General features: G+C 43.5%; 3 protein-coding genes, 2 long non-coding RNA genes and 1 pseudogene across 19 annotated transcripts; 4 read left to right on the top strand and 2 right to left on the bottom strand.

Annotated features, from left to right (window-relative positions):
• Nucleotides 1-897: 897 nt before the first annotated feature.
• Nucleotides 898-49320, bottom strand: FAM114A1 (family with sequence similarity 114 member A1). 10 transcript variants are annotated; one of them, XM_081924520.1, is made up of 17 exons: nucleotides 49058-49320; nucleotides 47368-47432; nucleotides 31157-31275; nucleotides 29943-30257; nucleotides 27507-27593; nucleotides 24448-24514; nucleotides 20826-20933; nucleotides 20580-20689; nucleotides 18408-18542; nucleotides 16370-16522; nucleotides 15018-15141; nucleotides 14014-14099; nucleotides 12065-12241; nucleotides 10918-11057; nucleotides 9292-9364; nucleotides 4266-4319; nucleotides 898-2591 (listed from the first exon to the last, which is right to left on the bottom strand). In XM_081924520.1, the coding sequence occupies exons 4-17, from the start codon at nucleotides 30240-30242 to the stop codon at nucleotides 2490-2492; spliced, it is 1716 nt and encodes a 571-aa protein (XP_081780646.1). In that variant the 5' UTR covers nucleotides 30243-30257; nucleotides 31157-31275; nucleotides 47368-47432; nucleotides 49058-49320; the 3' UTR covers nucleotides 898-2489. The 10 variants fall into 10 exon arrangements, with proteins under 10 accessions (XP_081780646.1, XP_081780647.1, XP_081780649.1 ...); XM_081924521.1 differs by having other exon boundaries at nucleotides 49054-49320; XM_081924523.1 differs by lacking the exon at nucleotides 31157-31275.
• LOC309377334 (toll-like receptor 6) lies at nucleotides 39798-44092 on the top strand. Of its 2 annotated transcripts, none has more exons than XM_081924462.1 (2): nucleotides 39798-40511; nucleotides 41214-44092. In XM_081924462.1, the coding sequence occupies exon 2, from the start codon at nucleotides 41278-41280 to the stop codon at nucleotides 43660-43662; it is 2385 nt and encodes a 794-aa protein (XP_081780588.1). In that variant the 5' UTR covers nucleotides 39798-40511; nucleotides 41214-41277; the 3' UTR covers nucleotides 43663-44092. The 2 variants fall into 2 exon arrangements, with proteins under 2 accessions (XP_081780588.1, XP_081780587.1); XM_081924461.1 differs by having other exon boundaries at nucleotides 39798-40305.
• A 56-nt stretch (nucleotides 49321-49376) lies between the features above and the next one.
• On the top strand, nucleotides 49377-58769 carry LOC309377335 (toll-like receptor 6 pseudogene; annotated as a pseudogene). 2 transcript variants are annotated; one of them, XR_014173323.1, is made up of 2 exons: nucleotides 49377-49466; nucleotides 55843-58769. The product of XR_014173323.1 is annotated as a toll-like receptor 6 pseudogene (transcript). The 2 variants fall into 2 exon arrangements; XR_014173325.1 differs by lacking the exon at nucleotides 49377-49466 and adding an exon at nucleotides 50532-50933.
• An 8104-nt stretch (nucleotides 58770-66873) lies between these two features.
• Nucleotides 66874-110547, bottom strand: KLF3 (KLF transcription factor 3). 3 transcript variants are annotated; one of them, XM_081924598.1, is made up of 6 exons: nucleotides 110185-110547; nucleotides 88427-88521; nucleotides 74672-75140; nucleotides 73779-73929; nucleotides 70810-70970; nucleotides 66874-68573 (listed from the first exon to the last, which is right to left on the bottom strand). In XM_081924598.1, exons 2-6 carry the CDS (start codon nucleotides 88481-88483, stop codon nucleotides 68392-68394), a joined length of 1020 nt encoding a protein of 339 aa, XP_081780724.1. In that variant the 5' UTR covers nucleotides 88484-88521; nucleotides 110185-110547; the 3' UTR covers nucleotides 66874-68391. The 3 variants fall into 3 exon arrangements, with proteins under 3 accessions (XP_081780724.1, XP_081780725.1, XP_081780723.1); XM_081924599.1 differs by lacking the exon at nucleotides 110185-110547 and adding an exon at nucleotides 104169-104187; XM_081924597.1 differs by lacking the exons at nucleotides 88427-88521; nucleotides 110185-110547 and having other exon boundaries at nucleotides 74672-75230.
• LOC309378076 lies at nucleotides 75363-76903 on the top strand. The gene is made up of 2 exons (XR_014171828.1): nucleotides 75363-75437; nucleotides 75555-76903. It is a non-coding gene; the product is annotated as an uncharacterized lncRNA (long non-coding RNA).
• Nucleotides 110548-193888: 83341 nt separating the features above from the next.
• Nucleotides 193889-195273, top strand: LOC309377445. Its single transcript, XR_014171579.1, has 2 exons — nucleotides 193889-194223; nucleotides 195018-195273. It is a non-coding gene; the product is annotated as an uncharacterized lncRNA (long non-coding RNA).
• The last annotated feature ends 66834 nt before the right edge of the window (nucleotides 195274-262107 follow it).

Consider the following 262107-nt stretch of genomic DNA (forward strand, 5'->3'; position numbering starts at 1 on the left):
AATACTACTACTACTACTGCACAAAGGATCATCTTGAAAAGCTGGTCACAAACCATATGGTCCTGCAGAAAAGATATCACACAAACATTATCTTCTATTATTACATAATATCATTGATTATTCCAAAGAGGATGTGGTGGCTAATTTAGAAGCAAACTCTTTGGTTGAGACAACACTCTGGCAAAAAATCCTTCACAGATTTGTCTGTGCCAATGAAAAACATGCCCTGGTGCTATGTCGGGGGAAAAAATGCTTTCCCTTCCTTCATCACCTTTCAAGAAACTGAAGACGTAAAAGAAATGAATACTGAAGCCACATATTCAGATGAAAGTTCAGCAGCTTGGAGACAGAAATTAGTTTCCCAGATGGAAAAAGTGACTAGAAGTTAATGACAGAGGCAAACTCAGTTTGGAAACATATGATAGTATATGGGCAGATAGAACTGGAGAAGTGCTTCTGTGCTTACACTGAAGTGGTGAATTTATTTGGATTCCTGGCAAGGCTGGCCCTTTCTTCCCCCCAAAAATCACTGTATAGCAGAAAAGTATGCAGAAGCTTTTGTGAGTCCTTCCATTTGTCTACTAAGCTAAAAGAAATTATCTCACTTCTTAAATACTGAAGAGAAATGTGAAGGATCTGAAGCTGCTGGCTTGAAGATAATTTACAGTACGGATCTGGAAGCTTTCTGCCTTTATCTAACTAGCCCTGCCCATTTCAAATTGTGAGGGAGAAAGAGGATTCTCCAAGTTGTCTTTAATTACAGTCAACAATGCTGTATCTGTTCGCTATCTTACAAGAGAAATGTCTTTTGATAATCTCCTATCAGAATTTGCCGGCAAGAAAAGTAGAGAAGAAAGCAGATACAACTTTTACAATATTCTGAATTTAGTTAGTTACTGGATGCAAACATTGTTTTTAGCTTTATTGATGTTTATATTAGTTGATAAAACATGAAAGGAGAATCCCATATGCAGGATGCAATAAGCGCTACACATCACAAGAGATTTTTTTTAAAAAAATTGTCCGTGAATTTTAGCAACATAAAATCTTAACATACTGCTTCTGATGTAAAATATCAATTTTTAGAAATGATTATATGCACATACTTTTCAGGGGAGAAAATGACATTTGTCAATAAGTTGGGTAGATGAGGACTTAACAATCTGCCCTTGGACCTTTTTTTTTAAAAAAGGTAGTGTTTAACAAAATAATTATTCAATTATTCAGTTGGATTAATGGAAGGCACCATACTTGCTAGTAAGTTTAGTTTTCTGAATAGCCTCGTCTAAACCAGAGACTGGACTTCTACCATAAATAATGCACTGGTTTGGCATATGACAGCAGCACTCCACTTTGAGGCAGCAAACACTATCGCTGTGTCTACAGTAATGATAAATCACAATTTTCCACAAAGACCCTGAAGTCAATAGTAATGGCAGAGTAGCATGTGGAAATTGGTGGACTTCACTGCCACAAACACTTAGTGCTGTTGCAAATTGTCAGTGCGCTTATTTTGCACACATTCATGCCTTAATTGAATTTTCAGACAGCACATTTTGCATTTCATTGTTTGACCCCACTGTCAACCTTTTCTGTCATCTAAACACCATCACATATCTGATGAAGTAGTATATAGTCCATTAAAGCTTATGCTATAATAAATTTGTCAATCTTTACGGTGCTGCTGTCATTTCTGCAGCAACAAACTAGCACGGCTACCCTTCTAAAAAGCACTTACATATTGGAGATTGCCGCTGGGGAGAAGCAGCAGTAGAAAGCTTGGTCCAGACCAGGAAGTGCAGACAATCTCATGATGCATTCTGCACAATGGTTGTCATACAAGCATGAATGGATGCTATCATTGATTCATGCTGGCCTCTGAATGAATCAGCAATCTAAAGGACGAGGTTGTGACTTTGTATCTATGAAAGAAGCAGTGCCATTAGTTCATGATTCCATTAAGGCAAGAAAACTTCTGTTACATTTAAGCTACATGAAACTGTTGGTATGGGAAAAGTGCCGTTGAACTTAAATAAGGAGATGCTGCCTCACCTTCATGCATGCAGAGAACAGCTACCCTACTAGGTGCTGAATCCCCAGACTACTTAGTTTGGAGTGTAACAAACTGTGCCTCAGTTCTTTACACTGATTTTGGATCAGGAGACTTCATTATGGCACCCTGGGCAAATAGGCCAGTGCAAATGTTTCAAAATGGGATGCAAGGTAGTACAGCAATATCCCAAAATGAAGTTCAACCAATAAAACAGAAATAAACACGATTTACCTTAAATTAATACAAGGAATATGACAGTTTCCACCCCCTATTATGAAACTGTATGTTTAAATAGGTTTACCTAAATACAAGAGTATTACTCATTCTGCATGTGCAAAATTGCATTTAGTGTCTTTTAAAGGCATCAGACATATTTTTGAACTGTAAACACAACCAAGAGATTATTAGGCTGATGGTTCTTTTAAATGCAAAGTGGTCACTGTAGTGTTTTTGAACAGTCATTCTGGAGATGAGAGATCTGGAGAACTGGAAGCAATAACTGGAAAGCATCTTGGATGTAAGTGGTGCTGTTACAACCCTGATGAGGAAAGAAAATGTATGTTAATATTGCAGTGTATTTCATATTGCAGTGCCTTTCAACCCCACTTATCTTGAAATTGGTGCGGTCTGCTTCCAGCTTGGCGGGGAGATACATGCATTATGCACTGCCGCAGGAAGCACATAATATGATGATGCCATAAACATGTCCACATGGGAAATCTAATCTGGATGAGGCTCCAAAGCACATGCACACAGTTATTTGAACATGTGTATGTGACATTACGTATTTGCTGAAGGAACACTGGCATTTGCTGCAAAATAATTGGGTTGGTTTTCTTCTTCAAAAAAGTGTGAGGAAAATGATATGGATGCAATGTCACAGTCCTAATCCAAATTCCTTTTCCAGAGAAAATAATATCTGTGGAGGAGAACACTTGTGGGCACGAATCCTCCCTCCCGTGGCCATTTTCGGAAAATGACAGAGGTCAATCTGGTTAATCCTTCCTCCACCTGTGCCACAGCTCTGAAACAAATCCCTACCCCACACCAGCAGGGGCATTTTGAAGAAGAAAAGTATGCTGAGAGTGCTGTTCAACTACCGGTAACTGTTACCCAGACTTGATCTACTAATATTAATGACCATGATAACGTAAGTTTCATTAAATTCAGTGTGGCTACTTTGAGTAACACTTAATTGAATACCACCCTTTAATTACTCCGGAATGCTGCCCATCTGAATAATAAACTCCTGAGTCACAGACAGACAAAACAACGAAGTCTTCAAAACAGAGCACAGAAAGTAGGTACGAAGGATTGTCTTGCTTACTATATATATTTTTATAAAAACTTTAAGAACACTAGCCAATCCTACCCAAGAATTTGCAGATACATATCCTACATTGTAGACGCTCCTGCAGTTGACACAGTAACAGGCTGATGGTCATTTCCTAGCAACAACCAATAGTGAATTACAGCCAGGGGAATACAATTTATATATATAAAATGGAAACATTAGTTTGCCTCCCTTTGGAACTTCTGACAATGGAAATGCCAGTTATCTGCTGTCTGAATTCTGAGAGTACCAACATTTGTAGGGACCATAGATTTCTAGAGGCAAAATAATGCAAAAGGCCCTTACAGTGCAATCATGGTTTCACATGGAATTTCAAATTCCTTTGCATACCACCCAGAAATTCATTTCTAGATGAAGATTGATTTATAAATTTTAACATGAATAAATAGGTGCAGCCTACTGAGAACCTTGCCTATGCAAGCTCCATTGAACTGAATGGCATGTCCTCCAGCACTCATCTTAGTTCAGAGATTATATTTAGTGATTTATGAGCAGCAGAAACTTTATTAAGGTTCAGAGTCTATTCCTAGGCATTTTTTTTTGGAATGGAAAGCAAAGCTACCTTACTGAACTAACTGTAAATTGTCCAGTAAGTTCTTTCCAAAGCATTATGGTAAGAGGTAGGAAGAAGCGTTTCACCCGTGTCTTACAAATGTTCCTAGAAAACGCAGCACGGTTGTTATGGCTAAGCTCTCACAGATGAGTGATTAAAGCACAATGACACTGTTTATGAAATGGCACGGAATTACAGTGATAACCATTACTTTTTATGGTTCTTCATAGGGACATAAATGTATGCTAGCTTCATTTGAAAAAGACAGCAAAGTGGTTCCTTATGTAAAATAGCGGCACACTTACCTCTAATAGTACGCTGTTGACCATTGGGTTAAGGACTTCGGCTTTTTTGTCACTCTGCTCAGATGAAAACACAGGCAAGGTTCAATGCATAATACATTGAGAAAGTGGTAATAAAACATTTCTTTGCTTTAGTAATACATTTGTTTTGAAGAGTGAGATTCTGAAGGTGCTGGCTTACTGTATAAGCAAAATATGCACATGTTCAGTGTCAAATACAAAATACCATTTTCATTGATGCAAAAAGGGCATTTTTTTAAAAGATTAGACAAAAATATGCTCGAGGCTTTGTGAAGACAGTGGAACAAGTCCGAGGAATTCAGCCTTGCTTAAATCCTGGCGATATTCAGCAATCTCAGCTGGTCTTCAACACAACCAACTTTCTTTGGATCCCAGAAAGCGAGCTGTATTTATTTTTCCAATGGTGAGGTTGTGGATAGAAATTGCTTCCTCAGTCTCTTCCCCACTCTTCCTTTCTGGCCCACTGCTGGTAGTCTCCCTCCTTTAAATCCAGCAGTGGGGCAATGGTGTTCACCTGACCTCCTGATAGCCGACTGGCTGCTGCTTACCAGGAAGGAGAGAGGCAAAGCAGCAGGGAGGCTGATGTGATGAAAATGCACTAAGAGGAGCGTAGGATTAGCTCTGCTAGTACCGCTTCAATTTCCCTTCATCCGTACCCCATGCTACCCCAAACCACCACCCACCACTGTTTGAATCTCCACAATGGTTTCTTGTCCACTCCCAGATCCAGCACAAGTTCCTTGTCATTACTTTCAAAAGATGTGGCCTCATCCATTGCTTCCTCTTGTGCTGGGCACTGCCTTCCAGAACCCCTACCTGGTGACATCTGCCTCCCTTCAAATCTACCTTGTCCATGATGGAACACCCTGTGGAATGCCATCCCATCAGATGTCAAGGAGATAAAGAACTACCCAACTCTTTGAAGACATCTTAAGGCAGTAGTCCTGATTCAGGAAGTTTTTAATGTTTGATGTTATATTAAGTTTTTATATGTGTTGAAAGCCGCCCAGAGTGGCTGGGGCAACCCACCCAGATGGGCGGGGCGATGAACCTACGCTCAGCCAAAAGCCTTATCGAGCAAAGATTAGCAGAGATTGAAAATCAACACAACCTCTCCAGGGGTGGGGGTGTCTGCTCCCCCAGGTATCACGGAATAACCCCACCACTTGGCCTTCCATCATACATGTCATCTCTTTCATCTGTACCACACCGACTTGCATTTATTCGTGCAAGGTTCAATGTTTTTCCATCGAACCTGCTGAGCCACAGATTTTCCAAGGGTTTGGTGTCTCCGCTATGTGAGTGTGACGGGAAAACAGTTGAATCTCTTCCACATATAATGTTCAACTGTCCCCTACATAGCATAGCCAGGACTAAATTCCTGGGTCCTGCTTTACTGCGCTTGGTTGGCAGGCCTGTTGAGTCACATGCCGCACTGCTTTTGCAGGATACAGATCCTTCTGTAACTCTGCAGGTGGCGAGATTCCTGAATGCGGTTATCTCACACACAAAAACCACCAAACAACAACAACAACACCAAAACTAATCAGACAGTTATGATGAGAGTGCATGACGGATCTCGTCTCCAGTTTTCCTTTTTCTCTGAACCGTCCCTTGGATCTTTCTGGGCCCCAAGCTGTATTTGTCACTCCTCAATGACCCACCCTTGCATCGTGGTGTTCACCTTCTGTTGTTAGATATATTGGTTTTTATGCTTCTGTGCTTTTATGTTCGTACATACTTTATGGGCTAATAGCCGTATAAATAAAGAATTGAATTGGGCGGGGTATAAGTAATAAAAATATTATTAAAATAATATTATAAAGTCTTATTTTTCATCCTGTACTGAAACTAAGGCTAAATATGTGTGAATGGAACACATATTCTTTTCATTTACATTCCCACTAGTTCTTTCCCCCTTTATTTATTGTTTTCCCTAGTCAAATTTTAAGCCCCTCAGGGTTCAAATATATCTTTTTACCATTATTCTATAAAGTACCATGCACAGCAAGTGTTAAGCAAATATTATTATTACTACTGCTGCTGCTGTTGTGATGATTATTACTAAAAATAATGCCAGCCCCAAAGAGATTGTAAAAAGAGATGGGGGGGAAGCCCTGAAATAATAAAAACAACAATACTGTTTCAAAGTCAGTAATTAAAAAAAAACCCAATACCCATCCCCTTGTTTATTTCAGCGTATACAAGCCCCTGAAACATAAAGAAATGATTGCCTGTTAAAACAATATTGATTGATATAATCAATAGTTAGTGCAAACACTGTGAAGGAGATCTATAGCGATAAAGAATAAAAATATTTATTGTTTCTCAATAACTGTTTTCTTGAAATGAGAAGGACAGAGTTACAATGTGGTTATTAAATGACAGCATTGTTTAGCAGTTGTGTGGAGATGCTATTAATCTGGGGAGCCTCATCTGCTCTAAATCTACATAATGACTGGTTTATATGGTCCTCTTGCAGTTATTCCTTGGCCTTGCTATCTGACTTAAAATTAGTTCAGTAAGAGCAATCACATCTGTAAACAACCACCGCCAACAGTTTTGGCCTCATTTGTATACAGGGCCTTCCCTACCATCGGGCAGTGTGAGGTGGCCAGCTCAAGTAGCAAATGCTGGGGATCAGGGAGCGGTGGTGAGATGTTGAAGGACAGAGGAGTGTTTGCCATGTGAACTGCCCACCACCTTCTAAGCCAGCCTTCTGCTCTCAGATGCAGTAAATGCTGCTGCCCCATTGCCAGTGTTGAAGTAATACAGCTGCAACTCTGGTTGCTATATACAGGTGAAACTCGAAAAATTAGAATATCGTGGAAAAGTTCATTTATTTCAGTAATTCAACTTAAAAGGTGAAACTAATATATGAGATAGACTCATGACATGCAAAGCGAGATATGTCAAGCCTTTATTTGTTATCATTGTGATGATCATGGCGTACAGCTGATGAAAACCACAAATTAACCAACTCAGAAAATTAGAATATTAAATGAAATCAGCAAAACAAGGACTGCAAATAGAGCAATATTGGACCCCTGAGAAGTAGAAGCATGCATATGTACTCAGTACTTGGTTTGGGCCCCTTTTGCATCAATTACTGCCTCAATGCAGCATGGCATGGATGCTATCAGCCTGTGGCACTGCTGAGGTTTTATGGAAGACCAGGAAGCTTCAATAGCAGCCTTTAGCTCTTCTGCATTGCTCGGTCTCATGTCTCTCATCTTTCTCTTGGCAATGCCCCATAGGTCAGGCGAGTTTGCTGGCCAGTCAAGCACAGTAATCCCATGGGCATTGAACCAGGTTTTGGTACTTTTGGCAGTGTGGGCAGGTGCCAAAGTCCTGCTGGAAAATGAAGTCAGCATCCCCATAAAGCTCATCTGTGGAACGAAGCACGAAGTGCTCCAAAATCTCCTGGGAGACGGCTGCGTTGACCCTGGACTTAATGAAGCACAGTGGACCAACACCAGCTGATGACATGGCTCCCCAAATCAACACAGACTGTGGAAACTTCACACTGGACTTCAAGCATCTGGCATTGTGTGCCTCCCCATTCTTCCTCCAGACTCTGGGTCCTTGGTTTCCAAATAAGATGCAAAAGCTGCTCTCATCAGAAAAGAGATTTGGGGAGCCATGTCATCAGCTGGTGTTGGTCCACTGTGCTTGGACAATGGGGCAGCAGCATTTACTGCTTTTCCACGATATTCTAATTTTTCGAGTTTCACCTGTATGGAATAGGAGAGATGCCATCCTGTCCTTTGCAGTCCCAGCTGTATGTCTGGTTATGAATGTGGTAACGGCATTAATTTCAACGTGACCAAGGTGGATCTCTACTCACTTTACATTAAAATTCAAATACTGGTATCTCAGTACAAAATATATGTACACCTGTAAAATGTGCATCACTTGGTGTCTTTCAGAGGGCTAGTAAACATACGCTCTTACTAGAGAGGAAATTTCACATTAAAAGGCGCATTCACATCAGAAAGAAGTTGCCCAACTTCCAGGGCTAAAGCTTTTGCTGCTCAGCACCAACTTCCAGTCTGGTAGCATAGCTATATATGGACTTGTTTGCTATGAACACACAGCAAGTCAGAGCTGAATCTCTTTTAAATTATGTGCTTAAATCAAGCAAAACTGTTGAAGTGCAGAGGCACCAAGGTCAAAACTAAAAGTCATGTAAGATGCCTGGTTCTGAAGTTGGATCAGATTAATATTTCACGCTGGATTTTTGGGTTTGATATAAATATTTATCAAGACTGCCTCGGAGAAATATGATAAAACACGCAGAGAAAATGCAGAAATAGACAAATTCCTGTAACTTGCCACCAGCATAAATTATTCAGAGTGAAAGCAATATGATTAAATTATGTTATTTTAAAAGAAACTCTGAAAAGATGCTTGCTGATGCAAGGGAGATGAAAATGGCTCACAGGAGCCTTGTTTAAAATTCTACCATCAAACAAAAATGAAGCATGTTGAAATTCTGTACTGGAATTACTATTTTTTAAATAAAAGTTTCCCTGCTTTGCTTTTCATCTTTTTGAGAGATAGTCCCTTTCAAGCACTAATATGTTCAAAATCGTGTTGATAGTCCAGACATGATCTATCTTTAGTTGCAGTCTTGGATGTTTGCATTTCTCAGGGTTCCCCCACCCCACCCCCATTCCAGAAGAAGTTGCTCTTTTTTCAATTCATTCCCTGGGCTCATCTTCTCGTCTTGTCCCATAATATCTATCACAATCTAGGGCTCATTCACACTTCGCTTGCCCAGCACCTAGAAAATGAAGACCTAGAACTTGGGCAAACATAGTAGAGGACATAGTTAAAATAGATCCCCAAGCATTTTTTATGCTTATGGCTCCGTGGTGAAGTTCAATAATCAATGGAAATAGGATTTCTGTGTACCTACTTTCTGGTTCTCTCACTCAACCAAGGAAGAAGACTTCAAGAGATTAAAAAGTGACTTGTAAATGAATAAAACTGCATAATAACTTACCCCAACTGAAGTTAAGAAATCAGCAAAATTTTTCGACAGGGAAGAAACTTCATTACACATTGTACTTGTTAAACTGTTAAAGAAACAATAAAATATCAATAATACATTTATTTCACTACAGCACAGATGAATTAACTGCTACTGCTGTAATCAATATATGCACCATGTTACATCTCTATAAGAGTATTGTACTGTCAAGGGCATACCAACATGTTTATTGCTACTGAAACAACAGCGGTAATAGCAACATCATTTATGCAGTAGGAGAAATGTTATATTGAGTCTAAAAGACTTAAAATTTCTGCAATGGTACACAAGAGTTGCTTGCAGAAACTTCCAGATGCAATCCCTGCAATCTCCAGATAGGACTGGGAAACACCCCTGACTGAAACTCTGGTGACCAATTGCCAGTCATTCTAGACCAGGGTTTTCCAAACCTGGGTCTCCAGCTGTTTTTGGATGACAACTCCCATCATCCTTAGCTAGCAAGATCAGTGGTCATGGATGATGGGAATTGTAGTCCAAAAACAGCTGGAGACCCAAGTTTGGGAAACACTGCTCTAGACAACACTTAGCTAAAACACACACACACACACCAATGGTCTAACTTGGTACAAGGCAGTTTCCTTTGTTCTTAGATTTGAAATGAATGGCAGCTTATGTAAGAAAGCATTCTAGGGGCATTCTCATACTGCCATGACAATGTAAGTGTATAGATAAATAGACACTACTGTGGCGGGAAGGTAAACAGAGTTTTTGTGTGCTCTGGATTTCATCATGCCATAGTCAACTTTGACTGGACTTAACCATCCAGTACACTGAAAAGCGAAACTCTTTGAAGAAGGTTAGAAGAGCCTCTTAACAGAATTTTGAGCATCTAAGCAATTTCCGTTCCTAGGATTCTATTAGGTTTCCTGGTCAATCTAAGGATACTCTTTTGAGTATCTTCCTTGATGAGACTAATAAATCTATTACCAAACAGGTGGCAAAAACAGCTGAATGTTGCCACATCTCTGTCCTGATATGATTGTTAGTTTCTAGATTGTCAGTGTTAATAATTAACAATTGATTCATTTCATGATGTGATTTTGTATTTTATAGTTTTTGTACTTTCTATTAGTTATTACCGTATTTTTCGCTCTATAAGACACACCAGACCATAAGACGCACTTAGTTTTTGGAGGAAGAAAACAAGAAAAAAAATATTCTGAATCCCAGAAACCAGAACAGCAAGAGGGATCGCTGCGCAGCCTGCATTCGCTCCATAAGACGCACACACATTTCCTCTTACTTTTTAGGAGGGAAAAAGTGTGTCTCATAGAGCGAAAAATACGGTACTTTCTAACAAACGATTGATTGAATTCCTAGAATTGTTTGCATTTCCTGACATCTGGCATATCCAAGGACTTGGGTATGTGATTCAGAGATGTGCTGCACCAGCAGAAATGTGTTTAAAATAGGATTTGCCACCTGCAGCACCTGCAAAACTTCTCCACCAATGATGCAGTAGTGGAAGTATTCTTGCAGCAGAAAGACAAAACAATACTGAATGTCATCTTCTGCAAGGAACAGCATTCAGTAAGCACTGCACACACATTGAAAGAATCAGAATGACAATATATTCACTTTGTTAGAACTTTTGCTTGTTCCAAGGCAGGCTTCTCAACTTCTTGTCCATGAAGGATTAATTCTGCTAATTTGTGGAGCTGTTCAATACAGCGGGCTGTTACTTCGGCAAGGCTTTCAATAGACAACATGTAAATTTCCTGGAAAGAAAAACAAAAGGCTCAGGATGATGAATTGCACTGTTCAATGAAGAAAAGGAGGAGAGAAGGTAGTGGTGGGAAATACTATAGGAAAAGGGAAGTCAGGTCCTACCTTGGTTTGCAGGATTTCCATGTGTATGCATTTTAGAAAGGTCCAACTACCACTGTTTGGTGCAGCCTTCCTCAACCTGGTGCCCTCCAGACGTTTTGGACTACCACTCCATTGACCCCAGTCAGCACAGCTTGTAGGAGCTGTAGTCCAAAACATCTGGAAGAGACATTTCAAATGGATCTGCATGTGCCTTGCAATGTGAATGTGCACAGGACGCACACCTAACTCTTACCTGTATGTGCATTAAGTCTGCTATGTTCATGAACCTTCCTTGCTGATTTGTGGGAAATGTATTTTAATCCCACTTACTTAAGTCCATAATAGGCACAGTTTTTCAAGCTAAATGTGATGGATATGACCCAGCTGATTTGAAATCATATTCAGATGAGACAGAGACAGTTTTCATTCCTGGAAATAGTCAAACTATATATCACACAGATACAACTTAATCAGTACTATGATTAGGTAAAAGGTAAAGGGACCCCTGACCATTAGGTCCAGTCGTGACCGACTCTGGGGTTGCGGCGCTCACCTTGCTTTATTGGCCGAGGGAGCCGGCATACAGCTTCCGGGTCATATGGCCAGCATGACTAAGCCGCTTCTGGCGAACCAGAGCAGCGCACGGAAACGCCATTTACCTTCCCGCCAGAGCGGTACCTATTTATCTACTTGCACTTTGACGTGCTTTCAAACTGCTAGGTTGGCAGGAGCAGGGACCGAGCAACGGGAGCTCACCCCGTCACAGAGATTCGAACCACCGACCTTCTGATCGGCAAGTCCTAGGCTCTGTGGTTTAACCCACAGTGCCACCCGTGTCCCTTAGTACTATGGTTACTTACATGTAATAACAAAATATGATGATAGACAGACAAACTGAAATCTGCGCATCTCTCACCTCTACAGTTTTGTTCTTTGTTTCTTCTGTGTCTCCAGATTCACCTGTTTGAGGCTTTTCTTCACCTTCTTGGTTCGCTTCATCTACTTTTGTTTTCTCTTCTCTGTTCTCTTCCATTTTTTCTGTAGATTCAGGGAGTCTAGCTTCTTCCAGGTAATCATAAGCTTTCTTTCTAGCCTGCAAAAGAATCAGAACAAAAGAGAACCTAGCATGAAGAATGACTTCCTCTTTCAATATGCATTAGAATGACATATTTTGAGTACTGTGTGAAAGAGGCTGCCTGATTTTTTTCACTGGCCAAAACTGTCTCATGGAAGCATGAAACTACGGCATCCACTGTTTAAGCAGTGCATGAATATTTCTGCAAGTGTTTGTACAAGCATTCGCAGAACAATGCTAGTGGCTACAGTGGTGCCCCGCTAGACGAATGCCTCGCAAGACGAAAAACCCGCAAGACGAAAGGGTTTTTCGGTTTTTGCGACGCTTCGCTAGACGATTTTCCCTATGGGCTTGCATCGCAAGACGAAAGCCCATAGGGAAATCTCGGGGACCTTTTTTTAAATGCTGGCGGTGGGGAGCAAAGCCTTCCCCCCCCTCCGGACTTCAGAAGAGGTCCAGGAAGGCCGGCGGGGGCGAAAGGCTTTGCTCCCCACCGCCAGCATTTTAAAAGCGGTCCGGGATAGCAGGGAAGCGCTTCCCGCTATCCCGGACGGCTTTTGAAGGCAGGCAGGGGGGGCAAAGACTTTTGCCCCCCCTGCCTGCCTAACCGGGGGCTTTTAAATCGCCCCGGGACTGTCCGGGGCGATTTAAAAGCCCCCGGACGGCTTTTGAAGCCTCCCCCCCGCCCGGCTTCGGGGCATCATCCCGATGCCGGGCGGTGGGGCAGGAACGCCTCCCCCAGCCGCCCGGCTTCGGGGCATCGTCCCGATGCCGGGCGGTGGGGCAGGAACGCCTCCCCCAGCCGCCCGGCATCGGAACGATGTCCCGAAGCCGGGCGGCCGGGCGGGAAAGCCTCCCCCCCCCGCCCGGCTTCGGGCATCATCCCGATGCCGGGCGGTGGGGCAGGAACGCCTCCCCCAGCCGCCCGGCTTCGGGGCATCGTCCCGATGCCGGGCGGTGGGGCAGGAAAGCCTCCCCCAGCCGCCCGGCATCGGAACGATGTCCCGAAGCCGGGCGGCCGGGCGGGAAAGCCTTTGTCCCCCCTGCCTGCCTTCCCAGGGGCTTTTAAATCGCCCCGGACAGCGGAGAAGTCCTCCGCTGTCCCGGGCGATTTTAAAATGCCGCCCGCCAGAAGAGGTTGGGGGAAGGCTTTTTCCATAGGAACGCATTAATTGATTTTCAATGCATTCCTATGGAAAACCGTGCATCGCAAGACGAAAAACTCGCAAGACGAAGAGACTTGCGGAACGAATTAATTTCGTCTTGCGAGGCACCACTGTATTTTCCTTCCTTCATTGTTTTGAACGTCTTTCACATCCCCAAACGTCTCACCATTCTTGCTTGATTTCACCCCTTGTTATTACGACCTGCATAATTTTGAATAAATAATTTGGGTTTGCTTGACTTAGACTTTTTGGGCCTCAGACATTAGTAGCTTTTATGTCACATTCTGAAGAAACAGTCTATAAGGATTCACAAACTTGAAATGTGCAATTAAGATCTCTTTTTCTAAGAAATCCTATTTTCTGGATGTGAACAATATGTGGCCATATTAATTACAGTGCAGGCAGATAACCTCTTTTTCCAATTATGTTCGGTTTAACTCATAATTCTTCATTACAACTCTCTCGGCTTACAGCCACCAATTTACCAAAGCTGCAATTGCACTACTGCTCTGCCTCCTAGTGTGCTACACTAGCTATTTAAAACCAGTATGCTCCCAACTTTTGAACTGAGTTGGTGAAGAAGGGCAGAATCCTTTCCCCCCAAAGGCAAACAAAGTCACCCACCTTGTTAAGTTTGTCAGGAGTGGCAGCAACATGTAATTCAAAGAGCAATTCTGTAAGCATGGTCACAAACTCATCTCCCGCATCTGCTGCAAAAGTAAAAAGGAAACAAGAAAAAACGACCCTTGAAATATTTTGTTATATTCCGTTCCCAAAAAACATGAATCCAATTTTTTTTTATAAAGGCATTTCTTCTTGCTCTCTTCCTTAAATCTTAGCAAATAAGTAAGTTTCCTCATCACATTATTCTACCTTCTAAGCCATTCTTCAATAGATGTAGTTTCCACTTTCCACTTGGAAGCAATTTCAGTTCTTGTCGTAAGTAATAGATTGGTTACCAGTTTTCTATTTTCCTGTCTTACAACATTTCTGATATAGCTTTATATAGAGAGAGTGGCACCAACCCAGCTATAAGCATGAGGCATTGGCTTCTTAACTGTCAGGTGCTGCTCGCACTGGGGAATAAATGGCTGCCCCAAGGCCCCCAAGATGATGTGAAAGCCCTTGAGATGACTTCTCAGTAGCAAATGAGGGGAGCAATTGCCAGTTAAGAAGGACTGCCTCGCGCCTGACATGGGGGTTGGGCAACATCAGAATGTGCCTAGATCTAACCCATCAGTGAGTTGCTGCTGATCTGATCTATAATTCCTTGTTTTGCTATTCCTAACCCTAGAGACTGCTAACAGTGGGTACAGTCTTCTACTAAGGCATGTATAAGTCTCTTTGATTTTGTGCCGCATATATTCTTTACGATAATGTTTTACCCTTTCTGAGTGTGTTTTTTTAAACAATCAAGTGGTATATGATTTTATGAAACAAACAAATAAATATTGACTTGGACACCAGTATCTTCAGTGGGAAGGTTTTTCAGAAACATCACTTTGAGGATTAGGTCATTCATAACTGATTTAATTGTTTTTAATTAAACATGTAGACTCCACTATCAGGCATGTGCTGCACAGGCATGTGCTGCACAGACAATTCTGCACAGACAATTCTGCAGCTACCTTTCTTTCCTTCGTTGTCTTCATTTTCTGACTCTTCTGGAAGGAAGACTGCTTTAATAGCAATTAAAGCATCTTTTGTTTTTTCCATTTCCTCTCCTTCAAGGGATGTTAAATATGATTGTATCTAAAAGAATGAATGAATGAATAAATGAATAAATGAATGAATAAATAAATGCGTGCGCGTGCTCACACACACACACACACACGGGCCTGAGCATTTCATTGTATCTGCAGCACATAATGTGCAAGAAAAATGGAGAAATACAGTTTCAGTGTCTACACAGCTTGCAATCACTGGGTGAAATCCAGTGGAACAGGCAGAGCTTGTAGAAGGGATTCTGCTTCCTATAATGCCCCTCAAAATCTCTTATGGATTGTTGGAGGGCCCTCTGGAACAGATCTGGAGCTCAGAGCTGTGTACACCAGCTGCCTCCTAACCACAAAACGTATAGGGCCACACTTCCTTAGTTTCAGCAGCAGTACTATGTTTCATTCCTTCTGGTTGTTCTCTGAAACTGTATTGTTGGATAAGACACTTTAATCTACTGCATAGGTAAAGTGCTGTATCCGGTTGCACCTGTCAGCCCTATTCTGCGCTGAAAAACAATTTGTAACATACATCCAACTGCGTCTACATCATCCATACCATTGGCCAACCGAAACTGCTGCACTAATACAGCACTGTGGGACTGTCTTCAATGGCAACGTGATACCGACTGTAGCATTACATAGCATAGTGCTGGAGTAATGGAACATGAAAAGGAGTTAATTTCCTTCATGAGCGTAAATCAACCTATGGATGAGCTAATCACAGGTACAAGGTCCGCCAAGCCAGTTACTATGGTAACGGCTCAGTGCCCTGACTATATCTGTAATTAACACATTTCAGCTCAGTAGTCTGCAGTTATTCTGTCTGTCTGTTAGTCAGTGTTACTGGTCCAGTGTTGTGTCTTGAATTGCTGAACTTTTTTAGAGCAATAGAGATGCTTTGTACTTGTATGTATCTATATCTGCAAAAGCCTACAAGCTGCATATATCTACATCCAGAAATGTTTTACTTATTTATTGGAAGCAATGAGCACAGCTGTTAGAAATACAGGGGCAATGCAACGTTGGTGGCTGTGGGGCACAATGTACCAGAGATGGTGTAGAAATTTCAAATATTGTAAGGCACTCTGAGCCTGCAGGCTAGGACAGGGTATAAATTCAAATGACTACATAAATAAGTGCAAACTGTTGCTCCTAAGGAGCCTGCTAGAGATAGGGTTTCAATCTTACTGGGAGATATTCTTGAGAAATATGTCCCAGAAAGCATTCCTGTTACCTTGATTTATAAAGTCAATATACTGTACCTTGGCTTCACTTTCATTAGACAGAATTTCTAGAGCTTCCAGATGAGACAGACCCTGAAACTCATCAAACAGCAGCCCATAATGCGCCGTCCTCTCAAATGTCACTTGCTGGGCCAGCCTCTGCTTCTCTTTCTCTTTGGCTTCTCGCAACAGCTGTGGAAATATAGATCATAGCTGCTGGTTAATTGGTTGCATGGCAGATTTGACAAATTTTATCACCTTCAGTCCCAGCTCCTCTGGGCAATAAGAATAAAAATTGGAGTTAGATCTTACCAGCAGAGGTAAAATGCTTCACTGTATTACAACAGGTCCAATAAAACATTTTAAACAGTATTCTCTGTACGAGTTTTGCAATTAGTGGTGATTATAGCTTGCTTCTTCTTGTTGCTTTTTTTTAAAGGGGCCAGCACTTTTTTTTGTCTGTGATTTTGCTTTCTGGTAGTTTTTCTAGCTTTCTCTCTAGTGGATTTTGTTCTTTTTTTTTGAAGGATCTGTCTGCTTGGGACAGTTGACTTTGGAGAGCAAAAATTCCAACCCTTACCCCAACTTAACAGCCTGCTTACTACACTGTTTCTCTTTGTAGCCCATTCTCAGTATAATACACAACTGCATCCTCAGAAGCAAGTTTTACACTTTGGAACTAAAATCTTTGATCATATTTTGTAACATTGATATTTATTTATTTATCTCATTTTATTTATTAGATTTATTCAAAAGGTCTCAGGGCAGTTCACAAAATAAAAATATGAGATAAGAACACAAATAAACAGTTAAAAAACAGCAACAAAGCAACAAATCTACCATGAATTACTAAACGAACCATGATTATAACACGCTGTATGGTCGTTCTTGAAGAAGATGCTTCACTGAAGAACACTGCAAATTAATGCCACTGAGGAAGTAAGACATGAAACTGTGTATCACATGCAAACTCCTGAAAACATATAGTGGGTCTCCATGCCAGTTTTGGATATCACAGGAGACATCTATCACTTTGACTGGTGTAGAAAGTGCAAAGCTCAAATGTGACAGATAGTAATATATACTGCAACCCCTTGCGTTCACACAGTGAGCTATTGCTGGGGGAGAGGGGGTCAGAGAAAAGCAAAGCTGGATGGCAGCATGATGAAGAAAACATGGTGTGTTCAACATGAGCACGCTGTTCTGGGTGAATTCCTGCCTGGCATACTTTGGTAGGTATTATTTATTACATTTGTTAGTTGTCCCAAGTCGCAGCTTCTAGGCGATGCATAAATATACAGGTGTAAGCAGGGCAAGAGAACCAGTACAGATTCCCCCTCCCCTGAAATGGGAGGTTTCTTTTTTTCTTAAGAGTTTAAAGGTAGCTGCACTGGTTTGTTACGTAATTTATGAACCATAGAATCATAGATTGTGAAGCTGAGGCTCCAATACTTTGGCCACCTTATGAGAAGAGAAGACTCCCTGGAAAAGACCCTGATGTTGGGAAAGATGGAGGGCACAAGGAGAAGGGGAGGACAGAGGACGAGATGGTGGGACAGTGTTCTCGAAGCTACCAGCATGAGTTTGACCAAACTGTGCTAGGCAGTGGAAGACAGGAGTGCCTGGCATGCTCTGGTCCAGGGGGTCATGAAGAGTCAGACACAACTAAACAACAGCAACCAGAATCATAGAATTGTAGAGCTGGAAGGAACCATGATCATCTAGTCCAACCCCCTAAGAGAAACTTGTGTGAAAATTTGCCACATAGAAGATAGCCTATTAAGCAACCCTCACTCATTCATACTGATGGTGAATAAGTGGTTGCCCTCTGGACGTTTTTAAGCAGAGGTTGGATGGCCATCTGTCATGGGTGCTTTAGAGATTCCTGCATTGCAGGGGGTTGGACTAGATGACCACTAGGGTCCTTTCCAACTCTACACTTCTATGATTTTATGTGGCTCTTCAAAACTCCAAGAGCCTTCCTCTAAAAATCAAAACCACAGTCAATTATACAGTCATCGTAATTGTCTACACCACTTTCGAACACTGCATTATTATCAAAATTGACTTATTTCACCTGGGATAAGGAAACAGTTCGTTCCATCAATGTTTTGGTTTTTTTAAATCCAGGATCACTTTCTGCAAGGACGTTCATAGTTTTCTTGCCAATGAACTCCAAAGCATCAAGGCCACCAGTTAAGACGCTCTTGCCCTGCACGAAACAGAGGAGAAATAAGCTTGTTTATGGACACTTTAAACACTATTATACGTAAGTAAGCAAATCCCACTAATTTTAACGGCTTTTATAAAAAAGTTTGCTTTGTGTTCCAAACACCTTTTAAGTATGTAGCTATAAAGCTATATAGGAACACTGAATCTGCAGCTCATAACTGCTCAACCCTCTGCTTTTTCTCCCCTTGCAAATAGCAGGATTTATGACTTCATTAGTCATCTCTCATATTGAATATGGATTCCAGGTGAAAAAGTACCACGGTTAAACACATTAAGTTAATTAAAAGAAAAGCATTCCGTGGAATAAAATAGAACAAGGGAGCACTAACACAGGCATAAAAAATTATTAATATCATTTTTGTTTTAGGCAGCGGCTTGTCTTTTGTCCTTTGGTGAGAAGATCAGTAATGGAAAATAAACTTATTTGAAAGACAGCTTGCTTTCCATGACTGATCATCTCTTGCAAGGCACAGGGGAGCTTTGGGCATTTTATTGGGTGCCATCTCAGCTCACATGAGACAATAGTGAGACCCATCAGACCTGACTAATGTTTCACTTGAACAGAGGGTACACCCTAGAACCATTCGCCCTTCCTGAGAATCCTCTGCCGTGATGTGGTGAGGCTCCATGGCAGAAAACATGATGTGCAAAGAAATTCCCTGAAGGCAAAATGTGTTAGGGAAAGCAGTGGGGGAGTTCATAGGCATTTAAATTTCCATCTTTAAATAATATTCACTGGATCACACAAGATTCTGCAAGGTATCTCCAAAGCAAGCAAGCAAGCAAGCAAGCAAGCAAAGAAACAAATCCATAGCACTTGAGAGGGACGAGGCAACGGATGCCATCTTTGATTTTGACGGATTGGCAGCCCAAACGTTTGGTCTGTTCACACAGAGCCAGCCTTTGTTTGGCCAATTCTGCAAGCAAGCAGACTTTGTATAATAAATTGCTTGCACTGCCCTAAGGCTGTCTTTGTTTGAGGCTGAGATGATCAATCCCATGCCTTGCATACATATAGCCTGACAAGGTGTTATAGAAACATCTGCATTATTCACAGATATGACAGCTTCTATTGCTATCAATATGGTTTGGGAGTTTGTGAATCTCTGAAGCATTTATAACACATAGTCAGTGAAAACAAAGCTCTAGCATCTGCTACTTTGGATAAGAGACTCAGATCAGGCTGAGTCCAGCTGCTTTTGGCTTTGGATATGAAACTCCAAAGTCGTCCGCAGGGTAGATTAGGGAGCCTGATGTGTCCCACAAGGGGGGGGGGGGAGAGAACTGCCTAACAGGATTTTTTTTTTTGCTTTGAAGTTGGCATATCCTACCCATAAAGCCCATGGTGTTACATTTTTTAAAATAAAAAAACAAGCAGGAAGAGTCAATTTCTAGGCACGCAGATTCTCAAGGCTGTACACGCCACTTTTTGGTGAGCTGCCCATTCTATCCCTGAAGATATTAAGAGGTACTTGGAATAGATTGAATTTTCATTAGGGTACGACAATCATTCATGCCATCATGGTATGCCAGGTTTCCAGGAACTTAAAATTTTCTGCCAAGTTCTCACTTATAAAATCATGCTACAGACCCTTATGAGAAAAGCTGTCTTACATTGAAATGGTATCAACTCTTTTAGGATATAAATAAGTTCTACTTCAAATCTTTCCTTCTCCATCACAGTATATTTTTAAAAGGGAGAGACTGGGTGGCATAATTCTAGTAGGACTAGAATTGGCTACAATCCTATATTTGCCAAAGGCAATCCAATCCAATCCAAAAGAATTATCTCAAAAACATGTACTGAAAAACATATTAAATTGTGAGTTTTGTAGGTAACGCTTTTGGACAGAATTTTAAAATACTGGATCACTTTAAAAAAATATATTGTATATATCATACTTTTTCCGTGGTGTGTTTTCTTGGGTTTCCTTACTTGTAGTTATCAAAAAAACGAAAAACCCTTTCTATAACAAGTACACTCCTTTCCCCTCTTTTTGTAACTAGAATTGCTTACGGTGTTCTGTACGGCACTACTGATGGTTGAAAACATTCCACGTGATGCAGAAGGAGATGAAGGCAAAGGTGTGTTCTCTGAAGAGCTGTCCTGTGTGGTCTCGTCCATGTCTTCAAGAAAGAAGAAGAAAGGCCAAATGAAAATAATGCCGGTATGTGACCTCAAACTTCAAGTTTGTGCTAGGTTAAAACAATAGTATTGTGTTCCTATTAAGAATATTTTGCCAAGGCAAGGTATGTTTATCACCTGGGATGGGGCTTTCTGCTGGGTCAGAAGGATGTACATCTTCTGATGTTCCCGGGACATGAATTCTGAGAGTGGCTGCTTTTTCCTTAACCGCTGTTAGCCCATGGCCTGCAATGACACAAATATTTCATACACAACAGTTCTGCAAAATGAGCTAAATAACCCAGTTAAAAGGAGAATTTTAACTAAAGTAAATAAAAGGCTAAGATTTTAGGATAGCTTGAATGTGGGACCATATAAAACCAGCCCTAAAGGATCTACAGTGGCTTCCAGTACATTTCTGAGCACAATTCAAAGTGTTGGTGTTGACATATGAAGCCCTAACGGCCTTGGCCCTATATACCTGAAGAAGCATCTCCACTTCCATCGTTCAGCCTGGACACTGAGGTCCAGCCCTGATGGTCTTCTGATGGTTCCCTCACTGCGAGCTGTGAAACTACAGGGAACCAGCAAGAGGGGCTGCTTGGTGGTGGCACCCGCTCTGTGGAATACTCTCATATCAGATGTCAAACAGATAAACAACTAGTTGACTTTTAGAAGACAAGCGAAGGCAGCCCTGTTCAGAAAAGTTTTTAACGGTTGATGCTTTATTGTGTTTTTAATGTTTTGTTGGCAACTGTCCAGAGTGGTTGGGGCAACCCAGTCAGGTGGGCAGCATATAAATAATAAAACTAGTTGTTGTTGTTGTTGTACTGTTATAGAATTATTCCTGTTTGGCCAGCCATACATATAGATAGAAGAACATCAATCAATGCTAGGATTTCTTGGGGGCACAATCCATCCAAATGTCAGCACTTTTCAAGCAACTTAAGAATACTTACTTGCAAGTAAACTGAGTAAATACACATGGGATTGTGTTGCCCCTGCATTGTCTTTAACTGGAGAGCGTTACGTTTGACTTCGCTAGTTCACTCCCTTTATTGCTATCAACAAGATGTGGTTAATTGAGTGGAGTTTATAAATCAAAATATAAGTAAGCATTTTATGAGGAACTGCCATGGTGGTAAAATAGATTGTTATTGGTTTGGAACAAACTATTTATATTTTTACGCTTCAGCGAAATCCAATTAGAACAAGATGCAATAAAGGGCTAGGAATATGGATGAGAAGAAAGGTTCCGGTAATGCTTCAAGGTTTTGCGATCACTAGTGAAAATACTCATGAGATGTACCAATGAATTCAATAATAACTATCCACCAAACATCATTCCATTACATAAGATATTGCAACATTATAAAACAGAACTGCTGAGGAATTGCACCTAAGGGCAAAAACATATATTGGGGTGGGGGGATGACGACTCAAAGGAGTCAAACTGAGAAGTCAGTTTAGAAGCAGAATTTTACCTTGCTGACTGCTTGAAAGAAACATCTTTACCAATTTGCTTTACACTATGCAAGGCAGAGGGGGACGCGGGTGGTGCTGTGGGTAAAAGCCTCAGCACCTAGGACTTGCCGATCGAAAGGTCGGCGGCTCGAATCCCCGCGGCGGGGTGCGCTCCCGTCGCTCGGTCCCAGCGCCTGCCAACCTAGCAGTTCGGAAACACCCCCGGGTGCAAGTAGATAAATAGGGACCGCTTACTAGTGGGAAGGTAAACGGCGTTCTGTGTGCTGCGCTGGCTCGCCAGATGCAGCTTGTCACGCTGGCCATGTGACCCAGAAGTGTCTTCGGACAGCGCTGGCTCCCGGCCTATAGAGTGAGATGAGCGCACAACCCCAGAGTCTGTCAAGACTGGCCTGTACGGGCAGGGGTACCTTTACCTTTATGCAAGGCAGGGGTTTAGCTCAGATACTATGCTCTCTTACAAGTTGGTCCCACCTCGAATCATAGTGCCACATTCTCCCACTGGCATTAATGGAGAATCCCAAATGTCTGTGCAGGAGCAGCCAATCAGAGCACTTGGAGGAATATAGAAGCCTCAGCAAGGATGCTTAACAAAGGTTTGCAAACTGCTGATGGTTGTGTTTTAACTGTGAAGACATCCGAACCGTTGTCATAGGGAAGCTCTGAAAATTGTGGCTATCATGGGTTACTTGCTGTCCTCCTAAACTGGACCATGGGATGCTTCATGTGCTGGAGGAAGTATGGATTGTTGTTGCTGTTGTTGTTGTTTAGTCGTTTAGTCGTGTCCGACTCTTCGTGACCCCATGGACCAGAGCACGCCAGGCACTTCTGTCTTCCACTGCCTCCCGCAGTTTGGTCAAATTCATGCTGGTAGCTTCGAGAACACTATCCAACCACCTCGTCCTTTGTCGTCCCCTTCTCCTTGTGCCCTCCATCTTTCCCAGCATCAGGGTCTTTTCCAGGGAGTCTTCTCTTCTCATGAGGTGGCCAAAGTCTTGGAGCCTCAGCTTCAGGATCTATCCTTCCAGTGAGCACTCAGGGCAGATTTCCTTAAGAATGGATAGGTTTGATCTTCTTGCAGTCCATGGGACTCTCAAGAGTCTCCTCCAGCACCATAATTCAAAAGCATCAATTCTTCGGCGATCAGCCTTCTTTATGGTCCAGCTTTTAGTTCCATACATCACTAAGTATGGATTAGTTCCATCATAATCATAGCATCCTTGTAGCTAGGAACTGACAATGTCTTATTTGCATGGGTACTATGGGAGTATCGCCATCATTGCCATTGTGTTACACTGGCATCAGAATGTCTAGTGGGGCCATGCAGTCAATTGGCACTTTATAATCTACAATGGGGCTGGGTGTTATGCACTGAAACCATGATACCTGGCAAGCAAGCATTTTGGTCTGCTCACAAGAATGTGACTGAAAGTGCCTCTTCTGTCTTGCTTCTCTCGGTCAAACAAAGCAATTACAAGATTTCTGAAAGTATTTATTTTGGTAGAAGAGTTTGGATTTGATATCCCGCTTTATCACTACCCTTCAGGAGTCTCAAAGCGGCTAACGTTCTCCTTTCCCTTCCTCCCCCACAACAAACACTCTGTGAGGTAAGTGGGGCTGAGAGACTTCAAAGAAGTGTGACTAACCCAAGGTCACCCAGCAGCTGCATGTGGAGGAGCGGAGACTCGAACCCGGTTCCCCAGATTACAAGACTACCGTTCTTAACCACTACACCACACTGGTAGCTATGTTACTAGTTTATAAAGGAGAGTAAAACTTTTTTTTTTACCATAGCACCTCCATGGTCCATCTTAAGCTACAGCACACATAGATGGCAGTTGCTATGCTGCTGGTTAGCAGACTATGCAATCCACCTTAGACCAGGTTGCAACCCTCTAATGGGTCATGATTCATCAGATGAAGACCAAATATTTAGATGACAAGTACTGTACATTAGATCACCAACGGAGCAACCCAGTGCTTCAGGTTTCTATGTTTAAGAGACGATGCTTGCCTCACACAGCAATCCTAAATGTCTGTGTTGCAGAATTTATGAGATCTGCAGTTTTCCTATGTGCTAGTATAATGTCATGCTTCATGACGACTAGTGGGACAGCTCTTGAGTGCTGATGAAGTGCCTAAGTAATTAAATTGTGGAGGCAGAGGCCCACAGTTCAAAACTGCTCTCTAAAAAGAACTCACAAGGTGGCCTTAGGCAAGCCACTGGAGGCATTTGGACAATCATTTTTCACCTTAATAAGCCAAGATATAAACTCACATGCAACTGCTGCAGTTCTCCCTTTACACAAGTCAAGAAGTCTCAGTAAACTAGTTTCCTTTTGAGTCTGTACTGGAAAACAATGGGTAATGGTTTCTGAACAAATTAGGATATTAAGCCTTGACTTAAAGTTGGTTTAATATCCTGGCATGTTTGGAAAACTATACCAATCCTGGAAGGATTGTGGGTGCCCACCACCGCAACGCAGATGAGCGACATCACATTCAAACTTGGCCTACAGCTGATTTTGGGCAATTCCCTCTTCCCACCGCAGCCTATCACTCCTCATCACATGCTCTTCAGAAAGGGCCACTGGCCCTCTAGAGACTTTTCTGGAAGCAGGCAAATCCCATTCAGCTTTAGTTCTTCCACTCAATAACCAAGCAATATACTGCAATATACTGATATTTCTGAGGAGTAGTCTTACTAATCCAAGTTATCTTTGCTGTGTACATGAACCTAATTAAGAACCCACCCTCAAAAGATAAAGCAGATTGGATTTCTTTTCTAATGTGCATCACTTCAGAGTCATTGACATTAAATTCTATTTTTAATTTAACTGTCTTGTCTCAGGTGTTATGAAAACCATTTGGATTCCCTCAGAATCTATTTTAATCATCTAGAAATTGCTTTGAATCATCAACAAACATCACCACTTCAATATTCACTTCCTCTAGGTCTTTGGGTTGGCTTCCTGGGGATTTAATTACTTCAGATTAACTTCAGCAAATTCATAAACATTTGTATTGCTTGTACTGACCCGCTTTCTGAGCTTCATTTAATTCTGAACCCACCAACTAATTTCATATTCCTCACATTCCAATATTCTTAAGTATGCTTTGAAGAGATAATCTAATAGCAATTTCAATTACTCATTTCCTCAGGGATGCACCTTTTCAGATTCTGACAACATATTACAAGTAAATCAATATCTAACAGAAGCACAAATCCTTAATTGATTGCAACACTGGTGTGTGTGTGTGTGTGAGAGAGAGAGAGAGAGAGAGAGAGCGCGAGAGCGAGAGAGAGAGCGAGAGAGAGAGAGAGAGCGCAAATGTATGTGTATATATGAACTCCCATATTACTGATATAAATCCTGGATTTCCTATATAATATACCATAGCCTGAAATGTGTTATTACGTTTCATGGCAACAAGAGAAAACCATAAAATATGTTTTAAAACACAGCTTCTTTTTTCATGGCTATTCTTCTTCCACAAGACTTTCCAGAGAGAACAATGTCTCTCCCACGCAGCCCACTCCACCCATTACTTTCTGTTACTGCAGTTCTCTTGTTCCTTAGCTATTTTCTTTTTAAAATCCATGCATGCTCTCATTTTCAAGAAAATCTATGTACCAATAGCTTTACTAATCATTCATTTTTTCTGGCACCTCAGCATTTTTAAAAGCATGAAACAATATATTAGGATTTTTGCTGGCTCTTCTGTTGAGAAAGATTAATTTGTTGGGTTTATAATAAAGATTGTTAACCAGAGGACAATAATTAGATGAATACAAATTCTTGCTTGAAAATATTGAAGATGAAATTGCTTCTCAGTTGAAAAAGAAAAGAAATTCTTAAAATAAAAAATAACCTGATTGAAAGAGAAACGGGGCATTGCAATATCAATTTTGAACAAGCATTTCAGTTTTACCTTGAAGAAATTTAATCCTTTTAAGAATTACTTTAAATCTGATTGATCGAGCATAGCTGCAAATGCAGTTCTTCTAGGACATGGAGTTTTAACAAATAAAGCAAGATGCAGCAAATATTTGTCATGCTTGAGTGGGCAAGCAGCAATCTGGTGGTAAAATAATTACTAAGTAATAGGACAAGGAACAGAACTGAAACTCTCTTGCCTGTTCTAGTGGATGTGCTTTGATTATTACTGCTGAATCATGGAGAGAATCTGTCACAAAACCATTTGGATTTAAATCCACACACTTTCTACTTTAACTGGTTTATGGATCAAGCTGTGAGGGGGCGAGTTTAACTCTAGCATATGGCTATGGCACCACTTCTCTTATGTGGCAGAGTAAACCAGATTTTGCAGGCCATACAAGATGAATACTGCAACAGAATAATTGTAAGGTAACAGTGATATTTGATTCCCTGGGATGGGGAAGCCTGGTCCACTTTCTCTCTCTCAGGAGGGAAGTGAGGCCTCAAGAGATGACTTGATGAGCCATCATAGATCAAGAACTGCAGACAGAGTTTTCATATCCCATATAGCATCTACAAACATGCACTCTGGTTTCCGTCACGGTGTTCCATTGTGCCAGAAGCAGTTTAGTCATGCTGGCCACATGACCCGGAAACGCCGGCTCCCTCAGCCTGAAAGCGAGATAAGCACCGCAACCTCGTCGTTGCCTTTGACTGGACTTAACCGTCCAGGGGTCCTTTACCTTTTTACCTTTACCTTACAAACACAATGCTTTTTAATACAGAGTTCACACATTTCAGATGAGAAGCACCAAGCAATCAACCAACCACCATATAATATGCCTTATTGGCCTATGTACATACACACGAGAACCAGCCTATATTTGATGGAACTATTCCTCTTGCCATTTGATGGAACTATTCCTCTTGGCATCCTTTAACCAAGCATTAATTACAACATAGCTAAGTCTAGTTTTGGCCCAGTGACATATTTTTCCTCATAAAGGATCTTTGGGAAAAGGGTGACTTGCAATAGAGGGATGGCATGGAAGGGAGTAATTAGCTCATTTCCTGGGAACATATTTCCTTTGAAAGCTTTTCCCATGAATTTTCCCTAGCCCTGTGTTTATTTGCAAACATGGGTCTGAATCTCTGCAGAAAGAAAAGTGGCCGGGAGAGCAGGGGTTTCGGGGGAAACATGCTAGCAAGAAGTCTTAAGCAGCTGCCAGACTGATGTTATATTCGTCTCAGTTATCATTTTTACTTTGTCTCAAAAAGGGTTAGGGGGGAGAAGTGTATTACAGTACCTGCTGATGTCAAGGGCTTATTTATACCTTTTAGATATCAAATCAATTACTTTAAAATATTTTATATATTCATGGTTTGTATACTTAACAACTGTAGCAGAAGCTGTTGAAAGCAGGGATTTGCCCCACGATCCCCAGGTTGTCCATCCACTCCCTTTAGGAGATGAATCCGTGTCCTGCAGAAAGATATGTTAAGGATACTGTCAGCACAATTTGTATTTTTCCAATACAGATACTTCCATTTTTAGAAAAAGAATAATAGGGGTGATATGTCCCCCATTCACCTTAACTAGGCTGGTTCACACATGATGCTAGGCTACAGACAGAAATAAACCAGGGCTTACCATGAACAAACAGCATGCAGGTGCACACTGTCCAAGTGTGTCTTTCTGGTGCCAGGAAAACAAACCCAAAAGCCGGGCTTAGTGTTATATGCAAGCCAGATCTCATAGTCTGTTCCTCCCAAACCATGAATATTGATTCTTCATTTTTGAATGGAACTATCACATGCTTAATGCAGCATGTCCTTCTGGGAAAAAACAGCTGGCCTACAATGAGTGTCTTTTAACTGATTCAATAACCAAGGTTGCATTAGAACAGTGGTTTTCTAATTAGGTTCCAGAAAATTTCGGGGTTCCTTGGAAGTTTGTGGGTTTCCTAATGGCAGGATAAGCAGTGACAGACAACCTTCACCAAAGGACCACTTGCCTGCCATTAACATTTGCCTCCAGAATGTACAGCTGCAGAAGAGTGAGATATGTAAAGGTAAAGGGAACCCTGACCATTAGGTCCAGTCGTGGCCGACTCTGTGGTTGCGGTGCTCATCTCGCTTTATTAGCTGAGGGAGCCGGTGTATAGCTTCCGGGACATGTGGCCAGCATGACTAAGCTGCTTTTGGCGAACCAGAGCAGCGCACGGAAACGCCGTTTACCTTCCCACCGGAGCGGTACCTATTTATCTACTTGCACTTTGAGGTGCTTTCGAACTGCTAGGTTGGCAGGAGCAGGGACCGAGCAACGGGAGCTCACCCCGTTGCGGGGATTCGAACCGCCAACCTTCTGATCGGCAAGCCCTAGACTCTGTGGTTTAACCCACAGCGCCAGCCGCGTCCCTTGTGAGGTATGTAGTAAGGCATAAATTCTGTTGACATAGCATGGTGGTGAGGCTCAACAGGCCTGGCTCATGCTCTTCTGCAGCTACAAGTGATCCTGAACACATTCCTTAGTATCCCCTGCAGCGCACAGGGGTTCTAAGCAAATCAAAACAGAAAGGGTACTGTGAAGTTAGGAAGCGTAACTGCACTAGAGTATTACGGAAGCTAAAAATCCTAGAGCGCTTTTAGATCTTTTCCCACATTTTAAGTATGCCAGCCTTAACAGGGACCAGGTGCTTTGGCTGAAACAAAACTGGAATGCTGGGTGGCAGGTGGGAAGGGAAGTTATTTACTGTATATGTATGATTCTCACTGTCAGATGGAGTGAATGAATAATCTCCTCTTGCAGGCTTTGGTTTATATCCCTTTCACCTGAAATCAATCAAGCATCTTTTCAGCTTACACGAAGAATTAGCTGAATGCAATCTGATTGAAAATTGATTAAATTCTGCTGACTGGAGAAAAAGCAGCTATTGCTGCTATAGTTTTATTATTTATTATAGGCACACAAGCAATAATGATGTTGCTGCCAGTTCCATGCTTCCATCTACAGACATACTCTTAACTTTCGTGAAACTTTAGCACCAAGGAAAGTTCAATCATACATGAAGCTTAGCTTTTACCTTTCAGCTTTTGACCATTCTGGGCTCTCGGTGTAGTGTGCCCTGCTTATTCTTGGTTTGCCAGAGGCAAGCTAGCTATGAAGGGGCAATCTTAGGATGTTTTATCTTCCCTAAAAAAATCCGAATTACTGCCTCTCTGGAATCTCTTACTACAGGCAAGATAGTCCCTAAACATGCTGAAACATGGCAGGAAGGAAGCCAACATGGTTTTGTTCCAGCAGCACAACAGCACTCTGCCTTTTCTGCCCCACCAACTGCTGCTGACTTGGAACGCTGATAACCAAAGACAGAAACTATTGTGCATTCCCAAACATATCTTCACAGAAACCAAAGGCATACAGTAACCCACACTTGGAAGAATGCAAGAATATTATGCAAACACACATTACAGGGACAAAAGCATAGTCTGTTGTTTCTGTTTGAACTGATTTTTATATAATGCCAACTACAGTAATCGATGGCAATGCACATTCCTTTAGCATGCTATATGGGAGTGTACAACTAACAAAAGCAGCCGGAAGAAGGGCTGGCAAGGCACATTATGAAGGATTGGCACTACTAGAAGAACAAGGCAACCCCACTCAGCCCTGTTGCTGAAAATGGCAGCCCTGAGTCACTGTCTCCCACCTCTCTCTATAACCAGCAACTCTGTGTATGGTCATCTAGGGACTCTGCATCACTGTTCTAACTATGACACAACTTTGTATACTGCATGAACAAAATAAATAAGAGATTTTTAAAATTCTTACTGGGCCATTATTTTTGTTCAGTTCTTCAGATCCAGGTTCTGGTTCAAGGCTCACAGATTCACTGCAATCGGTAGGAACATCTGTAGTTATGCCTCCGCTGGAATGTTCCACACTTGAAGGATGCCCTGAAGACATCTGGTCGCCTTCCTGTTCATTGCTAGAGCTTTCAGAACGTTGCCTCTTATCATCTTGTATTTGTTCCGTCTTTTCATTCTGCATTGCTCTCTCAGAAGTTGAAACATTGCTGCCATGTTCCAATATTTTCTCTTGCGTAAACACTTCACTTCCGTCACCTGACATTTTTTAAAGAAAATTCTGCAGGAAAAGAAATCAACATGTTTGTAATACAATGTTGTGATTATATGAAAACTAAAAAATTAAATAAAAATTATTCTATCTGAACATATTTGTGTCTCCTATCATCTAGACTGGGATGAAGGCATGGCTAAAAGGGGTTCAGAAAGATTTGCTTCCAAATTGGCACCAGCTGCAATGCCCCCTTGGGCAGCTTACAAAGTGCTTCAGCAGTTTTTGAAGCTTTGCATAAAGTAGAATTCTACTCCTATGCATTACATAGGAGGTCAATCCTGCTTGGTCTGGGCACACAACATTGCTGTGAAGGAAAGTCTCTTGTGCACCTGAACCTGCTCAATTTGGCTGAGCTTTGGGGCCCCAAAGTTGGGACTTCAAAGCACCATGCAGATAGCAAGGTGCTGCTAAAATAAAGGTTTCCCCCCTTTATTTCAGCAATTGTTTCAATGTATCACCCTTCAAATTACCGTACTATGTATAGGACACGCCCTATTTTGGGGGAGTCAAATTTAAGAAAATGGGGGAGATGGCACAGAGTTGTTGAGCTTTTTTGTGGGGATTACCCAGGGTTGAGCTTTTTTTTAGGGGGGATTGCCGAAAATTGCTCACCAACACACATCGCTAAATCCGCCTCCCGTCTGTCCCATCACCGGCAGAAGCTGCCAATTGCCCACCCAACTGCCAGAATGTCAGCCAATCAACACCACCCATTGACGCAGCAACCAATAACATGCACAATAGCTGCTGACAGCCACGGCAGCAACCAATCAAACGTCCACCCTATGCACTATCCATGTATAAGACGACCCCCACTTTTTAGCATGATTTTTAAAGAAAAAAGCATAGTCTTATACACGGAAAAGTACAGTAATTTTTTTTTGTTTTAATTATAAAGCACTTACACGGTGGTGCAAAGGCTTCCACGGCTCTTCTTTTCAAGAACAATTTGCAGCTGCTTGGAGCAGCTAGAAGCATGGTGCTTTCTGCACTCATTGAAACATTTTGAACGGGGGTGGGAGACCTTGAAAGCAGCAGTACATATTGGGTTATTGGGTCGTTCTTGTTTTTATTTTGATTATGTATTTTGTGTCTTATATTGTGATTTTATCCTGTGAACCGCCCTGAGACCTGCAGGTATAAGGCCGTGCACAAAATTTAACAACAACAACAACAACTCCTTCCTGGATAATGGTATAGAAAAAAAATATGACTGTCCCAATTTACCTATAGGGCCAGGCATCTTTTATTCCATATACTGTCCCTGTAAGGCTGCTTTACTATCCAAATACAAAGCCACTTGGCAGAATTTGGCTCATTCAAGTAAACTGACCTATAATGTAGAACTCTTTGACGTTGCAATGTCTTGACTTTTGATTTATTACAGACTTTTAAAAAAGATTTCTTTTACCATTAATATGGTTTGACAGCCCCTAAGAGCCACTCACAACATAATAAATTAAAGTTACATCAATAAGCTACATATCTTATCATGCACCTGCCCAAGTGGACTTGAGTCCATGAAAGTTTATGCCATAATAAATCTCTTAAGTCTTTAAGGTGCTACAATACTTTTTATTTTGTTTAGCTTTTGCAACCCTCTGAAATATCTTATGCCATAACGCAAACAGCAAAATAACAAACCAAACTATCTTTACAGATAATTAGTTCCAACCAGATGTGTGATGGGTAGTCGCATTTGTTGGTTCACATGACTGCTCTATACAGTGTTTGTATGTGTCCATGTACATGAAACACATTTTACAATAAAGAGACATTTTACAACAGAAAGTGTTTGCAGGTAATGCAAACTGAACCCTCCTTCCTGTCCAACTTAGCTTCCCACACTACAAATAAGTGGTACCTATTCTAGAAGTGAGCTGTCTTTGGGGGGGAAGTGTCGTGTCAGAAGCCATTCAGCTACTGCTGTTAAAATGATAAATCCCTTCCCTGTGTTATACATGAATGGGATAGACACATGAATAAACAAGCATGGCTGTTCATGTTATGTCTAGTTTGCCGCCCAGTTTACCTTTATGCTATGAACAGGTATAAATTAAACAAGCCTATGCCTTGGATTAGACTGACATCTGCTGAGAACTAACGCCTTAACGCAGTGTTCTTCAATACTTAATCCACACTTCAAAAGGAATGGCCGATTCACACGTTACAAGAAAGAAGCGTGCCTTTTACAGACATGCACACGTGGCAGGGAGCACAGGCCAGTCATCAGTGCCTTGTTGTGCACACACACACCTTTTACATCAGTGGACACAGACTCATCAAATTGGAATTGACCCTGAGGGCCATCCAGTCTAACTCCTTGCAATGCAGGAAGCACACTTTTCTACCTCTCATGGGCGCAGCCAGGATTTATTTTAGTGGAGGGGTAGGAAGCCAGGATGGTGTGGGAGCAGGAACCCTGTCACCTGTCTAGCAGATTTGGAAGGAACTGCCTCCCCAACAGTTGTTTTCAATTACTTTATTTGGACCCCAAATGCTCAGGGGAAAAAATCTTCCTACAATTTCTACTTTTAGTTAAGTATTTTTATTTATTTATTTACTTGATGGGAAGGCGACTGCCCTCTTGCCCGTTCCTTTTTATAGGTGCGCACCGCACCTATTTTCCCAGGGAGGCGCCACCGAAAGGCGTCCTCGGTTTGGCACACGGGGTCTGCCTTCCTTAAAACAAACCGATTTGCAAGCGGTTCTCGCGAATGGCTTTAGGGGAAGCCTCTCACGCCTCCATCCATCCAACGGTTGCTGCCCTTTGGAGATCTCTCCCCTAAGTGGACCCACATAAACCCGTGGCTGGAGACGACAGAGAGTCCCCCCCCCGTACCCACCCTTCCCCGGGACAAAGGCTTGAGTTATGGTTGCGGCGAGTTTCACTGCTCCCGCTTGCAAACTTCTCGCAGGCAGAAGATTACGCCGGGCTCTTCCTCGCCCATCAATACTGAACAGCATCGCCAAGGGAAAGGAAGGAAACTTTTCGGCGCGAGGGGCGCTTCAAAAGTCTCCAAATCGCCATGGGGAACAAAATACAAGGAGAAGCCGCGTCGCCCCTTACCGCTGAGCCGCTGCCTGCTTGGCGCGCCCCGGGCGCCTTCCGCTCTCCGCCCGGCCACGTCGGCACAGGCCGGGAGAGGGAGAGGAGCCGAGGGGCGGGAGCGGAGGGCCGGGCCGGGGGGCAGAGCTTTCTCCGGCCTGGTCCTCCCACCGCCAGGCTTGCTGCTCGTCCGAAGGAGCAGGGCGGCGCGACACGAAGCGGGTACCGCCTGCCGGCGGGCTCGGATTTTACCCTGCTGCGAAGAGGGAGGGAAGCCCGGACTATGCCCTCTGGCGCGAGGAACGGAGCAGGCGGAGAAAGCTGCCCGCTGGCGTCTCAGTTTGGGGGCAGTTCCCAAACTTTTCGCTTCTTTCCCTACTCTGCCTTCTTCCAAAGGGCAACAAGACTCGATGTGAAGCTCTGGGCAGATTTTGGCATATGTCCTCCAACATTTCTCAAATGAAAACAGGGACTTCCTATTCCACCCTCATCATCGTTATTATTTATACCCCACCCATTTGACCGGGTTGTCCCCCAGCCACTCCGGGCGACTTCCAACAGATATAAAAACAAAACAAAACATTTTTATTTTATTTTTTAACTTCCCTATACAGGGCTGCCATCAGATGCCTTCTAAAGTTTGCATAGTTTATTTATCTCCTTGGCTCTGCGGTCACATAATTCCATACCCTTCAACATTTCTCCGATGAAAATAGGGACGTCCTAAGGAAAAGCGGGACATTCCCGGATCAAATCAGAAACTGGGATGCAGAGCTTTTCTAGACAAATAGGTGCCTACAGTCATCAGTTGTTATAGTAAGTGCCACACTTTTTAACAACAACAACAACAACAACAACAATTTATTATTTATACCTCGCTCATCTGGCTGAGTTTCCCTAGCCACTCTGGGCGGCTTCCAACAAAACAGTAAAATACAATAACCTATTAAACATTAAAAGCTTCCCTAAACAGATGTCTTCTAAAAGTTTGGTAGTTATTTTTCTCTTTGACATCTGGTGGGAAGGCGTTCCACAGGGCGGGTGGCACTACTGAGAAGGCCCTCTGCCTGGTTCCCTGTAAGAGGTGCTGGTACTGCGTACCCTTGACTACCCCCTGAAAAAAAAAGAAAGGACTGCTGGGACAGCTTTTGTAAATTTGGGGCTGTCCCTGGAAAACAGGGACCCTTGGAGGGTCTGTTGGCAACCGTGCAGGGATGGCGGGGTGAGGGGGTATATTTTTAGCATCTCATATGGCGCTGCCCTAAGAATGTTTCTTCAATAAGTGAATTCCTCGTAAGTTTTGCGGGCTTCGGCTTTAGTCCTATATCTTGCATACCTTATAGGACTTGCCGCAGAGTGGAGTGCTGGCCAGAGGTGTTCTGGCACCTGTAGCAGACCCCCAAATGGCACCCCCCTCTTCTCCAGGGAAGAAGGGGTGAGGGAAGATCTACATCAGGAATGAGGGGGGAATAAAGATCTGCATCAGGATCTGCTGTCCCTGTGGATCCTGTTGCTTGAGGTGGTGGCCTCACCTTGCCTCATGGTGGACTGGCCTTAGTTGAGTATAAGGATTGCACAGTGACTCTTCACCTCCTGCCCTGCCTGGTTCTGTATAGCTGATAACTTTTGATTTCTTGATACACTTAAATGTTTAGAAATGGGCTTTTAGAGATGGGAGATGCACATTTACTTGAAAAGTACATTGTATTGAAGGAGGAAAGTTGATGATCGAAGCTTTTTACTACTTCCTCTTCTATGTGGCTTTGTACTTAATCTGACTTTTACCCAAATCACTTAGAAAAGTGAAAGATGAGTGGAGCTTCCTGCCTCCGTATCTTGAGTGGGGATGTCAGGGGACAGGAGAAAAAAGTGACCCAAAAGGGATGATGTCCATGGAACTCAGAAATCCAAATGTATCATGGTTGTAAAATGCTTTGTGGCTCCTGCCTCAGCTTAAATTCTCCAGCTCCCTCCAAAATACTATAAGGTTAGCTATCAGGGTCTCAGCCAGGCCATTCCTCTTCCTCTTCCCTGCCCCCACTTTCCTTTTTAACTGGTGGTCAGCTGCTCTCATCTTCTGTGTCTCTTCCCCAGGACCATACTCATTCTTTTTTGTTTGTTTGTTTTTTAATTCACAGTCTAATATTTTCTTTCTCCAAAGCTGGGGAACCACTCATGCAATAAGAAGCCCTTAATTGTCTGTGGTGGTACCCGAAGTCTTTGGCCCATTGTATCATTACCGATTTAACCTCTTCATCTTTCGTATACCATTCCAATAATATCTTGACAAAGTTTTACATTCATTATTTATTATGTCTGTTTGAAACTTTGAATCTTTTTCTTCATAACCACTTTCTTTTATATCTTTTCTAAACATTTCATTTACTTGGAAATAATGCAACCAATCGTATACATAATCTTTAACTTGTTCATATGGTTTCATATTTTCCTCCTTCTTTGATTACTATTTCACCATATGTAATCCATTTACTTCTCATATTTATTTTCTTTACGTTCATAACCTCCAGTGGAGATAACCAATGTGGTACTTTTGGTTCCAATAAATTTTTGTACCTGTCCCATACATCTATTAACGAATTCCTGAAAATGTGGTTCTCAAAACCTTTATGAACTTTCTTTTTATCATACCATAGATATGCGTGCCATCCAAATCTGTTATCAAAACCTTCCAAATCTAGTAATTCCTTATTTTCTAATTTTATCCATTCCTTTAACCAACATAGGCATGCTGCTTCATAATATAATTTCATATCTGGCAGGGCATAGCCTCCTCTTTCTTTTGCATCTGTTAGTAACTTATATTTTATTCTTGGCTTTCCCCCCTGCCAGATATACCTTGAAATCACTCTTTGCCATTCTTTAAAAATCCCTACCCCCTTTATAATAGGGATAGTCTGAAATAGAAATAGTATCTTTGGAAGCACGCTCATCTTTATCGTAGAAATTCTGCCCCGAAAGGACAGGTATAATATTCAATTTGATGATTGGGAAAAATTGTGGAAAGAAAATCTAAAATTTACTGCATGCATGGCATTGAAGGAAAACGTGATGAAAATGTTTTATAGATGGTACATCACACCGGTAAAATTAGCAAAAATGTATAAGACATGTAATAAGTGTTGGAAATGTAAAGAAAAAGAAAGAACGTTTTATCATATGTGGTGGGAGTGTAAGAAAGTGAAGAGTTTCTGGTGGTGGCCCCATTTCACTGTCCTGCTGATAAGCACAGGACCACCCTATTTAGTTTTGGGAGAAGTGGGAGAATGCCCCAAAATGTTGCAGTGAACTGCTGGATAGCTACATGATGGTCCTGTTCAGGACTCCAGCCAGCATCAGGAACATTGCAGTACTACTGTTCAGGTTTAACAGGGGCGGTAAGAAGACTTTTTATTTATTTATTTATTTTTCACTCCTGAAATCTTCCATGGACAATCTACAAGTGCTCCACGGTTAATATTGTTAATACTTATTTAATATAACTAACTTCCACCTTGTCCTATAATTAACCAAATAGCACCACCTTTGGGTCTTAGGGAAGAATAAATCCAGTTTATGTTTGTTACAAAATGAAGCACTTTCCCTGATTATAAACAGTGTTAGGTCAGGACATCACAGGTCTTGGACTAGGGTCTCAAGCCAAAACACCCAGATGGCCTGCTATTGGCACCACCGGGGCAGCTCATAGGCACAAGGAGCTCCCAGCTTGATCTCTCTTGTACTGCAGGAATGCTGCTGTAATGGTGAAATACTACTATGACTCTGTCAGCCCAGCAAAACCAAGTGACCTAAGAAACAAATAGGAACTTGGTTTATCCTAAAGAACCTAACCCAGCTGGAAAACACTTGGAGTGTCACTCTTTCAACTTCTTCCTTTAGCTCTAATTAATTTTCAAGGGAGGAAAAGGTAACTATGCTCACCACCTTATGCTCAAGAGGGCACTATGGTGTGTGTGTGCACTTAAAGGCTTTGTGGACACCAGGAGAAGACCTCAGTGCAGCCATTGTACCCATGGGCGTCATATTAGCGACTTGTATTTTTTATGTAAATAATCTCATAATCATGTTTACATACCCATTCTTTATCAAACATGTTAACACCCATGCTTTCCTCTCTTTTCCCTTGCTTTTTTTACTTATAATTCCAAATTGTCATTTTTCAATAAAGAGATGTAAAACATTTCAGTGCATTTTACTGTCTTCTGTTAATTGCAGACTAATTCCAACCTAGTAAGATGTGATATTGTTATATTTCTGTATAGTGCCTATTTTCTTCAAATACAGAAAAAGTGATGGGTGATATCTTCATCACTGTTATCACCATCTATTAATTTATAAATTTCCTTTTACATGTGTGTCTTAATGTGATTTACAAGCATACCATAAAACAGCTAAAAATAGTTTGGAAAATAACAACAACTAAGGATAGGTTTAAAAACAATACAGAATGAACAGCTAAGGCAGATAACTTTTCGTACTCCTGAAAAAGCTTGTTGAAACAAAAATGTCTTCCATCATTTTCAGAAAGTACCGCTAGTGAGGGGCTGTCATATCTCAGATGGAATGCTGTTCTACAAAATGGGCAGCCATGTTGAAAACCCTGTTCTGAGTTGCTATCGAGAGGACCTCTCATATTTTAGAATTTCTCCTGTAAAACAGTGACCTGCTGGGTCTATAAGGGATAAGGGCAGTATCTCAAGTAACTTAGTCCCAAACTGCATAGGGTCATGCATGTTAGTTTTATGAGTTTGTGAGTGCCTTGACTCCCCTAAATTACTGGGTCTAGTGAGTGTTAGAGTTTAAGTAATGCTTAGAGTATTAAGATGGACTGGTAGAGGCTGAATTTAGCAGTATCAAAATAGAGACCAAACCAGTTTTTCCATGTTCATGAAATTGCCTGGGAGAAGAGTCATCAAGAAGAACAAAATGAAGGTAATGAGCAATTAACAAAGCGAATACTATATACTGGACACCAGATGGGTGTGAGCCCCTCCTTCCACTGAGAGATAGTTAAAAGAGAAAAAGCAGAATGGAGTTTTTAGGATTGCAGTTGCCTGGGTTGTGAGCTAGAGAGAAAAAGTGTCAGTCTGTTAAACACAGCAAGCTAAGCAGAGGGACAAAGAGCCACATTTGATTTCTTTTTGAATCCAAGACTGCAGCAATGCGAGGAACAAGACCCTCTTGGAGTGTATTGCTTTGAACCTGCCAATCATAGGGTCAGGTTGTTTGGATGTATAAATATCCCATGTATCATAAAGACACCCCAGTCTCCGTTGTGCCTCATTTTCAAAGGAAATGCAAAACACCTGGATCCCTGGAATCTCACACTGGGGTTAGATTGGGGTGATTTATAACAGTACCAAAACCTTAACCCAGCAGCAAATTGGCAGCCAATGCAAATCCCTCAAACAAGATGTTGCATGCTGGAGGTGGTTTACTCCTCCAAGCAACTTAGCCACCAGGTGCTGCTCTAGCTGCAGCCGCCAGACCAACCTCAAAGGTACATTGAGTGCATGCTAGTAATCCAGCCTTGAAGTTACCAGTGCTGTGAACAAGCTATACCAATCCAGAAATGGCTGTAGCTTTTTTTATCTGCCAAAACTGGCAAAAGGCACTCCTGGAGATGCAGTCTTTATATCTAGAGGGCATCAGGTTGGCAGTCTCTCCCACTCTTATCCATGACCCAGTCTCCATCACTCTTATCACCACTGCCACCTGCAACATCTGTGGGGATGGGGTTATCTCTCATGGAAGCACCTCAAACAACAAGGAAGGAGTAGACCATTCTTTGAGCCAGACTGATTCCTGCTCTTAAGGAGCTTCGGATGTTTCTCAAAAGCAAGAATGAACGCAGCCTTCTCAGTAAGTAGCATATTTCAAAATAAACAAAAGGGTGTTTAAAAAGAACTGCTAGGAATTGAAACCGGGAATGCCATTTGAACAGGCAACACTGTCTTTTCCTTAACATGCGCGGGGGGGCAGGGGGAACTCCCGGATGGTATATTAACCAGGAATGTCCAAAGTCTGTTTCGGGGGCCTAATGCAGCTCGCTGGTTGGTTTAATCCGGCCCCTGTGGCAGTTTATTTCCTGGGGTAAAATTCTAAAAAACCTCTACAACTTCAATCCTAAAAACAGCTCAACAACTTTGGGGTAAAATAATTTTAAAAAGCTCAACGTCAATCTTAAAAAAAGGTTAACAACATTGGTTGGCCCTTTGGTCAGCCCTCACAGCCCTTCACTTCATCAAATATGGCCCTCTTTGAAAAAAGTTTGGACACCACTGGATCAGAGCGGAGAAAAAAATTAATATGGGGAGGTGACGACAGCAACCAACTCAGTAGAGAGCTAGTGACAGATAGTGTAAAAGCAATAGCAGTTGTATTTTAAAAGGAAGCAGGAAAACAAACAAATACATATTTTATTACTTCTGGGCTAGTGTTCTTGTTGTTGAATCACAGAATTGTAGTTGGAAAGGACCCCCCAGGGTCACTTAGTCCTGCAATGCAGGAATCTTAGCTAAATCCTCTACGACAGATAGCCATCCAACCTCTTCTTCAAAACCTCTCAAGGCCCCCAGTCACTGAGCTTGCGCGCTGCTCTGCGCTTTCTTTCTCCCTTCTCTGACGGAAAGCGGGGGTGGAGGTGTGGGGAGGCAATGGGGTCGGACAAGAGTAGTGGGCGGGGCTCTTTTTCTAGCTCCCTCCCCAACAAATCTGAAGCAGGCAGACTTCACAGCAGCAGCAAGCCAGTCGCGGTAGCTGAGGTTCCGCACCCGTGCGCTTCAGCGGCCAGAAGTGAACTCCGTCTCGACTGTTTCCCACGGTGAACAAAGCAGGCAGTGAGAGCAAAAGACCACCGTGGTGGAGGGTGGTGCTGTTTTCTTTGCATCACGCGCCTTCCCTTCTTGAGTGCCCTGCGATCCTGTGCAGCGCCCCTCTACTCGGATGCAAGACCCCTCGAACTCAATGGGACTTACTCTCAAGTAGGTGAGTCTGGATTGCTGCCTTAGTTTCACTTCCCTTTTCCCCACCACCCGGAAGAGAGGGGCTCGTTCAGCTTTTGTTTCTGTTGCTGGAACTGACGAAAACATCAAGTTCCCTCAACATAACTTGTCAAATGCCATAAACTTGAATCATAACCTGAACATGCCAAGTTCCTTTGACAGTGCAGCCCGGTATGAGTGTACTCAAAAGTAAGTCTACTTGTTTTCAATACATACATAATTTTATTTGTACTTCACCTATCCACAGTTCAGACCATGATCAAGGCGGCTTACAACATTAAAAAAATACATAACCACAACAGTAGTCATAACAGTAGTGTACTCAAAAGTAGTCATAAACAATAAATGAAACATTAAAAAATACAAAACCAAACTGAAAAATTTCCACATATATCACAACCAAATCTAAAATAAAGATACAAAAAACCAACAACAATGCTGTCCTTGAGGGACATCAAGGCTTCAAAGGAGTCACAGAATCATAGAACTGTTGAGTTGGAAGGGACCACAAGGGTCATCTAGTCCAACCCCCTGCAATGCAGGAATCTTGTGCCCACGACTATGAGATTAAGAGTCTCATGCTCTATCCAAGTCAAATTTTCCCATCTCCTCTTTCTCATCCCCTGGGCACCCATACCAGGGTAGTGTGTATCCTGGTAGACACCCCTTCACACCTAAGTATCAAAACTTCATTGTAATCAGAATATGTTTCTTCAGAACATGTGTCTGCTTGTGTGTGTGTGTGCATGCACATACATCTTCATGGTTCTCATCAACTAAAACAAATAGGAAATAAGAGTCCAAGGCATCCAGGAATTATAGCTGCTATAATTCATTTTGAACTTCTTGGTGTGATTTCATTAACATGCTGCTGCATTTCTCCTCCTACAGGCCTGTGGTCAATGTGGAGTGATGAAAGTCACCAGTAAAAACATTTAAAGTATCTTCATGCACAATGGTAGATGAAAGAAGTTCAGTCACCAACCATTTCCTTAGTGCCTTCCTCCTTGCAATAATCTTCTGGAATAACATCCAATGTTCTGCGGGGAAAGGATTGATTATGGACTTTTCCAACAGATTTCTAGTTAAAGTACCTAAGAACCTTCCAGCACAAATGACAGTGTTGGATTTGTCATATAACAGTATCTCTGAACTTCAGATTTCAGATTTCAGTTCTTCTTCTAAGCTCCAGGTACTAATTCTTTCTCATAATCTCATTGGAAAGCTGAACTTCAGTGTCTTCCAGTACAATGAAGACTTAGAACATCTAGATCTATCCTATAACAACTTGCAAAGTCTTTCTTGTCATCCTGTTACAAGTCTCAGGCATCTAGATCTCTCTTACAATAACTATGTAGACATGCCCACATGCCCGGAATTTAGCAAAATGTTGAAGCTGGAATATCTTGGCCTCAGTGCTAGAAGAATTCAGAAATCAGATTTCAGTGTTCTTGCTCATTTACAACTGGAAACTCTGTTCTTGGGCCTAGAAGACCTCTCTGAATATATCCATGGAAATCTTCCAGTGTTCAATACAAGGAGCCTTCATATTATATTCCCACCAAACAATGATTATCAAGTATTGCCAGATCTAGAAATCAATATAACAGAAAGTTTAGAGCTGTCAAATATCCAAGAATCACAAGTCAATGACTTAAGAACTTTCCTGCTGAAACTTAACAAAAACTCAACATTACTAAACCTAACACTGAACAATATACAATGTGACTGGGAAGACTTCATTGAAATTCTTCAGACTGTATGGGAATCAACCATTGAATATTTTGTTATAGCCAATGCATCACAGTTGGAAGCTCCAAATTCAATAGAGTTTAAGTATACAAAAACTGCACTCAAAACTTTGACAATTAAGCAAACTACATTGACTACGTTTCGTTCTGATGCAAAATATATGTTGGAATTGTTTTCGGAGATGAACCTTACAGCCTTGACCATTTCTGATGCAGGTTTGATACACATGCTTTGCCCTTCAAACCCCAGTCATTTTACTTACTTATGTTTTTCAAATAACAGTTTTACAGACACCGTTTTTCAAAATTGCAAGAACTTAATATTCCTTGAAAAGCTCATTTTAAAAAGTAATCAGTTCAAAAAACTTGTCAGAGTAAGTTTAATGACCAGTCACATGGCATCTTTGAAATATTTGGATATTAGCCTGAATTTATTGCAGTATGAAGACCATGAGAATAACTGTGACTGGGGTAAAAATCTGGTTGAATTAGATTTGTCATTTAATAAGTTGTCTGAATCAGTCTTTAGATGTCTGCCAGTCAATATTCAAATGATTTATCTTCAAAACAACCAGATTTCAAGCATTCCCAAAGAGATTACTGAGCTGACGGCTTTAGAAGAAATACATTTGGCATCCAATAAACTAGCTAAACTGCCTGGATGTGGTCAGTTTAGAAATCTGAGGTTCCTGAATATAGAAATGAACTCTATTGTCTCACCATCTTCTGAATTCTATCAGACATGTCAAGGCATCAAACAGCTAAAAGCAGGACACAATCCATTCACATGTACCTGTGAATTAAGACAGTTCATCAGTCTTCAAAAGCAAGGATCTATGGAGTTGGTTGATTGGCCTGACGCTTATGTGTGCGAGTACCCAGACTACTTAAGGGGGACCCTTTTAAAGGACTTTCACGTCTCTGAAGTTGTTTGCAACGTGAGTCTTCTGATTACAATAGTTATAATTATTACCGTGGTCTTAGTAGCCACTGTTTCCTTCCTCTGCATCCGTTTTGACGTTCTATGGTATTTGAAGATGATGTGGAAGTGGACTCAAGCAAAACACAGGATTCGGAAGAGTAATCCTGAAGACATGCTCCCCAACATAGAGTTCCATGCTTTTATCTCCTACAGTGAACATGATTCTGAGTGGGTGAAAAACGTATTGATTCCAAACTTGGAGAAGGAGGATGGCTCCATACGGATCTGCCAGCACGAGAGGAACTTTGTTGCAGGCAAGAGCATTGTGGAGAATATCATAGACTGCATTGAGAAAAGTTACAAGTCGATCTTTGTGCTGTCTCCTTACTTTGTGCAGAGTGAATGGTGTCATTATGAGCTCTACTTTGCCCATCACAAGTTATTCAGTGAAAATGCTGACAGTTTAATCCTGATTGTGCTGGAACCAATCCCTGCATACATCATTCCTACCAGGTACCACAAACTGAAAGCTCTCATGGCCAAGAGAACGTACTTGGAGTGGCCAAAGGAGAAAAGCAAGCATGGACTTTTCTGGTCTAATCTTCGGGCAGCCATTTACGTTAAACTGTCCAGCAACGAAGAAGAGAGAGCATTTTCACTGAGTTAAAATTATATTAAAATAATCATATGCAGATTTCATTATATCAGTAACGTTCATGTTGTATGGCATGGGTAGGCAAACTAAGGCCTGGGGGCTAGATGCGGCCCAATTGCCTTCTAAATCCAGTCCGCGGATGGTCCAGGAATCAGCGTGTTTTTCCATGAGTAGAATGTGCCCTTTTATTTAAAATGCATCTCTGGGTTATTTGTGGGGCATAGGAATTCGTTCATTTCCCCCACCCCCCAATATAGTCTGGCCCCCCACAAGGTCTGGGGGACAGTGGACTGGCCCCCTGCTGAAAAAATTTGCTAACCCCTGTTGTATGGTTGAATAATCATGTTAAGCTTCCAAACAATGAAGAAGTTGTTTAGAGTTGTAGCATTAAAGTCAGTTTTCATTGAGCTGAATTTATATAAAATAAACAGATCTGCTGGTATGAGAGGAACTTTTGTGCATTTTCAACTTTTGTTGAAAATATCAGAGACTGCTTTGTGAATAGTTAGTCTTTGTGCTGTCTTCCAATTTTGTGCATTGTGAATGCCTATCAAAAAAGTACTGGTATTTACTGAAAACACTCATTTTGTTAGAATGTATCCCTACATATCTAATTCCTGCCAGGTATCACATACTAAAAGCTGACATTGCAAAGGGAGCCCACATAGACCAAGCAAGAGAGAATAGGAAGCATAGAGTTTTATTCGTACATATTAAGACAGGAATTCATATTAAGCTTGCTGTATTTATGCTTTCATAGTTATTATACCTATAATAACCTCAATATAGCCTAGCTGTAGGAAACCAGCTATTTTGAAAAAATATGAAGGTGTCATATAATGGTCAGAGTATTCGTCTATCTACCCCAGTATTGTCTACTCTGACAGCCTTTGGCTCTCCAGGGTCCCAGGCAGATACTCTTTCCTATTATCCACTGCTTGATCCTTTTAGTTGGCAATGCCAGGGACTGATTCTGGGGCTTTCTGCAGGCAATATATTTATTTATTTAATGCATTTCTATATTACTCTTCCATTAAAAATCTTCATACCATTTTACAATCACCAATAAAATCTAATAAATAAATAAAAGGCAGCACTAAAAACAACCACAGCAGGCTAAAAGCCTGGTAAACCTTAAGTCTTTACCCTTGCACTTAAACTCGTTTGAGCTCACTTATGCATTCTCGAAGGAGAGACTCAGCTACCTTTTGGAAAATTGTTGCAAAGGGATGGCAAGACTCCCCCTCCAAAGTGGAATACTCCATCCCTGTTGGGGCATGGGAGTCATACTTCCAATCCCTATACAGAAAAAACATCTACAGGCTCAGTCCCTACCTCTTAAGTGATACCAGGGCTCAGTGGCCCCCAGTGTCAACTGAAGAAGCCTGCAGGCTTATTCAGTCTCTTAAACCTGGCAAAGCTCTTGGCACAGACAATATTTCCCTTGAGCTCCTCAAGGCCAATGCTGAATGGTGGGCCCAGTGCTTGCTGCCATTTACCAGCATAGATCAATCGGTTACTATCCCAGAGGATTGGGGGCTAGCAATCATCTTCCCAATATACAAGAAAGGGAGCAGGTTTGACCCTGCTAATTACAGACCAATTAGTCTCCTAAGCATTATTAGTAAACTCTGTGCTGCCCACTTATGTAATAAACCTGAGGACTGGATGTAGCGAGAATATGTCCTTTCAGAAGCACAAGCTGGTTTTCAGGGCAAACCAATCAACTTTAGACCAAGGCCTAGTACTCCAACATCTTGCGGAAAAATATACCTCAAGAAAAGAAGCTTTCATGCAGCTCTATGCAGCTTTCATCTGCCTTTGATTTAATATCACAAGATAGGCTTTGGGAAAACCTAAGTGCCTCAAACATAGACAGACATCTACTGCGTCTCATCCACAGCTTATACGAAAACATTCGGGCCCAGGTTAGGTGTGACCGACAGGGCCATTTATCTAAGGAAATAGAAACCTACCATGGTGTTAAACAAAGCTGTGTCCTTGCTCCCATTTTATTCAACTTCTATATTTATTCCTTAGTAGAAACATGGAGAAAGAAAATGCCCACCCCCCTAAATTGACTGGTACGCCCCTCCCGGTTCTCTTGTACGCAGATGACACAGTTCTAATTTCCTTCTCCTGTGTGGGCCTAAGAAAACTTTTAAGATCTCTCACAGCCCATTGCAAAGCCGAACAATTAACAATCAACTACACTAAACCCAAAGTCATGGTCTTCTCTAAAAAAAGAATGAGACACAAATGGAGAATTGATAATTGACCCATAGAACAGGTATCATCTTTTAAATACCTGGGCATAACCTTTCAAGAAAAGGGGTCGTAGCATTACCAAGTTAAAAATACTATTGCAAATGCCCAAAAATCTGCCAAAGCCCTTATAAGGTATTTATATGGAAAAGGGGGTCAATATATTCAGGCAGCCTCTCAGGTCTTTGTTACAAAAGTATTTACACAGCTGACATACAGCTCCAAGATTTGCAGCTTCCTAAATCTTGGTCCCTTAGAATCCTGTTAGGGATCCCTTCTTGCGTGTCTAACATAGCTGTCCGCTAGGAGGTTGGGCAAATCCCTGTCCGTGCTTGGATATGTACCCTGAAGATCCATTATTGGTTAAAACTTATTTTTCCCCCTGTCGGGCTGGCACCTGTAACCCTATTGGATTCCTACCAATCCAAATGGAAAGCTACACTGCACGAAAAGCAAAGAGGCTTGAGGTTTTCCCCACAGGCCCTGATAGCTGTAGGTTATGAGAAAGCTAGAGCAATAATCCGCCAATGAATTTGGGATGTGGAACTACAATGCCATGTGAGTGAGATGAATAAACACCCAGCAATAAAAGACAATGGGAGAGGGTTCACCTCAGCAATATATCTGTCCAAATCACAAATACCTAAATACAGACGGTTGTTTACCCTCGCCAGGTTCAACGTGCTGCCATCTGCCTTATTGCAGGACAGATTCAAGGGCAAACCATACGTGGAATGAGTCTTCCCCTGCGGCTTGATGGAGGTAGAAACTGTCTCTCATGTCTTGTTACGCTGCCGTTTCTCTGGGGATATATGCTCGGTATTTATCACCCCTGTTATACAAAAATCTCCAAATGGGTCCAAACTTCAATGTCTAAAACTCCTGGTAGAGGACAAGGAGCCAAAGATCACGCTAAGGGTGGCCCAATTCTGTGCGACTGCCCTAAAACTTAGGGAACAAGCTGTACGGTGGATGCTCGGGTTGCGAACGTGATCCATGTGGGATGCACATTTGCAACCCGCAGCATTTGCAACCCACAGCGGTGCATTTGTGCATGTGCAGGTTGTGTTTCGGCGATTCTGCACATGCACAAGTGTGATTTAGCGCTTCTGCGCATGCACGACCGCTGAAACCTGGAAGTAACCTGTTCTGGTACTTCTGGGTTTCGACGGTCTGTAACCCAAAAAAAGGTAACCTGAAGCGTCTGTAACCCGAGGTATGACTGTACTACCAAAATGATTAAGGTTATAAATAACAATTTTAGGTTATATTTTAGTGATTAAGATTTCACTTATATATTTTTAACTGCTGCTATATCTGTATTGTCCCTGTTATACCCAGTTGCAATTCAATGTATCCCTATCGTGCTTTATGATTTTCCTGATATTGTAAGTGAGCCAGAACTGGTCTGTGATCGTAATAATAAATTCATTCATTGACTCATTCACTTACGCATGTTCGTTGCCTTGTTTTATATTCTGAGATGTTGCAGTGTATAGTTCTGGTTGCCACATGACCTGGGGAAGAAAAAGATTACTTGGAAAAAGCAGTCATATGAGCATAGGTCTAGAAACTGTTTTATACATTGCTGACCTATGAAAGTAATACACCCAAGCCTTATTTCCTACACCAAACCTTTCTTGAATGAGAGTCAGTGCATATTATTTTGTATAATTCCTATTTTGAATATAAGAATGTCAGAAAGTAGGGGGCAAGCAGTATAATTTATACAGTAGGTTGCGAAGCCAGACCAAAGGACCCAGGTCATTATCCTGTTTTCACAAGTCTGTGAGATATAGTTCCTTGCTCAAGACCAGGGGTGTGGAACTTGTGGCTCTTTGGACATTGCTGGGCTCCAACTGCCTTTTGTTCCAGCCAGCACGACCAATGGTTAGGGACCGACAGGAGTTGTAGTCCAATAACATCCAGGGGATCACAAGTTGCCCATCTCTGTGGCATGGCTAAGTAGAGATTTTGACCCTTCTCTTCCTGACCCGAACCCAACACTTTACTATATTTGGTTGCTGAAATTTGTTTTTTAATAAGCCAGATTGGCTAGTAGTGATGATCCACACTTTACCATCCTGTACGTTTGTGGCATGTAGCCAAACTTTTGCAATGTACTCTGTGCTTTCCAGTGTGTGATAAATGGTTCTGTATTGGGGAGGGAGCTTTCAGCCCCTTTCATCTATATGACTTTACATTTTGGACATCCCTTTCTGAAGTACACACTAGGAATCGTATTATTGAAGTCAGTGGGTTTACTTCCAGGTAAATGGCTTATAAATGTTTGTAGGGCTGCCTGCCAGTAAAATAATGTTTAGCTGATTAGTCATAGGAGTAATAGAAGGAAGAGTGAAATAATAATACTATTTTATTAACACTTCAAATGCTTAAGAACTGCTGCCTGAATTCCCCCTCTTCTTTCTGCCAGTGGCTTTTCCTTTTGTGTCTTATTGGGTTATGGTTAAAGAAGAGAGCTTAACCATGACCTGAGGTTTGGATCATTAACTTCTCATTTCTTTCAATTAGAAAAATGTAAGCAAGTATGTTCACTCGGATGTAAGCTCCTTACTGTCCTGAGAACTGTGGTTTGGTATGGGAATTGAAATTGTAGTTCTTTGAGGAGTAAACTACACTCCTCCCATTTTTTTGGGGGGGGGGGAATGTGCTTTAAATGTGTAGTATGTACATGTTTAGGCTTGCAGCCATGACTGTGATTAAATGTTCCTATATAGGGGGTTCAAGTTGGTGTGTACAGTATATAGTTTGTTTAGCCAAAGCGGAATTACAAATTCGTATTTATTGCTGTGAGGTCCACAAATAAGAAGCAGTACTCCACTCAGCAGCTTAGGATGGTTTTTTGCTCTCCATAAAATCACCAGGCAACCCTGTATGGGGCGATTTTTAATGTCTAATATTTTACAATTTTTTATGTGCTGGGGGAAACCCAGCCGAATGGGCGGGGTATAAATAAAATAATATTATTTCTATTATTATTAGACAAGATAAATTTGAGTGCAGCTGTTGCTGTTTTGGGTTTTATTGCGGTAATTTTTTTTGGACTGGCATTTTTTGCCTTTCTTTGTTTGCCTTGCACACAATTATCACCAATTTTCCAGACAACCAAGCCCCTACCTACTTGCTTTCCAGGTTTCTTTGGGTTTCGTAACTGGGCTCACCATGAGCACGAAGCGCATCTTGGGCAGGAACAAACATGCTCCCAACTGCCCAAAACCAAACCAGGGACTGAGGTGCTTTTGCTTCAAAGAGCACTTCCTCTAAAAGCCAAAAACACACACCCCATAACTTATTCCTTGTAACTGAAGTGGGGGAAACCCGTATTTCACATCCCCGTGACCATGACCGGGGGGGGGCAAGTGGGCAGAGTTCATTTGGTCCGTCCTCCCCTCATTTGGTCCGTCCTCCCCTCGGTCGACCGAGGGGAGGCGGTTTCTCTTCCTGTGGGGAAATCTGTTGCCACCGCCTGCGGCTTCGCTTGTCCTTCTTTAGCCCCGAGAGACCAGCGACTTATCTTTGCCGCCAAGCAGGTAAACGGTTTAAAAAAGGCGGGAACGGAGCCGGCGCTTCGGGTCGCGCGCACAGTTTCAAGCCGCCTTTTGGTGTTTTTTTTTCCCCTTCGCCCCTGCCTCTTAAAAAAATGGCGCCTAAAAAAACCCAAACCAACTTTCTCCGTCGTTTGGGACTTGGGCAACACTCCAGGGGCGCGAGTACTTCTCCATCTCTCCGCTTGCTTTTTCTTAGGGGATTGCAAGCTTGCGGAAGGAAGGAAGGAAGGAAGGAAGGAAGGAAGGAAGGAAGGAAGGAAGGAAGGAAGGGCATTTTCGTCTCAAAAAAATGTCCCCTATGTCACTCACTTGCTTCTCCCTTTGCAACTAAAAGGACTTTGCAGTGCTGGATCCTGCAAAGCGATTTCGTGGAGATCTGGGTTTCCGATCCTCTCATGCAGCTTTGAAAAACAACATGAAGGGTTGAGGTTTGGCAGGTGGAGGAATGGAAAAAGGGGAAGGCAGGAGTCTCTCTCACTTTTGATCTTTGTGCAGAAGAGGGCATTATAACAGGTACTGCTCATCCTGCAGGGGCAAATATATATACTCTCTCTCCTGTGTGTGTGTGTGTGATGCAACGTCTGCCATTGCCAGAAAAGCCAAGTCTTACCCAGTAGCATGTGTGTGTGTGTGTGTTGATGTTTTTAAATCCCATTGTGTAATGATGGTGGGCTGGATCCTTTCACATGTCGTCTATCATTTAAAAAAAAATTCCTTCACCTTTCTATGTTGAAGAACGCAATGTAGCTTTAAAAAGGCAAAATATATTCATATGGGGGGGGGGTTTAAAATCCACATAGAAATCAAATCAAATGACAATCCAGATCATGTCATTTAAATCATGGCTGCAAACACTCCCCCCCCCCCCCCCTACTTAGAGGGATATGTAACAGTAACATCTCCAGGTTGTAACCGGGAATATTTGCATGGAGGCTGTCTGAGGAATTTTGATATCTCAAACATTGTCGACGAAGCAAACAAATTGTTATTACATCTCTAAAGCGTGCCAAGTTGCCAACGCCAACTTTAAAACAAATCAACATAAAATTATCAAAACAGAACTAAAAGCACCAGTTTTAAAACATGCACCATCAGGTTACATGTTGAAACTACCATTTTGGGTAAAGAGGAAGTCTTGACAGTGGCATAGATTTCCTGTAAATTACGCCAAGTTAATGTTTATTTTTAGCTTGTGGCCAAGTTGTAACAAGTTCCTCATTCCTTTTCTTTTAGTTGAGTTTGTGATCTCCTCTGCACATACTATAGTTTTCTCCCACTGTTAATTCATTTTGTTGTTGTTGTCTACCTTTTACTGCAAAGGCTGACAAATTTGATTGTGTTAAAAGTGGGGCAGAGAATCTTCTGCCCCATCTTTAAGGCAACAGCATTCTTCCTCTTAAGACACTCTTGTTTAGAAACACGCTCTTTCCTGCTGCTGAAAGGCATAAGGTAGGTGTTATGATTTTAAAACATGTAACATGAGAAAGTTTTGAATACTTTTTGCCCTTCACTTAACTTTTATTGTGAATGGTGAATGGGTTTTTTTAGGAGATCGCTTTTGTGGGGGGTGGAGCAGAACCTCACTTAATTGAGTACTTTCAATGCTTTTCAGTACTTTTTGTGGATCTAGGGGGACCAGTTGCCCCCACCTGGCTACACCCATGAATGGGTCTAATATTGTGAAAACACGGGATCTACTTTTCTGTCCTTGTGGCTGAACTTGGTATCTAGCCATAGGCATGGCTTTGGTAGTCCCTGACTGCTGAACAGTTATAAAGCCTTAGGGTGTGTGCTGGCTGAAGACATGGCTGCTTAAACTTTCTCTTACCCGCTGCCTTTCCCCTGCAAGATCCCTCTCATCCAGCTAAGATTCCTGGACGTGCATTTTGTGTATCCCATGAAAAGTGAGGAGGGGCTTGCAGAGAAAGCATCCAAGATGGCTGTACTTCAGAACCCATTCCCCACCCCTAAACTACGTAACCCCCATTCTCCCTTTGCTGCTTTAACAGACATCTGTTTAACAGTGTTGGTTAAATATAATAATAGTAATAATAATAATTTATTATTTATACCCCGCCCATCTGGCTGGGCCTCCCCAGCCACTCTGGGCGGCTTCCATAAAAACCAAAAATACAGTAAAATATCACACGTTAAAAACTTCCCTGAACAGGGCTGCCTTAAGATGTCTTCTGAATGTCAGGTAGTTGTTTATCGCTTTGACATCTGCTGGAAGGGCGTTCCACAGGGTGGGCGCCACTACCGAGAAGGCCCTCTGCCTGGTTCCCTGTAGCTTTGCTTCTCGCAATGAGGGAACCGCCAGAAGGCCCTCGGCGCTGGACCTCAGTGTCTGGGCAGAATGATGGGGGTGGAGACGCTCCTTCAGGTATACTGGACCGAGGCCGTTTAGGGCTTTAAAGGTCAGCACCAACACTTTGAATTGTGCTCGAAAACATACTGGGAGCCAATGTAGGTCTTTCAAGACCGGTGTTATATGGTCTCGGCGGCCGCTCCCAGTCACCAGTCTAGCTGCCGCATTCTGGATTAGTTGTAGTTTCCGAGTCACCTTCAAAGGTAGCCCCACGTAGAGTGCATTGCAGTAGTCCAAGCGGGAGATAACCAGAGCATGCACCACTCTGGCGAGACAGTCCGCAGGCAGATAGGGTCTCAGCCTACGTACCAGATGGAGCTGATAAACAGCTGCCCTGGACACAGATTTGACCTGTGCCTCCATGGACAGCTGTGAGTCCAAAATGACTCCCAGGCTACGCACCTGGTCCTTCAGGGGCACAGTTACCCCATTCAGGACCAGGGAATCCTCCACACCTGCCCGCCTCCTGTCCCCCAAAAACAGTACATCTGTCTTGTCAGGATTCAACCTCAATCTGTTAGCCGCCATCCATCCTCCAACCGCCTCCAGACACTCACACAGGACCTTCACTGCCCTCACTGGTTCTGATTTAAAAGAGAGGTAGAGCTGGGTATCATCTGCATACTGATGAACACCCAGCCCAAACCTCCTGATGATCTCTCCCAGCGGCTGCATGTAAATGTTGAAAAGCATGGGGGAGAGGACAGAACCCTGAGGCACCCCACAAGTGAGAGCCCAGGGGTCTGAACACTCATCCCCCACCACCACTTTCTGAACACGGCCCAGGAGGAAGGAGCGGAACCACTGTAGGACAGTGCCCCCAGCTCCCAGCCCCTCAAGACGGTCCAGAAGGATGTTATGGTCGATGGTATATAGTCACTTATTCTATCTAATACCACCTCTTGGCACAGGGTTTTGGAAGGATTATCTTGTGAACCTCCCTGAGACCTGTGGGTATATGCTGGTATACAAATTTTAATAGTAATAATAATAATAATAATATTCAGTGTGATTTATTGCCTTGATTAGGCATGGGGGGATTTGGTTAAGTCCTTATTTAAAGTTGAATTTATCAAATTGATAACCAAAAACACCCATCCTTCAAAATTTGCACTTATCTGAATTTTGCTGTGCATTTCTCCAACCGAACAGTGCTGATGAAACATGTATATTATGTGCAAACATTAGTAAGTGAAAGTAATATACAAAAATGCATTCAGAAATGTGTACATTGGTCAAAACTACATACAAAAATGTGTCTGTTAAGAGAAATTCACACACAATTGCTGAAGAGTTTCCTTGAGGACTTTTTGAAAAATGCCCAAATTGGTGCAGAAATGTGGAGAAGCAAATTTAAGATTGGAAAAATGGGAAACAGAGAGAACCGCAATTGACAGATCCTCCCATCCTTAGTCCTGCCCATTATGTATGAAAAGCTAGTCCTGAGGATCTAATCTCAGGTCTGCTACATACCTTGAGGTTCATTACCTTTTGAAATTGTCAGGGAACTGCCATCGGAGCTAGAGGCGGAGGCAAGGCTCCCGAGCGATGCTGGAGAGGGTCCCAGCAGGAAGAGGAAGCCCATCTGTTGGGGAAGGAAATCAACGTAACACCAGGGGTGAAGGGGGGCAGATGGGGGAATCAGAGAGGAGGCTCCAGGACTCTTCACTGGAGACCAGCGGAGAGAGCACGGGTCCTCCGCTGCCCACACCCACCCTGTGCAGAAGATTTCCGCGCGGGGAGAGTAGGCAGAGACTTCTTTGCTGAAATAAGTTCAAGAAACGCCCACTGATGGATTCTGCCAGCGACTGAAACAGCCATGAAGTGAAGGGCTATCCGGACAGAAAGGGTTTAACCAGGTAACCTAGCCAGGAGTGGCGGCAACTTATGCATGAGCAACCCCTATAACCATTACAGAAATGAAACATTTTTCTTCAGCACCATTGCCTCACCATAATCAAGGGCTCACCCACACTTTTGTTTCTAGACACAGGTCCAAATGGTGTTTCTTTCATAGCGTCATTTTCCCTGGGAGAATCCTGATAGTTCAGAAGGAAGAGCATGAGACTCTTAATCTCAGGTTTGAGCCCCACGTTGGCCAAAAAATTCCAGGGGGTTGGACTAGATGAACCTTGTGGTCCCTTCAAACTCTATGATTCACCACTGAATCAGAGAAAACACCAATCCTCAGAAAACTCAATTGACATTTATTCCAGCCCAGCAGCAAACACCGAGTTTTCCTAGAAAAAGCAATGGATTGGGGGGAGGAAAACTTTTCTGACCCAAGCCTAGGAATAACAGGACAAATGGATGAGTCTATACTAAATACTTTTAAAGGGCTATTTAGTTAAACCTAATATATATTTTTTTCTGCACCACTCCCTGAGCAGTATTACTTTTCCATGGCAGCTTTATCCACAAGGTAAGTTTCTTTGTGAGGAAATGTTCTTGAAACTAAGGCTCTGTACATACCATGCATTTTAAACACCCCCCACCAAATGTGGGAACTGTAGATCACCCCTCACAGAGCTACAAATTCCAGCACCCTTAACAAGCTACAGTTTCCAAAATTCCCCCCCCCCCGAGGGGGGTGAGTGGCTGCATTAGGGAACAGATAAACCCCCAAAGGAATGTGGGTAATCTTTAAAGTAGCATCAGTTCCCCCCAAAGCAAACAACACCTACAGAGAACCCATGCCCCACACCCAACTGCAAAAAAATCCCCTTTAGGCTTTTTCATTTTCCAGCTGTGTTCCATTATTTTCAAAATAATTTCTCTCTCGCCTCCCCCGTCACACATAGACAGAGTTAAACTTTGTTCAGAGTGTGTCCAGCAGATACTTACTTTTATTTAAGCAAATTCTGAACTTCTGGGGCTGAACTGCATGTGATGTCATGAAATCCATGATTGGACCTGCTAGGTGGTCTCCAACTTAGTTTTACACAGGTCCAATTACTTAAATGGGTCTATTCTGAGCAAAGCATAGCAGGTAAAAGCTGGTGAAAGTGTGTGTGTGTGTGGTGACTGGTTAGCACTGTGAAAGGGCTTTAAAAAACAAATCTTTTCCTCGCACCATTTCCCCAAATTTCATTTCCCTCCAAGCTTCTCTGTGCCCTGCTGGGGTGGGGGGTGGGGGGGTGGTATATCAAAGATAAGGATTTTGTGGCCTTCCATATGTTAAATTCAAAAGTCCTGTCAATGCCAGCTAGATGGCCAGTGGTGTGGGAGGATGAGTTGTACTCCAACAACATCTGGGAGCTGTAGATAATGCAGGTATGTATGGTACAGGATGCTTTAGCTGAGATAGTACATTGCAGGGGTTTAGACTAGATGACCCTTGGTGTCCCTTCCAATGCTACAGTTCTGTGATTCTATAATTGTATATTGCCACAACATCTCATTTGGCCCCAGCTGAGAAAGAAATGGGGATAACAAGCAAATAACAAGAAATCAGTGCTGGTGGAGACCCAAAATATGCATATATATATATATATATATATATATATATATATATATATGCTTTCGTAGATTTTCACGGGTACAGGAATGCAGGTTTTGGTGTCCTCGGGTGTCTTCCCGTGTAAAAGTTGGGGTGTCTAGGCGACGTTTCGACGAGGTCTCACTCGTCATCTTCAGGCTGGTGCTTTCGGCTTCTTGTTACTGGAACAGAGCAGGATCTCATATATATGGATATATATATATCCATGCAACTGAATTCCTTTCAGATTCACAGTGGTTCATCCTTTTTCAAACTTCCAGAGAGATGTCTCACTAACTCCTGGAGCTGTGTAAGGCTTTCTGTATCTTAAACTGCAAAAAACACATATGGCCATCATGAAATCTCTTCATAACTATGTTTTAAATTGTCATTTGATTCTGCTTTTCTGCTAAATTATGAAGTGTCTTCTATTGCCGTAATAAGAATGAATATTGGGAGAGCTAATGTTTCCATTAGAGTACTTAATATTTTAATGTGAACTCTTTTTGCAGGAGTTTGAGGCTAATACAGAGTACAAGAACTCAGCCAAGCACATTTTAAAGATCTTTAGATGCCATGGCAGAAATGAACGGTCCAGACAGGAATGGTTTCCTTTGTATTTGCATCTTGACAATAACTTTCTGGAACAATACCTATACCTCTGCAGAAAATGAATTTAAAGCAAACTACTCAAAGAGTGGCTTAGATACAGTTCCCAAGAATCTTCCAGCACAAATGACAGACTTGGATTTGTCATACAACAGTATCTCTGAACTTCGGATTTCTGATTTTAGTTCTCTTTCCAAACTCAGGGTACTAAATCTTTCTCATAACCTGATTAGAGAGCTTGACTTCAGCATTTTCCAATACAATAAAGACTTAGAACATCTGGATCTATCACACAACAAACTGCAGACTATTTCTTGCATTCCTGTTACAAGTCTCAGGCATCTAGATCTCTCTTACAATAACTTCATGGGCATGCCCACCTGCCAGGCATTTGGCAAAATGGTGAAGCTGGAATATCTTGGCCTCAGCGCTAGAACAATACAGAAATCAGATTTCAGAGTTCTTGCTAATTTACAACTGGATACTCTCTTCTTGGGCTTAGAACACCTCACTGAATCTGTCCCTGGAAGTCTTCCAGCATTTAACACAAAGAAGCTTCGGATTGCACTCCCTGAAAATTCAGAATTTGTGTCTCTAGAACTCAATGTTACTGAAAGCTTAGAACTTTCAAATATCCAAGGTAAGCAAGTCAGTGACTTGATAACATTTTTGTCACAACCCAGCAAAAATGGGAAATTGCTAAACTTAACATTGAATAATATACAACTATCCTGGCTAAGCCTCACAGCTATTCTTCAGAAGGTGTGGGAATCCTCCATTGAATATTTCAACATCAACTATGTGAACATTTTAATATTTGAAGACACAAGTCAATCTCTCAATTACGTTGATACCTCACTAAAAGCATTGACAATTAAACATGCTGTTGCAGTTTCAGAGATGTTTAACCAAGAGGATGTGTACAGAACATTTTCAGAAATGAATATTGCATCATTGACAATTTCTCATTCGGGGATACTAATCATGTTTTGTCCTTTAAAACCCAGTGATTTTACTTATTTAAGTTTTTCACATAATTCATTGACTGACAAAATTTTTGAAAATTGCAAGAACTTAGCCAACCTAGAAACACTCATTTTACAAAACAATCAACTTAAACAACTTGCCAAAATGAGTTTAATGACAAGTCACATGAACTCACTGAAACACTTGGACTTGAGTCAGAATTTGCTGCAATACGAAGATAACATGAATGACTGCCACTGGGGTAAAAATATGATTAAATTGAATTTGGCGTTTAATCAATTGTCGGAGTCAGTATTTAGATGTTTACCAGCAAATATTCAAATTCTTCATCTTCAAAACAATCCCATTTCAAGCATTCCCAAAGAGATTACTGAGCTGACGTCTTTAGAAGAAATAAATCTGGCATCCAATAAACTAGCTAAACTGCCTGGATGTGGTCAGTTTAGAAATCTGAGGTTCCTGAATATAGAAATGAACTCTATTGTCTCACCATCTTCTGAATTCTATCAGACATGTCAAGGCATCAAACAGCTAAAAGCAGGACACAATCCATTCACATGTACCTGTGAATTAAGACAGTTCATCAGTCTTCAAAAGCAAGGATCTATGGAGTTGGTTGATTGGCCTGACGCTTATGTGTGCGAGTACCCAGACTACTTAAGGGGGACCCTTTTAAAGGACTTTCACGTCTCTGAAGTTGTTTGCAACGTGAGTCTTCTGATTACGATAGTTATAATTATTACCGTGGTCTTAGTAGCCACTGTTTCCTTCCTCTGCATCCGTTTTGACGTTCTATGGTATTTGAAGATGATGTGGAAGTGGACTCAAGCAAAACACAGGATTCGGAAGAGTAATCCTGAAGACATGCTCCCCAACATAGAGTTCCATGCTTTTATCTCCTATAGTGAACATGATTCTGAGTGGGTGAAAAACGTATTGATTCCAAACTTGGAGAAGGAGGATGGTTCCATACGGATCTGCCAGCACGAGAGGAACTTTGTTGCAGGCAAGAGCATTGTGGAGAATATCATAGACTGCATTGAGAAAAGTTACAAGTCGATCTTTGTGCTGTCTCCTTACTTTGTGCAGAGCGAATGGTGTCATTATGAGCTCTACTTTGCCCATCACAAGTTATTCAGTGAAAATGCTGACAGTTTAATCCTGATTGTGCTGGAACCAATCCCTGCATACATCATTCCTACCAGGTACCACAAACTGAAAGCTCTCATGGCCAAGAGAACGTACTTGGAGTGGCCAAAGGAGAAAAGCAAGCATGGACTTTTCTGGTCTAATCTTCGGGCAGCCATTTACGTTAAACTGTCCAGCAACGAAGAAGAGAGAGCATTTTCACTGATTTAAATTTGTATTAAAATAATCATATGCAGATTTCATTATATCAGTAATGTTCATGTTGTATGGCTGAATATTGTGTATGAGACTTTCAGTGGAAATGGCTCACAATTACAATATGTATTTTTTGAATTCAGGGAAAGTTTGATGAAGCTGGAAGACTGGTAAACTAACTGGAAAATAAGCTATTTATGTTGCTGTAATGCTGTACTATAATATTTCTGGAGAAAGGACAAGTATAATTTTGCTATATAAGTGCAGAGGAAAAAATACATTAGGAAAAGAAACAGATTGACTGCATTGATTCTGTTCCAAGCCCTGAATTCCTGAACCAAAGGATTCAAAATTAAGTCACTAGATGAAGAATCAGTATCAACCTTGCCATGTAAGACTTCCTGCTTCTTGTAAGCCTCCTTGACATTCATTTGATTGAAAGGCAGTGTGGTATAATTTTTTAAAATAATGGAGTAAATGCTGAATTCTGCTTAGGCAATCCACTTGAGGACATTATTATATTCTTAATACAATTTAAATTAACCTCGAGAATAATACATAGTGCACACCTAAGATGGGTTGGGCCCATCTGGGACATCTGTAGAGCATGAGACTTTTAATCTCAGGGTCATTGGTTTGGACTGGATGACGCTCATGGTCCCCTCCAACTCTTCAATTTTATGACTCTGCCCTCTTCAGCATTACTGTTTGTATACATTGAGTCTTTTAATGGAAAGTTGGTGCCATCTAGTGGTCTGCAATATACATGTTAGTAAAATAGAGGGCCTAGAATAGATGCTAAGAAATGAGAAAAGCTAATAGGGGGCATATGTGCAAAACAATTGTGGGTTTAGAAAAGGATAAATATGGGAAGGCCCACTTATAAGGAAGGTATAGTGTGATACCAAATCCCCCATCAAAAGCATGATTGGCTCTTGGCATAAGTAGATGACAAATACACGGAAAGTTATCGGGATAAGTGAATAAGTTTTGGTTTCTCTCAGTTTATCCTACTTCCAGTCTTAAGATCAGATCTCTACCAAAATGTCCTCATGAAAACTCACCTGCATTTTAGTGTGTTCTCATATATACATTTTCGTATGCAATTTCACCTTACATACATTTTTTTTTTAACAAAGCAGTGTCTCCTAAAATAATGGCTTTTGTATGTTTTTTAAACTATTATGTGCATTTATACCCACACTTTCCCCTTGTACATGCGTTTTTGTACACATTGCTTGGCTGGAGAAATGTGAATCTTGAAGGGTGGCTGTGTTCTGGTTCACACTTTGTTTTGGAAACTGAATTAGGCACGTTGACCTTTAAATGCAAACTGCATCAAATTTCTCCCTCATCCCTAGATGTTACACCTAACATAGCACCTAAACTGCACATGATGCTCAAAAGTTACGACTTATATTAGATCTCATTCTCCAACTAATCTAGTTTTTCTCTGGAGGGTAGGACTTAAACCAATGGCTTCAAGTTACAAGAAAAGAGATTCTGACCAAACATCAGAAAAAAACTATCTGACAATAAGAGCTGTTGGACAACGGAACGGTCTTCCTTGAGAAGTTGCAGACTCTCTTTCCTTGGCAGCTTTTAAGCAGATATTGGCTGGCCATCTGTCGTGGATGATTTAGCAGAGATTCCTGCATTGAAGAGGACCCTTGAGATCCCTTCCAACTCTAGGATTCTGAATATACATGCACTCTAATTTGAAAAGCAGTAGGTGGCAATAAAGGCTTGGTATAATCTGAGGAAAGCTGACCAGTCACAACTGAAGCCATTCCAGGAGCTGGTTATGTAAACAAAATGCATTCCTCAGAATAAAAGTCATGAATATGTCTGAGCGGGCTTTATTTCACAGTCCACTCCCACCGTTTTTGTTTGGAGTTGGTGTTTAAGAGTAGGTCAGAAGCAGTTGCTGTGTCTTTATCGTCGCTTCTGTTGACAGGATCAATACAATTTGTTCTTCATTATTTAACTCATAGGCTTCACAGGACTAAATAGACATAGGACTAATTAATCAGATTTCTTGATTGAAAACCTGCTCTTAAACTAGGTCATCATCCACATGCAACAATTTTTTGAAAGGAAAAAACCTTTGGATTTAATATTTACACACTCCCTTGTGGCCTTATATAACCTTGCTGGGCACACAGTCTAAACAACATTCTTCACTGTTAGAATTAAGGCGATTTTAGTGAGTAGCACAAATAATAGATTATTATTGGGTGAAGTTGCATAACTCTTATTAAAGGAGACCAGCTATGAATTTACAGGCTTGAGAGTTGACATTTAAAGTCAGGTTTCAATGGGCTATGTTTTAAGCTGGCTACTATTTGCAAAAGTTGTGAAAGTACAGAAGTGGCTTTGAAGATGCATACAGGAAATAACCTTTGGGACACTAATCCCTATATATCCATGTCTAATGTACGTCAGGAATTACTGAGCATCACCACTGCTAACATCATATTTACACCAGAGTTGTTTTACTCTTGTTATTCATATGACCAAACAATGATGTTGCATTGTATGCAAGACAAAAGAAAAAACACTTTCTACGCCACCTGGTGGACTTTTATTGCACATGCTTTCAACAATGATATGCAAAAATTGCATCAGGGATATTTGGAAACTTGGCACATTGCAAGAGGCTCTGGAACTTTAATTGATCAGTATATAATTTTGTATGATTCGGTGAGCTGTTACCTTCTATTTACTCTTCTGGTGTGTTATTTTTTGTTGGATAAATAAACTTGAAATGTGTAATAAATTCCTTTATGTCTTTGCAAAACTGGTAGCCTGTTGTTTAATTGTATTAAACCTTTTTTGGGGAAAAAACTGTTAGGAAATTTTAAAACAAGTACCTGATGCTCATCACTCCCTGCAATACATTTGCAATCTTTGTTCAGAAGACTGGAGCTGATTTGCTTCTTACTAAACAGGGTAGAGTCATGGCTGGTCCAAGAGATTTTGGTGCCTGAGGCAAGCCACAAAATGCCCCGCCCCCGCTTCCCACCAGGGAAGAATGGGTGACTGAAGATCTACACCAGGAACAAAGGGGTGTGGAATAAAGATCCACATCAGGAGTTGCTGTCCCTGTGGATCCTGCTACCTGAGGTGGTCCTCACCTTGTCTCACTGGTGGGCGAGCGTACTGCCTACGTGCTTTTCTTAATATCTAAACAGAGGGGGGGATGCGGGTGGCGCTGTGGTCTAAACCACTGAGCCTCTTGAGCTTGCCAATCAGGAGGTTGGCAGTTCAAATCCCCGCGACAGGGTGAGCTCCCATTGCTCAGTCCCAGCTCCTGCCAACCTAGCAGTTCGAGAGCACCCCCAAAAAGTAGATAAATAGGTACTGCTCCAGCAGGAAGGTAAATGGTGTTTCCGTACGCTGCCCTGGTTTTGGTGTTCCGTTGCGCCAGAAGTGGCTTAGTCATGCTGGCCACGTGACCCAGAAAAACTGTCTGCGGACAAACACCGGCTCCCTTAGCCTGTAAAGAAAGGTGAGCGCTGCAACCCGAATTGTCTGCTGCTGGACTTAACTGTCAGGGGTCCTTTAGCTTTACCTTAAACAAATAAAGAGGATAGTGAATAACTGGGAGGTGGGAAGCTGCAAGGTACCTGGCATAGACTTGAGGGCGGCAGACACCCCAACCTCACTATTGTCCTGAAAATACAGCATGCCCAAGTGCCACGATGTCCAAGAACCAAAAAACAGGGTCAAACCGACCCTTTGATTCAATGAAAGGTTCTTCAGGTAAAATCCTACAAGACCTTTCCTCTGCTGAACACTTCATAATGACTATCCATCTATTAAATATTTACTTCATAGGTGTTTTTCACTTTGGTAGAAACCAAGCAGGAAGCTAGAAGGGGCAGGTTCCTTCTTTAACACCCATAAGAAATTCAGCACTCGGTTCCTCCTCTGCCAGCTCCCAGCAGGCTAGTATTTCATTTTTATTTTTATTTTGTTTTGCAGGCTAGTAACTCCTGGGGACTCACAAGACCAATTTAATGGGGTAACTTGTGAATGAAAGCAGAAAATATAAGGAAGTGATGCAAAGATGGGTATCTTTTGTTGTATACGGGAATTAACGCGAGGGCATTCAAGCAGAGAAACATTCACGTTTGGTAAAGTGCACTTTAAATAATCCAACTTCACTTGTGCATAAAATAATTTTGAAAAATAACAAGAGTTTGTACATGTGACTAGTTGGCCAGAATAAAAATGCAAAGCCGAATGTGTATTTTATTGATAGTAATGCAGCACAGATTTCAGGTCCATGATTCCTGATCTGGCTAATTATGTATGTGCAATGGCCTTTTGCATGTGCCAGATGTGTTGAATATGACGATCTGCTGTGATATTTGCAGTCAACCAACTTTCTTAGGTGAGTCACCAAAATAAAGAAGTAATAAATAAGCGCTCCTAAAGAATACAAGTGGACATGGGACGCGGGTGGCGCTGTGGGTTAAACCACAGAGCCTAGGGCTTGCTGATCAGAAGGTCAGCGGTTCAAATCCCCGTGACGGGGTGAGCTCCCGTTGCTCGGTCCCTGCTCCTGCCAACCTAGCAGTTCAAAAGCACGTCAAAGTGCAAGTAGGTACCGCACGCTGCTCTGGTTCGCCAGAAGTGGCTTAGTCATGCTGGCCACATGACCCGGAAGCTGTACGCCGGCTCCCTCGGCCAATAAAGCGAGGTGAGCGCAGCAACCCCAGAGTCGGTCACGACTGGACCTAATGGTCAGGGGTCCCTTTACCTTAAAGAATACAGGGCTGTGTCTAAGGACAACTGCCATTTGGTGAAATCAAGATTCGGGGGGGGGGGGTCTTGTCAAGTTTTGAGGGATAGTTTTAACTACATATTGACATTTAATATTTGTCTTGTTTTATTAACAAGTATAATACATATAGTATACTATATATAACATATGAGGACTGTACAGTACAAATTATGTTCACAGTTTGACATGACAAAATGTCATTACTGAATTCCCATTGGACTACCAAAAATAGAAAGTGAAGTTACATTAAAACATTCACATATTTAGTGAGAAAGATTACCAAAATGCTTCAGTATCTGCAAATGATAGGAATGCATGCTAGAAACCTTTAATTACCCGATTATTATTAGCTTATAAAATATATTACATTTTATTTTTAAAAAAATTCTGCATATTTTTATACAAGTATTAAAGTAAATGTAATAGCCCTGCTACATTTGCAGGTAAAGTTTTAAGAGATGCTAAGCAGGAAGATTATTTTGACCGTATAACATTTAAAATACATAAATATCAAGAAAGTGCTAATATTTGTAAATTGTAATGGGAATTATTATAGCCCTTTTCAAATAATATGTATAAAATACTTTTGCAAATTCTGTTTAAAAGGAAAGGATTTGCATTCATCTACACCTTGCTAAGTTTGAACAGAACACAAAGAAGATCCTGCAATTAGAAGGTTTTGTGTTGTGTGTTAAAACTGGAACTACAGTGTGCAATTAAAACCACATGATAGAAATATCAGCTTCGCTCTGAACAATCCCTCTTGGAAAAACCCATAATGCTATTTAACTGAAAACATGATCAACAGTATCCTGAAAGTTGCATTCTGTACAGTGGAATACTACTAGTGCACATGGTTTGTTTAGAAAAGTAACTTTTAATTATTTGGACTGCGTACTCTTTCTCCAAACACAAGTGAATCTTCCTCATTTGCTAACCACTTGCTTTTGAAAATTGCTTGAGCCTCTTCTCTTGCAATTACATGTCCCCCACCCCCAGTAGGCAAAAGACGACCTCCACTTGCAATAGTGAAGGACAAGTAGTAGCAGGAAGTTCTATGGGGCTATTGCAGTGTCCCCAAAGCCGTATTTTGGGGGCGTGGAATTCGAATTGACTCTCTGGCCAATGGTTGCCTGCATTTTTCTGGCACACTCAAGACACGTGTTACAATCTGGATTAGAGATGAGGAAGTTTGCATGGCTTACACTTACTAAAAACAGGCCTGCTTCCCTCCATAAGAACCACAGAATTAAAGTGGGCAATGCTGCTACCTCCAAGCCGGTGGGAGACTAGACTTTGACTGTCGTATCAGAGCATGGATTCTTATCTCCTGATTTCAACAGAGCTACTCCAGTGTAAGGGCTTTTAGGACTGCATCTTATCTCCCTAGGAATATGCAAATATAGGATTATATCCAAAGTTCCCTTCCTCTGCTGGAGGAAGACTCAATCAGAAGAGAACCTTTGTATCCAACGCAGAGCCTGAAGCCCCGATTGAAAATATGCAACCAGTTCCATTTGCTTTCTGACTCCTATTTCCTAAACATCAGTGTTTTCCAATTTCCCACTACACAGAAAAACATTTTTGAAGCGGAGGGGACCTATAAACAAAGAGTGTTTGAGCTGGAATAGTTATTCCTGATTTAGACTGCAACTAGCAATAATCCATGGTGCAGAAAAGATAAAAATCTCATCACACCTAAGCAAGCCTTTGGCCATACTGTTTGCTCTTTGAATCCCAGAATTATATACAGAAGCATGCAGATAAAATGTGGAACTTTGTTTGCCTGAAGTTAACTAGTCACATAATTTTTTTATGTGGCATTAATAAACCATCTTAAAGGGGGCATTTCCATTTTGTATTGCAGGTCATTTTCTGCTCACCCTGCTGCGATTTTTTTTTTTAAGCCCATGTATTTGGTACACAGTAGAGCATTCCAGAAACTTTTTCTTAAAAACAAGGGCAAGTTCCCTCCTGGCATTTTATAGGATAAACTCAAATGTTGCTACACACTTGAAACAACTTCAGATTGTGAGAATAATTAATCTAGCAGAAAGTATTTTTTTAAAAAATAAAAGATAACATGTAGCAGCACCACAAATGAAGGAGTCTTTGAAGACATATCTGAACGACAAATCTGATGAGCTCGGAAAGTGGTAGCTCTCCGCGTATGGAATTGAAATCAAAGGCACTTTAAGCCAAGCACTGCTAAACAACCTAAACGGAAAAAAGCAATTTCAGCCATGCTTAGACACAGTTTACCAATTTTCATATGCTGGTAATTTGTATCTGTTACGTTTTAATGTAGAAGGGAAAAAATATATCTTATTTTTGGAGGGATGGGATCCAAAGGAATTAAATTTCGAATCCTACTATGGCACTCTGTGCTCCACAGTTCCCACTCCTGTTTTGCTGACACTTAGAAATCTCATCAAGTTTCCACGTTCAGTGTTTTTCCATGTTAGCAACAGAGTAGTTTAAGTGTGTCAACACAACAGAAAATAATGTGTTTCCCAGATTTGCTTGGCAACACTAGAGAGGTTTTTTTCTTGCTCCATTTATATTTTGATGGAATGGGTTGCAGATGCTTCAGTACAATTATTCCTGGTTTAAACTAGCTATTAGCAAAGCAAAAAAATGTGCCACACTTTTAACTGGATGTCTCTTTGGATTTCCAGGCTGGTCTTAAACATTCCTAATTCTTGCAAGGTTTGATTGTGAAACAGCCACCATACACACGTGGCTGATTACACTGAACAATGCAACAGTTCCCTTGCTCTGTCAGTTTAATTTCTAGAGAGAGATTAAATTTGTATGAAGCACCTATACATCCAACTAGGTGAAGTTTCAAATACTTCTGGGTTTTGCTTTAAAGTTTAAAGAAATGTAGAAAGCATTTCTTTATCTCTTCCTTCCCAAATTTACCTTTATTCTTCTGTTTTCACAATAGCAACTCACAAGCTGAATTCTGCACTTGTCACTCTGCAGAACGTTTTATTATTGCATTCAGCTAAGATACTGTTCTCAACAGCCTGCCTCAACTTCCTTGCCATTAATTAAGTGGCAACTCTTGCGTATCAGCCTTCTAACATGTTCTGCGAACGTTTTCCTTTCAGGAGTGGGAAAGTGCATGCTTTCTTGAAGGGAAGAAAATGTCACAGCACAATCCTATACATGTCTACTCAGAAAATTAAGCCCCAATTTGTACCTCTTTTTAAACTGATCCTTAGTTAATGAAGTTACTGAATTGATGATCTACACATGATTTTTTGCCTATTAGTTATGGAACACAGAAGAGATGAATTCAATCCTGCATGAAATTTAGATGGAAGGAACCATGATGAGTAGAAGGGGGCAGGGTGGGAGAGACTCTATCGCTGTTATTGCTCTTTTTTCAGTGTTCGAACCTTTATTGCTATGAATTTATACTTTTTAATATAACATTTAATTTTAAATAAGTCCCATTGCTTGCCAATGTTGCTTTCTGCCATGAGTGTGTAAATTATTGCAGCCTCAATCAATCTTAAGTTACCTGGGATTTACAAACCAAATTGAATCTGAGAAAAAATGTACAAGGCCTATCTAGGTGTGCAGATAGAGAGTGCATGACACAAAAAATGCAGATAGAGAGTGCATGACACAAAAAATGTGTGCAGATAGAGAGTGCATGACACAAAAAATGATGGCCATGATCCAGCCACAGTTACTTCGTTACATCTGATTTCCATGGGAGAGAGTCACCAAGCTAAGTAAGCACCCAGCTGTACTTTATTTTTCTGTGGAAGAAAAGAGGAGACAGGACTACAAAAAGTGCTAGAAAATAGTTTATAGAAATGAACTATGGAAGCCCAACACAGTTTATGAAACAGTAGAAGCACACTACTACTTTGACAGTGTTGAATGAAACAGGTTGCCCCTGAAGGGGTGGTTAACTCAAAATGCATTTGATTACAACAGTTGATTTCGATAAAGTGTTTCCTAGCACATTATGAGTTCCTTTCCTCTGTTGTTCATTCCCCTTATTGCTGCTGGCCTCAATATATCTATCTATCTCCATTTTTAAAAATATGAAAGCCAAATGACCCATAATTCTAACAAGAGCTCACACTGGTGAAAGGAGTAATTTTTCTTTCCTTCAAATCTTTCCATGAAATCTCTAGAGGATATGGAATAGTATCAACCATGCTGGATTTTTAAATAACTATTTTTTGGTTGTATATTTTACCACTCCCAGCACGGCTGCATTACAAATCACTTGAGGGACTTCATGAAGATCTTCTATGAAACATGGCAACGAGAGATCAAAGTGTACCTTTTCCATTTGCGATACTCAAATTTTGAGATCTACCGAAGTGCTTAAATTCAGAGGTTGTCTTCCTCACTTATCTTAGGAATATGGTGGTGCCTTCCAGCAGTTCAGGTTCATTTTGCTGAAAAGGTTGCTGCTTCTAAACTGTGCCAGGGAAAGGACCAGAGGCCTTGTGTAGACAACAGGAAATGCAGAGGAGTGATGAGAAAATAATATACCTACCACACCTCCTCAGTGAGGTAGATTATTGCATGTATCATCGAATGCCACATCATACGAGTACCATGTGTGTTCCATTCATACAGCTGAACACAAAACACAGATGACTACACTACAAGAAGGTCTTTGCTTAATGAATCTACCGAGGCACTATTATCCAGGCAAACACAAGCTAGCATTCTACACAACAGACAAAAGAGAGGCAATGTCGGTCAGGATGTACAACATGATACATTGACAACATTTCTGCTGATAAACAGCCACTCATCAGTCAAAAATTGTTCCATTCACTCCCAGTTTGAGGATTCTTTTTTTTTTTTTAAACACATCCAAAAAGTGTCTTGTGGAACACGCTTCTACAACCAACCACATTGGAAAAGGATCCATTCGTTGCATTGCTGAGCATCAAAAGGAGACACGCATCCTTTACAGGGTACAGAGTCTCTGGCAAGGAATAGCAGGCTGGATTTCCAACAACAGTGACTATGATCAACATATGCTGGTTAATTAAATGGCAAAACTAGCCAGCTCGATTACAAGATCTCTTAAGTCTCACAGAAATTTAATCTGCATGCTGGCAAGCAAGGGTTTGCTTAGCAACCCCCAGGAGAAAAAAAAATGTTCACATTCTGTAGGTCTGACCCGTGGCATGGGCAAAGAAGGGTCAAGCAAACATCTCTTACTGACCATAGGGAAGGTTTCAAGGCTATTAATCCAGAGATTCAGGCCCGCTGAATCCAACTTAAAATGCACAGGTTAAAAATGAAAAGAAATAATGAAGAGAGACGAAGGAAGAGTGTTTCAGACTAGCATGTGGCGCTTCCTATGGAGGGCGAGATGGTCGGAGCGGGAAAAGCTACGGTCGCAGTCTGGGCACTGGAAAGGTTTGACTCCTGTATGCTTCCGGAAATGCCGTGTGAGTTCATCAGATCGAGCAAACTTCCATGTGCAACCTTCCCAAGTACATTTGTAAGGCTTTTCACCTGAGGCCAAAAAAAGAAGAAAAAAAAGAAGGAAGGCAATTAAAAAACCGAAGCAAAACAAAAACTCATGGAACATATTTTCATTTTACACAACGAACACATAAGAAAAGCAAGCCTCCGTTGTCAACAGCATTGTTACATAAAAACTACAGGATATTTTTACATTTACACCAGATGTTCTAGTAAAACAGGTTTCTCTGGATTAAAAATGGGCCTTAGAATGTCTTTATATTTGATCCATAACTGACTTGTCCACTAGCCCTAACTGTTGCTTTTAATCTTGAGTTACATTCAATTGCATCTCTCTGAAAGCACTTCAGTCCTGTGGGCATTATTTGTCCATGGTGAGGTTATTTTTGTTGTTTTCTCCCTTCCTTCCCACAAGCCAGCATGCTATACGGGGTTAGAGAGTTGGGAGAAAAGGGGAATTTGTGAAAATTGCACCCTTTCTATTTGTGAAAGCCTTCACTGGAGTAAAGAGCCATCCTTCAACAGAGCTCAGAAACAGAGAACAAGATCTGTAGAGAGAATGCTGTATCCAAGACAAATTTAGTGATGATGTAGAAGGGTGTGGTGTGGTACTAGGGCCATTCAGTAGAAAAATAAGAAAAATAAACCAGCCACCACTCAGAGAAGCAAAAGTGTGTGCCAAAGAAAATAAAAAACCAAAGCTAAAATCCTTTAACACCTGCTAGGGGATAGGCCCCAATGAGCAAGGCTTAAGGTAAAGGGACCCCTGACTGTTAGGTCCAGTCGTGGCCGACTCTGGGGTTGCGGTGCTCATCTCACTTTATTGGCTGAAGGAGCCGGCGTACAGCATGTGGCCAGCATGATTAAGCCGCTTCTGGCAAACCAGAGCAGCGCACGGAAACGCCGTTTACCTTCCCACCGGATTGGTACCTATTTATCTACTTGCACTCTGATGTGCTTTCAAACTGCTAGGTTGGCAGGAGCTGGGACCGAACAACAGGAGCTCACCCCATTGCGGGGATTCGAACCGCTGACCTTCTGATCGGCAAGCCCAAGAGGCTCTGTAGTTTAACCCATAGCGCCACCCGCGTCCCTTACAGCAAGGCTTACTTCTGAGTAAATATTCATTGGACTGAAGTGTAAATAATTAAAAATACAGGCAAGTATTCCACATTTTACATATCTGAAGCTTCAGTCTCCAGACTGAGAAATTTTCTGGTATGTGACACATGTTACAGAGTGGTAGGGTGGCCTTAATTTGAGCCACTCCAGAAACTAAGGAAATACAAGAAGTGATAATGCCATCGGCTGTACAGCACATTAACTTCCTGGCACCAAAGGGATAAGTGACACTGCCATGGTATGAAAATACAATAACCTGAGCAAGACACATGATACACTGCCAATAAAACAAAATATGGAGCGCCACAGTGGTGGAATAGCGTTTATTGACAGCAAGCATGTTGCCAATAATTAATGGGTAGACAGGGCCATGGTCAGTTTTGCTTTATGGCTTTATTTACGACCCCATGGCTAGAGCAAAACCATTCCAGTCAAATTAAATTGAATATATTCCCCTGCCAAAGTATCCCTAACCTTTACATTACAATCAGAAGTGGCTCATGTGCATTTGTGTTGACCTTTGCAGTTCCTATGGACTATAAAAGCCAGCAGCATACTACAAATGGAGGGTCTCCACTCACAATGTTCAGCCCGGACACTGAAGTCCAGCTCCGAGAGCCTTCTGGTGGTTCTCTCACTGCAAGAAGTGAAGCTATAGGGGACCGGGCAGAGGGTCTTTTTGGTGGTGGCGCCCTCCCATCAGATGAAGGAGATAAAGAACTACACAACTTTTAGAAGACATCTGAAGGCAGCCCTGTATAGGGTAGGTTTTTTAATGTTTAATGTTTTGTTATGTTTTTATATCTCTTGGAAACCTAGCCAGATTGGCAGGATATTTATTATTATTATTATTATTATTATTATTATTATTATTATTATTATTATTATTAACACCCCCTGTTCCCACTCCTTCTCTTCCAGAGCACCACAACGACCCTTGTGCAGTTATACTCTGTGTCATTCACTTCTACATCTATAGGAAAAGTGCTGGCATAATAATGGCTCAGTCAGAAATTAGGTCTCAATGCAATCTTAATCTGCCAAGGACCCAACACTGTATGATAATGGAGCTATTTCCCCCCCTTAGAAACTTCTGAGTTGGGTTGTGACAAGAGAACAAGTGTTCTTGGGCTCTGCCTCATACCTGTATGTGTTCTTCTGTGAGCTTTCAGGTGGGAGCTTTTAGTGTAAACCTTGTTGCAGCCTTCGTAGTCACATCGGTGTATTCTGCGCTTCCTTTGCGTGTCTGGAGATTCCACAGGTAAAGGCCTCTTGCCAGGCTGAACGATAACTGAAGGGTGATTCCTGCATGAAGTTAAGTCACAGGGTCAACGATGAAATCTGCTTAGCTACATCGCCCTTAATGTTAGACCACAGAGCTCCTTTATTCACTACCCCCTTTGTCTTTTGGCAGCCTAAACAACATTACATGCATGTGGAAGAATTCAAGCAAGCTTAGCAAATTTCATGGTCTTTCGTGGTAATATTTTGGCTCTCTTCCCTGCTGGGGGTTTTATTCATTCTGTGGGAGGAACAACAAAAATCTCCAGAGCGAGCTAGGCTTTTTCGTTTATTTTTAAGATCTTGTTTCCCAGACAAGCAAACTGTATTTAGAATTTTCAAAATCTCAGTTAGTGCTTCCAATGAACGTCCATTGCTTTTGTTGACATATTTTCCTTCTTCTTAGGAAAGAAATTTTAAAAATGACCTGGCTCACAGCTTTTTTACATTATTAAACTCACCAGTTCTTTCTTAAAAGGCTTTATTCTCAATTCCCCTAGAGACCAATTAAGAATTTCCTGTTTAGGGCTGGCATAAGGGTGCGGTCTCTCCTCGCCACTGATGTCAATCCCTAAAAGTAGAGTTTAGTCTGTATGTGCCACACCCACAGGATGTCAAAAATCGACTCTTAGGCTTCCATCAGTTGGAGGCGTGTGGCCTTACAAGAGCACATTATGCACACTAAGAGCATTTGGCCTAGGAATAACCCTTAAAAGCCGGCAGTAACAGCTGTGCAGTTCTGTATCCGTACACGTTTATAGAAAAGACAGCTATCCATTCATTATTTCTAATTAGCAAGCAGAAAGCCCTATCTCTTATTTCCTGCATCTAGAACTTCTGTCTTTAAAAAAAAGTGGGACTTCAGTAAGTGATTGTGCAATTTCTGCAAGACGGTTTTTTTTTGTTTTTTTAAAAAGGAACTGTATGGTACAAGTGGTGATATGAGGAGGAATAATGTAGAAGAGCTATCAACATATCAGAGGTAACTATGTCATGAAGCCCAATCAATAAAGAGTGCTTTTGGTAACTTATCATGGTGCAGAGCTAATAGGAAAACTAGGGCACACAGACTTCAAAAAGAACCAAACCCTATCTAGGGGGTATCCTGCTTTTGCAGGATACAGATCCTTCTGTAACTCTGCAGGTGGCGAGATTCCTGAATGCGATTATCTCACACACAAAAACCACCAAACAACAACAACAACAACAACAACAACAACAAAAACTAATCGGACAGTTATGATGAGAGTGCATGACGGATCTCGTCTCCAGTTCTCCTTTTTCTGTGAACCGTCCCTTGGATCTTTCCGGGCCCCAAGCTGTTATTTGTCACTGCTCAATGACCCACCCTTGCATCGTGGTGTTCACCTTCTGTTGTTAGATGTATTGGTCTTTATGCTTCTGTGCTTTTATGTTCGTACATACTTTATGGGCTAATAGCCGTATAAATAAAGAATTGAAATTGAAACCCTATCTAGACCAAAGTTCTGCCAGCTATCCAAACCAATAGCTCCAGATCTCAAGTAAGAGAGCCAAGCCAAATTGCCAAAATAAAAGGACTAGGGAGGGAAAGCCCACAGGCTCTTTTATCTGATTTGTTTTAAATTTTATTTTTTAAAAGTCTTTTTGACCGCATGGTGTCTTTATTTTTTGTTTTAAATACCACAACTAAACTGAGTGCAATCTACAACATCTCTAACTGCAGCAGGTACAGATCCCACAAATGAGGTTTTGAGATGTTACATCTGCACATTTCTTCGATATTTTACTGCACCAGTGCAACTCAGCAAGATGTCTTGCAACTGATAGTGAAAGGTTGATCCCCCCTTTCTTTTCAGTCAAGGGGTGTGTGGAAGGCCTGAGGGAGGGGATAAAGAATTGTTTTGGGTACAAGACTAGCTGTGTCCATTAGATTGACTTCAGTAATACAGATCACCTTCTTTTAAGTTTCCTAGCAATGTTTTAAAAGTCTCTGAAGAAGTTTTCCAGGGAAACTTATCCTGTCTCCTTTGAGAATGAGAACGAGCTATTATCTCTTTATAAACCCAACTAAATCATGCAACACTTTAGATCATCTAGTGCTAGTCAACATTCAACTGATTTATGAAACACACCCTACAAAGCATCTCAAAGCGTTTTCACATTGCAAAAAAGCCATATGCAGAACTGCATATATAAAAACAGTGTGTGTGTGTCTGTGTGTGTGTGTGTATATATATATATATATGCAGGTTTTGGTGTCCTCAGGTGTCTTCCCGTGTAAAAGTTGGGGTGTCTAGGCGACGTTTCGACGAGGTCTAGACACCCCAACTTTTACACGGGAAGACACCCGAGGACACCAAAACCTGCATTCCTGTACCCGTGAAAATCTACGAAAGCATATATATATATATATATATATATATATACACACACACACACACACACAACAATTTCAAATTAATTCAGATACCAACTGTGATAAAAGTCTCTTCTTTAAAAGGCTGGTTGAAAAAAGTCTTTAACAGGCACCGAAAAGACAATTTACACGATTGGTTGGGTGTAAGAGACAACCCTGTATTTTAGGTATTCTGACCCCCAAACTGCATAGGGCTGTTTACTCCAGAACTAGCACCTTGGACTTAGCTCAGAAGCTAATTGGCAGCTAGCACAATTCTTTCAACAGTGGTGTAATAGGATGCAATATTCTGCCTTGTCAGCTGCATTTTGCACTAGCTGCTGTCTCCAGGGCAGCCCTGCATAGAATGCAACACGGCAATGCAATCTACGATGAGGACGCAATTAATTATTATGCTCAAATGAGGTAGCATAAGACTCCAGTTAGCTACTTACTCTTGAAGCATTGCTTGAGGAGGCGACAATGAGGTCATCAGCGGAGGGGACATTTGTTCAGGATAGTAGTCATTCCTAGGAGATTCCATGCCTGGTTCCACCTTGATAGATTTCCTTAGGGCTTGCTTCTCATAAGATTCTATAACAGACACTACAAGAAAAACATAGCAAATAAACACATTTTCCCATCTTCTACATGCTACATGTAACTAAAATAAGATATTCCTGGGAAGTTAGTCAACTGCTGAATATATTTTGTAGGCTGATAAGTTCTGCATTCGAAACACTGTTACTTATTGCATTTTTTACTGCCCTTGCTTCCTGCAAGGAGGTCAGGACTAGGGCTGGACGATACATGGTTTTCAACATCGTGATGTATCACCAGCTAAACAGCACAATATACCGATATATCACGATGTCTGAAATAAGGATGGAGCTAGGCGTTGGCTGGCTTCACGGTTTTCCCCACTTCATGATTTTTGCCTAGCAGACACACATACATCATGATTTGCAATATATTGCCAGGTCAAAAAGTACAAAACCAGTATCACGATATGGACTTCAGTTTTGGACGATATATTGATTTATCACCCAGCCCTAATCAGGACAGCATCCCTTGTTTCTGCCTTTCCGTCCCCCTTTATTGTCACAAAAACTGTGACGCAGATTATGCAGAGTTAAATACCTGGTCCATGAAGTAGGAATCTAGTTCATCTGCTCTTAGTTGAAAACATTTATCTTCCGTATCCCCTTGTAAAAGGATAAACAGAAGCAGTTTTGCCATGAGAGATTGTGGCATGACTTTAACCAGAAGAACATCAGGTTCCTTTTAAATTTATCTTTTAAAAAATAAAAAATGGGATGGGGAAGTCCACAAAAACCAGAACCTTTACCTGGCATGCTACTTGGGTTTTCCAACTCTTCTGAAAGGACCGTGGACACCATAATAGGATGCTGAAGGGGAGGAGCATACATAAAAGGGACAGGCTGCACAACGACGGGCTGTATAACTGGAAGCATCCCAGGGCTTCGAAGTCCATGGCGAGAAAGAGCTGCCATTACCGGAGGAATAGTTAATGGCATCGTGAAAGGCTGCAGTTTCTTCATTGGTGGGCTGGGTGAGGGCAGATTTAATCCAGGCGAGCCTCTCCTGGGCTGGAATTTCAGGGGCGAAGGAGAAGGAGAACTTCCTGACGAAGGAGGCGAGCTCCGCTTCACTGTGAGGTCGACAGGCTCAACTTGCACTCCGTTACAAAACCCTTCCGAAATCTGGTAGATTTTACTGGGCACCATGTTTGGCGTCGAATAAATGACACTGTACTTGTTGTGGTTCATTTGGTCCATGTAACTGGAGCTGAACGACTGTGCAAAAGAGGGGAAGAAATAGGTGAAATGGAATCCAGGACACAAAATACACTTTGTTAAATAAGGGGTCATCTCTGTGATGCTTTAAACTGAATTCCACTGGACTCAAATATGAATTGAAATCCTGCACAGATATTCTTTGAAGTGGGAAGCTCAGACACACATAATTCTGCTTATGCAGAACCATACAGCCCATGAAGCAGATGGCTTATAGGTTAGGGGTCCTTAAACCAAGGTTGCAGTGTCACCAAAATGGACTGTTTAGTTGCCATTTGGGGGCAAGACAACTCTAAAGTCTTATTTAGAGGAGCCAGTGTGGTGTAGTGGTTAAGAGCGGTAGACTCGTAATCTGGTGAACTGGGTTCGCTTCCCCGCTCCTCCACATGCAGCTGCTGGGTGACCTTGGGCCAGGCACACTTTTTCAAATGATGGGTTATTGCTTTTGGTTTTATTTTATATGTTGTGGTCTTGTTGTGAACTGCCCTGAGACCTCTGGGTATAGGGTGGTGTATAAGTTGAATTAATAATAATAATAATAATAATAATAATAATAATAATAATAATAGTGATTGATTCTCAGTTAAACATCTAGCTAGTTCAGATGATAAAGAAGAAAAGTCACTTTTCCCAGGAACAGTCCACATATATATTGGCCTATTCAGACCTCTTTTTCTTAATGGTGACTGTTCCTGCTCAGGCTGCACAGAAAAAGCAATTTGGTTCCAGAAATCCATTCCGATTGTGCAGATAAAAATATAACTGATGGAATTCTCCAGGTTGGGGGTATTACACTCCAAATCCAATGATCCCCAGATGGTGAAGATGTCAGGTGCTATCCTGGTGCCCAGGCACCTTCGCTTGGTTGCAAGTAGTCAAAAGCCAGGCACAAAAAGTACCTGGCTAATTTCAAACACTGCCGAGAGCCACTTGCACTATTTGCTCAATCATCTTTCCAAACTCAACACTTCAGTGCCTCTGCCCCATCAAGCCTATTTCATTTGCAATCTTATGCCTGTCACAACCAAAAGAACACTGAAGCAAGGGAATTATGATAATTATTCAAGGATACCGACTAGGGAGACACTAATAATTAAAACAGCACCAAGCACCTAGCTCCCAGGGTTGGCCCAAGCAAAGCAATCCAAGAGGTCCACCCCAGCACTCCCTGCAATATTGCAAGGGATCCTGGGGCACACCTCTTGGATTGCACACCAGTCCTGTGCTGCTCAAAACCACTGCTTGGGTTGCTTGTGCAGTCGGGCTTGCACAAGATTAAATTGCCACAATAAGGCCAAATTAAACTCTTGCATTACCATTAGCAGAACAAAAAGTGCAATGCTGTGGTGGTAACAGGGAGGCAAATGCATTGAGGTGGGTCTAATCATGCAATCAAGGGCAGCTCAAGATACCTGGAATGCTTTTCACTCACATGAAACAGACATTTTCCTGTTTGCTCAGGTATTTTGATGGCTGAAATATACTGTTCCCGACAAACTTGAAATGAGCAACTGTGAAGGTATCTGAGTGTTCTGAAATGATTTCAGAATATTTAAATTGTTGTTATTTTTTTTTAAAAAAAGTTTGCTACTTAAGACTTCTTTGGAAGCAAGGGCGGCACATAAATTTAATAATAATATTAATATTTCTGAAATACAGCGTCTTGTGACCTGGTACTATAAGCTACTGCAAAAGCAAACATTTGCAGTGCTATGACAAGTGTGGCAAACTAATCAAGCACAGTCGAATGCCATTATTAGCAGGGGGGGAAAACACACCATACATGATCATAAGTTGTTATGAAGCTGAGAACTGAAAAGAGGCAGGGTGTGGCATCTGGGACAGAAACGGAGACAAGCACAACATCCAAAAGGGATTTCAAGCACCGCAGGAGCCAGCTGTGTAACTGCAACCCTATGTGCTCAAAATTGGGTTGCATGTAATGGGAGCACACCTTGGCAGGCAACATGGCAAGATGAACTTGCCCCACTAGTGAGAAGACACACCTTTAGTTACATCAATGCAAGGGATTCAATGCACTGTTTCATGGCTATAGGATTGGAACATCAGGTAATGGATTTCAAATGTGAGTGCAACTGGAACGTAAGTTTTAAAAAAATACAGGATGGGAGACAATGTTGTTGCTCCATTCACTGATGGAGCTTTCATCCAGGCGAGCACAGCTGCATTCACAGAAGCTGTCCTTCTGTGTGTGCAACTCTCCTCCCATTAATAGAGTGGCTCTGTTGGACCTCACCCGTAAGAATTTATTTCACCCATTTTGAAGTTCAAAACCGTTCATGTCAAGGAATGCCTTTTGGAAAGATGGTAAGAGACCACGTTTTATCTCTCTAATTAAAATAGCCTTCCGTCCATTTTGATTGAGTTTGTTGATCCTAAGTGGACTTCCTTGAAATCAGTGCAACTTACTTCCTAGCATGTTTCTGAGCACAATTCAAAGTGTTGGTGCTGACCTTTAAAGACCTAAACAGCCTTGGACAAGTATACCTGAAGGAGCGTCTCCACCCCCATCGTTCCGCCCGGACACTGAGCTTCAGTTCTGAGGGCCTTCTGGTGGTTCCCTCACTGCGAGAAGTGAGGTTACAGGGAACCAGAAAGAGGGCCTTCTCAGCAGTGGTGCCTGCCCTGTGGAATGCCCTCCCATCAGATGTCAAGGAAATAAACAACCATCTGACTTTTAGAAGACACCTGAAGGCAGCCCTGTTCAGGGAAGTTTTTAATGTTTGATCTTTTATCGTGCTTTTAATATTCTGTTGGGAGCCGCCCAGAGTGGCTGAGGTACAGGGTATAGATAATAAATTATTATTATTATTCCCATTAAATGTGGCTGCAAAAATCTGTACAACTGCACAGAGTCACGTGTGCTTAGCCCCCACTGAAAAGCACGTGGGCTATAGCAGTGTTTCCCAACCTTTTTTGGGCAAAGGCACACTTGTTTCATGAAAAAAATCTCGAGGCACACCACCATTAGAAAATGTTTAAAAAATTAACTCTGTGCCTATATTGACTATATATAAAGTAACTCTCTTTAATAGGAATCAAATAAACACAAAGAAAGTATTTTATAATTACTTTATTATGAAATAGTAAGTAAACAGAAATATGAAAAATTATAAAATACTTTATTCAGTGCGCCTTTTGTCCCTCTCCTCGAAATGCTCCAACTCAATGTTCCTCCGCGGGCTGGCCATTGGAGAGCCGTGTCGCCCACACCGCAGCCCAATACAATATGAACCCTCCCCTCGCAAGCGGCAACCCCTCCACACTCCCCACCTTAAGCCTCCACACACGCCCTGCCCAAAGAGATGCCCGCCCGCACGCGAGGGGATCCTTTACCTCAGCATCCCGCCAAAAAAAAAGGGGGGGGCAGGAGACTGCGGTCCCTCAGAGGCTGGGCGTTAGGAAGAAGCAGCCGCCTTCATCCAAGCAGGAGCAGCAGCAGCTGTAGCTGTAGTAGCGCCAAGCTGTGCCGGGGACTCCGTGCCCATGAGGGGAGGGAGGGGAGAGAGAGGAGAGGCAGCAGGTCGCCCTCTTAAGTCACGCGCGCAGGCACCACCACGCATCCCTCGCGCCCTCTCGCAGAGCCCCTGCTCAGCACCTCCCGCCTCGGGGACGCCCGTCATGAGCCGCTGAGAGGCCGCCAAGCCTCCAGGCTGCTCCCATTCAGCCTTAGGCGCGCGCCCGCCTCGGGAAAAGCGGTGCTGGGAGGCGGAGAGAGAGAGAGAGGCCGCTGGCCGCGTCCCACCCTCAGTCAGTCGGCTCGGAGCTACTGAGGAGAGGGAGGTGGGGACGACGGCGCGTCTGTTCCGCTCGGGGCCAGCGCGCCCCCGCCCCCCTCTCCAGAATCCCCAACTAAATACGATGCGCTAAGGGAGGGGGGAGAACCCACCCACAAAGAGGACGCCTTTCTGCAGGGCGCCTAAGGCCTCTCGCCGCCCGACTCGCCTGCCTCCCTCCCACGGCACACCAGGCAACGTCTCGCGGCACACTAGTGTGCCGCGGAACACTGGTTGGGAAACACTGGGCTATAGGACAGAAACCCATTCACTTCAGTAATTTAGGCAGGCATTGTCTGGGATGTACAAACCAAAGCACAGAACTATAGTTGAGCTATAATGTAGCACGTTTTCCCCCCTCTAAAGGTTACAGGTCATGTGTAACTTGTAAGCTAAATTTTAAAAGTCCCGTTTGCTTCAGATGTTAAGGCAACCATGGAATGCTTAAGCAAACAAACTCCAGTGGGAAATACCTAACTGCTGAGGGAGAAAAAACACAAAATTATTAAATTATGCTAGGGATTCAACTTGCTCTCTGTTTCTCAGCTTGAGAGAAAGAATTTTCATTGTGTTTAGCTACGCTAGCACAGAATTCACCCAAGTCAGCTGTTTTCGTGCCAGTCTGAAGAAGCCGATTTATTTTGACAGGGTTTCTTTTCCACATTTCTACTGAGCTGCACATTTCCAGTAGAAGATCATGAACATCATAGCAAACAAGAAAAGTAAGAGTGCAAAAACAGGAGAAGTGCGATAGGACACATCTGGTTAGTTATTACCTAAAACAAGAAAACCCCCACACAAATAATTTGTAGCCCTTTAATGGGCATTAGGCAATAACCAAACAAAACCATGTCACTATGAACAAACTTAACAAGTGACATCTGTCTAACAGAACATAATATTCAACCATGATCTGAAAGCTACTCTCAACAGCATCACTTTATGACCATTTGAAGTCTAACATATTCATTGCAGCATAAACTCCTGCCAAGCATTTAGCAGGCAAAACAGAGTACAAAGGAAATATATACCGTATTTTTTGCTGTATAAGACTCACTTTTTCCCTCCTAAAAAGTAAGGGGAAATATGTGTGCGTCTTATGGAGCGAATGCAGGCTGTGCAGCTATCCCAGAAGCCAGAACAGCAAGAGGGATTTCTGCTTTCGCTGCGCAGCAATCCCTCTTGCTGTTCTGGCTTCTGAGATTCAGAATATTTTTTTTCTTGTTTTCCTCCTCCAAAAACTAGGTGCGTATTATGGTCTGGTACGTTTTATAGAGCGAAAAATACGGTGTGTGTGTGTGTGTGTGTGTGTATATATATATATATATGTATATATATATGTATATATATATATATATATATATATATATATATATATATATATATGCAGGTTTTGGTGTCCTCGGGTGTCTTCCCGTGTAAAAGTTGGGGTGTCTAGGCGACGTTTCGACGAGGTCTCACTCGTCATCTTCAGGCTGGTGCTTTCGGCTTCTTGTTACTGGAACAGAGCAGGATCTCAGTGTTTGAGTTCCTATAAATACTGTTGAGGGGGTGTGGTGTATAGCCTCCAATGTTCTGGGCAGAGAAGAAGTTCCCAGGCTAGTGTGCCTTTTCTTCTTTTGTTCCTTAATTACTTGAGGGATATCTTGAGTGATTTCTTGAGTGATATCCTGAGTACCACTTAGGTGGGTCATTAGGTGTGGATTAGTTGCTAAAGTCTTTGTGTCTTGACCTCTTGAACTTTGTGAAGAGTTTTTCTGAGAAGATGGCTGTACTGCACTTAGTTGTGCTCTGGCTTGGCTTCGTGTATAGGGGCGAGCTGTGGTTTTGTGGCCTGTGTCAGCCAGATCTGTGTAGGGATTGCAGGGGGGTGCAGCATCCGGAGGTGCCACCATGGTTTGGCTACTGGATGGTGTCTGTAATTTATCTGTGGAGAGGGTCTGGGTTTGGGTCTGGTGTGGTTGATTGGTGATGGCGTTCTGTGTGCCTCTGGATCTGGTGTCAGTTTTTGTGGGGAGGGCTAATTTCCAGATGTCTGGCAAGCGGGATGTGTCGTCACGCTTGTTCATGTTGTGAGGGTGTTTCTCTATCTCGATGGCTTCCATGATTATTCTCTTGTGGTGATGTTCCATGTTAAAGAGCAATTTGGAATCTGCAAAATTAATTTCGTGTCCTGTTTCTTTCATGTGTTGGAAAAGAGAGGAAGTTTTTTCTTCTTTTTTGACGGCATTCTTGTGTTCTGCGATACGTGCATTTATTCGTCTGTTTGTTTGTCCAATGTACGTGGCTGGGCAGACATTGCTCTTTAACATGGAACATCACAAGAGAATAATCATGGAAGCCATCGAGATAGAGAAACACCCTCACAACATGAACAAGCGTGACGACACATCCCGCTTGCCAGACATCTGGAAATTAGCCCTCCCCACAAAAACTGACACCAGATCCAGAGGCACACAGAACGCCATCACCAATCAACCACACCAGACCCAAACCCAGACCCTCTCCACAGATAAATTACAGACACCATCCAGTAGCCAAACCATGGTGGCACCTCCGGATGCTGCACCCCCCTGCAATCCCTACACAGATCTGGCTGACACAGGCCACAAAACCACAGCTCGCCCCTATACACGAAGCCAAGCCAGAGCACAACTAAGTGCAGTACAGCCATCTTCTCAGAAAAACTCTTCACAAAGTTCAAGAGGTCAAGACACAAAGACTTTAGCAACTAATCCACACCTAATGACCCACCTAAGTGGTACTCAGGATATCACTCAAGAAATCACTCAAGATATCCCTCAAGTAATTAAGGAACAAAAGAAGAAAAGGCACACTAGCCTGGGAACTTCTTCTCTGCCCAGAACATTGGAGGCTATACACCACACCCCCTCAACAGTATTTATAGGAACTCAAACACTGAGATCCTGCTCTGTTCCAGTAACAAGAAGCCGAAAGCACCAGCCTGAAGATGACGAGTGAGACCTCGTCGAAACGTCGCCTAGACACCCCAACTTTTACACGGGAAGACACCCGAGGACACCAAAACCTGCATTCCTGTACCCGTGAAAATCTACGAAAGCATATATATATATATATATATGCAGGTTTTGGTGTCCTCGGGTGTCTTCCCGTGTAAAAGTTGGGGTGTCTAGGCGACGTTTCGACGAGGTCTCACTCGTCATCTTCAGGCTGGTGCTTTCGGCTTCTTGTTACTGGAACAGAGCTCTGTTCCAGTAACAAGAAGCCGAAAGCACCAGCCTGAAGATGACGAGTGAGACCTCGTCGAAACGTCGCCTAGACACCCCAACTTTTACACGGGAAGACACCCGAGGACACCAAAACCTGCATTCCTGTACCCATGAAAATCTACGAAAGCATATATATATATATATATATATATATATATATATATATATATATATGTAATGGTGCATTTGTAAACTTTCTATACATAGTTTAAGGCGTTTTTCCAATTTACCTTTACTAGTAGAGACGCGAGTTTATAGGACGTGTGTGTGTGTGTGTGTGCGTGCACGCGATTGCACGTTCATGTGTGTATGTCAGGATGTTAATGATGCTTTGCCTATGGTATATTTACATACATACATACATACATATATATGAGTTGTACCTATTGTTTTCATGTTGTCTGAATGGCTGCATGGAAGATTCTAAAGTTGTTTGCGTTGTGACAGGAAAACAGTGAAGCTAAATTGGCTGATTGCATGTTATCATATTAGAAGAAATGGTGGTGGTGGTGGGGTGTTCTAATAATTTATTAGCAATAAATTGAGTTTATTCTGCAACTTTACATTTATGAAATAAATAAAAGCAAGTATGACCCAGTCACAACAATAGTCCCTGCATGAAAACTATCTTTGTGGCTGTGCTATATTACTTGAAAGTTTTACATTTAGTACAGCGTAGTTAGAAACAGCACGATCACAGCGATTACATGGCATACTGGGTCTTAAGCCTGCCAGGCAGAGTCCCGAGTTATCCTAATAGTATGTGGAAACAATGGCTGTATTCAGTTAATTAACTTCTGGCTTAATTAGCCAGGCTATGTATAACCTCCACAAACTGATCCACGCGCAGCTCTCCTTTGCTCCCTTCATGTGAGCAGGAAAAGATGTCAGGAAGCTACTATCAAACCAGGTGTCCTGCTGCATGAATCTGAACCAGAAACGATGGTTAACGGTTTGGCTGATTTGGAAACCATTAACCATGTTTTCAGTTTGCTGTGGTTTACGATGGCTCGCCTCCCTACCAACACAGAGGCTGCGTTGCAGCTACGCAGAACTGCATAGTTGGTTAAGTCTGGATTTGATCATTCAAACCGGAACAGCAGCAAAATAAATAAATAAACTGGTTTAATTAATATTCAAAAACAACCTACAGGTATGAAGTAGTTAACAAACTACTGCTGAACACAAAAGCTATTTTTATCACAGATAAGATGCTTGTTTAGACCAGCTGCTGTGGCCTAGTATACTGTTTCCAATAAATGCCAGCTCCTGGATTTTGCTAAGCAAAAAAAATATATGGATGTGATGAACTTCAGAATTGGGTGCTCTGTTTTTCAGCTAGATCACAAAGTGAGACAGAATATATGCTCAGTTTAGGCATGCAAGCCATTGAGTGATGAAATAAGTGTAATACTGCTTAAGTTACACGACCACATACACATTGCAAGGCAACACCATTAGATGCTGAATAGCAATTCTCTAATTTGGAGACCCTGGGCTATAAGGAGCATGAAGTGCTCAGTTTGTAGTCATCTGCAACTTTTCAAGTAGCTTTTCTATAATAAGAGAAGAAGGGTATCTGGCTAAAAGGAGCAGCACTTCAAGGGAAATAATATTCAAATATGTCACTTAATGTTCTCTGGCACAGCAAACAATTCTTCAGGGCGATTTGTCTCTCTCTCTCTGAATCCTACTTCTATATGCAAGCTCCATGAGGATACAGAAATACTGGCAAGAATGTTCTTGATGAAGGCTGTCATCCAATTTTTAGACATCAGTCACGTGCTGGGGATTTTTCCAGGTCTATCCTGACCAAGATTGCTTTTCAAATATGTATAAGTTGGAAAGCAATGTAATCCAAATAACCGGGGAGTTGACGTATTTCTTCTCCACTTGTCCACACCTAGGACAAAGTCCAGCTAAACAGGTCACATTTTGTGATCTCCGCCCAGATATGAAAGCTCTGGTAAAGAGGCAACTCTGCTGTTAACTGACAAAACTTGCTACATAGCATACAGTGGGTGATGATTAATAATCATCATCACTAAGAACTCACATCAAATCTCCTCTCAAAAGGAAGATTTATGCAGGTCTTCTACAACGGACAGTAAGTCCTGTTCTTCTGTGGGAGATTTGTGTATTCATCTTACTTAAAAAACAGGTGTACCCTATCTGCCTCTCCACCAAATGTAGGCCTCAAAAGTAGACACTCCAATAGCAAAAGCATCTGCTGCTAATTTGTGCTTTTCTGGAAACTTCCGTGGCACTGTTTACTCCAAGGTAACAAGTACCACATTAACTATTTCACATCACATGTACTCAACAGGGTGGAGCTCAGGCGACTCTGTAATTACATCTACTATATAGTTATCACTCATGTGTGTAGTAACACCATCCCCAAACTGCCCAGTCCACCAGAGAGATGACAAAATGTTGTGGGTGTGTCCTGCCATTATGCGATTGTGGTAAACCTTTTAAAACCGCACCCTTACAGCATTGCTAAAACTCAACTTTGTTTCTTTTTCCTGGTGCTAAAAACTGTGTTATACAGTGGTACCTCAGGTTAAGTACTTAATTCGTTCCGGAGGTCCGTACTTAACCTGAAACTGTTCTTAACCTGAAGCACCACTTTAGCTAATGGGGCCTCCTGCTGCCGGAGCACGATTTCTGTTCTCATCCTGAAGCAAAGTTCTTAACCTGAAGCACTATTTCTGGGTTAGCGGAGTCTGTAACCTGAAGCGTATGTAACCCAAGGTACCACTGTACACACTGATGGCACTCCACTCTCACCAGCATGTGATGGTGCAAAAATGTCAACTACTGTTTTAAGCGGGAGAAAATGTTGGGCCGCGTGACAATTTTGCCAAATACTGCAGCAAACACAATGCTCTCAATTAGAATTGTAAGATTTGCAAGAGGAAATGGAGATAGTTTTACTCCACCTTCCAAAGGCAGAATATTGAACTTCTTTCCACACGCCACACACTTTGCCGCCTTAAATTCGCTCCCTCCCCCACTGCTTCCAAAGCTTAAGGGGACTGCAGGGGCTACACGGGTCTGGTTTTTCCCAACACACCAGGTCAAACTTCGCTGGCATGAGTGCACAAGCTTCTGGTTTTACACCCACTCTGTTCCTCCCTGATCCCTTTTGCTGCCGTGCCACACTAAGCCAAGGTTTGGTTTAAGAAGCCATCCAAAAAATGAAATAAATAAATTTGTCACTCATAAAACCATAGACCACAGGAGCATAGAATTGTGGAGCTGGAAGGGTCCATGAGGGTCCAAACCACATGCAATGCAGGAATATTTAGCCCAATGTAGGGCTCAAACCCTCAACCCTGAGATTCAGAGTTGCACACTCTACTGACTGAGCTATCCCAGCAGTATGAATGCATTTACAGTGGTACCTCGGGTTAAGTACTTAATTCATTCTGGAGGTCCGTACTTAACCTGAAACTGTTCTTAACCTGAAGCACCACTTTAGCTAATGGGGCTTCCTGCTGCTGCCGTGCCGCCAGAGCACAATTTCTGTTCTCATCCTGAAGCAAAGTTCTTAACCCGAAGCGTATGCAACCCAAGGTACCACTGTATACCATTCCGACCATGCACACCCACCCACCCACCCACCCCTCCTTTCCTGTTTATATCTGAAGTCTCTCCCCACAAAGTCATCACCTCTTCTTACTTCCTCTTCTCACTCGAAACACATTCTCTCTCCACCACACACACACAATAATAATAATAATAATAAACAAACACACGCCAAATCTTCACTGCTGCAATCCGCTTAACATCCAAGACCAATTTAGAGGTACACCCTGGTACTGATGCTATCAGTTACAGATGGGCGTGTTACAAAGAAATCTTTGAAGAAGCCCAACTTTCCCTGTTAATACCACTGCTCTCTTTGGTCTTCATCCATCATTATTTACAAACCACTACACTTGTGATTCAAAGCAAGCTTATCCCTCTTTTTTGGTCAGAAGTCACAAAGTGCAGTCAACATCACGTGGACTCTGAGCTGCTCTAAACATCACCGAAATTTCAAACTCTGTACCAATTTGGCTGCAAATCCCTTTAAAAAAAGGAAACTTAATTTAAGGATGCTACAAATGGGCTAACAAGACAAGGATGCACTTGCTAAAATGCAATGTAATGCACACATTATTACACTGTTGTAGCATTAAACCTCGCGTACATGTTATGCCAGAGGTAGCCTTTAATTATGTGCTGATGGATTCCCACTTATTTCTAGCAAATTACATCCAGCCTCTCTGCAGAAATAAGCCTACAGCTACTTTGAGGAAAACATAGCAGTTATCTTTTGGAACAGCAACCAATAAGTACTTTGGTCTATAATCAACCACACTAATTACTTAGGAGGGCAATTGCATCCATTTCCCAAAGGGCAGTTCTTAAGTTTTCTTGACCAAAACAGTGTGAACTAAAGGAGAAGTTTTAAAACTTCCTTTATGAAAGCATTTATTAAAATATATCCAGGTAAAGATGCATTTATCGGAAATGTCCCCCACCTCCCACAAGCAGAGTGTTTTTTAAAATTAAAATTAAACCAAAAGCTGAACACTGTTACTGGATATTTTCTAACAAACATTACAAATATCCATGACAACTTTGTTTCAAAGTGACCCTTACATCTTGTATAACCGCTGGCAGGAATATCAGCAGCCAAACACACAAAGATGATCTAATTGTATAAGCTTTTCATTACCAGCAAGCCTTCACATACAATCCTCTATTCAAATTTTCCCCTTTGCGACTATTTTCCAAGTACACAGAGGCAAACAAAGCAAACAGGCTTATGGCACCAGACTCACCCTAGAACATCCTAGACCGTAAGCTCATTTCCTTGAACATTGCCAATGTGCACCCTTCTCTCCTACAACCTCTGTGTGGCTCAAGCAGAAAATCTCAAACATCGACAGTAGGAGAAAACATGGGAAATGCAAGTAAGGCTAACAGGACCAAATGCAGAAAGAGAAAGACTTAAAAAGATGCAGAGACCCCCCGTGCCCTTAATAGCTGATGCTCAGCATCACTGCATCGCCAGGCAGGAAAACTGAACCTGCTGAATTCCTGCCTGTTAAATACACAGAACCATGGTCAGGGAAAAGGAGGCTATCCTAACTAGTCAGTGGCTCTCATGGGTGGGGCGCAGTGATTTATGTTTGCGCTTAAGGTAAAGGTAAAGGGACCCCTGACCATTAGGTCCAGTCGTGACCGACTCTGGGGTTGCGGTGCTCATCTCGCTTTACTGGCCGAGGGAGCCGGCGTACAGCTTCCGGGTCATGTGGCCAGCATGACTAAGCCGCTTCTGGCGAACCAGAACAGTGCACGGAAACGGCGTTTACCTTCCCCCCAGAGCGGTACCTATTTATCTACTTGCACTTTGATGTGCTTTCAAACTGCTAAGTTGGCAGGAGCAGGGAGCGAGCAATGGGAGCTCACCCCGTCGTGGGGATTCAAACTGCCAACCTTCTGATTGGCAAATCCTAGGCTCTGTGGTTTAACCCACAGCGCTTACTTTACTTCAAAAGCAGCTCAGGGGTGTTTGTGGGAGTGTCGTTTCTTCTCCTGTGAAAATGATCCCTCTGGAGATTTTGCACTCTGCAACTTTCCTGGATACCAGCATTTCCAAAAAGCTTCCCCATATCCTCAGGTGTGCTTTCCTGTAAGCAGTGGGAAGCAGCCTACTATGCACCTGACACCTGTTCATTTGTCTGTGTATGTGTGTGTGTGTGTGTGTGGTCTTTTTCACTTTGAAAGAACCTGGTGCAGAAAGATTCTGTCAAGGCAAAAGAAGGTCCTTCTTCCTTAAATAGAAAATCAGAAAGTACATGGATCACAGGCCCTCACAGCCTAACTCTGCGATTCAATTAAAGTTTAGGGGGGCATGCTGTGAGGTAACTACTGCCGCAGGAAGTGCCGACAGCTAGGAAGGCTGCAGAGCGCTAGAGAGATGTTTAATGGAAATAAACGCACATACAACTCCTGCCCATTTTGTGATGATTAAAGCTGAACTCTATGCCCACCAAAATTCTGAAGAAATTCAAAAGGCCCCTGGTTATGAAGGAGTAAAAAAACCAAAACAAAACAGGAGCCTCGTTTGCAAGGAAAGAAACGATTTGTGAAATTGGGGACAGGGGGCACGTTTCAGCAAAGAATGACTAGAATATAACCCATGACAACAGAAACTTTAAAAAAATGTTTAAATACTAACCACTGGAACGGGTTCCATTGCTTCTTGTTTGATGGGGACAGGGTCAAACATTAGCATCTTCTTAGTCAGCTTTACTTATATTGTTGTGCAGGACTCTAGAAACACGAGGGGGGAAGCAAGAGAGGGTTTTAAGAAAAGACAAAGCATGAGAAAGCTGTAGAATACTCAGCTCTTAAGTGAACATATTTTACATTACTGCGCATAGGAGTTAATTGCATGTACGGCATGCAAACAACTGGGCGCAGCTTATTGCTATTGGAAAAAACAACCCAATATTGGGAGCAGGCGTAGAAGCATGAGTCCCCTCTCAACTGTGCTTGGGCAAGGCCTGCAGGCAAGTAATGCATGCAAAACACCATTATTATCTCCATAATCCTTAGAATAGCTCTATACCAGGGATAGGCAACCTTCGAACCTCCAGATGTTTTGGACTACAATTCCCATCATCCCTGACCACTGTTCCTGTTAGCTAGGGATCATGGGAGTTGTAGGCCAAAACATCTGCATCTGGAGGGCTAAAGGTTGCCTATGCCTGCTCTATACTTTAAAAATTGCATTCCCATCTCCATGTAGCCGCTGCAGGTGCCTGCAAAAAGCTAATAATGGCATGCCCAAGACCACCTATTAAGTCTGACAGTGAATCTTCGCAGCTTATCCTCAGAAACTCTTTAGGGCGACACCACGTATGAAGTTGTGCGATACTGTATTAAAACTTCAGGAAATTCCTTTGCATTTATGCTATCACGAGCACTACTTTTTGGCTTCAAAGCAAAAACACATCTATGTAACAACAGGAAATATGTTATCAAGTACAGAAACTTGTTTTATTTTTTAAAAGCTGCTAGAAAAAAACATGAGTCCTATTATCAGGGGTCAGCAAACTTTTTCAGCAGGGGGCTGGTCCACTGTCCCTCAGACCTTGTGGGGGATTGGACTATATTTTGAAAAAAATAAATAAAAATGAACGAATTCCTACGCCCCACAGAGATGCGTTTTAAATGTAAGGACACATTCTACTCATGTAAAAACATCAGACAGGCCCCACAAATAACCCAGAGATGCATTTTAAATATAAGGACGCATTCTACTCATGTAAAAACATCAGACAGGCCCCACTAATAACCCAGAGATGCATTTTAAATATAAGGACACATTCTACTCATGTAAAAACACACTGATTCCTGGACCGTCCGCGGGCCAGATTTAGAAGGTGATTGGGCCAGATCCGGCCCCCGGGCCTTATTTTGCCTACCCATGGCTTATATGAACCCCACTCCCAGATGTTGAACTATTTGATGTTTTTATCCAGATTTAATTCAGAATAATTAGCACAACAAGCAGCTACAAATTACCAAACACTCTTGCTTCTATTTCCTCCACATAAGGGAATGCATTCATCACACAGAATGTCCTGCTCACGTGTTCGGTGTCCGCAATGAGGTCTTAAAGTAACACACCTTGTTTATGGGGGAAATCCTGTACAGTTCCTTCACATGCTGTTCTGTCAGCTGGAAAGCCTTTGCATCTGTCGACATTTATCCTAAAGTCTGGAATTGATTTCTAATACCACCTAAGAGGCAGTTTAAACTAGGGATTAGATGATAGACCTCCTGCTGGAACTTCGATTCTAGGCTCTGCATGAGCTGTGAACTCACCGGGAGAGCTCAGGGCCTCAGTTTCCAAAGGTAAAATGGGCATGAACAGTGCTTTGTAAGGATGACTGAAATGCACCACGGAAGCAATAACTGACATAGCTCGAAGGAGCCAAAGATGAAATCATTTAACTGTTTGGCATGAGATACAGGCTGTAAGATGTAAACAAGACAGTTTCACTTGATTCCTGTGGGACAATCTCAGTATTCCAGAATAGGACTGAGAAATACACACCAAATTTTACGATTAAAGGTAAATACTAGTAATCCTCCCTGCTCCCCAAAACCAATGTTAATTCTCCTTTAATTGTTAGGATGGGCCCTCAAATAAGAAGTCCCAGTTGGCATTGCCTAAGCTCTGGGTAACAAATCTTACGAATTCTGTATCATTTCCAATTCACATTCCTGTAGCTCAGAGCACGCAAAACAGTTGTATTCAGACAGAATACAGCGACCGTTATTTCTGGAAAGGAAGAAATTCCCTCTCATGTTACAATAGCGGGAGCTAATTAGGAAAGGATCAGCAAAATGAGAGCTAAATCAAGCTTCAGAATTGATGGCAAAATTATTTCTCAAAAGGAAAGCTTTTATTAAGTAGAACTCAGTAATTGTGCTCGTAGCAACTGTCAAGAGCCTAACACTGCCCTCAACAGGGGGAAAGCTACTCTTAATATTATACGTCGCCCATCTCCAGCTAATTATAAAAATAAAATTGCTTGTATTAAATATCATCAACAGTTGCCAAACTTGCCAAGAGTCAACAGGAAAAGCATTAAAACAACAGGAGTTAAAGGAATAATGTTATGGATGGAGCAGAATTTTTTTACATATTGGACCAATGAAATATTTAAATAGGGCAGACAGTATGGCCACTTATTTTAAAGACATGAGAAGTAGTACTCAACATGTGACTTGTTAAATCAGTGGTGGACTTTGGTCTTTAAAATTTCAGTGCTGCCCTGTGCAAGGCCAAAATTGGATGCCTCCCCACCTTTCAGTTATTGTTGCAAAGTCCTGCAATGCGCTCTCGTGCTGGCGCCCAGTGCACACTGGCCAAAATCTGCCCCTGTGTTAAATAGATAGGGCCATTAAGACAGTTCAGTAAAGCGTGGCAGCTTAACAGTGACACAACTGCTGCCTAGAGAAGGAACTTCTTGCTTCACTTTTAAGCCTTTTCTTTTGGTCTTCCTTGGTGGAAAATGGTGATTGCTGCCAGTGGTGTAGTGTGGGTTGTCAGCACCCGGGGCAAGGCAAGTAATTTGCGCCCCCTAACCCGTGAATTTGCGCCCCCTAACCGTAACCCCCAGATGTTGCGCCCAGTGCGGCCGGCCCCCCCTGCACCCCCACGCTACGCCACTGATTGCTGCCCCATAGGAAAAAAAAGTCAGATAGCCAGGATTTTGGTGTAGCAATTGGAGAGCAGTACATCCACCAAAAATAAAATAAAGCAGCAAAGTCAGAGCCTGAGTTTAGATCACAAACTCCTATTTCATACAAACAAAGGTAATTTACTTCCTTTGGTTTGTAAACATTTTTAAAATTACCCTGCCAGTGCAAATAAGATATATCATTATTATTCCCAAATTGCAGTGGCGGAGATTGACTTATGTCAGCCATGCATGGGATCTATAGCACCCCCATTCAGGATATTTTTTGTGCCCCATAAGCTTTTGTTAGCATCTAAATAAAGTATGCCTTCTTCAATTTTTATTTTTTAGAAAAAGCACATTGCCAGACTTAAGTCTTGCCGAATTGTGTGAATAAGCACTAAGGAAACAATTTTTTTGAAATGTCAAAAGGTTATCTTTAAACTCGTATGAACATTACATATAAACCCCCATCTGCATAATATTGCAGGTGGTTCATATTTTTTCCTGAGGCCTCAGGTGCTGAAAATACACTCAATACCTTACTTAATCCTGTCCTAAATAACATGCAAGTTCTTAAGTGCGACACTGTCTGTTTGTATCCATAGGTGGCGCTAAAAATATGCAACAAAGAACAATCCATTGGGTATTGCGGTAGATTTCACTGCAAGCATAGAATTCAACAAGTCGTTTTTTGAAATTCTCTCTGTATTTTGCCCAATGAATCAAAGGGAGCCTTTTCAAGGTAGACAGAGGTTCCGAAGGAAACGATACAAATGGTGAAAGACACAACACCTCTGGAAACCAGAACATAGTGAACACTGGTAAAACACTGAGTCAATCCCATAACTGCTTTGGGTTTTAAAAAAACCCCAAACCACCACCTAAGGAAGAGAGAAGAGTTATAACATAAAATGCCACAAGATATTTTGTGTTCTTATATTGTGATTTTATGAGACCTGTGGTTATAGGGTGGCATAACAAATTTAATAAATAAAATAAAACAAGAATAAAGAGGACAACACAAAAGCAATTAATTTCAACCAGATTATTCCTAAACTCCTCTCCCAAGGACCCTTTGGCAGGAGCTGGTAGAGAAAGGGAGGCACTAAAATTTTCTGGTGTACACTGGGACAGGTTTGCCAATTGCCTTGAAAGGAAAACCTATTCTTATCTTTCACATTTATTTGGAATGAGAGATCACTTAGGACAGGCATTGTGCTATCCACGGCCAATTTCAGGTTAGGCGGACATGAAGGCATAAGTTTCATTATCACCTTTTAAGTTTTGCCTGATCAAGCAATTTAAGGTTGCAACTATGGAGCACATGACATCTTATGAAAAATTACAGGCAAAACTGATTAAATGCAGTGCCATCTGCAGCATTGTAATTCACAATTTTTTATTTTTTTTGCTGCAGCCCCAGCTTACTGAGCCAACCCTGTCCTAGACAAGATGCAGAGCAATGAATTCAGCCTAAGGATCAAAACACAATTATTTATAGTACTGCAGATCCTGACTCAAGATCTCAAGCATAGGATTTCCCCGGTGCTCTAACCCCAAATGCGTTCCCCTTAAGGTAGCAGATGCTAGGACCTTAAAACATGCAACACATGTGCTGTGTCACTAATTCTCCCCTCCCCATGTAAGAAAAAAGTCATGCTCCATCAAGTCATATCCGCTCACCCACAATGATAGTGCTTTAAATATAACCCTTGCCAATAGCTTATGGTTTTGCTAGGTAGATGAAATTCTTTGATGAACAGACTTGTGAAGATTGTTTCAGCCTCTAAGAGTGGCTTGAACTTTTGCACTTCCGTCCTCTGTCGAAAAGTTTAACCACCTGAGCTATACAAAGAGGACTTTTCTTCAGTTTCAGTTTCTGCTTTTAGTAATGCAGTGCAGTCTACAGACTTAGGGCTGGTTGATACAAGAAAAGGGTCTTAGCAATGATTATTTATACCCATGGAACACCAATTCACACATTTCTCCAAGTTTTGGTAGGAATCATGCGGAGGCCATTGGCAAAACATGAGATTCTTTAATGGGTTGTATTTTTCACCAACGGTAAGCAGAAAATGTTTGGCTCAGGCCAGGCCAAGTAGATTCCTTGCATACGTCAGAAATATTAAGAGCTCTAACTCATTATGGCTGACGTGGAAAAACATTCCTAAATGCTTATTTGGTGGTTTCAAGCCAGCTATCAGTGCTCATAATTGTCTTTCCAAGACAGAGGTAAGGAGTAAATCTTACATCTCTTTCCTTTCCAGTCCCATATTTACCAGAACCACCATCTACTTTCTGTTGAGGTACTAGATGGAACCTTCCATGAACTTCGAAAGCAAATACAGCAGCTATTGAGACAAAAAAACCTGTAGCAACATGGGAGACTGAAGAATGAGAGATGTATTGTTATTGACAATAGTACTGATAAAATGCCCCAATTCACAAAAAAAGTATTTTTTAAAAATGAGATCCAAGTAACTGAACAAGGGTAACTATATAAATAACTGAATTGTACCAAGGAGGACAAAAATGTTGAGTATTTTAGCGATAGTTATCTGGTAAAACAGTGGAGTTTTACCACCGTTCCACCAAAGAAGAGGAACCAAAGAGGAGGAACAAGTGGGAAAGAAGATAAATTAAGGAACTACATTAATGATATTCTGAGTATAGCGTCCAGTCGTAATGTGTCAATTTGCTTCTCTGTACACCGAGAATTCATATATTGCATATTTTGCAAGCCACTATATAAGGTAAAAAGGTAAAGGTACCCCTGCCCGTACGGGCCAGTCTTGACAGACTCTGGGGTTGTGCGCCCATCTCACTTAAGAGGCCAGGGGCCAGCGCTGTCCGGAGACACTTCCGGGTCACATGGCCAGTGTGACATCGCTGCTCTGGCGAGCCAGAGCCGCACACGGAAACGCCGTTTACCTTCCCACTGGTAAGCGGTCCCTATTTATCTACTTGCACCCGGAGGTGCTTTCGAACTGCTAGGTTGGCAGGCGCTGGGACCGAGCAGCGGGAGCGCACCCCGCAGCAGGGATTCGAACCGCCGACCTTTCAATCAGCAAGTCCTAGGCGCTGAGGCTTTAACCCACAGCGCCACATATATATATATATATATATATATATATATATATATATATATTAATTGTTGGAAGACAAAGCAGCCACAACAACCACCTTTAACTATCTGGGCCACCACTTCAGAGGAGGTGCTTAATTTCTACAAATCAGACAAGCTAATTTTGCTTTAAATATTTTATATAGGTAGAAGTATGTAGGCTACATGTAATATGAAACTACATAACTAGCAATGATGCAGTAAGCAAACATTCGTGTGTGTGTGTGTGTGTGTGTGTGTGTGTTAACAAGCCTCACAGTTTTATTTTCCAGCCTCCTCCCAGCTGCTCCACCCTCTGGACCTTTGCCAAGGCAACTCGACTTGTCCAAACAGGACACACTTTGATAAAATTTTCGCTCACACCCTGTCCTTCGGTGAGGCTAGTGAAGCAATTGATTTCTCCATGCAAATAAGGACAGGTGCACAGTTAAAAGTCCAAGCAAACTTCTAAGGCACTTCCTGGAACTGTAACCTACTAGAAAAGAGAGAGAGCGTGTGCCAAGGAACCTGGATAAGGGAAATATAATTTATGCACTTGATTTAAAAAAGATTAATCTTCCGACGGAGTCAGGACATGACCCAGGCAAAGTTAAGTACTTTGGAGCATGCTCTGACTTTTCCAGCATGGAGATCCTATTGATTTCAGCAGCTGAGATTTCAACAAGATGTGTTATGTCTCCTTAATTTCAATGGAGAGTTGGACTCAAGTGGAATTTACTCCCGAGGAGGCCTGTTTAGGATTGCACTGTTAAAATGCTCCAGACATATTTTCATGTTGCTGTTGCTATTTATATAACATTCTATACCCATAGATCTCAGGGTGGCACACAACATAAAATGACAATATACAGAACACAAAATACACAATTTAGACAAAGACAACTCAATAGTCCCCCCTATTTTGCCTCATCAAGACTCTATTTGTTTCTTCCTGCATGGATTAGCTTGGTTCCAAGCTACCTGAAAGTCTTGCTTTCTACCACATGCATGTACCCATCCTTTAAGATCTGTAGAGAAGGGACTTTATGGGGGCTGCTGCCTTCTAGCAGCACAGGACACAACAGGGCTTTTTCCGTGGTAGCCCCCTGTATCTGCAACTCCCTGCCCTGAGAGGTTAGAGGGCTTTCTCCCTCCTTGTCTATACAATATCTGCAGCTCTTGAAGAACCTTTTTGCAACAGCTTTTGGTTTTACCGCTTGTTAGAGTGGGGTGTGTCTCTTTGCAGAAAAAAAATACGCTCCCTTAGGTTTAATGCTGCCCTAATGCTGTGTTATTTTGCTGTAGTTTAGTTGACTACAACACAATTTGGCTGACACAGATGCCAGCCCTACACCAAGTCTACTCAGGCAATATTATTTATTACAGGACCTAATCAACGTTGTCCACGTCAGGAGTCCATTCGCCTGCGAATATTCCAGTGTGAAATATGCAATCACCTGCTGAGAGCACCTTTTGCATTACACATTGGACAAGCAGAAAAGTCTATACGCAAAAGAACAGATGGACACAAATCCAGCATGAGAAAGGAAATATTGAGAAACCAGTGGGAGGTTATTTCAGCCTCCCAGGACACTGTGATCTTAAGTTGACCACATCTGAAACCAAGAAACTTCAAAACGCATCGTGAAATTACTGGATTACAATACATCAAGAGGTTCAGTGCCATCACCTTGTGGACTGAACTGGCACAACATATATTTTTAATCACACTCCCAAGTATTAAGTGGCCTACCAATGCCAACACATAAACATAATTTTATTTGTATGCTGTCTTTCCACAGTTCAAACCATGTTCAAGGCAGCTTACAGAATGGAGAGAAAAAACACATAACTGCAACATAACAAAAGCAGTCATTAGCAAGAAATAAACGTTAAAATACACAACCCAACTCAACCATTTCCGCATAAATCATCACAAGATCTGAAATAAAGATACAAAACACCCAACAGCAACGACCCCCTGCCAACTAAACCCTCCAAGCAAGAACCCCAACCCAGAACGTCCGACCCATCAACAAATATGAATGACCAGCATTAATAACACAGTTATCCCTTTCTCTACTTGTCTACATTTCATTTCCTTCTGATCTGTCTGCTTGCAAGTCTCTCCCTCTTTAAATCTGGGTAGCACTTCGTAAATCTGATGAAGAGGACCCTAATAGTCATGAAGACTTATTCCATAGCAAAGTGGTTAGCCTTTAAGATGCCAGAAGGCTCTTTATTTTCTTCTTCAATTTCTTCTAGAAAATATACACTCATCAAAAATGCTGATGGTCTCTAAATGCACAAAACCTTTAAATGCTCTGATCAGGCTTATTTAGTAGCACTGTAAATGTTCTGCTACACACAGGAAGAAAATTCAGGACAACCAGAAGGAGACACAATCTTGGTAAATATGTGGTACAGCCTGCTTCTAGGAAAGCAACCAGATATAGTAGAATAGAGCGCAGAGATCCAGCATCTACACATTTCAAGGCTATTCACCATTCATGGCTTGGTCCATACTATGTGGAAGGGGAATGCTGAAAAACTCGCCTTAATCGGCATTTCCGCATGTAAGCAGGGATAAAGAAAATATCTTCCAATGGTGCTGGGAGGTTCCACTTATGGTTTTAAAAACTTGTGCCCCAAGTGCTGATGGAAGAACTTAATTTGGGTTTCCTAAACTCTTCTGAAGTTTCAAAACTTCTAACATCTGCTTCCACTATCTCTGGTTTCTTATATCTCTAAGGCTACAATTCCAAGAAGGTGTTCCAGGAAGTAAGAGTGCTTCCAGAATGACGACTCCTAGAGCTACCTAGGCTCTGCAATTCTGGGTCACTGCACTTGTTGAAACGACGTCTTTTTGCAAAGAATGAAGAATGGTGCTACGAGCTACACTTGCAGAGATTGTGCTTCTTCTGTTCCACCCCTTAAAAAAAGTAAACTTAAAAAAGTAAACTTTTTTTGGAGGGGGGAATTCCAAAGAAATAGAAGAGCATAGGAGAACAGCAATTTTATAAATCAGTGGACACAGAACTGAAATAAACACCTTATGTAGAAGCACCCTAAGTCCCAGTGAAATCAGTAGGATGTATTTATGAATATTTTTAAAACTGAGCTGTATCTTCAGAGGTTAGACCACAATTTAGTTTTTTCCTCCTCTGCTGAGAGAAGGCAGTGCCTGCACACTCTGCCCCTGCCTATTTGGTGTCCAGAAATGGCCCCATAGAAATCAGACAAAGAGGAAAAACAGGTTAGGATTCCAACTAATCCTACCTAAGGATATTAGTGTCAAGTCAGTTGAGAAAGCACAACCATACAACCAGAACTACTACTGTCTCTGTAGGATTAACATATAAACTTTAAAGAGTCAGGACTCACATGAGAGATGTGCTGTTGTTTTTAAAGGTCCTTTTAGCACCAGACCATTCTATTCCATTTCAATTCAATATTTTTCTTAATAAAAAAAAATTCTATGACCTAAACCCAGCAGTTCACCATATATAGGATTTGGGTTAAAATTCTTCAGGGTATCTTGGAAAAGGGTACAGAGCGGGTAAAATAAAACATTTGCCTTTTCTTTGTAACTTGGGTCTTCAGCACGTGCTACGATGCTGCTGTTTTCACTCAAATCTTAACAGTTAACTATATTAAACTTCACATTTGTATCAAATAGTTATTGAATCAGTACAGGGTGGAAATGAAGAGTAAAATAACTGGGTCTATGATGAGGGAAATAGGGTTGTGAATCATCATCATCATCAACAACAACAACAACAAAAAGAAAATTGACACTGAATGACTGTTTAATAGACGAAAGAACTCTTCATATTACCAAAACCACAGAATATGTGTCTTTGCAAGCTACTTAACAAAGTAAGGTAAAGGTACCCCTGCCCGTGCGGGCCAGTCGTGTCCGACTCTAGGGTTGTGCGCTCATCTCACTTAAGAGGCCGGGGGGCAGCGCTGTCCGAAGACACTTCCAGGTCACGTGGCCAGCGTGACAAAGCTGCTCTGGCGAGCCAGACCAGCGCAGCACACGGAAACGCCGTTTACCTTCCCGCTATAAAGCGGTACCTATTTATCTACTTGCACTTAGGGGTGCTTTCGAACTGCTAGGTGGGCAGGAGCTGGGACCAAAAGATGGGAGCTCACCCAGCCGCCGGGATTCGAACCGCCGACCATACGATTGGCAAGTCCTAGGCACTGAGGTTTTACCCACAGCGCCACCCGCGTCCCTTACTTAACAGAGTAGTAACAAGCAAAAGCTACCATGTTAGATAGCTATTAGAATTTCTTTTCCACACCAATAGCAAAAGAAGACTCACAAAATATGAACGTGTTCCTCAATGGATTGGCCCTGCTGATTATGTTTGGCTCTGACTGATGAATCAACTAAAGCTTTAGTTGATTAATATACCCAGTATAAATTGCAGGCACAAAAAATAAAATCTGAGAAATTGGGAGAAAAAGCAGGAAATCACAGAGGACTTTAGTCTGCAACAGGAAAACGTTTCACGAAGACCCCACAAGCCTGTATTCTATTTTATGCGAAACAACTTTTAGCCTTACGAATACAAATCTGCTAGCCGTATACAGGAATGGTATGGTAAAGAATGTAATGAAGTTGTGATACAGTCACACTCCGATGCCTGGCTATACTAGTTATTAATTCTACTATGATTTAGCAGTTTCCACTAAAACAAGCCAGTGCAATTGCTATCGCCCCCATTTTTACATCTAACTAAACTTCACCGAGTGCCTCCTGCCATGGGACAATGTGCTCCCTTATCAGAGCAGACCCTTATCTGCCTTCCTGTCTCAGCGACTTCTTTCAGAGAAACAGAGACACAAAGTTGAGCAAGAAGAAAGAGCAGGCTTCTGAAAACAAGTGAGGTATATATAATGGCATGACAGTCTTTCCTTTCCAAGCAGAAGTGAAAGAGCAGCTTTTTTAAAGACTCAACTTTTTCCAAAAATAATAATAAAATAAGGACAAAAACACAGGAGATGTGCACAATCTAGCTGCAGCGACTTGAAGGGTATAACACCCAGCCCATAACAGGAGTGCTTCTGTTCAAGGATTCAGACCACCTGGAAAGGGAGCCTTGCAATGAATGATATTCAGGTCTTGGGACAGGCCCGTGAGGAGGAAGAAAAGGAAAAGACGCCTTTCCCACAACATTCGTCAGAATACTTTCCCCAGCCCAGTGGAGTGGGGTGGAAGTTTCTGGAGTGTACGAAAGAAGAGAGGGGCAGGTTTTAAACCCTGTGATATACATCCCATTGACCCTCTACTCACCTTGTGGAGACTAGGAGAAGTCAGCAACCTAAGCAGGTCACTTAAGCATCATAGATTTGTAGAGCTGGAATGGACCACCTGCAATGCAGGGACTCCTTTCTTTCCTCCCTTTCCTGTCCTCCTCCTTTTAATTTACAAAACACTTGGAGGAAGAGTCCCCCCAAGCGTGCACAAATCCCTATGGTATTTTTTGATGGCCCTATTCGGCTTCCAAATTGGGGATCTTTGATACCCAGCCATATATCATATCGTATAATAAAATTACAAATCCCAGTACGTAAAGATAAAGGGACCCCTGACTATTAGATCCAGTCGTGACCGACTCTGGGGTTGCGGCGCTCATCTCGCTTTATTGGCTGAGGGAGCCAGCATACAGCTTCCAGGTCATGTGGCCAGCATGACAAAGCCGCTTCTGGCGAACCAGAGCAGCACACGGAAACGCCGTTTACTTTCCCGCCGGAGCGGTACCTATTTATCTACTTGCACTTTGACGTGCTTTCGAACTGCTAGGTTGGCAGGAGAAGGGACTGAGCAACAGCAGCTCACCCCGTTGCGGGGATTCCAACCGCCGACCTTCTGATCGACAAGTCCTAGGCTCTGTGGTTTAACCCACAGCGCTACCCACGTCCCTAATACAAATCCCAGTAGGCAGGCCTAACAGATAGCTCTTTGAGTCCCAACCAGGATTTCTACCCCCTAAAAAACAACAACAATCAACCAGTCGCTCTTCTAGACACTAAGGCATGCCTATTAAACCATGCTTAATAAATCATTGTAGGGCCTGGCCCTTAGGCATCATATGTGTAGTCCCCCTTCTCGGAAGCAAATTTCCCCCTCCCCTCTTAACTGAACTATACATTAGCCAGGATTTGAAACCAGACTTAAAGGTGGTTTTGAACCCTGTTTAAGCAGTAACCCTGGTTTAGTTTAAGTCAGTAAGGGTTTTTATCAATATAAGGGCAAAAGAAGCTGTCACCACCAACAGCCCCCAGTCCTGAACTTTCCCTGCACAGTTTGAGCCCACTCTCCCCCTCCCTCTCCCCCTGCCTGTTTTCCTGCTTTCTGCATTTTTGTGGCCTGGCCCAACCCTGTAACTCTCCAGGAGGAGGAAAAACCAGCTCCCCACCCACCCACAGCAAGCAAATTGCTATAGAAAAAAAGGCATTCAGGTTGGGTGACAAGGCCCACCAGCCCTCAAAGCAGCCTTCTTTCCTAGCCAAACACGACACAGTTACATGCACAGGTATTCGCTGCAATCTGCATAAACTGGTTTGTTTCACCCAATACTCACAACCAATCCACTGCAAGCAATTCAAAATATTCACACACCCCAGCCCCACCCCATGTTTACTCAGAATGGTGTCCCTGGCCCAATCAGAACTAATTCAAGGTGCTTTCAACCAATCACATTGCTGGTGCTGCGGTTAAAGAGACAGGAGCGTAGCCAAAAGGCTGCCTTGAGAGCAGCTGGAGGAATAGGCAAGTCAAAGGGAGGGGAGAGAACTGAAAAGTTCCAAAAGGCACAGATTTCCTTTCTCGTAGCTCAGAAAAGCTCAGCCCACCGCCCAGTCTTGATATTTCTGCCTCTGACACCTCCTTGACACTTTGCCCTCCCCAGTGGCAGACTTTGGTGATGGCGCCCCGAGCAAGGTCAAAATTTGGTGCCCCCTCCACGCAAATATTTCTTATTTTCACAAGAATTCCTTTGGGTATGGTTGCTTTTTTAGGGTTCTTCCCAGTAGGTACCTGAATCAATATAGGCATATTATTATTATTATTATTATTATTATTATTATTATTATTATTATCATCACACCCCTTCGTCTTGATGCCCAGTTTGGGGGAACCACCCGCACAACCCCTAAATCCAGTGCTGCTCTCCTCCTCCACTGGTAATCTAGCCTCACCATCTCTCTCATCACCCAGTCCCTAGTTTTTCTCTTCCTCTCCACCACCACTTAAACACTGTTGTCTGTGTCACGTGTATACAGTGGTACCTCTGGATGCGAACGGGATCCATTCCGGAGCCCCATTCGTATCCTGAGTAGAACACAACCCACGACTGTGGGTCGCGATTTCCCCCTTCTGCGATTGACGTCATTTTGAGCGCCTGCGCATACGCGAGTGGCGAAACCTGGAAATAACGTGTTCCATTGCTTCCGGGTCGCCGCGGAGCGTAACCCGAAAACGCTCCACCTGAAGCATATTAACCGGAGGTATGACGGTACGTGTGTGCCTCTGGAGTCAAGTATGCTCTGCCTAAGGTGACCTGTGGCTCCACCTGCTGCTAGCTGGTCTCTTGGTACACTGTGTCCCCTTTGCCCAGCCAGCTCCAGTGCAAAGCTGCCACCACTATGGCCAACATATCAATATAACCCTTGTGGTTAAGGAGACAGGAGGAGGAAAAATTGCTGTAAATGGGAAGGGCTGGAGATTGGGAGCTCACAGTCCCACGACCACTCATATGATCTTAACAGAGGATAAGTGTATGTCTATCGCAACAATATGTGAAAACATTTATGGGAGTTTGGACTTTTGGATCTGAGCAAGATGGGAAAATCAGAAGGGAACATTACATGTGAATTGCGAAAAATCAAACCAGGGAAGAGGAGGAAGAAAGATGATGGGTATGGAAAAACGATTAAATAAGCTTTTTTGTGTGCCTCTCTTCAGAGAAGCAATTTGGTCATTCTCTGATGTGCCAAGGCTTTTAAACTACATGCTCACCGCATGTACCAGACAGTCACACACACATAATTTCCATTATGGCTAACCTTAGTATTTAAAATATGCAGCACTTCTAGCGTTCTGTTTGGCTTACATAACTGTTAGGATAGCTACCCTTGGAATACATCAACAACTGTTATTAAAAACCCTATAAGGAAGCCCCGGCACTAGATGGAGCCTTAATACAGGCAAGAGTTAAATTTGTTCCTTAACCCTGCCAAATGTCAAATTATGAATTGGAAGCAATAAACCTTGAAATGAAAACACAAAACTTTAATGCCGGCTACACAGAAGAGTTTCCTGCTGGTTAGAAGCATTGGCTATTACAATAATCTGTCTTTCCAAAATATATGACTTAATTATAAAGTATGTCTCAGAAATTATGTATCTTTGACTTACAATGAATTGCAAAATCACCTATACTTCCAAACATTAGCTTCAAATACCTGATTTTAGTTCACTGTGAAGAATGGTCCTAATAAATAAATATACAAAAGTCCAGTTATTTTTATTTTAAAAAAGAAAAGGCAATGGCAGTGTAATATCAAAGGATGGACTAGGTTCATATGTGATCATTAAAACGACCCACTATGTTATGCCTGACTAAAGCATATACAAAATTAGCTACTTCCCAATATCATGGTTGATTAACTGGATTAAAATAGTGAAGCAAGGCGATAGCCTTCAAATTTCTAAACTCTAAACTGGTTCCCTGACCAGTATCCACACTATGGAAGGAACTAGTCAGGTGTAGCCAACATAGTGCTGTCCAGATGTTGCGTATCTCAACTCCCATCATCCCTGACCAATGTCCATGTTAGCTGAAGGTGAAATCCAAAAGATCTGGGAAGCACCAGATTGGCTACCCCTGCATAGAATTCAGGCGAGAGTCACAGGCTTCATTGCTTATCTGCCTCAAATTTATTTGCCTATAGAAAGCTTATCACATGGGGGACGAAGTATTTTTAGCATACCCTTCTCCTTAATATGCTCATAGAAAATGAGCAGCAGGTTCTTTTTAAAAAGGGGAGAGTGCAGGAAGGTGTATTTAAATAGGTAACCTCCATCTACATGAATTGGTATGATCCTAGGAGACTAAAGTACATGTCTTTTTTGAATTTGCAGAGGGCTTACAGTCTAGTATTCCAATCCTTAACACAGAGGAAGTACAGTGGTACCTCGGGTTAAGTACTTAATTCATTCTGGAGGTCCGTACTTAACCTGAAGCACCACTTTAGCTAATGGGGCCTCCTCCTGCTGCCGCTCCACGATTTCTGTTCTCATCCTGAAGCAAAGTTCTTATCCTGAAGCACTATTTCTGGGTTAGCAGAGTCTGTAACCTGAAGCGTATGTAACCTGAAGTGTATGTAACCTGAGGTACCACTGTATAGAATATACAGTACTAAGCAGACATTCCCTTTTTAAACTTAGAGCTGCTCTGACAGCTTGTAAGGTACAGCATTTCAGCTGATGATTTTGTTGGTCTTTATTAACATGATGCACAATTTTAATATTAACCCAATCAGAAATCTAACGTATTTGCAGGAAAGCAGGGTTTTTTTCCTTTTTGCAAATAAAAACTTACCAAAAGATTAGCTTCTGTTATATACACAAATAAGTTTGTGAAATCCATACTTCTGAGAAGAAGAAAATGCAAAATACCATAAGTGTATCTCTAAGAAGAATGGGCACAACAACCTAAAGTTACTAAATTTCCCACATTGATCTCAGTTGGAAAGAGTGGGCAATGCTTGCTTGGAATTAATGGAACTGAGGGAATATTTAACTTCGGCTAATTGTGCCATATAAGCCCCAATCCAGATCTTATGACATGTCATTTTGCATGACCAGTTGCACCAGAATGTGGTTGCAGATGTGCAGCTAAATGAGCATCCTGCTGAAAGTAGTATCATGCAGGTAGTTAACATCTGCATCCAGATGTATATCTAATTTACATCAATGGCCCCCATTCCAGCAAATGCTAGGCATGCAAAAAGCCTACTTCCATGCACAAACCTCCTTATCTGGGTAAATACAGAATACTAGTTAGCTGTGAAACGATCCATCAGTAGTAAATCCCAATAATAATAATAGTACAGATGGTCAAAGTTCTCTTTCTGAACTTCCTCTTGGAACATTTTCTTTCTCCCTCTTTCCCTTGTGAATGCATCCTTGATTCACAATCGGATACATTATTTCGTTCAAACGAAGAATGCTTAGTTTTTCGCATTGCAAAGAGAAATTGTAATTCCCTGCTTCACATGCAGATTAGGAACACTTCCATGATGTGCACAGAGATCTGTTTTACTAGGGTTTTAAGTGAAAATGCTGGACAGTCATTTTCCACGAGTGGTTTGGGAAGATGACACACTGCCTTGTGGCAGAAGTTAAATTATGGAGTTAAAATATAGTGTGCTTCCAAGCACTATTAATTTCCCAATTCTATGAAACATTTTGCTTTGGGTAGGGGTTAGGTTTCCCCCATCATGCCTAAAATGATGAATGTGAAAGGCTTTGATCACTTGAATGTATTTTACATATTTTAAGTACCATTTTTATCACCACCATGGAAAGGTAAAGCTTAACCAAAACTATGATGTTTCCTAGAAAAAAAAACCTTCCAGAACAGATGTTAAATTTACATGCATTAGTGAGTGGTCTGCTTTTTTTTTTAAAAAAAGAAAAACTTTTAACATTCAAGGATTTCAGTGAAACTACTTCCAATTCACACCACTGCTTCCCTCCCCTTCTGAAGTCTCAAAAACCTGTACCTCCCCACTCCCAGCAAGTATCCTTAATTGCGCGCTGTGGCACAGAATGTGGGAGTTTAAATGCTAACACAGGCTCCTTGTGACATAACACAGGCTGCTTAGGCAATCGCTGAGTGTGTAGAGACATGATAATTCGCTGGGTGGAGAATGGGAGTTGTAGGGCAGTGACAAGGGGTTGTGGCTGGGCTACTGATCTACCAGAAAACAGCCCGAAACAGGAAAGAGCACACATATGCTACTTGGAATGTATGACGCAAACTCCAGCCTTGAAACAAAGAACAGGAAACAGCTCTGCTGGCTGGGCTGGAAAGAAAGCACAGAGAAACATTTGGGTGGCCTTCCCTGACCCCGATATTCATGTGCAGCTGGGATTTCACAAACAAACAAACAAACAAGCAAGCAAGCAAAGTGGGTGTAACTTGTAAAGTGCTTGGTTCTCTGGGTGTGAAAAAAACAACCTGTCTCTATATCGCAGACCTGCCCTTGACAAACAGCAGGCTAATATCTATATGGGACAATATAACCACTGAGATATGAAAGCTGGGAGCTAAATGGCACCTTAAACCTAGGTTATGGGTGCCGCAACCGAATGTCTAAAAGAAGAATACAAGGTTGAAAATGAATGAACTGCAGCTAAAATCTCACATTCCTTTTTCACATGGTCTAGTCCTCACCTGAAGGCTGCAAACCAACAAAGCCATACTTCCCCTTCCCGCCCCCCTAATATTCTTCTGAGGGTCCCTTCTCCAGTCCTCAGAGAGTGGCTGGAAGTGGAGAGGCAGAAAAAGGTCCTCCTTTCGCTCCAGCAGTGGGAGTTTTAATCTGAAATCTTAGGCGCAGTACAGCTCCCAAAGCTCAGAAACTGCTTGCGTTAATGAAATTCCCTATTGCAAAATGCCCCTAGAAAAATGGGAGTTTCAAACGCTGACCACAACATGCAATTTCCTTCGCACCCACCCTTTCCAGACAGCTCGGAATAATTAACTCTGGACTTCCCATGCATTCTCCTTTTTTAAAAAAAAATTCTGAAATGCAAACACAAACTTTGTTATCAAGGGTGGAGGTGGACTCTTGCTCCCAATAAAGTATCCCCCTCCCCCAAAACCAAAACAGCCATTATTTTATTGCACTTTCTAGCCTCCTTTCTCTACTTGTACAATATCTCCTTAGTATGAGAGACAACTACAAACAATCTGGAGCTCCAGTAATAGTGCCTAAAATTTATTGAAAATAAAAGTTGATGCACCAGACAGGAGCCTGGTTTGAATGACATGCAAGCTCAAGTCACTGCGTACCATGGCTCTGTAGGCTGCAGAGTGAGGCCACTTTTGCTACCCTGGTTTTTCTCCTGCTGTGCTAACCCATGTCTTGGCTCAGCGTGTCAGCTGAAGCCAGACTCATAGTTTAGTTCCCTCCAGACAAACCAGGAGCTGTAATTAAGGTTTGTCCTATGGTTTATGGCTCATGGTTTGCCTATGAGAGCTTGGTCACGAGCCCATGTTTTAATGAGACGCTAAGGCAAACCATGGCTTAGCTCAGCAGCAAACAACCAGGGAGGATCAAAGTGGTGGTTGCACTAAGTGGCATACAGTTGCACTAAGTTTAGCATGTTGCATGAGCCAGATCATTGTAAGACGAAAACACCAGGACATACGGCGAGCTTATTTGGATATCTCAATAAACCATGGCTCAATAATGACAAGAATGAAGAGTCAGAAAGTCCTGGATGCTGGTTCCATTTAAATGACAAGTTGAGACCGATCGAACAAATGGTGGTTTAAATTTAACCATGGTTTGTTTGAAACAAACCAACTTCAAACCATGGGTTATGAAACTGTCTTTGTTTGAAAGAAAATAAAGCACAGTTTAATCACATTAGAAGATCTGGATGTGATGCTAAAATGCAGTTAATCAAAAGCAAAAACTTCCAACTCCTCTTGGAGTTGGGGGGAGCAAAGGGGAGAGGGGAACCATAAGTGTCCAAGGCTTGCTCCCATCATGATAGCTATGGACCCGCAGATGGGCCACAAAAACCTCCAGAAAAATACCAGTTGCCCATTTTATATCTGGTTGATTTCTACATATTATACTACTTTATATGGCATTCATATTTCACATATTATGAACTAGATCAGTAGAACAGGTCATGTAGCCGTCTACTATGCCTGATGCAAGGGCAGAATAAGGATGTCCTATATTCTCTTGACAAGCATCATAACAACCAAGTTGTGCAGATTTGAGTCTCAATCACTAAACTTGCTGCTACAGATTCCTCTTAACACTAGTCTAGTCTCTGTTTGGACCCATGGTTGGATATGGTTGCTCCTAAAAGACATGCATTTTCTAATCAGAACATCAGTTTTCAAATTTTCTTCAGAAATAGGCACAAACTCTATTTACTGTGCAATTCTATAATGTTTACTCAGAAGTACCACTGACATCAATGGGGTTTTCTCCAAAGTGAGTGTGCACATAGAATTACAGCCTTAGGGTGGCACAAGTCTGCCCCCTCCGCCAAAGAAATAACATTCTGTGAATGTTACTAGTTTATAATAACTTTGGTGTTTGCAAAAACAGGAAGGCAGAATAGTAGGGCACACTTACAACCAGGTCTTCTATTATTATTATTAATAATAATAATATTTATCATACTACACAACTGTCATTCTCAGATATTATCTTGCTTTTTTGTTTATCAGTATAAAATTCAGTCAAAGTAAAAAGTCTGCCTAGATACCTTTGCTTTGGTGAGGGAAGGGAATTGGAGAAGAGTTTATCTGAAAGCATTCATATTACAAAACTGACCAACACATTTTAAAGCCTAGCGGCCAAAGTTAGCTTGATGTACATTATTCCTAGGTCAAATTGTTGATCTTAACCAAACCCAAGTCTGGATCATGCAAGCAACTCATTAGGCAACCTATGGGAAAAGTTCTCAAAACTATGGGAAAAAAGTTACACCGCAATTTTTTTGCCTTTTATAGAAAATAACACTTTTGTGGACTCAAAATGTTTCAAAGTACTGCATCTATGCAAGGTTCCGATTTCTCCAACCACCAGACAAAGGTGAGCCCTGTGAACTGTGGCACTTCCTGCCACACACACAACTGTGCAAGAGATGCTGCACACACACGCACACACACACACACACACACACACACACACACTTCAGTTGAGAGACAACTCAGCATAAGAATAAAAATTGACAAAGTGAGAGTTTATGAATTGCTGCAGTAAGAAGAAAGCTAAATGTTAATCTAAATCGAAGTGAGTTGTCTGGTGAATTTTAGCACAATTTCCTAAATAAAAACTGGGGCTAAAGTTATGTTCCATATGGAAATTAATACAAACATCCAAGATAAGCAGTAATGTTTTAAGCACAAAGAAAGCAACTTTCAGGAAGGAAAGAAGCCAAGTGCTGGTGTCCCTTTCAATTATTCACACTTGAAGTCATGCACAAGACTCTCTTAAAAAAAATTATCGCCAGAACCTAGATGACTTTGGAAAGTGTGTGAATGTGTTTTTTTAAAAGAACAATAATATGGGTATACGCTGCTCTCTGTGAGCCATTGAAGATAAAACATGGACAGGCTGCTCAATGCAGTTATTCAGCAAAGCAATTATTCTTGTTGTAAATCAACTGAAAATACACATGACATCTCCATGTCAAGACAAGCATGTAATAGAAAAAAAAGCAACAGACTTCATGTTCAAACTTACGTTGTGCACATTAAGTTTTCTTCCCCAAACAGCAACTAGACTGGTGATTGAAATAGATTTATCCCCTTCTTTTCGGGTGGTGGGGGGGACAACCTCTAAACAGTAGAACCTTAAGAGAACTCGCATTGCATATCAATGTTACTTGACTAAGTACAGAACCAAAAAAAGCTATACAATTATGTTCTCTTCTCTAGCTTGGTATGTAGTGTCTAGAAACGGACGTAATTCACACATCTTGATATATGCTTCTCATTTTCCCTTTCTTGCTCCTATGAAGAGATAACAAAAGCAGCAACCCCCTGGTCAACTGACACCTTAATTATTTAAATGGCAGTTCTCCAAGGATGTTATGATGCAGGGCTGCCGTTTTGTTTTGAGCATCCTATGCAGCGAAGCCCGAAATAACGTTAAGGAACGCAAAGAGACATGGAGCAACGTCCTTTCCCACTTGGGAGGGAGAAGAAAAGTATCCCGAGTCTAGTTAGCGGCGAACTCTTGTCGAAAGAAAGCAATCCAGCAGCTCCAGGTGTTTTCTTTTTTAAAAAGCCCCTCAGGAAAGCTGCGGCAGATGGGATCTTTGTTCGACGGCTCTCCTCCCCAGCAGCTCCAAATGACAGGAGGAACGGTTCGTGTTTCAGAAGACGGGGAACAGAAAAGCAAGGGGGAGACACACAGACACGCATCCACCGCAGATCGGGAAAACACACGGGAACGCCAAAGCTGCGGCGTTCCTTCAGCTCACGGGGCAGCGGCGACTCCAAATGGCAAAGCGCCTCTCCCCCCCCCACCCCCGGGGGGTGGGTCATGGAGACAGATCCCAGGACCACCACCCCCCGCCGCCCCACAACTTTTGCAGCTGCACAAACACTCTGGCCGAAGCGCCCCCAAGTCCAATGGCCGGGCCGGCGCGGGCGCCCCCGCTTCGCCAAGCAAGAGCGCGCGCCCAGGAGCCTCTCCATTTCCCCCCTCGCTTGAGGAGCACCTTCCCTCCGGCCTCCCCGCTTCCCCATCCCTTCTCCCAGACACCTCTCGGCCACCACCAGACACGTCGCTTTCCTCAGAGCCGCCGCCGCCACCTTTGCCTCCTCCCCTTCCCTTCGCGCGACTTACTTTTCTCCCCTCTCTTAACTTGTCCAAGAAACCGAGGCGACGACGCCACCACCGCAAGAAGTTTGCTGCTTGGGTCGGCGGTGCTGTTGTCGTTCTGGCTGCTAGCGGGAAAAACCCTCCTTCCCTCTCTTTTTCCGCCCTCGAGGGGGAAACCCGGGGGTTTCTCTCTCTCTCTGCCGCTTGGCCGCAGGGGCGCTTAGTCCGTCGGCGGCGCGTCCGTCTGTCAGCCCGTCGCGCCTCTGCCCTCGCCTTCTGCTCCGTCTCTCTCCTCTTCTTCTTCCCCCCAGCAAGCTCCAAGGCAGGCTCCTGGCACTAGGCAGCGCTGTCACATGACGCCGGCGCCGCTCGCTCTGCCAGGCTCCCTTGGCCGGCGGGGTAGCTAAGAGGGCGGGCAGGAGGGAGGGTCAGGGAGGGGCGCGCGAATCACTCAGCCAGCCAGGCGGGCGAGGCGGGCGAGGCAGGCCGGGCGTGTCCCCTCTCCGCCGCGCTGGGGCGGAGGCCTCGGCGCACCGCAACCCGAGTCAGGGGTCGGGGCGAGGCGAGGCGCTCGCTGGCACTCCGCCTCCCTCCCTCCCTCCCTGGCGCACAAACAAGTCGGGCGCGCACCGACTCTTCCCTTCCCCCGGGAGGCAGATACGAGAAGGCGGCGCCTCGCACAAGTTGGCCCCTAATTACCCCCCTCCCTCCCTCCGAGAGAGAGAGAGCGGGAGCCGCCCCGCTGACAAACTCGCCCTTCCAGCTGCGGCGCGCTTCGCCCGCCCGCTCCCTTCCCTTCCCTTCCCCGTCTCTTCCTCGTCCCTCGCCGGGGCCAAGAGGCGTGTGCGCCTCTGGCACCCGGCTCGGCAGGGAACGCACGCAACGCGCCCTAGCGCGCGCGCCCGCCCTCCCTGCGAGCGAACCTGCCGCGGCCAAAAGCAGCAGCAGCAGCGACCCCACCCCAAAAGAAAGGCCCGAAGGGAAGGAAGGGAGGTGCTCGCTCGCTGACAGAGGAGGAGGGAGGAGGAGGACGAGGCCTCAATTGTCTCGGGCACGAAGCCCAGAGTGGACGGCGCCGGCTTCGCGCGTGGCTTGGTTAGGGCCCCGGGCCTGAATGAGGGGTTGTTGTCCTGGTTTAGTCAGGGCTCAGCTGGGGCAGCTTGGGGCGTTTTAGGACAGGCCATCTACGTGGCACTTCCGCTTCTGACTTAAAACGCAGCAAGCCAGGGATCGCGTCCAAAGCCGAGGTCGCGTGTAGTCAAAATACCCTGGGTGCAGTGGAGGCTGGGATTGCCAAAGTGTCTTTTCCCAGATGCCCGACCCCTTGTTTGTTTTGTTTTTATGCCAAAGCTGAACACGCACAAATTGAGTGTGCAGAAGTTGTGGGCTTGCTGGGTAATAAATGGGTGCTGCCCCATAAGCAGCTGCCGGCAGTGGGGCCAGCCCCATTGCATAATTCTTCTCTGTGGGGATGTGTTGGCCGCTTGGAAAGTTTGCAGCATAGCCCCCAACCTGTGGCAAGGCGGTGCTCCCAACCATCGCGCTGTGGCAGAGTTGGGGATCCCATGGTCTTCCACTTATCAGCCCCAGCCAGAATGGCCAATAGTCTGGGCTGCCTGAGGTTTCCCAGTGACATTTGGCAAGCCGGATTCACCACCTTTGCGTTACTGACTGGCTACCACCCCAGCCAGTTGCCTGTATGAAGAAGTCGCCAAATGTCACATCTGAGAACAACCAGCTCCTTCAAAGCTGCACGGCATGTAAGCTAGGGTCTTTTACTCCGTGTGCTAGGGGCAAGTTCTAGGTCAGGATGTCTGAAGATGAAGACCCATGCCTTCTAAAGTGTGGTGGTTCAAGCATCTGTTCCAAGACAGAGAATGTGTGTTCAAGTCACTCCATTAGACTTTAAAGTTCCGATTCCAGAAAATAACCATTGAGCTTTAGAGCACTCCAAGAGCACCATCAAGTAAATCACAGTGTGCTCCAATAACATCATTGACTCTCCTGGACTTCTCAGAGCCATTGGAACCTGATAGAAATTGTATCCTCCCGGGCTGCCTTGCTCAAATGGGAGTAAGGGGCACCATAGTGCGGTTCTGTGCTTTCTGCTGCTTCACCCCATGGCCGCTGGCTTGCAGGTTGCTGCAAGGTCCCATCTTGCCCCATGTGCTATTTAACATTAACGTTAAATCTCTGGAGCAGCTGAAAATCTGGGGTGTGGTGACATCCAACATGTTTGCAATATTCAGCTCTGTTTCTCCTGTCGTTACAGTCTTGGGATAGCAGTTGAGTTTCTGAACAAGTCTGGGCTGTGGTTATTGGGGGGATGATATTATTTGAGAGTAGGTGTGCAGTTTGTTCTGCATTGCCCTTTCTCACATCAGCCTGTTCTTTCATTCTGATAATCTTCAGAGGCTCTGTTTCATATGCATATCCACCAGAGGTTTAGGCAAGTGGTTCCATAAGATAGGGTCTTATCAGAAGTTATTCCTGTGTTGCGAAATTTCCTCCCAGGGGAGATTCTCATAGCTTCACCCTAGCACTTCACTGGCAAAGCTGGGGGCGGGCACGGCAGGTGGTGGGGGGGAACGACAGCACATAACAACGTAGCTTACATTCCTTCGATTTATGGGAACATTGGCTTCTGCTGGACACAGAAGTTGGATGGGAGTGCCTCTTCCTTTTCTGCACACTCTAGAACTGTTTTAATTTGAGAAGGTAGGCCTTCAGAAGTTCACAAGGGGTAGGTGCTGCTGCCAGAGTGTACGTGACGGTCAATTTGGGGTGAAGAGGAAAGGGAGAGATGGGCGTGAGGATGAATGAGCAAAAACAAACATCCTGGGAGCTCCCCCTCCCCCTTTTTTTAACCTCTTGCCATCTCATTTCCCCCAGCCATCCCAAACACGAATGGACCACATTCATCCCTTTCTCCTTGTGGGTCTTGAGCTCCCATCTCCTAAGGGAACCTTTGCCAGTTGCTGCTTTCAGCATCTGTGGATGCCTTTTTGAGTCCAGGCTGTGTCTGCTGGGCAAAATACTCCCTGGATGGGTCATGAACCCTTGTCCGGGGAAACAGAGGCAGACTTTGGTCTTTCAGATGTCAGCAGCACCCTGTGCAAGGCCAAAATTCAGTTCTCCTCACCACCTCTAACCTTGTATTCTGCTCAATTCATCATGTCATAGTTGCGGTGCCCAGCACCACCCCCTGGGCTCGACACCCAGTGTGGAGGAACCGGTCGCGCTGCCCTAAATCCGCTTCTGCAGGAAGGCTATGTGAGCTCTCTGCAGTCATTCTGCCCAGGGAGATGTGTATCGGATGCTCAGCTATGTATCTTCTCTTTCCTCCCCATTGGGTGTTGTGCTCATAAATCGCCACTCCTGGTGTAAAGGAACTTGAAGATTAGTTTATCGTTGTTCTGTCCTGTCATTTTGTTATTATGCCATGCTTGGGTCTTGTTGCGATGTAAACTGCTTTGTAGCTCATTCTGTGGACGGGCAGGGTATGTTTTAAATGAATAAAATGAATAATTCCGACAGAACATGTAGTCCACTCCTAATATTGGTTGATCAGTGGGAGAATTCACGAAAGCCAATTGTCATTTCCCATGTGGAACAGTGATGTCAGAAATGATGCCATTGCTTCTTCCCTATAACATGGAAGGTTATAAATTAGGAATATTTAGATTTTGTGACTTCCTAATCTTGATTTGTACTGTATCTGCGGTTACCACTTCACTATTTCAAAAAGAAAGAACACAGAAAAATAATTTATTCCAGTCATAGGGTAGGTTTGCCTGATTTCTTTTTTTACAGAGAGTTTTTAACGGCATTTTGCATTCACCTTATGATAGCTATCTAAATGCTTCCCAGCTATGTGGATGGTTCAACAACATGTGACTTCAGCTCAACTTGATTTTGAGGGCAAAGTTCAAAACATGCACAGAGAAATGGTTCTGATTTGGGAAATCTACTTGTAACCTTTAGTCAATGTTGTTTGTATTCTCTCCCTGGCAGAACCACTAGGCATAGTGATTTACCAGTGTAGTTTTCTGTGCCTACTTTTGTTTTATTCCCAATGTGTACAGGGTGATTATAAAAGGTAAATCCCATTTTTATCTTTGGGTAGCCAATGTAGTGTACAGGGGTTAGTGTGTTAAGAGTAGGACTGGGAGATCTGTGTTCAAATACCCAGTAACTATGAGTCTTTTAGCTCAATTTAGCTTACAGGATTGCTGGGAGGTTAAAGTGGGGGAGACCATATATATAACTATAGATTTGATAAGCTAGAAGGTTTGATAGAAGTGGAAAAAAGGTTTGATAGAAGTGGAAAAAATAGATGTAGTTATGTCTTTGAGATTGACTACTCCTAGATGCCCCAGAGCAAAGAAGCCCAAATATTTACCCTTGGTATTCTGACATATATAGTCTTTAATTCAATCAGTAGTGTAATTGGGTTTTATATGTTGCAAGGATATTCCAAAACCCAAAGTGACATTACAGAACCATACTCTGAACTACCATGCTTAAGTGGGGTTAATTTAGAAAATGAGGAGTACTCTTAAGAAGAGCAAGGCTCTTGGAATTTGTGGCCCAAGTGATGTGGCATTGCGATGATTAGTTTTGCGTGATGCTTGCTATTACACGACACAGGAGGTGTGGCAGATAATTTGCAAATCCTGTTTCACTGCACGTGATTAATTAAATGCAGGAGCCACAGTGCATGCAGCTGCTCCAAAAAACCCAACTTGATTGGTTTGCTTTGGTTAATTTCTGGACATATTGGTCTTATATTGATCCAAGCTTGGAGTCAATTTTCCGCAAAGCCACAAGCAGGTTGGTCTCTTTTAATCTGTTCCTCATATCAGAACATTAACGATGCATTATGCAAGGCTACCAAGAGCAACAAAACGAGCACTACAAAATATGTTGCACTCTGGAAAATGCAGGCAGAACTGTGTTCCTCTATTCAGGTCCTAGTAGGGAGCTTCCCTGTATGCAAAGGACATAGCTTCCTAGGAGGGTAACTAAGGGGAAATGCAGCCCACATAACTTCCTCGTTCCTTCTTCATCCTGCTCTGCTGTGTGGCAAGGCTCAGCTAGGGTGTAAGACAAGGTGCGGTTTGGGATAGACACAAGACTGTACCCTGGAGAACATAGAGCTCTGAAGATGCTTCAGCAAGGAGGAAGTTATTACAGCCTTTTTATAGCACTAGCTGTGCTCCTATGGTGCTGGAGGAGACTCTTGAGAGTCCCATGGACTGCAAGAAGAACAAACCTATCCATTCTTAAGGAAATCCCTGAGTGCTCACTGGAAGGACAGATCGTGAAGCTGAGGCTCTAATACTTTGGCCACCTCATGAGAAGAGAAGACTCCCTGGAAAAGACCCTGATGTTGGGAAAGATGGAGGGCACAAGGAGAAAGGGACGACAGAAGACGAGATGGTTGGATAGTGTTCTCGAAGCTACCAGCATGAGTTTGACCAAACTGCGGGAGGCAGTGGAAGACAGGAGTGCCTAGCGTGCTTTGGTCCATGGGGTCACGAAGGGTCAGACACGACTAAACAACAACAACAGCTGTGCTCCAAGTTGCTGCTCCAAGTGGCCTAGCCTTCTTTAGTAATCTGCAGCAGAGTGGGAGAAGCTCACTTATTTGATGGTCTTCTATAGAGGACTCCTCGGATCACAGTGTTTCATCCTTAGGCAAGTGGTGGGGGAAGTCCTGGCCCCATTAGGTAGGCTGGTCCTGTGTGACCTTCAGGTTTGGAGCTCTCACCTGCGTCACCTGATGAAGAGGAATGCACCTCTTGGTCCTTGAGCTTTTCTGCTTCCCCAGCCCTCCAAACCTGTTGAGTTATTTCTGTCCTTGGAGCTCCAAGTTCCAGAGTTCTCAGCTCAATTCCTTTCCTCCCTGAAGAGGAGAGAATGTCAAAAGAAAATGTTATGTTTCCTGCAGTGAAATCCTATGTCAACGGTATTTCCTTTCGCCTGCTTGGAATCCACCGCCTCTTGATTTCCTTGGGTCGCTGTTGAGTTGTAGTATTATGAGAGGAAGGAAAATACTTTTGCATCCATTCCACCACCGTTACTAATTCTGTATCATGCCCCCTGCCTTTAGTGGTCTTTCTCCCAAAACGAGAAAGCCACAAACGCGTCAGCATTTTCTCATACACAAGGTATTCCAACCGCAATCACAATGGAGATCCAGCTGCTCAGATTTGCATGTTTCTTGCTCCTAGGTTGTACAGATGATACAAATGTCCTAGCTAGAAGACCAGTTGTTAATTTGCTTTATTTGCAGACCAATTCATGAGGCTTTATGTATGTATCTTAAACTTTTTTTTTATTTTAATCATTTTTATTACATTTTCAATTTTTGTAATCACAATATCCATACATACATCAATAAACTCTTAAAAGAGCATCAACTTCCTCCCACCCCTCTTCCTGACTTCCATATATATTTGCTTTAATCTTAGCATTTCTATAACCACTTTTTTACCTTCTATCTTATTTTTATATTTCCCCTTATTAAATGTAAATCATTTCCTTATATTGTCATTACAAAACATTTCAACTCAAAGCTACAAACGTTTTCAATGCATATTGGTTCACCAAACCATTCTGCAGGTATCGGAGCCCTGCAAAATCTGACTCACAATCTTGAAAAATATTGCACCTATGCACTGGCACCGTCGTAAAAAAAAATGATTGTAACAAAGGATGTCTGCTGAGAGATTATATATCATACAATCAACTGGCATTATTGAAATATGTCGCTCTTAAAACAAAGCATGATTTTATGTCATGCAGCTATAAATAGTTATTTATTATTATTTTTAATCAACCTTCTCATTCAGTGCCCAAAGAACACATCTCGTTAGGGTGTTGCATTGATAATGCTGTGCTGTTGCTACATAGCTATGCTCAGATATAAGGTGCAATAAAATTAATGCCACTAATTATAGCTATGGTTCTGTCTTCCTCTATGCAGGTCACCTCCCACTGGTTGCACAAAATAAGTGAAACTGAGGACAGGATTATCAAGTCATGCAAAGCTACCAAGAAATGTGTCAGGTGCTCCTGCTGAATGCAACAGGAGTTTCTCCCTTGAAGCACTCGTTCCATATTTTGATGGTAATTTCATGCACGTAACTGGAATTACAGCAGATTTGCACTAGTATAAACAAGTGTGGATTTGAGTCCTCCTTATAAAGAAATCTATTTTAAAAAACGGCCTCGTCTGATGAATACCAAAGCCATCACTGCTGCTACTGATGGGATGACACCTCCCAAGTTAGTTACCTGCTGTGTGTGTTGAGTCCCAAGCACCACAGAGGTAGATTTATGAAGGCCAGTGGCTCATAACTACGACTTACGGTAATTTGGCACAACAACTTTTCAAGCGCTCATATGGTGGTGTGCTAAAAAATCAGTAGGGTTCTGCATGTGCCTGGCATTCAAAAGACTTATCGCCATGGATGACACCCCAGGCTTGGAACTCAATGTGTACCTTCCATTGCCTGCTCCTCGGAATTTTCATTTTGTTTCAGTTGCCTAGAATGCTAATGTGATTTTGGCTATGAGCTTGACACAGATCAATGGAATAGACTTTGGACAAAAACCCCTTTATAAGTCTATTCTGGCAAGCGATAGAGAATTAACCGTAAAACCCTCATATAGGTGGTACCTAATCCCTAGGAAACTGGCAATGATCCATCCTAGCACCTCATCACGTTTCCGGTAGATATCTCCACATGTGGTGGGAATGTACAAAAATCCAGCCTTTCTGGAATTTGATATGCCAGTAAATTAATAAAATCACGCAACAACAACAATTAGCTTTATCAAATATATTTCAGTACAACAATCTGGATTTACATAATAAAAAATTAAGAAGCCATTTGTTACAAGCAGTGAAACATTACATAAGCAGACTCTGGAAAGACATTTCTGGCACAGCGATAGACAATTGGTACAAGACAGTTTGGGAAACAACCCTCCTTGAAAGTTTAACAAATAAACTATGGTTGATACATGGACAGATCAGGAAAGATGGCTTTATCCTGGTGTGGTTTAATTTCATAACATATGCCAATATTCCAGGAAAAAAAAAAATCCTCTCCAACAGCATTTGGCTCAGTTCGTTCGATCTAAATTTAAATTGTTATCTTCACTTTGAACCAACCTCCCACGTGCATCAATATACCCAACACTTTATATTGTTTCATTGGTAACATAAGAGGAAAACGACTATTACTCATACTTAATCTGAGCACAATCACAAGGGTTCCTGGTGAGGCATTTAGCTCTGCGGTGTTGAATGCTACCTGGGTTCTATCCTGTTTCCCCTTTGTTTTTGCTTTTGTTTAAACCAATGCACGAACCACCAATCATGAACCATGTGTTGTAGATATTACTGCAAATTGATTGTGCTATCTTAGTGGTATACAAATGACATGGCAAGCCTTGGCCTATTTATTTGTATTATTTATTCCTATGGTCCTTGTTTATAAAACCCAATAAAATGTTATTTTTTTAAAATTGCCTAGAATGCTACTTGAAAACAGCAGTGTGTGTGTGTGTCAGTGACTGGGTCAGGCTTCATGGCAAATTTTGGACATTCACTATGACATTTAGTTTGGGCAGTATTCGATATTTGCAATAGTGCAAGGATTGGCACAAAGGATTAGTGCTAGTGCAACAAGATCCCTCCCTTTCCACCCCATGCTTACCCCCAAATCTGCTCTGGAGGGGTGAGGGGAACCCTCCAGAAAAGATTTAAGGGGCACATGGTGGGAGGAGAGGGAGATAATGTTCTATTGGGAAAGGACAGATCCTTGTGCTGATGGAGTGTTATCCTCAGCGCAATGTTGAATACAGCTCATTACATTCAAGTGGATTACTGTGGTGTGATGCATTTTCCTTTCATCTTATTTCTTAATCCTTTTAGAAAATGCAATTCTTCGTTTAACACTTGCGAATCACGTTTTTGAATTGTTTCCGTTTGCACTGAATTTAGCTGTCGTTCGCAAAGTATGAAGATAAATAGTGTAGAAAAACAAAATTCGGCTTGAATTGCCTGCTCCAAAGCTCAAGATGAGCAGGACATCTTGTTCTCTTCCATGGTGGGAAATGCCCTGCATGTGCATTCTCTGTGCATCTATACAGGACTCCCACATGCATAGCAAAGAACCAGGAAGCTGCAGCATTACACCCAGCTTTGAAGTTTCTGGATCACAGCCCAACAGTAACTGTGTAAATAATTCCTTAGAATAATTTGAAGCTAATAAAAAGTTAACTATTGACTCATATAATCTGCCTTTTCCTTATGTGGAACCATGGCGTAATAAACCAGGGTAGAAGACACAGGAAGTCACTTTTCTCTGTATTTATTTATTACATGTATGTTGATAAGGACGCAGGTGGCGCTGTGGTCTAAACCACTGAGCCTCTTGGGCTTCCCAATCAGGAGGTCGGTGCTTCGAATCCCCACGACGGGGTGAGCTCCCATTGCTTGGTCCCAGCTCTTGCCAACCTAGCAGTTCGAAAGCATGCCAGTGCAAGTAGATAAATAGGTACAGCTCCAGCGGGTGTTCTGCTGTGCCAGAAGTGGCTTAGTCATGCAGAAAAACTGCGGACAGTTTGTCTGCGGACAAACGCTGGTTCCCTCCTAAAGCAACCTCAGAGTCGTCTGCGACTGGACTTAACTGTCAGGGGTCCTTTACCCCTTTTTTATGTTGATAAAGGGACATGTGATGTAGCTTCATATCCAATTAGACTGTTGGCTCGTGTAGCCCAACATTTTCTACTCAAATTGGCAGCAGAATTGGCAGGGTCTTGATCCTGTGACTCAGGATTTTTTAATTGGATGTGCCAGGCATAGAATTGAACCTGGACCTCACTTACCTTTTAAACCTGGGATCCAGGACATGGGTGCCCCCAGGAAGCAGTGCAGACAAGGAGGGGCAGTGGCAGAATATCTCCTCTGGGCTCTGGTGTGCAAGGGAGCTGGGCCTGGTTGGAGGGAGTGGAAGAGTCACCATTAAAAAGCCACTGCTGCCAGAGAGGTGCAGAGAGCCCCCAGAACTCCTTTGCCTCCTGCTCCCTGTGTGGTGGCAGCCGCTTGCACCTCCTCTGCCTGGCACTGGAGCAGTATGGAGTTTGGTGTGCTGGGGGCTCATCAGTCAGAGTGTCCCCGTCTGCGCTGCCCCACCACTGGCCGCTACTGGTGACCCCTCTTGCATACCCAAAAGCTCAGCTCCTTTTTATTGAGAAGTGCAACGATGTAGCTGGATTTAATGAGGCCCTTGTTTAAGGAGGCACCGGGCCAGGTGGTGTAGGTCTTTGTGGCTTACCACAAGACCCTTCGACCTGGCCTGGTAGCAAACTGACAACCAGCACACCTCTCTCAGAAAAGCGACAACACATTGCCAGTTCCCTGTTCCCGTATGCAGTCTGGCTGCTACATTCTACACTACAGAATGAGGTACAGTGGTACCTCAGGTTAAGTACTTAATTCGTTCCGGAGGTCCGTACTTAACCTGAAACTGTTCTTAACCTGAAGCACCACTTTAGCTAATGGGACCTCCTGCTGCTGCCGTGCCGCTGGAGCACAATTTCTGTTCTCATCCTGAAGCAAAGTTCTTAACCTGAAACACTATTTCTGGGTTAGTGGAGTCTGTAACCTGAAGCATATGTAACCTGAAGCGTATGTAACCTGAGGTACCACTGTACTTGTAGCTTCCAGATCAAATACAAGGGCAACCGCACATAAATTGTGTTACAGTAATCATGTCTTGAGGCTACCAGTGCATGGACCACTGTGGCACACACCACTGATGGAATAAGACTGATACTGGAGTAACACCGATACTGCCTCAGCTACCTGACCTTAAACATCTCTACCTTGAGATTGACACACTGATATTGTTTTGTGCATTAAGATACGCGAAAGTGGGTAGCAACACTATAGGTATTTGAAATGCGAGAAGGGGATTGTCCTGTAAAGCTGGTTTCTCATCCTAGTTAGGGTGTGGTATCACTTTAATAAGTAAACTAAATAATTACTTATTTACAGATTCAGCAAAGAGGAAAACCATCCGGAGTTTTGAAATAAACAGGGCCATTGTAAGAGAGTGGAGAGAAATCCGGGCCTCGATTTGAGAGACCAGCTTCAAATCACTGCTTATATTTAGCGCTTACTCAAATGGCCTTGGGCAAGTCAGTATCTTTCCCTCTAACCAGTCTCTGAGGTAATAAATGTGAATTATAAAACATTTCGTACACCGAAAAGTGCTACAGAGATGCTGTGTAATAATACCATCGCCCTGGACCTGAAAAACAACTGAAGCGAGGTTGTTGGTCTTGCTAGTCTATTGTTGTAAAGATGCATTGTTCAGAATATATAGAACTCAGAGGCTTTGTAGCCAAAATGGGGTTACTGACAAACAAGAGCTTGTTTAGGGGAACGTTAAGTTTTGCAGAGACAGAAAAATGTCCTTTTTAAAAGGGGGGGGGGACATAATAGGGGTCATCAACCATTTTGTGTTTGTGGGCACATTTGTAATTTTGAGAGAGTGCCATGGAACCAACCGCTGTCTTTGCTTTTCTCCTTACACCCCAGGTCACTCTTTTCCAGACAGAAAGAGAGAGCAAAGAGACATTTTGCTATTCCAAGAAAGCTAGCTAAAAGGCAGATCCATTTCATGCACTATAAGTTTGGGGTGTTAAGCTGGGTGCAAGAACCCTCCAGTTTCTAAGGCGGCAAAGGGGTGCAGGCTCCCTCCCTCAGCAGAAAAAAGCCACAGTTTGGAAATGAAAGTGATGTGATCTCAAAGCAAAGCAGCAAGCTGGGGAGATAGGGCAATGTTTGATTCCAAGGCTGTTACTATGGGAGAAACAATAGCCTCTAGGGAGTGTTAATGCTGTGAACCCCTCCATCATAGGCTCAGGTTGTACAAATGGGCAAAGAAACCACATATCATAATGGTACCACAGTCTCCGCTGTGCCTCATTTCGATGAACCTTGGGTAAGTGCCTGGAACCCCTGGAATCTCGCAACAACTGGAATTGAAATGGAGTCTCCTGAATTTGCCTGCTTTTGCATAAGGGTAAAGGTAAAGGGACCCCTGACAATTAGGTCCAGTCATGGCCGACTCTGGGGTTGCAGTGCTCATCTCGCTTTATTGGCCGAGGGAGCCGGCCTACAGCTTCCGGGTCATGTGGCCAGCATGACTAAGTCGCTTCTGGCGAACCAGAGCAGCACACGGAAACGCCATTTACCTTCCCGCCGGAGCAGTACCTATTTATCTACTTGCAATTTGACGTGATTTTGAACTGCTAGGTTGGCAGGAGCAGGGACCGAGCAACGGGAGGTCACCCCATTGCGGGGATTCGAACCGTCGACCTTCTGATTGGAAAGCCCTAGGCTCTTTGGTTTAACCCACAGCGCCATCCACGTCCCTAGCATGGGGCCCTTAAAAATAACCATCAGATTATTGTAAAGCTTAAATGAGTAGGCAACACAGTCAAAATCATGGACAGCAAAACCACCAAGCAATGGCTGCTTTCCCTGCCTGGCCTGCCTTGTAAACAATCCTGCCTGCCCTCAGCTGCATGGAAAACACTATCCCATTTTGAAGCAGAGTTCAGCTGTCAGCTTGGAAAGATTGGGGAAGAGGCATCCTATCCTTTGCTTCTGGCAGCAAGGTGTTTTAGGCTGCCCTGTGAAAGTGTAGCACTGCTTTGGCAGGCAATGATCTCATAACTGGGTCTCTCACCATGTCTCTACCTGGGGTTACTTAATGGGGAGAAAACCTCTGGCTGCACCTCTTGCGAGTTGCTTGTGTGAGCTCAACCAGGAATAAGCCCTCCTGATTTTAACGGGACTCGTGTCCTAATAATGCCTTTGGTGTAAAATAAACAGGCATTGGTGACGACTGAAAAGTCATGTTGTTTCGGTCTTTTTCCACTGGCTTCAGCTGGAATTGCAACACCTGTTCAGTTTGGCAAAAAGTCTACTCTTTGTGTGACTGTTTCAGTGAGAAGAAAAAATAGGCCTTTTCTGCTGTGACCACCCTATAATGGAAGACCATTTTGAGAGATTATCAGGCGAGCCCCATCTCTGGTCTCTTTTAAATTGGTCTTAAAGGTTCGTTTCTTTGCTGTGGCCTTTGGAGGTTAATTTGGGATCCAGGATGACGGGCTGCAGTTTTAAATGGTCTGTTTGTTCTTATGAAGGTGTTACTTATTTTGATGCAATTTAAGTGTTTACGGTTTTTAATTGTTATTTATTCATTCATTTGACTGTAAACTGCTTTGAAAGGCAGACTTGCCTGAAAAACTGTATGGAAGCCTTTCAAATTCATAAAATTATTAATTTTGACCATCGGCAGGCCTAATTTTCAGAGATAGTAGATGTGCTATCCACCTGCTTTTTCACATCATTGTAAAAGCATCTAGGACATTGCGTTGGTTTGCTTGCAATCGTAATTCAAAGTGACACAGTTTTGAATTTTTAATATCTAAATAGCATTGGTATAATTATCATATTTTTTGGGTGTGACTGATATAATTTAAAGCTTCCCAACATTGATTTTTTTTTTTGGAGGGGCAATTTAATTTTTTTCCAGACACTAATGCAGCTTAAGCACTATAGAAATCCGCCCTCTCTCTGTAAATATTCATTACAGAGTAATAGCCCAGTTCTCAAAATACACTGAGAAAGTGAATGGGATTCACAATGACAGTACCCTTTGGCAAGAGAAACCTTAATCTGCAAAGATGTAGATCTGCCGATGTATTTACTAGATGGCATAGATACAGAGTAATGAGTTAAAATGCATGCAAGGGTGAAGGGTGATCATTCATGCCTAGACTAGACCCCCGCCTTCAAAAATGCTATATTGATAGAGATGCCTCAATGACTATATATTAAATCTTCAGTTGTCCCAGCCTTTCGATGGCTAAAGTCTGGGCTCGATTTCACAATGTGTATCAATTTATAGATTTTCCCTGCTCTGTTCTGTGAGATAAGTGAGAAAAGCACAACACATTTAAAAGCCACACACACAAATAAGACGAACACCACAAAAGCTTGGCAAAATTAAAAGAAGGCCAAATTGTCTCCATCGTCACTGCCACCCTGCCCATTTATTTTTGTCCATTAAAAGGCAGACCCAATAGACCTTGGGGAATGACCTAACTCCATGTATTGGACAGAATCCAGACAAAAGGTTGGCATGCTAGCCACATGAAAGCAGAAATCAGAAGCAAAATGATCTGTTTCAGGTGAATCTGGAAACAGGGAGAACGAATGAAGTGTGATTTGGGGTGCTTGCTGTCGCCAGCATTCTTCGTTCCGTGGCTGCCTGTGAAAAGAACACTATCATACTTCTGGGCACAGGTAGGTAGCTGTGTTGGTCTGACGCATTCGAAATAAAAAATTAAAAAATAGTCCAGTAGCACCTTAGAGACCAACTATGTTTGTTCTAGGTATGCATGCACACTTCTTCAGATACCGAAGAAGTGTGCATGCACATGGAAGCTTATACCTAGAACAAACTTAGTTGGTCTCTAAGGTGTTACTGGACTATTTTTTAATTTTTTATTTCATACCTCTGGGAAGAAAGTGTTGTGGCGGCAGAGGTGGACAGAGCTGTACTGATGCTGCAGTAGCAAATTTAAACGGATGAAGGATGGAACCTTCTGGCGGTTCCCTCACTGCGAGAAGCAAAGCTACAGGGAACCAGGCAGAGGGCCTTCTTGGTAGTGGCACCCGCCCTGTGGAACGCCCTCCCATCAGATGTCAAAGAGATAAACAACTACCTGACATTTAGAAGACATCCGAAGGCAGCCCTGGCCAGGGAAGTTTTTAATGTGTAACATTTTGATGTACGGTATTTTTAATGTTGTTTGGAAGCCGCCCACAGTGGCTGGGGAAACGCAGCCAGATGGGCAGGGTACAAATAAATTATTATTATTATTATTATTATTATTATTATTAAGGATCTGAGATAAGAACCAACCTGTGTTGCCACTGTAAGGCCCCCTCATTTCTCCCCAAACCAATTCGAGAGTTGAATCATGCCCTCTCCTCAAATGATCACTCACAATTCACCATTGTGAATGGGGTGGTAAATTAGGGTGACCCTATTGCAATGGTGACTGCCAGATGAAAAAGAGAAGCGCTGCGCCTTTAACAACTGTGCAGAAGAGTTACAGCGGGTGTAGCTTCTTCACAACTCTTAAAAGTGCAGGAGCCTTTTTAAAAAATCTGACCCACACCCCCCCAGCCCACATCTAGTGGTTACATGGAGGGTTGGTTCTCTGCATGGTGGAAGAGAAAGTTTTGCCCGGTTCTTCCTTCACTCTATTTCAGTGCTGCCCTTGGCTGAACATACAGGAGAAATATGTGTCGTACAGTTTTGCATGGGATAGATAATTGTGGGGGAAGGCGGGGAATTACTGTTCCTTATTAATGTTACAGGTGCTGGATAACAAGGAGCAAAATGATCCCTAGAGAAGAATAGACGAAACCCGACATGAATACTGCTGTAGAAAAGTGGATGTATAATAATAACAATAACAAAAATTCTACCAATAAATCAACGTTCCTCCAAACCAAGCAAACTATATGGGAACTACCCATATAGCCTCAACAGTAGTAAGTGCTCACAACATGAAACCAAATAATCATTGAAAGTGGAAAAGTTGCATAGAAAAATTGCTTCGGAATAAGAGTAATTCATCAACCCATTCAAATTTGTGAATTTCTCTTTTTCAAAGTTACTTGCCAGCAGTAACAGTATACCTTTAGGAGGCTCCCAAAAAAAGGGGGGGGGACGACTTTCAGTTTTTATTTTGTAATTTTAAAATCCTGCTTAAGGAAATACTAAGCAAGCAGGTTAACCAGAAGGATGTTCACAGGAACACATTAATCAGGGTGGATGTTTTTGGGAGAGGAACCAATGATTAAAGGCAGCTTGAGTGAGACATTTCTTGACCATTGTTCTCAGCAAGGCACACGGATCATTCATCTTAATGTTGTGGTACAATTTATTAGTAAAGTGGGTATTGCTGTATATGTTTGCACTGGGCAGGGAGAAGGAGAGGGCAAGACCAGGGCAAGGAAAACTGAAGTGCTGAGGTATGCAGGAACATCTTGAATTTTTAAAGAAGAAGAAGAGTTTGGATTTGATATCCCGCTTTATCACTACCCGAAGGAGTCTCAAAGCGGCTAACATTCTCCTTTCCCTTCCTCCCCCACAACAAATACTCTGTGAGGTGAGTGGGGCTGAGAGACTTCAGAGAAGTGTGACTGGCCCAAGGTCACCCAGCAGCTGCATGTGGAGGAGCGGAGACGCGAACCCGGTTCCCCAGATTACGAGACTACCGCTCTTAACCACTACACCACAATCCCCCTCCTCCACTGATGGGGGGAGCAAGGACTGTGCAAGTGCACTGCAAGGTGAATTTGAGCTCTTAATGCAGGATGGAAAATATGCCCTAATAGACGTTACTGAAACCTGGTGGGATGAGACTCATGACTGGAATGTAGAAACTAAGGTGGTAGACTCTCCTTCCTTGGAGGTTTTTAAGAGAGGTTGGATGGCCGTCTGCCATGGATGCTTTAGTTGGGATTCCTGCATTGCAGGCAGTTGGTGTAGAAGACCCTTGGGTCTTCAACTCTTCAATGCTATGATTCTCATCAACAAAGAGCAGCATGCAAGTGCCTTGAGTCAGTGGGCTAGGACAGGGACATGAGCAGAAGGGAACCAAGTAACCTACAGGTGAAACTCAAAAAAATAGAATATCGTGGAAAAGTTCATTGATTTCAGTAATTCAACTTAAAAGGTGAAACTAATATATGTGATAGACTCATGACATGCAAAGTGAGATATGTCAATCCTTTATTTGTCATACAGGTGAAACTCGAAAAAGAAGAATATCATGGAAAAGTTCATTGATTTCGGTAATTCAACTTAAAAGGTGAAACTAATATATGAGATAGACTCATGACATGCAAAGTGAGATATGCTTCCACTTCTCAGAGGTCCAATATTGCTCAATTTTGCAATCCTTGTTTTGCTGATTTCTAATATTCTAATTTTCTGAGATTATTAATTGAGGGTTTTCATCAGCTGTACGTCATGATCATCACAATGATAAGGCTTGACATATTTCGCTTTGCATGTCATGAGTCGATCTCATATATTAGTTTCACCTTTTAAGTTGAATTACTGAAATCAATGAACTTTTTTTCCACGATATACTAGTTTTTTGAGTTTCATCTGTAACTGTGATGTAAAATGGGTGGTGAGTGGGAAGATCTGTGCTCTTAGGATGTGTGCATCCTTTGAGATCAGTTCCCCCCCATAGGATTCTATGGTTGGAAGGGGAAATACCCTCGTATAGTTTAAAGAACTTTAGCAGGGATGGGAATTGGCCTGAAAGCACAGCTCACCTAAGGTTGCTTCCTGATGACATATTTACCGAGCATCCAATCTGATTTGTTGGCAGGGAGCTTGGATGAGGTTGGCTATTTATTGAGGATTCACTCTTAATTTGTTTGCAGGGAATTAAGTGTTGGTGCTGACCTTTAAAGCCCTAAACAGCCAAGTATATCTGAAGGAGTGTCTCCACCCCCATCGTTCAGCCCGGACACTGAGGTCCAGCGCTGAGGGCCTTCTGGTGGTTCCCTCACTGCGAGAAGTGAGGCTACAGGGAAGCAGGCAGAGGGCCTTTTCGGTTGTGGCGCCCGCCCCGTGGAACGCCCTCCCATCAGATGTCAAGGAAATAAACAACTACCTGACTTTTAGAAGGCATCTGAAGGCAGCCCTGTTTAGGGAAGTTTTTAATGTTTGATGTTTGATCGTGTTTTTAATATTCTGTTGGGAGCCGCCCAGAGTGGTTGGGGAGGCCAGATGGGCGGGGTATAAGTGCTTAATAATAATAATAATAATAATAATAATAATTGACAATACTGTGGAAAAGCAAAGTGTTGCCCCACACTTTCCACTGCATATTCCTGTTTTCTTTCCTTATTGCAAAAAGTCTGGTCTTTTTGGAAAGCATATTCGTTCCAAACAACTACAACCTCACAACCTGAATTGCATATTGAACCCCACTTGAAATTAGAGGCAGACTGAAAGTACGCTAAGGCAAATTCTTATTCTCCGCCTCCTTCTACCATAAATTTGTTTCCACAGATTCCCCACTTGTATTCTTTCTTAGCTGGTTTTATCTGGCCATGTTATAAGCTGCAGCCCAAAGAGTCACGATTTCAATGGATTTCAGTGACACTAGTGTGTGTATTCATCGTATGCTGGATTGTGGTTGTAGTTGTCTTTGCAAGTGTTTTTTTTTTTTTTTTTTTTTTTTTAGGCCATGCCAAATGAAAGAATCACTGGAATACTCTTCAAGTTTTCCTCTGGAATCCTAGCCATCCATATTCAAATAATCCAGTTCAGACCATGGTCTGAGTATTGGCTTCCTTCAATTGAGTTCTGTTGTGTGCTTGGCAGGATCTCACATCCCAGCCTCCCATCTGCAGCCTGCACCTGCTCTGCACCATTTTTAAAAAGTCAAATAACTCTGAACTTCCTGGACTGCTCCGGTTCCTGTAGGCAGACAGCTTGAAGACAAGCCCATTCATTATCACAAGACGTGGTGTTTTTGCGCAGAGAATAGTGCCGGCTTTGATTTTCTACACTTTTGCCTTTTGTTCTTTAGAAAGTAGCTCCTGTCTCGCTAACAAACAGCCGTCTTCCAAAGACACACACTGTTGAATGTGAAGGAGCAGACAGGGTGGTGTTACACTAAAGAAGAGGGTGGATTTGCCGCTTAATTTATCTTAATTCTGTTGGGAGGCTTTTGTATTGTAGTTAAAAAAAAAATTAATCCTGTAACACTTTGCTAAGAGTAAGCTTGTGGTCTGGTTTTTCTGATGAAAAGGACACAATTTCAGGTGAACTTTTATTCATTTCACCACCCACGCATATAAGTGCTTTACCAAAAGAATAAAAGAATAAAATTATCAGTAACCCCCCCCCCCCAGTTAAACACAACTCTTTAAAAATGTTCCCCGAAATTGAAAAAATCAGCGATGAGTTAAAAAGCAGATCAAATCACACACGCCCACATTCTACATGTTTGGAGAGGCTTGCCTAAACAAAAATTATTGTGGCATTTTCTGAAAAGAGCACGGTGAAAGCGCATGGCTGGTCTCAATAGGCAGGGAGTTCACAAGTATGTGAGCCACCACACAAAAAGATAAATTTGTGTGCAAGTGTGGGATGAGTTTTATGTAGCACCTGCCACAGGTGAGTTCTGCAAATCAAAGCGGTTGAGTGGGCATATATTTGGGTAAGGTGGTCTTATAAGTATACTGGTCACAAGCTTTGAAGGATTTTATGTACAGTGGTACCTTGGGTTACAAACACCTCAGGTTACAAACACTTCAGGTTACAGACTCCGGTAACCCGGAAGTAGTACCTCGGGTTAAGAACTTTACCTCAGGATGAGAACAGAAATTGTCTGCTGGAGGTGCAGCAGCAGCAGGAGGCCCCATTAGCTAAAATGGTACCTCAGGTTAACAATGGTTTCAGGTTAAGAACGGACCTCAGGAACGAATTAAGTTCGTAACCAGAGGTGTTATGTACTGAAGTTCTCACCCTGGGCCAGCAGGGGGATACTGTAGATAGTTATGCAAATAAGGGATTGAAAGTGACGTTCAGTGATTGGATAGTTTTAGAAAATTGTTACAGTTACATTGTACTGGAGCTCTATATAAGCAGGCTGACTGAACCCTTCAGTTCAGTTCTGTCCTGGCCTGTGAATAAAGAAAAGCTGTTTGAAGAATCGCTGTGTCGTCTGATATGTTCACCCACAACTTAACAAGAGGTACCACTGTACTAGTCATAACACCCTGAACTTGGTCCAGTAGCAGATCGGCAGCCACTCCAGTACTCTGAGCAGAGCTGTTACATGCTGACAGGGTCTCCCTCCTGTCAGGAATCATGCCAAAACATTCTGCACTAGCCGGATCAAGCACAGAGGGAAGCCTCACATAAAATGCATGCCTCCCTTGTGTGTGGCTCTGCCAACACACCCTACATTTAGAGCACACTTCTCTCTCCCCCACCAATAAATCCTCACCCACCCACGTGGGAACTGTACTTTGTTATGGGCGCTGGGAACTGCAATTCTATGAGGGATAAACTAAGATGGTTGCGGGTGCGATTTAAATTTGTAGGGTTGCCATTTCACTGTCTCCAGTGGGCGGGGCAACGAGATTTCAGCTGCAAGGTTTTAAATATTCAGGAGCCACTTGCAAAGAAAGCAGGTGGTTGGATCCAGCGTACAGTCGTACTTGGAGGAGAACCATGGAAACAAATGGGAACGCAAGCTTTGTTGAGTTCAGTGGTCTGCGCTAAACGTGACTCAATCTGGAGTGTTTTAACAGCATTTTTGTGGTTAGTTTATAACCATAGGAAGATTGTCAACACAGGTCAATTAGTCACCTTTTATTTATTTCTTTGTGCCATTGGTGTGCACGCCTAACCTGTAGGCACTTTTAATCCTTTTGAACTGTTCTTGCTCTGTATAGAACCAATAACTGGGATAGAAACCTATGTAGATCTGAGCGATGTGGTCTAAAATACAGGGGGAAAGGTGTGTTCTCTATTCTTCCCCAATGGTGACCCAGCAGCCAACATTGTAGCAGTGCTGCGAAAATATAAGAACACAAGTTGGTATCTGTGAGGAATGTATGCGAGAGAGAGAGTATGAGAGAGAGAGAGAGAGAGAGAGAGAGAGAGAGAGAGAGAGAGAGGCAGAGGCTCAAGAGTTAAAAGATGGAATATTTTCAACTTCTTCCTATTATTATTATCAAAGTTATACCTCAGCCTTCCTGTGTGCACCTCTCATCTAGCAAACGAGAAGAGTTCAGCACCCAGTTGTGTGTGTGTGTGTGTTGTGGAGCAATGAGCAATTGCGATGACCACCTACTATTTTCTTGCAAGAGCAGAGAAATACAATTATTGTGATTTTAAACCATTTTTCTTTTCTGTTGGTATCTTGCAATGCTCTGTCAGAGGTAGGATAGCAACCCAAAAAATATTAAATAAATTCCCAGGGGGCACCACCACACTAATCTGGGAGATGGTATGAAATGAGTAAAGAAAGAGAGAGAGAGAGAAAACAGGGATTGCCCACAGAGTGACTCCTGCAGGTCAGGTTAAGTAAATATCACATGATTTTAATAACTGACATGACACCGCATTTTATGCAAATGAATCAAAGTCTTGTCCAGGTGCACAAAGACAGGTGTTCCTATTACCCCACCCTGTTGACACCACTGCACACCTGACTTAGCAGGAAGTGGATGCAGGGGCTACCAAGCTGACTGCACCTCTAAAACCAGGAATAGCCCAGGCCAAAGGAGGACCCAGAGGGGAAATGGCATCTCTCAGACGGATATGGCTGTGATTTATAATCAACGTGTTATCGTGGTGCATGTGTCAGCCCGTCTACATGAATGTGGAACTGAAGGATTTCACTTGTTTGCAGAAGTCTGGTGACTAGCCACAGCCTACCTGAGGAAAGAGAAATAAACCAGCAAAATAACAGACCCAGGAACATCTGGTTGAGAATGCTCAAATCCTTCGCAAGAGACCCAAGCCTGACATTACAAGCAGGCACCCTGACAGATGTTTTCCCTCCCTGACAGCCTCCGCTGGGCTGAAGTATCTTAGCAGCTTCCTCAACCCACCACTTTCTTGTTGACTCATTTCTACTCCAGGCCTCAAAAACTCTGAGTCACCGTAAACTAAGGACCAGAACTCCACCCCTACTGCACTCATACATTACATAAGGTAAGGGAGTCTTGAGCGGATAAAAGGAAACAAAACCTTTTCAAAAAAAATGTGTCGCCACAGACACCTTTACTAGATAATATTTGAGTACTGTGCGGTGTCCCTCTCCTTAAGTGGGGACGACGCTGGAGGGTTTAGTTTTGCTTGGACGAGAGATTGCTGGAGATTTACGGTGCCTTTGTAATATCGCTTTGTTTACAAATGCACACAGGCAGAGCACATGGGAAGCAACTCAGCAGGCAGCAAGTATGTTCATCCAAAACCAGTCTCCCAGAGAGAGCCCCCAAACGCCAAAGGATTTCACCTTGAGCTAGCTCATGGCTCTCTGGCCCTCTCTGCCTCCTTTCCAAATTCAAACTGCTAAGCTGTCTGCGCTATTCCTCAGGCTCTCTTCCCTTAGCTCTGAGGGGTGTCACATTCCAACGACAGGGAGAGATTCCAGGCCATGTTCCAGGGAACATCCATCACTTGAACAAAGGAGGATCTCCCAGCATCCATAACAGTATTAATTCAGAGACTATTAATTCAATAAATACACATTGCAGCAAGGTAATCATCCTCGGAGCTGGCAAATGGATGTCAGAGCCAAACAGCAGGAGATTTAGCGGTGGAACGAGAACACAGATGCTCCGTGAATTTCAATCCTTTTATAGTATCGGTAGATAAAGGTGAAATGTGGTTGTGTGGGGTGCTGGGATTCCCCACGAGAAACATAGATGTTTATTATCTTACTCAACAGTACAGTCATAAAACCCTCTAGCGAAGAAATCAAAATGCAAGAGGGGAGGGTCTGAGAATTTAAAGCTCCCCCATCAAGCAAGCCAGTGGAAAAATCAGTGATCTCAGCTGCTGGAGGCAAAGAGCCAGTCACATTACTAATGTGGACGTCTTTGCCAGCAGATCTCTTTGGCAGGGATGGTGTTTAAGCTCAGCCAGAGCAAGCTTAAAAAAGGACGGGATGCCAAACAGAGGAGGAGAATTGGTTTAGGTAACAGCGGACCACTTTTTTCCAGTCCAGCAAGCAGCAGCGGCAGCCACTGTTTCTTAGACCTCCTGAGGTTCAAAGGAGTTGCAGATGGGCCCAAAAGGTTACAGGGAAGGAGCTTTTCAGCCTAAAACGCACAGTTAAAACGCACACATACTCCCGGAGACTGAGTGACATTCCCAGACAAGAGGACATAGCCCAGGTAAAACCAGGGATGTTCCTAGGGGACCAGATTTATCGGACCATACCAGCCTCCTACCTTGCAGAAATCCACTATGTGGAATACCGCAGACTTCTTACAGCGGCTAGATTAAATGTCCTTGACTCTGCGATATTGTGGGGAAGGTACAGGGGAGTACCATATGCCCAGAGAACCTGTCATTGTGCCATGGGTGTGGCTGAGTAAACTGAACACATTCTCTTGACTTGCCCTTCTTATGCAGAGCTTAGACAAAATTTTATAGACCCACTCCTATGTCAATTTAGCTTCCTACCCGAAGAAAATCAGGTTTTATACTTGCTGAATAATGTCACTGAAGCTATACCTTTCTTGGTGGCCAAATTTCTTTTTTTAGCTTTTAAGCGTCGCAAGACTATAATTGACTGTATTGATATGGGGCTATCTGTTTAGCCCATTTTAGGGTTGGCTAAGCTCTAAAATCTTCCTGGATGTTTTAACTGTGTATTAACAAATGTATTTTTTTTCCTGACTGACGGTCGAATAAAAGGTTGATGATGAACGCACACATAACCCACATGTGTTGGAATGCTGGAAAGTCTACAAGGAAAGGGAACTGACGCAAAGGAGATCTTCCTGTCCAGGGAAAAAACAAAAACAAAACACCCTGCAATACTCAAACCCTTGACTGAGTTTCATTCCAGGACAGGTTTTTCTGTTGCAATTAATGAACAGTTAATTAATGAATAAGCACAGGCATGGTTTTATATTGTCGTTCCTAGAAGGGTTCAATGGGGAACAGAGAGAGTTGCTATAAGCCTTTAACATCCTAGTAACCCTCGTATTTTGCAGCTTGGGAGGTTCTGTATATTCTTAGCTTTTTTTTTTAAAGGGGGGGGGGGCAATCTCCCTGGATGTCTGTCCTGCAATCTGGCAAGTGCTCAGAGAAACCTAAGCGCTTTAATATGTCAGCACTTTCCACTACCTCCTCATCAGCAATAACACAGAGGTAAATATTTGGCATATTTTGCCGCCACATCTGATTTCTGTTATAGAAGAGTTGGCCAAGGAAAAAGAGAAGGCCAACAACAACCTTAGGCTTTTAGCTCTTTAACAATCTTCCTGGCAGGTATTCCAAGTCCTTACGTCATTTGGAAAATGAATACCCCACCCTCGTGTTAGGAGCGCTAATCATTCCCAGAACAATTTCAGACTTTACTTGTAGAGCCAAGACGTCGCACCAAGCCATCCCCACACTGCTCTGACAATGCAGGGGATAAACCGCCGGCCTGGTTCACACAACACTTTAAACCGTAGCTAAATGGAACTGTGGTGTAAAAGGGAACACACAGTGCTCCCCCACTCCTGTCATGCTTCTGGGAACTAAGCTGTGGTCTGGGCTCATGGTTTCTCTCCCCCAAACTACAAGAAGTAAACACACTGAACTTGGTTACAGCTCATGGTTTCTTTAGAGAGAAACAAGCAATGAACCCTGGTTTAGACATAACACTAAGCCAAACCATGACTTAGGAAGATTTGGAAGGAAGAAGCAACACAAGGGGGAGGAGGTATTTAAACTACAGTCATACCTCGAAGTTGAACGTCTTGCGAGTCAAACGTTTTGGCTTCTGAACGCCTCAAACCCGGAAGTGAGTGTTCTGGTTTGCAAACGTTCTTCAGAACCCGAACATCCAATGTGGGTTCCGCGACTTCCAATTGGCTGCAGGAGCATCCTGCAACCAATCGAAAGCTGCGCTTTGGTTTTCAGACGTTTTAGAAGTCGAACGGATTTCCGGAAGGGATTCCGTTCGACTTCCAAGATACGACTGTATTCTCCAACCACCAGTTCCACAGTCCAAATCATCTTCCAGGCTCTTTTCTACTCTGCAAGGTTCCAAACATATATGTGCCTCTTCAAATATGTTTGAAACCCACTGGGAATAAAGCAGATTTGGAGCAGAAATGTGGCATGTTAGGAATATTTTGGCACCCCCTCCCTACAGTTTCACATTCGAGTCTTCCCTCTCCTAAGCAGCCTTGTGTTCTAAGGGCAGAGTTACCTCACAGACTTAAATCACACTCGGTGCACATTTAAAGCACAAGACTTTCCCCAACAGATGCTGGGGTTTGTTACGGGTGCTGACAGATGAGAAGAAAACTACAACTCCCAGGATTCTTTGGGGGAAGTCATGTGCTTCAGACGTGGCTTGGATACGCTTTAAATCTATGGTGTGGATCTGCCCTTAACCTACCTCAAAGGGTGTTGAAAGGATAAGACACAGAGGGGAGAACTATGTACACTTCTGTGAGCTCGTTGGAGGAAAAGCTGGCATATAAATGTAAGAAATAAATAAGTAAATAATAAGCAAGTTTCAAAAGCTCAGGTGCCAGTACTGACCCTTGGGGACCTCCCTTCACGGCTTGCTTGGCCACCCAGAAACTGCCTGATTCAATGGATATTGGCTTGATCCAGCAAGACAATTTCTGTGTTTATTTATTTAGCAAAATTTACATGCAGCTTGATATACAAGTCTTGCAAGCAGTTTACAATAAAACATTCAAGTTATCCATAAAAACAGTTAATAACAATTAAAAACAGTTTTAAAAAAGATTGAAACACCTTGACATCTACATGTGGGAAGTCATAAATTGTGTCCTGGTGAAAGTCAGGCATCTCCTCACTCAGTACATTGACTTTGGGAGACCAATGAAGTGTAGTGTATAGCCCACAAACAACTTTGTACCACAGTCGACTAAATGGCATAGCAGGAAACCAGATTCAGGTGGGACTCACTTTTGGGCAAATATTACCGCATGCCTCAGATGTTCAGGTGAGTAGAATGTGAAATCTTCACTTTGTTGACATATCTGTTAGGAATTGGCCTTTGTGACCACGATGAGCAACCAAATTGGGGCCAAATTTTAGCCTAAAGCTGAAATGTCTGGTTTTTAGACAAATGTTTGTCCTTTCCGCAAACAGTGAGAAAAAAAAAATCCTTTAACTTCCCTCTTCAGTTTATGATTTACTCTGAGGGTGTATATTTATACAAACTTGCTTACTCCCAAAGAAACCCTTTCCTCTTTCTATAAGTAGCTCCTCCAAGAAATGATGATTTTGTCTTGCATGAACTCCACACCCTTTTGTACTTTACTGCTCGGCCAGTCCTTTGGTCTCGGGTACTTGTTTGATTGCACAGTTAGGTGTGGAGCTCTGCTTTTGATAATCATTTATTACTTACTTTATGGCTGCTCAGGAGTTCTCGAGATAACCTTCTGCAGACAGCCCTAAACTATTCTATAAACTGCCTATACTTAGAATTCAGGAAGGTATTCAGCAAGGCGCTGTGGGTTAAACCTCAGAGCCTAGGACTTGCCGATCAGAAGGTCGGTGGTTCGAATACCCCCCATGGGGTGAGCTCCTGTTGCTCGGTCCCTGCTCCCACCAACCTAGCAGTTCAAAAGCATGTCAAAAGTGCAAGTAGATAAATAGGTATCGCTCTGGCGGGAAGGTAAACGGCGTTTCCATGCGCTGCTCTGGTTCGCCAGAAGCGGCTTAGTCATGCTGGCCACATGACCTGGAAGCTGTACACGGCTCCCTCGGCCAATAAAGCGAGATGAGAGCCGCAACCCCAGAGTCGGTCACGACTGGACCTAATGGTCAGGGGTCCCTTTACCTTTAAGAGTCTTTCTGGCCAATACCCAGGGTAGGGCTGCCATACGTCCTGAATTTCCAGGACATATTTGGGATTTGTCTGTCGGAAATAGCATCTGGGCAGAATTTCCTAAAACTGGTAGAAATGTCTGGGACATTCCCATGTCAGAAGGTGTTGAGGTCAGGGCTGCATGTTGAAGACCCTGCCTCATGGCCAAGTTTGAAGTAAGATTCAACTGCAAGTCTAGGCAGCTTCTGTAGGTGGAAATAGGAAGGGAGTTTCCTTTTGTATTTTACCTCAGGCAGCAAAATGTCTTGGGCTCACCCTGATCTCAGTAGCCTGATTAGGCTTCTGAGATACTTTGTATATGCCCCAAACCAAATGGAGCACAATAATAACAGTAAATAAAAAAATTATAAGTAGTGTGTTCGTAGCTGCTGTTGGTGAATTGACTCTGCTTAGGCACAGAAGTATAACAGCAACAATGAAAAATGTAAAGCTGTATTATTTAAGAAAAGCGGTTTGCATGGCATTTCAAAAGAAACACCAAAAGGATGAAAACAGCACAGGTGTCTTATACACCTGACCTACAGTGCTGGCTGAGCTAGTGAGTCTTCATATACTTGGTTGCAGAAAGCAGACCTTTGTCTAAAGATGGCTGAATGATATACCTTTCAAAACAGGAGGGAGCCAGGAGGGAGGAGGAAATGAAGCCATGATTTTCTGAGCATGCTAGGCCAAAAGGAGGTTTTCTCTCTAGCCACTAAAGAGCTCCATTTTGAATCTGGCCTCCCCCCCTCAGCTTTTTAAAAGACAGAACGCTCACCTGTGGAGGTGAGGTACCAACTCACTATCGGATGTGATCTAGTTCTTGTCAATCACATATAATAATAATAATAATAATAATAATAATAATAATAATAATAATAATAATTTATTATTTATACCCCGCCCATCTGGCTGAGTTTCCCCAGCCACTCTGGGCAGCTCCCAATCAGTGTTAAAAACAGTACAGCATTACATATTAAAAACTTCCCTGAACAGGGCTGCCTTAAGATGTCTTCTGAACGTCAGGTAATTCTTTATCTCTTTGACATCTGATGGGAGGGCATTCCACAGGGCGGCGCCACTACCGAGAAGGCCCTCTGTCTGGTTCCCTGTAGCCTCACTTCTCGCAATGAGGGAACCGCCAGAAGGCCCTCGGCGCTGGATCTCAGTGTCCGGGCTAAACGATGGGGGTGGAGACGCTCCTTCAGGTATACAGGACCGAGGCCGTTTAGGGCTTTAAAGGTCAGCACCAACACTTTGAATCGTGCTCGGAAACGTACTGGGAGCCAATGCAGATCTCTCAGAACCGGTGTTATGTGGTCCCGGCGGCCACTCCCAGTCACCAGTCTAGCTGCTGCATTCTGTATTAATTGCAGTTTCCGGGTCACCTTCAAAGGTAGCCCCACGTAGAGCGCGTTGCAGTAGTCCAAGCGTGAGATAACTAGAGCATGCACCACTCTGGCGAGACAGTCCGCGGGGAGGTAGGGTCTTAGCCTGCGTACCAGGTGGAGCTGGTAGACAGCTGCCCTGGACACAGAGTTAACCTGCGCCTCCATGGACAGCTGTGAGTCCAAAATAACTCCCAGGCTGCGCACCTGGTCCTTCAGGGACACAGTTACCCCATTCAGGACCAGGGAATCCTCCACACCTGCCCGCCTCCTGTCCCCCAAAAACAGTACTTCTGTCTTGTCAGGATTCAACCTCAATCTAGCAGGGACAAGGCATGTACCAGCCATTCAGATATGATAATTTAAATGAAACATGAGGTTATTGCTGTTTATTATTGGCCTGCTCACATATCCTCAATAGCTGCAGTCTGCCAGACCATTCACACTTACTAACATAACTGATTGAACAGGGTGAATGGGAGTGAGGATTTCAGAGGTGTCTGGAGAGAAGACAGACTACAATGCACAGTGTTCCTGTGTGTGCATACACACCTAGCAAAAAAACGAGCCTTGCTCCAGTGAGGTTTTATGGAGCTAGTCAGTTGATCAAACTTTGTAAATCCAGCTGATTTTCTCCACACCTACCATACCTACCTATAAATTATTGAGGAAAATAATGCTGTGAGCATTCAAGGGTGCCAATTCTAAGTATACCCACCCAAGATCTTGCATCATCTGTGAAATTATTAGATTTAGTGTGGAGCTTCGTTTGAGAGGATGATTTCTTGCGCATCCCCGCAGGCTCCATCAACAAGCTTATTATTTGGGCAGGGTGGGCGGGGCATTGATAGCCTCCTCTACTTCTACTGGTTACACCCAGATGAGCGAAAACATTCATTACTTGCTTGAGATGGCAGTTTGGATCTCCTAAACACAGAGGTGTTGTGTTTTGGGAAGTGCAGAAAATTGGCCTCTGCAAGGAAGAAATCTGGAGGGGTCCTTAGCATTCTCCAGTCTTTACATTCTTCTCACTGCAAACACATCCCCTCTGACTTTCCTCAGATGAAAATAGGGGCATTTCTCTCTCCCCACTGCAAGCGACCCTTCTTGTCCCCCTGTTTTTGTCCCCCCTGCAGACCATTTCTTATCAGCACACACGCCCTCCAAAGTCTTGAGAAAACCCCTTAATCCCGATTTGATTTTACTTTATTCTTTGGTATATTTACAAAAAGGAAAAACACACCAATTGTCAGGCTTCAGGGAATCTGATCCCCACTGCCTCACGGCTGGCAGCCAGAAATGGGAAAACAAGAAGTTCTTACCATGGTATTTTAGTCAATATTCACACAGAGAGACGGATGCTGCCGCTTCTCAGGTAATGGCGTTGCTCCAAGTAAGGTCCCGCCCCCTCCATCTCTGCTATTCTACGTCACCCCTGTGCTGGCTGATCTGTGCTTTCTGCCTCTGAGCTTTCTGATCTCCTGCTCTCAATGCACGCCGGGTCCTGGGAGAAGGGTGGGCCAGGAATGCTTTCCAGAGACACTGAGTCTGTCAGTGTCATGGGACAGCCAGGGAACGCCCTTGGGTGGGCGGAAGGGGGAGATTCAGAGCAGGAACAGTCAGAAGGGGGAAACAGGGAAATGATGGAAGAAGAGGAGGAGGAGGCGGAGAGCAGTCAAGTGGTGTCAGGGCTCTGTGATGCTGAAGAGCCCTGCCACCGACCAGGGAGTTCAGGAACAGAAGGGGAAGCGATGCCTTCTGCACAGGTGAAGAGAGAGTTAAAACACAGGGATCAAAGGCGTCTCGTGAGATTTCCAGGTCTGCTGTGTTGGAGAAGGAATCGAAGGAAGCCACTCCCTGAATATGACCCGTCGGATTCACATGCATGATTTGGAACTGCCACTGTTTGGACATATGTAAATAAAGAACTGTAAATATCACCCTGAGTGAGCAGAGGTTGATTATTGCGAAGAGCAGACACCACCTTGACAGGCAGCTGTTTCTCTCTGGTGCTTCTTCTTCCTGCTGCTCTCCCAATATTTCCCAGCTTCTCCCCTCTGCAGCCTCTGAACTGTGCCCTTCTGCAAACCACTGTTCTAAATCTATACCGTCCTTCTGTTCTCAGGAAGGTTCAGGAGAAAGGGGGGCGGTCCCCACGATTCTTCCTCAGTCCAGTCCCTGACATCGACAGATAAATTTTAGAAAGGGGCATGATTAGACACGGACACACAAAGTATTTTTATTTTTATTTTAAAAAATCAAGACTCCTTGCACTCTGCTCCCCCTTCCTTCCTGCCCAGCCCTCTGCAGAGTCAATGTGTCACGTGGGGCTGGGCTTTCGTGGCGGCCGCCTCTCCTCCCCCTTGCTTTCTCTCCAGCAGCCACTACAAGCTGCCCAAGGGGGGAGGCTGGCAGTGGCTGTCATGTAGAGGCCATGGGTTGCTCCCTTGCAGCCACCACTGATGCCAACACCGCTCAGGACAAGTCCCTGCTCATCCTCCTCCCGGAGTTTGGCGCCAAGGCGCTGTCAGGAGAAATAGGGATATTCCAGGCACAAATCTGAAGCTGGGATGGCTTTTGTGATTCCGGGACTGTCCTTGGAAAACAGGGACGCTTGGAGGGTCTGCAACCAGGCACAGCAGGATGATGTCAATTGGTTTACTTCTACTCATTCTCAACATTTGGAAAGCAAGGAATAGTTATGCTTCCTGCTTGAGAAAAAACAACAAACCAGAAAACACGGAGCTGCAATAGGCACCTCCATTGATGGCATTAGCTTTATTAAAGGTCAAGCTTAAGGGAAAAGGCAAATTTCAGGACTTGTGGTCGGGTCATCTCAACCATTCAGCTGTTTCCTTCCCTTTGCCTCTTGCTGCTCTCCTCTGAGATATATTACTCTTTTTTTCTATTTCTGTTGGCTTCTTTAACTTGAACATTTTGTCCCTGTAGGCTTTGCCACAGGCGGTCTTTATCTTCCTGTGCCTAAAACCTAGGGGGGAAATCAGCATTTGACGTGATGGAGGCATATCTACCATTTCAGTTGTGAAGTTGGACTCTCTTAATCCATTTGTTTCCTTTTTCATCCATGCCTGTCTTTACCCATACTACACTGGGTTACCTATAAATTACGCCCAGTGAATGCATTGCATTCCAGAATCTGAAACAAAACCCAAACAATGGTGAAATCTCTCTTTTAATGTTAAAATCCTCACACTGACAATTCAGCCTCCATATTCCCAAATGTTATTTGGGATCGTACAGGACTTTATAAATACGTATCTACATTATTATTCTTACTATTCCTATTCTTACTATTATCAATAATAACAAGACATTTTTATGCTTGAGGTGAAGACATTCACCTACCATTCAATGTTCTGACTGGACTGAGTGTTGAATCTTATTCCTTTTTTTTTTTAAAAAAAACATTTTTAAAATTCATTTTCGCTTTTAACATTTATCATCATACATAAATCATAATCATTTTACAAATAGGATTCTCAGAATCCTGGAACTTCCCTCCACCTTTTTATGGTTTCCCCAGATATTCTTATCAAACTGAATCGTATCAAATTTTCCATATTTTCTTAAAACTCGATTTTTTCCCATAGTTCTCACTTCATTGCAAGTGTTTTCAAAATGCTGCCAAAGTTTTCAAATTTTTACAGTGTTCTTTCAAGTAACTGAGAAAATTACCCCATTCTTTGTTAAATTTATTGTCCTCTTGATCTCTGATTTCCGCAGTCATTTTCGCCAACTTGACATAGTCCATCATCTTTATCTGCCATTCTTCTTTTGTAGGTAGATTGTCCTCCTTCCATCTTTGGGCAAGTAGCATCCGTGCAGCTGTTGTAGCATACATAAACAGTCTCTTCTGATCCTTAGGTATTTCTGGACCTAAAATGCCTAGTAAGAAAGCAGGGTTGTTGTTTTTTTACAAAGGTAATTTTAAACATTTTTTTCCAACTCATTATAAATCATTTCCCAATACATTTTTTTTTTTTGCATGTCTACCACATGTGGTCAAATGTGCCTTCTTTCTCTTTACACTTCCAAGGCTGCTGAATCTTATTCCAATACTGTAATAGAATGATGTCCTCCACTGCCCCTGAGGGCTGCAGATACTCATTGCAGGCATCATGCTATCTTGTGAGATTGGACGTTGGTTTATTGACCCTTCTTTAGTCCATTGCTGGTCCAGTATAAGATGTATATAGAAATCCTATCAATGCTTAGCCAGGAGTAAGCCCCATTCAACTCCAAAATGCTCAGGATTGCATGCATATCTTCAGCTTTCTGTTTCCCTATTGGGAAAACTGGCTACTTTGAGTTCAGCCAAATATTATTTTTATGGATAGTACAGTTATTACAATGGTACCTCGGGTTACATACGCTTTAGGTTACATTCACTTCAGGTTACAGACTCTGCTAACCCAGAAATAGTACCTCGGGTTAAGAACTTTGCTTCAGGATGAGGACAGAAATCGTGCTCCGGCGGAGCAGCGGCAGTGGGAGGCCCCATTAGCTAAAGTGGTGCTTCGGGTTAAGAACAGTTTTCAGGTTGAGAACGGACCTCTGGAACGAATTAAGTACTTAACCCGAGGTACCACTGTATAGTCAACATTAACCCCTTCCAAAAAAACTACACAAATCCTTAACCAGCATTATAGACCGTATTTTCGCTCTATAAGACGCACCTGACCATAAGGCGCACCTAGTTTTAGAGGAGGAGAACAAGAAAAAAAAATATTCTCTCCCTCTCTGTGCAGCACCTCTCCAGCAAAGCGGCAGGAGAAATGGAAGGGGCTCCGTTTCTCCTCCTGCTTCGCTGAAGTGGCGCCACGTAGCTTTCCCTCTCTGTGCAGTGCCTCTCCAGTGAAGCGAAGTCAGAACAGCAAGAGGGATCTGGCTTCTGGGATAGCCATGCCAAGCCCCTTCAGGGCAGGGGGAGCATTCCTCCCGTTGCCCTGGCTTCGCGCGGCTGTCACTGAAGCCAGGAAGCTCTCCTGGCTTCAGCAATAGCTGCGCAGCCTGCGTTCGCTCCATAAGACGCACACACATTTCCCCTTACTTTTTAGGAGGGGAAAAGTGTGTCTTATAGAGGGAAAAATACGGTAATATTATAGGCAGTGCTATTTTTCTACAGAAAGATGTGTTGGAATACACCATGTTGTTCTCTTGTAATGGCAATGGCGCCCACCTGAGAGGTGCCAGACCTGCGTTCCGGCTGAAAAAAAGCCCTGTTAAGACAAGTAGCTATATCCAGATTTGATGCTTCATTATGCAAAAACCGTCAGAGTGGGAAGAGAAGCAGAAAAGATCTGCTAACTGATAATGTGGCATAGCTGCACTGTCTAAGGTTGGGATTAGCAAGACAACGCTCTTATCAGCTTTCATATCTAGTTGAGTAAGCTCCTGATAACCACTTATGAATGCTGCTGTAAAGTCTGAATCACGCTCATGAGGGTTTCACGGAAAGAACTCCAGGCAGTATAAAAGTTTGGAGCTAATCCTTTATATCCTGAGATGACGAGCAGCAGCGTCAGCGATTGGAGATGACAAAGGTGTAAGACCAGAAGAAGAGCTCTGTTGGGATTAGATCAAAGGCCTATCTGGTCCACCATTTTGTTCTCATAGTGCTAGCCAGATGTTCTGTGGGAAGCAAGACATGAGTGTGATGGCCTTCTCCTGCTTGTGATTTCTAGCAAATAGTTTCAGAGGCATAATGATTTGATAATGGAGGTAATATAGCCATCATGGCTAGTAGTTTTACCCTCTGGTAGCCTGGCTAGATTTTTGCGTGTCAAGGTCCCCAAGCCACCCCCCAATAACTCACACATCACACATCAATTTTGGTTTGGGTTTTTGGCACTATTTTGGCCACAACTTTATTTAAATACATTCAAGTGAGTGGTTGCTTAGGCATTGGTTCCAACTATCTGTCCTTGCCCAGGGGACAGGACTGACTTCCGGATTCCAGCAGAAGCCAGTGAGGGAAACAACTTTTGAGGAGAAAATGAAGCTGGGCCTCAGTCCCTCACTTCTCACCCTCATGCTTCTGGTGGCTTGCACGGCCCAAGTCCGATGCCAGGGACAAGGACGAAAAGAATGTTAAGCCTCTGGATTCCTTTAACGGAATTCCCTTTCCGCACCACCATTGGAGGGGTAGGCACTTACCCCTCCACCAACCAAGTTGAACCAATGCCTAACCGCCAACCTTACAAGTTGTGATGATTTGCTACGCAGTAGGCAAAACCAAATGGCACCAGCCAATCAGCCAAATGGACAAATTCCTACCAGGCCCCTGCCCCAAGGCAGATGACCCCATGGCAGGCATAGCAAGGTCAAGTGAACAACCCCTCCAATACAGGAAGGGTGGGCGGGTGATCCGGTGCAAGCAGCCAAGAGAACGCTCAAAGTTGGGCGACCAGTAATTAAAACCTCTGACCCCTCCTTCAAAATTGGCAACATGCAGTTCTCCCCAGTAACCCGATTAACCAATTCACTGCCTGGGTCCCTCCATAAATCCGCCCAGCAACAATGGCGTGGCTTGTATTCCCCACTGCAACACGCGCTCTCTGCTAGGGAGAACACGTTTAGCTAATAGGAAATCTAGTGGTCAGTGACCCAGGCTTCCAGAAGTGGCTGAAAGTGCCCCTGGGAGGGAGGGAGGAGTGTGCCATCTTCCCAGGGACAAACGATGACATAGAAGTACCTGAGAGAATGGCACATCATCCCTCCCAGGGGCACATGTGGCCACACCTGGAATATCCATGCAACAGCCACTGGCCTTTCTAGCCATTTGGAGTACTTAACTGTGGGAGAATAAAGATTTTTTTAAAACAGAAAGGCAGCCTTTGGACCTCAAGAAAGGATGAATCTGTCAACTTCAGGTTCTCCAAGTTTCTCATTTTTCTAATCTTAAGTTCCGCTCACCCCATTTCTGCACAAATTTGTGATACAGTGGTACCTTGGGTTAAATACTTAATTCATTCTGGAGGTCTGTACTTAACCTGAAACTGTTCTTAACCTGAAGCACCACGTTAGCTAATGGGGCCTGCTGCCGCGCCACCGGAGCACAATTTCTGTTCTCATCCTGAAGCAAAGTTCTTAACCCAAGGTAATATTTCTGGGTTAGCGGAGTCTGTAACCTGAAGCGTCTGTAACCTGAAGTGTCTGTAACCCGAGGTACCACTGTATTTTCTTTTTAGAAATTGTATGTATTGGGCTTGCCCTGATCTCAGTAGCCTAGAATTATAGAATGATAGAATCATAGAGTTGGAAGGGACCGTCAGGGTCATCTAGCCCACCCCCTGCAATGCAGGAATCTTTATGCCCAATGTGGGGCTCAAACCCACAACCCTGAGATCAACCATGTTCTACCGACAGGGCTTGAGGAATGCTACCAGTTGTCCCGATAGGGTTGCCATATTTTGAAGAGCAAAAAAGAAGACTTCTACTTTTAACTATGGGTCGCTATGACAACTCTACCCATGAAAAAGAGGACATGTCCTGGAAAAAGAGGACGTATGGCAACCCAGAGGCCTGACTGATCTCAGCTAGAACCTGGTCATTTAGTGTTGCTGGCTCCATGCTGTAGGATACTATTTCAGCAAAGATTCAACAGGCAGCCTTCTTTCTGATTTCCAGGGAATCTTTGATGCTGATAGGCCTATGTGGTTTAATTTTGATTAGTCAGTCACCTTGACAATTACCTCCCCCCCCCCGCTTTTCCTTTTAATGTTTTAATTTTGTAGATTCCCTTGATACTTCATGATATGGTGGCATGGAAATACTTTTAGATATGAAGCAATTCATTTTTATGCACACTTTTGGGTTGGTGAACTTCACCACAAAATTCACCGCAATGCTAATTTTGAAGGCTAAGTGTGTTTCAGTTTGCTTACTATCCCCCTGTTTGGGGACTGAATTTAATGGGTTTTATACAGTTAGTGGCTGAGATTCAGGAAGGCCAATATGTGCTTCGGGTCATATAAGAGAATGCTTGGCTTTTTGCTTCTGCAAAATGTACATGGAACCCTTCTCCGTGTGTGTGTGTGTGTGTGTGTGTGTGAACTGAGACTACGACCAGAACAGGAGCAGAAAAATCCATGTGTGTGCATGGAACATGGTCCTTTGGAGCCCGGCCAATATGTCTAACAGGAAGTCATATACTGTACAGTGGTACCTCGGTTTTCGAACGTCTCCATGGACGAACATTCTGGTTTTCCAACGCTGTAAACCTGGAAGTAAATGCTTCGGTTTTTGAACATGCCTTGGAAGTCAAACATGCCACACAGCTTCCGTACTGAGTTTTCCGTATTACGTTTTCTGTAATGAGGCTTCTGTATTGAATTTTCATTTTTTGAACATTTCAGAACTTGAACAGTCTTCTAAAAGAGATTATGTTCAAAAACTGAGGTATCACTGTGTATCTATCTATCTATCTATCTATCTATCTATCTATCTATCTATCTATCATCTATCTATCTATCTATCTATCTATCTATCTATCTATGGCTATTTAGAATTTTTGAATATGATATGTTTGCTGGTTCAGATTCCATAATATTGTCACTGGTTTTGTGTTGATTGTTTGCCATGACTCATTTATCTGACAGGGAACAAAGGAGACTAATAACTACATTTTTGTGTTTAGTATTACCAGCTAATGTTCAGTTCTCTTGAGGATAAATTTTTTGAAAGATTGTTGAGTCAATCAGACCACAAAAATAGTACATGACAAAGTGCAGGCGAAATGGGGAGGTAAAAGCCATTTTGGCTCAAGGTGTCCAAAGTAACAAAGAAGAAATTGAGCTATTTGCCGAAAGGTCACTAAGCTTATTCAGCTTGTCAGCAACTGTAATTTCCCATGAATATTATATTTTCTGCAGCTAAGTCCTTCCTTATCACATGGTCGTATCAAGTACCCATATAAATAAATTTTAGATATTTAGGTATCTGAAGAAGTGTGCATGCACACGAAAGCTCATACCAATAACAAACTTAGTTGGTCTCTAAGGTGCTACTGGAAGGAATTTTTTATTTTATAAATAAATTGTTTAAGATCATCCTTCTTTGCAATCTATCTGTACTGGTGTAAGAAGTGCAATAAGACAAAGGTTGCCATCTGTTCATCATTTTAATTCCTTGCTTGTTTTAGGAAGCTTTTTTTTCCTACTTGGAAAAAAACATTTCTTTGTCATCGTGAACAATTTCACATAAAAAACGAAATCCCAAAGGGTAATGTTAAATTGTGCATGAAACTGAAATTGAAGGTGTGTTTTGTCACTTTGATCAATTAAACTAATCAATAGGCTTTCTACTGATAAAGCTTTGGCCTATGTTGACATCATGTCACTTTAGACGTGCAATCTTGTAAGAGTGGCTGCTTCCATCTTTATTTAAGATATAACATACAGTGGTACCTCAGGTCAAGAACTTAATTCGTTCTGGAAGTCCATTCTTAACCTGAAACTGTTCTTAACCTGAGGTACCACTTTAGCTAATCCCACTGCTGCCACCGCATGATTTCTGTTCTCATCCTGAGGTAAAGTTCTTAACCCGAGGAACTATTTCTGGGTTATCGGAGTCTGTAACCTGCAGTGTATGTAGCCTGAAGTGTCTGTAACCCGATGTACCACTCTAATTTTTAAAATGTGGCTAAATGCCCATTGTTATACAGCAGTTATAATATCCTTTGATGAATATCTGGATTGTGAGAATATTAAGGATAAAGGCAGATGTAATATTTAAAATGGTTGGGACACAGGTGGCGCTGTGGGTTAAAGCCTCAGCGCCTAGGACTTGCCGATTGAAAGGTCGGTGGTTCGAATCCCTGCTGCGGGGTGCGCTCCCGCTGCTCGGTCCCAGCGCCTGCCAACCTAGCAGTTCGAAAGCACCTCCGGGTGCAAGTAGATAAATAGGGACCGCTTACCAGCGGGAAGGTAAACGGCGTTTCCGTGTGCAGCTCTGGCTCGCCAGAGCAGCGATGTCACACTGGCCACGTGACCCGGAAGTGTCTCCGGACAGCGCTGGCCCCTGGCCTCTTAAGTGAGATGGGCGCACAACCCCAGAGTCTGTCAAGACTGGCCCGTACGGGCAGGGGTACCTTTACCTTTACCTTTAATAATTAAAATGAGTCCTATAGTGAGTGAAAGCCTGTCTTTCCCCCAGCGTTTTCATTTTGAATGACAGATGCATGTTCCAGTCAATTGAACAGTAGTTTAGCTTGAGCTGTTGCACCCCACTTTCAGGAGAGATGTCTACTTTTTTTAGAAGTGCCATATGTGAGTTTAGTCATGTATTAAATCAATGCCTTATTAATAAACGGAAAAAAACCAAAGAACATCCCCACAGAATTATGCACAATCTAATATACTAATGCTCAAAAGAAAAAACAATACTTTACAGTTATTATTAAACAATATTAATAAAGTAATCCTATATTATGTGCAATGGGACTTACTCTTAGGTAAGTGTGTCTAGGATGGCAGTCTCAGTTACATCACAAAAACACAATTGACTCTCAACCTATAATCCTATAACATAATAAAGTTTCTACACAAGTAGGAAATGATTTCTTACTACTGTATTTTTTTTTATTCCCACATTTGAAAAATCCCAACTCATTTCCAAAAAATGATTATTATTACAGACTCTGTTAGTCCCATAACGCCAACTTTAATTTATTTAATGTGCCAGTATTACTGCCACAATCGTGTAAAATAACATTGCTGCCTTGTTCTAATATACCAGTGCTTTTCTTCTAGAAATATAGGAGCCACTACTCACCATGAAGTTGTTACAATAAGTGCTGCGCTTTTTAGCCACAAAATAGTACCTTGATTATCCCCTGAAAAAAAAAGCACTGCCTTTAATATTGTCAACAAGAAGATCTGAGGGTCTAAATTAAATATTTCCTCTAAAATAACATGGTTTGCTTTCAATATTTGTTTCCAAAATCCCTTGGCATAAACCCAGGACAAAGAGGAAGGGACAAAAATGTTTTAAGTGAAAAACTGCTCTGGGGATTGATGATACCACAGGCATTGGCCGAGTTTGCATGTCATATTAAACCATAGCTTAAAACAAACTGTAGTTTAGTGTGAATGAGCGGTGTGCTCATGTACACTACTCTAAATTTCCTATGGCAATATTTCCAGAGGCCTTGACCCTCAATTAGGGTCTGTGCTTCTTTGGAGAATTGAAGATGCAGTAGAGGCTGTCGTAGCTTTAAGAAATCTGATTTATTTACATTTAGACAGAGGGAGTCCAGATCTTACAGCATGGTCATCTCAAGATGAGCTTGTTCCCCACAACAGTGCAGCACTGGAGCCCAAGGCACCTCACCCAGGCAGCCTTCAGCCAGCCTGCCCAAGATGGAGTTGTTTTCCCTTCTTGTTCTCCTTCTTGTTCCCAGCACACCTTGCTAAAGACATTCTTTTCTTGCAACCTCACACACACACACCATCTCCTTGGCAACCCCTGTCTGGCTTCCTCCAGGCTCAAGAATTCCTCTTAGATGGACAATCAACACCTTTTGTCATGTTAACAGCTTTGCTCTTCATTAGCCCAACCAGGCTGGTTTGCATAAGCCAGCTCAGGGATTCCTTGTCTGGAGTAGTTCTGCATCTTGCATTTTCATTCATGTCCCAAATAATGAAGTCCTACCATTTATTAATTTTGGGGTGTTGGGGGGGAGGGGGACAACCTATAACAATACATACCTGCGTGAAGATATACTTGCGTCATGCTGATATGAATAGGACGCACAGTCCAATTTGCAATCAAAATGTACATACCTATATTGGATTCATTTGTAATTAGTTGTCCGGATGGCGCTGTGGGTTAAACCACAGAGCCTAGGACTTGCTGCTCAGAAGGTTGGCGGTTCGAATCCCAGCGACGGGGTGAGCTCCCGTTGCTCGGTCCCTGCTCCTGCCAACCTAGCAGTTCAAAAGCATGTCAAAGTGCAAGTAGATAAATAGGTACCGCTCCGGCGGGAAGGTAAACAGCGTTTCCGTGTGCTGCTCTGGTTCGCCAGAAGCGGCTCCTGCCAACCTAGCAGTTCAAAAGCATGTCAAAGTGCAAGTAGATAAATAGGTACCGCTCTGGCGGGAAGCTAAACAGCGTTTCCGTATGCTGCTCTGGTTTGCCAAAAGCGGCTTTGTCATGCTGGCCACATGACCTGGAAGCTGTGCGTCGGCTCCCTCGGCCAATAAAGCGAGATGAGCGTCGCAACCCCAGAGTCGGCCACAACTGGACCTAATGGTCAGGGGTCCCTTTACCTTTACTTTTAACACCTTGTTTATGAACAATTACAGCTAGATTGAGACATTCGTTTAGTGTTATATTATGCTTAATGTTGCATTTAAAAGGATTTGTATATTTCCTTTGCGTTACTATTCGTAGTCATTTATTTGGGAGTACTAACCAAAGTTCTCGAGCCGCTTACAATATATTTGTGGCACAATAAAGTAGCCAGTGATACAATAGTCCTTACGGCAGGGCAAAGGTCCCTCATCCCTTTGTTCTCTGATGTCCCTGTAAGACTTGAACTGATTCACCTCACAAAGCACTCACCGGGACCAGCCAGATTTCTACAGAAAGGACACAAGATCTCCTCTGACCTTAGAATTGCATTTGCAAAACCCGATGGGCCTTGAAATTGTGCTGGCGTTGACATCGTTTACGCTGATTGAAAAGACACAGCAAACACCTTGAGAATTTTACTCTCCGCAACAGGCCTACTAACATGCTGATTCAGCGTTTGGATATCTCACTTCCTGCCACAAATTCTATTTTCTCTCTTTGCTGTGGTTATCACTATTCTCGTATCTTTCCACATTCCTTCCACCTGTCTCTTTGCTGATGTCTTTCTATTGCGATATTCTGATGTTTGCTTCCCTCTGTCTCTCTCTCTCTTGAGCAAACACATTATGACGCCCAAGGACTTTCTGGAATTGTCATTTTACGAAAATTAAAGAGATGTGTGCTATCTCAGAAGCAAATCATTATGCAATGAGCTCCAATATTTTGTTTTACAATTATCCAAAGGATAGCAAAACTCACGGTTTTATATTGTAATGTGCTAAGGATCTGGTAGCAGCGAAGCTCCTGGCGATGATTGGCTGAGCTGATCTCTCCAAGTGTGGCAAAATGCAGCATATGAAAACGATGTTGTGGTGTGGGCAAATTCATTCTGGGGAATCTCAGGGCAGCATACTGGAGGCAAAGGTGCTGTTAAGGTAACTGTTGGAATGACTACAGTAATTAAAGGAGGGTCTTAGAATTTCCTACCCTCTGTGGCATTTGCCTCCTAGGTGGGTCATAAGGAAAGGGTTAAATGAGTGTGATGTGATTGGCCAGTGGGAACCCAAGGGGAGGAGTTAGAGTTGGTGTTGGTGTTGTGTGGAAGTCAGTTGGAGAAGGAAGAGGGAGGATAAGTCTGAGGGTTGGTCGAGTTGCGTGGTGAGAGAGTGAGAGGAACTGTTAGGTGGAGTCAGATAGATCGTTGGGATAATCAGTTTGAAGTTGTTAGGAACGTATAGGTCAGCAAAGAAACCAAGATTAAGAAACTGCCAAGAAAAATTAACTGAAACCACAAACTTGTTCGTGCCTATAAAATAAACTTGATTATTTGTTAACGTTAACAACTGTCTGGACTCCGTGTGTACCCGAGAGAAACGGGTTGGTGGCAGCGGGAAAGCAATCTCAGTGGTGGGACAGGGATCAATAGACCGTCAAACGTCCGGGGACCCTGTGTGATCGCCACACCCTCCAACCTTTCTCCAGTGAAAATAGTAAGGTAAAGGTAAAGGGACCCCTGACCATTAGGTCCAGTTGCGGACGACTCTGGGGTTGCGGTGCTCATCTCGCTTTACTGGCCGAGGGAGCCAGCGTACAGCTTCCAGGTCATGTGGCCAGCATGACTAAACTGCTTCTGGTGAACCAGAGCAGCGCACGGAAACACTGTGCCTTCCCGCCACAGCAGTACCTATTTATTTATGAAAATAGTAAGGACGTAGTATTTAACCACCACCACAATTGTATTATTTATACCTGGCTCATCTGACCATAGCTGTCAACTTTTCCCTTTTCTTATGTGGAATCCTATTTGGAATAAGGGAATTTCCCTTAAAAAAAGGGGAAAGTTGACAGCTATGCATTTGACTGGGTTGCTCCATCCACTCTGGGCTGTTTCCAACATATATAAAAACATGCTAAAACACTAATCATTTTTTTTTAAAAAACCTTCCCTATCCAGGACTGCCTTCAGATGTCTTCTAAAGGTAGTATAGTTACATCTCTTTGGTTTGGGGGGGCGTGTGTGTCGCATAACTCAATATCCTCCCACATTTCTTTGATGAAAATAAGGGCGTCCTAAGGAAAAGCAGGACATTCCAGGATCAAATCAGAAAGCAGGATGGTTTCTGTAAATCTGAGACCGTCCCCGGAAAATTGGGACACTTGGGAGTGTCTGGAATTTCATTCCACCCCCCCCCCTCCGCTACAAAAATATTAACTTGATATATGGGTGGTGCCTTTTTGCCACTGGCTATCAAACGATGACAAAAGCTGAGTCAAAGTATTTGGCCCAATTTTAATTTCAGCACATACTTCTTCATGCACAAGGGATACAAACCTAAAGAAAATTGAAAACAGAGGGATACCGTGTCCTCCCTAAAAGAGGGAACGTGTTGCAGTGAGACTTGGAGACCAATCCCCTGTGTTGTGGGTGGGTAAGATTGGTCAGCCACAACACCTGATTGGTAGGTCCCTCGTTGTTGGGTACAATCTGGCCAATGAGGTGCAGTCCAAATGGATTGAGGGACCTATATATAGCCATTCATGTGACCCAGAGCTTCCTCTTTTGGCTCGTGCATCAGAACACCCACCCACCTCTCCCTATATTTAGGCCTGTGTGCTTTACCTTACTGTGCCATTGTGTGTCGTCTGTCATTGGGACAGGGGCACGGCAGGAATTTTCCCCACTTGGCTGATTGGCTGGTGCCATTTGGGTTTCGCCTGCTGCGTAGCAAATCGTTACAACTTGTAAGGTTGCGGATAGGCTCTGGTTCAGGTGATAGGGATGGGAGAACGCTCTCACCATCCCTATGTGAAGGGTATTCCGTTAAAAGAATCCAGGGACTCAAATGGATTGGTCAACCCCTGTGAGGGGGTTGTGCCCGTGCCTGAGTCCAGGGGGACATCTGGGTGGCGGACATAGTCTGTTCCCGACTTTTCGCCTATCCAGGTGTTCACCCTTGGCGGACCTATGCTGGAACCCTGGGTCAGCGCTACTTGCAAGTGGGCAGGGAGCTAGCCGAACCAGAGCCCATGCAACCACTCACTTTCTGTAATCAACTTGTGGCCTAAATTCTGCCAAAAACCAAAACTAAAATTTGATTCAAGTGTCAATTTATTTAGGGGGGAGGTCTCTGGGTCTAAACACGCAATAGGGATCCCCAGACACAAAGGGGACTGAACTGTTTCTTATCTAAGTATCCTGTTTGCAGTTTGTTGAGTGCAACTCTGCCAAGGTACGAGTTCTATCAGCCAGGCTTGGCACCAGCCAAGAACCCCTGTCCCCGACTCTTTAGGATGTAATGTTTGCTTAAAATGTTGACTGCTCTGCTTTCGCCACAGACTGAACTCAATTTCCTGCTTCCTGGTTATTCCGTCAGAACAATAGTAGAGGCCATAGAAGGTGCTGTGCTCACCCTGTTCTCTTGAGTCAGCGTCTTTTTCCATGGGGTTAACAATTGCCATACTGAAGTCTCTGGGAATCGTGCCACTGACTTCAATCTGCGCATCTATAATGAGAGGGGATTTGCTTCTTTGAAGCTTATGGTACTATTTTACTAAACAGGTGCAAGCTTTCAGCAACTGTTCCTGCCCGGCTCCAGTGAAAGCTGGTTATACGCCAGATAGACTGCAGCCAAAACCCATTCAGTCATAATATCTTTTGTGGGGAAGGTGGTGGTTGAAATAGATTGGAAAAGGAGGCTGTGCCTGGAAGTGGCAATGGGAGTTAATTAATTCAGGAAATTACTGACTCAAGTACCCAGCATGTGTACTCTTATCATACACTTGTTATTAAACATGTTTGGAGTGCCAAACATTAGATTTTTATGAGTACATGTTGACAATGGACTGTTGAAGTTATGTAACCCTAAGGCTGTAAGCCGGCACAGCCCTATCAGTAAGCAAAGCGAGGAAGCCACTTCAGATGTTGCAGACTGGGGGCTGGGACTAGTGGAGAGGTACTGGAAGGCCGATCCATGTGTGCCATTTCTATGCTCCCCACCAGCCCATGTCCCCATGCAATCGTTGAAATAAAATTGAACTGCCTGTCCTTTGTGTGTGGAACGGCTGTGCCCTCTTGTCATTTGCCTCAGGCAGCAAATTTTAATAAGCTACCCCTCATTGCAAACTTATGCACACCTACAGAAGAGTAAAGGTAAAGGTAAAGGGAACCCTGACCATTAGGTCCAGTCGTGGCCGACTCTGGGGTTGCGGCTCTCATCTCACTTTATTGGCCAAGGGAGCCGGCATACAGCTTCCGGGTCATGTGGACAGCATGACTAAGCTGCTTCTGGCGAACCAGAGCAGCTCACGGAAACACTGTTTACCTTCCCGCCAGAGCGGTACCTATTTATCTACTTGCACTTTGATGTGCTTTCGAACTGCTAGGTTGGCAGGAGCAGGGACCGAGCAATGGAAGCTCACCCCGTCGCGGGGATTCGAACTGCCGACCTTCTGATTGGCAAGTCCTAGGCTCTGTGGTTTAACCCACAGCGCCACCCGCGTCCCAGAAGAGTAGGGATGGGCAAATCTCTCAATTCTGGGTTCTCTCCATTTCTCGTTTTCCCCATTTTAAGTTTAGTTCTGCACATTCCCAAATCAGTTTGTCAATTTTTTTAAAAGAAGAATTTATCAGTGTATTGGTGCAAAATTCTCCTAATATACACATTTTGCCTAACAGACACATTTTTGCAGAGCAATTTCCCCACAGACTATGCATTTTGGTTGTTTTCACAAATATACGCATTTTTAGGCATGCTTTTGTCCTAGCCCATGCATGTGTCCACACGTTACTTGGCCAGAGAACTGTGCCGCAAAATGTGGAGAAGTGTGAAGCTCGAAAGATGACTGTGTTTTGGTTTTTATATTGTTTTGGAAAGAGCAAATTAGGTAGGTTCTCCTTCAAAACTGAGCTGAGTCAAATTTATCCTCCATGTCTAATTAGGAATAAGCCTCACTGAACATGGCAAGACTTGCTTCCAAGTAAACATGGATTGTGCATCAGGCTTGAGGTTCAAATAAGATCAGGGTATAACTGCATAAGACTGTTTCATCTGTTTGGTTGTGAACTAACTTGAACTCATGGGCACTGAAGCTTGATGCCTACCTTCTAAGATCTAGTTAAGGCTTGATTCCTCTGCAGATGAAATCAAGTTAGGACTCTGTTTCTCTGCAAACATTTATTAATTTTGTATCTTGCCTTTTGTCATGGAACTCAAATCAGAGTTTCAAAGTTTCCTCTCTCACCTAGGCACAGATCAGACCCAGACATGTTTGGTTTCAGCAAGATGGCTAAATTGTGTGCCAAGTTCAAATCATATCCTGGGACTGTTTAATGACTTAACACTCGATGACAGGCAGTGAAATGTGCGCACTGTCTCCAATGAGGTTTTGAGTATTTATTTATTTGAACCAGAGATGGAAGGATCTGTCAGGTTTGTTTGTCTCAAGGCTCATCCACATGGCCCTGTCGCTCCCCCCCCCCCCGAGAATATAAAATCTTTAGTGCCGATTCAGAGCAAACGTCAACCACCTTTTCTCCAGATTGAAGGTTATTTTGATTTATCAGTAAATAGTGGGTTTTCCCAGGGAAAGCAGTGGGGTAAAGACAAAACCACTCGGACCCATGTTTTCCAGGCACAGGACAAGTGGAAGTACGGCTAAGCCCTTAATATTATATTTTCCCATTCTTAAATTTAGTTCTCCACATTTCCGTAGGAATTTGCTAATGAAAATTCATCTGCATTTTAGTGCAAATTTCTCACAATAAGCACATTTTTGTATGCAGCTGTTACTAATGTACATATTTTTGTAGGCAATTTCCTCCAATATAATGCATGTTTATGTTCTTTCCCCCAATATATTTATTTCTATGCACACTTTCCTCCTAATATATGCATTTTTGTAAACATTGTTTGTATTTGCCCCTGCATTGAGTTTACATGTGTCTTTAAACTATTCATCTCAGATCAGGGAGATGCTTCTAGATTCTTGCTCAGCTTGCCTCTCTAAATAATGTGGTGCCATATCTAAGCTTGGTATTAAGTAAACGATATAGCTCCAGATAACAGTACCCAGTTATGTCTGACTGGAAACTGTGGTTTTTCCTCCTGTGTAATGCATTTCTTTCAAAATACCTTCCAGGAAATGCTGAATTGACGAAAAAGAAAATGCAACACCTTTTAAGCTTAACATATTGGATTCTATTTGGATATCTAAGTAGAAACTATATGTAATATTTATAAATCCACATGAAATTTATGTATGTAAGTTTATGCACAGATTGTTATACGTAAGATGTGTGTCATTTGGTGGTTCGTATCATATAAAATGCCACATATATCTGAAATGGCTACTTCCACTAAAAAATGTGTGCAATCACATTAAGTCCCATAGGATTTTGAACATGCTTTAATCTTTTCCGTTGAAATAAATAGGCCATAAAAGTGCTTGGATCTGGTTGGATTGGGTTTTACATTTGTTACAGTGGGGAGAGGGCTTTTAGCTTACGTAGTGATGATGACTTGAGTTCCTAAGCATATCTGCTAGGATAGTCTATTGCACAAGCCTTATTGAAATGAATGAGATTTGCATGTTTTAATTTTTAATTAATGACAGATATATGAATGGAACTAACAAAAGAACAGAACAAATGAATGTGTTACAATTGTACTTTTTTAAAAAATTATGCATGTTATAATCTTATAGCCTTGCACCGTTACAGCCAATGTACTGGAGCTCTGTTTCATGTCTCCCCCCCACCCCCTCTTTTCTGTATTATCTCCCTGTAATTTTGCAATTTTGTAAAAACGAAACGATTGAAAGCAGATGGAGAGAACAGAAGGAGCGATTAAGGATGGGTGGTGATACATTATTTTCTCCTGACTATACAGTAGTACCTCGGGTTACATACACTTCAGGTTACATACGCTTCAGGTTATAGACTCCGCTAACCCAGAAATATTACCTTGGGTTAAGAACTTTGCTTCAGGATGAGGACAGAAATCGTGCTTCGGTGGCCCGGCAGCAGCAGGAGGCCCCATTAGCTAAAGTGGTGCTTCAGGTTAAGAACAGTTTCAGGTTAAGAATGGACCTCCGGAATGAATTAAGTACTTAACCCGAGGTACCACTGTCCTCGTATTCAGGTATTCCTCCTCTCGTGATTATAATTGTGTGGGAGGGAGGGAGGGGGTAACATTTTCTGCCCCCAACCACGCTGTTGCATCTTCATTGCGTCATCCATTCACTTCTAATGTATTGTATGGGAAAACATCTGCAGCATAGCGCCTGCTATAAGAGAATAGACTCCCTGTGCAATTTAGAACCCCAATCTAGACTTAAATTCCATGGATTTCAACGAGAGAGATGTGCAGTCCAGTCTCATGCATGTCTACTTGGAACGAAGTCTAACTGTGTCCAGCTTTGCTCATTCCCAAGTAAGTATGCATAACCAAGTGCTAAATACTCCCAGAAAAATCAGTGGGACCTGAGAGTGCTTCATATTGGTTGGATCATGCCCAAAGATTCTTTACACAAATGATGAAGGCGATTCTGTTGAAATATGGCATCCTTTTATAAAATACTTTAGTGATAACCCTGAAGAATGGCAAACACCGAAATTACAAACTAGGCTCTTAAATAGATTGATCCAACCTGAAGGTGGGAGGGGCTTTTGTTTTTATCCCTCCCCCTTTTTTTGGAAATCAATAAAACTATATTTATCTAAAAATACACATATTTGGGTTTCTTTTATCTGATAATTATAATTGTCTATAAATATTCATTAAAAGAAAAACACTTTCGGGAAAAGGTTGAGAATCTTTGCAACACTTTCTCCCCAACTCATGCAACCTTACCCTTAGCTCTTAAAAATGTCACTGTGGTCATCAAAATTGTAGAAAAATTCATCTTCATCGGAGTGGCTGTCAGCTCATGTGAAAAATACAGGTTCCCATCCAGACTTGTTCCCAGAAACTATTGAAAGAAACTATATGGAGTGGGAAAGGTGGTAAACTACAAGTGGGAACTGGTTCTTGGAAGTTACAAGAGTGTCAGTAATGGGAGGCAGGCTAGAGCAGTGATGCTCACCTGATGTCAGAAGTGAGCCAGTACTGTAATAAAATAATAAAATAAAATGTTATTTATATCCTGCCCTCCCCAGCCAAAGCTGGGCTCAGAGCGGCTAACAACAGTAAAATAATACAGCATTCTAAAAGCAATTCATTATAAAATCAGTTCAAATCAAATGAATGGCAACCATTGGGCTAGAGTTCTGTGGGGATTACCAAAGGAGGGAGTCAGGCTGTGCCCTGGCCAAAGGCCTGGTGGAACAGCTCTGTCTTGCAGGCCCTGTGGAAGATGTCAAGTCCCGCAGGGCCCTAGTCTCTTGTGACAGAGCGTTCCACCAGATTGGAGCCACAGCCAAAAAAGCCCTGGCTCTGGTTGAGGCCAGCCTAACCTCCCTGTGGCCCAGGACCTCCAAGATGTTTTTGTTTGAAGGTCCTCCGTGGGACATACTAGGAGAGGTGGAGTAAGTTGGAGTTAGCTCTTTATTTAAAAAAATCATGATCTGCAAATGAGTGTCAGACCTAGCATAGGAACTTATCTCCAATAGGACTTGCCCCCGTGAAGCAGTTGCTCAGACTGAAGGTCCCTACCTCCCCACAGCTGCCTAAGTTCCCTCCTTTCCAGGGTTTCCCCAAGCAATCACGAGATTGTGCCTGCACACCACCAATCTCTCTTCTGCCCCTTTCATGCCTCTTATGGTTCTGGGAGAGGAGCATGGAGGGGAGCTTGTCACAGCAGGAGGGGGACACACCCATGACTCTTGACCAGCTGGATTCATCTCTGTCTCTTGGCCTCCTTCACCCCCTGCTTCAGCTTCTGTCTGCTCTGCTGCAGACTCTCCCAGCTCACTAACTCCTGGTACCTCCTCAGCTTCCGACACCTCCTTTCCCCAGTCTTCTCCCTCTGACCCCTCATCATTGTTGCACCACCACTCCCTGGGCGCTGAGCCTTCTTCCCTTGGTGGTTCCCCAGCAGGTTCCTCCCACCATTCTTCGGCACCCAACCAGTCCATGAAACCTGAAACCCTGACAATTGAGTCACTGCTTCCTACTGGTACTGTAAGGAGCAGCAAGGCAGCGGAGAGTCGACATGATGTAAACACACCAATCTGATGCTCCTGCTAGTGTGTTTTCACTGTGCTGACCTCCCCAGTGCCTTGCCCTTCCCCTTCTCCATCCTAGAAGCTCCAGCAACGCACCTATCAGAAGCAATTCAGTGTCCCACCATACTATCCACTGCTGGAAAGGTTGTGTGTTTGTGTGTGTGTGTTTTTTAGTATCACAACATCTTGGAATAAGTCAATATAAGACAGCTGGTGCATGAAGAGGAAGACATCCTCCACGAGTTGACCAGGTGAGTAATAAAATGTTTGTGCAGGTGTAGGTGCTGCCCCACCCTGAGGAAAAGGCTGTAAGAAAAACATGGGCCTGAAATTAGTTTGGATTGACACACCTAGGTAGGCAGGGCATTTGGGCTGAGCTGGGCACACCCTGTTCATCCTAGATTTGCTCAGGCTGATTTTTCACTGGCATTGAGTGTCAACTTGTGTTTGAGCTGTAACACGTCAGTTCTGACAGCAGCTCACAAGACTGAATACTCCTCCGTAACAACATTTCCCCACACACAGAAAACTAGAATATCAGGAGATATAGTTTGAGTGTGCCACATACACCTTAAGATGCTAGTTTTTCTGGAGGATGTTTTGTTTTATGCTAAGAATATTCAATTATGTCAGCTCCCACCTGTAATTTGAAGTTGAATAGTCCAGAAACAGGTTTAGCTCCTCTGTGAAAACTAAGCCTTATTAGTTGGTGTTATCTGGAGCTGATTTATTTATTGTGCTTACATTACCAGTTCTTACTCATTGCACCACATATTTTCACTATGTCTTGATAGGCTTAAGCCCTATTGTAGCTCGACTTTAATAACAGCTGGCAAGGCATTTATAAATTAATTAAATACACCTCCAACTTATGCAGAGGGTAGGCACCCTCTCTATTAGTGTCTTTAAAACTTTAGATACTTTTTTAAAAATTATGGTCTGCATTTGGGTGGTTTTATTATTTTTATATTCTGAAACTTTTGCTATTTAGTAGTGGAATTTTAATGTTGTATTGTATTTCTTTGCTGTAACCCGCCTTGGAAGTGTACCTATCCAAAAGACGGCTTAAAAACCCATTAAATAAAATAATAACATGTGGGCCAAACAAAAAAAATCCTGGATGTTTTTAGGAGACTTGTTGAAGCATAATAATTTCTATCAATGAAAGTATAGATGGGGCTTCATCCCATTGTGGATAACAAAACAGCAATGGCTAGCTAGTTTCATTGTTTATGAGGGGAATGACTGAGGAAAGTCGAGGAAAGTCTTGACTTCTATCACCCTCCATTTTTAATCAGGGGACTTGGTCGTCAGACAGTTCTTTTTTAATTAGGACAACTGGTTCGGGTCCTAGCCTCCAGAGCAGGAGAAAAAACAAACTTGCTCCATCCTCCATGTGAAAGCCCTTTAGATATTTGAGGATGGCTATCATATCTCCTCCCAGGCTCCTCTTTTCTAGGCTAAACATACCCAGCTCCCCTCATAAGGCTTGGTTTCCAGACCCTTGTTCATCTTGGTTGCCCTCCTCTGCACGCATTCCAGCTTGTCAATATCTTTCTTAAATTGTGGCGCCATTAACTGGACACAGTATTCCAGGTGTGGTCTGATCCGGGTAGAATAGAACAGTACTATTACATCCTTTGATCTGGACACTATACTTCTGTTGATGCAGCCTAGGATAGCATTAGCTTTTTTCTTCTACTGCTGTATTATCATCCTTTTGAGCTTCACACTGCTCCACAGCTGTATTATCATATAGCTGTATTATCATACTGTTGAGTCATGTCAAGCTTGTGGTCTACTAAGACCCCTAGATCCTTTTCACATGTACTACTGGCAAGCCAAGTGTCCTGTATCTTATATTCGTGCAGCTCATTCTTCCTGCTTAAGTGCAGAACCTTACATTTGTTCCTTTTGAATTTCATTCTGTCAGCTTGGGCTCTGTCCACCAATCTTTTAAGGTCCTCTTGAATCCCGATTTTGTCGTCTGTGGCATTAGCTACCCCTCCCCTCCCTAGCATTAGTGTTCCTATATTTAATGAACTTTAGTTAATTAACTGGAAGAGAGCCTGCTCCTTTCCCACTTTGCCAAGCTGAAAATCAAACTTTGAGATTGATAATGCTTTGATAGTCATCACTGCAGTTGTACTAATATTAAATCAATTTCCTGCTGGTAAACATCGTTCTGCCTTGTAATTCATTCAAGTTACTTTAATTTTACACCCTGTAAACTTCCGGAAGGTGGTGGTGGTTGTTTTCTTAGAAGGGTGGGAATTGCTTTTGATAAGTGACAGACAGGAAAACCTGATGCAGATAAAGCAAAGGTGATTATGGCAACATTTCATGGGAGGATGTGATATGCTCAGCAGCTTCCTTTCCCAATTCCACACTGCAATCATGACTCTTATCTGTGAATATATCATACTTGAATAAAAAGCCAATGAGTAATTCCACCCAATTTCTCCTGTAGAGTACCTTAGTAAACAAGAGTCCTAGATTCACTGGAGATGAATATTCAAGATCTAATTTTTCGGCTGAATGTGTGAGAACATGAATGTAGGAAGTGTTGCCGTGTCAAACAACAAAAGTAACAAGCTTATGCCCATGATTCTGCCCTCTGTGTCACAAGAAGTGGTGAGGACTTGACTTGCCAGAACTTCTTGTTCTTCCATTGACTCTTGAGTGATATACAAGTCATGTTGTCGTAAACTGAAAGAATTTCAATTGCTGATTGAGATTCTGCAGTGCTCCCTTGAACCTCCACCCCAAGGAAATGTCACCTTCCACATGGTGTTTATGGATTCCTAGTCTTTGGTTTCTTTGTGGTTTAGCATTCAAATTCAAACCAAATAAATAAAAAAAAATCTGATACCTGTCTAGGATTGGAGGATAAGGCAGAACCCCAAAGATCATCCTGAGATGTCCTCCTCCTCATACACTACTGCTGTCACTCAGGACAAGTGCCAGCTCCTCCCCAAGCATGGTGATGGCACTGGTGGGAAAAATGGAAGTTGGAGTACAGAAACAACTGGAGGACCAAAGATTCCCACAGGGACAGGGACAGGGACCAATCCATTGGGGAGGGGAGGAGCAAGCAGAAAGCTTTTGAACCTACTCAGGCCCAAGAAGACACCAGAGGGATAGTTTCTCAAGGAAAGCCCAACTCAACATTACAGTGATACCTTTGGTTACAGACACTTCAGGTTACAGATGCTTCAGGTTACAGACTCCGCTAACCCATAAATAGTACCTCGGGTTAAGAACCTCGCTTCAGGATGAGAACAGAAATCGCGCGGCAGCAGCGGGAGGCTCCATTAGCTAAAGTGGTACCTCAGGTTAAGAACAGTTTCAGGTTAAGAATGGACCTCCAGAACAAATTAAGTTCTTAACCTGAGGTACCACTGTATTACGAGCAATCCCTGAGATCATCCAGATGTTAGTTGTCCCCTTTGTTACAGAGGGTGGAGTAGCTTTGAGGGTTGCTAATCCCATGCTGTGGAACACTCTTCTAGAAGAAGATTTGGCAGGCCTCCTTGCTTTTGACTTCCAGGTGTCTCTTGAAGACTTTAATTTCAGCAGGCCTAGGCAGTTGTTTAAAACTTTTCTTGAGTAGCCAGATGTTTTAAAGATGGTTTTGCACTGCCTTCAGTGTTTTTATATTGCTGCACTTCACCTTAATACTTTACGAGAGGGCAGGATATAAACATGTTAATAAAGAAATAAAATGCAACAATTATCAATGGCTTTCCTGCCCCACAGATTCCTAAAAAAGCTCTGCTTCCTCTTTCTTAAACACTCTCTTTTGTTTCTGCCCTTTGGAAATATTTCAGTCTCAGGACTGTGCTGAATTGCATTTAAATACTTGGGATAATAGGTATGGAATTGCCCAAGAAAGATGTTAAATTATTTTTGTATGCCACAACTGCTGCTCGAATTTTATTAGCTAAGAATTGGAAAACACAAGAAATACCAACAGTGGAAGACTGGCAGATGAAGATGATGGAATTTTTGGAGCTGGCCGACCTGACTGGAAGAGTCCTTGACCAGAAGGAGGAAGACTACCAGGAAGAATGGACGAAATTTAAAGACGACTTAGTTAAATATGTTAAGTTAAATTAATTGTAAAAGCTTGCAAATACCAGATAGGCTTAGGATTTAGATAAGTAATGTGATAAATTAATATGTTTAATGCTGAAATGGAAAGATACAAAGATGTCAAGTTTAAGTTAATTTTTTAAGAATTTAGGTTTTGGAAAACCGTTAAAATGTTATACATTGAAATTCAACCAGGGGGATACGAGGAAGCCACTTAACAATGATACAAAGTTTGGTTTAAATACGGTTGAGATTTATGTTTGTTTGTTTTAATTTTTTTTGGAAAAACAATAATTTTTTTTAAAAAAAGAAAAGAATTGCATTTAAACTATTATTGTGCCAAATACGCTCAGAACAGACTCTGCTCCAGAGCATAGTTTTGCCTCTGAGTCTTTCCTGCACTTTCCTTCCCAAGTTGTCATATAGGACTAATGAATGTATACAAGAGGAAATCAAAACCTGCGTTGGCTTCTTAATCATTCTGAAAAAATGCCAATAGTTGGCCAACACAATAGCTTCTTAACCATTGGGGCGGGGAAAATGCAAGTTGATAAGAGCATGAAGACTGTGGAGAGAGCCGAGCACAATAAAGTGGTACCTTGGAAGTCAAACAGAATCTGTTCCAGGAGTCCGTTCGACTTCCAAAACGTTCAGAAACCAAGGCGCAGTTTCTGATTGGCTGCAGGAAGCTCCTACAGCCAATTGGAAGCCACGGAAGCTGTTTTGTACTGAAGTTCTCACCCTGGGCCAGCAGGTCCACATATGCAAATAAGGGATTGAAAGTGACGTTCAGTGATTGGATAGTTGCAGAAAATGGTTACAGTTACGTTGTACTGGAGCTCTATATAAGCAGGCTGACTGAACCCTTCAGTTCAGTTCTGTCCTGGCCTGTGAATAAAGAAAAGCTGTTTGAAGAATCACTGTGTTGTCTGATATGTTCACCCGCAACTTAACAGAAGCTGCGTCAGATGTTCGGGTTCCAAAGAAGATTCGCAAACCGGAACACTCTATTGCTGTGTTCGGGAGCCAAAACATTCGAGATCCAAGGTACGACTGTATTACAGAGCAGGCCTGCACAACTTATTGCCAGACATATGCCTAAAAGCCACTTTTCTGCAGTGTCTCATGGCCTGTGTTGGGCTTTGTAGGTCACAAAATTGTGCAGGCCTACCTTGCAGCTTGGTAGATAGGCTGGGAATGAAGCTGCCTAGCAGCCCAGTCTTGCTGGACCAGCAAATAATGCCTAGGATGAGGTGTACCAAGATCTGTGCCAGCTACAACAACAGCTTGGAGTTGGTGGCATTGCATGAGTGTTGAAAACACGCTCCTTGCTTATGCAGAGAAGCTCTTCCCTTGGGGTGGGGTGATCTGTGATGAGCTGCCATTTGCTTAAAGACACTTGCACACCCACAGAGAGAGTTCAGAGATATCACATCTACTTACATGGCTAGGATGAAAGCCAGTTTTGGGGTTTGATCTGACAGGAAACAGTTTTGGAGCTGACCGGGAGGGAAACCAGGCATAGAAACTTGCAACATCTCACAGATGGAATCAGGGGATACTCTTGTGATTGGTCAGGTGGGACAGGGATGGAGTCCAGTAGCCCAGGGCCATGTCCCTCCCAATGGCTAGTGGTGGACCAACACAATCCAGGCTTTAGGAATAATAATAATAATAATAATAATAATAATAATAATAATAATTTTATTTATCTGCCACCCATCTGATTGGGTTTCCCCAGCCAGTCTGGGCGGCTTCCAACAAAAAATAGTAAAAGCACAATACAACACGAAAACTTTCCCGAACAGGGCTGCCTTCAGGTGTCTTTTAAAAACCACATAGATCTGTTTGACATTCACTAGGAGCAGGGCCGGATTTAGATTTGATGAGGCCCTAAGCTATTTAGGTAATGGGGCCCTTTATATGTCCAGCTGTCCTTTGTCAACAACAAATTGTCAGTTTTTGTGTGTTGAATATATAGTGGTACCTCGGGTTACATACGCTTCAGGTTACGTATGCTTCAGGTTACAGACTCCACTAACCCAGAAATATTACCTCGCATTAAGAACTTTGTTTCAGGATGAGAACGGAAATCGTGTAGCAGCGGCGCAGTAGGAGGCCCCATTAGCTAAAGTGGTGCTTCAGGTTAAGAACAGCTTCAGGTTAAGAACAGACCTCCGGAACGAATTCAGTTCTTAACCTGAGGTACCACTGTATGTTATATGGTAATCTATGGACCTAATAGGTATCTAAAACCATTTGCACATAACAAAATATGTATTTTATCAAAGTAATTGTTGAAATACAATTAATACAGTTTTTTTCCTTTAATTTTTTTGGGGGCCCCCCAAGAGAGTGGGGCCCTGAGCTATATAACTTGTTTAGCTTATACGTAAATCTGCACTGACTGGAAGGGCATTCCACACGCCCTCTGCCTGGTTCCCTGTAACCTCACCTCCCACAATGAGGGAACCACCAGAAGGCCCTTGGAGCTGGATCTCAGTGTCTGGGCTGGAAGATGTGGCCCAAGTTGAAAGCAGAAACTAAAAGTGCATGTAAACAGATGCAAGCCACCTGCCCTGTGACAAGCCAAATAAAGACATATATGCTCTATGTTGCATTGACATCAATTGAAAGATACTGCTCCTTTCTGTAGCAGAAGAACACTATAGCAGTCCATTATTTGCCCTAGGTCAGTCCGTGAATCCATGACACAGAAACTGTAAGCAAAAAATATCCAGAAAATAATACAGGGGTTTTTTCTGACCATATGCGGACTGCTTTCCCCTTTTGCACTGAGCCATTACAGTCTCCTCCTCCCATGCATAAAGTTAAGTCACAGGGCTTTCAGAGTAAATCCTAAGCACCCTCATTTTAGGAATTAACCATTGATTCCAGCTTTCTTGCAAGCAAACTATCACCAGGGAATACAAAGGGTATGTTCAGCTCCACCCAATATTGCATTCCTAATTTCCCTTCCTCTATAAATTCCTCACAAAACAACTTTTTAAAATAGCCCGCCCCACCCCACTGATTAAATTTATGCCAATATATTTGTCAACAAGCTTTCTCAGCTAGATGACAAGGTGTTTATTTTGTGTCACTTGCATTGTTTTTAAACCTATCTTTAGTTGTCTCTGTACTGTTTTTAAGACTATTTTTAGCTGTTTTATGGTGTTTGCAAATTGCCTAGAGGCAACGTAAAAGGAAAATAATTAGAATTAGAATATCTCACCAGAACTCAGTTTTCTGTTTTCAGTTGCATCTCTGGGCCCTAAACTTCAGAAAAAAATATATTCCTGGGCATATGCAGAGTGCCTTTCCCTACCAGTGAATGGCTACAATCTCTGGTCTTCCCGCACACAAAGGTTGATTGAGACATGCCTGGGCAGGTTTTAAAAATTGTTATTACCAGAGCTTAACCAATTGTCCTTTCCCTCAACAGCAAAAATCTACTCTGGGTTGTCCCTTCTTGCCAACAGCTGCAAAAGATGTGTACATATGCTCTCGCATTAGCGAGCCAGGTGGGAAAATGCACTTTTCAAAACAACAACAACCTGTTAATGTTTATTTTATTTTGCTATGAATGTGTGTGTGCAATGGTGAAGAAAGCACTTCTCTTAGCCACGCTCCTGCCCTTCCCCCACCCCACTGCGAACATTCATTGCGATGTCCAGAAGTGGTCTTGGGAGAAGCAGAGAGCGCTGCCACTGACCGTTAGTAAAGTCTCTAATTTGCACCAGACACTAAGACTTTTAGAGAAGCTCAGAGGGGAGGAAGCCAGCAAATGCACTTAAAATGAACACATTTTGCCAGTTTCTTGGTTTGCCTCAACACAGAAGGACACAAAATGGGACTAAGCTAGCCCCCTAAATGTTCCCCAATGCCTCTTTCCCCAAACCCGGGAAACTTCTGCCCAGCTTACGGAGGGAGGAGCGATGCTCACATTCACAACATTGCCCCACTTCCCCAATCACCCTCACAAACTGGCGCCTCTTGCCCTAACTGTTCCCCTACGAAAATTTCACCGCATGCCACTGATGCACAGGGAGGTGGGGCGGAGTTCCATTGCAAAAGAGGACTGAAAATGTTAGTGAGATCCACCCCACACTCCCTGTTTAAAATATGGTGTCCCAGTGATCTAGAAGTTGTTGTTGTTGTTGTTGTTGTTCTTCTTCTTCTTCTTCTTCTTCTTCTTCTTCTTCTTCTTCTTCTTCTTCTTCTTCTTCTTCTTCTTCTTCTTCTTCTTCTTCTTCTTCTTCTTCTTCTTCTTCTTCTTCTTCTTCTTCTTCTTCTTCTTCTTCTTCATATACCGTCCTATACCCAAGGGTCTCAGAGCAGTTCACAGAATAAAATCAAGATATACCTAATAACTTGATGGCAGAAAGTGAGGAGGAATTAAAGAACCTTTTAATGAGGGTGAAAGAGGAGAGCGCAAAATATGGTATGAAGCTCAACATCAAAAAAACGAAGATCATGGCCACTGGTCCCATCACCTCCTGGCAAATAGAAGGGGAAGAAATGGAAGCAGTGAGAGATTTTACTTTCTTGGGCTCCATGATTGCTGCAGATGGTGACAGCATTCACGAAATTAAAAGACGCCTGCTCCTTGGGAGAAAGGCGATGGCAAACCTAGACAGCATCTTAAAAAGCAGAGACATCACCTTACCAACAAAGGTCCGTATAGTTAAAGCCATGGTTTTCCCAGTAGTGATGTATGGAAGGGAGAGCTGGACCATAAAGAAGGCTGATCGCCAAAGAATTGATGCTTTTGAATTATGGTGCTGGAGGAGACTCTTGAGAGTCCCATGGACTGCAAGAAGATCAAACCGATCCATTCTTAAGGAAATCAGCCCTGAGTGCTCACTGGAAGGACAGATCGTGAAGCTGAGGCTCCAATACTTTGGCCACCTCATGAGAAGGAAGACTCCCTGGAAAAGACCCTGATGTTGGGAACGATGGAGGGCACAAGAAGAAGGGGATGACAGAGGACAAGATGGTTGGACAGTGTTCTCGAAGCTACCAGCATGAGTTTGACCAAACTGCGGGAGGCAGTGGAAGACAGAAGTGCCTGGCGTGCTCTGGTCCATGGGGTCACGAAGAGTCGGACACGACTAAACGACTAAACAACAATACCTAATAAAATAAAAACAACAACCCAAGAGCCCCCCCCCCAAAACCCACACACACATTTTAAAAGTGCATAGAATGTAAATCGGATCAACTAAAGGCCTGGTTAAAAAGGAATATTTTTGCCTGGTGCCTAAAGGTGTATAATGAAGGTGCCAAGTGTACTCCCCTGGGGAGAGCATGCCACAGATGGGGAGCCACTGCAGAGAAGGCCCTGTTCTCGTGTTGCCATCCTCAGGACCTCTCGAGGAGGGAGTCCATGAAGGAGGACTCAGAAGATATCAGGGTCCGGGTAGGTTCATATGGAAAGAGGCGGTCCTTGAGGTATTGCGGTTCTGAGCCATTTAAGGCTTTATAGGTCAAAACCAATTCAAAACTTTGAATTGGGCCCCGGAATTAATTGGTAGCAGGTGCAGTTGGACCAGGATGGGTGTAATATGCTCAAACTGCCTTGCTCCGGTGAGCAACCTGGCCACTGAATTCTGCACCGAACCGTCTTCCGAGGCAGCCCTACGTACAATGCATTGCAGTAATGAAATGCAACTTTCCAAAATTACCTCTGTTGATGTTGCAGGTTTTTTCCCCCTGAGTCCTAACACACAACATTGCCCCAATGGTCTCAGGACGGTTCAGATCAAATTCCTGCCCACAACTCGGAGTGCTAGACAAGGAGATAGCTGAAAGGGGGCTCTCCTGTCTTGGTGCCTGCAGTAGCTGTCAGAACCAGCAGCCACTAAAGGCAAGTGGAGGCTTTTGTACTTGTGTGTTGCCTTTCGAGGTGAAGGTATGAATTAAGGACAAGTACTTTCAGAATGTCCTGCAGGCTGGTGATTAGAAACAAGGCTCCCAGATAGAGGGTGTTGACATCGGTAGCTTTGATCAGCTGGCACCTCTCCTTTCAGATTTTAATCAGTGGCTAGAAGTTACAGAACTATAGACCACAAAACCTTTGGTCTCATTGGAATCCACCCCCCCCCAATCTTCCACAATGGCTTTCCACAACTATTACAGGGTTGGGCGCAAGTTTTACCAGCAACATAAATAGCATCCTATTGCTTAATAAGACGCTCACCAGTTCCCAAGCTCAGGCTGTGTCAGTCTGGTTCAGCAGAAAGAAGAAGCCAAGCTATGTGAATCCCCTAACTCACTTTGGGTATATTTTTGAAACGATAAACTCAGATTCGTCATAGTTATCACGCTATCTCTGCCAACGAAAACAGCAGTCTTGCACGGCGGGGAAAAATGATGTGTTTTGGGCTTTTGCTCTAAAATGCAGCCTTTTAAAAGTCCGACGCAAGATGAGAAAAGTAGAGCAAGGGGTTGGGCCTCCTGCAAGCGTCTCACTGTCTATAGGGAGGTGCGGATTAATGTCTCTAATGCCAAAAGCAACTGTTTATTAAGTGAGCCGTAGCTTCAGGGTATGCAGATTGAGAGCATTCATCATCTCTGTGTTTATCGTGCATTTATAAATACCGAAGGGAGTTTGCTGAAGACAGGCAGGGCAGAGCAAGCTAATATGACAGAGGCCTAGCTTTGTGCAACCCTCACCTCCGGGAAGACAGAGGCAATCCCTTCTCCAAGAAACAGCTTGCTGCAACCAGTCCCATGAACATTCCACTGGCCTATAGGAAAAATAGAGAGATCCCAATGCACCAGCCTTGACAGAAAACCAAGTGTGGAGATGAAGGGAACTGCAGGGGTTGGTGGAAGGGGAAACCTCACTAGTGTAGAAGGGCCAAAGTTCTATCTCTGACATACCCAGGCATAGCTGTCAACTTACAGATTTGAAAATAAGGGACCAGCAGCCTCGAAAATAAGGGATCAGCAGCCAAAATAAGGGATCAACAATTACTTTGATAAAATACATATTTTGTTACGTGCAAATGGCTTTAGATACCCATTAGGTCCATAAATTACCATATAGCATATATTCAACACAAAAAATAGCAACAATTTGTTGTTGACAAAGGACAGCTGGACATAGAAAGGGCCCCATTACATTCTGTAGCTTATTTAAGGGACATCATCAATAAGGGACAACAGCGGGACATGGCTGGGATAAGGGACTGTCCCGCCAAATAAGGGACGCTTGACAGCTATGTACCCAGGTTGAACTACTGTAGAAGAGAATCTTGTCTGAAAGCCAGCTAACAGACAGTAATCCACCAACAGCATACAAATCAGTATGGCTAACCTGATCCAAAACACCCACCCACCCCACTCACACGTGAAAACAAAGACTACCACAGCCAATCACAAACCAACAACCACACCCTAGGCCAATCCCAACCTCTCTCACCACCAAAGGAACACAAATGAACAGCAGAGAACCTGCACAAGCAACGCTGACACCAAACCCTACATACATTAAGCAAAATAGAAACATCGCCACCTGACCCCACCCCCACCCATCTTCCCCCCTCCCCCTTTTCTTCCCAATGTCTCAACAAATGAAACTGATTTGTAAAAATGTTACATGGAAAAAATACAAGAGAGAGACATTACACATACTTCTGTAAATCAAGAAAATCTTTAATAATAAAAAAGATGAAAACCAGCTAACAATAATGACTTATACCAGGGTTTCCAAAACTTGGGTCTCCAGCTGTTTGTGGGCTACAGTTCCCATCAACCCTGACTACTGGTCCTGCTAGCTAGGGATGATTAGGCTTGCCATATGTCCGGAATTTCCCTGACAATAGCCGGGATTTGGTTGTCAGAAACAGTGTCCGGGCGGAAATCACTGGAAAATCCAGGCGTATGAAAATTCCAGGCATATGGCAATGTACACTTTGGCAAATTTCATTAAATGTATCTCAAAGACTTCTTCTTGAAATATGGAAACCCTAGGATGGGAGTTGTAGTCCAAAAACAGCTGGAGACCCAATTTTGGGACACCGTGGACTAGATGGATCAATGGTAAGAGGCAGCAGAAGGTAACTTCCTGTGTTGCTATAATATTGAGTAGGCTGAGCTAAACCAAGATGGCACCTGCCTGATGTTCTTGGACTATAGGTCCCATCATCCCTGGCCATAGGCGCTGCTGGTTAGGGCTGATGGCAGTTGCAGTTCAAGAACATCTGGACATTTTCTTTAGATCTTGGTTTCATCATTCGTGGGACTCCACTCTGCAGTGGTCAAGGTTTTATCCAGCACTACGTTGCAGAGTATTTCCTCCCCAAGTACAGCATACCCTCCAACATTTCTCCAATGAAAATACGAGAAATACAGGGATATTTTGAAACATAATTTTGAGCTGGATGAAACTGGATCCTGTCGAATGTAAACACCTGTTTATATAAGAGGCAATTAAATGTTTATCTACTTGCAGGTTTGTCAGCTTTTACCCAAGAAATCATGGGCAGTCTATCCACCAGTTAAACAAAGAAAGGTTCCCTGCCCCATCTGAGGTATAGCAGGTGTCCACTAAGAAGAGGGCCTTTTTGGTGGTGGCACCCTCACTGTGGAACACTCTCCCCAAATAGGCCTCTTCTGACATAATTTCAGAGCCAGGAGAAACCTTTATATCTCATCACACTTTAAAACTTTTATTATGCGTTTTGCACTGATTATGTTGGTACTTTTACAGATTGGCTGATGTTTTATATACCTGTGCCAAATATCTAAAGGATCTACTACTCCCTTCCCACCGAAGAGCCTTTATGCTCACAAGATTAAATGCCTCCCCTCTGCAGTGACCAAAAGTAGATTCTCACATACAGTGGTACCCCGGGTTACAGACGCTTCAGGTTACAGACTCCACTAACCCCAGAAATAGTACCTTGGGTTAAGAACTTTGCTTCAGGATGAGAACAGAAATTGTGCGGTGATGGCACAGTGGCAGTGGGAGGTCCCATTAGCTAAAGTGGTAAAGGTAAAGGTAAAGGGACCCCTGACCATTAGGTCCAGTCGTGACCGACTCTGGGGTTGAGGCGCTTATCTCGCTTTATTGGCCGAGGGAGCCGGCATACAGCTTCCGGGTCATGTGGCCAGCATGACTAAGCCGCTTCTGGCGAACCAGAGCAGTGCATGGAAATGCCATTTACGTTCCTGTTGGAGCGGTACCTATTTATTTACTTGCACTTTGACGTGCTTTTGAACTGCTCCTGTTGCTCGGTCTCTGCTTCTGCCAGCCTAGCAGTTCGAAAGCACGTCAAAGTGCAAGTAGATAAATAGGTACTGCTCCGGTGGGAAGGTAAACGGTGTTTCCGTGCGCTGCTCTGGTTCGCCAGAAGCGGCTTAGTCATGCTGGCCACATGACCCGGAAGCTGTACGCCGGCTCCCTCGGCCAATAAAGCGAGATGAGCATCGCAACCCCAGAGTCGGCCACGACTGGACCTAATGCTCAGGAGTCCCTTTACCTTTACCTTAATGGCCTTTATTAATGATACTGCTGCAAGATAGTGGTATAATTGCATTTTAACCTGTTTTGTGTTACATATGTTATGTTGCGTAAATTGCTTTGAGTGTGCCAGTCACAGAACGGCAGCTTATGTGTTTGAACGTAAGTAAATGAACAAAATATTATCATTTCATTATTTATGAATAATAAAAGGGGGGAAAGAAAGGCATGGGGCAAGCCATGCTTTTTTTAAAGACATACATTTGAATCATAATGTGCAATATTAGCAACAGATGAATAACCACTCCAATTAATTAATTGCACTGTGAACATTTGTGTTCTATGAGTGACATTTTGGCACCTGAAAAGTACAGTGTTTTATGCCAGATAATATGACATATAGGGCTTCAGGGAATGCATCTACAGTGTGCATTTGCGGAGTCAGCAGTACCAGGGCGTCTCAAAGATAAAACGATGCTGCGTGTTAACTGCAATGCACAATTTTGACAGCAAAGATTATGTCGGCAATCCCCAAACACCTACAAAGCATGGGAAATTCGCTTCTCCCAGTTGCAACGGCAGGAAATAAGTAACCCACTTGACAGAATAAGTATAAAGCCACTTCAGATAACACACTGCTATAGTGCTGATAGATGGGGCGCGGGTGGCACTGTGGGTTAAACCACAGAGCCTAGGACGTGCCGATCAGAAAGTCGGCAGTTTGAATCCCTGCGACGGGTTGAGCTCCCGTTGCTCGGCCCCTGCTCCTGCCAACCTAGCAGTTCGAAAGCACATCAAAGTGCAAGTAGATAAATAGGTACCGCTCTGGCGGGAAGGTAAATGGCGTTTCTGTGCGCTGCTCTGGTTCGCCAGAAGCGGCTTAGTCATGCTGGCCACATGACCCAGAAGCTGTATGCCGGCTCCCTCGGCCAATAAAGCGAGATAAGCGCCGCAACCCCAGAGTCGGCCACGACTGGACCTAATGATCAGGGGTCCCTTTACCTTTACCTATAGTGCTGATAATCATACTGTCATGCCCCCCTTCATATATTGCAGCAGAAATGTGAGGATCGCTTTGAATGCACTTCTTCGCACGCGGCTGTGGCCGTGTTTGGCATGTTGCAAAAGCATTATGGGGGCAACTGTGGGGGCACAAGTGAGAAGGACCTGTGAGACTGCAATATCTCAAGCACCGCCTCTCCCCATATGAACCGAACCAGACCCTGCAATCATCTTCTGAGGCCGTTCTTCGTGTGCCCCCTTCACAAGAAGTCCAGAAGGTGACAACATGAGAATGTGCCTTTTCTGTGGTGGCTTGCTGTTTGTGAAATGCTTTCGCTGGTTAGGCTCGCCTGGTTCCTTCGTTACATATCTTTAGGCGCCAGGCCAAAACATTCCTTTTCTCCCAGGGCTCCGGCTATTTAAACAATCTATGCATGTGGAGAAGACTCCTTGGAAAAGACCCTGATATTAGGAAAGATGGAGGGCACAAGGAGAACGACAGAGGATGAGATGGTTGGACAGTGTTCTCAAATAATAATAATAATAATAATAATAATAATAATAATAATAATAATAATAATTTATTTGTACCCCACACATCTGGCTGGGTTTCCCCAGCCACTCTGGGCGGCTTCCACAAAAACCAAAAATACACTAAGATGTCACACATTAAAAACTTCCCTGAACAGGGCTGCCTTAAGATGTCTTCTGAATGTTAGATAGTTGTTTATCTCTTTGACATCTGATGGGAGGGCGTTCCACAGGGCGGGTGCCACTACCAAGAAGGCCCTCTGTCTGGTTCCCTGTAGCCTCACTTCTCGCAATGAGGGAACCGCCAGAAGGCCCTCGGCGCTGGACCTCAGCGTCCAGGCAGAATGATGGGGTTGGAGACGCTCCTTCAGGTATACTGGGCTAAGGCCGAAGCTACCAGCATGAGTTTGACCAAACTGTGGGAGGCAGTGGAAGACAGGCATGCCTGGCTTGCTCTGGTCCATGGGGTCACGAAGAATCAGACCCGACTAAACGACTAAACAACAACATGCGTGTGGGTCATTGTTTTGGTTTGTTATTTTGGTGAGCATTTTTCGTAAACTGCCCTGTGATCCTTGGATGAAAGGTGCTATAGAAATTTAACAAATAAATAAGCGAACCAGCCAGCACAACAGGATGCCATCATCTGCCCCAGCTGCAAGAGAACATCTCTTTCCCCTATCGGTCTCTACAGCCACAGCAGGTGCTGCAATCTTCCCAAGGTTTGACTTCGTCCCAAAAGGCACACTCGGCCATTGTCTCCCGAGAAAGACAGATGTCAACAATGGCCCAGCTGCAACAGAACATATCTCTCCTGTATCGGTCTCTACAACCACAGCAGTTGCTGCAACCTTCACAAGGTTTGACTTCATCCCAAAAGGCACACTTGATCATTGCCTCCTGAGAAAGACACATGTCAACATGACTCCAGGGGCTTCCAAACATTCCTGCGGAGTCATGGGAAAGAGACATGGGGAAACCAGCTCCACGTCGCTGCGGTAACGTATAGAGAGGCCCTCTGAAACATTATCATCTGATACTATTGTCCATCATTCAGCAAATATTTGTCCGTTTCAGGTCTGCTTCCTTTTCTGCTATGCTACAATACTGGCTCTATTGTTACCTGCCCTGGGAGGAATATAAATCTAAATAAACCATCACCTGCCAGGCAGACACATGGCTCTTAGATCTGGGAGTGCTTCTCTTTAAAAAGAATAAGCACAGCCTGTTTGCCCATGGAGAAATTTCCTCTTACAATTAGAAAAATAGCTTTCCCTACCGCAAGAGCAGCTGTGGCTCAGTTTTTAATCCCTCCAACTTGTTGCTAGGTGTGGCATCTAAACGGCTTTAATTCCACCAATACTTTCTTTCAAACAATATTGTAACTTGACCCTTTGAGGAATTTGATATGCCTGTCAACAAGCAAGGCTGGATCGAAGCTGGCATAGTTATTCCTGTTAGTTATGTTTTGTATTAGGTAATGCACATAGATGCCAGAATGGCTAATTTATTAAAGCAAATACAGTTTTATTGACAAAGATCGTGCATTTTGTAATAAACATTGAATATTTTCCGGTTTATTAATTTCTGTTTCTTCTTGTAAAAAGCTAGAAGCTCCCATAGTGCACCCCAACCTTGTGATCATTTATTCTCATGTTGTCCATAGTCAGATTCAAGAGAAGATAGATATCCTGGTCTATTAAAAAGCTGTGTAGATGTGTAACTTTGCAGGTTTTGTTTCATCCAGTATACTCCTTGGTAGATCAGAAGATAGGACTTTCCTCTGTTTACCCCCTTTCTTATGTGTAAAATCCCCTGGGTCACGCTGTGTGACTTCCTATTTGTTGATGCCCCACTTAAGAGTCTGAGATCTATCAATCTCATCGCCTTCTTTATTTCTGTGACCAGATGAAAACATTCCTATATCTAACAAGTTTCCTTGACCATCGAATGACCACTGTTTCTGTTATGTGTTTAGTTTCAGTAACATCTTTAAGTTTCATATTCTACTTCTAATATTTTTATATTAGTAGAATATAGTAGAAGTAGAATATTTTCATATTCTACTTCTAATATGTCATTACCGAGGAGGCAGGTTTAGTCGTTGTTTGAGGACTATCCCTGCCTCCAGGTCTGGTCCTGACCGGAAGGATACAGTAATCAGCAAGGGAAACCCACATGACCTGAAAGTGTTGCTGTGCAATGCCAGGTCAATGATGAATAAAACCACTGCCATCCACGACCTGGTTGTGGATGGAGGATTTGACCTGGCATGTGTGACAGAGACCTGGTTGGATGAAGCAGATGGGCCTGTCCTTGCCGCTGCTTGCCCACCAGGTTTCTCTTACGCACAGCAACCCAGGTCATGTGGGCGGGGAGGGGGGGTTGCAGTGATTTTTAGGAAGTCATTAGTCTGCACCAGGCGTCCTATTGGGAAGACCCAGTTTTCTGAGTGCATGTTCTGGAAGTTGGGCAATAGGGGCAGTACAGGATTCCTACTGGTGTACCGACCTCCCCGCTGCACCAAGGATTCCCTGCCCGAGCTGCTTCAGGTCGTGGCGGATATGCTCCTGGAGACACCTAGCTTGGTTGTCCTGGGGGATTTTAACATCCATGCCGACACGACCTTACAAGGAGCTGCTCGGGACTTCGTGGAAAGCATGGCCTCCATGGGGCTGTCCCTGAATAAGTCTGGCCCAACTCATAGCCACGGACATGCCTTAGACTTGGTGTTTACCTCTACGGATGTTGGTGATCTGACATTAACTAAAAGTGAAACAAAAGAAGTGCCATGGTCAGATCACTTCCTGGTGCAACTGGACTTCTCCGCAACCCTTCCCCTCCGCAGGGAGGTGGGACCGATTCGGATGGTCCGCCCCCGCCACTTAATGGATCCAATTGGCTTCCAGAGAGTGGTAGGGGATGCTTTATCCCAAGTTGATGGCCTTTCAGCTGATTCCCTGGTGGCCCGCTGGAATGCGGAGTTAACCAGGGCAATTGACTGTCTGGCTCCGAAGCGCCCTCTCCGATTGCATGGAGCCCGGACAACCCCGTGGTTTTCCCCGGAGCTGAGGGTGATGAAACAATCGTTGAGACGGCTAGAGCGCCGGTGGCGGAAAACTCATTCTGAATCAGACCGGACACGGGTTAGAGCTCAACATCGAGCCTACCAAGTGGCAATGGCGACGGCGAAGAGGGCCTTCTTCGCCGCCTCCATTGCATCTGCAGAAAACAGCAGCAGGAGACTTTTTCAGGTGGTTCGCAGTTTATCGGAACCACCTGTACCACCGGGGCCGGGTAGGGACCCCAAGATCTCCTGCAATGCTTTTGCAAAGTTTTTTGCAGATAAAATCGCTCAGATTCAGAAGGAGGTAGACTCCACCGTGGGAGCAGGGCCAGGGCGGGAGAGTGCTAGAGTTCTGTCTGGTCCTGTTATATGGGATCAATTCCAATCTGTTACCTCCGAGGATGTGGACAGGCTGCTTGGACGAGTGAAACCGACCACCTGTCTCCTTGATCCTTGCCCATCCTGGCTGATAAAAGCGAGCCGGGAAGCGCTGGGCGATGGGCTCTGCGGGGTGGTGAATGCTTCCCTCTGTGAGGGAGCCTTCCCAGACCCGCTGAAAGAGGCGGTCATTAAACCGCTTCTTAAAAAAACATCTTTAGACCCGGCCAATTTGGCCAACTATCGCCCAGTCTCAAATCTGCCATTCTTGGGCAAGGTGATTGAGCGGGTGGTTGCTGAACAACTCCAAGCACGCCTGGAGGAAACGAACCATTTGGATCCCTTCCAATCGGGATTCAGGCCTCACCATGGGACTGAAACTGCCTTGGTCGCGCTGGTTGATGATCTCCGGCGGGCTAGGGACAAAGGTGAGAGCTGTTTCCTAGTTCTGCTGGATCTCTCAGCGGCCTTTGACACCATCGACCATAACATCCTTCTGGACCGTCTAGAGGGGCTGGGAGCTGGGGGCACTGTCATACAGTGGTTCCGCTCCTTCCTCCTGGGCCGTGTCCAGAAAGTGGTGGTGGGGGGTGAGTGTTCAGACCCCTGGGCTCTCACTTGTGGGGTGCCTCAGGGTTCTGTCCTCTCCCCCATGCTTTTTAATATCTATATGAAGCCGCTGGGAGAGATCATCAGGGGGTTTGGACTGGGTGTTCATCAATATGCAGATGACACCCAGCTCTACCTCTCCTTTAAATCAGAACCAGTGAAGGCGGTGAAGGTCCTGTGTGAGTGCCTGGAGGCGGTTGGAGGTTGGATGGCGGCTAACAGATTGAGGTTGAATCCTGACAAGACAGAAGTACTGTTTTTGGGGGACAGGAGGCGGGCAGGTGTGGAGGATTCCCTGGTCCTGAATGGGGTAACTGTGCCCCTGAAGGACCAGGTGCGCAGCCTGGGAGTCATTTTGGACTCACAGCTGTCCATGGAGGCGCAGGTTAACTCTGTGTCCAGGGCAGCTGTCTACCAGCTCCACCTGGTACGCAGGCTAAGACCCTACCTCCCCGCGGACTGTCTCGCCAGAGTGGTGCATGCTCTAGTTATCTCACGCTTGGACTACTGCAACGCGCTCTACGTGGGGCTACCTTTGAAGGTGACCCGGAAACTGCAATTAATCCAGAATGCGGCAGCTAGACTGGTGACTGGGAGTGGCCGCCGGGACCACATAACACCGGTTCTGAGAGATCTGCACTGGCTCCCAGTACGTTTCCGAGCACGATTCAAAGTGTTGGTGCTGACCTTTAAAGCCCTAAACGGCCTCGGTCCTGTATACCTGAAGGAGCGTCTCCACCCCCATCGTTCAGCCCGGACACTGAGATCCAGTGCCGAGGGCCTTCTGGCGGTTCCGTCATTGCGAGAAGTGAGGCTACAGGGAACCAGACAGAGGGCCTTCTCGGTAGTGGCGCCCGCCCTGTGGAACGCCCTCCCATCAGATGTCAAAGAGATAAAGAATTACCTGACATTCAGAAAACATCTTAAGGCAGCCCTGTTCAGGGAAGTTTTTAATATGTAATGCTGTACTGTTTTTAACACTGATTGGGAGCCGCCCAGAGTGGCTGGGGAAACTCAGCCAGATGGGCGGGGTATAAATAATAAATTATTATTATTATTATTATTATTCATGTTTTTAATAGATTGTTTTAATCTTATGTTAGTTCGAGAACTTATTTTAGTGGGAATCTGAAATTTCCTCCTCCACACAACTATCAATAGTCTGGAATTCATTTCCTTCTTCAAACCTGATCATGCAAGTCATGGGTATTCGCGCTTGGTGAAGTCAACCCGGATAGCTCAATAAAGCATTGATCCAGGGTGCAGCAGCTGTGAAAATGGCAAATTCCATTGTGGGAAACTTAGGGATTGAAACTAAAACTGCCAATACTGGTAATGCCTTTATATAAATCTGTGCTGCAAGAAGACTTGGAAGAGTGTAAAAAGACACTTGCAATCCTTTAAAAAAGGAAAGGGGAGTGGGAGGGATGTTTCTATCTGGAAGATTACAATGTTTATTGCTTTGGGGTTTTGTTTTGTTTTTGCTCCAGAGCTTTCCCCATGAAAACTCATTCTTTGGAGCTCAATTGGAGCAAATGACCATCAGCAGAAAACCTGAAGTGACGAATGCTCTGGTTGAGCACTAAAGAGCAGGTTTTCGTGAGGAAACGTATAGGGCAAAATAACAACATCAACAAAAGAAACAAAAAAACCAACCAAACACTCAGACACTGAGCTTTTAAGTGCACACCTGTGCCTGGAAAGAACAAGGCAAAAGGTGAGTGGTGGATAGACCTGGAAATTCAAGACAGACAAAAGTTATTCACACAGTTCATAGGTAAACTATGAAATTTGTTCTCATGAGATGACGTGATGGCCACCAGCGTAGATGGTTTAAAATGGAGATTCATGGAGAACACTGTTGATGGTTACCAGTCATGATGGATATAGACTACCTCCAGGATAAAAGGCAGTCTGCCCCAGAATGCCACTGGGGGAGGGTTATTGCTCCTATGTTCTGCTTATGGGCTTCCCATAAACATCATTGGTCACCAAGAGTGACGGGTGCAGTGAGGCAGGGGCCACCCTCCTGCCGCCAACATTGTTGCCACTTAACTTGATGGTGGGAGGGCAGTGGTGAGGAAAATGCTGTATGACCAACCTGGTGGGAACAGCAGATTGGCACAGCTGGTCCATCTGCACAGCCCTGTCCTTGCCCCTGCCCCTGCCCCATCCAACCATGTTGGTATCTGAAGAGCAGCACTACCACATTGTTGTTGTTTTTTTAAATAATATTTTATTAAGTTTCAGAAATAACAACAAACAGAAAAAAGAAAAAACACATACAGAAAAATAGAAAGTTACAAAATACAAAAAATACAAACATTTAACTTATAAAAAAATAGAAAAAAGCAGAAAAAGCACACTAAAAAAACCACACAAAAATCCCTTTTTTTAATTTCTCCTCTTTGATTCACTTATTTTCCTGACTTCCTCACATCTCCCTTTTTTGTATCCCTTTTAGAAATTATTTCAGCAAATTCATATCCAATTGATTTATCTATTACCAATCCAATCTTATTTTTAACCTTGTTGCTAGAACTCCTTCAGCTCATTTCAATGTCATCAACATTCAAATTTTTTTACAATGTTTCTGTAGATAAATTTTAAATTTCCTCCAATCTTCTTCCACCAGCAGCACTACTACATTGGCAATTCTTCCTGGTCACTGTGGGAAGCAAGATGCCTTTAGTCTTATGTTCATGATAGCTATAAATGCAAGCGCTCCATGTTAAAGACCTCCAAATCTTCTCCACACATTACATAAAATTAATAGGACCCTAAATAGCCTTACCTAGAAAAAAACCTTGTAAATCATTTTCCGTAAAGGTAAAGGTAAAGACATTAGGTCCAGTCGCCGACGACTCTGAGGTTGCGTGCTCATCTCGCTCCATAGGCCGAGGAAGCCGGCGTTTGTCCACAGACAGTTTCCGGGTCATGTGCCCAGCATGACTAAGCTGCTTCTGGCAAAGCAGAGCAGCAGTTACCTTCTCGCCGGAGTGATACCTATTTATCTACTTGCACTTGTGATTTTTGAACTGCTAGGTGGGCAGGAGCAGGGACCGAGCAACGGGTGCTCACCCCGTTGCGGGGATTCGAACTGCCAACCTTCCGATCGGCAAGCCCTAGGCTCTGTGGTTTAGATGACAGCGCCACCCATCATTTTCCATAGTATTGTTTAATTCAGGCGCCGATTTTTGTAAACTGTGAAAATGTACTTATCAAAGCAGACTTAATAATTCCCTAATCTCCCTAAAACCAGCTAAAGGTAGATTGCAATAATACTTAAGTAACTTGGGAAAGTGCTATAAAGTGCTATAAAGATCGTCAGCTCATGTTAGCGCTATATTTAGGCACGTGAAATGCTTTGGGGAATATGAACAATTTATATTTTGAGTGATATCCAAACTAACACGAGTGGTTACCTGGCAATGAGATTTTATTGTACAGAGAGGTGCTTCCATACAGATCTGAGATTATACTTCAGCTCATTGGTATCTACGAGATGATATTATCACCTTCTTTCTGGGTGATGGAGAATTAGCTTCGTGTTTGGAAGTTGTTAAGGGAAACAGAGGTAGATAAGATCGCTTGGAGTCCTGTGCTTTATACCGCCATGCCAAAGCTGAAGGTTTTAAAAATAAACATGGAAACTCCCGAGCCAACAGACCCCCTTTCGGACTTTGAGGCAGGAAGGAAGCAAATTTCATTTTGATGCAAGATGTAACAGCTCTATTCTGAACAATGTTTCACCGACAAAAGGCAATGAGAGGGGATGCACACACAAAAATCTCCTCTGGGCCTCTGCCAGCAGATCTGCCTGATCATCTGTAGTTGAGCTTTGGTGAAGAAACATGGATGGAATAAACAAAAGCAGAGTAGGCAGCTAAGGACCTGAGGAGGTAGGGAGAAAGAGCCAGAGGGGGGTGGCGACAGGAATCTTGCCAACCTCTCTCCCTGTGTGTACAAAACAAACAGACTAGAGGTTGCAAAGGGAGTCATCACTCAGCAGATGGCTTGCAGATGGAATTAGGCTGAACGAGTGAGGAATAAGGAAAGGGACGACAGGTTCTTTTCCTCTAGCTAGGAGTCGTTTAAGAGCTGCACACTTAACCTGGTGGCAGATTCACCTTAATTCCAGGGACTTGCTTCTGAAGGATGTGCGCTCCTATCCTATGTGTGCTCTTTCAAAATAAGACTCTGGAATTCAGAGGGAGCAAGGAACTGCTCCTCTTCCCTTGAAAGGTAAAGGGACCCCTGACCATTAGGTCCAGTCGTGGCTGACTCTGGGGTTGCGGCGCTCATCTCGCTTTATTGGCCGAGGGAGCTGGCATACAGCTTCCGGGTCATGTGGCCAGCATGACTAAGCCGCTTCTGGTGAACCAGAGCAGTGCACAGAAATGCCGTTTACCTTCCCGCCAGAGCGGTACCTATTTATCTACTTGCACTTTGACTTGCCTAATGGACACACACAATCTAGAAGAATGCACACAGAAATAAATGGTTTTAGGCATGTCTAGGCTTTTAAAACCTGTTAAACCACGGTGAATGTTCATTTATATATTTATTTCACAAAATCAACACACCAATTGATTGTCAAAGTGCAGTCTTTCCATTTATTTGCTTCACATCATATATTGTTCTGTTCTGCTGTTTTGTTTTTGTATTGATAGCGTTTATTTATTTTTACTCCTTTGCCCTATGATTGCACTAACGTAATGAACTTACAAGATACAGATGTAATTAATAAATAATTTGGACTGTATCACATTCTTTTCTTGGTCCCCCGCCCCTCAAGTCTCTGGAGCAGATGTGTTTGTGGTTGGGGACAGTAAGTCCTGTTGCACAGGCAGAAGTCATTGTGGAAATACGACTTTGTTGGATACAGTTCTTTAAGTCCCATTGGCTACAGTGGGACTGGACCTGCAATCCTATACCCACATAAAAGGTAAAGGTACCCCTGCCCATACGGGCCAGTCTTGCCAGACTCTAGGGTTGTGCGCTCATCTCACTCTAGAGGCCGGGAGCCAGTGCTGTCCGCAGACACTTCTGGGTCACGTGGCCAGCGTGACAAGCTGCATCTGGCGAGCCAGCACAGCACACGGAAACGCCGTTTACCTTCCCACTGGTAAGCGATCCCTATTTATCTACTTCCACCCGGGGATGCTTTCGAACTGCTAGGTTGGCAGGCACTGGGACCGAACGACGGGAGCTCACCCTGCCGCGGGGATTCAAACTGCCGACCATACGATCGGCAAGCCCTAGGCGCTGAGGTTTTACCCACAGCGCCACCTGCGTCCCTTATACCCACATACCTGGGAGTAAGACCCATTGAACTCTAGGGGGCTTCTGTGCAGAAATGCATTGCACTCTTTAGAATGTCAGAACAGCCCTGATGGATCAGACAAAATGCCCATCTAGTCCAGCCAGAGATGCCCACAGGAAACTCGCAAGCCGTACAAGAGCACGGTCCCAGCAACTGGTTTTTAGAACCATACTTCCTCTGACAGTGGTGTTATAAGCAAGAACTTTCTATGAAACCAGAACAAATTTTACTCTGGAAAATTATTGGACCCAGGTTCTACCCTCTCATCTACTTTGATTGTTTTCTGCCCTTCTGTTTATGATTCTTCATATCCTGCGAAAAGAACTTTCTGAACATCTTTCCTTTATTTTCTTTTATCTAAATTTTGAATTGGCTACCAATTCTAGTATCATTTCATTTTTTTTGAATTTCTGGCTTGGATCCAAAGTAACAGAGATTGTTGCGTTCTAGTTAACCAGGAAAAAAGTTGAGGTTCTGTTTCATCCCCTATGGAAGAGGGAAGATTATTCCTCTCCTTCTATCATGCAATATATTTCGATTTCTTTACCTAGCCAGAGCCATAATTTATCACAGACATTTATTTTACATCGCAATGCAGAAATATCAGCTTGCGATCATTCTAGCTATATCTCAGTGGATGCAAAAGCATATTTTTCTGGTAGTTTTTTTTTGTACCTTTCCCTGATATTTGTATTTTATGTAAATGTGTAACTGTGCCTTAGGGTGTTTGCATAAGCTGTGTTTGGAAACGTAAATCTAATTAATATCACACATCCATCTTCTGGCTTCCAGTTTAGCCTTGCAGCCTGACAAGGAGGAATGATTTAGTCCCACAGTGTATCTTTACCTTGTGGGAAAGTTGAGAAGGAAAGGCAGCTCCACCTTTCAGTAAAAGCACCTTCCTTTGTCAACACTTTCAGGTATTTAAACTGACCCCTGAATCTTTTGGGACACAGGTAGTCAATGGGGTGCCCTTCGGATGTTTTGAACTTGCCCTGACGTTGGTCTTGCTGGTAGGGGCTGATGGGAGTTGCAGACCACAATGTATGAAGGACACCATTTTCGCTGTTCCTACTTTGAGATGCATGAGGAAAACCCTGATCAGCCATGACCAAAGTTGGCAAGTTGCCTGTGCATCGTCCTCTACCAGGGCATTTTAAATATAAGATCTGGGTGAAATACATTCAACTATTATTCATCCTTCTCCTTCTCCTCCACCACATCTGGACAGAACTCCACCAACTTTTGCCTCACATAGTCACTTGAGAAGAGGTGTTTAGTTGTCAGGGACTGGGCAGAGGAGGAATGGTGGAGACCACTTTCCCAGCCTGACCCTTCCAGAGAAGAAGAAGACAGTTCAGAAATACAACAAGGGTTTGAGGGAGGTCACAGCTCCTATGGAAAGAGCTCATATGGAAAGAGCTGGTCCTTGAGGTATTGCGGTCCTGAGCCACTGAAGGCTTTATAGGTCAAAACCAGCACTTTGAATTGGGCCCGGAAACTAATTGGTAGCCAGTGTAGTAAGACCAGGATGGGTGTAATATGCTCAAACCGTCCTGCTCCAGTGAGCAACCTGGCCACTGAATTCTGCACCAGCTGAAGTTTCTGAACCGTCTTCTGAGGCAGCCCTGAGCCGTTTAGTCTTGTTGGCTTTTATACTAGCTTAATACTGCATTTAATTCTAAAAACTGCATTTGCTGATAAGTTTTATGCTAATTTCAACTGGCATTTCTTGCTGGGCTTTTTGTTATTGTGATTTACTTTATTTGGGTTTTAATTGCAAATTGTGTTTCGTATGTTATCGTTTATGTAAATTGCAGATGTGTGCAGGTGCTTTTGGGGCACGGGATTTGCTGCTAAAGATTTGGCACCCTTAGACTCTCAGCTCATATTTCCCCCCCCTGCGAGAAGCATGAGAGTCTAGACCACATGGCTGCAATGGCAGGCTGGGATGTGTGTGGATAACGTCTGGTGCACACTCTGATTTGGGAGGAGAGAGGAAATTCAATGGTACTGAAACTCTTGAGTGACAGAAGCAGAAAAGGTTCTGCAAAATGGAAAAACGGACATATATTTGTATATTGTTATGTACTGAGTTGAATAGGATCCAAAATGCAGTAGTCTGATTGGTCCTAGAACAATAGGATCCAAAATGCAGCAGTCTGATTGGTCCACAGGAGCCACCCGATCCAGCTCCAGGTGGAAGTGAATCCGCTACCCGATTGGCCTACAGGAGAATCCCGGAATTAGCCAATCACGTGCAGCCCATTGTGTAAATAATGTGTATAAAGCAGATATTGTGGGGGAACTTCCATTCCTCCTCACCGCTATGAGCTGAATAAAGAGTATGAAATCCACTCTCGACTCTGAGTATATTTCACATATATTCTAGCAAGTCAGAGAATCCAGCCTTCCTGGTGTAGAGCAAAGCTGGCAGCAGTTTTGAGGGGCCGCCTCCTGACCAAATGTCTTCTGAAAGGTTCTCTTGTCAGGCTTACCTGCTGCTGGCAGACACACCGCGATCTTCAGAGGGTGTCTCCAAGCTGCCAACCATTTTAATTACCCACAAATATGCTCCATGGCACTGGGGGGAGTGACACCACACTGTGGTGTCTCGCAGGCCTAGATGCCTAGTAAAAACAACAACTGAAGGCCGGCATCAGAAGTGTGTTCCGTTGGGCTCTCCACAGGAGCCCAAAGTGCTGACACGGATGCAGAATTTGGCTTAACGTGGCTCAAGATTTCCATTTTATTTAGCACAGCTCTAGCCATACACAGCGTGTTGCCAGTGCAACTCCCTTTACCGAAGTCCCGCCAGGGCCTGACGCAGAAGTGTTGGCAACCTTTTAAAATGTCTGGCTGACTGGCTGGCTTCTGGGGACGAGCCAATTCCAAGGGTGGGGTTTTTTAAAAACTCTGTTATGCTTTCAGTCATTTAAATTCTGTTTTATTATGACCTATTTGTAATTTGTTTTTAACCTATTGTTGCCCCAACAACTAAGCCTTAGTAGAATTGTCCTGGCCAGAAAGCGAATTTAGCAATTAAAAAACAAAACAAAAACTGCACGAGAGGAGAAGCTCATGGAAAGTTTTGTTAAAAACCAAACCTGACATTCATGTCATTTTCAACAGATTTTTTTTTTAGGTTGCTCATCAGCCAAAAAAGGGTCCCATAGCAGCTTGCAAATCACTAAAATAATAATAATAATAATAATAATAATAATAATAATAATAATAATAATAATAATTTCCCAGCCACTCTGAGCGGCTTCCAACAAAATATTAAAATACAATAACCTATTAAACATTAAAAGCTTCCCTAAACAGGGCTGCCTTCAGATGTCTTCTAAAAGTCTGGTAGTTGTTTTTCTCTTTGACATCTGGTGGGAGGGCGTTCCACAGGGCAGGTGCCACTACCGAGAAGGCCCTGTGCCTGGTTCCCTGTAACTTGGCTTCTCACAGGGAGGGAACTGCCAGAAGGCCCTCGGCGCTGGACCTCAGTGTCTGGGTAGAACAATGGGGGTGGAGATGCTCCTTCAGATATACGGGACCAAGGCTGTTTAGGGCTTTAAAGTTCAGCACCAACACTTTGAATTGTGCTTGGAATACCATTGAACTAACCATCTCAGAAGCCTATAGCCCATAGCTGTCAACTTCTCCCTTTTCTTGTGAGGAATTGCTATTCGGAATAAGGGAATTTCCCTTTAAAAAAAGGAAAACATTGACAGATATGCTATAGCTGCTCCCAGAGGGATCGTGGCCGTTCCCTTCTCTTTCTACCTGCTCCCACAGCAATTCACAGTGGAGCCATACCCCACCTCCAAGATGTGACTTTCTGCTTTACTCCTTTGGAGCCCCATATTTCGTATGCCATTCTCACTTCTAGCCTCCGTAGGGAAGCTATTCTTCTCCACAAGGCAGCACCCCCCCACACACACATTGGTTTTCTCTTTCTCCATTGTGGCTCTCAGCTTGTGTGTGTATGTGTGCAAATGTGCATGGGGTGTGTGCCAAACTGGCTCTTTAACCTGGGTGAAATAATGCCTAGTTTCTCCACTGCCGCTGCAGGGAGCACAGAGAGAAGAAACGCCATGGCGCCTCTGTAGCAGCACATCCGGATGCCTTCATCTGCCCCAACTGCAACAAAACATGTCTCTCCCATGTCGGTTTCTACAGTCACTGTAGCAGGCGCTGTAACTCCCCAATTGTTTGGCTTCACCTCCGCAGGCTCACTCCTCCATTGTCTCCCGAGACAGGAAAATGCCAACAACAATAATGGACTACTTTTGGTCTTTCAGTGAGCCAATTGATTGAATGAAGGCACACATGTCGACGCTGGATATCAGTTTGTGAGGAGGTGCACATCTCCAGACATCAAAGCTCATTTTACACACAACCAAGTTCTTTCGTTGCATGCAAATCTGAAACACCTTTCAGATATTTAAATATTTAAATATTTAAAATAAATATTTAAAATAAAAAAGTCAAAACAGAAACAATTGCACGCTCTTGATGTGTGCTCTGAGCAAATACACAGGTTTAGCTTCCTAGTGTAAAGTGGCCGTTGAAATAGCAAGTCAATAATAATTTAAAAATTGTTTATCTCCTCCCGTGGGATCTTTCTGAAATTCTCCTACATTTGGTTATGGGTTTAAACCCATTGGTGCTTGCCTGATTTAAAATACATATTAAGTATTGGGTTTGCGGAGGGAATTTCATTGTGCCCCTAATCAAAACTGTTGCTCAACAGTGTCTGGAAGCTCAGCTTATATGCCAGACCTTTAATGGCTGGGATTCTTTCTGGGAATTAGGACACTTCTGGGAACTTGGTATGTATAGACTGGTACATCTAGTTATTACACTGCGCTGTATTTTGTTTTTTTTCTTCCAGGATGCTTTATGAGAACCCAGTAAATTATTCTTGCAGTGGTACAGCTTGATCATGCCATACATGCAGAATTCCTGTAATCATGAATTTCTTAAAAAAAACAACAACACACCACAATGAAAATGTAAGACATGAGGTGGGGGAAATTCTCTGCCAAGGAAATACCTTTCTTGTGATGGAGATGGGCAACATTTCAGATTTCTCTAGAGGGGAGAAAGATTTCATAATGTCTACAAGGGGAAGGAAGATTATTGGTAAGGTCTATAGCAATACATGTTATGAACCCCCTTTTAAAGCAAGAGTACACAACTTGGACCTTTTCGCCATCTTGTTGTTGTTGTTTAGTCGTTTAGTCGTGTCCGACTCTTCATGACCCCATGGACCAGAGCACGCCAGGCACTCCTGTCTTCCACTGCCTCCCGCAGTTTGGTCAAACTCATGCTGGTAGCTTCGAGAACACTGTCCAACCATCTCGTCCTCTGTTGTCCCCTTCTCCTTGTGCCCTCCATCTTTCCCAACATCAGGGTCTTTTCCAGGGAGTCTTCTCTTCTCATGAGGTGGTCAAAGTATTGGAGTCTCAGCTTCAGGACCTGTCTTTCCAGTGAGCACTCAGGGCTGATTTCCTTAAGAATGGATAGGTTTGATCTTCTTGCAGTCCATGGGACTCTCAAGAGTCTCCTCCAACACCATAGTTCAAAAGCATCAATTCTTCGGCGATCAGCCTTCTTTATGGTCCAGCTTTCACTTCCATACATCACTACTGGGAAAACCATAGCTTTTACTATATGGACCTTTGTTGGCAAGGTGAAGTCTCTAGAGACTTTAAAGACTCTACTTTAGCCTTGTACCTTAGTACAAAGGTGCATTTCATTTTTTTTAAGGCCATGAGTAAGCTTTCTTAGGTTTATGTTGGCTTTGTGTTATAAGTTGTGGTGGCTGCAAGAATTGTCCTGATCTATGTCACTCCCACAACCTAGGTTTACACCGCTTCAACAGTCACAGCTTTCCCCAGAGAATTATGGGAAATGAAGTTTGCTAAGGGTCTCTTAACAACTCTCAGAACCCTTAACTAACTGCATTTCCCAGGATTCTCTGGGAGGAGAAGCCATAGCTGTCAAAGTGATATAAGAGTGCTTTAAATGCAGGGTGTGGACATGTCCTTAGCGATCCCTGATTAACAAACATCTCACGGCTTGGCCTCAATTACCTGCAAGAATTTGGAAACTGCTTTCCCACGATGCGCATTCTATATTGCTTTGGGAGTGTGTAGATCAGGGGTGGGAAATCTTTACCAGCCTGAAGGTCACATTCCCTTGTGAGGAACCTTCCGGAAGCCACAATGCAATGGTGGGTGGAGCCAGAAGCAAACGAGGGCAGAGCAATGGATGCGACTCTTGCCTTTGTGCAGAATCCATTAGAGGTTTATGCGCACACCTCTCTCCATCCAAGCAAACAAGAGACACTGCAGCTAGGCAAAAGACCTCAAGGTGGGCATGGCGCACGGTTGGCCTGGAGAGAGGTACGGCCACAGGAGTGCCTCAAAGCCCAGACAGAGGGTCCTGGAAGGAAGCAGGTAGATGCTAATAATAATAATAATAATAATAATAATAATAATAATAATAATAATAATAATAACGTTTGTTGTTGTTGTTTAGTCATTTAGTCGTGTCTGACTCTTCGTGACCCCATGGACCAGAGCACGCCAGGCACTCCTGTCTTCCACTGCCTCCCGCAGTTTGGTCAAACTCATGCTGGTAGCTTTGAGAACACTGTCCAACCATCTCATCCTCTGTCATCCCCTTCTCCTTGTGCCCTCCATCTTTCCCAACATCAGGGTCTTTTCCAGGGAGTCTTCTCTTCTCATGAGGTGGCCGAAGTATTGGAGTCTCAGCTTCAGGATCTGTCCTTCCAGTGAGCACTCAGGGCTGATTTCCTTAAGAATGGATCGGTCTGATATTCTTGCAGTCCATGGGACTCTCAAGAGCCTCCTCCAGCACCATAATTCAAAAGCATCAATTCTTCGTCGATCAGCCTTCTTTATGGTCCACCTCTCACTTCCATACATCACTACTGGGAAAACTATGGCTTTTACTATATGGACCTTTATAATAATAAAATGTTTTTATTTATATCCCACCCTCCCCAGCCGAAGCCAGGCTCAGAGCGGCTAACAACAATAAAAGTAACACAGCATTCTAAAATCAATTCATTTTAAAATCAAATCAGAATCAAATTAATGGCAACCATTGGGCTAGAGTTCTACGGGGATTACCAAAGGAGGGGGTCAGACTGTGCCTTGGCCAAAGGCCTGGTGGAACAGCTCTGTCTTTCAGGCCCTGCGGAAAGATGTCAAGTCCTGCAGGGCCCTAGTCTCTTGTACAGAGCGTTCCAACAGATCAGGGCCACAGCCGAAAAAGCCCTGGCTCTGGTTGAGGCCAGCCTAACCTCCCTGTGGCCTGGGACTTCCAAGATATTTTTTGTTTGAAGGTCCTCCGTGGGACATACCAGGAGAGGCGGTCCTGTAGATATGAGGGTCCTAGGCCGTATAGGGCTTTAAAGGTTAAAACTAGCAGCTTAAACCTGATCCTATACTCCACCGGGAGCCAGTGCAGCTGGTATAGCACCGGGTGAATGTGATCCCGCGGCGAGGACCCCGTAAGGAATCTCGCCGCGGCATTCTGCACCCGCTGGAGTTTCTGGGTCACTCTCAAGGGCAGCCCCACGTAGAGTGAGTTACAGTAATCAAGTCTGGAGGTGACCGTTTCGTGGATCACAGTGGCTAGGTCAGGGTGAGAGAGGTAAGGAGCCAACTGCTTAGCTTGGCAGAGATGAAAAAATGTCGCCTTTGTTATAGCTGCAATCTGCACCTCCATGGAAAGGGAGATGTCGAAGATTACACCCAAATTCTTAATGGTTCTTTGATGTGGCTCTTTCCACACAAACATCCTGATGATCCCAGAACCTCTGGAATTCTGGTGCTTTAAGCATCCGCCTAAACTACATCCTGTGTGGGGTTTACTCCACTCAGGCAAATAAGGTCCCAATGCTGATATGAGTCCAGAAGCTATAAGACTGCCGTCCTCCCTCAGAAACAAGTTGTTCACACTGAAGGAGCCCAACAGAATGGAAGCAATATAGCAGCAGGTGACTTGGGATCACAGAACCATGTGTTTCCTAAGAACAGGGGGATTCTGGGTTATGGGATTAGCAACCTGTCTCAAACTGTTTACAACAAGGATGGAGAATCTAGTCCTCCAGATGTTGTTGGAGTCCAACACCTGTCAGCCCCAGCTGCTCTGGCCAATGGCCAGGGATGATGGGAGATGTAGTTTAACAACTCTTGGAGGGCCCCAATCCCCTATCCCTGGTCTATAGGGCCTTCCTCTCACCTAAAGCTTGAATGGCACAATGAATATTAACTAGTCCCAACAAGACTTGCCCTGATCATTCCTGGAAGAGCTGGCAATAGTAAACATAAAAGCTATGTTATAGCATCTGGAGAGCCAAAAAAAGATATCTAGCGTAGCCTAAATTAGTGAAAGAATTTAGTATGAAGAACCGAGAGTGATAGATCGTTATGCAAACATGAATTTGCAAACTTTTACTAAAATTGAAGATATTATCTTGCTGCTGGACATGATTTAATGGTGACAAATAAGGTCCACAAGTGTGGAGTGTTCATACCGACGGATCAAGTTACAGAACTGGCTCTTGGATCCACCCACGCCCCTTCTTTTTATTTATATCGCATGAATGGTAGTATAACTAACTTTTAGTTTCTTGTACTCCGTGCCAAAATCTTACAAAACGTTTTAAAACAATGTCCATGCCTTTTCTTTTTTCTTTTAAATATTATAAACAGTGCGTTCAAAGTGCCATTTTTTAAATAAAAACAAAACATGAGAAAACTGCTGTCTAGCTTTGGACTATAAGTTCCTCATGGACAGGGGCATAGCATGATTTTGAAGGGGTGTGAACCAGGTGCGCTCTGCCTGTCACTGGGGATCTGGAGCCTAGCCTGGCCTTGCCGCCATGTCCCCAGTGCCAGGACTCACCATGAACACCTCCCTTGTTCTTTTGTAATGGCAACGGCACTCCCCTGAGAGCTGCTGGAACTGAGTTCCAGTGAGATCCAGCTGAAAAAAAAGCTCTGCAAATCAGTCTCTTTCTGGTCTCTGTCACTTTTGCGAGTGTTTACCTGGAGGTCCTTTGACATTAGGCCATTTGCTGCTGCTGCTGCTGCTTCTTCTTCTTCTTCTTCTTCTTCTTCTTCTTCTTCTTCTTCTTCTTCTTCTTCTTCTTCTTCTTCTTCTTCTTCATACCCCACCCATGTGGCTGGGTTTCCCAGCAGAACATTAAAAATATGACAAAAGATCAAACATTAAAAACTTCTGAAGGGTGTCTTCTAAAAGTCAGATAGTTGTTTACAGTGGTACCTCGGGTTACATACGCTTCAGGTTACATATGCTTCAGGTTACAGACTCCGCTGACCCAGAAATAGTGCTTCAGGTTAAGGACTTTGCTTCAGGATGAGAACAGAAATAGTGCTCCGGCGGCACGGCAGCAGCAGGAGGTCCCATTAGCTAAAGTGGTGCTTCAGGTTAAGGACAGTTTCAGGTTAAGTACAGACTTCCGGAATGAATTAAGTACTTAACCCAAGGTACCACTGTATTTCCTTAACATCTGATTGGAGGGTGTTCCACAGGGCGGGTACCACCACTGAGAAGGCCCTCTGCCTGGTTCCCTGTAGCTTCATCTCTCGCAGTGGGGGAACCACCAGAAGGCCCTTGGAGCTGGACCTCAATGATGGGAGATGCTCCTTCAGGTATACTGGGCCGAGCAAAAATAACTACTGATCAAGGATCTAAAATTATTTGCGGGGCTTTTAGGAATATCCCTTCTACATTAGAACCAGGACACTGAGCCCAGAGAGACTTCTGCTCTCATGAATTGTGCTGTTGTTTTGCAACTCTGATCAGTCTGTGCACCTTTCCGTCTTTAATGTACTTAATACCTCCATTGTGATTTTCTGTTTTGGTCTCCCGGCATTTCTTTCAGACCGAGGGTTAAACTTCGCAGAAACTTAGCAGGTATGGCTTTGGCTTTGAAACAAGGGACTGGAGGGCATATCTTACTTGACATGTTGCATTGTGAATTTCGAGCAAGGGTGTGGGAGGTCTAGCCTGACTTTGTTTGCGATCTGCACAGGTGTGCTTAGAACTTCAAAGCCAACTACAGTAGAGTTTACAGCTGGGAGAGGGGGGGGGGAAACATTTGTCAAACCCACAACAGCAAAAATCTGCTGAATATTCAGTTGGAGCCTTTTCCCCTCAAGTAATCAGCTCTGAACATCTATTTCCACATAAATGGAGGGTCTTCTCTGTAACACCTGAGACGCCGATCAACTTGAAACAGGTTTCCCCTCCCACACAACAGTTGGATTTGTCCTGCCTGTTAAATATTATCTTGCACTTTCAATCTAATTTAATTTATACCAGTGAAGCGCATGGTTGATGAGGCCGTGCTTCAGATGTGGCAGTCACAAGAGTTTTGCATCCCCACCCTGGAAACAGGTGTGGCGAAACATGGAATGTGAGTAGTGGTCTGAGTGCGCTAACCAGCATTCTTTGCAATGTCTGCATCTTTAAAGGGCACTGCACATTGCGCTCTCTTTGCATCAGATTGCTCGGGAGGAGTGTGAGAGAGAGATACTTCAAAGGCGGCCTTCTGAAAGCGAATGCCACCTTTCAATTGACTGCCACAACCTTCAAGGGAGATATCAAATCGTATAGCGTTTTGCATGGGCGTGGGGTCAAACTGGTGCTCATTTGCGAAAGACATAATAACTTTGTCCTCAGTGACCACAGAACTACTTTTATTCCAGTGCCTGGAGATAGTTTATCACGTTGGATTTTCTTCCCCCACTTTGAAAACAGATGTGAAACCTCAGCTGATCCTCGTCACGACCCAAGGAGAACTCAAAGGACTCCTACGTAGGGATGGAAGGATATGTCAATTTTGGCTCTCATTTTTCCAATCTGAAATTCAGCCCTCCACATTTTGTGGTGATTATTTAAAATTTTAAAAAAACCCCAGCATTTTAGTGCAAATATCTCCTAATAAACCCATTTTTAAATGCAGTTTGGACTAATGTACAGATTTTTGCAAGCAATTCCCCCTTATAATATATTTCACATGTTATTTTAACTAATATTTTCATTTTTATCCACAGTTTTGCCTAATACAGTCGTACCTTGGTTCTCGAATGCTTTGTGACTCAAACGTTTTGGCTCCCAAACACTGCAAACCCAGAAGTGAGTGTTCCAGTTTGCGAACGTCTGATGGCTTCCGATTGAGCGCAGGAAGCTTCTGCAGCCAATTGGAAGCCACACCTTGGTTTTTGAATGTTTTTGGAAGTTGAACGGACCTCTGGAATGGATTCCGTTTGAGAACCAAGGTACGACTGTATGGGCATTTTGGTAACCATTGGTTGGAAAGCTGCATCACAAAATTCAGACAAGTGCAAATTTCAAAGGATGGCTGTGTTTTGGTTCACTTTTTGTTTAGGAAAGTGTGAATTAGTTAGAGCTGGCTTTAACTGTGTACCGAATCAAATTTGTCCGCCATCCCTACTGACAACTTAATCTTGTCCTGTCTGAATTGGCAGTACAGCCTGGAATGTACCCAATCCATCTCTGTAGCTGCATTATTTAGCAGAAGACGAATAATTACTATATTTGGAGAATTATAAAAAATGAATTTTGAGGACCTCCTCCTACTTATAGATGTAAATCAATTAGATGCTGGAACTTTGAATTCTCTTCTATGCAACGGTAGAATGGAGACCTGGCCAATAAGGAGAAAATTACCTATAATAAATACAATGATTGTATCACAAACTTTTGATGTTATTTGGCCATCAATCAAACATGGGGGTTTCTCTTTTTTGAGGGGGACCCTGTTCTGATTCTTTTTCATTTTGTATTTCTACCTGCACTTTTCCTGAAAATGTTATCGGCTTTGAATAACCACCACAACAGCAAACAATGCACTAAGTTGTAAATTGCGTTGCAGACATGACTTCAGACCTAGTGGACCACATTTAGATTTGGAGTGCAAGCCTGATCCATTTGAGATCAATCCGAGTTAATTGGAAGCGGGGTACATTCCCAGACTGCCTTTGTAATGGATGGCAGTGATTACAAGGAGGGTTAAAAACTTGGGAACTGCAATCTTCATAACCAACTCTCTGACTGTGGAAGGTGCTTTGCTGGGTCAACCGAAAACTAGCTAACAAAACCAGCACAACATTCGTTTTCGTTTGCTTTGCGATGATCTCAGTCTCCCTGGAGACTGCCGTGTGTTGCAAAACACAGGCTCGAGCCCTGCAGATGGTTAGGGCGGGGCTATCCATCTTAGGATGGCCTCAACAGGGTGTGTCCTTTGAAGACGGGGGGGGGGGTGAGCCCTGCGTATCTTATCTGCTGGAGTCAGCTGCCAGTGTTAGACGAGTACATGTTGTTTCTTTTTAAAGCGCTGGTCGTGTGATCCTCCATCAGAAATGCTTGGGAGTCTTTTTTTTCCTGTTCAGAAACATTAGTTTAGGAAGTAAAAAACAAGAAAGCAATAAAGAAAACAGTAAGATTCAGGAGAAAGCAATGAGAAAGGAACAAAGGATCTAGGGCTATAATTCTGTGTATTCTTTCCTGGAAGTAACCTCATTGTACACAGTGGGGCATCTCAGTAAACATGCATAGAATTGCCCTGTCAGATTAATTGCTTAAACAGCTACTATCGCACGGACTTGCTAAGGAACACTGAAATTCATGTTATTATTCCTTCATATATTAGAGAGATTTTGTGGGTACCTTGTTAAATGAGGAATACAATTGCAAGTGTGCCTTTGGGGAGGGGTGTGTGTGCAATATGCCAAATTTGGTTGGCTGTTAGGCATTAGGAACCTAGGAAGCAGGATTATGTAGATTCAGTATTGCCTGCAGTGACTGGAAGGGGCTTTCTAGGGTTTCAGAGAGGGTGTCTCCCTGCCTTACCCGGGGATGCCAGGATTTGAACCTGTGACCTTTTGCATGCAAACCAGATGCCTTAACAACTGGGCTACAGCCCTTCCGCTTTGTCACATCTTTACCATTCCCAACATGATTCTGGATAGGTTATCATTTTGGAAGGAAGAATATGTGTGTGATGTGGGCCGAAATAGTTCTGAAACAAAGGGGAAGTGAACAGGGAGAAGAAGAAGAAGAAGAGTTTGGATCTGCTATCCCGCTTTATCACTACCCGAAGGAGTCTCAAAGCGGCTAACATTCTCCTTTCCCTTCCTCCCCCACAACGAGGTGAGTGGGGCTGTGAGACTTCAGAGAAGTGTGACTGGCCCAGGGTCACCCAGCAGCTGCATGTGGAGGAGCGGAGACACGAACCCGGTTCCCCAGATTACGAGTCCACCGCTCTTAACCACTACACCACACTGGCAATAAAGGTAGCCCTTTTGGGGAATAGCCCCTCTGCTCCTCCCAGACCTATTTTAATCCCCAAACTGTTTGCCTTATAATGTTCCTCACATTACAGCTGGGAGCCAGATGCTCTCCCGCTTTTTAGAAAACGACATAGTGGAAGGGTGCAGGGAGCAGTGGCGTAACGTGGGTTGCCAGGGCACAGGGCTGCGCAGAGGAGGTGGGTGGGCGAGAGGGAAACCGACAGAGTATGCATGCACATTCAACTGCCCAACTGCACCCGTGTCACCCAGGAGATTGCAGCTGCAGAGATAAGAAAAGAAGAGTTGTTCCATTGTCTGGATAGGTCACTTCCTGGTTTGCATGGAGAAGCTGTTTTCAGTGGAGCCCAGTCAGGGAAGCACACAGCTGTGTTGAGGCAGCACCGGGTGTTGAAATTTTGTGCCCCCTAACAATTTTGCACCTGGGGCAACCACCCCTGTGACCCCACACCATGCCTCTGGCAAGGAGTGAGTCCTGCTGCACCTTAAAGATTAACCGGATTTATTGTGGTGTGTTCTTTGAGGCAAAGCTTACTTCACCTGATAAACAATAGATACCGCCAGGAGAAGAAAGCCAAACACATGTCGCTCTGCAAGGAGCACCCTAGAAGGGAGTAAACTTTCCTGATCCAAAGGATATCAAACAGAACCTGAATTCAAAAAATAGAATTCCAAGGCGATTTTTCAAGGAGCTGCAACGTAGCCCTCCTTATTACCTTGGATCCAAACCAGAAACTAAACGAAACCAGTACTGCTAAGCAGTTCACAATTGAAACAAAGAGAATAAAGGGCAAGGCTTTTAGACAGTTATTTTCAGCGTATATAAGAAAGGCTCTCTCTCCTTCCAATCATAGACAGATTGGCAGAAAAGCAGAAAGCATAGAAGGGAGGGTGGAAGACAAGCGAATTCTGGAACTGGTTATTCTCTAGGGTAAAAATGGTTCCTTGTCCATACTACGAGTACAATCCTATACATGCCTACTCAGATGTTAAGTCTCATTGAGTTTGCAAGGGCTTCCTCCCAGTTTCAGGTAAGATTGCAGCCGAAATTCTTATTTAGTAGAAAAGGAGAGACCACAGCCTCTCCCCATGTTTTCATGGGACAGCCCTGCTTTCCTGTGAAGCACCTACCTCTCCGTAACATGTTTTTCATTCAGTACAATTTGTTCTCCTTTTTCTGTCCAGTGTGACTGCTGGGTTTTTGTTGTTGTTTTCTCGCTAAATCGCACTCGGCTCCACCTAGCAAACCACTCCCTTGAGGTCAGCCTGCATCCTTCCCTTTCAGATAAACGTAGAGAGGAACAGATGCTGAAGGGCCCTATGTGTTATTTCTCACCACGGGTAAAAACTCAGCACTTCTCATTTCCCCTGGTCCTGATTATGGACTTAGTCAAGAGCAAATCTTTGAAACACCAAAGTTATTCTGTAGTTTTTGGGGCATTGTTTTGCTTGCGTTATACGGTTGCACAGTAACCGTGCAGAAAGCGAATTCTGCTTTTATCTAATCCAATCGCCTCTATAATTAGGAAGAAGATGGATGCCACGTAAAAGTTAAGCACAAGTGGTTTTTGAGCACATTTTTCTCTGTCCTGCAAACCGATGGCTCTCAGAATGCAGCAAATGTGTGCTCAAACTACTTCCACCACAGTCAAAACATTGCGTCTGTCTTCACCTTTAATCAATGCTCATTTGGTGTGGAAGAACAGACCTTGCTTGTTCAACTCAAGGCACCAGAAAGATGAGGCTGTTCCTGGCATACAGATCAGAAACTTCCTGGTCTCTGGGAATCAGGGCCACATATACTTAGTCCCATTAAACCTTATGAGCTTATTAGACATGCATAAAATTACTTGGTTCATCTCCAATTCCCGTCCCCAAAACTCCGAGCATCCGACACATTTTAATCTTTTGGAATGGGGGTGCATGGGGTGTTATAGGAGGGGTAGTACCTCTGGTGGGGGGGATGTATTTGGGAGAAGAAAAGGCATAGGAGTAAACCCCACACAAATCCAGAGTGGAGTTCCTAAGGCAGTTGGACGGTGCTTTCTACACTTCTGGCATCTCTTCAGCCAGGCTGGTGCCAAATGTTGTTGTTGTTTAGTTGTGTCCGACTCTTCGTGACCCCATGGACCAGAGCACGCCAGGCACTCCTGTCTTCCACTGCCTCCCACAGTTGGTCAAACTCATGTTAGTAGCTTCAAGAACACTGTCCAACCATCTCGTCCTCTGTCGTCCCCTTCTCCTTGTGCCCTCCATCTTTCCCAACATCAGGGTCTTTTCCAGGGAGTCTTGTCTTCTCATGAGGTGCCCAGAGTACTGGAGCTTCAGCTTCACGATCTGTCCTTCCAGTGAGCACTCAGGGCTGATTTCCTTAAGAATGGATAGGTTTGATCTTCTTGCAGTCCATGGGACTCTCAAGAGTCTCCTCCAGCACCATAATTCAAAAGCATCAATTCTTCGGCGATCAGCCTTCTTTATGGTCCAGCTCTCACTTCCATACATCACTACTGGGAAAACCATAGCTTTAACTATACGGACCTTTGTTGGCAAGGTGATGTCTCTGGTGCCAAATGTATTGCTCTGCTTTCCTTTGCAATGCTAAGAGGGAGATCTTGTTCTCTGGGCAGCCCAGGACCTCCACACACACTGCCCAGGCTTGTGCCCAGGAGAGAGATCAATTCAGTACAGCTAACACAGCAGTTTGGCTTCACCCCTGAGGCGCACTTGATTGTCTTTCAAGACACACCAACACCAAGAAGCTTTGGAATAAATGATATTGGGGGCTCATTTAAGGAGTTAGAAGCTCTTGCTCAAGCCGCCCTCCTCCCCAAAATATAGAGAAAACAATGCCTATAGAACCAGGGTAGACATCCTCCACTAAGATGGTCCTCATGACAGAGCGGTGCATGCTCTAGTTATCTCCCGCTTGGACTACTGCAATGCACTTTATGTGGGGCTAACTTTGAGGAAGACCCGGAAACTACAACTAATCCAAAATGCAGCATTCCCAGACACTAGACTGGTAGTGGCCGCTGAGACCATATAACACTGGTCCTGAAAGACCTACATTGGCTCCCAATACATTTCCGAGCACAATTCAAAGTGTTGCTGCTGACCTTTAAAGCCCTAAACGACCTCAGCCCAGTATACCTGAAGAAGCGTCTGCACCCCCATTGTTCTGCCCGGACACTGAGGTCCAGCTCTGAGGGCCTTCTGGTGGTTCCCTCACTGCGAGAAGTGAGGTTACAGGGAACCGGGCAGAGGGCCTTCTCGGTGGTGGCACCCGCCCTGTGGAATGCCCTCTCATCAGATGTCAAGGAAATAAACAACTATCAAACTTTTAGATGACACCTGAAGGTAGCCTGAAGGCAGCCATGTATAGGGAGATTTTCAATGTTTGATGTTTTATTGTGTTTTTAATATTATGTTGGGAGCTGCCCAGAGTGGCTGGGGAAACCCAGTCAGATGGGCGGGGTATAAATAAATTATTATTATTATTATTATTATTACTACTACTACTACTACTACTCATGGGGGTGAAATATAAAGAGGCACTGCACTCTCTGAACAAGGGTTTCTGCAACATTCACAGGCTCTCCCTCCATGCCCTTGGCCCATCATAATGATAGCACCTTGCTACCCCTCAATATTCAGCAGCTTCTGCCAGCAGGAATCTGTTCTAGTTAAGTGCATTCGTTCTGCATTTGATTTGGAGGTCATGTCCCTGACCCAAATCTATAATGTAGGCATGTCTTCTTTCAAAAAACCAACACCACGAATCTGGAGAATGGTGTGTGATATATCCTTTGGCCAAAGGCCTAACTGGGAGAAAACTTACGTGTGCTTGTTCTGAGAGCCGTGCAGCCAGTCATTTTTGAACGCTTCAATTTTTGATCCTCCAACTTTTCTCCTCTCCAAGTGGAGGCGAGGTTTTCCAGAGCTGTCGAATTGAGATGTCAGCTTATGCAAGAACAGCTGTTTCAATCTTGAGTAAATGTGTACACGCAGGAAAAAAAAACTTCTTCACTGTTTAATCTAATCTCTCCATCATGATTTTAATGGAAATCTTATTAGCGACATTTTTTGCATGTCGGTAAGACTAAGAAGGCAGTTTGTTTCTTTTCTCTCTTGGACTGAAGCGGGGGAAAGGACTACAGAAAATTGCACTAAATGAGAATTGGGTGGGGAGTAATTGAATGAGATATGACGATGGCTGGAATCCTAAATGGAAATAAAGGCTGATCTATACAGTCAGATCAATTGCAGGGAAGACAGGTCTTAGGATATGTAGTTTTCAACTCCTGTTACAGGACAGCATGCTAAAATGTTTCAACACCTAATTTCCTCCACCTAGTGAAAAGAAGAACACCAGGGAGAAGACCCAAATTTAGCCTTTCCCCTGATGTGTCAGTTTTCTCCATAAATGGAGAATGAACAACTGCTTACATGGGGGAAACTTTCAGATATATCTGTCTATGATATGAAGTGGTTTGGTCCTATGTTCTGTGCCACATATGAGAGAGTGCTGGAGGTGAAATAGTTAAACAGGTTACCCAATCAGGACCCAGGGGGGCGGAGTCAGAGGGGCTATAAAACCAGCTCTGGGAGGAGTTCGTTGGGAGTTGGGTGGTTGGTTGGAGTGGGAGTGAATTGAGATACAGTTTGTGGGTAGTTTGAGTTAGTGTAGCGAAATAGGCTGAGTCAGGAACAGTTAGGGGCTAGGAAGACAAGTAAATATTGGAGAGGTGGTTTAGTGAGTGAGAGCGAAAGTTATAGGTCTGGATAGGCACCCCATGAATGTAATTGACTGATACTGTTTATGAAACCACATGCTTGTTAAACTGCAGTAAATAAACAAAAGTTTATGTTTCAATTTAACCCTGACTGGACTCAGTATTGTCCCAGGTAGGGCCTGGGTGGCGGCAGTGAGAAATAAAGTGGTGGCACAGGGATCAATAGACGGTGAAACGTCCGGAGACCCTGTGTGATCGCCACAGCGCCCCCCCCACCGGAAACATAGGATCAGACAATCGTAGAGTTACATACATATAGAAAAACGATAATTTAGAACAGTGGCATAGCGTGGGTTGTCAGCACCCGGGGCAAGGCAAGTAATTTGCGCCCCCTAACCTGTGGATTTTAGCAAGGGGCAGAGAGCTGCAAGTGCGAGCGTGCCCCCCCAGATGTTGCGGCTGGTGCGGCCGGCCCCCCTGCACCCCCCACGCTATGCCACTGATTTAGAATGTTGCCTATCTAGGATCAAACAAACACAAGAGGAGTGATAAGGGGCCAGACAGCAGAATCTCGGAGATTCAACTGACTTTGCACATGACACCAGATGTGAGGGAGCTGATGCGATGCTGCTCCTAACCACATTGCCACAGGAAATAGCCCCACCCACAGAGGAGGTGCCCACCCTACAGCTCTTCCTCATGCTGGTGTTTCCTAAGGAACGACACTGATATAGAGACCAGCCGTAGCAGGGACTCTTTCAGGGTTTGTCAGGGTTTCTCTCATTATTCTGGCAAAGGATGCGGGTTGCGCTGTGGTCTAAACCACTGAGTCTCTTGGGCTTGCCGATCAGAAGGTCAGCAGTTCAAATCCCTGCGATGGGGTGAGCTCCCATTGCTCTGTCCCAATTTCTGCCAACCTAGCAGTTCGAAAGCATACCAGTGCAAGTAGATACCGTATTTTTCCATGTATAACATGCCCCATGTATAAGACGCCCCCAAATTAATTTTTAAGTTTCAAAATTAAGAAAATGGGGGGGGGGGATTCCCAAAGTTGTTGAGCTTTTTGGGGGGAGGAATGGTCATAGTTCTTGAGCTTTTTTTTTAGGGGGGATTGCTGAAAATTGCACACCCACCAAACCGCAAAATCCACGATCTTCTGTCCCCTCTCCCACAAAAGCAGCCACCAGTAACAATCTATGACTCGTGGCAGCAACTGATCTCAAGTCCCCACAATGCACTATCCATGTATAAGACAACCCATAATTTCTAACATGATTTTTGGGTAGAAAACACAGTCTTATACACAGAAAAGTATGGTAAATAGGTACCGCTGTGGCAGGAATGTAAATGGTGTTTCCATGCGCTCCGGCTTCCATCACGGTGTTCCGTTGTGCCATAAGTGGTTTAGTCATGCTGGCCACATGACCCAGAAAGCTGTCTGTGGACAAACGCCGGCTTCCTCGGCCTGAAAGCAAGATGAGCGCCGCAACCCCATAGTCGCCTTTGACTGGACTTAACCATCCAGGGGTCCTTTACCTTTTACCATTATTCTGGCAAGACAGGAAGGAGTAGCAGCGCAGCAGTTCCTCTACTGATAGCATCGTGCGAGATCCAGTCTTCATGCTAATAAAGGTAAAGGGACCCCTGACCATTAGGTCCAGTCGTGGCCGACTCTGGGGTTGCGGTGCTCATCTCGCTTTATTGGCCAAGGGAGCTGGCGTACAGCTTCCAGGTCATGTGCCCAGCATGACTAAGCCACTTCTGGCAAACCAGAGCAGTGCACAGAAACACCGTTTACCTTCCCGCCGGAGCGGTACCAATTTATCTACTTGCACTTTGATCTGCTTTCAAACTGCTAGGTTGGCAGGAGCTTCATGCTAATAGTGGATACCAAATGGAGCACAAAGCAGCCCTGTAATGTCGAAAAACCCCCCAAAACAATTATATTGCAAAAGTCAAGGTAATCTATACAATTTAATGCTAATCTATGACCATACAATCTTAAAACCATTGCTTCATAAAAGAAATTTGGTAGCCAACAATTCCCAGTGGCTATATCTCCATTCAGGCTGCATGTTAGCAAACTGACACATATAAATGTACTGTATTATTTGGTGTGTAGGCAAACCATGCCAGATTATTTTTAGCCCAGTGGTCTGTACAACCTCAGGTGGAGTTCTATTTACAGCAGCATGGGCTTAGCCAGGATTTTTATAAGGGGAAGGCAGGCCTATTGTTGGGGAGGGCAGGCCTTTTGTGTGTGAGGGGGAGAAACTCAGTTTGCTATGTATTTCTATTGTTTTTTATTGATAGGGGGGCAGCTGCCCCTCCTTGTCTCCCCTTGGTACAGTGGGGTTTCCAAAACTTGGGTCCTCAGCTGTTTTGGGAGTACAATTCCCATCATCCCTGGTCCTGGTAACTAGGGATGATAGGGGTTGTAGTCCCCAAACAGCTGCAGACTCAAGTTCGGGAAACCTTGATTTACAGTTTGCACTTGACAGAACTCTTCCACAGCCAGATGTTAGTGTTCCTCAGTGGCAAATCAACAAGTCCGAACAAAAAAAGCTTGAGCGTGAAATTAGACGAAGCCCTTGGAAGGGCTGATGTTACTTTTAGCTATTTGGGGAATCTATTTCCCCCAAAACTTTAAAAAAAGTGAAACCTGTAGGCATCCTTAAATAAATAAATAAAAGCGACACGGGCCAAACCGCACAGGAATTCTTCCTCGCAGCAGCATACCTGCATCGCATTGAAACAAAATGCTACTGCTGCTCTTTACAAGTATCATTTACAGCTTTTGGAAAGTACTGGTGGCTCGACTCCATTTGGCAGTGCAGCGCTGTGTTCACTTGGCAGCGTTCTCTCGGGTACCTGGGGCTTGTTACCATTGTGTGTCAAATCACGGGAAGGCCGCAACCTTTTGCATGTCTGCCTGTTGGCTCAGGTAGATAGATTCTGTGTTGCCCTATGGAGGTGTCCAGGAACATTTCAGGTAGACTCTGTACAGTGGTACCTCGGGTTACATACGCTTCAGGTTACATACGCTTCAGGTTACAGACTCTGGTAACCCAGAAATATTACCTCGGGTTAAGAACTTTGCTTCAGGATGAGAACAGAAATCGTGCAGCGGCGGCGGGAGGCCCCATTAGCTAAAGTGGTGCTTCAGGTTAAGAACAGTTTCAGGTTAAGAACGGACCTCCGGAACGAATTAAGTACTTAACCCGAGGTACCACTGTATTAGCTGTGGGTGGCATGGAGGGGTGTGTGTGGCTACGCCTCTCACCTGATATTCCTCTAGCTTCATGGCTGCTGTATGGCAAGATGGAGACAGGGAAGCAGCAGAAAGGATGGTGCCCTGCAAGTCCTGTACCTGCAGAGCCAAGCCAGTGCTCCTGCCATCGTGTTTGCACTGTGCCTCCTCTCTCCTCCCGTTCTCCATCCCAATATGCAGCAGTCTAAAAATCTCAAAGCAATATTTTGAATCCGAGATCAAGGATGGGAGAAACTGGTCTTTGTAACTAGCCCTTAGGACTCTCCATAGTCCATAGCATTCCCCCCCAACCACCCCCACCCCCACCCTCGCTCTTTACCAGCCCTGCTTTGCACCCTCCTTAAGTGGTTTTGCCTGGCTGGAATGTATTCCTCAACTCTGATCATGCGTTTTGCTTCCCTGAATGAAGGATAATAGCGAAAGAAATAAGCGTGTGCAGAAACTAGCCCCCTGTACGAAGGTGAATTTCACGTATTTAAATTTAATTGTTCTACACGCCTTTGCCACTGGCATGTAATCCTTGGAAGGTTATGCAGAAAGGTGCTTTTCTCCTTCGGCTAAGAAGTAACCTTAAGGCGGGGGGAGGGGTGATGCAAGGAGATAAATAGCAGACTTAGCAATGGCAGCGCTCTTCCCACCCCTGTGTCTGTTTTGCTCTAAAATGAGATTATACTTTTATTCTCACTCTCCATGATTTGAGAAAGGCCTGAGTTTAAACAAATTGATCTGCCACCATCAAATGTATTTGGGGGAAAACTTGGCTGGCCATCTTGTACAAACACTCTTTCTCATGTAATTCTGAATTCTTAATATTTCAGGGGGTGGGATTTTTAGTGCTTGGCTTCTCCTTAAGCCCCTCCAGGAAGACCACGAGACCCTCAAGACCACAAGAATTTCCTGTTCTTCAATGTTTCATTATTTTCACTGTGCTTTCAACAACCACAGGAGAATAGAAAGCTATCCAATCTTTTTTTCTTTTCTTGGATCCTAAACAATTGAAAAGGTATGTTTCCTGTTTTCTCTCTCCTTTCTTAAGTACTAGACAAAAAAGGTACAGATGTATGAGATGGGGTGGCAGAAGTTCTTCACTCAAACTCAGTTGCTTTTTCTTGTCAAGGATGGATCACCATGACTATCTGTCAATTGCCCGATCACTTCTTTATCATTTCCTTGTTTAGACCCTTAACCTCATTTGGAGGGCATAGGTCAGTGGGGAAAGTAAAATGACCCCTGGACGGTTAAGTCCAGTCAAAGGCGACTATGGGGTTGTGGCGCTCATCTCGCTTTACAGGCCAAGGGAGCCAGCATTTGTCCACAGACAGCTTTCCGGGTCATGTTGCCAGCATGATTAAACTGCTTCTGGCGCAACAGAACACTGTGACGGAAGCCAGAGTGCATGGAAACGCTGTTTACCTTCCCGCCGCAGCGGTACCTCTTTATCTACTTGCACTGGTGTGCTTTCGAACTGCTAGCCTGGCAGGAGCTGGGACAGAACAATGGGAGCTCACTCCGTTACGGGGATTCGAACTTCCAACCTTCTGATCGGCTAGCCCAAGAGGCTCAGTGGTTTAGACCACAGCGCCACCCGTGGTAAGCATGCACATTGCATACAGGATATCCCAGGTTCAATCCCTAGAGCCTCCAGTTAGCAGGTGAGGTGAAAGATTTGTGCTTGAGAAAGAGAGCCATTGCCAGTACGGTATAGAAACACAAAAGAATCTGACCTGGTAGAAAGCAGCATCCTTTTTGCCTTTATGTATTTCTAAAGCCAAATATTCACAGAGGGGAGGATAAGATTTTCCCATCAGTGGTGGGTGGGGCCAAGGTGGAGGGTGGGTGGAGCAAAATTAGGCTGATTTCGTGGACCAGCTGGATGCAGAGGTATGGTGGGAGGAGCCAGCCGGGAAACCACCAATGGAAGAAGGCTCAGAGCCTGGGCATGGGTGCTGGGATGACGATGAGTGGCCAGAGGGAGAAGGCTGGGAGGAGGTGTCAGAAGCTGAAGAGGTAACAGGGCTTCGTGAGTGGGGAGAGTCTGTGGTGGAGAGCAATACAGCAGGAGAGTAGGATGAGGGAGGCCAAGAGGCAGAGATGAGTCAGGCTGATAAAGAGTCATGGGTGTCTCCTTCTCCCACTGCGACAAGCTCACCTCCCTTCTGGGACACAGCTACATTAGTAAAGAAAAAGCGCTTTATGCGAGTTATAACACTGGGACACCAGATGGCTCTGTGGAGTCCCATCTTTCCCCAACGGGATTTCCCTTTATGAAGTTTACAATGAGTTTAACTGAATCATTTTTTTGATGTGTCTAGATCTGACCCAGGGGACACGGGTGGCACTGTGGGTTAAACCACAGAGCCTAGGACTTGCTGATCAGAAGGTCGGCGGTTCAAATCCCCCGAGGGGGCAAGCTCCCGTTGCTCAGTCCCTGCTCCTGCCAACCTAGCAGTTCGAAAGCACGTCAAAGTGCAAGTAGATAAATAGGTACCACTCTGGCGGGAAGGTAAACAGCGTTTCCGTGCGCTGCTCTGGTTTGCCAGAAGCGGCTTAGTCATGCTGGCCACATGACCCGGAAGCTGTATGCCTGCTCCCTTGGCCAATAAAGCGAGATGAGCACCACAACCCTAGAGTCATCCACAACTGGACCTAATGGTCAGGGGTCCCTTTACCTTTACCTTTTAGATCTGGCCCAGGTTCTCCCAGAACCAGGAGAGGCATGAAGAGGGCGGAAGAGAAGTTAGCTTTATACAGATGCAGTCTCAGATTGCTTAGGATAAACCCTGGAGTAGGGGGGACGTAGGCAGCTGTGGAGGGGTAGGGACCTTCAGTCTCAGCAACTGCTTCATAGGGGCAAGACTGACTGAAGAAGAGAAGAAGAAGAGTTTGGATTTGATATCCCGCCTTTCACTCCCCTTCAGGAGTCTCAAAGCGGCCAACTCCTTTCCCTTCCTCCTCCACAACAAACACTCTGTGAGGTGAGTGGGGCTGAGAGACCTCAAAGTAGTGTGACTGGCCCAAGGTCACCCAGCAGTTGCATGTGGAGGAGTGGAGACGCGAACCCGGTTCCCCAGATTACGAGACTACCGCTCTTAACCACTACACCACACCGGCTCTCCAGAGTTGCTGTGCTCAGTAGGCCCGACACTCTTGTGCAGATTGTTTTTTTCTAATGAAGAGTTGACTCCATTTACTTTGTGGGGCTCACTGCTGGCTTGTTCCTGACAGCTGCACTCCCACCATGTGGGAGCCAGAGGTTCCTATGGACACCTCTCTCCAACCAGGTGAGCAAGAGGCATAATTATCACAGTTCAAGGAGATACATCCCAAGTACAGTGGTACCTCTGGTTGTGAATGGGATCTGTTCCAGAGCCCCGTTCGCAACATGAGGAGAACGCAACCCGCATCTGCGTGGGTCGTGATTCGCCACTTCTGCGCATGTGCGTGACGTCATTTTGAGTGTCTGTGGATGTGTGAGCAGCGAAAGCCGGAAGTAACCCTTTCCGGTACTTCCAGGTCGCCGCGGGACGCAACCCGAAAACGCTCAACCTGAACCAAACTCAACACAAGGTATGACAGTACTTGAGTGGGCCTGAGAAGGGCCATGCCCTGGAATGAGACCCAAGGTCCAGACAGGGAGACCTGCATTGAGATTTCCATCCTCTGCTCATGTGTCATTTCCCCCCTCTTCTGGTCCAATGTGTGGAAGGGAATTAATTGGGTGAGTCTCCGGGAGGCAATTGTAGGGAAGAATTTGTAAGTGGGGAAAGAGTTACCTTGCAAGCTATCTAGGGCAAATGCCCTCAAATTCACCTTAGGATTACGAAGGAGGTCTACGGAGATGAGAACCCTGTCTCCCAACACATAGCTCTGGCCTCAGACAGACTCTGACAAATAACTCTGACTCATCAGGGGCTGGTCAAGGTAAGTTTACTGGGCTTGTTGTAAATGTTTGCATATTCTTTTCTTCCATTCTGTTACTTCTCTGCATTCACTGGCCTTTGGGTTATGAAATAGCTGGCCTTGTTTGAACCTCTCCCTTCCTTCTTGCAGCAGATCCCTCCCATCTCTTGCTGCTTTTGGAACTGAGTTTCCCTTCCATCGCTCCTCTGATCACCCTGAAACCCACATCTGGAGAAAGGGACCTCCTCCCTCACAAGTTTTCCCTGGGATGCACACAGTGTATGGTGCTGTGTGACCGGGATAACATGGAGAACATCTCCACCATGGAGTGATGTTCATAGGTTGAGCTTCAGACTTCATGCTTGTATCCAGACCACTGATAAGGACCAGGCTTCTTGCACCACAATTACTCTCAGCTTTGGGTGCTCTCCTTGTCACTGTGCACTGTTGGAACAGTCTTAGAAATCATTGTTTTAGCGGTAGATTATGTTTCCAGCACAACTTTCGCCAACTTGATGATCTTCAGATATTTTAGACTACAGCTGTCATCAGGCCCAGCCAACACATACTGATGGGGCAGAATAAGAAAAAAAATAAGAATTTTATTATTATTATTTATATGCTTCCCATCTGATTGGGTTGCCCCAGCCACCCTGGGCGGCTTCCAACAAAATATTACAAACATAATAAAGCATCAACCATTAAAATCTTTCCTGAACAGATGCCTCCTAAAAATCAAATAGTTAATTATCTGTTTGATATCTGATGGGAAGGCAATGCTGGAAGGAACCAGGTTGCCAAAGGATGTTCTTGCATAGCACTTTCTAAAAACACAAACGTTGTGTGGGCTGGGGGCTGGTAGAGAAATAACCAGATGGAAAAGGTTAGCTTCTAAGGCAGCTTCGACTGCCTCAAAACAATACCATATATTTGGAGGGCCCACATCTCTCTACAAGGCCCTGCTTTCTAGCCAGCTTTAAAATTCAAAATCTTTATGCTTTACCGCTGCTGAACTATTTTCCTCCAAGCTCATGACCAGGCAATTGTCTACTAATTAGTAGCTGCCAGTCATCAAAGGTCCTTCAGCACAGCCCTTCAGCTAGTAAGCTGTGTACATACCTTGATTTTGCAAGGATGCTCACAGAAAACATTTTCAAAAATGTATTTTAAATTTGTTTACGGTCACCATCTAATCAATGCGCTTGTGGCACAGGCCAATATTGTTTCCTTTCTGCAGATGAGATTGAGAAAGTGCGACTTCCCATAGGTTCCTCATCAATTTCCGGTCTGAGAACAGCTCCTTAATGCAACAACCAATATAGAAATTCATAGATCTTACTACCAGTAGTAGCTAGAGTTGTTTGGATCAATGGAGAAACATGTAGCCCACCCAGCCTCTCAGATTCTGGGCAATTTATCTTTGCAGTTTCCGGAAGGCAACAGAACAGAACGATTTCTGTGCTCCTCCTAGACTGTGATTCCATGACTGATGAAGTGTGGCAGTTATGGTGGATGCTGGTTCTGTTTGCCTCGTTAAGGGATACTGAAAGATGCAGGGAGGAACTGAATTCATTTATGTGAGAGTAGAAAGACTCTTCCGATTAACAGAAGATTTCTTAAATAAATTGTTTGTGTGTGAGAAAGGCATAACAACCACCATGGCTTAGATTTGGTGGGTTTGCTGATCAGAAGGTCGCGGTTCGAATCCCTGCAATGGGGTGAGCTTCTGTTGTTTGGTCCCAGCTCCTGCCCACCTAAAAATTCGAAAGCCATCAAGTGCAAGTAGATAAATAGATACCACTCTGGCGGGAAGGTAAACAGTGTTTCCGTGCGCTGCTCTAGTTCACCAGAAGGGCTTAGTCATGCTTGCCACATGACCCGGAAGCTGTCTGCGGACAAACGCCAGCTCCCTCGGCCTATAGAGCGAGATGAGCGCCGCAACCCTAGAGTCATCCGCAACTGGACTTAACCATCAGAGGTACCTTTACCTTTAAGCATCGAATACCTCTGCCCCAAGTAGCGGTGAATTTCAAAGTTCAGGAGCTCCTTGTGACAACCACGCCGCCAAAGAGAATCCAAAAAGGAAGGCAGCCATGTTGATCCATTATATCAGCTGGCAATCTTAGAAGAGGGAGCTGAAAAGTATGTTGGACTTTGGTGGGGGAATCACCTGGGCCCACATCCCTGATCGGTCATGAAGTTCACTGGGTGACCTTGGGCCAGGCAGTATCTGAGCCCAGCCTGCCTAACAAAGGCAACATGTGCTAAACCAGACGTGTTCTCCACACTTCATGCTCCCAAGTTTACAACACTGCCTGATCCTGCTCTGGCACATGAGGTCTTGCTCCACTCTTGCCACTGGCTCCAAGATGCAGGAATCACCACCCGCCAAGTACTGCCCTCATTTCTCTCACAAACGTTTCAGCCACCAGCTGATTCTTCCCGGCTTTTCCTCAGCGGGCAGCCAAATGGGTCTCCGTTGTGTGTGGTAATTTGGAGACATAAGCCTTCGCTTGGTTGAACCGACGCAACCAGCTCTTCACAGCTCCCCTGCGGGGAAGGTGAATACGTCTAGCCTCTCAGTCACCACTAATCTCTGGTAGCTTTATGCTTTGGGGCTTCTATGAGTTCCTCTCGCTGTGTGTGTGTGTGTGTGTGTGTGTGTGTGTGGTTCTTCTGCCAGCGGGCAGGCAGACAGTGCAAACAGTCAAGGAACGGCTGCCTGCTCAAGCCTCGCAGTGCGCGTCATGCGGGAGAGAACTGTTACAGGAAGGAGAAAAGGGAAAGATTAGGTGAAACATTAGCCACGTTCTCTTGGCCTCCCTCCAACATCTTTCAATTATTCCTTTATGTGCTTTTCGGTGCTCTGCTAACTTGGCATCCAAGAGGGAGGCTTGGGGAGGATTTCACAATAGGCTTGCCATTTTTACAGCGCAAAACAGATGTGAGCTTATCACCGGTGGAAATTTATGTCTCCGCAATCCCCTTCCTCACCTCTCCTTTGGTTATTGTGGCAGAAGTTTCTTTAAGCCCATCCATCACGGCCGGAGGCTAAAAATAATACAAGTTGCTACAGTCTGGAACAGTTTGTGATTTTTTTATATTTTTATTATTATTATTTGGAGAGCGGGGGAAAGGGAGCTCTTGGAGAGCCAAACATCAGTTCTTACGGATTCATAAGTGCTCTTCTGGGTTGAATACTGAAGGCCTGGCACAAACCTCTGCTGATGTATAAAACAAACACAACGCCTGTTCTCTGCTGTGTTAGTCAAGGGGAGGAGAGGCCATTCTGAAATGCACACTTCTTAAAACATGGGATACAACTTCCTAACACCCACACTGAATCCACTGGATCAGTTGTGCAAACCATGGAAGGGGCTGCCTTGCCCATGTTGGAAGATGCGATTAAGAACAGCTGATTTCTATGCTAAGCTTTGAGGTTTAACATGCATGGACACAAGCCAGTCTTTGTGTGCAGCAGATGAGCAAGAAAAAAAACACAGCTCAACACAGGGCCCTGGAATTCTGTAATTTGAGTGGTGGACAGTAGCTTAAGGACCTATAGATTTTTCTTAGATGCCACGATGCAGAAATAATGTTACTGATCTTCAGGAGTAGCTGATGGGAAGGGATAGTGCCATGGAGCAGTGGCAATAACGTTGTTGTGTACCTGGGCATCTCAGTGTTGCTGATGGCAGAATGTGACAGGGAACTGAAAGCTAGAACTGCAGCCCAACCTATGTGGTGGTCTTGTAGTAAGGTTAGAGCTTACTGGGAAATGATATACCATGAATTGGAAAGGATGTTCAAAATCACTTTTGTAAAAAAAAAAAACTCCCAGAAGCTTTTCTTTGGGGATTATAGGGACAGAACTACCTAAATTGTACAGAAGTTTATTCATGTATGCTATTACAGCTGCAAGAATGTTATTCGCCCCAAAATTGAAAGAAGCAGAAGTCCCAGCAATGGCAGAACGGATACAAAAACTTATGGAATATGCAGAAATGGCAAAACTTACCGGAAGAGTAAGAAATCAAGATAACAAACTTTTTACAAAAGAATGGAAATGGTTTATTTAATATTTACAGATAAATTGTAAACAGATAAAACATTGGCAGGATTATTGTAAAACCCTGCAGTTTCACAGGAGTATATATTTAAAGCAGATAATTAAATGAGCAAATTAAATGAATTTGGAGGAACTGCAAATAAAATTAAGGAACTGCAGAAAGATGGGGGGGAGGAAGTCAAACTCTGAAATGTTAAATTGATTGTAAAACTAATGAAATGTATAAACTTGAAAAGTATAAATAAAAACTTAAAAAACGAAAAGAACTGCAGCCTAGAAGTGAGTAGCCAGAGACAACTCTACTGATGGGGGAGAAATCTGGTTCATATCCTAATGCCAACCTGACAGATTTTCCACTACCTGAAACAGAGTGGAAACTGAATTTTGATGAGAGCTATGTTTTGGGTTCTGCAATGTTTCAGGCAGTGAGAAAATTGTCATGTTTGCATAAAGATACGAATTTTGTAGCAGTGTTTTCCAATTGCAATGAAAAATGTTCACATTTATGGAACGTGGGTGTTAGTTTCATGTTAGTGGGACACACACACATAGAAATAGGAGTTATTTTAGTGGAAATTGCTTTGAAAAACATAGGATTGGGCAAAGTTGCTTCCAAAAAGTATAATAGGAGAAATGCACACTAAAGCAGTAATTATTTTTCAGGAGGACTTTTTATTTTATTTTAAACTAACCAACTTATGCAGAAATATGTCAAGCTAAACCTAAGCCTGGGAAAATTAGAAACTGAGAGGAACCAAAATTGACAGAATTGCCCATCCTTACCTGTGTCTAAAAGGGACGCAGGTAGCACTGTGAGTTAAATCACAGAGCCTAGGACTTGCCGATGAAGTTTACAATGAGTTTAACTGAATCACTTTTTTGATGTGTCTAGATCTGGCCCAGGGGACACGGGTGGTGCTGTGGGTTAAATCACAGAGCCTAGGACTTGCTGATCAGAAGGTCAACGGTTCGAATCTTCCGACGGGGCAAGCTCCTGTTGCTCAGTCCCTGCTCCTGCCAACCTAGCAGTTCGAAAGCACGTCAAAGTGCAAGTAGATAAATAGGTACCGCTCTGGCGGGAAGGTAAACAGCGTTTCTGTGCGCTGCTCTGGTTCGCCAGAAGCGGCTTAGTCATGCTGGCCACATGACCCGGAAGCTGTACGCCGGCTCCGTCGGCCAATAAAGCAAGATGAGCACCGCAACCCCAGAGGCCACGACTGGACCTAATGGTCAGGGGTCCCTTTACCTTTACCTGTGTCTAACACCATCATTGGAATATAACCACTTGTTTTATTGCATATAAACTTACGTTGAATCAGGGGTGGCAAACTTTTGGCTCTCCAGATGTTGCTGAACTGCTATTCTCATCAAGCATGAGCCATGGCCTGGGACAATGAGAGCTGTAATTCAGAAACATCTGGAGAGCCAAATAGTCCCGGTGCTGGTTTTGAACTGTACACTGATCCTCTTGTTTCCTCCCCTGTTGTTTTCCTCTTCTGTTAAGCTGCTCACTTGTCTCTATCCCCCCCTTCTGCCCAATCCCACCTGGAGTATCAGCGGTAAAGAGGAAAGTCTCTAGAATACAAGTCAGGACTTAGCACAGCCTGTGTTAACATAAGCTTTCATTCCAGAAGCAGTAAAGAGCCAGTTGGAACATGTCCTCTGATGAACTGAAGTATTTGTGGAGCCCCACTGCATTCAGCTCTAATCATCCCTATTCATCAAGGACCCCTCTGATTTTCTGTCGCCTGTTCCTGTTAAATTGTTTGTCTTATTTTGGCCCTGTTTTGACTTTGGATAGATTCCCCCCCCCTCCTGAGTGTTTTGAAACGTTGTGAATGTTGGTGCAAGTAGCTGGATGTTTGAATAGTTATGTATTTCTGATTTGTATTAATTATATTGCATTTATATGACACCGTTCCTCCAAGGAGCTCAAGGTGGTGCAAATACTTCTCCCCCCCCCCCAGTTTATCTTCACAACGACCCTGTGAGGTAGGCGAGACTGAGAGGCCGTCAGTGGGCCAAGGTGAGCTTCATGGCCGACTGGGGATTTGAACCCTGGTCTCCCAGATAGACAGCATCTTAAAACGTAGAGACATCACCTTGCCAACAAAGGTCCATATAGTAAAAGCTATGGTTTTCCCAGTAGTGATGTATGGAAGTGAGAGCTGGACCATAAAGAAGGCTGATCGTCGAAGAAATGATGCTTTAGAATTATGGTGCTGGAGGAGACTCTTGAGAGTCCCATGGACTGCAAGAAGAACAAACCTATCCATTTTGAAGGAAATCAGCCCTGAGTGCTCACTGGAAGGACAGATCCTGAAGCTGAGGCTCCAATACTTTGGCCACCTCATAAGAAGAGAAGGCTCCCTGGAAAAGACCCTGATGTTGGGAAAGATGGAGGGCACAAGGAGAAGGGGACGGCAGAGGAGGAGATGGTTGGACAGTGTTCTCGAAGCTACCAGCATGAGTTTGACCAAACTGTGGGAGGCAGTGGAAGACAGGCGTGCCTGGCGTGCTCTGGTCCATGGGGTCACGAAGAGTCGGACACGACTAAACAACAGGTCCCAGGTCCTCATCCAACACTATACGACAACATATAATCAGGCAGCCCAAACTTGATAAACAAAACTTTGGAAATAAAATTGCAGTTCAGAGGACACAATTATAGTGTCATCTATTGCCACCCGTATGTTTGAGAGCTAGAAAATGTCATAATTTTAACATGTACAATAAGTGTCTGTTTCCCCCTGGTTTTTAGACTTTCAAATAGTTTATAATATTTATATTTATTCTGCTATTATATTCTGAGGGGCTTTAGGCAATCTTAGAGGAGTCAGGGTACAAGATGACAACAAAAGCTCTTGCAATATTGAGAGGCATAACTCAATTAATGGGCTACAATGTGCTTAGCTGGCTTATGGGATGAGTCTGCCCAAATAATGCAAGAAAAATAAACAGATCATTGCTGCAATTTACACTATTGTAAGCTTTGTCTGGCTACTGGCTAGAGAATGCCACTTCTTTAGTTTACAGAAGCAGCATGGCCATTTCCTTCCCCTTTCTAATCTAGATACAGTTTGAACTGAGATTACAATCCCCACTCCAAAGAAAAGGGAACAGCTTTTGTTTTTTAGCAGCTATTAAATACAGCTATTATAATGGTGGCTTAATTTGATCCAAGAGCTTTGCCTCAAAAATAAAAATAAAAAAAATCCCCCACCACATTTTGTATAGAAATAACAATCTGTGTGGGTCTAGTTTTCACAAACAGCAGATGAAGTGGCAAATTTGTGTTTGGCTTAACCACTTCAGAGTGCAAGTGGGGACTTGCATTCATAATTGTATCTCTTGCCCTCTTCTGTCTCTGACACAAGAAGGGTGGATTGCCTCATGTAAAACACAATACAATCAGACCAGTAAGAAACAATTCCACCCTAAACCTTGAAACAATAACTCCATGCAACAGATTACAGCAGGGGTGGGGAACATTTTTGGTCCAGTGGAGCAGATCTTGATATCCCCCACCTCCCTGAGCCAACTTTGACAGATGGGCAGGACCACCTTCCTAACAATCACCAGACACCAGGTGATTGACAGGTGGGGTCCAGCACCTGAACTGCCTTCTGCTTTCGGTGTTTCTCAAACTTGGGTTTCCAGCTGTTGTTGGACTACAACTCCCATCATCCCTAGCTGCTAGGACCAGTGGGCAGGGATGATGGGAGTTGTAGTCTATCAACAGCTGGAGACCCAGGTTTGAGAAACTCCGCTCTTAAAGGAAAACCGATTCCTGCAGAACGAAAACAAGTGTGTCTTGGAGAATAGTTCTAGTCTCTCCTCTCAGACATTCTAGTTTTCTATAACTTTTCCCCCATTGGGGGAGGGTGGGTTATTCCATCATGTGAGCCCCTCCCACTTGCAGCCTGAACTGGTAAAGTTCAGAATATAATTCTGTAAGTTACAAACCATCAGCTGAGGCTTCAGTGATAGGAGCAGGGCTGACCCAAGACATATTGGCACCTGAGGTGGACCCCAAAATGACACCCCCCCTCTCTGCCAGGGAAGATGGGGTGAGGGAAGAGTTACATCAGGAACAAGGGGGGGGATATAGATTGACATTGGGGTCAGCTAGCCTCGTGGATTATAGTGCTGGAAGAGACTCTTGAGAGTCCCATGGACTGCAAAAAGATCAAACCTATCCATTCTGAAGGAAATCAGCCCTGATTGCTCACTGGAAAGACAGATCGTGAAGCTGAGGCTCCAATACATTGGCCACCTCATGAGAAGAGAAGACTCCCTGGAAAAGACCCTGATGTTGGGAAAGATGGAGGGCACAAGGAGAAGGGGACGACAGAGGACGAGATGGTTGGACAGTGTTCTTGAAGCCACCAGCATGAGTTTAACCAAGCTGCAGGAGGCAGTGGAAGACAGGAGTGCCTGGCGTGCAATGGTCCATGGGGTCACGAAGAGTCGGACACGACTAAACAACAACAAAGCCTGGTGGATCTTGCTTTCTGAGATAGTCACCCCATCTTGCCCCTTGGCTGGGCTGGCCCTGAATAAAGATCTACCTCAGGATTTGCTGTCTCTGTGGATTCTGCCACCTGAGGCAGTCACCTCCCTTTACCTCATGGGTGGGTCATCCCTGGATAATCTCTTATAGGAAAGCATTTGCTTGGGACATGTCATGCTTTAAACAACTCAGATGTGTGCTTATGGAGTTTCTCAAATCCCTATAAGGAAGCAATCATGAACAGAGAACATCTAGACAACTTCCAGGAACAGGACAACATCTGGCAGCTACCAGCCTGTTATTTGTATAAGGCTATAAGTTGATGTGATTGCTCCTCATGGATGCGATGTACCTCATACAGAGATCTAATCAGTAGAGACAAGACATGTGAAATTTTGAAAATGGCGCCTGTTGGGAAATCATGTCTTCCTCCATGGACAAGATCTCTGTGTTATAACTCTCCTAAGTTTTTTCATACAGAGTTGGCCCTGTCCTTAGACACACCGTAAGGCAGCTGCCACAGCCAGCTGATTGTATGTATAAGGAAAGTGAAGTAAATTATTTAAAAGCTGGACTTTTGGCAACCTCACATAAAGAAAGCTCTGCTTATATCTTGTCTGGCCAATCATTTTCCTGAGCTGAAGGCGAGGGCGGGGACAAAAAGCTCCTGGAACAACAAAGCAAGATTGATGGCTCTGATTGGCTGACAACTCAGGACAGCATCTGAAAGGTCATTAGATTTAAAATTAAGACTAATACAATATAAAACAATACTTAGAGTTTATTGTACCCCTTTGTGGTTGTATAAAAAGGGGTTAGCTAAGATAGTTCAGTGTTGGAGATGTGGCAAGGACAATGCCTCGCTGAGACACATGTTTGTACAGTGTTCTTTACTTAACAAGTTTTGAGAGAAAGTGCTGGACTGTGTAACTATGACTGTGCATAAAAAGTTAAATCTTTCAGCGGAGAATATTTTATTGAACTCTATACCTCCCGGTAAGGAAATTATCAGCGGGACAACGGAAATGGATTTTCCATGCCATAATGGTGGCCAAGAGATTGATACTGAAGAATTGGAAAAATAAAGATATGATACCCTCCAATCAATGGACTGATATGACATCGCTGGCAATTTATGAACGGACTGCTTACAGGCGCAGACAATGACATTTGGAATGAGTTCATACAAAATGTAGTAGGCTATTAGCATTTACATAAGCACTAGGACACTAACACTATACCAATTTATATGTATGGGAATAGTATATACTGCCTTTTTTGTATTTTTTTGTTTTTATATGTCTCTTTGTTGTTGTTTTTCTCCCTCTCCCTTTTCCTTCTTCTTTTTTCTGTATCACTTTATTAGCTGAAATCACTTTAATAAAATATAAATATTAAATAAATAAAAAACTCAGGACAGCATCTTCTCTCACTTTGTATATATCTTATATACAACATATATACACAAATATATATTTGTATATATAAAGGCTATTTTATTAAGCTACTGGATAGTTCCTGCAAGGTAGTGCCGCACGAAACGGTTTTCTCTGCTTCATACACAGAAAAATCCCATGTACAGTGGTACCTTGGGTTACGGACGCTTCAGGTTACAGACTCTGCTAACCCAGAAATAGTACCTCAGTTAAGAACTTTGCTTCAGGATGAGAACAGAAATCGTATGGCGACAGTGGGAGGCCCCATTAGCTAAAGTGGTACCTCAGGTTAAGAACAGTTTCAGGTTAAGAATGGACCTCCAGAACGAATTAAGTTCTTAACCCGAGGTACCACTGTACAGGAAACAGTGAAAGAACTTGAAGGGGAATATTCCTTCCTTCCTTCCTTCCTTCCTTCCTTCCTTCCTTCCTTCCTTCCTTCCTTCCTTCCTTCCTTCCTTCCTTCCTTCCTTCCTTCCTTCCTTCCTTCCTTCCTTTCTTTCTTTCTTTCTTTCTGCCTAACATTTGTTTTAAGTTTTCAGTCAATAAAAACTTGCTTTGCGTGGCTTTTTCCCCTGATAGACAACACTGTGAGTGACTGCCATGACATGGTTTTGATTTTGCTCTTGTTTTCATTGTGTATTTTATGTTCTCACTTTGAATATTTATGTTGTGAACTGCTCTGTGGTCTTTGGATGAAGGACAGTATTCAAATAAACAACAACAGCAACAACAATAGTACAGTGGTATCTCAGGTTAAGTAATTCGTTCCGGAGGTCTGTTCTTAACCTGAAACTGTTCTTAACCTGAAGCACCACTTTAGCTAATGGGGCCTCCTGCTGCTGCCGCGCCACCGGAGCACGATTTCTGTTCTCATCCTGAAGCAAAGTTCTTAACCCGAGGTAATATTTCTGGGTTAGCGGAGTCTGTAAGCTGAAGCGTATGTAACCCAAGGTACCACTGTACCTTGGGTTAAGAACTTAATTCATTCTGGAGGTCCGACCTTCTGATCAGCAAGTCCTAGGCTCTGTGCTGTAACCCACAGCGCCACCCGCGTCCTCTACAATACTAGGGGAGATGATGTTAAATGGTGTTGCATTTCACTCTTATGGGTCATTAAGGGACATCAAGAAAGAAGGGGTGAGTTCTCTGGCTATCGTCTATTTATATGTGCATTCTCTAACGCTCATGAGTTGGTTGTTGCAACACTTATTTTGCTGATACTTGTTTCTTGCCCTCCTCCCCCCACTACCTTGCCTTAGGCTATCAAACAAAGCTGCCTTGCCTTCTATCTATCTATCAACTCGGAGCTATTAAGGGAACAGCAGAAACCTTGTAAGCAGCGGAGGGGTGGCATTTTGGCTGCCTTTCAAAACGCAGCCTCAGTGCTACAAATGTTCCGCCGCCGCCTGCTCCCCACTCTGCCCGGACCTGCTAGAAAAAGGGCTACTTGCATGGAAGAAACTCCATAAAACCTCACCTGGGTGTTGCTGCAAAACGGTTAATCACGTCAAGCTGAGTAGCAACCGTAGTGCATTCAGATTATAATGAGGTTTTGTAAGCCTTTCTCATGGGGGCTTGTTCAGCATATGGCACGGAAAACGGAGAAAAATAAGGTTTCTGCAAGCTGTTTCAAGTTGTGTAGGTGAAGAGGTTGTTCTGAGTACAGCCATACCTTGGATCTCAAACGCCTCGGCTCCCGAACAAATTGGCTCCCGAACAATTGAAACCCGGAAGTAACTGTTCCGTTTTTCAAACGATTTTCGGAAGCGGAACGTCTGCCGTGGCTTCCCATTGGCTGCAGGAGCTTCCTGCAGCCAATCAGAGGCTGCTCTTTGGTTTCTGAACGATTTGGAATTCAAACGGACTCCGTTTGACTTCTGTTCCGTTTGACTTCTGTTCCGTTCACAAACCAACCTCATTGTCACTTCCCAAAACAATTTGCAAAGCAAGACAGGAACTACCCTTTGACGTTCGCCATTCTCGGATATTTGTGATGTGGCTCTCCAACCCGAAATGTGTGCAAGATGATGTGCATTAGGAAAGGGTGAATCAAAATGCATAGGTCTGTGAAAATAGGATGGAAGGGTGCACAAAATTGCTTGCAAAATGTGTCTATTGGGAAATACTGCATACAAAAAAAGCGTACGTTAGTGCCAATGAGCCAGTTAAATTCTGGTGAATTTGTGTAATGGTTTTTTAAAAAACAAAACCTGAAAGTGATGCAGAAATGTGGTGAACTTGAACTCAAGACTGGAAATTCACCGATTCGTCCATCCTTACCCACAAGGCCAGAGGAGTGGGCCATGCAGAGAGCAGGCAGTTTGCCTTGTTAGGTGGACAGCAGTCTTCTGGTCTCAAAGGAACATTTAGTTATTTCCTTTCTTCCTTGTGACAAACTATAGTTCTCTCCTAACAAACTGTGAGGGAATTACTGTTCGACATGTTATCCTTTCTGACTACACACAGACCTGGATGGTTTCCCTGTGTTGACTTGAAGACGCCTACAAAACTCTTGTTATGAGCCACTGAGGCTGGGTGCAGCTATCTTGAAAGTTGCTAAGGACAGGGGTGTTCCAGGGCCAGATTTAGGTTTAATGAGGCCCTAAACTACTGAAGATAATGTGGCCCTTTATATGTCCAGCTGTCCTTTGTCAACAACAAAATGTTGCCGTTTTTTGTGTCGAATATATGCTATATGGTAATTTATGGACCTAATAGATATCTAAAGCCATTTGCACATAACAAAATATGTATTTTATCAAAGTAATTGTTGAACTGAAATACAATTAAGAAGTATATTAATAATGAAATGCAATTAAGAAGAAGTATATTAATAGTGAAATAATTATTAAGCTCTATCTTAAAATGATTTTTATTCATAACAAACTTAATAATGCAAACACATTGGCATTTGGCAATAACAAAAGTTCCATTAGAAACACAATTTACAAAGACTCATAATCTACTCTCTAGAAACTTGCTATAACATGAAATAATAATAGCAAACAAGTGATATTTTAGGGAGCAGGCTAGTAGGCGGGGCCCATTGCTTACATCATAGGAGCCTACATAACACAAAACACTGTTGCTGTATGTAGGTTTTATTTTATTTGTTTTTTATCTTATATTTTGGAAATGTACATCCAGTTTTTTTTCCTTTAATTTTTTTGGGGGGGTAAGCTATAGCTTGTTTAGCTTATACGTAAATCTGGCTCTGAGGTATTCACATGTTACATGCAACAAGTGTATAATTTGTGTACGCAAATATACACCTGTAGAATTATTCACACGTCACGTTCAGCCAATGTACAGTCTACGACGTAGATTTCTGCACAACAGCTAAACTGTACAAATAGACAATTGTATGCTTATTCGCACAACATCACAGGTCTTGAACCTGCATTCATTGCAATGTGTGAACAAATATGGCATTGGCTGCTATATTAGGGAAGCACCTAGTAGCTTACCTGGCAGTCAGTTCTCTCAAAACTATTTTCGGCTTGTTTGGAAGATGGTAAAGAATAAATCAGGATGCGGGTGGTGCTGTGGGTTAAACTACAGGACTTGCCAATCAGAAGGTTGGCAGTTCGAAACCCCGCCACTGGGTGAGCTCCCATTGCTCGGTCCCTGCTCCTGCCAACCTAGCAGTTCGAAAGCACATCAAAGTGCAAGTAGATAAATAGGTACCACTCTGGCAGGAAGGTAAACAGCGTTTCCGTGTGCTGCTCTGGTTCACCAGAAGTGGCTTAGTCATGCTGGCCACATGACCCAGAAAACCTGTCTGCGGACAAATGTTGGCTCCGCAACCCCAGAGTCAGTCATGACTGGATCTAATGGTCAGGGATCCCTTTACCTTTACCTTTAAAGAATAAATCAGCCTCTCTCACTTGCCAATAGAGCAAATAAATCCTGTCTTTGATTTTTTTTTTAATTAAAAACCCCTCTGCATACATCATTACTTCATCTCATTATTGGAGTGAGGTCATCAATTCTATCCCGGCATCTTCTACATCCAATGATAAATTTGAAATTAACAAAGGAAGAGGAGTAAGGATAAAAGCACAGTTCAGGCCCCTTGGCTAAGTTCTAGATCTTTAGGTATTTATTTAGGCGGAGCACCGCACAGCCGCTCAGCATTTCTGGGTTCTGAGGACTTTAAATCTGCAGGGGTTTCTGAGAAAGCACCCAAGACCCCTCCCCTCAGGAATGAGGTCCCTGCACCAAAGCAGATTGTGCCACACTGTTATTAAGCACCATTAAGTCTCCTTAATTATCTCCAAATACAAACAGAGCATTGTGTGTTGCTTGCAAAGCCCTCATAAGGCTCATATTAGTAATCGCAGCTAGTATTCTCAGCCTGCAGAGCACAAACTCTGATGTAACCCCGCTGAAGCCAATGGGAATGAGGCCAGAGCCGAGGCTTAGTTAGAAATTGCATCCCCAGCTAGGTCATTGTGGTGTTGTTTTATGTCATCTAATTTATTAGCGCAGTTATTGCAGAATTAAATGCTGTTTTTCCTGGTGCCAAGTACGCTGTGTACCTGACAGCACAGATTTCGTTTCCCCAAACCGCCACCACCCTCCCTACCCTGCCCTGAAATATAATACGCACTGTAATATTATTATGTATTTGATTTATATACCACCCTTTATCAAAAGATCCCAGGGCAGTGTACAACATTAAAACACGTTTTACAGAGCGCAATAATAAAAACGTAATTAAAAGCATAACAATAGACAGTCATAACAATCAAATAGTCCTAATAACAGTCCCCTGCAGCAACAGGCCATAGGTTATTTACTGGCTGAAGGGTAAAGAGGAGTGTTTTTACCTAGTGCCTAAAGACATGTAATGAAGGTGACGGGTGAAGAAGAAGAAGAGGAGGAGTTTGGATTTGATATCCCGCTTTATCACTACCCTAAGGAGTCTCAAAGCGGCTAACAATCTCCTTTCCCTTCCTCCCCCACAACAAACACTCTGTGAGGTGAGTGAGGCTGAGAGACTTCAGAGAAGTGTGACTGGCCCAAGGTCACCCAGCAGCTGCATGTGGAGGAGCGGGGAATCGAACCCGGTTCCCCAGATTACAAGTTCACCACTCTTAACCACTACACCACACTGAGCCTTTCCACAGAAGGGGAGTCACCACAGAAAAGGCCCTTTCTCTTGTCACCCTCTCAGGGAAATGGGACATAGAGAAGGGCCTCAGATGACAAGCACAGAGTTCGGGGAGAGGCAGTCCTTAAGTTTTGGAGGTCCTGAATCGTTTAAGACTTTATAGGTCAACACCAGCATTATATATATATATATATATATATATATATATATATATATATATATATATATATATATAAATATTTATTGAAATTTTTAAGTTACAATATAAAAAACAGACAAATTATTACATAACATAACATATTTTCTTATCTCCTTAGGACCTCCTCACATCTCCCGCCCCTACCTTCCACGTTATGAAATTAAACCAGCAATTTATCACCTTACTTCCATCCTTACTGTCTGATTTTCAATGTTATATCTCAAATTTTAGATACCTTAATTATACTCCTTGAAAAATTAAATTTAGCCAAATAATTATCCAAAAATTTGTTTTTTCTTACATTTTAACTTATCTTCCTAATTCACTTCATCTATTTTAATGGTGCCAATTTGTTTATAATCAAGCATCCTGCTTAACATTCATACAGCTTACAATATTTTTGCAAATAAATCTTAAATTTTTTCCAATCTTCTTCTACCGTCTCCTCTCCCAGGTCTCGGATTCTGCCGGTCATCTCAGCCAGTTCCATATAGTCCATCAGTTGCCAACACCAGCATTTTGAATTGGGCCTGGAAACTAATTGGTAGTCAGTGCAGTTGGGCCCCGACTGGCGTTATATGCTTAAACCATCTTGTTCTGGTGAGCATCATAGAGCATCATTAGTCTGTTTCCAATAAGTGGCCAGCCAGAATGCAGACAACAGCCCTTTCCTGTTGCTTGTCCTCCACATGTGGCATTCAGAGGTAGACTGCCTCTGCACATGGGGTTTCCATTTAACTATCATAAAGGTAAAGGTACCCCGACCATTACAGTGGTACCCCGCAAGACGAACGCCTCGCGAGACGAAAAACTCGCAAAACGAAAGGTTTTTTCGTTTTCGAGTTGCCTCGCAAGACGAATTTCCCTATGGGCTTGCTTCGCAAAACGAAGCTTGCCCCGGGGACAGCGGGTCTTCTCTTTTGAAGCAAGGGGCGGCGGGGAGATCGCTTCTCCCCACCGCCCCTTGCTTCAAAAGAGGTCCGGGGGCAGCTCTTCCCGCTGCCCCCGGACCTCTTTTGAAGCAAGCGGCTGCGGGGAGATCGCGTCTCTCCGCAGCCGCTTGCTTCAAAAGAGATCCCGGACCTCTTTTGAAGCAAGCGGCTGCGGGGAGATCGCGTCTCTCCGCAGCCGCTTGCTTCAAAAGAGATCCCGGACCTCTTTTGAAGCAAGCGGCTGCGGGGAGATCGCGTCTCTCCGCAGCCGCTTGCTTCAAAAGAGATCCCGGACCTCTTTTGAAGCAAGCGGCTGTGGGGAGATCGCGTCTCTCCGCAGCCGCTTGCTTCAAAAGAGATCCCGGACCTCTTTTGAAGCAAGCGGCTGCGGGGAGATCGCGTCTCTCCGCAGCCGCTTGCTTCAAAAGAGATCCCGGACCTCTTTTGAAGCAAGCGGCTGCGGGGAGATCGCGTCTCTCCGCAGCCGCTTGCTTCAAAAGAGATCCCGGACCTCTTTTGAAGCAAGCGGCTGCGGGGAGATCGCGTCTCTCCGCAGCCGCTTGCTTCAAAAGAGATCCCGGACCTCTTTTGAAGCAAGCGGCTGTGGGGAGATCGCGTCTCTCCGCAGCCGCTTGCTTCAAAAGAGATCCCGGACCTCTTTTGAAGCAAGCGGCTGCGGGGAGATCGCGTCTCTTCGCAGCCGCTTGCTTCAAAAGAGATCCCGGACCTCTTTTGAAGCAAGCGGCTGCGGGGAGATCGCGTCTCTCCGCAGCCGCTTGCTTCAAAAGAGATCCCGGACACCTGCCCCAGCCGCCGGGCTTCGTAGCGCTGCTGCGAAGCCGGGCGGGGGGCGGGAACACCTGCCCCAGCCACCCCGCTTAGGAACGCTGCTCCGAAGCGGGGTGGGGGGGCGGGAACACCTGCCCCAGCCGCCGGGCTTCGTAGCGCTGCTGCGAAGCCGGGCGGGGGGCGGGAACACCTGCCCCAGCCACCCCGCTTCGGAACGCTGCTCCGAAGCAGGGGGGGGCGGGAACACCTGCCCCAGCCGCCGGGCTTCGTAGCGCTGCTACTGTCCCCGGACCTGGTCTGAAGGCGGTTTCCCTAGGAACGCATTAATTGATTTTCAATGCATTCCTATGGGAAACCGTGCATCGCAAGACGAAAAAACCGCAAGACGAAGAGACTTGCGGAACGAATTAATTTCGTCTTGCGAGGCACCACTGTAGGTCCAGTCGCGGACGACTCTGGGGTTGCGTGCTCATCTCGCTCTATAGGCCGAGGGACCCGGCGTTTGTCCGCAGACAGCTTCTGGGTCATGTGGCCAGCATGACTAAGCCGCTTCTGGTGTACCAGAGCAGCGCACAGAAACGCCATTTACCTTCCCTGCCAGAGCAGTACCTATTTATCTACTTGCACTTTGATGTGCTTTCAAACTGCTAGGTTGGCAGGAGCAGGGACCGAGCAACAGGAGCTCACCCTGTCGCGGGGATTTGAACTGCCAACCTTCTGATCAGCAAGCCCTAGGCTCAGTGGTTTAGATCACAGCGCCACCCACGTCCCTTATTTAACTACCATAGGTAAAGGTAAAGGTACCCCTGCCCGTACGGGCCAGTCTTGCCAGACTCTGGGGTTGTGCGCCCATCTCACTCAAGAGGCCAGGGGCCAGCGCTGTCCGAAGACACTTCCGGGTCACGTGATTTAACTACCATAGCTAGCAGCTATTGCTAGACCAACTGAGAGCATTTAATCCCTATTTAAAACTATCCAAGCTAATATTTAAAACTATTCAATAATCTCTCTTATTGGCATTCAGGGGAAAAGAATACATGGCTTATAAGTTTGTTGAGTACTATTTGCGGCACAACTTCACATTATATTGAACTGGCAACACACATTTTTACAGGATTTGCGTATTGAGCTGTAACTTCAGAAGCAGCATGAACTAAGTGTGCCTTTTCAACCACAGAAGTATTAAAGTGGTTCTGGAACTCTGATGGACTAAGAATATTACAGAATGTAGAGTTAGAAAGGACCCCCAAACTCATCTACTTCAACCCCCTGCAATGCAGTGATCTCAACATGCTGTTCCCCATCCAATTTGAAACCATAGCGGACCTTGCTTAGCTTTGCGAATGTGCTAGCAGTTTTATTGTTGCACCACTAGGAGGTACAGTGGTACCTCGGGTTAAGTACTTAATTCGTTCTGGAGGTCCGTACTTAACCTGAAACAGTTCTTAACCTGAAGCACCACTTTAGCTAATGGGGCCTCTGGTTGCTGCCACGCCGCTGGGGCCCGATTTCTGTTCTTATCCTGAAGCAAAGTTCTTAACCTGAAGCACTATTTCTGGGTTAGCGGAGTCTGTAACCTGAAGCGTATGTAACCTGAGGTACCACTGTATGTGAAGGCAGGGTTTTTGTCCTGCCTTTGTAGAATTCCCCACCTTCATGGAATTCCCCCCACCTTTGAAATATTATCTCAGGCATTTATTTTGGTACAATGACGATTTTATTTTTTAAATGGTGTTTTAATAATAATGTTGCTATAGCCAATTGCACTGCTGCAAAACTTCAAGATTTAAAAAATCCTAATGTTTGTGTTGATAGTGTAGCCTGTCATTTGCCCGGATTGTTATTCATGCAACATTATTGGCTGTCAGAAAGGCGCTTTGAAAAGATGCAGGAAAGAGAACATCTCCAGGCATCTGGTCCAAACTAGAACAAGAATATTGCTTCTGGCCAAGAATGTTGCTTCTGCAACACGGTGGACCTCTGACTCCTCTTGCTTCGCACTCATCTCAAATTCTGTGATAAATATAGTACTGCTTGTTTTCCCCCTGCAGGACAAATAATAGCTCCGGGCAGGAAAAAAATAGAAGAAAACAGTGCAGAGAAAAAGGGTTATACACTCTCTTACTCAGCTCCTGCCCCTAGTTGCTTTTCTGGTTAGATCAATAACGTTCCCCTCCACTAAGCAATTCAAAAATCTTCAGGTAATAAATGTATTATATAAAGTGCCTGCAGAGCTGCTAGCTTCAGAGGCCTGAAGACAAAGTGAAAAGCGATCGGGGAAGAGAATCTGAGTTCGAATTACATTGCTGCTCAGTGTATGCTAGTCTTCCGTTGGGTAGTCGTGGAGAACATGTTAGACTCCGGCTGCCAATGTTCAAAGATGGGAGTTTGTAGTCCAGCAAGATCTGGAGAGCTACAGGTTCACCAACGCTGCAGTTCGTGCTCATTAACAAAAAACAAAAAAACTTTTGTTTATTTGCATGCGACTTGGCTTGCTTGCTCAAACCATCTGCAGTGATCAGTGAACATGCTTTTCTTCTTAGGGCACACCTGTGGAGATACGGATGATATAGGCTGGATTGGCTCTTTGTCGCGCGGCATTATTTGGAATTGCCTTTTGATTCTTCAAAGCCCTGCAGTCCCATCGTCGTTTATGAATATGTTGCTGTGAGAAGCTGATGGAATCTGTTCAGACAAGAGCTCTCCGTGGCCTGAATTTTTGAACACACCCCGGCAGTCAGCTTAAAGGTATCAAACGGTGCCTTCTCCAGGATGCTTTGCAATCCTACAGACATGGGGGATGATGGATTGTCCCCCACCCCACACCCCAGGAAAACGCTGACAATCAGATTCTGCTCTCGAGCCGCACCTTAATTATAGAGTGAATTTGATCCGAATGAGTTAGAAATTGCCTTGATCATCTAAGACAAATCCACACCTTTCAGACAAGCGAGGGAAAAAGCTTTGAGGTTCTATTCACATGTTTTATTCCTCTAATTATTGGTTTGGCATCCCGGAGCCTGAGCGAGGTGCTAGGAACTACAGAAGTGAAGTAAAACCAAGTTTTGAAAAATGGAAAACTTGCAGAGGCATCACATGACACCAAAGTTTCTTGCCTGAATCTCCTTGAGCATTCTGGGAACCGACCCTCATTTCAATGTATTTAAAGGTAAAGGTAAAGGGACCCCTAACCCTTTGGTCCAGTCGTGTCCGACTCTGGGGTTGTGGCGCTCATCTCCTTTATTGGCCGAGGGAGCCGGCATACAGCTTCTGGGTCATGTGGCCAGCATGACTAAGCCGCTTCTAGCGAAACCAGAGCAGCGCACGTAAATACCGTTTACCTTCCCGCCGGAGCGGTACCTATTTATCTACTTGCACTTTGACGTGCTTTCGAACTTCTAGGTTGGCAGGAGCAGGGACCGAGCAACGGGAGCTCACCCCGTCGCGGGGATTCGAACCACCGACCTTCTGATCGGCAAGTCCTAGGCTCTGTGGTTTAACCCACAGCAGCACCCACGTTCCCTATTTAGCAGTAGATAAATGCAGACTGGCTTGCTGCTGTCCCCTGCAGTCATAGAACTGAATATTTTATGGCAACTCTAGGTAAGGCTGGAAGAAACCATGAAACCCTGGGGAGCGACTGGCAGTTATCACAGAACTGTAAAGTTGGAAGGGACTACGAAGGTCATCTAGGCAACTTTGCCTGATGCCTTCATTATATATTTTCAGGCACCAATTCAAAGTGCTGGTTTTGACCTATAAAGCCTTAAATGGCTCAGGAGCGCAATACCTCAAGGACTGTCGCTTTCCATATGAACCTACCCGGACCCTGAGATCATCTTCTGAGGCTCTTTTTGTGTGCCTCCTCCTCGAGAGGTCCGGAGGGTGGCAACACGAGAACGGGGCCTTCTCTGCAGTGGCCCCCATCCGTGGAATGCTCTCCCCAGGGAAGTTCACCTGGCGCCTTCATTATACACCTTTAGGTACCAGGCAAAAACGTTCCTCTTTAACCAGGCCTTTGGTTGATCCAGTTTACATCCTATGCCCTTTTAAAATGTGGTTTTTTTCCCCCTGTGGGAGGGCTATTGGGTTGTTGTTGTTATTTTTATTATGTATTTTGTGGTTTTATATCTTGATTCTATTCTGTGAACCGCCCTGAGACCCCCAAAATGTAAAATGTATGAAACTAAATCAAATATAAATTCAATTTAAAAAACCAAAAAAAAACCCAAACCAACAGTGGGTTCTGACTCCCCTGCTGAAGACCACAAGGTATAGACAATCCTGCTCTAAATGGGTCGATGGTCTTAGCGTAAGGCATTTTTACTATGTTCCAGTTTTATCTCTGCAGCTGCCTTACCTGCACAGACTGCAAGGCACTTCATCCCTTCTTAATCATTTTAATTAGAGGCGAAAGGTGCAGTCGTCTCATTGTCTGGAGGCATACGTGCAACATTGTCTCTGCCAGGCAGGGCAGGGTGTGAAGGAATATATCCCTGCCTCTAATGCTGGGCGGTGCATACCTGCACCATCGTACTTTGCAGTCTGGCAATGCAGAGACCCAACCAGCTCTTGGGCAATATTCCTAGCAACCCTCCTGGTAGAGCGGCGATGCCAAAGCATCAAAAGGACAGCAACAACCTGGGAACAAAAGTCTACAGATATGGGAGGATAATCAGTTCAGTCCAACCTCCCTGTGCTTGCAAAAGCCACTTGACTTGTTAAATAAATCTCTATTTAGTTACATATATATATATATATATATATATATATATACCCGTGAAAATCTACGAAAGCATATATATATATATATATATATATATATATATATATATATATATATGAGAATGATGTATTTTACGACTCCAATCTAATCTTAAAGCGTATGAAATTGCATCAGTGATCGTTGCTTATATGATACATTAGGGTGCATCGTTTTAGGGGGCGAATCTGAATTATTGCAAATTTCTTAAAAATATGTTTTCAGGTGTGATTTACTTCAAATCTGCTATTATATTTTTGTGATTGGACAACGTTTAGCCGTTGTTTGGTTAAGAAGCAAAGAAACTACTCTAGGAAAACCAAAGAATTTTAATTTTACTATCTGAAAGTGTCGGGTAATACAGTGGTACCTCGAGTTACATATGCTTCAGGTTACATACGCTTCAGGTTACAGACTCCGCTAACCCAGAAATATTACCTCGGGTTAAGAACTTTGCTTATGGATGAGAACAGAAATCGTGCGTGGCGGCGCAGCGGCAGCGGGAGGCCCCATTAGTTTCGGGTTAAGAATGGACCTCCAGAACGAATTAAGTTCTTTACCTGAGGTACCACTGTATAGAGTAGTAGTAGTAGTAGTAGTAGTAATAATAATAATAATAATAATAATAATAATAATAATAATATAAAGAGTATAATTGCAAGTACTTGGCAATTGTTTTTAATTATTACTATGCAATGTTACACACATTTTACTTACCAAGCAAAAACTGAATTATATTAATTTAAGTGAAATATCTTTTGAATTCCGAAGTCATGTGACAATTTTTAACAGCCCTCATTTTGGGAATTTGAAAGTTGAAAAATTCAGCATGCCCCAACCATGTGCTAATGCCTATATGAGGATAATCTATGGGTTGTGTAATACCCCTGGAGGCAGGGCAAGGTCTACATTGGGGGGGGGGCAAAGTACCTGCAACCCCAGACTCTTCCCAGTGCTGGATTTGCGTATAAGCTAAACAAGCTATAGCTTAGGGCCCCACTCTCTTGGGGGCCCCCAAAAAATGTAAAGGAAAAAAATCTGGATGTACATTTCCAAAATATAAGATAAAAAACAAATGAAATAAAACCTACATACAGCAAGTGTTTTGTGTTGTGTAGGCTCCTATGATGTAAGTCAGGTTTACGCAGCCTCGGCCCTCCAGATGTTTTGGTCTACAGTTCCCATCATCCCTGACCACTGGTCCTGCTAGCTAGGGATCCTGGGAGTTGTAGGCCAAAAACATCTGGAAGGCTGAGGTTGAGGAAGCCTAATGTAAGTAATGGGCCCCGCCTGCTAGCACGTTCCCTAAAATATCACTGGTTTGCTCATTTCTATACATAGGGTGCCTGCATTCTGTAGGACTGGTTGCATGGCTACATGTGCAAATGGCTTTAGATACCTATTAGGTCCATAAATTACCATATAGCATATATTCAACACAAAACAGTGACAATTTGTTGTTGACAAAGGACAGCTGGACATATAAAGGGCCCCATTACCTTCAGTAGTTTTGGGCCTCATCAAACCTAAATCTGGCCCTGACTCTTCCCCAAGTGTTCCAGTGTTCATCCCTCCTTTTTTCTAGGAAATAGACTCTCACCTCTTATTGCAGCGCACCTTCCAAAACTGGATTTAGAAACAGAAAGGAAACCTATCGTCTATATGTGCAACAATAGGACCTGCTAGCAATCAACTCTTCTCCTGCGACTGGACCAGGCATGGCCTGCCTTATTTTTTTGGTTACATTTTTAATGCTAAATATCTTACGAAACAAAGAAAACGATCCCATAAAAGCATCGTTTTCCTTTACTTGGACCTGTTTGGCTCAACTCTGTTTTCTGCCTTACTTCTCTAGTGATTATAGGTTCTTCCATTTCCCCATGCTTTTAAGATGCTAATAAATATTATGAGAAATTGCTACCTTAATTTTTATTGCGGCTATATTCTTTTTGAAAGACGGTTGTTTAATACATCAATAATGGCAGGATATAATTGTATGAATGCAGAGTACAAAAAAATGTCAAAATTATCCACAATTACAGCTGGGCTATACTTCAATTTTCACTTCACAAAACCACAGATCAAATGAAGCTGAACATTCTTAAAGGTTTTCCCCCTAAAATCCTTCAGTTTTCCATAATTCTACCCCTACACGGCAAAAAATTCAGGGAAGGAAACCCAACTCAGTTATTTGAATATAAATAGATTCAACTGTACACTAGATGAAAATCGGAATCTGATCTAATCTGAGATATTTAAGAGTGCACTGAAATAGATAACGCTCTGCCTGTTTTTAAATTTCCTGAAGGCCAGCTCAATGCATTCTATACTTCAAGTACAGGGCGGGAGAAACTATCAAATTTTAAGACTGGGTTCAGAACTGAACATCCTGAAAAAGTTGGTGCCAAGTTTTTGAAGAGATTTCGAAGAATTCTAATAAAAACAGAAACTTGAACGGATTGCCGATTTTTGCCTATTCGTAGTGTCAGGAATGGAAATCATTCCAACAAACACAATTGTTTTCTTTTTTTTTACTGCTGTTGTTTTCAGTCTGCAAATGACCCATGATTGATTATGTCTCCCTCACCCCAAATTTGCATTGTGCTTCCATTAAATTGAAATGAATGGGGTGTGGATACTGTTTCTGGTTGTATATTAATATAGATGATAGATAGATAGAAGATAGATAGATAGATAGATAGATAGTGATGACAGATGATGATAGATCGACAGATGATTGATTGATTGATTGATAGATGATAGATAGATAGATAGATTAGATAGATAGATAAATAGATATAGATGATATATAGTTACTATACTATACTGCACTTAAATGTTTAAATGTTTCTTTTATTGTCCTTGAATCTTCTTACCCAGTGCTTTTTTTCCGTAAAAAAAAATTTTTAGGGGTACTCTCACTTTCCTACTCACATTGAAATACTGCCCCTCACTGAGGCCAAACTTTGATTCACAAAATGTTTAGGGGTATGCGTACCCCTGTGTACTCCTGGGGGGGGGGAGCACTGTTCTTACCACATTTGCCATCCTCTCCAGCCCCACCCCCTTTGAGAACCACTGCCTTAGACAAAACTAGCGGACTACAGTTTAGCACCTGAGGTTGAAAGCTGCAAATTGTGTTTTTTCCTCCACATGCAAGAGAAATAAATAACAATTTACCACTTTCAAAAGGTACCCAAAATCTATGGCTTGAGGCACCCATGTCACACTGCCGGGCTGTCCCTGTCCCGAGGGGAAATGTTTAATCAGAAGAGAGGCCCAATTGAAATGTTGTCAGATAAGTTTGTGATCCACTTTTTGCTCTCTCTTGGGAGTTGGTCTGCAACTCATCATGTTTACACGCCTTGCCAAAGTGTTTCCCACTCCCTGCATTCTGTTTGTTGGGCCGAGGTGTTTATAGCAACACGATTTCTGCTTTTTGCTAACTTTTGCTAACTCTGATAGAGCGTGCCAAGCGCTATTTAGGTCAAGCCGAGCAGCGATATCTGGGATACACCTAGCCCAGAGCTTTCTCCATAAGCCAAGCAGCCCATGACGACAGAAGTCTAGTTAAAAGGAATTAAGGGCAAGTAAGTTGCTGAAAAGAGCCAGGCAGAGCGCCAGATCCTTGCCCAACATATTTGAAGTTGTCAGTGTTTTATAGTCCTGATTAGGGCAATAATTTGTGCCTACAGGGGTACCGTACAAAACACGGCGCTAATAGACAGCAATAAAATGGGAGGAGGGGAAGAAAAAGCAAAGCTAGTAATTTCTGCAGACGGTGCCAAGTTCTGCCAAGTCTTCAGGCATTTCACTGCATACGTTCGGTGATGTCTTCAAAGATACTGCTGCTATTCAGTTGCATCTTATTTTCTGCATGGCTCAATGGCCCTAATTGTGTGTATATATTTTTCCCACACACACCCTCCATCTAACTGTGCAATCAGACTATATCATACATATTGATGTCTGCCACCGGGAAATTTATTCTGTTTCCATGTGCTGGGATCTTGAGGTGCATTGGATTTGGAGTTGCAGTAGCAAATCAAGGCAGGGGTGGGGAAATCGGGAAAAGGCAGGCAGGGTCTCAGAAACAGAAATAGCAAAATTGAGCTGTGCAGAGCACCGAAAGTACAGACAGTACAACTGATTATCTGAATCATTTAGATTCATCCCAGGATAGATTAGAATGAGGAAGGGGTAGTGCTACTTCCCAGTTGATTTTGCTGTGACTGTGTTGCTGAGTAGGGATGGATAAATTAATTTCGCCTTCTCCGAGTTTCTCACTTTTCTGATCTTAAGTTCAGTTCAACCAATTTTCGCATACACTGGCATTAAAGGGGGGGGGGCAATTTCTGCATAAATTGGTGATTTAAAAAAAAAGTTCATAAGAAAATTCATACTTTCATGCATGCATTTTTATAATATAATTAATATAATATAATATATAATAATTTTTTAGCACATTTCCCCTTAACGTAGACAGTTCTGAAAGCAATTTTCCCACAAGAGAATGTGACTTTATGTGGGAATGTAAGAAGGTGAAGGGTTTCTGGGAGATGATATATAATGAACTGAAAAAGATGTTGAAATATACATTTGTAAAGAAACCAGAAGCTCTTCTGTTAGGAATAGTAGGAAATGAAATAAATAGAAAGGACTGTAAACTTTTCCAATATGCAGTTACAGCGGTGAGAATATTAATGGCCCAAAGATGGAAACAGGAGGAACTACCGACCCTGGATAATGGAGAATGAAAATGATGGACTATGCAGAATTGGACAAATTAACTGGGAAGATTAGATATCAACGAGACCATAAGTTCATCGAGGACTGGGGAAAATTTGTAGAATATCTGAAAAATATAAGTGATGAACAAACAACGTTCGTGGGATTTCAAGAAGCTCTGTGAAAGGTTGAGGAGTATTGTAAAAAAGAAAATAAGATTAGGAAGGCATATAAAAAGGCAGCATTAAATCTAGGAAATGCGTAACTAAAATTTAATTACGGATGATTGGCAGATAAGCTGAAGGAACTCCATAATATATAATTTGTGATAAACCTTTGATATAGTATTATATGTATATTGTATTGAAAATTAATAAAAACTTTTATTTAAAAAAAAAGAGAATGTGACTTTATGTTTTCATTAATATTTGGAGGGTGGTCTTCTCAGTGGTGGCTCCCTGGTTGTGGGGTGCTCTCCCCATGCCTTGCACAGTCACTATCTGATTTTAGACACTATCTGATTTTAAACAATTTTATTCCTCAAGGCCTTTGGAGTTTGATATTCTTTGCATACTGTTAATCTGATGGGGCCGAGCTGGATTTGTTCATCTGTACATTTTGTTATATTTCCGGTTGTGTTTATTCTTGTTTTCAATCTTTGTTTTTGTAAGTCTCCTTGAGTTCAGGCTTAGAAAAAAAAAGTAGCTGATAAACAGGAACAAATGAACAAATAGAGAGTTGCATCGCAAAATTCAGAGAGGTGCAAATTTCAAAGGAGAGCTTCCCTTTGTGTATTTGGATTGGGAAGTGTAAATCTGGTAAAATCTGCACCCAACGAATTTATTTTCCCTCTCCACTCCACTGCTGAGCACACAATAAGGTATGGGAGGAGGGGAGAGCAGTAAAAAATCAATCTGTCTCGGACAGCAAAAAACAAAGAAACCTTTGACCAGCCATCTCGTCTGGGTCAGCTCTGGATCTTTGCCTGAGCAACACCTAGCTTGTGCCTTTGTCTGTCTCGTTCCCTTGACTCCCTTTGTATGTGAGCCAACTTGCCTTGGCTGCTTCTCCGCCTTCCCCAATCCCTTGGCTCTCGCTCCGGCTTGCGTGAATGACCTTTTCTTTGGATTACCCTCGCCGCCTTACATCTGTGCAAACCTGCTTCTCAGATCCCGCTTACACATTCCTCTGCCGTACAGTCCTGCCGGGACTTGCAGTGCCAGCAACTCCAAGTTGCTCGGACTACCTTCTGCTGAGGGCTGATGCCAATGCAGTCCTAACTTGTCCCCACATGCCCAAACTGTTAGCGCGCCATAGCAATATTAAGGGCTAGAAACCTGTCTGATCTACGGAAACCAAGGCTGGCAAATTCTGCATTAGGTACCACATTGGGAGCCTGCATGGTAAATTTGGTTTAGGACCTTGATAGTTGCTGCTGGATGGACAAATAGTTCGTGCACAATGGCTCAATTGGTAGAGCATGAGGCTCTTAATTTCAGGGTCCTGGGTTCAAGTTCCACATTGGGCCAAAGATTCCTGCATCACAAGGGCATGCACTAGATGATCCTTGTGGTACCCTCCAACTCTACAATTCTATAATTCCATGAAATAGTTGGCTCAGATATAAGGCAGCTTCCTACGTTCTGCAAGGCTTGGATCCTACTCCAAGACGTTTTCCTGGAGTTTCAGCCAGCAAGGAATTTGCTAACATGCCTTTCAGTGCCGTTGACACGATGGACTAGGATGAGATGTCAACAACTGTTCAGTTGGTTCTTAGAACAACTAGATATTATGTTGTGGTTTTGCCTTAAGGATTTTTGCTTTTGCTTCTGTTAAGCTCATTAAATGGTTGTTCCTTGGAGCTTTTTTTAAAAAATCAACAGCAACAAACAAAAGCGATAGCCACTGCCTATATATTTTCCTGCGACAGAGGCAGTTTGGCTGTCAGTTGACGCATTAGCCTGGACTCAAATCAAGGAATCCTCTTTACATTCTAGTTAAAGGATATCTAACTGCAACCTGAAAAATGCCTGTAAGAGCAAGTGAATGGCTTTGGCGCAGAACTCATTGCGAAATGTTTGCAACCATTTGATGTGTTTTGAACACAGAGTAAGTTTGAAAACATTCTGATATGTCTGGCACTGACGTTTTCTCAGCAGGCCTTGGGGAGGAGGCATAGGTGCCAACTTCCTGGGGCCCTGGGTGCCCCTGCACCCACAAAATTCCCCATGAAGGGGCCAGGCACCCACAACTTTTGTACCAGGGCCATGCATGCAGCACGGCACCCACAGCCCTGGGCACCCATGGTCATGGGATCAACTTGGCAGTCCTGGGAGGTGGTGAGATTATAATACACTATTCAGTTTGAAATAGTGTATGCACCAACAGTGACAGAGCACACGATGCTAATGATATGCATGGTTATTTAAATTTATGTGATTTTACCTTAGTTGCTATTTGTTGCTTTAATTATGTATGTATCCCTGCTCTAGGACCATGTGGCGAAGGGCAGGTTAGAAATGCCAGGGCGTGCCTTAAATAAATAAACTCCCTTACAATATAAGAATTCATGAAAGTCTCTTGGATCTGCCAGGGGAAGTAAATATTGTTATAGATTAGGGGTGGCGGCTAAACCCTAGAAATTATTAAATGGTAAGATTATTTGTGATACGAAGGGAGAATTACAACCTGCAGAGTAATTCCTGACCTAGGCTACGTAAAATGACCTGGCCAAGCTAGGGCCATTAAGAAACAATGGCTATTGAGAGCCATTGGTAATGCAACAGAACTGTCTCCCCCCTTTGCCCTGGGGTGTGAACAGAGACTGGGGTGGTGGTGGTGGTGGAAGGTTGTCAGGGTAACTGGGTGTGAGATGACAGGAAAGGAGAGTCTTGAGGAAGGATTGCTGGGTAGCAGGAAGGGGAAGAAAGTCTGGGATCCATCTTGGGTAGGCTGGCTGAAGGGTAGCTGGGAGAGATGCTGGGAGAGACTCCATGGCAGCACTGCTATGGGGACAATCCCCTCTTGAAATGACCATGCTGTAAGATCTGGACTCCTCCCATGCAGACTGAAGGTGTAAATAGGCGAATAAAGCATATTTGTTAAAGCTACAACAATCCCCGCTGTCTCTCAATTCTCTATTATTATTTGTTGCGGTGTAGCAATTTCCATGGTCTCTATAAGAGTAAAGATTTTTTAAATGACAGAATTTGTGAATGAGGGCAGACCACGGGGTGTAGAGCACAGATAAACAATTTTTCTCCTGGCCTTAATTCAAGAAGAGTGTCAGGACGAGAATCGACTCTCTCTATGTGACGATGAAGAATCTATCCACGATCTCCTACTACATAAGATTCTAAGATCCTGGCTCCATGATGGCTGGGAGGATAAAGATATTATCTTGATGGAAAGGTGTGTCTCTGACCACAGGTTTAGAAGTATGTGTGTGATTGCTCTGCACTGGACTTCTGGAGCCAACTTGTCCCTTTTATTAAATTATTCTTACACAAGAACATAAGCAGAGCGTGCTGGATCTGCCCAATGGCCCATGTAGTCCATCATCTCGTTCTCACAGTGGCCAACCAGATGCCACGGGAAACTGTGGTTTCCAAAAACTGTATTCAGAAGCATTCCTAACTCCATCATGGCTAGTAGCCATCGAAAGCCCTCTCATCCATTAATTTGCCTCTTTTAAAGCCATTCAAGTTGGTAAGCATCATTGTGTCCCGTGGGACCGACCAAGTTCCGTAGTTTAATTATGTACCGCATGCAGAAGTTTTGCTTCTGGAACTGTTGTCCCCACTTTTTCCACCTCCTCTTTGCTCGAGGGACATATTCTGAAACACATCTGAATGCTGGATCATCTCCCCAGTAACTTGTGAACACAAGACATTCAATCTGAGAAGCAAAAAGGCTTTTTGGAGATCTTGCTACTTAGAGATAAAGATAATCACAGACCCTCCAAGTGTCCCTATTTTTCAAGGACAATCCTGGATTTACAGAAGATGTCCTGATCCCAGATGCCCTGCTTTTCCTTAGAACGTTGCTATTTTCATCGGAGAAATGTTGAAGGGTATGGTAAGGGTAAAGGGACCCTGACCATTAGGTCCAGTTGTGGCCGACTCTGGAGTTGCGGCGCTCATCTCGCTTTATTGGCCGAGGGAGCTGGCGTACAGCTTCTGGGTCATGTGGCCAGCATGACTAAGCCGCTTCTGGCGAACCAGAGCAGCGCACGGAAACGCTGTTTACCTTCTCGCCAGAGTGGTACCTATTTATCTACTTGCACTTTGATGTGCTTTTGAACTGCTAGGTTGGCAGGAGCAGGGACCGAGCAACGGGAGCTCACCCCATCGCGGGGATTCGAACCGCCGACCTTCTGATCAGCAAGTCCTAGGCTTAAACTACAGTGCCACCCGTGTCCCTTAGAACGTCTCAATTTTCATCAGAGAAATGTTGAATGGTATGGTAGAACATATTTTCATTGGAGGATACAGAGTTATGCAACCCCACCCCCAGCCAAGATAATAAGTTACTACACAATCCTTGGAAGACACCTGAAGGCAGCCATGTATAGGAAAATGTCTTACTATGTTTTTGTATATGTTGGAAGCTGCCCAGAGTGGCTGCAGCAACCCAGTCAGATGGGCAGGGTATAAATAATAAAATTAGTACTACTACGTCTACGGAATAGGATGTCCCTATTTTCATCAGGGAAATGTTGGAGGGTGTGTAAAAAAAATAAATTGCCAAACGTGATGCTAAAGGAAAACAGGGAATGAGTTGTGCTGTCATAGGCTGATAGATCTTGATAGGCACTCTCCCAGACGCTTTGTCCAGTTTGTTCCAGAGCTTACTTTAATCTGACTTACTTGCATAAGACAGACCAGGGAGACTCCCATAGCCTAGTTTTTCTGGGCAACTGTTTTTGTCCTGTACTTAATCTCTGAAACAAGGGCTAGCTCAGTGCCATGCTGAAATCTGCCCTCCATTTTTTCAAAAACTTCATTCCTCTGCAAAAGAGGATTCTGTTTTTCTTGACTCATTATCAGGGCACCAGAGAACATCATTAGGATTTTGACCCCAAGCTTCTCACTTTCAGCCGGCCATTCTTTCTTGCACAAGTCAAGAAACCGTAGCAATCTTTAACATATCGGCTAAAAAAATGGCATTGTTGCTAGCTTTACACATCAAATCAAATACTTTAGAAAGACTCTGAAAATGGCACATTTTGGGCAAGCCTTTAATTCCTGTTTGATCCCTTCTCTGCTTATAAACATGGCTCTCTTTTAATAACTGGTGGTTGTTTTAATTTGCTTTTGTATTTTATTTTAATTTATGTTACTGTTTTAGATGTAGCTGGGGGGAGCTCCCTTATGTCATTGGTAAGTGACTGGGGGGGCGATTCACTAGACGTTTTACTCCATATACATCCTCCGTTGCAAAGGTCCCAGTGAGAAAAAAACATACGGCCTATGAATAGGATGCTATAATGGGAGGGGTTTTGGTATAGCACTAATTAGACACTTGATAGTTTTAAATATATAAGTTAGCGCTGACTTTCATAAGAAATGAGAAGTTCATAAGATAATCAGATACTTGATAGTAAACCCATGTCAGTCCTTAAGGTTTCAAGTTGCCCAGCCTCAATGCAGGTACAGAAAGCACAAAGGCACTGCAAACCCAAGTTCTCACTTTCTCCTCACCCCATTCTAGGCTGGAAAAGCGGCAGAGACTCTTCCGTAACCATTGCTGAAGAAACAGCAACCCCCCTGCTGTTCTCACAGTGCTGATTGGACAGGTTTTGTGTCAAACACAAAGGCATTTTTTTCCTCTTGTGGGCTGTAATGATCTCTGGCAGGCAAGCGAGACCTGATAAGAAGAAATGACTCTTGGCAAGTTTATGTATGTTAATTTACAAAAAGACACATCCAGAGCCCGGCTTATCGCCTGCTTGCATTTACGTTTGTTGGTCAGTCTGAAGTTTCGCCCCTCCCGCAGCATGAAGGACGCCAGACTCCTGCCTTTCCCCTCTTGCCCTTCCGTTGCCATCTGATCTTATCCAGATGCCTGGAACGGGGACTGAGAGACTGGCCTGCCTCCTCCCCACTTCCACTCGACACAGACACAGACCTCTGCTTATCTGCTGATTGCCTAGCAACACTCTGGCTGCCTTCTACTCTTCCCCTTCTTGAGAGCTAAAAGTCCTCCCCATGAAGGGGAGTCAGACAGCCCTTTCTTGTTTCTGTCAGGCCATTCTCATCTGCAGAGTTGATTCCTCGTTCACTTAGTTCCAATTCTTCCTTTCCGCTCTGGGGGGCCACGTTCCTGACACGGGCTGTGAAAACCACTGATCTGCTGACTCATGTGTCAGTCATGAAGCCACCTCCCCAACTTATTGGAGCAGTTTATGTAATGTAAAAACTTATTTTACAATGTCAAAAAATAAAGCATAAACTATGTGATCAGATACGCATTATAGCTAGCCAGAAGTATGGGAGGAGGAGGAGGGTGAAGATGACAGAATTTGATTCAGAGATCATATGTGACTCAAGTTACAAGAGAGATTCCGACTAAACATCAGGAAGAACTTTCTGATGGTAAGAGCTGCTCAAAGTGGAACGAGCTCCCTCAGAAGATGGTGGACTCTCCTTCCTTGGAGGTTTTTCAGCAGAGGTTGGGTGACCACCTATAATGGATGTGTTAGTTTAGATTCCTGCATGGCAGGGGGTTGGACTAGATGACCCTTACAACTCTGCAATTTTATGATTTTCTGTGTGGTTACCTGAGTAAAGGTGGGGGAAAGGAGAGCTCGCTCCACTGGGAGTGGCTGCCAGGACCACATAACACCAGTTCTGAGAGATCTGCATTGGCTCCGAGCACAATTCAAAGTGTTGGTGCGTTTCCGAGCACAATTCAAAGTGTTGGTGCGTTTCCGAGCACAATTCAAAGTGTTGGTGCTGACCTTTAAAGCCCTAAACGGCCTCGGTCCTGTATACCTGAAGGAGCGTCTCCACCCCCATTGTCTAGCCCAGACACTGAGATCCAGCGCCAAGGGCCTTCTGGCAGTTCCCTCATTGCGAGAAGTGAGGTTGCAGGGAACCAGACAGAGGGCCTTCTCGGTAGTGGCACCTACCCTGTGGAACACCTTCCCTTCAGATGTGAAGGAAATAAGCAGCTATCCTATCTTTAAAAGACATCTGAAGGCAGCCCTCTTTAGGGAAGTTTTTAATATTTAATGCCGTACTGTTTTTAACACTTGATTGGGAGCAGCCCAGAGTGCAGAGTGCAGCTTCTCAGCTTCACTGAGAGATGGCAGTCTGGTGTCTGCTCCATTGAAAAGCTTCCTTCCAAGTAAATATATCTCTACTAGATTCCTGAACACCCTGAATTTGTACACAAATGAGGCAGTGACCTCTGTTGACAGGAATCTTCCTATCTCCATTGGGAAATGACCACACTCTCGTTCAATAATTGAGCTGTCAATCTCTCAACAGGGACCACTATTATTCAGCATAACAAAACTCCAAATCAGTGTCCTTTCTGACTGGTTAGATAGCTATGATGTCATCACAACCAGCACTGACAAAAAAGGAGGAGACCGGCTCTTCACCACGCTAAATAGGTGCTTCTTTTTAAAGAACACCATTCCCTACCCACCCTTCCAAAATGGTTTAAAAAACCTGGTCAAGGAATTTCCAACGAAGTTTAATTATGCAATAGTAATTTATTTATTGGGACGCGGGTGGCGCTGTGGGTTAAACCACAGAGCCTAGGACTTGCTGATCAGGAGGTTGGCGGTTCGAATCCCCGTGACAGGGTGAGCTTCCATTGCTCAGTCCCTGCTCCTGCCCACTTAGCAGTTCAAAAGCGTGTCAAAGTGCAAGTAGATAAATAGGTACCACTCCGGCGGGAAGGTAAACGGCGTTTCCGTGCGCTGCTCTGGTTCGCCAGAAGTGGCTTAGTCATGCTGGCCACATGACCTGGAAGCTGTATGCCGGCTCCCTCGGCCAATAAAGCGAGATGAGCGCCGCAACCCCAGAGTCGGTCACGACTGGATCTAATGGTCAAGGGTCCCTTTACCTTTACCTAATTTATTTATTTATTGGATTTACAATCCACCCTTCATCTGTAGATCTCGTGGCTGTTCACAACATAAAAATAGAATATAAAAAACAGAAAATGCATAATCAGAAGAACAAGTACAGGTAAAACTGAACAACAGAGGCCTCTTTTAACTGTATATTTAGAGTAAAACTGATATCCCTCCCCACCTTCTGATGATACGAATGCATTGGCACCTTTTAACTAGGAAAATAGGTGCCTCAGTAGGTTAAGCAAAGTTTATTCTATGGGTCATTGCTCATCTTTCTAAAAGACGGTCCTATTCTATGAAGTCTCAAGTTGCTGGGAGATTAGCCAATGCTAACTCATGCTTGAATAAATTTCCCCAACCCTTTGTGTTTGCTGTGATATGCAGGGTACATGTTATATTATATATTTATTCTGCTGCATTTGTAGCCTGCCTTTCTTCCAAAGAACTCAAGACAGTGTGCATTGTTCTCCCCTTCTCCTTTATCCTCCCAACACCTGAAAGGTAGGTGCAATGTTGTTTTTTTCAACTCTCAGGTGGGTGCCATTGTGGAGAAATGTTGGAGGAGGGGATTGAATAGGGAGTCCCCACTTTCACCAGAGAAATGTTGGAGGGTGAAATATGCTTGGAGTCGAGAGTGGATTTCATGCTCTTTATTCAGCTCATAGTGGTGAGGGGGAATGGAAGTTCCCCTGCTCTATATACATTATTTACACAATGGGCTGCATTTTATTGGCTAATTCCGGGATTCTCTTGTAGGCCAATCAGGTTGTGGATTCACTTCCACCTGGAGCTGGATTGGGTGGCTCCTGCGGACCAATCACACTGCTGCATTGTTCTAGGACCAATCAGACTGCTGCATTCTGAATCCTATTGTTCTAGGACCAATCAGACTGCTGCATTTTGGATCCTATTGTTCTAGGACCAATCAGACTGCTGCATTTTGGATCCTATTCAACTCAGTACATAACAGAGGGGATGGCAGCTGCTTCTGCATGGTCTGATCTCTTGCTTCCTTTTTTTAAAAAATGATACTTTATTTATAATTATGCATCATACAAACAAACACTAAATAAAACAAGCAAATAATACCAAAATAGAAAAAATACAAAGCCAGAGATGCAAATATATAAACATAATGACGTAGACTGCAATCAAAAATATAAACATTATACTCTCTTTAAAAAAGAAAAGAAAATTAAAAGAAGAAAAGAAAAAAGGAGTCTTCCAACTAACTCCATGTGGTTCTTTATTTCTCATACACTGGTTGTCTGTAATGATTACATTTTTAGAACCGATTCCCAGATTCATACTTGGCTTAGCTTAGAATCAAAATCTCACAGGCAATTAGAATAATTTTCTGATCTCTTGCTTCCTAAGTTATGGCTGTAAACATGATGGAACTATGTCATTCAGTGGTGAAATGATTAGGCTCCTTTCACAATCGAATATGCACCCCTGAAACCTGCATTCTGAAGTGCTGCAATACTGGAATGGCTGTGCCTTATACTTTCAAGAAAGCATTTACTTTTGAACATTTTCAACGTCAGGTTGTTTCTTGAAAGGTAAAGAAAGGGGGAAATCGGCATGCATTCTTACAACACCCCAAAAGGAAGTACGCAGCATCTAAAAATATGGTTTCTTATTTTGTTCAGGAAGTCCTCCCTCTATCTTGAGAAAATACGAATTGTTTTGAAGCCCACCGTAAGAGTCTGAAATGAACAATAAATACAGGAGATGCAGTAAGCATAGGATGTAACAAATCATTACCTAACAATATTGTGGCATTTGGAGTGTCTCATTGGAAGGCAAAAGAAAAGCCTTCCGTTAGCTTTAATGGATTAATAATGCACCCCATTATTGTGTGAATTGGCCACTTTTATTCAACTTACGCTGTGGTCTAAACCACTGATCCTCTTGGGCTTGCCGATCAGAAGGTCAGCAGTTCGAATCCCCGTGACAGAGTGAGCTCCCGTTGCTCTGTCCCAGCTCCTGCCTACCTAGCAGTTCGAAAACACACCAGTGCAAGTAGATAAATAGGTACTGCTGTGGCGGGAAGGTAAACAACATTTCCATGCGCTCTGGTTTCCATCACGGTGTCCCATTGCACCTGAAGCGGTTTAGTCATGCTGGCCACATGACCTAGAAAGTTGTCTGTGGACAAACGCCGGCTCCCTCAGCCTGAAAGCGAGATGAGCGATGCAACCTTATAGTCGCCTTTGACTGGACTTAACTGTCCGGGGGTCCTTTACCCTTTACCTACATTTCTATGGGGATAGAACTTTAGGTGCAACAGTTCCTTTCATCGCAAGTTTGCATTTTTAGTTAATTGGCAAGACATCAAAAATAATAAACCAGTCCAAAACCGAATGCTGAGGATTGTAAACTGTTCAAGAGGAGTTTATGAGCTGGTTACCAAAGGTAAAGTTAGCTAAATTTAAAGACTCGGCTCTTTGATCTTTGCAAACAGTAAAACTTTAATTAAATCAAATTTGAACAAGCCTCGTTAACATTCGTGGGAATACCTGTGGTTTCTATAAAGCACCGAGCATTAATTTAGCCTGGTTTCACTGCTGCTATAGTAATTTATGAATACATGAGTAAAAAAAAAAGTCATTTGGATATTAAATGTTTAAAATAGGCCTAGTTCTGACGGAAATATTTCATGGACACCTGTGGTCTGGTCCTTTCACTTGATATGCTAAGGTGCCATAACTCTATGGTCAAGAATTCGGTCCCTGCCCCCTTAAGAGACAGTGCAAACATAATAGCAGCCATCATGTGATTAACGTAGAGGCAGATAGATACACAGCGATGTGGAAATGTGGTTTGGCATGGACTTGAATGGAGAATATGGGAGCCACAGGGTGATCATAATGGATGTAGTTCCTTTTTGTCTCACATGTTCCACAGTTAAGTTGCATGGAGTCGCCGAAGCAATTCTGGGTTGGGCCCTGCCTGGGTACAGGCCAATATGAACTGTCCTATCTCTTGAATTCCTTGTTCACATAACTTTCACATTTATGCAGCGTGCTAACTGAGTCTTTCGTAAGTGGCGGAAGTCTTCCTTCTTGACAGAGTTCTAGTAAATTAAAATTTGAAATGAGGACGCCAAGCTTTATTTGGTTTAAATCAGCAGATTAGAAGATGCAAAACTGGCATGAGGCAGACCCTCCAAGTCTCTCTATTTTCCAGGGACAGTCCCAGATTTACAGAAGCCATCCCGGTTTCTGATTTTACCTCGAAACGTCCCGCTTTTTAAAATTTCTTTTTTCATTGTCACCTTCTACAAATATTTAAACAAGAAAAACAAAATTTTTGCAAATAACTTTATGCAATTATTTATTTTGTATTGTTTTATTACTGCATACCCACTTCAAATATATCTGCTTATTTCCCCTCATCTTCCCCTTAATTATCTCTTCCTGCAGGCGTTTATATCAGTCATGCTAATGTTTTGTTCACAATGCATCTTCAAATAGTCAATAAATTTTCCCCATTATATTTTAAAATTTGGAATGTCCTGCTTTTCCTTAGGATACCCCTATTTTCATCGGAGAAATGATGGAGGGTATGGAGTTATGCGACGCCCAAGGCAAGGAGATAAGTAACTGTTCATCATCATCTTCCTTTTATTCGACCGTCAGTCAGAAAAAAAATACATTTGTCAATACACAGTTAAAACATCCAGGAAGATTTTAGAACTTAGCCAACACTAAAATGGGCTAAACAGATAGCCCCATATCAATACAGTCAATTATAGACTTGCGACGCTTAAAAGCTAAAAAAAGAAATTTGGCCACCAAGAAAGGTATAGCTCTATTCACATTATTCAGCAAGTGTAAAACCTGGTTTTCTTCGGGTAGGAAGCTAAATTGACATAGGAGTGGGTCTATAAAATTTTGTCTAAGCTCTGCATAAGAAGGGAAAGTCAAGAGAATGTGTTCGGTGGACTCAGCCACACCCATGGCACAATGAGAGGTTCTCTGGGCGTATGGTACTCCCCTGTACCTTCCCCACAATATCGCAGAGTCAAGGACATTTAATCTAGCCGCTGTAAGAAGTCTGTGGTATTCCACATAGTGGATTTCTGCAAGATAGGGGGCTGGTATGGTCCGATAAATCTGGTCCCCTAGGAACATCCCTGGTTTTACCTGGGCTATGTCCTCTTGTCTGCCAATGTCACTCAGTCTCTGGGAGATCACAGCTCTAGCTTGATTGTACGTCATAGACTCAAAGTAAAGGTGAGACAATCCGCAGGATTGAAGTAACTGTTCAATCTTTAGAAGACATCTGAAGTCAGCTCTGTATAGAGAAGTTTTTAAATGTTTAATGTCTTATTATGTTTTAATATATGTTGGAAGCCACCCAGAGTGGTTGGGGCAAACCTGTCAGGTGGGCAGGGTATAAATATTATTATTATTATTATTATTATTATTATTATTATTATTATTATTTATTATACATCCCTATTTTATGAAAATGTTAGAGGGTATGACAAAGGCAAGGAGAGGTAAGGCACTCTGTCAGTGAACATTGGGCGTTGTTAAGACCTAACAGGCCCAGCTGCCTCCCCTGGTGTGCTGAATATGTACTACAGACCACGACCCAGAATCCTTTGCAACTCACGGGAAATCCATGACAGATGTGACACGTTCCTCACCAGACACCTTGATGGACCAGGAATGCTCTGAGGATAAAATGTGCTTAGGGTTAACATGAGAAACAAAATCCACTGCACTGTATTTTCAGGTGGTGACGGTGGTGGTGCTAAATCCCCCAAACCCCAAATTCCCGACATGAGGGGTGCTAAAAAGTTGCACCATGACTTGGGAAGATATTTTATTTCAAGCAATGTAATTTAGTTTTGCTTGGTAAGTAAAAGGTGTGTGAAATCACATAGAAATCATAAAAAAAGATTGCCAAGTACTCTGTGGTTCTATTATATATTAGCAGTAATCGTATTAGTGTTATCTAGCATTATCTGACATTTTCAGAAGGTAAAATGAAAATTCTTTGGTTTTTCCAAAAGCAGTTTAGGTGCCTCTTCATCAAATTTACCTATGTAAATGTTGTCCAGTCACAAAAATAATAGCAGGTTTGAATTCTTCATAACCAAATGCATACTTTTAAGACCCCCCCCATTGAAGAAATAGGCAAAAATTAAGTTTCACTCCCTAAAATGACACACCTACTCTTCCTATCAGTGGAGACCAGGGATAGGGATCCTGCGACTCTACGGGCTACAATGCTGTGGCTGTTGGCCATTCTGGGTCAGGGCTGATAGGATTTGCAGTTTAGCAATGTGTGGAGAGAGGAATGCAGTTTCCTTACCTCTAGGGCACACATTACTGAGTTAAATGAAACCGTGTTATTGTGGGATGTAACATAAGTAGTCGGGACGCAGGTGGTGCTGTAGGTTAAACCACAGAGCCTAGGACTTGCTGATCAGAAGGTCGGCGGTTCAAATCCCCGCGACGGGGTGAGCTCCCATTGCTCGGTCCCTGCTCCTGCCAACCTAGCAGTTCGAAAGTATATCAAAGTGCAAGTAGATAAAGAGGTAATGCTCCGGCGGGAAGGTAAACGGTGTTTCCGTGCGCTGCTCTGGTTCGCCAGAAGCAGCTTAGTGATGCTGGCCACATGACCCGGAAGCTGTATGCCAGCTCCCTCGGCTAAATGAGATGTGCTGCAACCTCAGAGTCGGCCACGACTGGACCTAATGGTCAGGGGTCCCTTTAATTTTACCTAACATACGTAGTCAAGTACAACACTTCCTGTTATGTACTGAAGTTCTCACCCTGGGCCAGCAGGGGGATACTGTAGATAGTTATGCAAATAAGGGATCGAAAATGACGTTCAGTGATTGGGTAGTTTTAGAAAATTGTTACAGTTACTTTGTACTGGAGCTCTATATAAGCAGGCTGACTGAACCCTTCAGTTCAGTTCTGTTCTGGCCTGTGAGAGCTGTTTGAAGAATCACTGTGTTGTCTGATATGTTCACCCACAACTTAACACTTCCTTTTTGCCCAGAGTGGACACACAGGGGGATGTTACTCCAGCCAGGAGGACTTCCTGTCACACCAGTCTGGAGCATCCTACCCCTGCTTGTGACCAGGTCGATGGGCATGACCCTGGGAGACCCTGTAAAAGGGCCAGTCACACAGCCGTCTTCCTCTCTTTTCTCTCTGCTGGGAAGCGCTGAACAAAGATGAGTCCCCAGGCAACGCGGCTGATTTGATCGGCACAAGGCATGCAAGCTCCACCCTCCAGTCATTCTTAGACTCCTTATTGGGTGAACAACGCAGCCAAGCAACACAGTTGGAGCCTCCCTCCTCCCTGGCCGGCAGAGAGGGAGGGAGGGAAGGAGAGGAGCTGCTTCCTTTGAAACCCAGGAAATTGAAGGGACATCATCAATAAGGGACAGCAGCGGGACACAGCGCTGGGATAAGAGAGTTTCCCACCAAATAAGGGACGGTTGACAGCTATGCTACCAACTAACTTCCTGCTATATACTGGGGAATGTACTCTGCTACTAACCCACTAGCGTGCGTGAGGAAGGATAATATTTAATCGATATATCCTCTCCTATCTATAACATTGCCACAGTTATGACTTGAAAAAGGCAGATCCAAACGTTCCTATGAATCTGAAGGAAGGAGCAGTATGAGAACATACTAAATGTGGACAAGCTTTGTCTGTAATTCTGATCAAGAGAAGGGCTCCTGAAAGATGAAATGACTCATTAAAATTGTGAATGTGTGACAATGCTAGCATTCCCTTTGCTTTTAAAATATATAATGAAAACACACCCTGGTGCATATAATTGGAATAAAGGAAATGCAAACTAAAAGATGTGATGAAACAGAGTTAACAGCAGTAACCATCATGCAAGGTAATGAAAGATTTAAACTGCAGTTTTGGCCCCGTCGAAACTGAAGGAAATTTAGTTACTGACCTAAATGGAGCCAGGACTGCACCCTGGGGAGAAATCACCCTGCTTTCGTTTACCAGCAAAGTTCCTAAGGGATTAAATGGTGTCAGGATTTGACCTTGAGACCAATTTGCTAGCTACAGTAAAAATGATAAGCAATGCATGATTTCAACATGAACTAATTAGATTTAATTGAAATTAATTAAGAATTAAAGCGAACTGTTATCTTCAAATGCAGGAGAGAAACCTCCCTTAAGAGCTTAAGGGCAAAAAACCCATATTTTGTATGTTTTGTTATTTGTATCCTGGATCATGTACATAAGGCTTCACAACAGTTTTGAACTTTCCACAGGCCAGTACTTGTATCAGAAGCTGGATACAGTTTTCTTACTCAGTTTTCCAGTTTTCATTGCAACTCTGAATTTAGCAACATGGACCTTGAAAGCTAATCTTCTACATTATCCATCTATATTTAGGCCTATGAATTCATTTTATTTCAGCTAAAATATTGACGTTATCACGATAATTTTACAGATGGCCAATTGCTTGACGTACAATGCTTTGTAAAAGTACATCAGTTTATTCAGCAGTGGTTACTCCAATTACTTATGTGATTGTCACAGCAGGAGGGGGAACTCCCTGGATTCTTCAGCAACCTGTTTCATAGAATCATAGAGTTGGAATAGACCACAAGGGCCATTGAGTCCAACTCTGCTTCTTGGCCAACCCCCTCTCCAGCCACCGCTTCAGCCTTGGAGTCTGAACTGCTCTCTGCCACAGCATCTTCCTGCCCACTAAACAATGTTACCGAAACCTCCTCCTTCCAGTCTGCGCCTTCTTCTCCTTCTGACCACTCATTGCCATCCCACCACCACTCCCCTGGCTCTTAGCTTATTTCCCCTGAGAGTTTCCCAACTGGTGCCTCCTATAACTCCTTCTGCATCCAGCCAGTCCATGACTAAAGGATATCTGATGTTTAGATGACATCTGAAGGCAGCCCTGTTTAGGGAAGTTTTTAATGACTGATGTTTTAATGTATTTTTAATCTTTTGTTGGAAGCCACCCAGAGTGGCTGGGGAAACCCAGCCAGATGGGTGGGGTATAAATAAATAAATTATTATTATTATTATTATTATTATTATTATTATTATTATTATTATTATCATTATTATCATTATTATCATTATTATCATTATTATCATTATTATCATCATTATTATTTACTATTCAGATTTGCTTGTTCTGCTTTAATCTTCTGTTTTGCTGTGAACAGCTTAAGGAATTTCAGCAGAGTAATTAATTGCTTGGGTGTGATGGACCCCACATGACAGCAATCATCTCTAAACAAGCCCCAGGTTTTTCAAACACAACAGAATTGGATGAACTGAGTGTGGATTTGTCGCCTTCTATTTCTCCATAAAGATTATTTTAAATTGGAGAAACCGTGCATGCCTTGATGCTGGAGAGTTGTGAAATATGTAAACCATATTGATGTATTAGAGCATAACGTAAAATCGATATTTTTATGCTCCCTTTAAGAGTCACTACTTCCTTGCAATCACGAAGGGTGTCACGTGCCACAGGTATCATGACTAATACAGTATTGTGCTCCACATGCTTGCTGACTTACCCACAATGACTTGCTTCTTCCTCTCTCAGCCAACATGTCATCAGTGATCCATGGCTCAGACATTTCGACCTGCATGAGAGCAACTCCTCCTACCCATTAGGAGCGCAACTCACTGACCAGAGTAACTGGCATAATTACCAGCTGTCTGATGAACCCCAGTATTTATTTAATACTCTTAATTTTTAAAACATTTAGGACATGATTCACCTGCTTTTAAGATGAGCACCGCAACCCCATAGTAGCCTTTGACTGGACTTAACCAACCAGGGGTCCTTTACCATTTTTTACCTTAAAAAAGCACTGGCATCGGAAGGCACTCTTATATACACCTTGGGCCTAATGGACTGGCCTTTGCTATTGAACTACCATACTCTCCAACATTTCTCCAAAGAAAATAGAGACGTCCCTGCCAACACTTCTCTGATGAAAATAGGCATGTCCTATCCCATATCCTCCAACATTTCTCCAATGAAAATAGGGATGTCCTAAGGAAAAGCCACAAAATTAAAAGACTCCTGCTTCTTGGGGAAAAAGCAATGACAAATCTAGACAGCATCTTAAAAAGCAGAGACATCACCTTGCGCACAAAAGGTCTGTATAGTTAAAGCTATGGTTTTCCCAGTAGTGATGTATGGAAGTGAGAGCTGGACCATAAAGAAGGCTGATCGCCGAAGAATTGATGCTTTTGAATTATGGTGCTGGAGGAGACTCTTGAGAATCCCATGGACTGCAAGAAGATCAGACCTCTCAATTCTGAAGGGAATCAGCCCTGAGTGCTCACTGGAAGGACAGATCGTGAAGTTGAGGCTCCAATACTTTGGCCACCTCATGAGAAGAGAAGACTCCCTGGAAAAGACCCTGATGTTGGGAAAGATGGAGGGCACAAGGAGAAGGGGACCACAGTGGACGAGGTGGTTGGACAGTGTTCTCGAAGCTACCAGCATGAGTTTGGCCAAACTGCGGGAGGCAGTGGAAGACAGGAGTGCCTGGTGTGCTCTGGTCCAGGGGGTCACGAAGAGTTGGTTGCGACTAAACGACCAAACAACAACAACAAGGAAAAGGGGGACATTCTGGGATCAAATCAGAAACCAAGACAGCTTCTGTAAATCCAGGACTGTCCCTAGAAAACAGAGACACTTGGAGGGTCTGAAGTATAGCAGAGACTGATTTCGAAGTGGAATGCCTCAGATTATTCTGGGCCTTTCTTTTGAGCGGTTGGGGAAAAAAGTTTCTTGTTGCTCTGCCACCGTAGCCATGGTTTTGATACAGGTGTAAACCGCAAAGGCAGTGCTCTGGGGGTGGGTGGGGTGGGGTGGGGGTCGGGTCACGAGAAATAAATTTAAAGGTTTGACAAAGAAAGCGTGCCAAAGCAAGAGTTTCCCAGGCCTGTTTTGTTCTTTTGCGTCGTCTGCTGGCTTTTACGAGCAGCTTATTAAAACGTGCCAGTTGAAACTGACATCGGGTTGCTGTCGCAGCCTGTTCCAAAGTGTGCTGCATGCCTTTTTATTCTCTTTCTTTTAAGGAGGGACCCTGGGTGGGGTTGGACACACCATTTCTTTTGACCTGATGAACCAGGTGGGTTGGATCTGTTTCAACAGGTCGTAGGATCTCTGGCTGCCGAAGAATCCCAAGGTAAGCGCTCCAAGTCATACGCTTCACCCTGCAGTTCCTGACCTGAGGTCAGCTCACCTCGCATTCTGCTAACTTAACCTATTTCAAACACACCCTTGCGAACTGGTTTCAGCACCAAAGCCCACATCTATTAAGGGATAAAGGATCCTGCTCAAACAGCATTTGATTGATACTCTTCTCCATAAAATAACTAGCTTCATAGAATCGTGGAATTGGAAGGAACCTTGAAGATCATCTGCCAGACCCTCCAACATTCTTCTGATGAAAATGGGGACATGCTATTCTGTTGTTGTTGTTGTTGTTGTTGTTACCCTGCCCATCTAACTTGGTTGTCCCAGCCACTCTGGGTGGCTTCCACCATATATTAAAACATAGGTAAAGGTAAAGGGACCCCTGACCATTAGGTCCAGTTGTGATCGACTCTGGGGTTGCGGTGCTCATCTCGTTTTATTGGCTGAGGGAGCCGGCATATAGCTTCCGGGTCATGTGGCCAGCATGACTAAGCCGCTTCTGGCGAACCAGAGCAGCGAACGGAAACGCCGTTTACCTTCCTGCCGGAGCGGTACCTATTTATCTACTTGCACTTTGATGTGCTTTCGAACTGCTAGGTTGGCAGGAGCAGGGACCGAGCAACGGGAGCTCACCCCGTCGTGGGGATTCGAACCGCCGACCTTCTGATCGGCAAGTTCTAGACCCACAGCGCCACCCACGTCCCTCATATTAAAACATAAGAAAACATTAAACATTAAAAAACTTCACTATACAACTTCAGATGTCTAAAGGTTGTATAGTTACTTTTCTCCTTAGCTTGAGGGCTGTATAACTCCATACTTGCCAACATTTTTCTGATGAAAATAGGGACATATTATTATTATTATTATTATTATTATTATTATTATTATTATTTCTACACTTGCCAACATTTCTCTGATGGGGACTTCCTAAGGAAAATAGGAAAACAAGACATTCTGGGATCAAATCAGAAACTGGAATGGCTTCTGTAAATCTAGGACTGTCCCTGGAAAATAGGGACACCAGGAGGGTCTGATATGCAGTTGTCCCATATGGGGATCAAACCTGCAACCTTAGTATTATCAGCATCACACTCTAACCAACTGAGCTATCCAGGCTGTTATATTTTCCTAAGAGAGGCCAGCATGACTTGTGACCCACCAAACACTGCCTACCATTGCAGCCAAGTACCGCTGTCTACCAGGTGCTTGGCAGGGTTCCTGTTTCTGCATTTCCTCAGCAGGCAGTAAAAGCAGTAAGTTGCCTCATAGGCTTCCAGAACTAATTGGGGGGTGGTTAATGTTCAGCTGGGGACGCAGGTGGTGCTGTGGGTTAAACCACAGAGCCTAGGACTTGCCGATCAGAAGATCAGTGGTTCGAATCCCCGCGATGGGGTGAGCTCCCGTTGCTCAGTCCCTGGTCCTGCCAACCTAGCAGTTCGAAAGCACGTCAAAGTGCAAGTAGATAAATAGGTACCACTCCGATGGGAAGGTAAACAGTGTTTCTGTGCGCTGCTGTAAGGAGCCTGCAATTTCCATTCTGTGTTCATTGCAATTGGTGCTGTTTGCGTTCCACTACAGTTCGGCGACACGGGTGGCGCTGTGGTCTAAACCACAGAGCCTAGGGCTTGCGGATCAGAAGGTCGGTGGTTCGAATCCCCGCAACGGGGTGAGCTCCCGTTGCTCGGTCCCTGCTCCTGCCAACCTAGCAGTTCGAAAGCACGTCAAAGTGCAAGTAGATAAATAGGTACCACTCCGATGGGAAGGTAAACAGTGTTTCTGTGCGCTGCTCTGGTTCGACAGAAGCGGCCTAGTCATGCTGGCCACATGACCAGGAAGCTGTCTGCAGACAAACGCTGGCTCTCTCGGCCTATAGAGGGAGATGAGCACCACAACCCCAGAGTTGTCTGCGACTAGATCTAATGGTCAGGGGTACCTTTACCTTTACCTTTACAGTTCGGCTTCGACTCCAACTTATGTTGTTTGTCTTGTTGTTTGTTGTGGCTGAAACTAACATTATGTAATAATAATAATTATATCTTGCCCTCCCCTCCTTTGAGAACTGTATTCCAGCAACAGTTGAAGGGCAGCACATTAGTTATCCCTTGTGTAGGAAATTATGAATTAGGTGAACTAATGATTTCTAAAAGGCAGCCTCATGTCGCCTCACCACAAGGAACTGTAGCTCTGTGAATTTGCAATAGACAGACAGCATCTCCACCAATCCCCCAATTTCCAGGACCCCCCTGCCAATTATAGAGTATTATTCTAACCTTTCTATATTGAATATTTTTCTGGATTGAACTGTTTGATTTATGTCTCTAACTGTACAAATGTGTAATCAAATATTAACTAGATATCTAACGTAACAGGTGACTAAACTTAGTAAATATTACTCTCACTTCATAGTCTTCAAAGCAGAGCAACCAAATCCTCAAGCACACTTAGGTTGTGTATCTGAAGTGATTTGAAAGCTAAATTAGCCTCCACTTATAGCAGCAGTAATGCATCAATTAGTTCCTCCATATGAATTCAGAGAAAATTGCTAGGTGCTTGTTTCTGACGGAGAGGCTGTCAATGGAGCATCATCTAAAAATGACAATGACACAAATACAGTCGTACCTTGGTAGTCGAACGGAATCCATTCCAGAAGTCCGTTTGACTTCCAAAATGTTTGGAAACCAAAATGCGGCTTCTGATTGGAAGCCGCGGGAGCCCCGTCGGACGTTGGGATTCCAAAAATAGTTCGTAAACCAGAACAGTCACTTCCGGGTTTGCAGCATTCAGGAGCCAAAACATTCAAGAACTAAGCTGTTTGAAAACCAAGGTACGACTGTACAAACCTGGCTTACGGAATACTGTTTGCAAAAGGTGTCCAACAGGTTTTTAAGTTGTCACACTCTATTTCTAGCTTGACCCCATGTTTTAAGACTTGGGTTGTTTCCGTAAAATGGGACAACCCCGTAACTCAGTATTAAGAGGGCTTGTTTTGCATATAGAAGGTTCCAGATCGAATTCCTGGGATCTCGAAGTACCACAGGGGAAAAGTACTCTTGTCTGAGCCACTGCCACTCAGCATAGACCAGAAAAGTGCAGAACTTTGAACCTTCCAGTTGTCAGCGAACGCCAGCTCCCATCAGCCTCAGCGCACACGAGACCTGTAGTCCAACAACATCTAGAGCAGCCTTTCTCAACCTGTGGGTTCCCAGATGTTGTTGAACTACAACTCCCATCACCCCTAGCTAGCAAGGCCAGAGCTCAGGGATGATGGGAGTTGTAGTCCAACAACACCTGGGGACCCACAATTTGAAAACCACTGATCTAGAGGGAGCCACATTGGTTGACTGGTATACACCAGAGTTTCCTAAGCTTGGGTCTCCAGCGGCTTTTAGACTACAACCTTCATCACCCCTAGCTAGCAGGACCAGTGATGAGGGATGATGAGAATTATAGTCCCCCCAAAAAGCTGGAGACCGTGGTGTAGACCAGTGTTTCCCAACCTTGTGCCTCCAGCTGTTTTTGAACTACAATTCCCATCATCCCTGACCACTGGTCTTGCTAGCTAGGGATGATGGGAGTTGTAGGCCAAAAACATCTGGAGGCCCAAGGTTGGGAAACACTGGTGTAGACCAGTGTTTTTCAACCTTTTTTGGGCAAAGGCACACTTTTTTCATGAAAAAAATCATGAGGCACACCACCATTAGAAAATGTTAAAAAATTTAACTCTGTGCCTATATTGATTATATATAAAGTAATTCTCTTGAATAGGAATCAAATAAACACAAAGAAAGTATTTTATAATTACTTTATTATGAAATAGTAAGTAAACAGAAATATGAAAAATTATAAAATACTTTATTTTTAAATCTTTCAAATTTTTCAATTTTTCCCATGGCACACCAGGCAACATCTCGCGGCACACTAGTGTGCCGCGGAACAGTGGTTGAAAAACACGGGTGTAGACAACACAGTACTGAGTCAATTGACTAATGATCTGCAGGAGGCAGCTTCATGCGCTAATATATCATTTCTTCTCCTCTGGGAACAATAGTGAAGGGAGCCAAAAATTTCCAACATAACCGGGATGGCGGGGACGGGCAGGAGAGAAGCAATGCCTGTTACATTGACATAAAACAAATGTCAATTGGCAGAAGAGACAAAGACCATTTTTCTCATGTAAAGTCAGAGGAAGCCTCTCCTCCTTCCGGAGGGGAGGGGTTGGGAGCGGGACCAGATCCTTGCGTCATGAAGGGGGCGTTCTGCCCCCTGCCCTGACATCATCGCTGGTGTGTCACGCCTCCCAGCTGGGCACCCAATCGAGAGACACTGCGGGGGCGTGGTTTAGCCGCTCAAATGTGGCGGCACCAGCACTCCCTGCCATTGCGCTGCCAATTTTTGCGAATCACCCACCCACCACTCCCTTTAGTGCGTAGCTTCTCGCTTGACCTTGCTATGGACCCATGGTTGGTCGCCCTGGTTGCCCAGGGGGCCTGGTAGGAGTTTTTTTCCAATTGGCAAATTGGCACCGGCCTCTTGGTTTTTTCCGCCTACCTCGTAGCAATCGTCACAACTTTCCTGGTATTTGGCGGTTAGGCATTGGAATGTGTTGTTGGTGTGTGGAAGGGCAAGGTGTGGCCATCGCCTACCCCTTCACTTATGGGTATTCCGTTAAAGGAATCCGGGGTCGTGAATCCTGTCCGATGCCCTGTGTGGCGGGGGGCCATGGCACGACACTCGGTGACATCAGGGAAGAGCTTATAGTTGTATTATCATCAACAGGCTCCCCCGACTGGTGGTTAACCCCTCATCAGGCTCACCCCTCTCCGAGTGGGCGGAGTCAAATTTGCTCTTGTCCAATGCCTAAGCCAATACCTTCTCACATGCTGTAATCAATAAAGTTGTGGCCTTTTCTAACCCATTAACCTAATATACTGTGTCCATGTGTCTTTGCGTGGACAGGCGGAGTCCCCAGATCCCGCGCGGTCCCCCCGTCATGCGGAATAATGACTCGAGACAACGTGCTATGGGATTAAATTGGCCACAACTTTATTAAATTTCAAATGTGGGTAGACCTTGGCTCAGGCATTGGGCGTTCTCCCTCCCCAGTCCCCAGCCGGGGACCTAGGGAGCATCAGGGTTATCCAGTGTGTGTGTGGGGGATGGGCCGGCTCTGGAGAACATATGTTCAAGCAGAGATAGCCGCCCCCGTAACGCCGCCGCCGCAGGGGAGAACAATGACGACCTTTCGGCGTACGGTCAAAGCCTCCCTTCAGAAAACCCCTTTAACGGGGAACCCTGGTATCGCCACCACAAAGGGGAAGATGGACAAAAAGATTCCGCCCAAGGCCTGATACCACCAAAGTTGTGACGTTTTGCTACGGGAAAGGCAAAACCTGCCAATGCAGGGAAATTCCTTTCCGGCCCTTTAACAGCGACCTTAATGTAGCAGCGCCCGCATACCTGTGAAGAAAAGTTAACTTGCAAAACCTGTGAGGAAAAATTAACCTGCAGAATAAGACATTAACTGAGGGTGGGTAGGGTGGGAGAAGCTCTGGAGCCAAGTGAGGATTCCCAGGTAAGATCCTCCCTCTATTGTGTGGGCAGGTAATCCCTCCCCTACCTGGCCTGGTCTCCTTGGCAACTCTTCCCCCAGGTGGGATTGGACAACTGACTGAGGTAGGCGGAGACCTCCAGGTATCCCACCTGAGGGGAGGTGAAGCCAAGCCTATGCTGTTGGAGCCGCTCCAGATCTAGGGGCTGCACGCGTCCACGCAGAGGGCGCCCCTCTTTTAAGCGGGGAGTGGTCATTATTAACCCAAAGCGAGGGACGGGTACTCAAATCACCAGGCTTGGTTAATCCCATTCGTTCCTTCCTCCTCTGCTCTTAAAAGATAGTCTCTCCTTTGCTAGGGCAGGTCATTCTCACTCCCTTCCGTTTCCAATGTGCTGCAGAGACTGCCAAGCTTTTTTACTTCTTCGGCACCTGACCTGGATCCACACCAACAGCTCCTCCCTTCCTTGCTGCTTCCCTTCCCACTTGATTTGGTCCCACACCCCAAGCCACCGACACCCTCCCTTCTTTTGCACAACTGTGGAGTGACAGAAGCGGCAGCGGTCTTTCCAGTCCTTCTAGCCCTGGGATGGAGGGCCCGCCCTGCAGGGCACATCCAGCCACGCCTGGAACTCTGTCCTGCAGTGTTCAGCACTTCCAGAGCGGGAGCTTACAGGCAAAGCTCTCCACAGCGGCCAGCCAAGGGATCAGGCTTCCCCACGTCTACAAAGTTAGCTGCGCCCTTGGCCTTGAAGTGGATTGTGGCAAGCGTGACATTGAGTGACTGGAGCAAGAATTCATCTAGCTTGCGGAGGGCAGAATCCTGGATGCTCTGCTCCATTGTAGGTGGTCAGGATTGGGTTTCCCACACTCCTTCCTGCGATGTTCTTCTGGTCCCTCAAAAGGGCCTGTCTACTGGTGGTCACACGCTTAGTCCCTCAGATACTCTACTGGGACCAGACTTCTCTTCAAATACCTGCTGCCCCCACCTGCTGATGTGGAGAGCACTAGGATTTTCTTTTTCTTTTTAAAAAACAAGTTTTATTAATTTTCAGTTACAGTGGTACCTCGGGTTAAGTACTTAATTCATTCCGGAGGTCCGTTCTTAACCTGAAACTGTACTTAACCTGAAGCACCACTTTAGCTAATGGGGCCTCCTGCTGCCGCAGCGCTGCCGGAGCACAATTTCTGTTCTCATCCTGAAGCAAAGTTCTTAACCTGAAGCACTATTTCTGGGTTAGCGGAGTCTGTAACCTTAAGCGTATGTAACCTGAAGCATATGTAACCTGAGGTACCACTGTACAGTAATCCAATAAAAGCCTCATTATAACAATGCCAAATTAGAATACCATTATAGTACCATTAATAATGCCAATCATTCAAAGGTGCCCCCCCCCCCCCGGCATGCTAGAATTGATAGTTTGGTGATTAACTATATTTCTGCGTTCTAGTCTTACAAATTCCCATTACACTCCAGTCAGAATAACAAACCCTTGTACCGCAACTGCAATTTTAAGGACTTCCATTCACATTAACACATTAAATGGTTTACAGTCCTACAGATGAAACATTCAAACTCTCTCTTTGTTATTCTTGTGAATGGCAATTATTCTGTCCAGTTGCGAAACACCAATAGATTTTCCATTTGTTGACTGGTTTGTAAGTCATTTTGGTTGTGATTAGCAAAATCAATCAATCAATCAATCAATCAATCATCTGTTCCAATCAGTGGTGGTCAGTGGGATCTGCAGCTTACCTAGCTTCCCAAAGTCAAGTTCGCTGCCAGTTACCAAAAGGAATGTGAAATAGGTATACTCAGGTTTTGTGTGCGTGTATAAATTTTGGTTTTAAATTTATTTAAAATTAAGATGAATGTAAAACAAATGGGTGTGCCTTTTGTTTATTTCCCCTTGTTTTCAAAAACGAGTTCACCCTCCTAACTTCTCCCCCAACCTGTATACAGTGGTACCTCAGGTTAAGTACTTAATTCATTCAGGAGGTCCGTTCTTAACCTGAAACTGTTCTTAACCTGAGGCACCACTTTAGCTAATGGGGCCTCCTGCTGCTGCTGCACCGCTGGAGCATGATTTCTGTTCTCATCCTGAAGCAAAGTTCTTAACCTGAAGCACTATTTCTGGGTTAGCAGAATCTGTAACCTGAAGTGTGTGTA

This window comes from Podarcis melisellensis, assembly GCF_964234715.1.
Source record: "Podarcis melisellensis genome assembly, chromosome: 9".
Taxonomy (NCBI): Eukaryota; Metazoa; Chordata; class Lepidosauria; order Squamata; family Lacertidae; genus Podarcis; species Podarcis melisellensis.

Coding starts and splice junctions, on each gene's coding strand:
- LOC309377334 (XM_081924462.1), top strand. CDS start 41,278: ATGGTAGATGAAAGAAGTTCAGTCACCAACCATTTCCTTAGTGCCTTC.
- KLF3 (XM_081924597.1), bottom strand. CDS start 75,215: ATGACCCCTTATTTAACAAAGTGTATTTTGTGTCCTGGATTCCATTTC. Junction 73,930..74,671: donor AAACCCAAGTAGCATGCCAG/GTAAAGGTTCTG, acceptor TTTTTCTTGTAG/TGTCTGTTATAGAATCTTAT. Junction 68,574..70,809: donor TCACAGAAGAACACATACAG/GTATGAGGCAGA, acceptor TTTTGGCCTCAG/GTGAAAAGCCTTACAAATGT.
- FAM114A1 (XM_081924523.1), bottom strand. CDS start 30,242: ATGTCAGGTGACGGAAGTGAAGTGTTTACGCAAGAGAAAATATTGGAA. Junction 27,594..29,942: donor TGAACAAAAATAATGGCCCA/GTAAGAATTTTA, acceptor ATCTTTCTGCAG/GACACGGATTCATCTCCTAA. Junction 16,523..18,407: donor GAACTGTTTCCTTATCCCAG/GTGAAATAAGTC, acceptor ATATTTCCACAG/CTGTTGCGAGAAGCCAAAGA.